The sequence below is a fragment of the Solanum verrucosum genome, unplaced genomic scaffold, assembly GCF_900185275.1.
Source record: "Solanum verrucosum unplaced genomic scaffold, falcon-dt-bn FXZP01000117.1, whole genome shotgun sequence".
NCBI classification, from domain to species: domain Eukaryota; kingdom Viridiplantae; phylum Streptophyta; class Magnoliopsida; order Solanales; family Solanaceae; genus Solanum; species Solanum verrucosum.
In genome coordinates, this window is record NW_026020014.1 from 1,370,862 (window position 1) to 1,594,625 (window position 223,764).

General features: G+C 33.5%; 28 protein-coding genes across 35 annotated transcripts; 14 read left to right on the top strand and 14 right to left on the bottom strand.

Moving 5' to 3' along the window:
- Window positions 1-5,508: 5,508 nt before the first annotated feature.
- On the bottom strand, window positions 5,509-8,499 carry LOC125820671 (protein indeterminate-domain 7-like). Of its 2 annotated transcripts, none has more exons than XM_049500094.1 (4): window positions 7,999-8,499; window positions 7,483-7,760; window positions 6,977-7,373; window positions 5,509-6,742 (listed from the first exon to the last, which is right to left on the bottom strand). In XM_049500094.1, exons 2-4 carry the CDS (start codon window positions 7,712-7,714, stop codon window positions 5,764-5,766), a joined length of 1,608 nt encoding a protein of 535 aa, XP_049356051.1. In that variant the 5' UTR covers window positions 7,715-7,760; window positions 7,999-8,499; the 3' UTR covers window positions 5,509-5,763. The 2 variants fall into 2 exon arrangements, with proteins under 2 accessions (XP_049356051.1, XP_049356050.1); XM_049500093.1 differs by having other exon boundaries at window positions 8,009-8,430.
- Window positions 8,500-14,474: 5,975 nt separating this feature from the next.
- On the bottom strand, window positions 14,475-19,246 carry LOC125820760 (putative hydrolase C777.06c). The gene is made up of 12 exons (XM_049500187.1): window positions 18,994-19,246; window positions 18,753-18,880; window positions 18,534-18,646; window positions 18,210-18,251; window positions 17,175-17,230; window positions 16,960-17,036; window positions 16,273-16,392; window positions 15,484-15,560; window positions 15,323-15,386; window positions 15,167-15,217; window positions 14,995-15,043; window positions 14,475-14,660 (listed from the first exon to the last, which is right to left on the bottom strand). The coding sequence occupies exons 1-12, from the start codon at window positions 19,151-19,153 to the stop codon at window positions 14,542-14,544; spliced, it is 1,056 nt and encodes a 351-aa protein (XP_049356144.1). The 5' UTR covers window positions 19,154-19,246; the 3' UTR covers window positions 14,475-14,541.
- A 2,110-nt stretch (window positions 19,247-21,356) lies between these two features.
- On the top strand, window positions 21,357-24,046 carry LOC125820767 (beta-fructofuranosidase, insoluble isoenzyme CWINV1-like). Its single transcript, XM_049500195.1, has 6 exons — window positions 21,357-21,532; window positions 21,719-21,727; window positions 21,819-22,837; window positions 23,140-23,381; window positions 23,502-23,601; window positions 23,837-24,046. Exons 1-6 carry the CDS (start codon window positions 21,370-21,372, stop codon window positions 24,017-24,019), a joined length of 1,716 nt encoding a protein of 571 aa, XP_049356152.1. The 5' UTR covers window positions 21,357-21,369; the 3' UTR covers window positions 24,020-24,046.
- Window positions 24,047-24,597: 551 nt separating this feature from the next.
- On the bottom strand, window positions 24,598-25,257 carry LOC125820781 (uncharacterized). The gene has a single exon (XM_049500215.1). The coding sequence runs from the start codon at window positions 25,255-25,257 to the stop codon at window positions 24,598-24,600; it is 660 nt and encodes a 219-aa protein (XP_049356172.1).
- A 1,667-nt stretch (window positions 25,258-26,924) lies between these two features.
- LOC125820830 (nucleosome assembly protein 1;4) lies at window positions 26,925-32,267 on the bottom strand. Its single transcript, XM_049500267.1, has 11 exons — window positions 32,143-32,267; window positions 32,024-32,067; window positions 31,842-31,937; window positions 28,617-28,709; window positions 28,395-28,482; window positions 28,248-28,309; window positions 27,965-28,152; window positions 27,701-27,881; window positions 27,573-27,616; window positions 27,226-27,412; window positions 26,925-26,978 (listed from the first exon to the last, which is right to left on the bottom strand). The coding sequence occupies exons 1-11, from the start codon at window positions 32,213-32,215 to the stop codon at window positions 26,925-26,927; spliced, it is 1,110 nt and encodes a 369-aa protein (XP_049356224.1). The 5' UTR covers window positions 32,216-32,267.
- Window positions 32,268-33,968: 1,701 nt separating this feature from the next.
- On the top strand, window positions 33,969-37,730 carry LOC125820762 (heterogeneous nuclear ribonucleoprotein 1-like). Its single transcript, XM_049500189.1, has 6 exons — window positions 33,969-34,208; window positions 34,335-34,375; window positions 36,305-36,467; window positions 36,577-36,680; window positions 36,751-36,920; window positions 37,022-37,730. Exons 1-6 carry the CDS (start codon window positions 34,108-34,110, stop codon window positions 37,598-37,600), a joined length of 1,158 nt encoding a protein of 385 aa, XP_049356146.1. The 5' UTR covers window positions 33,969-34,107; the 3' UTR covers window positions 37,601-37,730.
- A 917-nt stretch (window positions 37,731-38,647) lies between these two features.
- Window positions 38,648-43,919, top strand: LOC125820743 (glyoxylate/succinic semialdehyde reductase 2, chloroplastic). The gene is made up of 12 exons (XM_049500168.1): window positions 38,648-38,864; window positions 39,436-39,517; window positions 39,837-39,902; window positions 40,161-40,236; window positions 40,337-40,392; window positions 40,961-41,045; window positions 41,203-41,263; window positions 42,321-42,373; window positions 42,445-42,515; window positions 42,609-42,681; window positions 43,445-43,549; window positions 43,629-43,919. Exons 1-12 carry the CDS (start codon window positions 38,732-38,734, stop codon window positions 43,770-43,772), a joined length of 1,005 nt encoding a protein of 334 aa, XP_049356125.1. The 5' UTR covers window positions 38,648-38,731; the 3' UTR covers window positions 43,773-43,919.
- A 3,653-nt stretch (window positions 43,920-47,572) lies between these two features.
- LOC125820724 (uncharacterized) lies at window positions 47,573-52,187 on the top strand. The gene is made up of 10 exons (XM_049500148.1): window positions 47,573-48,088; window positions 48,595-48,689; window positions 48,850-48,917; window positions 49,032-49,075; window positions 49,244-49,321; window positions 49,406-49,559; window positions 50,330-50,482; window positions 51,126-51,236; window positions 51,639-51,704; window positions 51,971-52,187. Exons 1-10 carry the CDS (start codon window positions 47,778-47,780, stop codon window positions 52,067-52,069), a joined length of 1,179 nt encoding a protein of 392 aa, XP_049356105.1. The 5' UTR covers window positions 47,573-47,777; the 3' UTR covers window positions 52,070-52,187.
- Window positions 52,188-55,731: 3,544 nt separating this feature from the next.
- On the bottom strand, window positions 55,732-57,678 carry LOC125820730 (transcription factor MYB26-like). The gene is given in 5 exon segments (XM_049500153.1): window positions 55,732-55,890; window positions 55,893-56,108; window positions 56,275-56,818; window positions 56,980-57,109; window positions 57,544-57,678. Coding segments are annotated over 5 exon segments (1,107 nt in total). The 5' UTR covers window positions 57,677-57,678; the 3' UTR covers window positions 55,732-55,806.
- Window positions 57,679-69,943: 12,265 nt separating this feature from the next.
- LOC125820679 (protein IQ-DOMAIN 8-like) lies at window positions 69,944-72,526 on the bottom strand. Its single transcript, XM_049500100.1, has 5 exons — window positions 72,353-72,526; window positions 71,999-72,253; window positions 71,243-71,458; window positions 70,928-71,035; window positions 69,944-70,831 (listed from the first exon to the last, which is right to left on the bottom strand). Exons 1-5 carry the CDS (start codon window positions 72,416-72,418, stop codon window positions 70,193-70,195), a joined length of 1,284 nt encoding a protein of 427 aa, XP_049356057.1. The 5' UTR covers window positions 72,419-72,526; the 3' UTR covers window positions 69,944-70,192.
- A 1,924-nt stretch (window positions 72,527-74,450) lies between these two features.
- LOC125820745 (IQ domain-containing protein IQM1-like) lies at window positions 74,451-77,243 on the bottom strand. The gene is made up of 8 exons (XM_049500170.1): window positions 77,209-77,243; window positions 76,998-77,112; window positions 76,382-76,447; window positions 76,098-76,186; window positions 75,702-75,789; window positions 75,128-75,358; window positions 74,659-74,760; window positions 74,451-74,528 (listed from the first exon to the last, which is right to left on the bottom strand). The coding sequence occupies exons 1-8, from the start codon at window positions 77,241-77,243 to the stop codon at window positions 74,451-74,453; spliced, it is 804 nt and encodes a 267-aa protein (XP_049356127.1).
- Window positions 77,244-83,422: 6,179 nt separating this feature from the next.
- LOC125820750 (serine/threonine-protein kinase STY13-like) lies at window positions 83,423-85,145 on the top strand. The gene is made up of 5 exons (XM_049500174.1): window positions 83,423-83,473; window positions 83,951-84,144; window positions 84,237-84,423; window positions 84,719-84,853; window positions 84,975-85,145. Exons 1-5 carry the CDS (start codon window positions 83,423-83,425, stop codon window positions 85,143-85,145), a joined length of 738 nt encoding a protein of 245 aa, XP_049356131.1.
- A 461-nt stretch (window positions 85,146-85,606) lies between these two features.
- On the top strand, window positions 85,607-161,065 carry LOC125820771 (protein phosphatase 2C 16-like). Of its 7 annotated transcripts, XM_049500204.1 has the most exons (6): window positions 85,607-85,611; window positions 156,093-156,147; window positions 157,188-157,891; window positions 158,191-158,550; window positions 158,695-158,800; window positions 160,495-161,065. In XM_049500204.1, the coding sequence occupies exons 3-6, from the start codon at window positions 157,247-157,249 to the stop codon at window positions 160,827-160,829; spliced, it is 1,446 nt and encodes a 481-aa protein (XP_049356161.1). In that variant the 5' UTR covers window positions 85,607-85,611; window positions 156,093-156,147; window positions 157,188-157,246; the 3' UTR covers window positions 160,830-161,065. The 7 variants fall into 7 exon arrangements, with proteins under 7 accessions (XP_049356161.1, XP_049356162.1, XP_049356155.1 ...); XM_049500205.1 differs by lacking the exons at window positions 85,607-85,611; window positions 156,093-156,147 and adding an exon at window positions 155,831-156,019; XM_049500198.1 differs by lacking the exons at window positions 85,607-85,611; window positions 156,093-156,147 and adding an exon at window positions 155,876-156,019 and having other exon boundaries at window positions 156,973-157,891.
- LOC125820776 (coatomer subunit zeta-1-like) lies at window positions 90,221-93,051 on the top strand. The gene is made up of 6 exons (XM_049500210.1): window positions 90,221-90,346; window positions 90,948-91,107; window positions 91,450-91,597; window positions 91,698-91,775; window positions 91,951-92,035; window positions 92,877-93,051. The coding sequence occupies exons 1-6, from the start codon at window positions 90,323-90,325 to the stop codon at window positions 92,934-92,936; spliced, it is 555 nt and encodes a 184-aa protein (XP_049356167.1). The 5' UTR covers window positions 90,221-90,322; the 3' UTR covers window positions 92,937-93,051.
- LOC125820768 (probable phospholipid-transporting ATPase 4) lies at window positions 94,627-99,434 on the top strand. The gene is made up of 9 exons (XM_049500196.1): window positions 94,627-96,508; window positions 96,597-96,707; window positions 96,957-97,233; window positions 97,317-97,493; window positions 97,572-97,781; window positions 97,873-97,998; window positions 98,193-98,291; window positions 98,400-98,591; window positions 98,677-99,434. Exons 1-9 carry the CDS (start codon window positions 94,716-94,718, stop codon window positions 99,322-99,324), a joined length of 3,633 nt encoding a protein of 1,210 aa, XP_049356153.1. The 5' UTR covers window positions 94,627-94,715; the 3' UTR covers window positions 99,325-99,434.
- On the top strand, window positions 100,953-106,626 carry LOC125820778 (casein kinase 1-like protein 2). Its single transcript, XM_049500211.1, has 14 exons — window positions 100,953-101,404; window positions 101,494-101,534; window positions 102,522-102,591; window positions 102,690-102,838; window positions 102,913-103,008; window positions 103,099-103,169; window positions 103,955-104,016; window positions 104,117-104,180; window positions 104,270-104,354; window positions 104,435-104,561; window positions 104,693-104,775; window positions 104,852-104,915; window positions 105,349-105,485; window positions 105,978-106,626. The coding sequence occupies exons 1-14, from the start codon at window positions 101,329-101,331 to the stop codon at window positions 106,266-106,268; spliced, it is 1,416 nt and encodes a 471-aa protein (XP_049356168.1). The 5' UTR covers window positions 100,953-101,328; the 3' UTR covers window positions 106,269-106,626.
- Window positions 113,067-115,750, top strand: LOC125820772 (glycylpeptide N-tetradecanoyltransferase 1-like). Its single transcript, XM_049500206.1, has 2 exons — window positions 113,067-113,197; window positions 114,220-115,750. The coding sequence occupies exon 2, from the start codon at window positions 114,245-114,247 to the stop codon at window positions 115,541-115,543; it is 1,299 nt and encodes a 432-aa protein (XP_049356163.1). The 5' UTR covers window positions 113,067-113,197; window positions 114,220-114,244; the 3' UTR covers window positions 115,544-115,750.
- LOC125820773 (single myb histone 4-like) lies at window positions 116,989-123,330 on the bottom strand. The gene is made up of 6 exons (XM_049500207.1): window positions 123,054-123,330; window positions 121,084-121,283; window positions 119,915-119,999; window positions 118,666-118,749; window positions 117,501-117,957; window positions 116,989-117,338 (listed from the first exon to the last, which is right to left on the bottom strand). The coding sequence occupies exons 1-6, from the start codon at window positions 123,201-123,203 to the stop codon at window positions 117,307-117,309; spliced, it is 1,008 nt and encodes a 335-aa protein (XP_049356164.1). The 5' UTR covers window positions 123,204-123,330; the 3' UTR covers window positions 116,989-117,306.
- Window positions 126,284-144,520, top strand: LOC125820769 (uncharacterized). Its single transcript, XM_049500197.1, has 10 exons — window positions 126,284-126,553; window positions 129,496-130,015; window positions 133,171-133,318; window positions 135,173-135,283; window positions 135,866-135,971; window positions 137,907-138,128; window positions 140,083-140,152; window positions 140,969-141,123; window positions 143,195-143,261; window positions 144,155-144,520. Exons 1-10 carry the CDS (start codon window positions 126,398-126,400, stop codon window positions 144,283-144,285), a joined length of 1,686 nt encoding a protein of 561 aa, XP_049356154.1. The 5' UTR covers window positions 126,284-126,397; the 3' UTR covers window positions 144,286-144,520.
- Window positions 147,388-148,258, bottom strand: LOC125820775 (mitochondrial import inner membrane translocase subunit TIM23-1-like). The gene has a single exon (XM_049500209.1). The coding sequence runs from the start codon at window positions 148,156-148,158 to the stop codon at window positions 147,583-147,585; it is 576 nt and encodes a 191-aa protein (XP_049356166.1). The 5' UTR covers window positions 148,159-148,258; the 3' UTR covers window positions 147,388-147,582.
- On the top strand, window positions 148,974-152,405 carry LOC125820774 (tRNA N(3)-methylcytidine methyltransferase trm141-like). Its single transcript, XM_049500208.1, has 9 exons — window positions 148,974-149,210; window positions 149,452-149,541; window positions 149,606-149,710; window positions 150,713-150,820; window positions 150,972-151,043; window positions 151,148-151,198; window positions 151,593-151,655; window positions 151,742-151,866; window positions 152,312-152,405. The coding sequence occupies exons 1-9, from the start codon at window positions 149,019-149,021 to the stop codon at window positions 152,343-152,345; spliced, it is 840 nt and encodes a 279-aa protein (XP_049356165.1). The 5' UTR covers window positions 148,974-149,018; the 3' UTR covers window positions 152,346-152,405.
- Window positions 161,066-163,819: 2,754 nt separating the features above from the next.
- Window positions 163,820-165,874, top strand: LOC125820779 (uncharacterized). Its single transcript, XM_049500212.1, has one exon. The coding sequence runs from the start codon at window positions 164,063-164,065 to the stop codon at window positions 165,797-165,799; it is 1,737 nt and encodes a 578-aa protein (XP_049356169.1). The 5' UTR covers window positions 163,820-164,062; the 3' UTR covers window positions 165,800-165,874.
- A 5,019-nt stretch (window positions 165,875-170,893) lies between these two features.
- LOC125820591 (threonine synthase, chloroplastic) lies at window positions 170,894-172,852 on the bottom strand. The gene has a single exon (XM_049499995.1). It carries the CDS (start codon window positions 172,811-172,813, stop codon window positions 171,254-171,256), a length of 1,560 nt encoding a protein of 519 aa, XP_049355952.1. The 5' UTR covers window positions 172,814-172,852; the 3' UTR covers window positions 170,894-171,253.
- Window positions 172,853-175,666: 2,814 nt separating this feature from the next.
- LOC125820690 (uncharacterized) lies at window positions 175,667-177,277 on the top strand. The gene has a single exon (XM_049500110.1). It carries the CDS (start codon window positions 176,019-176,021, stop codon window positions 177,048-177,050), a length of 1,032 nt encoding a protein of 343 aa, XP_049356067.1. The 5' UTR covers window positions 175,667-176,018; the 3' UTR covers window positions 177,051-177,277.
- A 1,560-nt stretch (window positions 177,278-178,837) lies between these two features.
- Window positions 178,838-183,386, bottom strand: LOC125820765 (PHD finger protein ALFIN-LIKE 4-like). Its single transcript, XM_049500193.1, has 5 exons — window positions 183,285-183,386; window positions 183,166-183,198; window positions 181,053-181,281; window positions 179,665-179,800; window positions 178,838-179,350 (listed from the first exon to the last, which is right to left on the bottom strand). The coding sequence occupies exons 1-5, from the start codon at window positions 183,382-183,384 to the stop codon at window positions 179,015-179,017; spliced, it is 834 nt and encodes a 277-aa protein (XP_049356150.1). The 5' UTR covers window positions 183,385-183,386; the 3' UTR covers window positions 178,838-179,014.
- Window positions 183,387-184,274: 888 nt separating this feature from the next.
- Window positions 184,275-188,677, bottom strand: LOC125820831 (nuclear transcription factor Y subunit A-3-like). The gene is made up of 5 exons (XM_049500268.1): window positions 188,585-188,677; window positions 186,781-187,835; window positions 186,571-186,642; window positions 185,112-185,279; window positions 184,275-184,625 (listed from the first exon to the last, which is right to left on the bottom strand). Exons 2-5 carry the CDS (start codon window positions 186,796-186,798, stop codon window positions 184,275-184,277), a joined length of 609 nt encoding a protein of 202 aa, XP_049356225.1. The 5' UTR covers window positions 186,799-187,835; window positions 188,585-188,677.
- Window positions 188,678-190,164: 1,487 nt separating this feature from the next.
- On the bottom strand, window positions 190,165-201,144 carry LOC125820676 (polyadenylate-binding protein-interacting protein 4-like). Its single transcript, XM_049500098.1, has 15 exons — window positions 200,999-201,144; window positions 199,352-199,539; window positions 199,136-199,282; window positions 198,874-199,007; window positions 198,446-198,636; window positions 197,193-197,370; window positions 196,338-196,574; window positions 195,132-195,256; window positions 194,900-194,969; window positions 194,761-194,794; window positions 193,338-193,654; window positions 193,092-193,238; window positions 192,156-192,248; window positions 191,947-192,009; window positions 190,165-190,559 (listed from the first exon to the last, which is right to left on the bottom strand). The coding sequence occupies exons 2-15, from the start codon at window positions 199,482-199,484 to the stop codon at window positions 190,527-190,529; spliced, it is 1,902 nt and encodes a 633-aa protein (XP_049356055.1). The 5' UTR covers window positions 199,485-199,539; window positions 200,999-201,144; the 3' UTR covers window positions 190,165-190,526.
- A 1,961-nt stretch (window positions 201,145-203,105) lies between these two features.
- On the bottom strand, window positions 203,106-209,889 carry LOC125820592 (phospholipid:diacylglycerol acyltransferase 1-like). The gene is made up of 6 exons (XM_049499996.1): window positions 209,321-209,889; window positions 207,775-207,997; window positions 207,375-207,655; window positions 206,489-206,816; window positions 204,398-204,654; window positions 203,106-203,825 (listed from the first exon to the last, which is right to left on the bottom strand). The coding sequence occupies exons 1-6, from the start codon at window positions 209,752-209,754 to the stop codon at window positions 203,342-203,344; spliced, it is 2,007 nt and encodes a 668-aa protein (XP_049355953.1). The 5' UTR covers window positions 209,755-209,889; the 3' UTR covers window positions 203,106-203,341.
- Between the last annotated feature and the right edge of the window lie 13,875 nt (window positions 209,890-223,764).

Consider the following 223,764-nt stretch of genomic DNA (forward strand, 5'->3'; position numbering starts at 1 on the left):
CAATAATTTAATTTAAACTTCTAAAATATTTGTATTGTTAAAAATTTAGTATAGAAGTAATTCATATCGTATTGTCAACTTCTGCAAACTCCTTTAGTATAAAAGTAAAATTTACTATTTATCAATAATTATTCGTAAATTAAAAGGAGTTTTAATTCGTTGATGTTGGTAATAATTATGAGTAGAGTTTAATTTGAGGGTAATGATAAATATATGAAAAGGTCTTTTGCTTTTTTCCTTTTCAAGTACTTTATTTCCTTAGTTTTCAAAAGCTCTATGATTAGAGGTTGCAACAAATAACAAAAAAGATAGATTTTGATGAATTATTTAGCACTAAGGGGGCATGTACATTTCAATATCTGTTTAAAAAGTGAAAAGATGATTGGAAATCCAAGATTTGTAATTATTATTATTCTTTTTTTTGGTTAACAATTATTACTATTATTCACATAAGAAGGGACCATGTGTTGGGTTCTGAAGGTGAATAGGGCGTCATGCGTAAGCTTATAATTGTAAATAATATGGTTGATAAATTAGACGACACATAAAACTATACTAAAGGAAATATATTATTATATGATATGACCAATTGACCTACATAATTAAAAACTAATCAAAATCATAGAAACTGTAGAGAGAAAATCTCCGCATAAACAAGACTCTTAAATGACTACATTGTGGATGTTATTGTTATTGTGTTAGTAGAAACAAACATATATTTATAGAGTCCTACAACCTTTTCTTACTAGAAAAGGATTAGCTACTCCAAAACCTTTTCTTAAAAGAAAAGAATAAACCAAATATGAAAGAATATTATATTTTTCCTTTCAGGAAAAGTAAAAATATTTATGGTAATGTTTTGTCTTTTCTTTAAGGAAAAAATAAATTTCAAATAAGATAAGAAAATTAGGGCAAAACCCTAACACCATGATGTATCATCTTTACTCTTTACAAGAACTTGAACACAACAACATTGATAAAGGTCAACTTGATTAATTATAGCATAAAGAAGTACAGGTTAATTAATTTCACTTAACAAATGAAAATTTACTAAACTATTACAATCACAAACAATTCTTATGTACTTCCTCTATACTATTATTTTTTATGACAGGTAACTTTGTTCATCAATATTAGAACAAATGGAAAGAGCCACCTAGTGTTTTTGTCTCTGTTGGAATTTAAATTTGAGACTAATGACTCTCAACAACTTTATTAACCACTAAATAATTTCTTTTTATTTTTAAAATATTGGGAGTCATTAGCTGTTAATTTATAGTATTTGTCACGTGGTTTTCAAATATTATACTAATTTTTATTTGTAAAAAATAAAAAATCTACATATACCTAAATTTGTTTAAATATTTTTTTTACATAAAATTAGACAGAAAAAGAGAACTTTTGAAAGTTGACAGGGAAGAAGGATAGCAACAAGACCAATTTTGACTGGTGGTTGGTTGGGAATCGGGACGTTGGCTAACTTGGGAGTTGGGGACTTCATCATAGTGTGCACTCACAGGCGGATGTTTTATTTCCGTAAAGTTAGTTTGACTTAGCACGAAATATCTTTTTAATTTTTATTTTGTAATTTATGATTTATAATAAGTGATAGATATTTATGTGACTATAAATTATTTCATAAGAATAAAATATGTATTTTAAAGTAAAATTATTATTTAATATAAAATATGTGTCATTCTTTTTATGATAGACTAAAAAGAGAAGTAACCAAACTAGAAAAGAAATTGCATCACATCAATTTGGTGGGGTGGGGGGGGGGGGGGATTGTGTAATAATCCTTCCGTCCACTTTTGATTGTTATTATTTATTTTTTAAGAGTCAAACTATAAGAATTTTAACTAACATTTTATGATGTGATTTTTATTATTGATATGTAAAAAATTACAATTTATAATATTTTTCGTATTATTTTTAAATATCTAAATTTTTTATTTAAAATATCAAATTAACTTGTAAAAAATGTAGAAACAAGGTGACTGACAGAAAATGACACGAGATGAAAATGGAAAAAAAATCTCGTGCATACTCACTTCATTATAACAAGTCTTTACATAACTTGTCTTTCTTCATTAACAATAAAGCGACAGGTGCCTAACTGCCTATGTCATTTCCATAATCACTAAATAATATTATTTCATCCGTCTCAATTTATATGATAATGATGATATAAATATAAAAGTTTTAAATTAAGAATTTATGAAATTGATAGATTAATTTATAATTAATATTATAGCAAGTGGGCATCTATAGAATGTTATGTTGACATAATGCCGGTAGTCAATTGGTAAAGTCACTTTCAGTCTTAGCTCGATTCCACTAATTAATATTACCATAATTCATTTATTGCATGTTATAGCCAGCCACTTTTATATTTTACACATGCATGCAGTTCATATATAGTTATTAAAAAAATCATTAATTTTCTACTGAAAAATGTTTAGCGAATTTCTTTTAGTATTTTATTGAGAATTTATTTTTCACAATTCGTTTATTCAATGAGCCAATTCGATGAGAATGAAGTGGAAAAATAATGTTTTGTATAACAAATTTTTTATTGATTCGTGATGGAAAAAGTTCCGTTCCTAATAGTTTTGTATAGTCATATATACTTTAGTTATGCTCTATATTAATTTCTGATGTTGCTTATATACACACACATACACGTGCACGGGAATGAAATTGTAATTATTAATCTAGTGTTTGCAGTTTCACTTTTCATTTACATTACACCATGCATAAATCAAAATCTCAATTGCATAATCAATGCAACTTAATTAATGAAATCATATTACTATCACTTTATTGTTCTAAAACAAGTAATAGGGACTCCGGGCCTATTTTATAACTTTTTTTAATAAAAAATGTCTGTATAGTAGACCCAATTGGAATATAATTGCTTCGTTAATAGATCCAAATTTGCATAACCAAGGAATTTCTTCGTGCGGGGTCGTGAGCTATATTGTGGGGGTAAGGGTTGCTCGCCTCTATACGGTTTGACTTTGTTATCGCTCATGGATGATTTTCGTTAGTATCAGAGCATAATCCATTCTAATTTTCATTTTGATGGTGGGTTTCGATCAGACAACCTAATATATGCAAAATGGTGCCTTAATCACCCGCAAAGCAAGCTTTATTTAGTTAGTTCTTTTCATTTGTATTTATACGTTAAAATATCAATTTAATAGGTGTTTAGTAAAATTTTCATATTGAAACAGTATTACGGGACATCACTTTTACTAACGTGCATCTTCCTTTGTGGTGCCCTCGTTGTCTTCAAATTAAAGCTTTTGATTGCACAGTATAGCCCTCAGCAGCGTTAAAACATGCGTGGGGGTGTGTGGTACAATGACACGGACGAAGTGGCATGGATATGTGCTTTGTGTTGTGACATTAGACTGGCTGGTGAAAGTAAGGTAAAGGGTAGATAGTACACTCAAAAAGAAAAGTAGTAGTCTTTTCGTCCAATAATAATTGTCCATTATAATAAAAAAAGTTGTTCAATAACATTTGTCTAATTTAAAAAATTAAGAGATAATTTGTCTTTTGTATCTATTTTAATCTTGCTATTAAATATTATTACTATTTATTATTTAATACGTTTCTCATAACATTAAATTTAATAAAATTAAAGGATAAAATAGTATTAACAGCCTTTTGTATGGGCGTCAAAATTGATCCCACCTTGGGATTGAAGCTGCCCACATTGCACCCCACGTCAGGGGTCAAACAGCATCTCTTTTCCCTTTTACCTAGTTTTCTATATTATATAAAATCAACCACCCTTGCACTTGCATGCACCTGTATCCTCATAGGCGTATCCAAAATTTTAAAATGATGGGTACACTGTTATAAAAAATTTAATCTATGATATAAATTTAATCGGTTCGATATTCAGGTTTTTACTATTTAAAATCGTTAAAATTTTAAAATTATAGGTCTAAAATTAATTATCAATTACCACTTAGAGAAGTGTTATCTAATTTTAGAAAGAAAAAAAAATATAAAATTCAAATTTCTAACCTCGCGGAGAGAGGTGCACCCAGTCATAATTGCATTATGTGATACTTCACGTGTGAGTTCACATATCTATATTTCAATATTTTTTAAAAATATAACACTACTATATATGATCTCGAGAGGGGACCATGAGTTCACGTGAACCAGGTGACTCCCTTAGATACGGCTCTGTCAGTCTCCTTATAATATCCAATATACATTTAAATATTATTTTCAATTTTTTGTTAATTAAAGAATACTAATGACTAATATCCCTCCGTTCTAGTCAAGTTGAAGTTGACGATATGAATCGTCACTTTTTTCTTTCATATAAGCTCATTTCTTAAAATAAATAAAATTGACAATATGTGATTTTTGGCCCGCTAGCCTCGTCCCTTTTAAGACGTTACTCGTCATAGTTTCATACCTTTGAAACGGTGCACTTTGCAAGTTGACACAAAATATATTTAAACCATCTCAATCATCCTTTTAACAATTGTGGTCGTTTTTAAAACAATTAATGTGGCCGTCATGCAATGAGAAAAATATTTACACAATAAAAGATAATTACACATAAATTTTCATAACAAGTACTAATCGATAGCAACATGACTAATCTACTCTAATTAATAGATTTCGTAAAAAGAATCAACATAAATATGTACTATAAAATATGCATATCCATAACTTTTTAGATCGATAAGCCACATGCCCAAATATTCATCTTACTTAAATGCTAATTGTTCTAATCCAATGAATCCCATGCTAATTTTCATTTGGTACCACCAACCGTACATGCAAATATAATTTACTATAGCAAAGACAAATTTTCATACTGGTATATATAAGCTAAGGTCCTTTAAATGGTAAAAGATGGTCAATTTGAATTGAAATTAAGAATATCCATATATATACTATGTCATAAAGAATGCTTTGTACTGGTCGTTTACATGTGCCTCACCAACTTGACAACAAGTATAATTGAAAATTTTGTCCTATGTTATACATGCTTATGCAGAACCCACTTTCAACTTATAAAATTATACTCCGATCTTTCAGTCATTTTTACTTGTCCATTATACTAAAAATCAATCACGGTCATATATATTTAATAAATATAACAAACCGGCTGGCCGGTCATCGACCCCTACTTATTATATGTCTTTACGAATTGCAATAAATGATACTACGTAATAAAGTACATATTAATTGCTTATTATTAAAAATATAAAGAACATGAGTTCGTTATCTAACTGAATTTGAATTTAATTTGGATGTCACTATCTAATTAAATGAGTTCATACAAACATGCTTACACAGCATACCATTTATAAGATCATGAACAAAATCAATATAGAAAAGAGTGCAGTAACGTGGTCCAAGTACTTAAACACAACAAACTCTACATATTTATAGTAGATGATGAACTATCACATTAAATAAATTCGATGAATGAAAGTGCATAAAAAGATATTCTAAAGACAAAAATCCTTCCATGAATTTAATTTTTACTCATCCGAGTGCTTCAGAATGCACTATTTTTGTATAAAAATGTCACTATCCATAACAACTGGGTAACAACAAAAGAGACTATCTACTAGGCTAGGGTTTTTCTTCCCAGTTCTAGCTAGCTATCTCTTTATTCTGAGCAAAAAAAAGCATACTAGTAATACAGATCTAACAATTACAGACATAATTGATCAGAAAGGGGAGAAAAAGAACCTGCATTTTGCGGTAAAATTGTACTTAACTTTGCCATGTTTTGTGATTTTGCGATTGATTTTCGTTCGGAGTGCTATTAACTAGACCAGCTATGTTGAAAATGTCGCTATGAGAAAGAGGTCTTAAGCCTAAGAAATCTTTGGTCATATCATCGTTACCACCGCCATTTTCGTTTTTCGGATTCAAAATGCTAAATGGATCGTCGAAATTCGATCCTTCAAATCCTGTAGGATTAGCGGATGAGTACGAATTCATCATATCCTGAAGAGAAGGAGTGGGATGAGGTGCAGTTGATAATGGGATTGTAACAGGAGCAATAACAGCAGAGGGATTAGCAGCTTTATTCCCATATGAAGCCAAGCTATTGAAAAAACCAGTGGTGAGGTCTTCACGTGAAGACAAATTGAGTCCAAAATCTGTTGTGTTGCTAACAGACACAGCAGCAGTAGCAGTAGCAGACACGTGAATTTGGTGGGGTCTCATCAGCATGGCTGGGCCTGATGAAACTGCAGAAACAGTACTCGCTTTGTTACTCATGGTCGCACCCATCTGAGCTGCCTTCTGCAACAACGCAGTTGCAGAAATATGTGGAGAGGCCGTTGCTCCAGATGTAGGTCCGGATAGACTAGGGTTAGGGTTCATAAAGCCGCTTTGTTGGTGGTGGTGGCTCTGCGTGTAGTCCTGATCACTGAACCTAGATGATTGAAAGATCGATGAACTTAGGTCAATAGGGTGTGGTTGTGGAGGACCAGGTCCAGGACCACCACCACCTCCAACCAATAGCCATGGCGGAATCTCAGGCCTCAAATTGAAACCAGTTTGTTGCTCTTTCTTCAAGGAAAATGTAACTGGAATTTCATGGTTAAATGGTTGAAACTGAAAATTCATTTGAGATGTCGAAGAACCAGCTTGAGATGGGAGAACTGGATTTCCTGTTATCGCTCTTGCACTTTCTTCCGCTAATGCATCGCAAAATGCTCTGTGAGTTATGAAACTATCCCTCCTGAAAAAATGCAAATAAATATATTCAGTGCTTAACTTCTTCTTCCGCCATTGACGACCTTGAGAATCCAAAAAGTAGAATTCAAATTTAAATTTGAGATATATTAAAGAGGGTGAAGAGGAGAGAGAATACTACTACTATCTGACTAGACTCTATGGTGTTTTTTTTTCATGATTCGTCTTCATATGCTTTTGGAAAATACTGTATATATGAATGATTTCCATAGTTAGTTACCTTGAAAAAAGCGTTCCACAGTCACATCTATACTCTTTGGTACCACAAGTTTTGGAGTGAGCTTTCCAGTCAGATTGAACTGCATAACGCTTTGAACATTTCTCACATTTCCACTTCTTCTCTCCATGTTTTCTACAAAAGTGTTTTTTGATTCCAGTGAGATCTCCAAGAGCTCTTGCTGGGTCATGATGAACACAGCTGGTTTCTGGGCAAACATACACTTTTTTTCTTATTTCTTTGCTTGTTCTTTGCTTGAGCTTCCATGGTAAGTTGTGTCCTCTTCTGTGAAGCTGCAGATTCTGATCTCTTTGAAATCCTTTGTTACAGATTTCACAAACAAATCTATTGGTTGCCATTAGTGTCTTTGGTGACAAAGCTATCACTTCAGCTTCTGGGTCTGTTACCACATGATTGGTCCCAAAAAGGGGAAAAGAAAAAGTTGAAAGGATTTCATAACCAAAAAGAAAGCATATAAGAAAAGTACTTCAAAAGCTTTGAATTCAAACCTGGATTCCCAGGTTGATTTCTCTTCTTCTTGATTTGTTGTGCAGGTTGAGTTTGTTGATTTGGAGGAGCAAAGTTATACTGATGATGAGGATAAATATTATTATTATTATTATCATTTCGATTCGAAGAAGATACACTTGCTTCACCAGATGCAGAAGTTAAATTGGACATGTTCTCCTCCATAACAACAACAGGTACTTGAGCTTGTTGATTCATTAAATCCTTCATCATCTTCTTCTTGATCTCTTTCGTCTTGCTCTTCAAGCTAATCTACCAACTGATTTTGATCAAGACACTCATATTTATTAATATAGCTAGTCATGATGGGAAGCAAAGATCTTTCCTTAAAACAAGTATGAGTAAGAAAGATATAAATATGTTAAGAGATCTAAAGACAAAACAAACCTAGAAAAAGATAAAGTAGATGATATATATAATGGACAAAACAAGAACACTAAATTGGTTTCATTGAGACTTGTTTGAACCTGAAAAAAGAAAAGAATAAAAGGAAACACCTTCAACTACCTCTCTAGTCTTGTGGTTTCTTCTTCCTTTGGCATCAACCCAACAAACAAATCTTGTTTTTTCCAAACCCCAAACAAAAGAAAAAGAGAAAGAAAGAAGCCTGTTTTTTCTTTCAAGTTTCCAATGGATATATAATCAGCTTGCTAAAATCAAGAAAATCCAATAATAAACATGCATATAAGAACAAATAAAACTGGACTGTTAAGAAAGAGAAAGAGATTTGGATGAGAAGAGGGAATCCTCTCTGTAATCCTCTCCACAAGAAAGAAAGAAAGAGACCACCCTACGGCTAACTCTGACGTGCACTTTCTGTCTTTTCTTTTGTTCTCTTCTCAAACCCCAGAAACAAAGAAATTAAAAAAAAAATCTCATCTTTCTTTATTGTATTACTAATAATTCTGCCTTTTAACAAAGTCTCAAATGAAAAAAATCACTTTCCTTCCTTCTCTCATCAAAAAGCAAACCATGTAAAAAGAGTATGTGATTTTGTATTTATAAAGATTTGAGATTTGGAAAGGTTTGATTTAAACATCATTGGTACACACACCAGTAGACCCCTTTTCTCAAATGCAACTTTCTACAGTATTATTTTTACTGTAATATGATTGAGTAATTGATTAACTCTTAATTCTACTACTAAGTAGCACAGACACCAGTGTTGTCTAAAAGTTTACTATTTTTTCCCTTCACTTCTTTACAAGTAGCTTCCCCTTTTTTCCACCTTTCATTTCATTAATCATTCAACCTTAATTTTATTTTATTTTTGAAAGACAAACTTTGCAGAAATTTCTGACATTATGCCAGTCTATTCTAATTTTTAAAAATTTAACAAGTAAAGAAATGGAAATAGTGACCTCTGCCTAATTTTTCCCTCCATCCTCTTCCCTCATCTTATTATTAATTTTAGCAGGCGAAGGTGACTAAAGAAAAAAAAAATCACTATTTAAAATAAACCATTGAAATTGTTGTCTATAAATCAATTCACATTTCAATTTTTTTCTCTTTAACTTCCGAGTCAGCTTTTGAATACCTCGATTAATCCCTCGTGATATCTGACACCACCTACGAGAATAGGAAGAATCACATGGTGTTATTATTTTTTTGGAAGAATTTTGAATATGAGACCATAAAGGGAGACTTTTTTAAAAAGTAAACTAATTGAAGCGATGGACTAGTATCTCTTTTGTGGATGACTTGATTTTGTTTTAGATTTTTAAATCCATTATTCTGTTTCCCATTTAAATGTGTAAATTTACAGAACTGTAACAAAAATTTTTAATGGAAAACATATTGATCAAGAACATTTTCGAAAGCAGTGTCTTCACGGATCCCAATTAGGGGAGAAAGTAATATAGCTATCAACCTGAAAAACTGGGTAACTTTCTGGGGGTAAAAAGACTTTACACTGAAAAATATTGTGGTTTCACGGGCTAACAATGTTTATATAAATTAAACTGCACTATCCGGTGCTTATAGTCAGTTTTCACAGGCAAGGTTCACGTATATTCTATCCTCTTAAGACTTTATTTTATAAAATTATATATGATTCGTGATTGTTGGCGACAATAACATAGTCAAGATTTTTGTTAATAATAATATAATGAATGTAATTTTATAATTGAGGTCTCTCCTGAAAGAGAATATGTAGGCAACATCGCAAGCTTAACCCCAACTTCCCGCCCAGCCACGTTGTGGAAGTTAGAGTTTTTCAATAAATTTTCTGCTTAAGTAAAACATATAAAAATTAAGTATGGAAAAGAACTGAATTTAATATCTCAAAATTAAAACTGAATTTGTTTCTTTCTGTCGACATCCTGCAGTGTACTATAGGTAACTACCGTAGCAAATGCACGTATTATTTCTCTTGTATTTTTTTATATTTGTTCAACTCAATTTGTTGTGTAAATATATTTTCTCTCTTTTGTTAGTGGTAGCATTTTTACTTTAAAGTAGATAAATGACTCATTTATCCACATATCAAAAAGTTAATGGAGCCTTACACACCTTTTGTTGATTGAGCCTCATAACAAATTTCACTACTGTATACTAATTTATTTTTAATGATATCATTTTCGAGTTATTCAGCATTAATAAAGAAAGTAATTAAAAACAAACAATACATTTATTAAAAAATGAAGGAAGTAGTATTGTCTTATTAGGTAGTGTTCAGATTAAAAAATATACATCCACAGTTTACGAGGAAAAAAATGTATGGTAAAGTATAATAAAATAATAGTATTGTTTTTGTCATTTTCTTGTTTATTCCTCAAAATGATTTAGTTTTGGAAATGGGATTTTGCTTTACCCAAAGTATCAGACATGCTCTCCCAGCTCATCTCTCACTTTTAAAAAATATAATAATAATACTATACTGTATGATCTGCTTTTATTTTATAAAAATCAATATAGTTTAAAAAATATATATATATATTAAGAGAAAAAAACCTCTAATGTGAGCTCCTAGAAAGCTACTCGTGTTGTTCTCCACAAGTCTCTTTTTTAGATTCCATTATTAATTTACCATTAAAATAGAGATCTCTTAGCTATTCATGCATGCATCTGAGTATAGGGATAGTAATGAGGCTGTGCGGGTGGGTGGTGAGGTGGGTTTAAGGTTATGCGGACGGAGTGGATCAATCTCCGAATGGAGAGCGGGGCAGAGAATATATATATGTATATATATATAGAGGCTGTTTTAGTACAACTTTCATTTTATTTTAAGTGATTTTCTAGCCTTTTTAAATTGTGTCAAGTATGTTATTTTTAAGAAATAAAAAAGTTATTATTTTCTTTTTCTTCTTTACATTCCTGAGAAAGCTTCTAGAACTTTATTACATTTTCAGTGCATACGTCAAAGAATCTTTTAATAAAATAATCAACTTAATGAATGTTATTGATTAATTGAGTCATGACTTTCATGATAACAAAATATTTATAGCTAAGTTCTTTTAAAAAATATGAGAGTTTGTTATCTTAAAAATAATAGTACATATCATCTGCTTTACAGGTAAAACAATCTATTAGTATATAATTAAAAAAATCTACGCTAACGACATATTATAATGTAAACTAAAACATTAAATCGAAGATAGTTTGTAAGCAGAGAAGTAGGGAATTCCAACCAAATGAGCCTGAGTATTGATAACGTTTAGGTAGAGAACGTTTTACCCCACATGAATTTATCCCGTATAAATCTAAATTTAAATTCAAATTAATCGAATCAATAAAATTTACAAATCAGCTAGTTAAAACAAATTAGTAATACAGTATACTCACAGAGAAAATCACGAGGAGGCATAGAAGTGGGTCCGATCCAAAGCTAAAATGATTGAGCAAATAGAGGACCTACTTAAAAAGCAGAGCAGTATGTAGTCATATTATGCATGACAGCAAGAGAAGAGAAGACGATATTTCATCCGTTAACTTTTATTTATTTTATTATTTTAGAATTTGATTTTTACTTTTAATAAATTAAAAAGATTTTTTAAAATTTTTACCCTCAATGTTTTTATTTATTTCCTTAATTACTATTCAAGATTTAAAAATATAAAGTAATTAGGAATGTGTAAAAATGAAAGTAAACGAGTAAAAATAAATGGAAGAAGTAGAAAAGAAACTAAAGAGAGTAGGACTGTCATGTTGCGTTGAGAGACAATTCGAGTTTCGCAGAAGAAGTTAGGAAACAACTGCATACAGACAATTCCAATAACCCATCGATAACGATGTGTACATCACCCTTACCATTCTACCTTTTCACATTAAATTATACACATCGATAATATAAAGAAAATAAGATATATATATATATATATATATATATATATATATATATATATATATATATATATATATATATATATATATAACTAGGTTCTTTGAAAGCATATTTAATTGCAAGTAAATCAGCTTAAAATGTAGGATTACAATTGATAATAAGTCAAATTACTTGCTTCAAGTTGCAACAGATAAAACCGACTTGAGAAATGATGTCATGTAAGATTTTCTTATATTGATGATATAAATATATAACAGAAACTCATAGTATTATTAATTATAACCTATAGTTCATCAGTCCTTTGCTTTCTTTCTATTTCATTTAGTTACGAGCAAGCTGAAGTGCATTGCAAAGATTTGTACCCCCAATAAGAAATTTAACAGACTAAAGACATATCTAGAATTTGTACTACTATGTTTAAATTTATATGACACAATTTTTTTTAATCGGTTAGATATTCAATATTTTATTCATATTGAATTTTACTTATTTAGAAAAAGTCCATGAAAGTGAACTTTTCTATTTAACAATTTAATTATTTTAAGAATAATTTCTGGAACATGATGAAATCTTTTTATTTTTCTTAAATTCATACTGAATCAATTATATTAATATAAATTGAGAATAAAGAAAATAATTTTTTTTTAAATGAAATAAAATTCAAAGCGTGTGGTCAAGGAAATTGCAGTAGAAGTCTAGAGAGGAAACTGATGTGGGGACCAACAGTAGACGTGGCCCATGCCGTATTCCACATTTCAAACCCCATGCAAATTGCGTCCGTATACCTGTTCTTGTCCACGCTTAGCTTTCTTCATTTTTTTTTAAAAAAGAATAATAAAATTGGTTAAACAAAATAAAATTTGAATTGTTAAGTAATGAAATCATTATTATTATCTTAAGTAGTATGTTTAAAAAAAGAACGTCTTTTCCTGTTTTTTATAATTTTTTGATTCAACTTTTCACATGACATAGTTTAAACCATAAGATTAAGAGTCTATTTGGATTAGCTTACAGAAAATAACTTTCAAGTTAAAAAAATAAAAAGTTGGGAGAGTCCAATATTTAATTTTAAAGTTATTTTAAATTATTTTAATTTGTCACATTCTCAAAAGCTAAAAATGACTTTAAAATAGATTTGACCAACTTTTAATCAATCTTCTTTATTTTCATAAATTGTATGTTAAATTAAAATCAGACAAACAAACTAAAACTAAATCGAAAAGAACTATATTTTAGCCTTTACATTATTTACTAGCCAATAATTGATTGGGAAAACTAAAGAACCCTAACAAACTTAAAATTTAAAGTAAACGTGCTAATATTATAACTAAAATATTAGCGCCACCTCTTTTATTATATAATATCCCAAGTTTCGATAGGTTTGCATGAATTTCCTAATAGATTGTAACAATCCTTTTATATATGCTATTTAATTTACACCTTATGACAAAAATATGGTGATTGATAAGAGTTCAATATATATAATGAAGAATAGGTCACAATTTGAAGAAAAAAGGTTTTACTTGTTACTGCGCACATACCTTCAAGTTGACTAGCTTTGTAGCTCATGCTTATTAAAAAGAGTAGTCCCATACTCAATTATTTCCGTATATAAGATGTTGACTCCAACTTACGGAGAAGAAAATTGTCATTTGCCTTGGCTGCTCATTTTCAACTTTTCCACACCGTCCATTTGTTATTTATCTTTTTTGGTCCTTTTCTTCACCCCACAAAATTTCTATTTGTTCCACTCTTTTCCATTATCAAGGCATGTTAAAACTTGAAAAGACCACGATACGATTCCTTTCATACTACACTCCAAGAAATTTGCTACTTAAATATAATTTTTAAAAGTTTGGAAAAAGAAAGATAATTGCAAGGTGCTAGAATGCCATTGAAAAGGAGAAGTATTTATGTTACTATTTGTTGTTTCTTATACACTTGATTATCGCAGTATGCTTTGTCATGCTTTCTAGTATTTTGTTTTCCATTTCATCATTTCTTTTTCCAATTTACTTTGAATTGTTTTTTCCTAAATCGAGGGTCTATCAGAATAAAAAACCTCTCTACCTCCTAAGATAGGATAAGGTTTGCGTGCTTTCTACTTTCACCAGAACCCACTCATGAAATTACACTAGGTATATTGTTGTTCCTTAGTATGTCATAAAAACAGGGGTGGAGCTAGGGGAAGCATGATGTTCATCTAAACACCTTTGCCGGAAAATTATATTGTATATTCAAGGTCAATTATTATTTCTTTATGTACACTAAACGTCAAACCCCAGTAACTTCTTATATATTTAATTCTTCATATTTTGAATTTCCGTGAAGACACACATAGGAGACAGAGTCAAGACCATGTTGATCAGTGCGTGCACAGTAAAAGAAACACAAAGAAGATGAGATAATTCAAAATATATATGGTTGAAAATAATATTCATATTGAATTTGCAGTCCTCATCCACCGTCACAAAGACATAATGATCGTGGATGCAATTGTATTTTGGCGTTTGCCAGCTGCTGACTTAAAATCCTATATCAATCTTCCGATACAAATAACATCTCCAATTTATGCTTGTAAATTGTTTTGGTAATCAAAGTGCGACTATTTTCCTTCAACATAATTGAAACTAAAATATGCATATGCAAGAATTAGTGGGACTTCACATTGACCCCAAAGAATTGTTGATGCAAAATTCTGAATGATCTTCATTTGTTCAGAAATAATAGCTAGGTTTGTCGAGTCAAACCTGAAAGCTTATAAGCTCACGGGTACTCGAAGCCCATCATAGCTAAGTTGCACATCGATGCCTTCTGTTTCCCTCAGTTTCAGTAGCCTTTCAGTAACTACTTCATGATCCATGAGATGCATCATGCCTTCAAATCACATCAAAACATGCGCTCGTTAGCTGTGAAGCAGTTCGTGATGTGCATCAAATTTCAATCACTATTTGATGTATCGGCATTATAATATTGGTATTAACCAAGTCATTCATATAATTGTAGTGTAAAAATCTTCCTCAAAGATAAATCATAGCTCTGGTATTTGAAGATTAACTATGGTCTAAAAGGCACAAGATGAAGGAGATACTGATCGAAAGCCTAGCCTATCATGTGTACAGAAGTAAAATAGAAAAAAGAAAGAGCCAACATAGGCATGCATAAAAAATTGAAAAGAGAACTAAAATAGGAAAAGAACAAACCAACATACCAGTGAAAAGTGTTCTTTTTGGTTTGATTTTCCGCACTTCCTCCAGAGCCTTCAATTGTTATTATGGAAATGTCAATGACAGAATGTATAATTATTCAACTGTTAAAAAGCTCTTGATACCACTGCCTTCAAGCCATCCCAAAAGAGATTAAAAAATAAAATCAGAGCTCACCCTTGGAAGTCCAAAATGTGTTGCAGAAGATCTATCTGGTCTCAAAGCATCCTAAAAATGTGAGGAGGCATTGGTTAGTTGGTTTAGCATTTAACATTAACCAATTGCTGGATAAAGGATTGCATAGTTCAAAGGATTAGAGAGAGAAAGACCAACCATGATAAGGAGTTCACAGTCCTGTAGAAGTGGGTAAGTTTCTTCTGGTATATCACTTACATCGCTAGGAAAGGCAGGTTGGGGTAGGAGAGAAGGAAAATGTTAGTGACTCAGGTTCATGCCTGCTGATGAAAACTTCAAAATCAGAGAATAAGGTTTACCTGATATAACATGTATTCCCAAATCGAAAGCCCAAAGAACGATAACCGGAACCATGCCACACTGGTAAAGGAATTACCTACTAGGGACCATGGGAACCATGGGAACCATTAGGCATGATAATAAACAAAGCCATGATAACTAACCATTTAAACTTATAATGCACAAATAATCAGAAGACCGATGGAAGGATTAACCAAATTGTGAAAGAGACAACGATAACTACAGAAAGGCCAAGTCAAAAGAAGTACATGCACACCTTGTACATCATATTAGTGTTGTACAATTTCTCTATCCATATAGCAAGTATATAGGTAACAGGTAAGCATGACATTTCTTAAACAATGGGCTGCTGTTTTCTTATCCTTGTGTCAGTTATTAACCACGGATTCATGACACTGGCAAATTTTTTGCCTCTCACTGCACCCTCCCTAAGATGCTACTCTCATTAGGACTTTGAGCAATTGGAAATTAAATGCATTCCAGTTGCTACCGGTCAGGCGGTCACAACAATTTAGATCTTAAATCAAAGTCTACACTTTACAGTTTCATTGCCAAGTACTCATGTTTTGACGTAAAAGGATTACCTATACATTTTTTAGTAAGAAGCTAGGATTCCAGCCAAACAATAAGTGCAAAAATATGATCCCCAATAAAACAAGAGGGTCAAAAAATCACTTACGTTGGGAAACAGTTGCTATAGACATAGTAGCACATCCTTTAGCAATCAAATATTTGCAAAGGTACTAATGAGTCCAACTAAATCAACTAGTAGAGTAAGAAGCCTCAACCTTAAGATCATGTACAATGAATGGATCATCCTTTATGATGTTAAATTGCAACTCTGAGACTGCAGCTCCCGGGATGATATCACTTTTGTCTATCAAATAATAGTGAGTTTTCTTCATCACCTAAAAATGAAAGAACAATTTACAAATTCTGAGCTAATAAAAATAACATTTTCTGGAGCAAGTTGCTATCTCAGAGTGGCAAAAGAATACTAGTGAACTATAAAAAAAAATATAGTAACTTCTGAGAAATTCCAGCCAGTAGCTGAAAATAAAAATCCTTCAGCAGAAGGACATGATTCAATATTTAATGATTGTTGGATAGTCCCTTCAACCTAGCTTAGTACTTCAATAACTATGTATCATCGTGCATTCTTGCAACCTGGTTGTCATATATATAGAATCTGCAAGTCGAATCTTTTTATCTAGGACAAGTTCTTTGTTTATTTATAAGTTTCCTTGAACTTGCACTGCAATTTGCTCAGTAATACAAAGTAACACATGACTAAGGTATTAGCTATCAAGAAAATGATAAAGGCTGAATGAATTCAATTCTGCAATCACTCAGCTAACCAAGAGATGCTAAAAATGAGATGATGCATTATCATTTAGTGGCACCAATGTTTGTATCTGTAGCTTCATGATGAAATATCAAGCACTGCATCTAATGAATTTCAGAAGAACTCAGACCTCAAAGTCACGACTGGCCACATAAATAGGAATAGAGGGCTGGACATTGTTAGTCCAATCGCGAAGATCATCCATACCTGCAGGAGTGTGTGCACTTTGCTTAGATATAGAGAGAAAGGAGAACTTTTGGGGGGTAGGGGGGTAGGGTGCACAGAATGGACAGGAAAAGACATATCCACATTGCACTAAGTATCACAAGGGATTTTATCAGAGACCTCCAATTGCATCAGCATGAGAATGAGTAATAATGACCGCGTCAATTGTTCTTATCCTGACACAGAAAAACTAGACTCGAGTAAGTCATACGGATCATAAGCAACAAGTTATGAAGTTTTTTACTTTAAAGGGCAGAAAGCCAATACTTCAAAGTATCTAATTCATGAAAGGGAAAAACAGAAGGAAACAGTTAATCCTAGAAGAATAACACTGAAATTCTGTTGTCTCGACCATTTAACTTAGCAAGTTCAAAATCCTCTTCAAACTATATCTCGGAACAAGCTTATAATTCCAACCTCACCTACTGATTCTCTCTTGTACTCTTCACACACTCAATAGGTCATGAAAAGCTTCTGTCAGAAAAGCAAATAATGGAAAGAAGTTCATAGGCACTATTAGCAGAACTTCACCAGAAAATGTATTAAATGAAGTTTTCCTAGATACAAGTATGTCCCACTCACATGGAATGGAACAATAAAGCCATTTTGAAATATTTGTTTTTTCCCTTTGATAAGCAAAATAGGAACCAGATAAATAATCTTTTAAGAGAGTTATAAACCTTTTAATCAAAACCTAATGGTCCACAGGGCAGTAGCATCCCATTTCAACATGCTTGTAAAAGCAAACTCTTTCATCACTCGAAGACATCACACAAATATCATGACAGATTCAACCAAAAAACCTATGTAACATACGGTAGCTGATCTAATGATGTGGTTACAAAAGAATTCTACTACGCGATGACGTGGAGCGGCATCAAAATAATCACAATTATTCATAACATGTGTAGGTTCATAGTTATCTACTTCCCTAACAAGATCCTCAAGGAAAAAAAGTACTACTAGCAGTAGAGTGAGTTTCCCAAGACTGGAATCTAGGAGGTTGACGTATGTAGCTTTAACTTGTTTGCACAAAAAAATTCTCTTCTTGCTTCATACTAGCAACAGCTGAAGTTTATCCATTTAAAACACATTATACCATATATATTCAGAGTAAAACAAAGTAACATATGAAGTCAAGTGGAAGTGGCTTACCCATAAGCGGGAAACCATTGCATAGCACTATGGTAGAAGAACCTGGATCGCACAAAGAGAAATGCTCTTAGACAATAAGGAACTAGAATCTAATGATTTTTGTTTTCCCCACAATCTATATATTTATTTGGAAAACTTTTGGGGTAACCCAACATGAAGCTACGTAAGCATATAGTTGAATCAGGATTAACTAAGTTTACTGAACAAACAAAATACTACCCCATTCCGAATTAAACAACATCAGTAAGATTCTGAGTTATCTCAGAACTAACAGAAACACAAACGCATTCACAAAAAATTATGATCTAAAAGTCTCTAACATACTTGCCAACATCTATAAGAAAGTTACGATTGCCGGAGGGCCTGGAGTGGCGAATAAGGATGCTGGTGTTCAGTCTCCTATTTCTGCTACCCGGTTCGGCAGCTTTTGAGCACACCTGTAATAGAACATTAACAAATCCATATAGTCTAACCACTTATTGTAATTCGAAAAACTACACTAAAACACAAACAAGGATGCTGTATTAGGTTTCTCAGGCTTACAGGGCACGTCTTCAAGGGGTTAGTGAGACAGCTCACTCGTGGAATTCCTTCACTTGTTCCTGTTCCCAAAAATATTAGCTCAGATTGATTTGCAGATACCTCAGCTCCATTCTGAGAATTTGCAGAACCTGTAACATGATTAAAATTACTACCGACGTATGTGAAGAATCTAATGAACTATACTACCGTTAAAATGACCAAAACTTAGCGAAATTTATTGAAAATTTGGGAAGATACTTACTAGAATGAAGAGAAGCTGTGATGATTGGTTTGAATCGAGAAAAACTTTTTCTAGATATGGAGATTGAATTGTTATTGGTGAAAGAAAATTGGCGAGTGAAACGAGTGATAGAGAAGAGTGAATGGGAAGGAGGACGAACAATTCCGAGAAACACCGCCATTTTGGCTTGTGATTTTGCAGTTCCGATGTAACTCCGGTAGCTAAACTCCTCGCTCCGGTTTCGTTTCAACTGTTAGATTTGTAAGAACAAAACGGTTGCAAACGAAAAATACAGGCTGGGTCAGGAGTTTTGAGTTTCGTCGATATGTGGGCTCAACCTCAATTCTCGTTCTGGGCCGGCCCTATTAGACAAAGTCGGGGAAAATTTGGGAGGAGACACTTTTAAAGTAGTTGTTTAAAATATAATCAGTGTTTTAGAAGTATTTAAGGCATAACCAATAGTTGATTATAGCATGTTTGAACCATCTGATAAGTGGTTCATCTTGGCTTCCACTTAACACACGTTCGAAGCATCTTAATCTTGCTTTTCCTACTTGTCTACCATCAAAATTAACTTTTTACCGTGTATCTTTTCCTCCTCTAATTCTTGTTTGTTTATGATCTTCATTTGAATTTTGAATGGCTAACTTTTAAAGTTAAATTGAATTAATATTACTTTATTTTTGAAATCTAGAAACTAGACTGAAGTCATTATATATATTATTATTATTACTACCTCCGTCCACTTTTAATTGTCATGCGATAAGTACTTTGACTAACATTATATGATGTATTTTTTCATTATATTGATATCCAAAAAATTGCAATTTGTGGAATTTTTCATATAGTTTTTGAATATCTAAATTTTTAGTTTAAAATATTGAACTAATGTAATCAAATTTAACTTTGAAAATTAGTCAAATTGACTTTCGAAAAGCGCAACATGAAAAAAATCTAATTTTAGTTCTAAATATTAATTAACGTGATTCTCGAGAAGAGAAAAATATCATATAATTGATACGAAGAAATATTAAATGGTGCCCTGGTGGTTGGTGATGGAATGATTTTCACCCAGTGTGTAGAATTGTGTAGAATTCCTTGCAGTGAAAATGGTGCATTTTCTGTGGTCCTGCATTATCTGAATACTTTTTTACAATTCAAAGTGAAGTAAAGGTAAATAGTCTATTCCTAGTTCAAACAACTTCAGAGGATTCAACACATTTAAACTTTAAAGCCAAAATATTAAAAAAGGAGACTTTATTTAATAAGCTCAGTCAATAATTCAACTAGTTTGTCATGATCAGTTGGGCACCTTCATGGTCGCGCGAATCTAGAATTTAGAATTTATAGGTTTGAATTTGAAATTTTATCGCAACCTATTTCCTGTTTCAAATCTATAAATATATGTATTATTCTTTGAAATTAAACACATATACAAAGTATGAGTCAAAGTTATTAGATTCAGATAACTTGCAAGGCTATAACAATCATATACATAATTTTGTATATTTTTTGTAAGCATTATCAATATTTAAAGAAATGTAAAAAAAAATAATGAATAAATCACTATGATAATAAACGATATCAAACTTTATATATGTTTATACCTAGTATTATCTTTTTTGCTTAGTATATGAATATAATACATACGGCAAAACTTTTGATTAAGCGATGTCTCATAACACCACTTGAAGCATGTATATCCACCCCAAAAAATGTTGATTAAGCAGTGTCTCGTAACACAACTTGAAGTAAGGTATAATTACCCGAAAAATGTACACACTACTTCTGCCCCTGTCTACGACTTGGAAGAAGTAGTCATGGACACATTTGTCCATTCTCTTCTAGATTGGGCCTACACTGATGCAAAGTCATTGGTCCAGTTTTTCTGTTTACCCGTTCAGGCCCAACTTGAGATATGGTCTCTGCGTCACTGCAAGTAACCTTCCATAAAATTGCACGCTTTGCTCTTCAAATGGATTGACTTTTAATTATTGCTCTTTAAATAGATTAATCCGTAATTCTTGTCCGTTAGCAATTGAATATATGGCTAGTGAGGCATAAATCTTTTAAAACTAAAGTCATATCCGGACATAACTTGTGAAATTTTATAATATGAATAAATAAACTTATGTCCCATGAAAAAAAATATTTGTCACTAAGTGTAAACAACCCCGGTAACTTCTTCCCATCATTAAAATAACGCGTGCCAAGAAGAATGGTCCATTTCACTTTTCAACTTATGTACAACATATCCAAAAACCAACTTTGCACATGGCAAAAGTTAATTTATCAGTCACCATGTCTCTAACAACTTCACCCACTACTAGTTGATCAAACTTATATATAGATATAGTTGCCTCGAAGTAGTACGTAAGTAATTACTTCAACTAAAAGATGGGATATGCTAGTAGTGTTTGGCTTGGAGTTTTGGTATTCATTTCAATTCATGGCTATGGCAATATTAGACTATTTGAAGCTTCTTCTCGTGTCATACAGACACCCGATCAGATATACCGCACTGGTTATCATTTTCAACCTGCCAAGTACTGGATGAACGGTAAGTATTCGGAATATCACTCATTAATCAAAAAGACATTCAACTAGGAGAAAAGATCGATCCTTCTAGGATCATTTCTACCTTGTGCCATATAATCCTAATTCTTTTTGTTGTTTTTCTTATTTTGTGTTGTCACGTGCGACTTCACGGTGATCAAATTTACAATTGTTGGTTTTCGTTCCGCAGATCCTAATGGTAAGTTTCTCAAATTACTTGTATTTTTTCTGTGAATGTGTTTGGTACGACAAAAGTCATTCAATGAAGGTCGCTATAATTATGCATGCAGGACCAATGATATACATGGGGATTTACCATTTCTTCTATCAGTACAATCCTTACGATGCACAAGCAGGTAACATAGTATGGGGCCATTCCACGTCGACCGATCTCGTCAACTGGACTCCTCAGCCGCCGGCGCTTCTCCGATCAGAGCCTTACGATTTCAAAGGCTGTTTTTCCGGTTCTACAACTCTTCTCTCCGGCGGAAAACCGGCGATTCTCTACACCGGCGTAGATTTCTCCGATAACCAGGTACAAAATCTAGCCGTCCCCAAAAATTTAGCTGACCCGTACCTCACCGAATGGGTAAAATCGCCTTATAATCCATTAATCGCACCGAATTCGGTAAACAAAATTGATGGACAAAATTTCAGAGATCCAACTACTGCTTGGCTAAATCCTGACGGAAATTGGAGAATGGTAGTTGGAAATCAACAAAACGGGAACGGAATTGGCTTATTGTATAGAAGCAAAAACTTCATTGATTGGATTCAAGCTGAAAATCCACTGCATTTTATGAACAATTCTGGAATGTGGGAATGCCCTGATTTCTTCCCTGTTTCAACAATCAGTCAAAATGGTTTAGAAACTTCCACAATGGGTCCAAATGTGAAACATGTATTCAAGGCAAGTAAAGCAAGCACTGATTTCTACACAATTGGTACATATAATCCGAATAAAGATATTTTTATCCCGGATAACAAATCACTGGATATTGGATTAGGATTTCGTTATGATTATGGTAAATTTTATGCATCGAAAAGTTTTTTTGATAGTTCTACTAGTAGGAGGATTTTGTTTGGATGGATTAATGAATCAGTAAATAATCTTGAGACGAATAGTATTAGAGGATGGGCTGGTCTTCAAGGAATTCCTAGAAGGATTTGGCTTCATAAATCTGGAAATCAGCTGCTTCAATGGCCGATAGCTGAAATTGAAAAGCTTCGAATGAATCCAGTTATTGAAGATACTACTGTGCTTATGCCTGGATCAGTACGTGAAATTTCTGGAGTCAATGCTACGCAGGTAAAGAAATTTTTTGCTGTAAATTTATTTTTAACATGTTTCAAACAAGTAATCCGTGGGCGTGGCCGAGCAGAACTTCACGGATATCTCATTATTTTTAAAGAGATTCAAGTCCAAGGCACAAATGTAATGTCCATCAATAAACATAACATGATATATTAATATTAAAATGTCACACTAACAATTTTCTATAGGAAATTGCTTATTGACGAACCAAATTTTGACGGGATATCGTCAAACGATCACCAAAGCTTTAGATTCCTTCTGTTTTTAACTAATTGTAACTATGATTTGGCTTACAGGCAGATATAGAAATGTCATTTTCAGCTAAAACGTTGGAAAAGGCAGAGAAATGGGAAGCAAATTGGACAAATCCACAACAAGTGTGTAGCATAAAAGGTGCATCAGTAAAAGGTGGGCTTGGGCCATTTGGGTTACTAGTTTTGGCATCTAAAGACATGCAAGAATATACTGCAATTTTCTTCAGAATTTTCAAAGGAAATAACAACAATTTTATAGTCCTCATGTGTAGTGACCAGACCAGGTATATTTGATCTCTCTTTCACTATTAATCGTCAGTGTAAGAAATTTTTTATGCGATCGAGTAATTTATAATACCTTTTTTTCTTAATTAAGTATTCATTTTTTTTTTTCATTTTTGTAGGTCTTCCTTACACTTGCCTTCTAGTGATTATGACAAAACAACTTATGGGGCCTTGTTGAATGTGGATCCTCTTCAAGAAAAATTGTCTCTCAGGACTTTGGTATGTTTTTTTAGTCATGATAAAATTGTATACAATTCAAGGTGTTTGGTATGATAGGAAAATATATTTAAGAAATAAGTTACTTTCTTATAAAAAGAAGAATTGCTTGAGAAAACATTTGTACGACTATCAATCTTTAATCTCTCTAAACATTTTCTAAATGACTTCCGTTATACCAAACACATTCTCAGTTTCAACCGGAATATAATGAATATGTTTTGTTTTATTTTTGTAGATTGATCACTCAATAGTGGAGAGCTTTGGTGGAGAAGGAAAAGCTTGCATTACAGCTAGGGTTTACCCAACTAATTTAGCAGTGGATGGTGCAACCCATATGTATGTCTTCAATAATGGTTCACAGAGTGTTGGCATCTCAAAATTGACTGCTTGGAGCATGAAAACAGCTCAAATCAATTGATTAAATCCAACATATATAGATTTATTTTCTTAATTTGATAACATTATATTTTATTAATAGACTATGTAATCTGCATATTGTGACACACGTATTCGAATAAACTGTATTTCTCTTAAAGTATTATATTTGTGTAGCACATGAAGTATGTGTTTAGTCCGGTCCAGTAGCGAAGGATATAGACTGAAGGGTGGTCAGTTGAACACTTCTCTTTAAAAATAATAATTAGATGGTATATACAAAAAAAACTATATTGTGTATATATATAAGACAAGAATTACTTAATATAGGTAATTACTTTTACTATTGAACTATTACATAGGAAAAATCTTCAAACTATTGGTTGAAAATAAGACGCACAAAAGACCAAACCAAAAAAATCCTACAACTTTCTTGAATTATTGAACTCTACCTTCTGAATTCGCCTTTATGCGGATCAAGAGGACAACACAAAACAACAAATTAGCAAGACCTAGTACAAACAAACAAAAAAAATAAAATAAAAATCTTACAACATTCTTGAACAATTCAATCAGGGTCAATATTTGAACTTCAAATTCCGAATCTACCTCTATTCATGATCAAGACGGCAACACAAAACGGCAAGTTGGACAAACCCTCTTTACCCCTAACCAATTCATCAAACAATTCCCATGGTACACATGAGAACAAGGCATTTTTGTTGCTTCACTTCCAACCTCCATCTTTTCCATACATATCACACACACAAAATCACTTCCCAATTCTGTTTCTTCAATTTTCACTTTCTCCAAATTTTCTTCAACCAATTCATTAGCAGGAGGAATTGCCTCATCACTACTTTCATTTTCTTCAATAAAGTAATTAACAGGAAGGCTAATATAAACTTTCATTGGCAATATTTTCTTGTTCCTATTATAAGGTTCATTAGCAATTCTATCAGCAAAAGTACATATTTGACGTAATATCATTGGTTGTCTATGTACCGGCACTTCCATTATATGTAACATTCTTGTAACGTTATGCCACGATAAGTTGTTATGGGGCAATCGATCACATCGCTCTTGAAATATTCCGATTTTAATAATGCTCTCTAAACGAGACACATTGAGTTCTTCATCTTCATCTTCATCTTCTTGTTCTCTAAGAAATTCGACCTCAAATTTTATGAAAAATTGATCGTAGGATGTTGGTTCAACACTGCTTGTGTCAAGACTTTCATCTTGGTGAGCATCACAATAATCATCTCCTGCATAATCCATTAGGAATTTTTTAAGTGGAATTTGTTTTAAGTTGATATATTGTATTGTGAGTTTTAGAGTATTATATATAATTTTTTTAAAACTAATGGAGTATCCTGACGTACTAGAAAACATTTAAAATTTGTTTTTAAGTGGGAAAAGGATTAAGGTGATATCCTAAAAGTATAAGGAAAGCTATTAGAGTGGGTTAGGAAAATATTAAGGTTGGTTTTAATTTGGAATGATAATAATGAATTTTCTTTTTATGGCTTTAATATGGAAAAATATTAATATACTATTTCTAGTCTATATTAAGTGAATCAGTGAGACAATACATACCTAAAAATAATTTAGGATATAAATTGAATATCATTTTCCATTTTTGTTCTTTTAGTTATTCTTATACTATTCTTGAAAATAAAAATAATTCAAAGTAAAATCATAAATATAAGCAATTAAGTCTCTTGAACTTATCATCTAGACAATATAAATGAATGACAAAAATGGACAAAAGTTCAAACATTTATCTTAAATTTTAAAAGAGTAATGATTAGGAAACATTTTAAGTAATATTTTGATTACATTGAAATTTGAATGATTATTGTTACAAAAGAATTGTTTAGTAACTTACATCAATATGAGGTAATGTAGAGGATTTTTTTAAATTTGTCCTTCATATCAAAGATATTATTTTTACACATTAAAAAAATATGAAAAAATAATCATATTCTTCAACTCAAATTGTTAGTAGTCATAGGTTATTTCCTCCTTGTGTTAAGAAACTTTGATGAAATAAAGCTAAAATTGAGAAATTTGTTAATAGTTATAGGAGGTCATTTCCTCTCTGTGTTAAGATTTTGATGCATTAAAGCTAAGATTGAGAATAAGGGCTTGTTTGAATATGTGATATGGAATCATAATTTGAAATGAGATCAATTTTAATTGAAATTGAAAGTTTTATTTTAACATGCAATGTGAACTTTTCAAATTGTATTATTATTATTATTTTTCATAAACATAAAACCACACAAAGTTGTGAAAATTAGCCAAAAATTTTCAAATTCTTATACAATCTTACAAAATAAGCAAATCATAATTCAAAGGCCCTGCATCAATTAACCGCATACCTTTATATTCTTTTTATAAGTAAAAATGTGTGATTACAAGCTTTCAAATACACATAATTTTATAAATATCTCTTCACACTAAACATAATTTTTATTTTTTCTGAAATCTGAAATAAAGGATTTTCTTTTTACAATATAAATTTCAGTCAAGTTTTACATTTTAAAAAATAAATAAAAATGGAACCATAATTTGGATGCTTTTTAGAGAATTTGGAATATGAATCATAATTTTATATCACCATGTCCAAATGTTGATTTGAATCATAATATTAAATTGCATGTCCAAAAAAAGGCTAAGAAACTATCTAACTTGGCTGAACAGTTGCGTAAGTTGAGCTAAAACGAGCCCAGATGTTGATATAGGCAAAGAACAGGACATAAATATGAAATTCTTGTTATAAGCAAAGCTGACCCCAAGCAAACACACAAAGCCCCACTAGATTTTACAAAATTGATAACTAAACAAAAAGGAAGATCGGAAAGAAACAGCAGACATAAAAACACGGCCAACGCGAATGACATGGTTGGGGTTCATGAGCTGTTATGGGCACACAACACAAACTACTGCTGCTTGCACTCGGGAGGACGTTCTCCAGCTTGTGCTTTGGCACTCTTCTGCAATTTTGTCAAATAATTACACATCACATGCTCAAGAAAATGAAAGGAAATTTACATTATCACCTAAAAGAAATGATGCATCAAAGCAATTCCTTCATATAACCTTTACTGTTGAAGACTACTAGGGCAATCGAATAAACCATTCGGGATAGACACAAAAGAAAAAGAAAATAAAATCAGCATCACCAGAAAAACAAGAGGAAAATATGAATTACTTTGTAGAAGCAAGCTAAACAAATAATACCTTCTTTTTGCTCTTCTCTTCATCTTCATCATCATCATCATCATCATCATCATCATCATCATCCTCTTCTTTGTCCTCATCTTCGTCTTCATCATCACCTTCAATATCTTCAAATTCATCCCCCTCAGCAGCCTCACCAGTAAACCATGACACAGCATGGGGGATTATTTTATCTCGGATTGTCGAGCTGCAAACATGGAAGTCCCAAATGGAAACGTCAGACACTCTTTCAGTGTAACACATAGAAAACATAGCACCATAGAATTCTAGAACATGTAGAAGTTATTGGGACACCAAGTTGTAACGAATTCTTAAGGTAAAGGAGAAAGGTGGAAGTAGCGACAGACCCAATATCATAATCTTGTTCCATTAGATTTTGCAGGTCTTCAGCCTGACAAGACAGTAATTACCAAATAAGATCAAGAACATTCTGCATTACATAGTAAACGAACAAAATCAAAGTTGTTGAACCTACCGCATCTTCATCTATATCATCATCATCATCTTCAGGTACTTGGGGTGGATTAAAGAAATTGAAAAAGCTCTCACAGCTTTCAGTCTTAATTACGAATTTAGCATTCTTTGACCCTTTCTTTGGCTTCCTTTTTAGGATCTTCTGTGTCAAGCATTTACCGGGATACCATTCAATGTTGGTCCTGCAAGACATCTCACATCAAATAAACAAACAAAAATAGGATAACAGTATGTAAAACCAGAACATAGAGAAGTTAGAACTTACCCTATGGCCTTCTCCAATATGGGATCATCATCATCATCAATCATGTGATAGGTTTTAGTCAAGACAGAATTCTTGAAGAAAGGGTTTGTATCGAAGAAGAATTCAAGCTTAAAGCCCTTTCGATCATCAAGCTTGCACCACTTGATATCCTTGAGGTACTTCAAGGCTTCTTCATCACGCTCAGAGATCTACAGCAGTCATTTGCGATCAGTTAAAAGACCAATAATTCAGACCAAGAAATATTTGTATCATTATTATTATCATCATTATTATTATTATTTACCTCCTCTGCCAATATCTCGTTAGTCTTCATTGCAGTCAGCCAAAAGTTGGGAACACCTTTCTCTGGCACCAAATTAACAGCATAAAAAATTAAAGTCTGTGTCAAGATCACTCTGCATGGATGAAAGAAATGCAATAAATAGTTTACCATTTTCAGTCTCATTATCCTCGCCCTGGATCATGGGAGCTTCATCAACACCATCCACTTCGACAACCCCATTTACTATTTCATATCTCTGCAACACATCCATAAAACAGCCAAACCATAACTCATTTCCTTTCTCTCTTTTTTTGGGGGGGTGGGGGTGGGTTAGGGAGGAGCGGGAGAGCTAATTTCAACTGCAACCATGGACAGAGTTATTCTTCTCACCTTTGAATACAATGGTTCATACAGCTTTTGGTATTTAGATTCTAGTGCAGCCCTCTCCTCGAAAAACTTTGCTTCCAGCTCATCATGTTGGCTCTATATTTAGATAAAATCATGTTAAGGTTTTTTCTTCCATTTAGAGGGAGCAATCGGAAATATGCCAGCCTCATATAAAAAGCTAATCTAATCCACATATAAAAAAAATGGTAGGAGAAAAGAGAATGGTCACCGCAAAATGCAAATTAATCATTAGGTTAATAATCTGTTTCTCTGTGACCATATTTCCCAAATTTTAAGCCTTATTGGGGAAAGAAAATAGGCATGGCCGAATAAGAGGCCATGCCATCACAAAACATAGCAAATTTATCTGCAATATGCGCGTCTTTCTAGATGGGCACAATTTATACCAAGTTATATTATGTAAATAAAGGATAACCAGTTGCAACAGGGCACAGTCACCAAAACCATGATCATATTCATCTGTTAGTCTGTCTTCCTCCCATATAACTGTAGATGAATATCAGGCATGACTAGTAGCACACCATGATCTTCACTGTTATCTGTCATAAGGACATCCCTAACAGCCTGCTATTATGTTAAAACAATGAATTAATAGCTAGATGGTTTAAGAAATTTAAAGTGAATATTCATTAAGACCAAGTGTGATATTAAGTCAAAGCAATCTTTTCCTCACTCTGGATCATATAAAACAAAATTGTCTAGACACAGGCTTCTGACGAGTGTGACCTTTTTGAAGTACTCAATGTTTTAAGGACCTAAATATGGTTACTAAAAGAACTACACTGCCATCACATATATATCCCAAGTGATATATATATATACACACACACACACACATATTCAGATTCTTTTGAAACAAGATTAACGGTGCATTGTTAAAAAAAATTATAAGTAGAATAACAATGCATTATCCCCACAGTGAAAATACTTTCAAGGTCTTATAATTTAAGGTATGATTTTGCTCGAATCTTCTTCTTTAATTTTCCCCCATCTTCTTCTTGAATTTCCTTAGTTGCTGTTGGAAACCAGGAGTGACATCGGATATGTCCAGGTTGGAAATATGTTAAACAAAAATGGATAAAATATTTGACCTACCCATATTTAACAAAGATAAAAAATGGGTCAAGGTTAACTGACATATAATATGGATAGTTTCAGGAATAGTTAGGTGAGAACACAAGCTAAAAGTCAAATAAGCTTAGACTCCAAGAAAGTAAGAACTCAAGAAATATTAAAGCAGACAAATGGGTATTGATAATATGGATATCCATATTATCCATCTGGATATCGATTTTTAGTGGAAAATACGAATAGTATCCATATTTGATCCATTTTTACTTAGTCAGTTATCCAACTCATATTTAATGCGTTGGATTGGACGGTTACTTGTATATTTAACCATTTTGTCAGCCCTTCCGGAAACTGTTAACTGATTCAGGTGTCTGCTTATTGCTTTAGGTCCTTAACTTAATCAAGCCTATTGCGGCTGTGAGAAAGCTGTTTGTCACGCTTAGTTTGTCTTCGGATTTGCCAGAAGTTGCTTTTGGAGATGAAAAACAGCTTATGCAAATTCTTTTAAATGTTGTTGGCAATGCTCTAAAATTCTCAAAAGAAGGCAGTGTGACAGTTTCTGCGGTTGCTGCAAAATCAGATAATTCAATAGATCCTAGAGCTCTAGAGTCTTTTCCTGTGAAAAGTGAGGATCACTTCTATTTATGTGTACATGTATGTTTACAGGTTTATTTTAATGCTTGATATTTAGTATTTCCAGTATAAATGGTAGTTGCTCTGTAATTCATTTTGGGTAGTGATTGTTGTTGTTGGTTTTACTGCTACTTTTCCGTGGTACTTGGGTAAAAGATACAGAATCAGGCATTAATCCTCAGGATATCCCAAGTTGTTCTGTAAATTTGCACAAAACCAGACACTAACAATTAAAAATTCTGGTGGCACTGGACTTGGCCTTGCAATTTGTAAGAGGTATCTCACTTCACTGGTGTTAGTTTTGAATGTGGCTTTCAGTTTGCTATGATAATTGAGAACTGCTCTAGATTGAGTTCTTTGTGTTTTTGGGCTGATGCACATTTCTTGGAAATTTTATTTATGGGATGTTGAGGCACTTAACAACAGTGGTCATACATCTGATGTTGGCCTGAATCAGGTTTGTTAATCTCACGGAAGGACACATTTGGATTGAAAGTGAAGGTCTCGGAAAGGGGTCTACTGCTATCCTTATTGTTAAACTTGGCATTCCTGGCACATGCAGATGACTTTTCAAGGACCAAAGGTCTTGGTTATGGATGATAATGGATGAGTGCTCATACTACCTCTTATCTTTAGACCTCTTATTTGTCCTGCATTTTCTGTCCAATAAATCTTTTTCTACTGTACGTTGGTCTATTCTACGTGAGACTGGACATTTACAAGCTGACAAAAGTGGTATTTGTTGGACATCACTTTGGAACAAGGACCCTGACCATCTATTAAATGTCTATGGAAGTTAGAGTCTAATAACTTCATGTATGGTGGAATGTTCTAAAACTTAAATATATTAGGAGTATAATCTAGATGATGAGCATCCGAAGGGTAGCGATTGCGAGTTCTCTTGTCATGAAAAAGAAGTCCAAGGTAGGGACGGTAAAAACAAGAGACTATTTTTCCTAAATAGTTCATTTAACTATTTCTTGCAAAGATCATAATCATTTGGTTCTGGTTCCACTAACGCTCAGACAAGATAGAAGAAAGGAAGCACATAGTCAGTATCTATTGTGGATATTTTTTTAGCTTATAGTTGGTTTACGGCACGTGCTAGCACGGGCCATACCCTATCTAGTAAAGAGAGAAAGGAGTTCAACCAATTTGGTGGAAAAAACTCTACAGATAATAACAAAAGCCTATATGACACTCCTAACTTCTTTCCCGGTGCCACTATACAACATGGAACATAAAAACTTTAAACTTCCAAAAACACAATTTGTTCTCCTAAAATAGTACCTCAAAACCTTCAGATATCACTCACATTCCTCTCTATATTTATCAACCTAGACATTATATTCAAACTATAGATTGAATTACAAAGCAGCTTTAACTCAATCGTTCACATACAAAACAAAACAGATTAATCAGTCCTACTATACCATCAAATACCAAATTAAAAACATAGAAAAACAAAAAAAACATGAACATCTTAGCGATGAATAAAAGCACCTGAAGCTCTCTTAGAACATCTACACGCTTCCTAACTGGTGGCGTCAAAGTCTCGAGTATATCCGTATGCTTCCCAGCCAAATTCTGAAGCTTATCCTACAAATTCCACAAAAAGAAACAAAGATGAAAACATGTAGCATTTAGATAGAAAACAAGTGGAACCAAAATATTATTAACCAAACCTTGAGCGCGTTGACTAAGCCAGCACGATCCTCGGCACTCAAAGCTACACAGAAACAACCATAAAATCAATGGAAATAATTTTAATTCATCAATAAAAACAAATGATTAGGGATTTTACCGGCGGCAGCGGCGGGGAGGGAACCACCGAGATCGGACATGTCGAACCGATCTTTATTGGAATTATTACTCATGGTGGACGGATTAGAAATCCGTGCTGGTTTTGAAACGACAGAAGTGAAAAGGAGGGAACTGGTAAAGGGTTTTGGGTGCGAGCAGTTTTTTTTATGGTATATATTCAAATTTATAAAGCCACCTTCGGCGGTGCCGCTCGTGCGTGTTCGAGAAAAAGGCAATAAATCAAATCGAATTGAAAAATAAAATAAAACTATCGTATAAACACGAAAAATATGTTCTGTCAAATATGAACAAGTCAAAAATGAATTAACATAAAATAAGTAATAATCTACTCTAAAATCTCACTAAATCAATATAGGTGAGATCATAAATATTATTATTTTGTAAAGATATTATTTAATGTCTTTTTGTGAAAACATCATTCATGAACTTGAGGTCATTATTAATGATCTTGGTTACAAAAAAAATAAATTGACGTCAATAACCTTAAAGATTAACCGGATGAAAGTGATACATGTTTAGAGGTCCATTATTTAAGAGAAATTGTGGATACCATCGAATAAAAACAATGCTCATGATGAAGTTGAAGATAATACAATACTTTTGCAGTTAGTTACGCGTAAGAAAACACTTATCGCATCTAGAACTCTTCACAGTTTTATGGTGCATTCGAAAAGACAACTCCATAACTTTTGCTGCAAATAAGAACAGTTAGGGATCAACTTCAACTATTTAAATTTTAACAAAGAAACACAAAACACAATAGAATCATTTTACTAAGTTGTCTTAGATATATTTGTGCTTTTAAAATAATTATTACTTATAATATTGATGGGACCATATATTTATATAGGGATCTTCTGGAAATATATTATCGTATTAAAATGAATGATTTTTTCCATTAGTCCAAATTGAGTAAAAAATATATATAAATATATTATCGTAGGGAGATTATTAGTTTACCAAATATTAATTCAGTGAGATTGTATTGTAATCCGTTTAATATAAGTGCAAGTAGTTTGGATGACATAATGGATTGCCCTATATAATGGTGCTTTACTTTAAAATTTAATATTTAGATGAAACTAATAATCTGATAATTAATTGGAAAAATTATATGAAATAATAAACTATTAATTTAAATTAAATGCTATAGCCATAATTTATTTTATTTGTAATTCGCAATAAATATTCCATTTTCTTGTCATTTGATTCGGTATATAATTAGTCATTTTTGATATACAATTACCCATTCGGTATACAAATGTATAAAGTGCGTTTGTGTTTGTATAAAACGAGAGAAAAATGTATATACAAATACAAATACATATATTTTCGTTCTATACACTTATAATTATACAAATACAGATCTTATTATACAAATTACAATGTATTTAGTGAATTATACAAATCAAAAGCTCCATTGCAAACATAAAATTTATTATGAAGTGCAATTATACAAATTATAATTATAACATACAAATATGACTTTTATATTTGCTAAATGTGAAATTGCTCTAATTAATTTGTAAGAAATATTATACAGTATACACTAATTTTCGTAAATCACACTGCTGAGATTATGATGAATATTTAATTAAATTTTATTCTAAAAAAATGTAATCGAACCCAACCTATAAGAAGTCCGACTCGGCGGCAACTTCCCCGTCTCCACAGTAAGAAAAGGGCAAAGCAGCTAGGGTTTTTGCAATTACAGGCACTCTCGGCCTTCCGTTACTCTCCTCAGTATTCAGTTTCGTCTAAATTCACAAGCTAGCTACACCTCTGGTATTTGCCAAGGTTTTGTTAGGGTTTCTTCTTTTCTCCCTTTAGGGTTTAGACGAAAAACTGCGGAACCACAGGTAAAAAGAAAATATAGGGTGTAGTTGGAAATAATCTCGTATTCATTTGCAGGTATCTTCATAGTTAGAGAAAGAATAGGAACCAAATGGATTATGTAGCTGAACAAAATGTCTCAGAAGAGCAGGAACGAAACGATGGTAGTGCAGGACATGAATTAAAGCATTCACTCGATGATTCTTCTGCAGGGTTAGTTTGTAGTTAGTAGTTTATAGCTTATAGTTTGGGTCTTTAGGTTTTAGATAATGGCAAACCCCCCTTCCTGCATGAGGCCATGCCGAAATTATTGTAACTGCTGGTTTTGCTTGTTGATAGAAAGCTTTTCGTCGGAGGCATTGCTTGGGAGACCAGAGAAGGTACTCATGCTGTTAATTTTCCATACTACTTATTTGCTGTTTTAATGTCCCTTTCACCTGTTTTAGCAGTCTGTTTTTTGGTGGGTTGTTTTAACATATACTTGGTGTATACAAGTATTATAGCTTTTCATTTATACATGAATCAATGATAATTTTGAAGACAAATATTAGTTGATTTCCTAGTATAGCTGTATAGCAGTCCTACTTATAGGAAAATTTCCATCTTACATGGAAGTTAGTATTTTAATTACAAACAACAACATGCCCTGTGAAATCCACGCGAAGGTAGAGTGTACACAAACCTTATATAAGTTGTTTCCAATGGACCTTCATCTCAGGTGCAACAAATCAAAGTAGTTATGAAAAGAAAAAACGATAGTAAAGAAAACATAACAATCATTAAGAAAAACAGTGTAGAGCATTCAAGAAAGGAACATTAACAACAACAAAATTGCGCGATAATTGATACACAATAAACAACAAACAGTGATAGATATGAAAATCAAGGAACTACAAGAATAAGGCTAACATGACAAATACCAACAAGCCTAAATTTGTTGAAAAGCAAGACAACACTCTACTACCAACTAAGTACTAACCTTGTATCCTAATTATCGACCTCCACACCCTCCTATCTACATATGTCCAAACCATCTCAGCGTCACTTCCCTTATCTTGTCCACCACGGATGCTACTCCCACCTTGTCATGGTATCTTCATTTCTAATTTTTTGCTCCTTGCCTGCTCATACCTCCATCAGACCATCACAACATCCTCATTTCCCCAACTTGCATTTTTTGAACACGAGAGTTTTTGACTGGCCAACACTCCCTTATACAACAAAGTTGATCTGGCCACCACTCTGTAAAATTTACTTATTTTTGTCACAAAAGACTCTAGAGGCAAACCTTCATTCATCCACGCTGCACCAATACGATGTGTGACATCAATGTCGATTTCCCTCATTGGATTAAAGATCCAAGATATTTAATATATAAAATTTTAGGTCTTCATTTCATAATTTTATTTCTTGAGCATTTTCTTGCCCAACAAATATGAAATGTTGGACTTTTTTGAATCTTATAACTCATAACCATCTTGGCTTACTGATTTATTCACAATGAAGTCATGCTCACACATTTAGCTCCATCACTAGGTGTAGTTCCATGGTTTGTTAAATTTGGTGTGCATTGGTTCGTTTTTTCAAAAAAGGAGTAACAAAGTGTGTTGTGGTTCTTCTCCAAGAGAAATTTCTTTCTGAATGCATGACACAAATTGGTATTCTATGGAGGAAGTCCCCCCTACATTGATGGTCTTCTTTTTTCACCATATATCAACCATAATGGAGGTTATAGTATCACTACACATGGGTGAGGGCGGTCAACTTGGTGTGGGAGAAGTGTGAGTGAAGTTTGATCTTGTGGTGTATTCTTGAGTACCTCTGCAGGATAGACATCAGAAACAACAACATACCCATTGTAATTTAGAAGTTGGGTCTGGGTGGTGTGAACCCAGACCTTACCCTCCTTGTGAAAGTAGAGATGTTGTTTCCGAAAGACCCTCGGTTCAAGTAAAGCAATTCCAAGTAGGTTTGACAAGGAAATACACAGTAGTGTATAGAATAGACCTCAATAGAAAAGTAGAAAACACTGCAACCTTTGAGTCATGCTTCTTTGACATGAAAATTCTGCTTTGTTTGAGCTTTCTTGTAACTATTTGCGAGTTCATTACTCCTTTCTTATTGGCCTGTCTTTTTCTGCTTTGGGTGAATCTTTGTATTTTTAAATAGACAAACAATTATATTGTTGTATAAATGCACTTCCAACTGGTGTATGTTAGTTAATGCATATGTATCCAGTTTGTCTATACTCTGTACTCTTATATCCTATTCTCAGCTCTATGCTTAATTTGTACATGTTATTTTTGCAGAATCTTTTAGAAAGTATTTCAGCAGATTTGGAGAGATAACAGATTGTGTAATAATGATGGATAAGGTCTCTGGAAGGCCACGGGGATTCGGCATTGTAACATTTGCGGACCCAAAAGTTGCAAATAAAGTTTTAGAGGAAGAGCACATCATAGACGGTAGAACGATAGGATTTATGTGTGGGAGTATCTTGTACTGTCATATTTTATCTGGTTTATTATCCTCCTTTATGGAAGTTTATGTGTTTAGTAAATATAATGCAATTTGTGTATCAGGTGGAAGTGAAGAAGACAGTACCTAAGGAGGACATGCAAGTTAAAGGATCTCCGAAAACAAAGAAAATTTTTGTCAGCGGTCTTCCATTAACTTTAACTGAAGGTATAATCAAAGACGACTTCTTATTATCTACGATCTAAAAGAGATGTTTTAATCCAGTGATTCATTGTAGATGAGTTGAAGGAATATTTTTCTTCTTATGGCCATGTTCTGGAGCAACAAATCATGCTGGATCGTGAGAGTGGTCGGTCCCGAGGCTTTGGCTTCATTACTTTTGATAGTGAAAATGTCGTTGAAAAAGTTTTAAACAATGGCCGTATGCATGAAATCCATGGCAAACAAGTAAGTTATGCGGACTCTGTGCTAATCATGATTGTGTTTCTCTCTCTGGTGCTTATGTTAAATGAAATGCATACAGCTCTTTGACATTTTGATATTTTCAGGTTGAAATTAAGAGGGCTGAGCCAAAAAGAGCTGGTGCTGAAAATGCAATTGAAAGCAGGCAGCATCGTGGTGGCAGTGGTTCGAGATCGTATAATAACTTTGGTGGGTCTGAAGAAGGGTATGGTGGTGGATACGGTAGAGGGTATGGTGGATATGGAGGCTATGGAGGTGGCATTGGTTATGGTGGTGGCGGCGGTGCCGCTGGTTATGGCGGTGCTGGAGCTGGCGCTGGCTATGGTGGTTATGGAAACATTGGAGGAAGTTATGGCGGAGGTGGTGCAGGATATTTCTCTGGATATGGTGGATATGGTTATGGATTTGGGTTTAATGGACCTATTTATGGGGCAGTTGGATACAGAGACACTAGCTATGGTGCTCCTGGTAGCTATGGTGGTGCTGCTGGGTATGCTAGCGGTAGAGGATACACAAGCAGTGATGATGGTAGCTGGTATGGTGGGGCTAGAAGCTCTGCATCTTTCAATGCTAAAGGGTATGACACCGGGGGTAGCACTGGAGGTGCTAAAGCATATGGTAATGGTGGTGCTGCAGGTGGAAGGTTTCATCCTTACAGGAATTGAGACCTTCCTGACGAGTCTAATGTTGCAATTGTTTTGACTACTCTTGGTTGGCTCAAGCTAAATGTAAAATCTTTTGCTGCTGAGTTTGTTTTCTTTGGGGTTGATGATTCAGTTAGATGTAACCTGCTTATTTTTTTTGAGTAAACCATCTGTAGATTGTATGTATTAGCATACTGATCTGCGTGAACTGTAACCTCACTGTCTCTTGGCTTAAGTTATTTTACCCTTTATGTTAAGGTAAGGGAAGAAGTTACAAACTTTGTAGTACTGCCGTACAACTCTGAAATTTGGATGATACGGTTGCTTTTACCTACAGGGACGATTGATAGTTGGTAAATTAGATATGTACCATAGATTCCGAATATTTTTCATTTTATTTGAAATTAATGAAGTTGATGTTGAAGGTGGAGTTGCACGCTTGTTAATATTTTTTGCTGAAGAGATGATAAAGCCCTTTTCTCATGTTTGGTGCATTTTATCGACTTGAAATTTAAGATGAAGTTGGTAAACAAGTTTGGAGTAGTTTTTCAAATTTGAAATTCAACTTCAAGTTAGAATTAGAAATTTTCATGGTCATGATTTTTAAATAAAGTGAAACATAATTTGGGTAGTCTGTTTTTAAGTTGCGTTGAAGTTTACAAAGTTGTTTGGTAGTTGATTTGGAGATGTGACATCTGAATATTCATAAATCACATTTAATAGTTGATTGGAGGTATTTGTGAAGAGAAGGAATAACTAATTGTGGGATTAATTTTATCATGAGATTATTTCATGTTTGATTGAAATAAAATTATTGAATAAATCTTAGGAATAGTTAATTTGGGATTATAACACTTTATCTCTCATGGAAGGTGGATAACAATTCTGATAGTAACTAATTTTAGAATAATAACTGGTTTACCCTCGAAACCAGGTATAAAATTTGTAAATCCTATATTCGGGAATATTGAAATTCAGTATTTAAGGCGAAACATGGATCATTAGGCAAGTTTAGTGAGGCCTCGAAAGAGATAGCAAAATGACAAAAGTGTGTCAATAGGCAGAATAGCAAAAGGCATTAATGGCTTAAACCCAATTGCAGTTTCGACATCCTCCTATCCACTTGCACTGTTCAGTTCATCATCGGAAGCCATGGCAATGTGCTCAACATTTTATCCCCGGCTATCCACTCACCTAAATTGCAAATCCTTCTCATTTTTTCCAGTTAAACATCGTTTTTTGGTTTCAATCAAGGCCTTCTCTTCTCAAACTTTTGCTCCCAAAGGTACATTCTCTTTTTTTCCCTTCAATTTTCACTACAACTAAGTGCTTCTGTTTGTCCTTTTGTAAAATTGTTCTCCGTTCGTACACCTCGACTAATTTCACGGGATAGTTACCAGGTAAACTCTGTCCACCAAGGCCAGACATGAGAGTTCTCTCTTATCGCTTGAAATTGTGATTTAAGTTGTCTATTGCTCACCAATACTTAAAATTCAATTAATAGGGCTATCGGCTACACTGTCTGCTACTACCGGCTGTCTATTACGAAAAAATCTTAATATTTTGCAATTTTACAGTACTGTAATGTATAGTTTGGCACCATCAGCTAGTAGCAATAGAAATTTTTCAAGGCATTTGTCTTGATCCGTTCACCTGAAAGCAAGAAGAAAGTATCATGGCAGCATGACATCATGTGAAAATTGAAATTAGTATGAAATTATTGATTAACAAAAAAACCTGATTTCCTCTTTTATGGTGTCATTTTGTGTCGAGTTATACCTCTTTCGGATGTTATTTTACTACTGACAAAAAAATTAGGTGTTTATTTTGTCTGATAAAGTTTTAGTTTTCTGCAGCTGATGATCTTCCAGCAAGTATTGGCTTTCTAGGTCTTGGAATTATGGGCAACCCAATGGCACAAAATCTCATAAAAGCAGGGTATATTCCAATTATTACTTTGATACACTAATTTGATGGATTTCAATGAGATTTTGCTTTGTGAACTTCATAAATCAATGGACAGCATGTAGTTAACTTTATACTCATCATTGTTAGCGTTCTTTGTTAACCAACTGAATTATGAGTACTCTAAACTGTTCATCTTTCAGTAGTACACATTGTTAATACCAATGATGTGTAGTCTGACGAAGTGGTCTTGTTGGAGCAATGAGACATTATTTTTATACTTAAACACCTCTTTCTGAATAATCAACTTTCAATCTCTTACAATTTTATTGTGTTTGTTCTCATGTTGCAGATGTGATGTGACAGTTTGGAATAGGACCAAGAGCAAATGTGAACCCCTTATCTCCATGGGTGCAAAGTAAGTATATGCCAATTTTGGTTTATGCTGCAGACTTATGTTTGTTTATGTTGGTATCCAGGAAATGTGGGTTTAAACTTATAAGATAACCCAACAGTGAAGTACTCAATGATAATCTATGCTAATAATCAACATCAAGAAAACGAAAGATCTATGTAAATGCTTGTATGATATCACTTAAAGTTTTCTCAACTGTTATTACTGCTTGTACTTGAAGATAGTTTGCATTTCAAAGTAAGTTGAGGTTATTTTCTGCAGATACAAGTCCTCCCCTGAGGAGGTTGCAGCATCTTGTGATGTCACATTTGCCATGCTTGCAGACCCTGAGAGTGCAGTGAGTTTAAAGTTTATTTAAGTGCAATTTCTGATCTTTATGTATATTGACATGTCTAGTAAGCTGTAAGCATATAGAAAGTATCACCTTATTTTTCTAGGCGGATGTTGCTTGTGGAAAATATGGAGCTGCAAAAGGAATGGGTCCAGGAAAAGGGTATGGTTTACTTTCTCTCTAAAAATTTAAAGGTTTGGACTTCTCAATTGTTCTTTTTAGCACTGAGTAACAGGTAAAGAATTCTAGTTAGTGTACTGTTAGTTATATGATTCAGTTTAAAAGTGATTCTAGTCAAGAGTGCAGCAAATGCTTTGTTGGTTTTTTTGATTTGAAAATGAATTTTCTTCTTCATGCTGCTTATTGTGTTAGATGTCTGTCTTTTATATCTGGAAACATGAGGTTTATGATTGTTCATGATGCAAGAAATTGGAATGAAAAGAAATCCAAAGTTGCCGTCCTTTAGGAGGAACTAATTATAAGTTACACCTTCATGGCAGATTTTAAGTCAATTTTTTATATAATCTGTTTTTTTTGGTACTGCAACTATTATTTCAGTTTTAACAAACTGTCATATGTTAAACTGGTGATTACATCATTCTAGTTATTTAAGAATTTGTTAGAGCAGCATTTTCTGAACGCAAGTTTCTTTGGTTGCTTTTTTTATGGCTCTTTCATACAACTCTCTGAAATTTATTTATGCCTTTTTACTCTGTATGGGTAAATGCAGTTATGTAGATGTCTCAACAGTTGATGGGGAAACATCTAAACTGTTCTGTGAACATATTAGGGCTACTGGAGCTCATTTTTTGGAGGTGAATAGTTCCCTCTCTGTCATGAATTCCTTATATGAAAGCTTTACTTCAGTTTTACGGCCCCACCTTTCCCCCAGATCAAAGAAAAGCCAAACAACAATAAAATATTGTCTTGTGTGCGTTACCATGTTGAATAATGTTCCATTTTCTCGAACAGGCACCAGTATCAGGGTCCAAGAAGCCAGCAGAAGATGGACAACTAATATTTCTCACTGCAGGTGAAGCTTTTCCCTTCAATGTATTTGAGTCATTGACTATGAAACCTGCATTAGTTAGATACTGTTACATGTTTTTAATATATTTAACTTCTCTTGTTGTTACACTTTTAAGTTCATTGTTAACCGATGATCGATCTATGCTCCATATCTAATTGCCGAAAAGTCTTCGCTTTTTTGTTTGTCTTGAAGAGGGAAGAGTAAATGAGATAGCTCAGTGATTACTAGAAAAATGAGGCAGTTCTCTCTACAAGCTAACCTCTCTCCAAAACCACCTTCTGACCATATAATAAATATGATACTAAGACAAAATAAAAAGATCTCAATTAAGGAAACTCTTGTTAAGTTGGGAAACAGAGTTAATGCGGAAAAGATATATAAAAGTGAAATAACAAGCATCTGAATGTCGCCTATGTAGAGCAATTGGTCATCAGAGGGATGAACTTTGGGTAGTGTATAAACCTATCTGTGGTGTTAACTGTATTTTTATTTGTGATTTCAATTGGAAGACAACACACCATAACATTATGTAAATCGATTGGGTAATATATTTCCAAGGGATGGGGGTAAACTGTGAGTTGTGTATAAACCTATGGGTAGTCATTCTTAAATTGTGATTCATAAGTCTAAATATAGATGCAACACTTAACTCTATCTCTCCCTTCGACCATCACCCAGAGAAGGTGTGCCCTGTATTGGGGACTGGATTTTTAACTCGTAGTTGACATTTTATGAAATGTACTAGTTTTAGAAAGATAAAAAAAGACGGGATTGTTACTATAAACTTAGAAGCATGACGACTGGTGTCTTACAAATTTAGGAAATTAGCAGTCACCCTTTCATTTATAATTAGTTTGTATTGCTCGAACTTTGTTTATAGGACAACCTATTTTTGACAAACAATTGACTTTTAATTTGTCCACATGATACTTTTACCTATGAAATGTATCCACAGACAAAACATGTATATCTCTAATTTTGACAAAAGTTGTTCAGTCAATTTCTTGTGACTATCAAAGAAAAAAGAATTTAATTAAAACCATGGATGCAAACTTTTCAGGTGACAGCGTGCTGTATGAAAAAGCTGCTCCTCTATTGGATATCATGGGGAAGGTCTCATTCTGCCTCTTCACTGAGTGTGATGCAACTCTTTCCACCTTCTAATATTTTGCCCTTTATATCAGTCAAGATTTTACCTTGGTGAAGTTGGTAATGGAGCTGCAATGAAACTTGTTGTCAATATGGTTATGGGAAGGTGTTGTTTTTTAATCCATTTTCATCTTTTCATAGTTTTCTTCTATCTAACTAAAACTAACGTCATCCTTCCTTTCACTAAAAAAATTTGCAGTATGATGGCTTCATTTGCTGAAGGATTAGTTCTCAGCGAGAAGGTTGGACTTGATCCAAGTGTATTAGTGGAGGTATTCCCTGATAAAAACAAATAGCTTATTTTGAGGTTGGCCTCTTGTGAATATGCTTCTTGTATCACTTTATCTTCTTAATGATTTGTAAATTATCTTGAACGATTTTCTGTTCTTTGCCTAGTCACAAATAACTCGTCTAATGAAGAGAACAATATAACTATTTTCTTGAGGAGTTCAGCAACTAATAAAAACTAGAAGCAGCACCTGTGCTCTTTAGGGTTTCTTAACTGGATTTCTGTAGAATAATTAATGTTGATAAGATCCCAAAAACTTCTTGGATTTCTAAGGGAGAATTGAATTCCACGTCGATTGAAGTTGTTGACAATTTACCTTTACTCGGATACGATTTGGCCAGCAGTAAATACAAAAAGAAAAACAAATGGGAACGCCTATGTCCATGGCCAATTCTATTTGCGAATGGAAAAGTTATAGAGATGGCTACTTAGTGAAAAGTCTGGATTGGCTTAAAAATAGTTCCTGGAGTTTCGGGACAATGCATTGTGTGAGAAAGATGTAAAATAGATAACTGTGCCTGAGGAAAAGTAAAATGAGAAAACGCATAAGATGAATCCTTAATTGATTTTCATCTTCATATGAGTATGCAGGGTCAAGATTTGCCGCCTTTCTTTTTGCCTCTAATATGCAAGGAGATCTTCATCCTCTTTTCAAAGGATTTCCTACTATAAGATTTCTCACAGGTGCATTGAACCTGGAAATATGTCTTATATGTTGCTAATATTTGCTCCATGGTCTAACACAGGTGATCTCACAGGGTGCTATTAGTGCTCCAATGTATGCCGTTAAAGGTCCTTCAATGGTTAAATCTTCGTATCCAACAGCGTTTCCTCTGAAGCATCAGCAAAAGGTTTTCTTAACCCTTCCAGGACTGCCTAATGTATGCAAACTAAACTTTGTCTTCTAACCGAAAAATATGCTTGTCTCAGGACCTTCGTCTAGCTCTGGGTTTAGCGGAATCTGTTTCACAACCTATTCTAATTGCTGCAGCAACTAATGAACTCTACAAGGTTGCGAAATCTCATGGACTTAGTGACCAGGACTTCTCTGCAGTAATTGAAGCATTGAAGTGAAATTGCAACAGTTAACATAAAAGCAGTCTTTGCTGGTAAGCTTGTGTGCATTATGTTATATATCCACCATGATATGGTAAATCTTTTAGGTTCAAAACTAATGTTTTCATTGTTAACCCATTTCAAAGGGTTTTACATGTATACCTCTTCAAAATATCTCTGGTGTCTGTTGAAACTTGAAACAACGTGTCGTGAATGATCTTTAATTTGGATTGGTTAGCAATGCCTTACGAGGAGACAACGTAGTCATTTTCTCTCGACTAACTTGGGATTTAAACATAATTACTCTTATTATTGGTGTTGTTATTATTGTTACTATATTGTCATCATATATGTTCTCATTTTACTTTTATTATTATTGGCAATTGTTTATAAAGATGGTTGAGAAGCTAATGGTTTTATTTGATATCATAATTGGTATGGTCTCCAACGCCTTGCCCATAACCGGCTTCGCATCCCCAAAAGGGAAAAGAATAAAGAAAGGAGTTGGTGAAGTTATCATGGATGCCTGTCGGAGATATCAGGTACTTTGTTCAATTAATGGAGATGTGCTAAAGCTGATCCGAGCATCATAATTATAAAAATAATAATAATCAAACAGGAGGGATCTATTTGGTTTATATAAAAATAAAACTTGGATGGTTTCAATGGATCCGTCAAAACCTATATTTTCTCTCCGAATATTCTTTTTCAGACATTTGTCCACGTTAACCACTCTTTTCTTTTCGGTTTTTGGGAACTTCGTCAGATGTTATCTTTCAATATCTCTGAAGTGGATTAATGAATTCATAAGTTACCTAAAACTAATTAAATCACACTTTCTTATAATCACAAATATTTAGAAAATCTATGAAACAAAGGGTGTGTTCGGTGTTTTCTAGAAAATAAGTGAGTTTTATTTATATTTTATTTTTGATAGATAAGCAAAAAGTCCTAAAAGTATTTGTAAATAATTTAGAGTGATGCTAAGAGAGGTGGTTGGTAGGGGTCGGGGTGTTGGGTGGTGGGGATGGAAGCTACGAGGGTAGAGGTGAAAATGAGGTATGTTAACCAACAAATATACAAAAAATGGACAACATTTGAGGTGGTTGGTAGGAGTTGTGGGGTTGGGTGGTGGTGATGGAAGCTACGAGGGTAAGGATGAAAATGAGGTATGTTGATCGATAAACATACAAAAATTGGAAAAAAAAACACTAGTATTTGATTGGACAAATCAGGAATATGAACCCCTTTTTCCTCTTTTAAAGATCTGATTGCCAGATAGAAAGTAGTTATTTTACAGCTAAAAGATCAAATCAACTTTGACATATGAGTTTCATTTTGAAATGAAATGGTGGGTCTGAGTATTTAATTTCAAATGTACTACTAATAAAAACCGAAGAATAGTACTAGTAATGGTGAGATCCAAAGGACAAAAAGAGTTGTCTTGTAGCTAGTAAAAGAGCATTGTTGTAAGATCTATTTTCATACAAATGAATGGTCCCTTTTTCAAAAATATAGACCATGTCCTTTTCTCATCAAAATATTAGAAATTAAAATACATGACACTAGTTTTCTTTGGTAGGTATGACTTTGGAATTTCATAATGTGAAGCACATTGAAATGTTTAGAATATACTATTAAATGTTATTAAGTGAAAACATTACACAATTTATCTATTCTTTAGTAGATTTATTTCACAATTGTAAATAGGCGTTTGGACATGAGTTCGATCACAATTGAACGAAAAAAAGTAATATTTGAAGTTAAGTTAAATAAAGAGTATTTGAAAATTGAAATGTATAAAATAACTTTATTCTGTAATGACACATATTTAGTGTATAAGAAATACGTAAAGGTATTATAAATGTATTAGATAACTTTATTCTATTTTTTTTCTTCATCTTACTCCATGTTGATGCTTAGATTCCTTTTCCAGCTGATCTCTCTTTCTGATACTAGTCCAAAACAATACTCTATCCTCTTGTGTCTTACTTCTTCGTTTTAGTTTATTTGTTTAATTTTGATTTAATACAAAATTTAAGAAATCTTTTTTTAATTTATAATCTTAAACTAAAAACATGTAGCGTATATCAAAATGTCATTTAATTTTGTGATTTCAAACTTGTCAGGTAGAAAATTAAAATTAAAATTAAAATATTAAAAATGTCAAAAAAATGAAAGAAGTATTTAAACAACTAAAATGAAGTGTATAACAAACAAACTGAGAATAGAAAGTAACAAATTTCACCTCAACTTTCTATGTAATGTTGACAAATACTCTATTACGTTCGCATTACTATTATTTTTGTTGTAATTTGATCGTATTCCTTATGAAACTACTAGCTAATAAACCATTTTGCTTTTTCATATCCAAATTATTCCTTTTTCTTTCATTATACTGATTCAACTAAAATGTAATAGTAGTAGACTAGTAGTATTTAAAACATTCAACTTTTAATAATTATGGGGGTCAAAATTAACTTTATTTGACCGAGTTGAATTATGAATATATTAGTACTAAACTATTTTTGTTGTTGATTAATTAATTAAGAAAGTTGAGATTATGTAGACAATGTCAATTTACAGTACATAATTGAAAGGCTAAATGCATCATTAATCCAAAAATGGGACCCAACAAAAACAATTTCACAATTGCAGGAGGCCACGTTGATAATTACTTATACATCGTCTATTAGTTCTCCGTGCGAATTCACACTCTTTCACACTGCGTGTCAGGCACGTCGCCAATTTCAAATTCATTGCCGCTTCAATTCCCAATCATATTAAAACGATAGATAATTATAAATCTACGATATTTTTATCGTATTTAATGAGTGTTCAACTGTTCATGTATATAACGGATATTAGCTTGCAAGATTTTATTTACTTATTATGGAAAAAAAATAACTAGCATATGATGTTACACCTCAAAATTCTTAATTTTCATGTGCTTTCTTCTATTGTAATCCAAATAGCTAGAATATGGAACCTTTAAAGATTTAGTTATGTCCACAATCACATGAATACAGAAAATAATTAAATTTTCTACAATTAAATATATTAATTAATGAAGATCACCCTAGATTTTCTCCAAATTTGTACTTGTACTTTTCTCATTAATAATTCGTCTTAATTAGCAAAGTTAATTTCAAACTTACAACGAAATACATAGTATTAATTGAAATTATAGATCCCATACATTGAATGCACTTTGTGTGTGTCATTTCACCATAGTTATTATTACTATAAAAACTCTTTGATATATACTCGCTCCATTCACTTTAACATATTAAAAGAATATATATTAATTACTCAAAATAATTTCACAATTGCAGGAGTAAGATTTAAGACATGTGCTAATTAAAGAATGTGATAATAAGAAATATATTCTCATAATTATAATTTTCTTCATTCCAAAATAAGTATCACTTTAGTACAAAGAATTTATCCCAAAATAAGTGTTATCTAAGAAATTTAAGATAAAAATATAGTAAATGTTTTTCTAACTATATTTTTATACTTCACCTTCTTAATATTGTTAAATTTTCAAAAAAAAAATCTATTAAATACATATAAATAATTTAATAACGTACGTATTATATTTATTAATTTCTTGATAAATTTGAGTTTTATTAAAGTGATGTTTATTTTGAATTGAATAGAATATTAGTTTATTGTGGAGTTGAAAATTCAACCCAATAGATGTGCTTTTTAATTAGTACGTGTAGCTAACGCGTCGTGAATGAGAATGGGATTTGTTTTGGTTTTTATAGGCTTACAATTTCATCACTGTTCCTTCAGTCTTTTCCTTCCTCACGGTACCCCATTGGAGAAACAAACCATTTTCTCTCATTCTCTCTCTACTTTCTCTCTCTATAAAAACTCCATTGCGACGAGTATATCCATTGTTTAAAGTTGTTTCTAGGGTTTTGAATTCCATTCCTGTAGCAGCACAGCGAAAAAGGGGGTCTTATTTTCATCATCAAAGAATTACCCACTTTTTTCTTCTTCTTCTTCTCTATAATGACGACTTCTGCTGTGAAGAACAATTTCTTGCCACCGGGATTGGTGTCAAATCTTCAGGAAGTTCTTCTTAACAGAAAGGGTGCTCAAAATGATAAAGATCAGCAATCGAAGCCGAAAGTTGATGACCCATCAACTCAGCCGTTGTCTTCTGACTCGGTTCCCGACGTTGTTGCTGATGACGCCGACAGTACAAAGCCAGTGGTATTGGTTACTAATGCTGATGGGATTGAATCTCCTGGAATAACTTGTCTTGTTGATGCTCTTGTTCGTCAAGGTCTCTGTAATGTTAATGTCTGCGCTCCCCAATCGTGAGTTTCTCTATGTTTTTTTTTTTCACATTCATATGCAAGTTAAGTTTTGTTTATGATTTTAGTGTGGATAATTTTGTGTGTTTTCAACTGATATTGTGTAGAAGTTTGAATTTTGAACCCTTGAGTCTGCTTTGCCAGTGTCTTTTAGTTTAGAGCAGAAAAGAAACATATCCGAGATTTTGAATGATTTTGGAGGTTTTTTGTTTTGTGGTTAAAGCATATCGGCTACTGTTGAGGTAAATCGTGGCGGGTCACTCTGTTTTTTCTAAAAGAAACCGCAGCAGTTACTGCGACTGACATTCACGGTGCTATTGAAGTTAAGTGTAGTTAATTTTGAAGTTCTTTAGTATGTGTTCAACTGAGTTTTGTGTTGATGTTTGAATGTGGATCATTGAGTCTGCTTTGCGAGTGCCTTCTGGTTAGAGCTAAAAAGCAACATATCTGTGATTTTGAATGATCTTGAAGGTTCCATTTTTGTGATTAAATCTTATCTGTTATTGTAGAGATAAATCGGTGGCGGGCCATTCTTTTACACTTAAAGAAACCATTGCAGTTACTCCGACTGATATTCACGGTGCTACTGCTTATGAAGTATCTGGTACGAACATACAATTACTGTAGGGTTATTTTGATTCTTTTGTGATGAAGAGTTTGCCAAACGTATTAACTCTACCTTGTAGAATAGTTTGTATGTTAAGAATTCTATACCATATTTTAGCTTAACGGTGTTATGCTCTGTGGATTTAATCTTCTTTCAGGGACTCCTGTAGATTGTGTGTCATTAGCCTTGTCTGGGGCACTCTTTTCCTGGTCAAAGCCAGTCCTGGTATTCTTAGGCACCCTTTCTATTGTATGTCATTTCTTTTTTAAAAAAAAAATTGGAGTTAGTATGGCTTACCTGCTGTGTCTGTCTGTTATTTCTTCCCCCTTGGATGTTTAGGTAATAAGTGGAATCAACAGGGGTTCAAGTTGTGGCCATCAAATGTAAGTATTATAGTCGTTGTTAGTAACTCTAATTTAGTATGCATGTATTCCTGAAACTCTTCAGTCACTAAGTTATTCAAACGGTTATTTAAGGTTTCTTGCACTCGTATATCTTTTGTTTTTGTCTCCTTGGGGATCTGTGATTATGTTTATTACTTCATTGTACAGGTTTTACTCAGGTGTCGTAGCTGGTGCTAGGGAGGCATTGTTTAACAGTGTTCCATCTATATCGATATCACTTGACTGGTACTTACCTTTCTTTTTTGATCAATTGAGGTTTTGTTCGTTCTTCTTGTTCTTAACTAATAGTTGTTCAATAATCTACTTCAGGAGGAATGATGAAAGTCAAGAAAGTGATTTCAAGGATGCTGTGAGTGTTTGTTTACCATTGATAAATGCAGCCATCAGAGACATAGAAAAGGGAGCATTTCCTAAAAGTTGTTTGTTGCATATTGGAGTTCCGAAATCTCCTCTGACAAACAAGGTCTGAAAAATGATCCTCCGTCTCAACTGCACCTCTACATTATTACATTGAGACCCTATTTATAGACCCTAGAATACAATCCTTTACCAAGTAGGATACTATTTAGTATTCCTATTTCTATTTCTATTCCTATTCCTATTCTAATAGAATTGTATAAACCTATTCCAATTCTTGTAGGATTGTATAAACCTATTCATATTCTAACAGTGAATGAAATCCAGCCTTTTCATTTCTCAATACAGGAATCTTAAATTTGTGGAACTTGTTTGAATTTTAGTCAGGTCTTTCTCTTATTTCTATTGTTAATATAAAAGCAGTGAGATTTGGTTTAGAGGGGACCTGTGGTGATTAGAGCTTATTTAGGGAAAGTGTGAAGATTCAACATAAAAGAAATAGTTTTAAGTGTTATACAACACCTAATATGCCATGGGACAAGCCATAGAAAATACTGCTAAATGTATCACACCTGTGTCTTCCTATAGTGGGTTAGCGCCAAAACTGTCATTCTTGTACCGACTCCAGTTTCCAGAAAGGAAAATGATATCATATTCTTTCAAATTGGGAAGAATAAAGAAAAGAACATTTGATTTATGATATGGTCTACTGACCATTGCATTACAGAGGTAATTCCATATGATTAGTCATACATGGACTTATCACTATCATACCTTCTGTAATGGTTGCTGAAGCACATCTCCATTTTTTCACCAGTCCACCTATTGTTGAGATTTCAAGCAACAGATATCATTTTTGAAACCTCTACTTGACAGGGATTCAAATTGACCAAGCAAAGTCTCTGGAGCTCTACTCTTTGCTGGCAAGCTAAATCATCCACCAGAAATCTTGCTGCTGGACGTTTTCTTCCAAATCAGCAAAGCCTTGGGATGCAGCTCTCACAATTAGGTCGAGATGCTTCTGCAGCAGTGAGTAAATGACACTGTATCTGGCATAACTGCTCCTTTATATAATGTAGTTGCCTAATAACTGCATGGTGGTGTAAACAAGTTCATAATAGAGTGATCTAATGAATCTTTGGAGTAGAGCCTCTAAGGAGCTAAACAAGTAATGTTTGAATTGCACATTGTTGTGTTACAGTTATAGAAAATTATGAATTAAATTATCCCCTGTTCTTCATCTAAAAGAAACTTGTAAAGAGTTGAAATTATCATGAATGAGTGTAGAAGTATTAACCAATCAATTATGTCTCTATCCACTGTATTTAATACCCATTTAGCAGTATAATCTGTCGACCCAAAAAAGAAATAGAAAATCTAAACTTAGAACAGAAAGAAAAATAAATATAGGATTCCAAGTGCTTAAGGGAAAGGCTAGTTATTAGGAAGCTATTTGATAACCAACTTCAAGTTTGCTGGGTAGTATTTTCAGATACTTCTTAATGCCTTGTCATATTAATTAAGACAATACGGGCATTAATTGTTTGAGAAGTGTGACATGTGTTTGGAAAATGAGTAGTGGCATCCCTACTTCTTGTTGGTTGTCCCAGTCCTCATGTCTGTCCTCCTCTCTTGGACATCATCAAACCTCTGCCTTCTTATTTTTGCACAGGGTGCTGCTCGCAAATTAGTTACTCAGAGAAAGAACATAGAGGTCGTTGAATCTGTTGGTATTGCTGGGAAAGCTGATCCGGACAGGAAAGTCAAGTACTTTAGATTGGAGGTAAGAATACTTTTTCCTTTTTTTGCTACGTAGTATTTAGTTGCTGTGCTCAATGTGTACAAAGGGTCGGTTGGATTTTTAATTGAAACTGCAAATTGTAACATCATAATCTCTCTCAATGGAAGTAATTTTTGATTTCTCTGCTGATTCTCTTTTCTATATATATATGGCAAGTGTTGGTCACTCTGATGATATAACATGCTTCTACAGTTCTACTGTTGATTCTTGAAATGCTGCAAAATTGTGGTTTATATGGCCAAATACAGACACCAGCATTCCTTCTGCTACCCTTCACATCTCTGCCATTTGCTCTCCCTCCTCTACACAATCTTCTTTTAAAACGTGGTACCAACTTGGTTTAATTTGTTCTCTTATATGCTTTGTTGGTTGTTTACACTGCAGTTGCTTGACAAGAAACAGGAAGAAGAAGACGAGGATTTAGATTTCAGAGCTCTCGAAAACGGATTTGTAAGTTCATTTCTGCTAATTCTTGCTATGGTTTTCTTTCTTCTACATGGCACTGTGGGTATTCTGTTCCAAACTGGAAAGCTTTCTAGTCTGCTTAAAGGATGAGAACTCATAGTCAGAGAGTTCTGTGGTGAGAGTGTCATATTGTTCTCTGCCCTTGTAGAGGCATATGCAATATCAGAAATTACCTTACATGTTTTCGGACCTAAGACTATGAAAATCCATCACTGTGGTCTTGACCAGTGGGTCTTTTTGTGCTCTTTCAGGTGGCAGTCACTCCAGTATCTCTTGCGATGCATGTGGAAGCAGATGTTAATGCAGCTGCATCTAAGTGGATTTCTTCTGCATTAGAAGTGGAACAATGAAAAGATGAAGCTAATGTTCAGTACTGTTTGTTGTACATCTTTAGATGACTTTGTTCAGGTCATATTGCAAATTTTACATGGGCCATAATTGTGATGCCTCAATTATTTATTTGGTTTTGCTTATTTCATTCAACCTTTTGATTTGTGTCCCGCAAAGCCAATGCTTCCGCTGTTTATTTAAAAGGCCAGCATGTTGTAAAAGTGCCATACTTTTTTGCTTGGTACCACAAAATTGTGTTTTAGGTTGGTTTTTATTGGGCAAATTTGTGCTGTTAGGCAGGATGATGGAATCCTTGTTTTTACCTTGTAAACTGGAAATAGCTTGATGAAATATAGTGGAATGCTGTTGTCTGTTTTTACTGGAGTTGATTGTCTTCTTTCTTAAGCTTCTTATTATTCATTTGGTGAAACCAGAAAAGGACTTGAGTTTTCATGGGCTCAAAACATTGCTTAGATTAAAGATTAAGAGGTCATTGACTCAGGATTTATTATAAAACATCTAATTTTACCTTGTCTGGTATAAGTCGCATAATATTAATACGTTAAGGCATAAGTTTAGAGAATTTGTCTTGTCATGCAAAAGTTGTGTAGAAATAAGTTATGTCTCAACTTTGTGGATTTTGAAATTGGACCCAAGTTAAGTAAGAACAAAGGCATAACTTGTGGTTATAAGTATGGGTGTTCACGGTTTGGATAAAAATCGATCCAAATCGAAAAATCAAACCAAATCGATGAAAGAAAACCGATTTTATTTGGGTTTGGTTTGGTTTGGTTTTAGATTTTTGAAAACCGATAGTATTTGGTTTGGTTATGGTTTTATTTGAAAAAAATCGAAGAAATAACCGAACCGAACCGATGAATTATATACATATATTTTATTAATATACATACTTAATATATTGTTTTCAATTTTAAATATCTTATACATATTTTCATTAAAATTTCTTTATAATTTACTTATTGAAAGCAAAAATTCCCAAGATGAAACATTTATCTTATTGATTTCATGTATATGAGTGTCTGACAATTCTTTGTGGGACTGAAAATGTTATTTTCTCTTCCTTCTAGACCAATATAGTGAATTTTAAAGCTTTATTGATAGTAAATTTAGTGATCGAAAGTTCAGTAATTTAAGTCATTCTAACTATTTTTCGTTTTGAATGGATTGTTGTCACTTTTATCACATTTTAAATGAATTGTTTCTTTTATTTTTGTGTATGGTTAATAACCGAATAACCAAACCAAACCAAACAGAAATCGATAACCACCAAACCGATAAATGTATATTATATTTGATTTGGTTTGGTTTTGATAATTTTAAAACCGATTAAGTTGATTTGGTTTTGATTTTGACCAATAACCGATCCAAACCAACCCGTGAATACCCCTAGCTATAAGCTTCTTAAGGCATATGTTTTGAAACTATACTTGTGCCTTGCGAATTTTGCCTTGCAAGATATAATATGCCTTGCGATATTTTAATTGTTTTTTTTTTTTTTTATGTTAGGGCCTTGGGGGTATTTGGGTCATTTGGTATGGAGGATGGAATATTCCATGAGATTGTTTTAGTCCATATACTAAACCATTTATTAAAATGTTGAAGGATAAAAATTAAAGATCAATCAATTTAAAAACAAAACTTAATACCACCTCAAAATAGGGATTTTATCTCTTCTAAGTTATATTTGATCGATTTTGTATGATTTCTTCACCTCTTTTTATCAAACAATTAGTAGCAACTTCATAACATGTGTTAACTTTATAAGAGCAATATTTTTAAGTTCCAACTCATAGGCTTATATATATTCTTTTCATTAAGCAAGCCAACACATTTCAATAAATGAAGAGATAGTGTATACGAAGACTTTACTTCTATTTTGATAAGGTAAAGAAGTTGTTTTCGAGTCTAAGGTAAAACAATTCAAATCTGCACTAGGATTGTGGAAGGACTAAAAAATCAAAGGTACAAATTCCATCATTATATTTTCTGAATTGTATGTATAGTACTTTTATGTTTGAGGAGTCAACCCAATACAATATAGTAATGTATACGATTTCAAAAGATAACGTCCTTTTACACAATTATATGCACTTATCAGCAGATTTATCTTTTTACAACTTTCAACGCCAAAAACTCGATGGACTAAAATTGTTCACGTACTTTCCTACTTTTATACGATGGCATTTGACTGAGTACTGATTCTAAAAATATCGATAAAGACTTTTGACATATATCAAAAATTTCCTTAGAACATGTAGTATTAAATATTTCATAACATTTTCGTGGCTAATAACATTCGGTTATAAAATGAGAAGATTAAATTTAAAGAGTTTTCAAATTAATAAAACAATATGTCATTCTTTTGAGAGCAGATTATAAGACAGATTTGCTTGATCTTCTAATTAATTAGCATATAATAATAATAAAATGTAGTGTGGTCAAATTTGATTAGGAAATTTATAGGATGTTGACACCTAGTAGAACAAACATTACATCTACTGTGGAAAACATAGGAATTTTTTTTCCAAAATTGATAATAATTTTCCATGAATTTTTGTTCTTTATAAAACTACCAAACATAATTTCTTTGTTTTTTTTAAACTTCTTTTGGAGAAGGAAAATGAAAATTAAAAAAAAAAAAGTTCTTCTGGACCAAACACTACGACAATTAATAATAAAAACTTTGATTCATTGACTGACATATATTCTTAATTAAGATGTGAAAAGGAATAATTAACAAATGTAGAAATTAGAGATTTACGTTGAGAAAAAAAGAAACGAAAAGACTAGAAATTAAAATATTAATGGGAATATAAAAAATTTCCCAATATGAACAATGGTCCCCTTAATATCTGCAAATAGCTTGGGTCTAAATTAACTTTTCAATTCAGTATTTTGACTATCAGAGATTAGGAAAATTATTTACTTCTTCCTTTTTCATAGTATTTGACAATATTACTCAAATTGTCCATCCTAGAATACTTGTCAATTTATAAAATTAAGAAAGAGCTATTTTTTTTAAAAAAATTATCTTTAAAATTAATTATTTTTGAAAGTAAACTATATTAGTAAAAATCAGTTTTTATTAATGATTTCTTCGAGGATATATATGTATAAAAGAAAAATATGACAATTAATATAAAACGGAAGAGCAAAATTTTAGCCACACAATTACTTAAATTGGAACTTGCTACTGTCCCAACTAAAATCACCTACAACTATTTTCTTATATGAAACTTTGTTAAAGTGAGAGAATATTCTAGTTTAGGTTTTATTCCCTTTTAATCTTTTCTTATATATACTAGTTATGTAAAGAAATTTTACATAGTGTCTTTTATTTGTTATAATAGATAATCTGTATTTTTTTTTCTCTCTCTATTGTTTTCTTTTGTTCAATTTATATGATGCATTTTTTTTTTTAATCTGTCATTGATTTACAAGTAAAAACAAATTGTTCGAACACATGAAATTAAGTAACTACTTATAATATTGATATCATAAGTATTTATTGTTACAATACAAAGACTAGTACTTCACGGGAGGGAACAAAAAAAAAACTGCATAAATTAACATAAATGTAACAAAAGTTCTCAATTTAACTATGCAAATTAAAATGATAACTGCACATTAATAATAATATGAAACTTCCTTCATCATAAAAACTCCCTTAGAAAATAAAAAGCTTACCATCTTTTTCATGACCATTTTCATCACAAAAGCCAACATGTCTCTATGATCAATCCCAAGTTCTAGGGTTCATCATAAATTGACTGCATGAAAGTGCTGACAATGACGATGAATTTGATGATTTTGACGATGCTATGATGATGACATGTGAAAGGATTCCATTAGCTCAATTTCACTGACGACTCTATGCACATTATTATGTGGATTCATAATATAACTAGTTGGGAAAGTACATGGGAGAGTACTATTGACCACCATGGAGTCATGTTGTGACACAATTGGAGTTGATTCTAGAATGCCATCTTCGTTCTCCTTTATAATTTCAGAAAGCTTAGGCAACAACGAAGGTGTCTGTTGAAGATATAATTAAATAAGCAAAAGCGTTGAATATTATAAGATGGTCACAACTGACATGGTATCAGAGCAAGATTTAAATGTGACTAGACATGTTGAAAACATAATTTAGTAAAAGTATACTCTCTAACAACTTAAACTGTTAGATGAATAGTATACATACCATCATTAAATCTTGATGAATTTTGATAGCCGCGTTTGTTGAATCCATGAAATTCTCCCCATTAGTGCAATTCAATGAAATGTTGGAGGTGAGTATGGAATTAATGGAGTTGTCTTGTTTAATAACACTAGGGCTATATTCAAGATCATGTTGAAGATGATTAGGATAATTGAAATTAAACCATGTAGGATCATTTGAAATTGAGTCAAATGACAAATTAGGAAGGGAATTAGGCAATACTTGATTAGTTAAATTCAAATCCCCATTATGATTAATGTTGTTCATTTGGTCAAGAATTAGGGGAGAATTTATACTTGACATGAAACTATTAGTAATAGGAACATTGGGGTTGAATGAGTAGAAATTATCAAAAGAGGGATTAGGGTTTGGATTAGTCATGAGATTATTATAATTAGGAAAGATGATGGAGAGATCAGGGAGGATTCCATGAGAAAGATGGAGCTTCTTCTTGATGCTTGAATTCCAAAAATTCTTCACTTCGTTGTCTGTTCTTCCAGGTAAATGCTTTGCTATTTGTGCCCACCTGTGAAACAAAACAAAATGTCTCTTTTGCATGAAAATAATACAAACATGGATCTTTTCGTCAAAAAATTACACAAAATATTCTTTCAAAAGCTATTTTTTGTTCTAGAAAAATCAATTGACATCCTTTCATTGAAAAATTACATTGTATATATTAGTTACCTGTTGCCAAGAATGCCATGGAGCTCAATGATAAGTGCTGCTTCTTGAGGGGAGAAACTCCCACGTTTCAAATCTGGTCTTAGATAATTTATCCACCTCAATCTGCAGCTCTTCCCACATCTTTGAAGCCCTATGCCGTTGAAACGAATTCAAGATATAAATTTAATTTAAAAAATGTGAGTATAAGAAAAAAAAAAAGAAAAGAAGATGTTTGCTCCACATGGGCATGTTCACAAACTATACTAATGGTGGAAAAAACGAGGTGAACTCAAGATATAAACTTGATGAGTTCATTCTTTGAAATTGAATTATGAAATTAATTGTGGATCGATATATATAAAAATTCTAGTAATTCTTTGTTGTTTCGTGTAAAAAATACTCAATTGAATGGAAAAAGAAGATGAATATCATAGTAGCTCTAAAAAATTGACTCAAAGATAGGCATACTAATTATCTTACGATATAAGTGGACTACCCGGTCAATCTTTGCATCACGACGTTGATTTATTCAACGTTATGATGCAAGGAAACCCGAAAATAAAAAAAATAAGAAGAGAATAAAACCTGCAAGCTTAGGAACAGAGCTCCAACAAGCATGACCATAATTAGTAATGTAGTTAATAAGTTTTTCATCTTCTTCAGGAGACCATAGCCCTCTCTTCACTTTTTGTTTGTTACAACATGTATGATGCCCCATTTCTTATATATAAACAAACACAAATTAATTACAAACAGATTCTACAAATAGATAACAAATTTTTTAAATACATTGAGTTTGTGTGGAAAGAGAAGTGGAGGGACTCAATGTCTTATATAATAGATGCTCATGAGAACTGATGAGTACTACAGTACACTATTTTTTTGGATTTTATTAGTATCATATATCGATAGTGTAAAGAATTTTTTATATTATCGATGTAATTAATTAGGCGTGAAGTTATAATGGTTTTGACAAATTCATTTTGAGTCAATATTATTATAGTCTGTATTAAAAATTCACTACTTTCTTTATTTTAATTGTTTGTTTGATTTAATTTGACATGAAATTTAAGAAAATAAAAAAACAACTTTTTAATCTTGTAGTTATAAATAAGGATACATAAAATATACCAAAATTTTCTTTAATCCTTTAGCATTATGTTACATATCACATGAAAACTTGAAATTGAAGAGTTGTCAAAAAAGGAAAGAAAGATAAAAATATTGAAACGGATACTTACAGTGTGATGATTTTTTTTATATCGGTGTAATTAATTAGAGGAGTTATTATGATAGTTATGGAATCAAAGATTTAGTAATTTTGACTCAAATTTTGTAATTGTATTAAAAATTCAGACAATTAAAAACATTTAAGTAAAAAATAAATAAATTATGATTACCAATTCATAAACTAAAAAACTTATTTGTACACAAATAAAATTGTTATAGCAAGTTATCAATCATCTAGTTCGGATTACTCATAAATATTTGTATTAAATAAAATTATTCATAATTACTTTTGAGTAATTTAAGATCCCTTTTGGACATAATTTGAAATCATGGTCATTTAAAGTTGAAATTATGTTAAAGATATGTAATTTGAATTTTTTAAAGTGGTATATCCCCCCCTCCCCCCCCCCCCCCCAAACCCCAACCTATAAAATTAGAAAATTTCACAAGGTGTGAAAACTATAAATCTTATATAATCTTATCAAATGAGCAAGTTATAGTTCATAAATAAGATAATCGAAATATCCTAAGACACCGTCTATCGTATATCTTCATGTTCCTTCTATTAATAAGTGTTTGCAATACAAACTTTCAAATACACAAAAAATTATAAAAATTCTTTAGTCAACAACAATCCTAACTATCTATTTCTTAATATAATCATTTCGCATGGTATAAACAATATTTTCACATCAATCATAAGTCTTGTTTTTTCTGTAAAATTGAAAATGATAAATCTTTTTTAACAGAATATAAATATATATTATTTTAGTAAAATTAAATTCATAATTTAAAATTCCAATTTTCACTATTTTAGAGATTTGAAATTTAAAAAATCATAATATCAAAGCACGAGTCATCCATGCAGAAATAGTAGGTCCCACGTGGTTTTACAGTTTCCCACTTAGAAACCCAAAGAAAATTTGACAGCTGCTTACTAATTTGTCTTAACAAAATCAACTCATTTAAAGGGAATATGCATTTTTTTTCCTTCTCTTTTTTGAGTTTTCACCCAATGTTAGATATTTATATTAGATTACTTTGACTAAAATCAAATTTATGCATCACGGAGCTCTTTTTGAAAACTCAAATTTAAAATCTCTAGTTAAAGATGGAGTAATCCCAACTATCTGGCACTCCAATTCATGTTAGGACATGAAAATGCTGTCATAGTAATAATAATTATGTCGCACATTATGTCAAGTATGCTTTTCTAATTAATTATTAATCTGGGGGTCATGAAGTGAAGGGTAATTAATTGAGTACATATGAATGTGATTAATTATATGCAACAAAACAAAATTTCATGAATAACAGTAGTAGGACATGATTAACATAATAATTAAATAAACATATGGTCCATGTGTACGTGTATGTTCTTATTCCCTTCTACCTACATATTTAGCAGTTGAAGAAGATGCAGTGTAGGTTAAAGTACCCTAATGACAGGGGGCCTCATTGATTTTTTAATATCTATACACAATAACAGCAATAACATAGTAAATTTCAGAAGTGGAGTCGCATACGCAACGTTACCTTAGCTTCTGAAGGTAAAGAAGTTGTTTTCGATAGACTTTCGGCTTAAGTAAAACATACTAGAAGGTTAATGGAAGAAAATAACAATAGCAACAACAAATAACATGATAATTGATGCAAAGGAAATAATGAAATAATATTAACAATAATATTGATAAGAAAAACTAGACAATACACGACTATCTACTAACCTTCTACCCTAATCGTTGACTTTCATACCTACCTATCTAGGATTATGTCCTCAATGAGTTGCATGTGTTTATAATATCTATACACAAACAAAATAAATTTTTTTATATATATTTTATTATCAATTCGTCCCACTGCTATAAGTTTTACTAAATTCCAACTAACTTCTTGTTAGAATTTGACTCATCGGTTAGGGAAACATTACTAATCAACGAGCCGAAAATGAGTGATTTTCTTATCGTAGGGACTAAAAGAATTTTGACAGTTAAAAAGTACATCATAATAAGGGAAATTAATTTGTATCCTAGGTAACTTGAAAATAAGTTAGGCAACTAAACATGTCACAATAAGTTAAAATAGGATGATCGATCGCGGTGTTTAACTAAGTTAAATTTTTGCTATGGACAAGTGGAGTATTAAATAAAAGGAACCATATAGTCCTATGATTAGACAAATTGGTGTTGAAAATGGTTGAAATATACATAGTGCTAATTAAGTAAGCTTTCAATATAAAAAATGTCATGCTTACAATCTATTGGTTACTACAATCTCAAGTCAATTGTGACACTTCCTCTATTTGACGTCTTCCAACTTATTTGTCTCTCTTTATGTACTCCTATAACACTATTAGGTAGGTACGTCGGTAGAAGTTATTTTCAAATCATGGCAAACAATACTCTTTCATTCAATGCCCCACAAACCTTCAATTGTGAAAATTATCAAATTTGGGCAGTTAAGATGAAGTCTTATCTCAAGGCTTATGATTTATGGAAAGTTGTAATGGAAGACAAATCCATACAACTACTTTGTGAAAAATCTTCTAATACTGAAATCAAACTTCACTCAAAAGAGAAAATTAAAAAATACAAAGCCAAAATTGTAATTCAAAATTCAGTTGCAGATTCAATCTTTTCTAAAATCATTGCATGTGAGACAACAAAAGAAGCTTGGGAAAAACTTGAGAAGGAGTACCGAGGAAGTGAACGAGGCAGACAAAATTAAATTCTGAATTTGAAAAGAGATTTTGAATCTCTTAGGATGCAAGAGAGGTGAGACTATCATTAATTATTCTGATGGAATTTCTTTGATTGTCAACAGAATCAGGGTTGCTTGGTGAGGATTTTAAAGATAATAGAATAGTTGAAAAGATTCTTGTGACTATTCCCGAGAGATTTGAGTCTAAAATCTCTGCTTTGAAAGAGTCCAAAGATCTCTCTACCATCTCTCTTGTATAATTGATAAGTGTTCTTCAAGCACAAGAACAAAGAAGAGCTTTCAGACAAGATAAAGTTGTTGAAGGTGTCTTTTATGCAAACTATCAAAAAAGAAAAGTTGATTATCCTCCTTGCAAATATTGCAAAAAGAAAACACACTTGGAAAAATTCTATTGGTGGAGATCTGATGCATTATGTGGAAGTTGCAAACAAACATGTCATGTTACAAAAGCGTGTCAGTTCAAAGACACTCAAAATAAATCACAAGCACTATTAGTAGAAGAAGAATGTGATGATGAATTCTATTAATTGCCACAACAAAAGTAAGGAGAATATATTTTTTAAGAATAATTAACTGTTCAAACACAGTTAGATACATCAACTTGAGTTTGAGGGGGAATGTTGAAATTTGGTAGAATCTTTTTACCTTTTTCTTTTTAGTTTAAAAATATTCTATAGAATTTAATTTAATTTCAAGTCTAGGGTTTACATTAATTGTAAAATATTTAGTTTCCTTTTAGTTTAGTATCTAGAAGGAAAATAATATATTTTATTCTCCTTAATTATTTATAAATAGTGATGTGCTCTTCTATTTGAATCAATGCAAGAATCAATACAACTCTCTTTAATTTTTCTTTTTAGTTTCTTCCATTCCATAACAGTGTCAAATAAACGAACTGAGTTGCATTTGAATGAATTAAAATAAGTTGAGCTAATAAATGAGTAAATTATTGATCCGCTCAAAAGTTTTAGACTGAAATAGATTAAAATGTGAGTCATAATCTAACATGATAATTTTCTACTAAGTTTTAATTATTTTACTTCTTTATAAATATTTTTTTATACCTAATAAAATTATTATTTTCTTTATTGTCTCCTATAACGTTGTTAGGTATGTCGGTATGTCGAGGCGGTGTCAAATAGACCAGTTGGTTGCATTTGAAAGAATTAAAATAAGTTGAGCTAATAAATAAGTAGATTATTGATTCACTAAAAAGTTACTTGGACTTAAATAGACTAAAATGTGGGTCATAATCTAACATGATCAATTCTTAGTAAGTTTTAATTATTTTAAATGTTTTTTTATAATTTTTTGTACTTAAAAAATTATTATTTTCTTTATTATCTATATAACATATTAAATTTTAAGAAAATGTCTTTTTAAAAGTTTTTTCATTAGATATCTGATAAGTTAATTTGAACGGATTAAGTTTGATTTTATCATCCTTACAGACTATATCTATTGCATATATAAAAAAAAATTCAACTATATATCGTCGATATTTATACAAATTGGAGTGTGACGTGAAATGAACTATATTCTTTATCTTCAATTACAAGTTAGATAGAAAAATCCTTATTATAAAGAAATTTAAAATCTCATTAATGAGATATATGCGACACAAATTCAATTTTATAGGTTGAATGACAATTGATTAATAACATTATAAGAATTTAGTGAGAAGACAGGAGTTTACTTTTTTTTTTTTTGGTGTGTTGCAGTATTATTGACGTGGAACTGAAATTTGATGAAATGACGTGTCCTTAAATTGTTCTAACATTGTGTTAGAAGTTGCTTCTACTTAAGAAATTCTTTGATGTTGAACATTTTACATTAAGTGATTGGACAATAAATATATTTTATTCTTCTTGCTATTTATATTTATGCAACGTTATTTGATTAAATACATATTTTTTCTAAAAGTTTTAAAAATTTAAGATCAAAACAAATTTTAGAGCTTGTTGAATTGATTTTTGGCGTATGACTTATAGGTCATAAAATTTTAACGTATAACTTTTGGCTTATTTTCATTATTTTGCCTTAATTTGTTTTTAATTCAAATATTATAGAAGTGCTTAAATTCGATTTTAGCTTTAAAATACTTTAAACAAGACAATTCAAACATAAAAGACATTTATATGACAAATCACGAAGGAATTTTAAAGTTAATAGGTTATTTTTAATTATAAAAAAAAATACTTCCTTCGTTTTCAATTTGTTATTGATTTTGACTTGACATGTAGCTTAAGAATATAATATATTTTTTTGAATTTTATGATCTTAAATTGAAGATAGGTAGAAAATGTAATGTTGTTGATGTTTAAAAATGTCATGTTGAAAAAGTTACAAAATTAAGAAAAATGACATTCTTTTTAAAATAGACTAAAAAGTAAATTAAGATAAATAAATTAAAATAAAAGAAAAAAGAAAGTAATATTCTTCTTGAGATTGACAAAAAAAATTAATGTGTCATATACATAATTTTCTTTGAGAAAATATTTTTCAAAACTTTTTAATCACCCAATCATAAATTTCTTTTTTTTTTAGAAATCCTTCATACCAAACACACCCTCAACCAATAATAATTTTTTATTCAAATTTTGATAAAATGTTGCTAACGAATATTCAAGAGGGCATTCCAAGTAAACACAATATCTTATGATTTTGTATATTTGATGATTTGAAAATATGACACTCAAATATATTATTTAATGATTTTAGAATTACAATATTATCTACATATCGATATCAATAGAGTAAATTAACTAGTTCTAAATTCAGTAAATTAAATGAGTAAATCAAATGAATTATATTCCGAACTTAGTATATAAATTCTGAATCCATCTTTGTTTAATACTCCCTTTGTCTTTATATACTTGTTAAATTTTGACTTGACACACTTATTAGGAAAATAATGATGATATAGTGAGTTTACCATTTTATCCCTATTAATTGAGAGAGTCCTGAATATATTTATTCACTACATTTTTTAAAGACATTAACTCAATATTAAAAACTGAGAATATAATAGAAAAAATAAAATTATCCTTTGATTTGTTAAAAATAACAAGTAAATAAAGAAATCAAATTAAAAAAATATTTGGACGTCCCTATATATCGTCTAACACTAAGCTCTTTTAATTGGATATATAGATTAATAGCATATCCTTATCAAATCATTTCTTCTAGATTAATGTGACAACTAATTGAGAACTTCATTGAATTTGCGTCAAAAGTAAAAGGAACATTTCAATATGTGTCTAACTCTAACTATTCAATTTTTCTAAATTCTAACTAAAGATAAGAGATTGAGAGTTACAGCTTAACTTAATTAATTTTAATGAGGAATATTATACATGATATACTGATAAGAAAGAATTATAAGGAATCTTCATAGTGTAATTGTTTATTCCATCCTCTGGTAATGGTAGAATGATAATGATTTCTTTGTTAATCAAAGATCTCATATATCAAGTTTGATAATTGAGTCTTGTTTCGTAGAGAGGTTTAAAATATCTTCTATTAAATTTTATATCGCATAAATTCAGATTAATCTTATGAGTGGATTCTTGATACTGAATGCTTGAGGATCAAAATAAGAATCACTTAGCCAGTGTAATCCTACAAACATAAACCGTAAAGGTATTACAATCTGGGATATATCTAGCCTATAATAGATAGAGGGTGAACATGCACCTGTTAATCACAGAGAAAAATATGATATATATATATTAGATTGGGGTAGTTGGTTGTTGTGGGTGGCTTGAGTTCGAACCTTGGTGGCAGTCTCTTCGTATTATTATTATTTTATTGAAACCCATATTTTCATTTTGTTGGTGTAGGCTATTCAACCAGGGACGGAGCCGATCAGGGTTTCATTCGAATCCCCCTTTGACAAAAAAAACTATATTAGTATTAACATATGATTTTATTTATTTTTATGTATATATGTAAATTAATATATGTTGAACCCTCACCAGCCAGTTCATGTGTTTACTTCTTTATATATTGAATTTCTTTAAGGCAGAATGACCTGAGAGGCCCTTGTACTTGACTTGATTTGTAAGTTGGATCCCTGTACTTATGACTTTGTCAACTGAACCTTTAAACTCATTTAAACACAATATTTTAGACCCCTTTCTCATCTGATGGGTGTGCGTACACTCATTTTACCCATGAAATACCACCTCATTTTTTAATGACACATCATCATTATTATTATTATTCTAATGACACATCAGAAATTAAATATTTAAAAATAAATAATATTAAAACAAATACAATTTTGTTTTCTCTCTCACTGTGCTTATTTCACCCCCTTCCCACTTCATCTTCTTTGTTCCCACCTTCTACCATTTTCATCCCAAAAATAACAACCACAATTTTCATCTTTCTTCATAGTTCACACTCAAAAATATCCTCAATCACAAAATGTGATAGATTATAATGACTTCTTGCATTATGGTTCTATTTATTTTGATTTGATAAAAAGAAATATCAAGAAAACTTCAAATTAGAAAAAATATGTTTATATGTAAATTCAAGTAATAGATCTTAAAGAATTAAGCTTATAAAAATGGTAAATGGTATATTTTCTTGCAAAAACTTTTTTCAAATTTTTATTTGGTGATTTTATAGTGATAATGTGTATGTCAAAGAAGAAGAAGAGAAAAGGAGTAGGGCGAGGGAGGGTGGGTGGTTGGGGGTGTGTGTGGATGGGGGCTGAGGTTGAAGAAGAAAGAAGAAGAAGAGAAAAGGAATCGGGGCGGGAGAGGGTGGGGGTGGGGGTGAAGTGAAGAAGGAGGTTTTCAAAAAAAAAAAATTAAAAATTTATTATTATTGTTTTGTCTCATAATTTTGACAATTTTAAAATAACAATATTGTATTCACTTGCTTCAAAACACGTGTGGTCACGCATTTGTCCAACTCAACCATTTTAGTGCCGCATAAGCTCGGTCAATGGTTAGACGGGTTTAAAAAATAGAGTTTCATCGAGTTTAAGGGTTCATTTGGCAAAGTGATGAGAAGAAGGGTTCAACTTACAAACGAAACCAAGTATAGGGGCCTCCCATGTCATTTCGCCTTTCTTTAATGAAAATCCTTATTCCATCACCGCATACATTTGTATACTAAAGTTAGTGGTGCCCTTGTTGAACTCAAATTCTGAGTGCGCCTCTAATTACAACAATAACATATCGCTTATGATCGCACAAGTAAAATTTATAAAGAGATGTACACCGACTTTACCCCTAACATATGTAATAATCAAAAATAAATAAATATAACAAACATTGATTTTCAATGGGAACCCTAAGTGAGGAGGGGGCAAAGCCTATAACAAGAGTAGATATCTAAAAAGAGTAAGCAGTTTCGTTAAATGACATTCGAGCATGTAGGCAATTTTGGAATATATCGACCACCATGAGAACCACATTAAATGCATAGATTTTTGAAAATGATCATTCAAAAATGTGGTTAATGGTAAAATCAAAAAAAGATTTCAAAAAAGCAAAGAAATAAATGGGACCAAATGCTCTGAAATAGTCTTCTATTCATTGTAAATGTTGGGTTGGAATGTGATTAGAACGTCATGCGGAAGCTTACAATTGCAAATCATATGTCAATAAATTAGACGACACATAAAACTATACTAAAAGCCATAATATTATTATTTGATATGACCAATTGACCTACATAATTAAAAACTAATTAAAAGTAGAGAGAAAATCTTCTCATAAACAAAACTCTCTAAACGACTACATTGTAGATTCCATTGTATTGTTGTTGGTATGAAAAGAGGGTCTTCAATTTATAGAGTTCCAAACTTTTCCTCCAAGGAAAGAATAAACCAAATATGGAAGAAAATAATGTTTTCCTTTCACGAAAAGTTCAAACATTTATGGTAATACTTTTACTTTATTTTGAGAAAAAATAAACTTCAAATAAGGTAAGAAAATCAGAGCAAAACCCTAACAGTTAAGTTGGTTCGAGATATCATATCAAGTGAAGTTGAAATTTAAAATTCATGAATTCTGAAATTTACGTATTTTTCTTAAGTTGATATATTCTAAATTAATAATCTATAGAATTTAAATTAAAAATTATTGTGAGCTCGACTGAATATATAATCGTCGTTGAAAATGATCATTCAAACATGTGGTTAATGGTAAATTAAAAAAAGACTTCAGAAAAAGCAAAGAAACGAATGGGACCAAATGTTTGAAACAGTCTTTTATTCCTTTTCAAGTCTTGCTTAACAAATCAAAAAAAAAAAAGTCATTGGTTTGAGACGTCACATCAGATGGAGTTAGAATTTGAAGCTTATGAATTTTAAATTTTTCTTAAGTTGATAAATTTTAAAATTAATAATCTATTGAATTTGAACTAAAGTTATTGAGCTCGGCTGAATACGTAACGACAAATTATATGTTGATGCTTGAGAGGGAAGTATAAAAGAATTAAAGGGGACCAAACAAGAATCTTGAATTTGTATATAGTTTGCACATGCAACAATTAATGGCACAAGGTGTTTATTTGCTTTTTAGGGGACACATCCTTTGCTTAAATTTTGTTTCTTATCCCAACTTATTAATAAGGAAATTCCTATCAACATTCTTGTCTTTTATCTACCAAAATCATAGCTTTTTGGTACTTGTCACTTTCACACACTCTCTAATTCTTTTTTCTTTTCAATTTTAATGTGTTTCAGTTTAAGTAGACATTAGTGAATGCAATTAAAAAAATATTTAAATAGAGAGGACCAAAAACAAAAATAAAACTATACATTATATTTTGTAACTTGTATAATCAATTAAATTATAATAACAATAGAAAATATATTTAGACTATTTCGATAACATGTTGTGGAAGTCGAGAATTAAGGTAAAAGACTAGTAGTAGATAGTTTCGGTATTTTTATTATTTCTATATTTCTCATTCTTAGTTTTCTATTATTAAGGGTTGTCTCTTATGCTTCAATTTTCTAATTACTTTCTCGTTGTTATTACTATTTATGTTTTAATAAATATTGTGTTTATAGTTTCCTTGAGCCTATGGTCTATCCGATCCTCTCTCCATCCCCGAAATAAGAATAAAATCTATGTACACTCTATTCTCGTCAAACCCAATTTGTGGGTTACAATTTTTACAGCAGACAGAACATTGGATACCTATGGCTAGGTAGAATCTTTGAGATAACAATTTAGCTATGAAGACAAAACTTACAAACATTATCTTTGTGACATATTAAATCAAATCTTAGCGTTTTCATGTTAATTAGAGAAAACATAACTTGCAAAATTCAAATTATATGTTCAAATTAAATTTTAATTTTTAACTAACTTAATTTCAGATCATGATTTAATATCATGTCTTAATGGTCCTAAAATCAGTCAAAATCCAAACTCGAGCAAGTAGTACTTCTTTGGCTCTTACTATCAATTATTTCCATCTCAAACAGAATCTTATAACAGAAATATTAAGCTCCAAATCCTCACATGCATAACTTATATTTCAAGCTCAAGATCTTAGTACATAGTGGAGGATAACTCGGCACACTAAGCTCCCGCTATGTATAAGATTTGAAAAATGATCGGTTTATAAGGATCTATACACAACCTTACTTCTACATTTTTGCAAGAGACTGTTTTCACAACTCGAAATCAGTTACTCCAAGACTCCCAGCTTCAAGATCTTAAGGGAAATTCAGTACACTAAGCTCCCGCTACACATGCACTACAACAAAAGAAACATTAATATATTTTCCTTTTAGTATTGCAACAAAAACATTTAGCAGCAATTGAGTTAAGGACATTTCATTCAAAGTCATTAAAACCTTTAATGGAATTTATATAAAATGCTCAAATGTCCTTCTTGAGATGGGACTCACCAACGATATATCCATTCTTCATGAGTAGTCTATTTGAAGCACAAAAATGGGATGAAGTTTGAAAACCTCAAGATGAGATTCATTATTATTTCTTCTCTTGTAAAAAAACCATCATTGTCCAAATTGATGCATGCATGTGATCCAATCTTTAAGCAAGCCCAAAATATGGGCTTCAGTAATTTTTCATTCACTTCCATATTTTGTACCTTATAGTTGTGACTCATAATTAAAAGAATGAAAGAAATATACCCTCTATATCAATTTATAACATATAGTTTGAATCAACGTATATTTCAAGAAAGGAAAGATTTTCTAATTGAAATGCATAATTCTAAATGTCATAATATTTGTGTAATGGCTAACTTCAAAAGCGGAGATAGAGTAGAAGGTGCGGGTTCAGCAAAACCCAAATAACTTTGATTCAGACTTTTTCATTATCTTAAAGAAATTATCATTTAATATATACAAATTATTAATCTAGATTTCAATTTATAACACGAAAAGATCGTAAATTTATTTACACCCGTCGTTTACACCAAATTAATAGATGCATGCTAAACCATAGGTTGACACCCGATTGGGCCGTTGGGGTAAGGTTTACTCAAAGCGGCTAGCTAGAATTCAGAAACTTCAAGTTTTGGATCAGCCTCTAGATCTGTGACCTTATACATGTCATAAATATTCATGCGACTATAATCTTATCCACAAACCACAAAGGTAACACAAAATGTGTTAAAGTTAAATGTTTTCAAATATAGATATGTGTCATTTTTTTTTTTTGGAATGGATACTAAAAGGAAACAATATCACATAAATTGAAACAAAGTGTGTGTTTTCTCTAGTGATATTCCAGTTCTAAGTCTTGTTGACTTGTTGTTTACCAATTGAATATGAGAGAATATGAACTTTTAACATTAAATATAAACTTAACAAGTGAAGTTGTTCAAGACCTTCATACATTTCTTTAAAAGTCCTCATATATCTGATTTGATATACTGGAGGATGTTATATTTCTAAAAATTTACCTGCATAAATAACCCGAATCAAGAGCAAAAACATTATCCATCCAATATATATGTTAAGGCAACGAATAAGTTGTCCGAAAACAAACAGAAACTCATACACAATCAACAAATAGAACACAGTATGATACAAAGACTTTCCGAGATAATTACTACTAGTTGAGTGATCATCACAGCAATCAACTCGTAAATCAGCTTTCTAGAGAAAATCTCATCTAATGCATTATGTATTGGTTAAGTCTAAATTTATGTAAACAAAAGAAACTCATTTTTACTATCAAGACAACAAGTTGTTGAGCTAAATGGACAAATAAAACTCACTAACACTCCCCTTTCATAACACCAATCGCCTTTCGTCTTCCAGATTAATTGATCAAAATGCATTTGAGGGAGGGTAGAGATCCTTACACAGATCAACTGAATAAAGATCACAATCAGCACTTCTCCTTGCTATCGTCCTCGAAAGTGGACTTGACTTCCTATGGACTTGTAAGTTATCAGTTGAATTCCTCTGCATACTGTGAGACAAGTAATTTGAATTCCTCTGCTTAACCTTCGCCTTAATAGACTTTGTGAGATTCATGTAGTTTGGTTTCTTGCTATGTCCCTCTTCTGGAGGTGTCTGATTCGATCCAAGAGTTTCAGAAGTCGATATGGAAGAATGAGAAGTTGTACTATCATCATATTGATAATAATCAGTATAAGGCTCAGAAGATGAATTAGCAATTTGACAACTCATTGGTCCTCTTGTAGATATCCTGGTAGACATGTTATTCCGCCTAATGTTCACCGAACTACGGTCAGTGAAAGATCCAGCATCATAATCTTCATACTTCCTAGAACTCGGAGTCATCCCTGATGCATCAGTATGGAAATCTTCCACCAGTCTGTTTTCCCAAGGCTTATTCGCCATCCAACGTTCTAACCAAACTGAATCCCCATTAGCCTTAATCTTATTCGGGGTTTCAACTTTCCTTGTTCTTGAATTCGGGCTGGAGTTTGTTCTCAGTTTCTGAAATAGATCAATTGAATATATTTTCAGGCCAGTTAGTTACATGTATAGAGAAATTTGTGTCATATTACATGTTTAAGGAGTTAAAAATGATACCTGTTGGGCATATGCAATGGCTCTCTCCCTCTTAATTGCTCCAACTTGTCTCATTTTCAACTTACACCTCACTTCATCCACTGTGCCAGGGCTATCACACCATCCACCCTGAGAAAACGAAAAGTAAGATAGTTTGAAGCAACAATAATATAGTCAAACTTCTCAATAACAGTCATCCTGTGTACTAACATTTCACTATTAACAACCATGATTTTGGTAGAACCAATGAATATATTCTCTATAACAGCATTTCGCTATAGCAGCTAAAAAATACATATCAGGACAAACAATACTGTTTATAGAGAAACTACATACCTCAGCTTGCTTAATTGGATCAGCTTGGCTATCAACAAGAGACCCTTGTGTAGCATCAACGGATGTTTGATGGCATCGGGCTCTAACTCGAGACTGCAGCTTGACAAGAGTCTGCATACACTTGAGGGTTACATCAGCTTGCTTTCTCACCTGTCGCCCACGAAATATAGCTTGTAGCCTAACCACTGCTTTGAGTGCCCTTAACGCGCGCCTTGCCTTTTGACATAACAATAAAAATTTCTCATTAACTATATAAATCATTTGCAAAAGATCAAGTGGGAGCAAAAATATTACAAGGACATAATAACATCTCTACATTTAGAGAAAGAATACCATACAACAACTATGCCTCAATCTCGAGTCAACACTAACATAGTCGCTCCATTTAAGCTCATCTCACACAAGAGAGAAAAACATAAGGATATAAGGTGTTATAGGTCTAGTTTTTTGTCACTCAACATACAATCAAGCAGTTACCTATCTACTAATTATACAGAAAATGCACAGTAGCAACAACAAATTGATACGATAACCAAAACACAGAGGATAAAAGATGGTAACAGATATCAATAGCAAGAAACTACATGAATAGGCTAATACCACAACAAACACGGTGCTCTAGACTAACACCAAGCCAAATCACATCGAAAAGCAAGACAGCGCTTAACTATCTACTAATCTTCTACACGGATTAATAAGCTGAACCAAGTATAACAAAAAAGTTAACAACTTTGGGTCCCAAGTCATTCAAATTACCAGAAAACCACGAAACGCAGCCTGAATTCGAAGAGCAGCCCATTCTTGTTTCACAACCACAAAATCCTTGTGTGGAGCTCTGATGACAGTAGCCATAGCAGCAGCCAAAGCACTGTCAGACAGGAATGAAGATTCAGATTCATCCGAATCTCCTAAATTCCCACCCCCTTTTACACCTTTCGAAAACGCCATAGCAATTCCACCCGATGCACTCCTCCACAGCTTCCATTTTCTATTCTTTCCACTACCCTTCTCCTACAAAATCCCCCAAATAAAACAATTCAAATTATCAAAAAACATCAACAAAAAATAAAACAGAAACAGAGTATACTAGAATTAGCCAATTCAACTTACAGAATCATTTGATTGATTCTTTTTTAAGCCGATTAAAGATTTAATCCACTTCCCTGAACCACCCATTTCTTCACGATTCTTGAAAAATATGATCTTGATACAGTTTCTGCAGCTTGATAAATGGTTTTTGTTTTGAGGAAAAACAGAACAGACAAAACAATTTTAGAAAATGGTGTCTGGAACTTAAAGATAAATGTTGGGATTTGAGAATTCGAAGAGATTTGAGGAGCTTTAATTACTACAGCTATGAGTTTCTTTGATTTTGAATTTTAAAATTCGAAATAAAGGAAAAAGCTGTAACGGATAGTTTTTGGAAAGAAGAACGACGTCGTTTTGGATGACTTTTGCACTTTCCGACCTTAGTTTAAACTGACACAATACAATAAACTAGTGGGAAAGTGAAAGGAATTTCCGGAAAATAAGATTAGTTAAAACATGCTTTTAATAAATTTGCGTGTAAAGTGCGAAGTAATAATCAAACAAAGTCCCCGCGCCTCACGACGTGGGTTCCGTGCGCCTTATTCCATGAACTATTGCTCCCTCCGTCTCGATTTGACGGAGTTTGACTAAACACAAAATTTAATTTATATAAAAGACATAGCAATGACAAAGTATAACGACCAACAAGGGTTGTGGTGGAGTGGTAACTACTCCTTAATCCTTAATCAAAGAGGTTTCGGGTTCGAGCTCTCTTGGGTACAAAGTCACCTTTATTAGAGAGCGTTTTACTCCCAATGTGGGACTTTTCGATGCAAATCCGAATTTAGTCGAGCTCTAATGTGGATACCATATACCGGGTAGAAAACAAAAAAAATTGACAAAGTACGATGAAATTAAGCGTATTACCTTTCAAATGAGTTGATTTTTATTTTTTATATTTTGAAAATTGGACTTCTATCTGGCAGGACATAAGTTCTTTTAAGGGTAGAAGTCATGCGGACATAATTTGTGACGTGATGATTAGAAAATATAAATTTGTACTTCACAAAAAAAGTTATTTGTAATGATGGACAAAAATTAAAGACCAGGACAAAAGTGCAAAGGACCTTAAAACTACTTCCATGTTTCGATTGTAAAAATTTCATGGATATCTTATTTGGATATCATTATTTGATCTGTATCCTCTTTTTTGGGGGCATCTATCTATTTTGATATAATTATGGACTCTAATATAAGAAATTGCATATACATTTCATTGGTCGCCTGAAGCCCTGAGAGCTAGGATGCTTGCTCTTGAAGATGAAGTAAATACGGTCATGGGCCAACATCTCGATGTTGTTGAAGTTATGAATGAACACTTTGCCCTAACTGGTTGGTAAAAATGACTAAGTTTAGATAAAATGGTTGAGTTTCAATCACATGTGCGTGGAATTAACCATATGAAATTCCAGACACAGTAATTTCAAAATGGGTAAACTTCTGAAATCTAGTAATTGTGTACTTTGGTTGTTCATTTCCAAGCTTGCAAAAAGTTGTTCTCTTGTATTGTATTGTATTGTTTGGTTCGTAAGCAAAGTTATATTCTTTGTGTTTTATTTTAGTATGAAAATGAGTTAAAATTTACCATTTTACTCTTAGTTATTTCACTTAAATATTGTCTAATCGACATTTTTGTTGGTTCTTTCTCATGTCGTTTTCTGAAATCAACTGATGTTCCTCCCTCTTTATATCTGGTCTTTTTCCTGGTAACATTTATTAGAATTTCAAATTTTAAGATTTTAATTTTTTTGAATTTGAATCATTTTTTATTACTTGATTTGAATCTTGAATCCAAATTAAATTTCATGGACATATCCATACAGGCGTAAATTTAATGAATAAAATCAAAACATGTTTCTATAAGAAATCAAATAAATATGTTTAAAATAAAATATATATTTCTCTCTTGAATATAAACTAAATGTACTGAATAACAGGGTGCACTAAAATCATATTTATTTTTGTTATACTTTTTTTTATGAAGTAGACAATGATTAATAAAGAACACTACTATTATAATTTCCCTATAAGTTGTTTACATGAAAGTGCTTGCAAAAAACGTATAGGAAACTTTCTCCTCCTATGACTTGAGAAAAATGATTTATTCGAATTTTCTCTTTTATTTGGTGCAATCATCTTTTGATTCATTTGATATTTTTGACTTGCCGGGTACTATGTCATCATCTATCGCGAATTTCTGGATTAAGAACAAAATAAAAATAAAAATATAGTTAGTTAATTAATCCTTACGTACCTTAATTATATTAATAATCCATATTTAGCAGATCAACTAATTTAAAATAGCATCAATTTATAAATATATTGACCTTAACACTGGTGAGGTCAACATGGTGGTCCTGAAGAAAGCTTATTATCTCCTCAATATGCTCTTCTGTTGGTCTATAATGACCACTGTATGCCCATATTGCCTGTCAAAATTAATTACATGAGGAAAAAAAAAAAAAATCACCAAAAATATTTATCAAGATATATTTTTTTTTATCTATTTTTTAGTGCAGATTGGTAAGTAATAAAAAGTATTATCACAAAAATACTTATATATAATTCAGGTAAATATTATAGGGTGGGATCGGAATAAGGGGTGTCGTGAGATGTGTTGGAGGGTGGGTATAAGAAAGAGAATTTGTATACAAAGACATCGATCAAAGGCGGAGCTAGAAGCCTGTAGGCTGTATACGTTTTTGTTCATGAATATGTACAAATATTAAATTTAGAATATAATTATTAACACTTGAAGTGATTTGATTTAAAATTCAAAACTCATAAAATACGTACCTCGAGGTCCCCATTAGAGACGACCAATCTTCCAGATGAAAGAGAAGCACCTCCAGCTAGAAAACTGGAATGGTGAAAATGGTGTCTTTGCTTCTGACCAACATATAAGGTCCTTGAGGTACTGAGAACAAATATCCATTTGGTACCCTCAATTGTGTCCACACAAACACCATTTTTCTTGTAAATAAGCTTTCCATTCTTCACAATTACTTCATATGCTTCCCTCTCTTTCTGCATTAATTACAAAAAAAATATTTCATAGTAAATACACCATCCCAACCAACAATCGTCTTCTATAACAACATTTCCCTATATATATATATTCGGATTTTCTTTTCATGTTATGTCGTTATATATGTTCATTATAATACTAACATTTTGTTATAACAGTAAAAAAAAATATCTGGATAAACGACGTTTTTAAAGAGGTTTGATTGTAGGATACAAGAAATCGTTAGAAATATTGTTATAAAGGATGACTGTTGGACAAACATTAGAAATATAAACTATACTGATAATTATTATATCCTTATTTTTACTATAATCAGACTAAAATTGGCAATAAAATGCCTACTGGTCCAAGATACTTGATGCATTGGGACTGTAGATCACTCCTTGAACATTGCTCCACAATAACTTCTTTTCCATCACCAATATCTAACCTGTAATTTTTATAGTGCACAAACAAAATTAATAATAAAAATAAGTAGCTAGCTAGTGATCACTATTATATAATTGAGCTTCTAAAAATATCACCAATTTTTATTTTTTTTGGTTGTAGCTACTAAAAAGCTAAGAAGTAGTCATGGATAAATTTTATAGCTAAACAAAAATTTCATTGCTAATCCTAGTTAGAATAGATTAGCAACACTTGTTTTAAAGAAATGTTAGGGACGAACAATTTAACAACAGATTATCAATGAGATTCATAACTAATTTTAGTTTTCTTGTAGTTCTAAATAGTACATACCAGTAGAAAAATGGTTGTGAACTTCCACTGTTGCACCACACATCATGATAACGATTTAGGTTGACACCATATCGATGGCGTGGGTCTATCTGAATTTGCATTAAAAAAAAAATGTTGTCAAGAAAACTACTAGCAATAAATTCGTCAAATATATCGTGAAATTAGCTCAGAAAAATAACCATAATAAAAATTGCGAGAAATTAGCTATGGATTAAAATGGAATTAATATGAAGTGCATAACAAATATTAATTTTGTGCTTTATAAGAGAACATATTTCACTTACAGCTTCTAACCAGCTCTTGATAGCTAGTTTTTGAGCCTTCTCATTCTTTGACGAGCCCTTTCCAATCTACACCCAACAAATTATATAAAAATTAGTAAATGATTTTCACGAGTCGAACAAATGACTCTTTAATTTAGCCAAACTGATCGATTTGCTTATTTGACTCAAACAAACATTGATCAAATATTGGTCGACCTGCTCATTTGACACCTTAGTCTTTTGCGATAACTTTAAGATCTTCTTTCCATGGTATAATACTATAATATATGAAAAATCCAGTCAAATCTCTTTATAATGACAAATATGAAATAACGTTCTGATAAAAAATTGATCATTATAGTGGAAAATGTTACTCTTTTTGTCTCAATTTATATGACACTTTTCATTTTTCGAGAGTCAAACAATTTAAGTTTGATTGGCAATTTACTTATGGAATCTTCAAATTTTTTAAATTAAATTTTTTATATTTATAAACTACGTAAAAAGTACTAATTGACAATTCAAAATATTTAAAAGATGTATAAAAAATTTACGGTCAAAGATAGACTTGTGTAAATTTCGAAATCCGAAAAGTGTCATATAAATTGGGACGGACAGAGTAATTGTTATACTGTACCTTTGAAGCTCGGATTTGAGCTCGCCCCCAGCGCGAAACTGTTGTCTCTGTCTTTCCAACGTCAAAGAAAGAAACAGAACTTTGTGTAAGAGTTGCAAAATTTAGTGCCTTCCATCTGTATAAATTATTATAATTATAAGAAATAAAATTCAAATTGTTTTGATGAAAATTATACAGAAAATAAAAATGATAGAGATTAATTTAAACTAACAAGAGTTCTTCAAGGATAACTGCAGAATCAGTCATTAGAAATTGCGTGATTAATGTAATTGATGATGTTGATTTATGATTTGCTTCGATTTTCCTTGTTCTTCACTTCGATATTCTTAATTAAACTTGATATGTGCTCGTAAAAAAAGTTATAATATAGATACATATAACATTTCAAAATTAGTTGAAGTCGAATATATATATAACACGAAGGAGTTAGAGATATAGAGCCTTGTTGATATATGGAAAATATTTAAAGTCATGACTTCTAGTTTATTAATTTATACGTGACCTTTGAATAATATTTTGACCTTTGATCTTTTCTCCAATCTCTGACCATTTTTATTTTTCCTCCTTCCGTATAGGAAGGGGTGGAATTTGCGCTATTGTCTTTTTTTCTTTTTTTTTTGCAATTAAACTCCTTATTAAATATTATGCATTTTTTAATAGATTTAATCTGTTGTTTGATTTCTGGTCATTCAAATTTTGCAATTATTAATATCTGCATAGCACGATTAATGTTTTAATCTCAACACAAATGTACTTCTCTGCCTTTGTATCTTGTGAAAGGTTTATTTCCTTGCGATTCTTTCGATTATTAGAAATATAAGTGTTTTTCATCTTAAATTAGTGGAGAATTTTTGCTATTGAAGATAATTTTTTTCATTCATTTTCTACCAAATCAACTTACTAAAAAAATACATGATGAAAAATATATGTCCATTGAGTAGTAAGAAACTTTTAAATTTTTCAATATGAAAACATTACTACTTTTTTTTCTTCACCATTTCATTTTAAATAACTTTGAGAATAGCCACAGAATATTTTTCAATAAAAAGTATAGTGGGAAAATAGATTATTATTATTTTTTTGGTAGTGTTCACGAGGACCAAATCAAAGAACGATAGGGGGAAAATGAAGTAATTAACAAATATGCAAAAATGAGAACTACCGTGAAATGCTAGTTCATTGACTTTTACCATTTGTTTTCTGCAATTTGATATCTTATATTTAGCTATTAGCCCTATCTATTAGGCATTAGCTCAAATGTTCATTGCTATGCCTAATAACCTATATATGAAATCACAGTAATTTCCCTAGATAGTCAGTCACCCATGTTTAGGAAATTACCTAGTAATATCACTTATGTTTGTTTTAGAACTACAATATCACCTAACTTTACCTATTTTCCTTAAAATATACTTGACACAAAAAAAAAAACATTATCTCTCTCCTAATGGGATGCCATGTCACATTTTTTTTTATTAATAATATTTTTTTAATTCTTTAAGCTATATCTTTTAGTTTTAAATTCATATTCTTTAGTTATAGCTTTATTATTTTGGATATCGGTACTATCTTGTAGCTACTTTGAGTATAAAATCAATGATCGATGACGAAAAATACTTTAATTATGGACATCTTAATGAACCGCTTCACATTAAATTTGCGCAAACAAAAAGTAACTAACAACTTAAAATATCTAAAATCATATTAAAATTTAATTAACTTTGTAAATTTATCGACATCACATAAATTAAAATAACAGATATTGAGCTTGTGCTAGCATAGACACGTGTGTCTAGTCATGTATTTTTTAAATTTTAGTTCTTTAAAGTAGAGAGTTCTAAATCAATATTTTATATATTTTTTAATAATTTTAAAATCATAAATATAACTAAATTCTGTGTAACCGAAGGTTAGCTCCGCTCTCGATTTCTTGTGAGAATCGACATGGTTTTATCTTTACGATTAATAAGGAGATTTTTTGTGCGAAGAAAATCACGCACATAATAAATACACACGTATACTAACTAATTACTTTTACTTGTTTTTATAACATGGTATTTTTCAAGTTAATAGTAAAAAAATACTTAATTAAATATTATTTTTCACGAATTTCATATTTTAACTATCTATTATTTTCTTTATCTATCTAAATTGTTATTTTCTTTGTATTAAAATAAACCTCGATTTATAATGGTGGTTAAATGTTTGAAATAAATAGACATGCAACAGGGGCACAAACACTTCAATTCCTAATGTAGGAGTTCTACAACTAAACTACTTAGTATTAGGAGCCTACAGACATTTAAAGAATTAAAAAAAATTATTAATAAAAAAAAAAGGTGGCATGGCATTCCAGTAGGAGAGAGATAATATTTTTTTGTGTCAAATATATTTTGACGAAAATAGATAAAGTTGGGTGATATTGTAGTCCTAAAACAAACATAAGTGATATTACTAGATAATTTTCCAAACATGGTGACTATCTAGGGAAATTACTCTATGAAATCAATTATTGTACCCTAAGGCCTAAGCCCATTTAATTGTTATTATTTATTCCTTATTTTGTATTTTAGAATAACAATTGAATTTGTTTAGTCTAAGTGGTTTAAGAACATACCGATTATAATGACCAAATAGTGAGTTCTTGATGCTAGATTTTATTGATAAATGTAATTGATATAATAGATGAAAAATTTAGACGATGAAGTAATTAATGTCAGAAAAAATAATACTATATCTTATTAGTTTTTCCGATTTAATATATCATATGGTCATTCAACTAATAGTTTTTTCACAGAAAGTTATTCAACTTTCTTTTAACACAACTTATTTTATTATATTCTCTAAATTTCCCTACCATTTGAAAAAATTACAAAAATCCCTACGTTATGCGATGTATCGGTCGGATATATTACTTTACGCGATGTATCTATCGGATACATCACTTTACGATGTATCGGGACGTATGTGATGTGTCGGGATGTTACTTTACGCGATGTATCAGTCAAATGCTATCACTTTACACAATGTATCGATTGGATATATCACTTTATGCGATGTATCGATTAGATACATCACTTTACACGATGTATCAGGATGTACGCGATGTATCGGGACACTGAGTGATGTATTCAAAATCGAGACGCGATGTATCAGGACTTTGAGGAATGTATCCAAAACCAGGACGCGATATGTATCAGGACGTTTTTGGAATGTATCGGGATTCCACCTAATTTAAGAGATTTTTGTAATTTGAAAAAACTATGGATTGTAATTAACTCTTAACACTATGAGATTTGTGTAAAATCTACATCTTTTAATACTCGAAGTCACTCAACTAAATATTCTTCTCGCATAAAGTCACTCAACTAAGGATTCTTCTCACTCAACTTTCTTTTATAACCTCAAAGTCACTCAATTGTGAATATTTTACCTACAAAGTCATTCAACTATTATATTTCGCTTAGAAAGTCACCCAATCACAAATAATTTTTTCATTAAATTTTGTTGAAACACAAATTTTATTTTGAACTATTTTTAAAAAAATAATAATAAGATGCTCATTTTAATAATTTTATTAAATTTTATTGATATTAATTAGACGACTAAATATTAGAAAAATTACAAATCAATTTAAAATAAAGAATAAATAATACATTATAATCATTCTTAGAACCTTCTATTTAATTAATCCCCTTCCATCTCGAAAATGGATTATAGTTTCCTAATATATAATCATTTAAGTAAGCTCATTATATCTATAAAAGTATTTACTAATTATTACTATTACTATACCATATATTATACGCGATGGTGGACACATTACAATTCATTGTACATAAAAAACTACTACTTAATATTTGAGAATTAAATCCTTTGAAAATTTATTGTCATTTGAGGTTTGGAATCAGCTTACAATGGCCTTTAAGATGAAAAACATGTTTCATGTAAATACTAATTTTCATTCATGTATATTTTCTATTGCTACTTTTCATTCAAAGGTAAATTTAAAATAGAATATGTATATCAAATTTTCTTATAATACATATAATATAGTATGAATGAGGGGTAAATGTAAATGACCAAGTAGAGTTGAGTAACTTTTGGCAATTAAAGGCATAGTTTAATTTGTTATTTCGGATTTGAGTTTAATCTATTTTTAAGTTGATAGTAATAACTTTTTTGTAGGGAAATTCAACAAGGTAAGGTATAAACATAGTAATGTGTATAATAAAATTTTAATGAGTATAAATCTTGATTCACCCTATTAAAAGTAAGCTAAAAGAAATGGCAAACCAAGTCACTCCAATAAAATAGGTGACCTAAAAAATTCTTTTAAATAAGGTCCTAAAATATATGATAATTACTTACAATTGATAAGTAGTATTTTTTTTTCAATTGACACCATAATATTTTTTGTTTTTGTAATATTTTGAAATCACAAATATATATATATATATATAAGTATCAAAATTATTCTAGAAGTAGTAGAAATATTTAAAAATAAAATTAAGACTTAATCTTATTGAATAACCAATTAAAGTATCATTTTTACTTGTATAATATTTCATATTACTTTTAATTATGAGAACATATCTAAATCATCAATATTGTAGTGGTTATTGAGCTTTGAAAGATGTTCATAATTAAGAAGACACCATTATAACTTTATATATTTAATTATTTGATAATCCAATTAGTTTGAACTTGAAATATCTAACAAGACATCTCAAAAAACTGAAGACAATCTTACAAAGCCAATATTAAACTTGATTGATTCAAATTGAAGTAATTAGAGAAATTTAGAAGTAGAAAATAACGATAAATTTAATTTCCTACGACTTTAAATTATAACTGATTTAGTGAACACTTTGCATGTGTGTCTCGTATCAGTCAATAAATTTATATAAGCAAAAAAAGAAAAAGAAAGCTTCCATAATCTAAAATCATAAATATTGTAAAATATATAACTGTTAATTTACAATTTTAACTAGTGTGAAATATATATTCAAAGGGTAAAAAGGGCAACCAATTATTTTCTAAGGCCTTAGTGCATTTGTAACGACCTGTTCCCGTCGTTATATAAATGTCAATGGGAGAAAATTTGGGGTCGAAAAACTTTTTCGTAGTATATGGATTTTCCTAACCTTGTCCACATTTGGACGAAATCAGAGTCCTTGATGTGTAGAGAAATCTGGTAACAATCGGGTGATTATTTATTATTTTGATTACATGAGTGGTTAGATAACTCGTTAAGGAATCCGTACGACTTTACAAAATTGAATTTGGGTGAGTAGAACTCCTGGAATCACCCAAATTCTTCTTCTTCTAGTATAATGAAGATTGATAACATATGTGGCATTATTAAGAAAAATATGAAAGTAAATTTAGAGAGAAAATTGACATTATACCTTTAAAGAAGTGTTGTTGTAGAAATATTAGTTTGTCCCATTAACATGTTAAGAAGATCAATATGAGTATGTATCAAGCCATTTCTTCACCATTATTGAGATTTGAGAACAAAGAGAAAAGAAGAGTGAAAAATTGTAGGCGGTAGATTTAAAAAATAGGATAGCAATTCTCGTCTCTTGATATATATAATATTTTTTAAACCTAATAATTGAGAATTTTAATTACTATAAAATTAATTTGAATTTTTTTAATTAGTTTATAAAAAAAAAATTCTAGCAGTTTTTAATTTAAGATAGAATTGGGAAGTTAGTCGGTAGTTAGTTGATTTTTTTTCCATTAATAATTGAGAATTTTAATTACTAAAAAATTAATTTGAAAAATTTAAATTAGTTTATAATAAAAAAAAATTCCAGCAGTTTTTTAATTTAAGATAGAATTGGGAAGTTAGTAGGTAGTTAGTTGATTTTTTATCATTATTTTACATAGACTTTTAATTAATTTTCATTTCAATAATAAAGACTGTATTTAATATGTGTAACAAAATTACCGCATCTAATAACATGAAACGTGCATTTGTGTATACATTGCTTACTGAACTTAAATTTTTTTATATATATATAATAGAGATTATTGACATGTGTCTATATTTATTTAATTAATTATTGATTATTTAAAATTAGTTAAATTTTAAAATTAAAAAAATTGTTGTGTTGACATGTGTCGTTCTAATTATAATTATTGACATGTGTCTATATTTATTTATTTAATTATTGATTCTTAATTATTTAAAATTTATTTTAAATACTGAAAATTTGTGGTGTTGACATGTGTCATTTTTTCTTCTCCTTTTATATATAGATAGATTCTAATTATGTGTTCATAGGTAGTATGCATTAATAAAAAAATTGGTGACTTTTAATTAATACACATTCTTTCTATGAATTTCAGTTAAAATATTTGATTTGGGAGATGAAAAGAAGAATTCATCAGTAGAATTGATGGAAGAGGTATTCATGCAAGAAGTTTCTATTTGGAGCACTCTTGAACACTCCAATATTGCCAAGGTACATATCTACTTAATTATTTTCTCTTTTTCCTTATAATATTATTCGTTTATTTACAAAGTAACTTCCCATCTATTGAAGCATTTATTTGAAATACGCTTAATACATGAATATGCCTTTTAACTTGGTATCAACTAGCATCTATGCCTTCTAATTTTGAGTGTGTACATGTAGACACTTAAACTTGTATAAAATTAAATAAATAGACACATTCATCCTATGTAGCGTCCTACATGAAAGTTTTGTATCCTATGTGGTATCCTACGTGTATTATGTATGCGATGTAGGACTTGTGTGTCTATCTGTTTAATTTTAAACAAATTTAAGTTCCTACTTATGCACAATCAAAGTTGGAGGACTTGCCATGCATGTCCGTTGAAGCCAAATTAAAGAAATATCCTCCTTTCTTTTCTCATTGAGCATATATAATAGAATATTAGCTGATGGCAATTATTTATATATATTAATTTTGTGCAGTTTATTGGAGCTATAAAAAAGAATAATATGTCAAATATAAAAATGAAATGTCAAAAAGGTTCAGTAAATGGATGTTGCATAGTTGTGGAATATGTTGGTGGAGGAACTCTTACATCCTATCTTTCAAAATACACAATGAAGAAGAAGTTACCTTTGGATACTATTCTCCAACTTGCAATCGATGTTGCTAAAGGGTATGCATGCATCTTCATCTATTATCTAATTCATAAACATATTAAACCATATGTTAAACTTTTTATCTAATAATAATACGTATAAATTGCAGATTAAGTTACCTTCATTCAGAAAAGATTGCTCATAGAGATGTGAAGACTGAAAATTTACTTCTTGACAAAACTGGAAGAGTGAAGATAATTGATTTTGGAATCTCTAGTCCATTCTTTTCTCTTGGCTTGGATTATCCTCCTATGATGGTTGGAACAACTGGGACTATGGGTTACATGGCTCCTGAGGTACGTTACATCATTTTTCAAATATTTTTTATGAGATAAATATTGAAAACACATCGTGAATTATTAATTAGTAGTGTTAAAAACACCACTTTACTTGACAAACTAAACTTAAATACACCCCGATCTTGCAACATGAATGAAATACACCCTTAAATTCTCGGCAAGTTTAGAAGTGTTTCCAACACTTCTCTCGAACTTTTTATTAAGAGTTTCATGCTCCTACAAGAACTTCAACACTTCTTTTGTTAATTGAAGTACTAATTTATTTTTTCTCTTTCTTTTTGTATTTCACCAGGTTTTGAGCGAAGTGTCGTATGATCACAAGTGTGATGTCTATAGCTTTGGAATTTGCTTGTGGGAAATGTACACTTGTTTAGATCCATATCCTGAACACATTTCTCGTAGTAAAATCTCAAATCAAATTTATAAGGTACTTACCCTTTTTTCATCGATTCATCAGTTAGTTAAAAACTCAACATGTTATATATATGTACGTACTTAAATGTGAGTAATTTGGCGTACTAACGATCGAGTTGTTTTGGAAATTTCAGGATCGAAGGCCTGAGATACCAAAATGTTGTCCAACAGCATTATCAGATATAATGAAAAAATGTTGGGATGCAAAGCCACAAAACAGGCCAGAGATGAAGGAAGTGTTGCAAATGTTACAAGACATTCAGACAAGTACAGGAAAACGAAAGCACATGTTTTGTTTTGCCTAGAAAAACATATAACCAGAGGAGTTCATAAGAAGAAGGAGATTATACTTGCATATAAAAGAGACAACCAATGAAGGCGATGTGAAGTATTATTAATTGTGAAAAGCACCGGATCAACAAAATACCCTTTACACGTTGTTTGGATGTTGCTACCCGTTGTATTGTATTTTATTGTTAAAGTATGTTTGACATTGTTGTTGTAACGTCAAAAACACTTATTTTGAATGAAAAACATTTATTTACGTGTTTGGGTAATCACTAAAAATGCTTTTAAATAGAAGTAGAAGCCAATTTTTTGCTGTCGGGGAGAAGTAGAAGCAAAAAGTTATTTATTTCTAGCAGAAAAATATTATATTTGGGTAAATGAAGTATATTTAGTTGATAGGAAAGTTCTTGGCTTGTTAGAAGAAAAGGAAGGACTTTTTGGTGCCCTCTAATCCCAATATATCAAACTGTTCAAAATCTTGAACACACAGAAAGCATGGTCATTGAATGACAGAGACCACAGTGTATCATCAAATCATTCACTGATTGAACATCAATGAAAATAAATAATACTAAAAACACAGTACCACAATGAACCCAGAACTCTGAAATGTACATGATATTGTTTAACTAACCTTGGCTTTACTATTATCTTCAATCTTTTAAAGAACTCATACTAAAATCTGGGTGGAGCTACAACTTTACTTATGGGTTCAGTAGAATCAAGTAGGTTTGCTTAAATCCCGTATTTATGTTATAACTTCAGTTAATATATAAATACAACAACAACAACAACATATTTAGTATAATTCCACAAGTATGGTCTAGGGTAGGTAGGATATAATACGACGCAAGGTTGCAAGGAAATAAGATGGCAAAATAAAAAAAGAAGCAGATAGTAACAAATAATTTATCAAAAACTTAATGAACAGTATTTTCTATAATCTCAAAACCATATGCTATATACTACATTGCTAACACCTGACTTTGTCTGCAGATGCTACTTCACTGCCACTCATCAGCTAGTACTAAAGCAAAAGAAAATGAAAAACAGTGCATTGAAGGGTACTTATCAGCTTTCCTTTTATATGTGCTTGCTTCCCAGGTTTGGTTTCACAGTTCTTACCTAAAATGTTAAAAGAACCAAAATAAAAAGTTTGTTTAATTATTGGCTCCTCATTCTTTCTTCCCTATTTATTGCAACTCATTATTCAATGGTGATGCTGCAATCAGCTGCACTTACTTCACTTAGTTCAACTTTAGCCTAATGCTAAAAGTCAATGAAGGCTTCATTTCTTTGGATAGATAAATTCAGAAACCCTTTCAGGATCCAATAGAAAATCAAGCTCTTCCTTTTGGATAATAAGAAAAACTATTGTGGTCACATTGCTCCCTAGCAGGTGCGGAGCCAGAGTTTCAATAACGGAGTTCAAATTAAATAGGAAATGTAAGCACACAAAAAGATCAAAATGGTTTAAGTTTTGTCCTACTTGGCTGCGCCCCTAACGCTTCCCTATCCATGAAAGTAGTTAACTACTCATACATTCTATTATGTACTATATATATAAGTTTTGTTCACTAACATAAATTAAGTTTTTTTTTTGGTACTGAATCTCTCAGACATTGATTCTGTGTACTTATTTCTTGAATTTAAAAACTGAAAAGAATTTAAAGAAAGATTTTCCTTCTTGTCCAGTTCCAGAATATGACCAAAAGGGGGAATAGGTGGCTCTGCAGTCTAGGCACCCACAATTTTTCCCTGTTAATTAACGTGCAATTTCTATAGGCTGCTGTATTCAGGTGTTTCTCAGAACCTAAAAAGGGTACTTCCAGTTTCATTTCAAGATTTGAAGCAACGTGTACATAGAGAACAAGAAAGAAAGAAAATAGATAAAGCATAAGGTGAATTGAGTTGTCAAAACAAGACTAGTACAACTAAGAAAAATAAAATGAAAGAAAAAGTTGTAAAGGTGTAGGCTTTTTAGCCAGAAAGATGCAGGATAAGAGTAGTATCACTTGTTTGAGAAGTAAAGATTTCGTTTTTACCAATACAACTTACAGAGTGAGAGAGGCTTAGAGAAATCCAAGGAGCTTTGGAGGAATTGCTTTTTGGGAAATGGGAGCTTGACAATTTTGAGCCTCCTCTTTTTCCTTTGCTTCCTTCTTTATAAAGCTATCATGATATGGACACCCTTTGAAGTGAACCAAATGATCAATCTCCAATTATTCTAAATCCCCTGTTTTTTTGTCTCTTTCTCTTTCAGACTTTCATTGCCTCGTTTATACAAACACTTGGTGTGCAAGTAGAAAATGAAGTGTAAATTCTGCTATTTCATCCTAATCATAATTGCACTCTCTTTATCATGTGTTAATTGCAGGCCATTGACATCAAATCAACAATCTGTACACAACAAATTGAGTACAAATAAGGTAATTCTCGACATCCTTTGCCTTTTGATTTCTCTTTTTTCGCGATTTAGCGTATTCAAATGGAGTACTAAACAAGTTCTTTTTTTCAATTTAAGGGAAATATGAGCATAGAAGGAGAAAGACAAGTGAAGGAAGTAGAAGAAAATAGTAATGTGAGTAACGAAGAGATGAAATTGATAGGTTCAAGTCCTCCAAGCTGTGAGCACAAATGCTATGGATGTATGCCTTGTGAAGCCATACAAGTACCGACCAACACAGGTCGAGTGGGAGTTCAGTACACTAATTATGAGCCTGAAGGATGGAAATGCAAGTGTGGCCCTGCATTCTACACTCCTTAGTCGGACTAATCTGTTCACGCGTTGTAAAACATCCCCGCGATGGGAAGGTTCTCCAATTCTAGCTTATACCTTATAGTCGTGTTAATAGGTAAAACAAAAGAGGTATTTATCGTTTGGATTTAGTCTTAGGCAAAATTGGATTACTTTGATGTTGTATGAGTTCTTATGAGAGTATGTATAGCGGCATTAAGAGAATTTTGTTGTTAGTGAAAGTTGGGTAGAAAACAAAAGATTTGTTTAGTTTTCATGGATGGTTTAATCTTCTAATTCTTGGTATAAATTTACTATCATTACTTGACATTGTTTTGGCACTCCGTTTTTTAGAAATAGATATACTTTCTAAAAAAAATGACTTCATATCGAAAATAATTATCACTTTATTATAATCATGTTTTCACAGTTGGCTTAAATGGTTTTAGGTGGCCAATATGCTGTAATTCGAATCACTATTAACTTCCAGACTATGAATTAGCAGCACTTTTCTTTGTTTATTAAATCAAAATATTATAAAAGGAAAAAAATGCATACGGCAGCAAAAACGTTTTTTAGTTAAGTTATTTTTTTTTTCAAATATTTAATTTGTAGCCAATATTGACAAAGTTTAGCTCCTTCTCCATAAGTAACTTCAAGCAAAACAAATCAAACATAATTTAAGCGCAACTTCAACAAGCAAAAGGCCAAAATGAAACAAGCCTTTGATTTAGATACTTTTCCTTTTGTGACATCAGTTGAGAAGGAAATCATCATTCTTTACTTTTGCACCACTATGATCATGCTTACCTAAATTTTTAATTCTGAATTGATTGTCTAAATTTTTAATAACTAATATGATCGCGTTGGTTGATATTTAGTCTAGAAAGAAAGAATAGTTAGGATTGTCTAAATTTTTAATAACTAATATGATCGCGTTGTTTGATATTTAGTCTAGAAAAAAAAGAATAGTTAGGAGAATTTACTGAATTTCGTGCATATATATTTTTAATTTTATTTTTTTAATCAATAATCTTACAACCTCAAACAAAATGACAAAAGTTTCAAAGTTTCTTTGCATACATATTAGAGAAAAGACATAAAGTCACCATTGAAGTTGTTCCGAATTTTCAAAAAGACACCTTAACTTTACTATCGTCTTATTACCCCACTAAAAAATTATGAACCGATATTATTATATCATTTTTCGATCATCCCCAGATTTTAAGAAGCAAGTGTTCACACACAATCATTACATGACACGTGTTAATTCAATTAAAAATATAAAAAAAAAAAAAACCATTTTAAGTTTTTTCTTTATCTCTCTCTTAATTTTTTTACTTATTCTCTCAATTGTTGACTTAATTTAATTTTAATTTTATTTTCTTTCTTTTTATTCACCTCCCACCCTCACCCCACCCCCACGTCAAGTTGAACCCCTCTCCCTTTTTTTTCTTTTCTTTTTCTTCTTCTTCTCCAATCAAATTCTTTATTTCAATGATTTTTTTATTTTAAAAAAAATCATACCATTTTTTAGACTTTATTGAATTATTGATAACAAAATTTATTATTTTTCTAAGAAAATTTAAAATTTTGATGGTATTATCAATTACTCCTTTTCATATAACTTCAAAATTAGAAATAATAATTTAAAAAGAATCAATAAATTCCCCAAAAATTGAAAGAACTTGATTGAAATTGGATAAAAAAAATTTATATGATACCTCCTAATGATCTTGAAATCTAATGGGTTTATCAAATTGTTCGAAATGTAAGAAAATATTTAGATAAAGTTTTAAAATTAAAGAGAGTAAAACTAATAGTAGTAAAAAAAAGGAAGGTGAAATTATGGTAAAAATGATGACATTGAAAGTGAGAAACTTCAATGGAGATGACAATGAATTTTTGAAGAAGAAAGAAGAAAGAAAGAGAAAAAATAATAAGGAAAAAAAGTTCGTAAAATAATAAGAAAATATATTTATAATAAAATTATTTTAGGTTGTTCACTCTTTTTTGAGAGAGTGCACACACTCTCAATGTAAGGTGGGCGAAAAATAATGTAATAATATCAGTTCAAGATTGTTTAGTGGGATAGTAGGACGCCCGCATAGTTCAGATATCTTTTTAAAATTTCTAAACAATTTCAGGTGTCACTTTATGTCTTTTCTCTACATATTATCTAAAATTAGACTTTAATAGGATACATATGTCTCGCGAGTCTGAAGTTGTATGTATAAGTGGCTATTTGTGAACTTTCCCCATGCTACAAGGATGGGAGTCATATGGGCTGGGCTTTGTTGAACTCTCAAAAAGTCCATTTCATTAATGGCCCAATTTAAGCCTTGACCGAAAGTATTTATACTAATGCCCCTCACAGTTTCCAAATCTGACGCGAATAGCTACTTCTTTCACTGCAATCAACAAGAAATTTTCCGGTAGTGAATCGCTCTTTCATCAATGGCCGGTTTCCTTCTAAATTATGTATGTAATCTTCCTCCTTCTTCTATTCTATGTTTTATTAGGCGCAAGATTTAATTAGATTCTTCAACAAAGTTTGCATTTTTTGTTAGATCCGATTTTTCAATGCTTAATTGTGTAGTGATCTCGATAATCTTCTTGTTTTAGTATATCAATGGTTGCGATGTAATCAATATTGGATTTCCCTGGTGTTAACCATCATTTGTTAGTTATTGCCTTTTTTACTTTATAAAAAATTAGATCTCAGACGGTGCAGATGCTCATATGTTGTTAGTAATCGCCCTTTGAATTTTATAAATTAAACGTGTGTTATTGAGGAATCGTGTGTTGGAGTACCTGTTTAGTTAGATACTCCCTTTGTTTTAATTTGTTTGTCCGTTTAGACTTGACGCGGAGTTAGTTTAAGAAAATAAGAAGACTTTTGAACATGTCCTGTGGAAAGCTACAATTGAAGAGTTGCCAAAAGAAAAAGATGTGTACTTTTTGAAACAGACCAAATAAGAAAGTAAGACAAATAAATTGAAACAAATGGATTAGTTTGGTACTTGTCTGATGTGAGTGAATGGTTTACTCATGGCAAAATGGTGATTGTTTGATTGTATAGGATTCTTGTCCTGTGGTGAAGAACATACTTCTTTTGGATTCGGAAGGAAAGCGTGTAGCTGTTAAATACTACTCTGATGACTGGCCGACAAACAGCGCTAAGGTTGCCTTCGAGAAGTCTATTTTCACCAAGACTCAAAAGACAAATGCTCGGACCGAAGGTATTGGGACCTGTTCTTGCTTGAATGATCCTTGATTGTCATGTCTGAACTATTTTTAGCATGTTTTTGTGGAATGCCGTTGTATTCTGTCTTATATAGTGAAATTCAAAACAAGTTACATGCTTGTGACCCACAACAACTAATAGGGCCAACATTTTAGAGCTAATACTATTTTTCTTTTTGCAACTACATACTTTCCTGGAATAAGAAAGAAAGCCTGAAGGTGACTTAACTACTTTTTGTTGAGTTTTTCTATTCTCTGTCTTCTAACTACTGCGAAAGGTTTGATTTTTAATGTGCTTAAGTTGTTTTTGGGCTTACTTTTTGAGTTCTGATCTGCAGCTGAAATAACAATGTTTGAGAACAACATTATTGTTTATAAGTTTGTGCAAGACCTCCACTTCTTTGTCACTGGAGGTGATGATGAAAATGAATTAGTTCTAGCCACTGTTCTTCAGGGTTTCTATGATGCAGTTACCCTTCTCCTAAGGTATTTTTAGTGAAGGCTCTAAAACTACTCCTTGATTTTGGGATTGAGATCTTTTGATCTGTTCGAATTTTCTGCCTTATTCGAGGTGCAATTGTTTCAGGAATAACGTTGAACAGAGAGAGGCACTTGAGAACTTAGATCTCATTCTTCTATGCCTTGATGAGATTGTGGATGGAGGGTAAGTCGGTGGTTCCCTAGTAGTTGTATTCTAGCAAGTGCACTGAAAGAAATTTTATTCAAATGTTCATTCCTCCAGTATTTTGATTGTAATAGAGCTCTCTTGTTCCAAACTTCCAATTTCTACAATCAACATTTTTACTTGACTTTTTGGTGCCTGGAATGTATGCTTGCAGGATGGTTCTTGAAACTGATGGTAATATTATTGCTGGAAAAGTTTCCAGTCATAACATGGATGATGGAGCACCCTTGTCTGAACAGGTAAGCAACATATTCTTTGCATTGCTGAATCATACTTTAGTCATGTGTATATGTATGTGTACTTATGTAGAATCTCATATATTTCCTTGACTTTATATAACCGTCGGAATTTTATGGGTTTTAGGAAAAGGTAAAATAACAGGCTTAAAAAATAGACCCGTAGAGTAATCCATCTATCCCTTGTAAAGGTCTAAAAATCAAGCCCTTCCAGATCTGTAATGTTGCTTAGGCTGAAACTTAAAAGGGGTGAGGAAAATTTTCTAGTGAGGCAATGTTTTAAGATATCCCAAAATGCTCCTGCGCCTTGTTTAGCTTATAAAGAAAAGCAACTGTTTTGGTAATTTCATAGGATATTCATTTTACTTGTTAGATTATACTCCCTCCGTCCCAATTTTTAGTGTCTTAGTTTGATTAGGCATGGAGTTTATGAAATATTTGTATAGTCCTTTAAATCTTGTGATCTTAAGTTTGCCATGTAGAATGTTGGAATTGGAAAAGTTATATTTGGACAGACCAAAAAGGTAAGTACGACACTTAAATTGGGACAGAGGGAGTAGTTAGATTTACGACCAACAACTATGCCTCAGTTCCCCTAGTTGGCTTGTTAGCGTGAATTTCCTGTACCATAGCCTTTTGTAATAATAAGCTATTGCATATTAAATCAGTTGAAGAATCCAAACCGAACAGTAAACGTATCCAATGGATGAATTGATTTTGAAGATTAAAACAACTTAATTAGTTGAAATGTTCACCATCTCTATGATTCTTTACCAGCTTTGCTTTTAAAAAAGGAATCACATCAGATGTTGCCAGCTTACACTAATTTGTTTACAATTTTCAGACAATAACTCAAGCATTGGCAACAGCGCGCGAACATTTGACAAGATCACTTCTCAGATAAAAAAATTCTTCAAGTTTGGAGAGAGCAATTATTTTTTGACGTAATTCTTTATGATCATATACCTGTAGTTATTTTTATTTCAGATGGTGATGGTTGCGTATTCGTAGAGTCAGTTATTTTATACCATTTATTATGTTCCGTTGCCTGTACTATCTTGTAAGATGAGGATATCCTTATTGCATTTTGGATCAACATGAATTTCTGTTTCTTTAAACCTTTTCCTTTTGACTTGTTCAAAGTCCAACAAATCATAAACAAACCGTCAAGCCATGTATTTTTTTTTTTTATTACAGTACTAGTATAAAGGGAAGCTCAGTGCACTAATCTTCCGTTATGTGTGAGGTTTGGGGAAGGATGGGACTACAAGAGTCTATTTTCGAACACTTTAGAAATGTTTCTTCCTAAACTAAACATGTGTGTTGCATCCAAGGTGTTGCATAGTGGATGCAATTAAATAGATGTAAGCTTTGGAGATGGAAAATACACAAGCATGTGGATGATAAATATGAAATTGTATAAGACTAATTGTTACAGGAGAGATTCCTAAAAAAAAAAACTTATGTACTTCTTTTGTGTTTGACGACTAAAAAGTTATTATTTGCAAGAATTTTCACCTTCGTCAGAGAAATAAAAGAATATACTACTCATAAATAGTATACACGGAATTAAGCAGATACGAAGAGGAAGTAACAAATGATAATAGAAAGACCACAAAAAGTTACACCGAATTGAACACAATCCTTCTATTCTAAATAAGAGGTTTTAAGTTTGAGTAGATGAAAATGAAGAAAAACTTTTGATATGGGTGCACATTTCTGCCTTTAATGGGTTTTACTTTTCGATTAATTGGTTTTAAAAAAGATATCAAACATCAGTTGGAATTTTTAAAAAAAAATTACTACTAACAAAAATGTGATTTAGTGGTCAATGAAGTGCGTTGATAACTAAAAATATTAAGGTAATTTCTTTTCATTTGTCCAAGCCAGAAGTGAAAAAAATAGGAAAAAAAAAAAGAGAGGCCCGTAAAATACTGGCATTTATTGGAGAGTATAGAAGGGAGAGAGGAGTTGAATTACTTGTGATTCCTAATTCTACGTAAAAACTTGTCTCTGCATTCTCACGTTGCAACCTCCGTTTCTTCCTCTCCCCATCTCTCTTCTTTTTTTTTTCTTTTCTTTTTTTTTTTCTTTGCACTTTTTCTCCTTCAGGTAACTTTTTGTTCCTTCACTTTTCTCTGTTTTACGGGCACGTTACCAAAAAAATAAAATAAAAATGCATAATGTATTTCCCTCAAATCCCATATTGTGATTCTGTCAATGTGTTATTCTGGATTTTCACCTTCTGAAGGTCAATAATATCTCTTATTTGTTTACCATTACAATAGCTGAATAGTCTGTCATTTTCCATCATTTTTTATATTCTCTTTCAACATGGGATTGGCGTTCTGGGTCGAGCTGGTCCGTAGTGCGGTTTATGGTTTACCTTTCATGTGGTTTGCGCACAAAAGCAGTTTTCTGTGAAGTATTTGGTTTATAGATTGTCAGCTCTCAAAATTTTTTATTTTATTGATCTGTGGACACAAGACTTTATTCAGATTAATTGATGCCAAAAAAACGTTTTTTTTTGGATGTTTTCAGGTTAAGTAAATCTCAACGTTGTGTAACTAGAGTTGTGGCTTAAATGATCAGTGAAGCATGATGCTCGGGGTCTTTAATTGTGTTGTTGTTGAAGGGAAGCTATAGCTGTGTGTGTTGAATCTTTTTCATGTGGTGATAAAGAATGGCTGGAGGAAAGATAAGGGCGAAGATCCGTAGGAGTAGTATTTACACATTTGGTTGTCGTAAAAGGCCACCAACTTCTGAGGAAGAAAGTCCTCATGAGTTAGGACCTGGTTCTTCAAGAGTAGTCCATTGCAACAAACCTCAACTCCATGACAAGAAACCTCTCAAGTATTGCACAAATTTTATATCCACTACAAAGTACAATGTCATCACGTTCCTACCCAAGGCCTTATTCGAGCAATTTAGGCGTGTTGCTAACTTGTATTTCCTTTTGTGTGCAATCCTAACACTTACAACAGATCTTTCGCCATTTGATCCGTTTAGTACAGTGGCTCCTTTGGTATTTGTTGTTGGTTTGAGTATGGCAAAGGAAGGATTGGAAGATTCAAAGAGATTCCTACAAGATATGAATGTAAATCGTAGGAAAGCTAGTGTACATTCGATAGATGGTGTGTTTGAAGATAAACCATGGATGAAAGTCCGGGTTGGAGATGTCTTGAAAGTGAAGAAGGATCAATTTTTTCCATGTGATTTACTTCTTTTATCATCTAGTTACGAAGATGGAATTTGTTACGTGGAAACTATGAACTTAGACGGAGAGACAAACTTGAAGGTAAGAAGAGCTTTGGAGGTTACCTTACCCTTGGATGACGATGAGGCTTTCAAGGAATTCAGTGCCACCATAAAATGTGAAGATCCCAATCCTAGCCTTTACACTTTTGTTGGCAACCTTGAATATGATCGTCAGGTTTATCCTCTTGATCCTAGTCAGATTCTTCTCCGAGATTCAAAACTTAGGAATACCGGTTATGTCTATGGAGTTGTAGTATTCACTGGCCATGATAGCAAAGTTATGCAGAATTCTACAAAGTCCCCTTCAAAGAGGAGCAGGGTTGAATTACAGATGGACAAGATCATTTACCTCCTTTTCGCCCTCCTTCTCTTGATATCATGTGTTAGTTCCATTGGTTTTGCCTTAAATGTAAAATTCGACATGCCAAAATGGTGGTATCTGCAACCTTTTGACAATACCAATAATTCAACTGATCTAAGCCAGCCTGAGTTGTCTGGCCTTCTGCATTTGCTCACTGCACTTATTTTGTATGGTTATTTAATTCCCATATCCCTCTATGTCTCTATTGAAGTCGTGAAAGTCCTACAGGCATCATTCATAAACCAGGATATCAGTATGTATGATGATGAGACAGGAACTCCTGCTCAAGCTCGTACTTCAAACTTAAATGAGGAGCTGGGGCAGGTTGATACGATCCTCTCGGACAAAACTGGCACTTTGACATGCAACCAAATGGACTTCCTGAAATGCTCTATTGCTGGTCTTCAGTATGGAACACGTGCTAGTGATGTAGAACTTGCAGCTGCAAAGCAGTTGGCAGAGGACATGGGTGGGCAAGATCTTGAACCTTCCCAGACAACTGATGGGGGGAATGGAGGAGTCCAATTAGAGACTGTCGTCACCTCTAAAGATGAAAGAAACCTCAAACCTGCAATAAAGGGGTTCAGCTTTGAGGATAGCCGCCTAATGAAGGGATGTTGGATGAAAGAGCCAAACACAGATGTCATCTTGCTTTTCTATAGGATACTTGCAATTTGTCATGCTGCTATTCCCGAGCACAATGAGGAGACTGGAGGCTTTAATTATGAATCAGAGTCTCCAGATGAAGTATCATTTCTTGTTGCAGCCAGAGAATTCGGTTTTGAGTTTTTCAAAAGAACTCAAGCAAGTGTTTTTGTAAAAGAAAGATACCCTTCTTTTCAAGATCCAATTGAAAAGTAAGATCAAGTTTCAAACCTCTAAAAGTTGCTCCCAAGAATTGCATTACCTTTTTTGCGCACTTACATTTTGTTCCATTTACTCCAGGGAATACAAAATTCTTAATCTCTTGGACTTCACCAGCAAGAGGAAGCGAATGTCTGTTATTATTCGGGATGACACTGGCCAGATTCTTCTCTTGTGTAAAGGAGCAGACAGGTCTTTCTTTCGTTACCCTTTTTTATTCTCAATTATAGCTCCTGCATCTCTAAAACTTGGTGATTCAAGATTCATTCTGCTGTAAAACATACTGTCAACGTGAATGTCTTGTTCTCCGTGTGAAGTAGTAAATATCATAAGGGATGAATTTCCCTTGTTTGTGCTATTTGTTAAGTTTGTCAATGTAGCTTATGGCCACCTGTCTTGTTTAAATTTTAAAATTAAACGTTGTCTATTTGGATTATTCAGCATCATCTATGATAGATTAGCAAAGAATGGAAGGAAGTTTGAGGAAGCTATGACTAAGCATTTGAACGAATACGGGGAATCAGGGTTGCGTACTCTTGTGCTTGCCTACAAGAAACTGGATGAGGCAGAGTACTCGACTTGGAATGAAGAGTTTACTAAAGCAAAAACTTCAATTGGTGGGGACAGAGATGTAGTTCTTGAACGTGTATCTGATATGATGGAAAAGGATTTGATCCTTGTTGGTGCTACAGCTGTGGAGGACAAACTACAGAAGGGAGTATGTTCCTTTTATTACTAGAACTAGAAAATGAAAGTATATATATTTTCCTTCACTGTCCTTTTGACATATGTTTTCACCAGGTTCCTCAGTGCATAGATAAACTGGCGCAAGCTGGTCTCAAGATATGGGTTCTGACAGGTGATAAGATGGAAACAGCCATAAATATAGGGTACGCGTGTAGTTTGCTTCGACAAGGGATGAAACAGATATGCATAACAACAGTGGATGCAGACTCAGTGGCTCAAGATTCTAAACAGGTAGATTTTCTGGAATTAAATAGTGGAAATTTATAAGTATCATTCGTGACAGTTCTCCGTTTGTTTGTTACTGATCAGGCTACAAAGGAGAACATTTTGAAGCAAATCACAAATGCTTCGCAGATGGTCAAACTTGAAAAGGATCCTCATGCTGCATTTGCTTTGATAATTGATGGGAAAACACTATCTTATGCATTGGAGGATGATACGAAGCTTCAATTTTTGAATTTAGCTGTTGATTGTGCTTCAGTCATTTGCTGCCGTGTCTCTCCTAGGCAGAAAGCTTTGGTAAGATAGTCTCGAACTTGATTTAGTTTGCTTTTCCAAATCTATCCCGAATATTCTTTCTTCCATAAGTGAACCTATTCATACTTGTCAGGTAACTAGGTTAGTGAAGGAGGGAACTGGAAAAATCACCCTAGGCATTGGTGACGGTGCAAATGATGTTGGGATGATTCAAGAAGCAGACATTGGTGTTGGCATTAGTGGTGCAGAAGGAATGCAGGTTGGTAATGCGTATACCGGGTTTTTGCCTTATTAATCTATTAAAAGCAGCTTTACATTATTCTTGGGACTATAATATGCATATACGAAGGATTCTTGCATCAGTCTTGAGGAATGAAACAACGTCATATTTTCCCCTTGGCGAGTATATCCTCCTGCTGTAACTGCGCTTAAATGGTTATCAGCTTCTTGCAGGCAGTGATGGCTAGTGACTTTGCTGTTGCACAGTTTCGGTTCTTGGAGAGACTTCTCGTTGTACACGGGCATTGGTGCTACAAACGAATTGCTCAGATGGTAATTGATTTATATCTGTTTCATTTTAAGCACAGAACATGAAATACATACATTACTTGGATCCTTTACATATTTCATCTAATCTGCACCATAATCTTCTGTATGCAGATATGCTACTTCTTCTATAAGAACATAGCTTTTGGCCTCACACTCTTTTACTTTGAGGTTTACGCTGGCTTTTCCGGACAGTCAGTCTATAATGATATGTATATGATTCTATTCAATGTGCTTCTTACCTCATTGCCTGTAATTGCACTCGGAGTATTCGAGCAGGATGTGTCTTCTGAAGTTTGCTTACAGGTGAGTGAGTCCTTTGGCAATAACTTCTTCTTGGAGTTCCTTTTCCTAGCTGTTAACTTATTAAAACCTTTATTGCCCTCTGCAGTTTCCTGCACTGTACCAACAAGGCCCCAAAAACTTGTTCTTTGACTGGTATAGAATACTTGGGTGGCTTAGCAACGGTATCTACACCTCCCTCGTGATTTTCTTCCTCAACGTTTTATTCTTCTATAATCAGGCATTCCACTCTGAAGGCCAGACTGCTGACTTGGCTATTCTTGGTACTTCAATGTTTACCTGTGTCATCTGGGCTGTCAACTGCCAGATCGCGCTCACAATGAGTCATTTCACATGGATACAACATGTTTTTATCTGGGGGAGCATTGCTGTTTGGTACCTCTCTGTTGTTCTCTATGGTGAGATATTCCCAGGTTACGCTAAATATGCCTTCAGAATCATGCAGGAACACTTAGGTCCTGCTCCAATCTTTTGGTGTACCACCCTCCTAGTAACTTTAGCCTGCATTTTGCCTTACCTTGCCCACGTAGCTTTCCAAAGAGCGTTCCATCCGAGGGATCATCACATTATTCAAGAAATCAAGTATTATAAGAAAGACGTTCAAGATGAACGTATGTGGAAGAGACAACAAACTAAAGCAAGACAGAAGACGAATATCGGTTTCACAGCCAGAGTAGATGCCAAAATTAGGAATTTGAAAGGAAGGCTACAGAAAAAGCATTCACAGATGGAGTAAACATAAGCATAACTGTGCATTGCTTTTTCTTCTTTTCCCCATGTAATGGAGGTTGGCCATTTCCAAATTTTCCCCCCTGGCCCTTTCTGATTTATTTGTAAAATTCTTCTTTTTTCTTTTTTACTCACAAGTATAGTGATGATCAACAAATTAGATCATTCATTAGCTAGGAAGTACTTACTGTGAACATTGCAGTGTACAAATACTTATACAATCCTTGTAAAGTTATGAGAAATAGCTAACACACATTTCTCTTGGTTTCAATGTCAACAATTTATGAAATTGTTAACAAGTTTACATGACTAATTCAAGATCAAACTACCTAATCCATTTACTTTGGATACATATAGCCAACTTATAGTATGATATTTTGGAATTGATGTTGACTAATTAGAATTAATAGAACATAATGAAATCAAACTATCCATAATAACAATTAGTTGGGACTGAGATTTAGTTGTTGTATATTGTAAAGTATACATTATGTTTGGTGTTTGTTAAATGTTTTATTTTTCATCATAACTCCTTCACAAGTTGTTTAGATGGTTGTTAACTTGTTATAGTATATTGTATTGTATTATATTGTTACTTTAAATTTTGAATGATAGTTTGAGGAGAAAAATAAAGTTAGGCTTGACGGTTCAATATAATTAAAACAAATGTTAGTTTATTTTCAGACAAAGACAATGTTTAGTGTGAATGATAAAACAATATTGTTGTTTAATGATTTCTAAGTTTGATATGGGATTATAAATATGTATTTATAAAAATTACACATTTTGGCATCATCTATATAAATGTGAAGAAGTGTAAGTTGCTTACGGAAGCTTCTCTAAGGTCAATTCTCTAGGTACTAATAAAATTGAATGATGTTCATGGAACAAAGCAATGAAAATCAAAGATGGTTAAAGAGTTGACTGTGTGATATGTGGTTGTCTAGGTATATACCAAAACTCGATGGTTCATAGCTATCAGATTTACCAATTGACTAATAGTATTACGAAAGTTCAAAGAAAAACTTACTCATCTAAATGCAATAAATCCATATTTGTGAGTTGCACAATTTTTTTCATGCCTCATATAGTTATTTCCCATTAGTATGGGGAATTGTTTGAATTTTTTTTTGTTGAAGATGTGAATTGGAAATAATGAAACATAAAATAGATGAAATTTAAGTTCATTTGTCACTCATTAAATAGGAAAAAAAAAACTTTAGTTGAACTTTTGTGATAGAAAGATGTGAGTTGATGAGAGAATTTCACCTTTCATGAACCGTTGAATGTGGGTTTGGAATAAAAGAAGATTTAACCCAAATAGCTATTTAATAATTAATAATTCAATTGATTGAACTAAAGAATAATTTTTATACACTAACTACAAAAAATAATTAATAAATTTATCCAATTATTTAGGTAAAGATCTCATAGGTAAATACTCTTATAATACTTTTTTTTATTGCTTAGTAATCAAATAACTAAAAAAAAATTACTACTTATTTTTCAAAAAAAAGAAAAATCTTTTCACTAAAATATTTTCCTTTCTTATCAAACACAGCCTAAGATAATATTAGTAATTAATTGATTGAAAAAGATGGGATATATTTTTTAAGAGCTAACACATTCTGACAAAAGTCATCACCAATTCACCATAGTCAAGTTGAGAGAGAGAGAAGAGGAGAGAGAAAGGGAAAAATGGTGGATTGAATTGAAATTTGGATCAGAAGCAAAGCTGAAGCAGTAATATGTAAAGAAGATTCATCATGCTTCTTCGCCATGAGGCAGAGGGACAACAAGACAAAAAAAAACCTAAAATCTGCAATCTTTTTGTTTTATCCAGTCATATGGATCATCTTGCTCCATACGTTGCTACTTTCATAAACCTAATTAATTAATTAATTAATCCCTTTTTTGTATTCTTAGATCCCTTTTTTGGATTCAAGATTTCTCATTTATAATTGGGTATCCTTTAAAAAAAATTCATAATTAATCTTTGAGCCTCCAATCAATGGAGCCTCGTGTTGGTAATAAGTTTCGTCTCGGACGGAAAATCGGAAGTGGTTCGTTTGGTGAGATCTACCTTGGTAATTTATGCAACCCCATATTCTTCAATTTTGCTATTTGTGATTTTTTTTTCTTTTTTCTGATTAATTCTGGTTTTTGTGATGTTTAGGGACTAATGTTCAGACCAATGAAGAGGTTGCAATTAAGCTGGTAAGTATTGATTATTATTTTTTCATTTGTTTTCCCCAAATTTTTAACTTTCTGTGTTTGCCTGTTCGTATAATTCTGTATTTTGTTGCTTCCTGATTGTGTAAGTAAGGAATTTGAGCTGCTGTTAGTTGAAAGTTGGAGTCTTTCTCATTATTTTTTAGTTGGAAGTGATTGAAGTTTTTCCTTACTTGCATTTAGATCAAGCATCTGCACCGCCCGATTTTTAGTAACTGATTAGAGGATCGTTGTTGTATGGGTCAAGTGTTGGCCCGTCAAGAACACTCATGTTCTGAAGATGAAGGTAGCGGAGATGAGAATGTTCTGATGGATGTGTGGGCATATTAGGAGAGATATGCTTAGAAACAAAGTTATACGGAATAAGGTGGAGTGGCCTCTGTGGCAGACAAGCGAGACTGAGATGGTCTGGGAATATGAAGAGGAGGTGCACAGATGCACCAATAAAGACGTGTGAGAGGTTGGTTGTAGCAAGAGTTAGGAGAGGTAGATGTAGGCCAAAAAAAAACTGAGGGGAGGTAATTAGACAAGACGCGATACAACCTCATCTTACTGAGGACATGCCCCTAGATAGGAAGATTTGGAGGTCATTGTTAGGGTAGAGAATGTTAGTAGGTAGCTGAGTGTTCTCACCTTTTATGTGTGAGAGAGAGGTAGGATATTATTAGAACAGCTTCACTGCTTTAATTTCGTGGAGATTTGGTAAACTGAAGTTCTGCTTTTACTTGCTGATATTCATGGCATTGATTTCTCTTTTTTCCCATTTTGGCATTTAAGCTGACATGTGGTTTTATGACTTCTGATCTCTTTAAAGATACTCATGGCATTGATTTCTCCTTTTCCCATTTTGGCACATAAGCTGACACGTGGTCTATGACTTCTGATTTCTGTAGAGATTAAGTTATTTATCTTCCATCACTAGTGGAATTCTTTTAGTTTGTGATAAATGCTTCTGCTGTTTCCTTTGCTCAGGAAAATGTGAAGACAAAGCATCCTCAACTACTCTATGAATCAAAACTGTATAAAATACTACAAGGAGGAAGTAATTTCTCATTCTTCTTGTTGGCTAGTATTGCTTCTTTACTATATAATGTTTATATCCTGTCCTCATCGGTTGGAATTTTTTGTTGACATTGATAGCTGGAATTCCCAATTTAAAATGGTTTGGAGTTGAAGGAGATTATAATGTCCTTGTGATGGATTTACTGGGACCCAGTCTTGAAGATCTCTTCAATTTCTGCAGTAGGAAGCTGTCCCTAAAGACTGTTCTTATGCTTGCAGACCAGATGGTAAGTGTGAAGTTCTGCACTTGTTTATTTCGTTAACTATTTAAAACATGTGTTCATTTGTTTTCAATTTTTAGATAAATCGGGTCGAATTTGTTCATGCCAAATCTTTTCTTCATCGAGATATAAAACCAGACAACTTCTTGATGGGATTAGGAAGACGTGCAAATCAGGTATTGGGATCAGAACTATTGATTGCTATTTCATTCACCTGTTGCTGATAGGGTAATTACTGATTCATTACTACCATCGGTTACATATAGGTCTATATCATTGATTTTGGGCTGGCTAAGAAGTTTAGGGACTCCACCACTCATCAGCATATTCCATATAGGTAAGCTCCCCCACCCAACAAAAAAATGATATTTGATTTTTGATTAATCATATAGTAAGCTCCTTTTGAACTTATTCAAGAGAGGATAAGATAATGCTTATATTCCATGGATTGATATAGTTTTTCTAAGAAGGATGGTTCATAGCAAGTATTAAGCTCTTTGTGGTCTCTTTGCTGCATTTTCTATAAAGGTACCTCTATAGGATATTCTGGATTACCTCATTTATTGCCAACTAAGGTAAGGTAGTGAAATAAACCAAAAACTGATAGCTTTTTCCCATGTCCGCGTAAAGATGGAGAGTTGCGGTAAGATGACGGCTAGCATAAAGATAGTGAAATTATGATATTGTCAACCCCAAGTTCCAACTAGTTTGGAATTGCGGCAAGTTGGTTAGTTCTCCTATGGTTATAGCTTATTCTCCCGAGTTCCCTTCATCGATTTTCTCTCTCTCTCTCTCTCTCTAAGTTACTGGTGAAGACACCATCAATCTAGTGCCACCATGTCTAATTGCCTTGGAGATGTTTTCATTATTTATTCAAAAGACACTATTTACTGAAATCTAAGTAGTGAGAGCAGAGTTTGCTGTTGGTTTGTATTGAGGTGGGTTATTGACTTATTTCTATTTTGAGCATGTCAAAGTTGTAGTTTTTGTTTTGTGGGTTGAGTTCCATTACTGTAAATGTTTTTGGCATTCTTTTCTCATTTAATCTATTAGCTAAGGAAATTATGTATCTCTAGATAATGAATGGCTAATTTTGTTTTATTCTTCTAATTTCAAATACAGAGAAAACAAAAATTTGACAGGAACTGCCAGATATGCAAGCATGAATACTCACCTTGGCATCGGTAAGATTTTGGTTTTATTAACTTTTGTACACTTTTGTGTTTGTGCATTGTGTTTATTCTTGAAGACATCCTTGATTCTTTGTTGCTTTCAAACTTTTAGAACAAAGCCGAAGGGATGATTTGGAATCACTGGGTTATGTCCTAATGTACTTCTTAAGAGGAAGGTAGAATCTATTCCTGTAATTCTCGCTTTGTGTTTGTCTTTCGCTCTTTTTTCATGGTACTTCTATTTACTGATTTCCAAAATGTGTAGTCTTCCTTGGCAGGGGCTGAAAGCAGGGACAAAGAAACAGAAGTATGAGAGGATCAGTGAGAAGAAAGTTTCAACATCGATAGAGGCATTTTATGTTCAAACATTTTTCTTGTGCTAGCGCTATGATTTTTAATAATGATACTGACACATATTTTCCTTTTCTAGACATTGTGTCGTGGCTATCCTACAGAGTTTGCATCATATTTTCACTACTGTCGATCACTGCGGTTTGAGGATAAACCAGATTATGCTTATCTCAAAAGAATTTTCCGTGACCTTTTCATTCGTGAAGGTATGATCATTTCTTTTGCTCCATGCAATGATACTTGCTGTATAGACAATGTTAAGTGTTCAGTTAACGTTTTGCTCAAGAGTCTGTTTTCAGTTTTTCTTTTCTTCTCCTCTCTTTTTTCGTTCTTTCAGGTTTTCAGTTTGATTATGTATTTGACTGGACCATTTTGAAATATCAGCAGTCACAGCTTGCCAATCCTCCATCTCGTGCTCTTGTGAGTGACTTAGGTAAATCAGATTATGTGTTAATTGGCCCCAGGATGTTAAATGAAATGATAATTTTTTGTGCAGGGTGGTACTGCTGGACCAAGTTCCGGGATGCCTCATGCTCTTGCTAATGCTGAGAGGCAATCAGGTGGGCTTCTTATGTGTTGTTCACTTCAAGCATAAAAGAAGATTATATGCAATCAGTACATTTTAGAACTTTTGTGTGCATATAATGGCATTGGTGGTTTGCTGATGATAGATTACAATAAAACTGGACATAACTTGCAACAGAGAGCTTGTATAAGCTTCTTTTATGTTTACTACTTACTGTGCAACTCATTTCATCCCTCATATCTTTCCTAATAAGTGCCATCTTTAGCCTTTTACGAAAAAGATAATATTAACATGTATTTTTCACTACTCTTTACCATTCTCAAAAAAAAAAAAACATGTATTTTTCACTACTTCATCATGTTAGTTATTTTGACTGTCCCAGGTTTGTTAAGGAAAGTATACTACCTCCAATCTGCTAGTTTGCTATTTATTGGACCTATAAACAACATGCTGTGCATACTGTGCAGGTGGTGAAGAAGGTCGGCCTACTGGTTGGTCTTCAGGAAATCTTGCTCGTAATAGGAACACGGGGCTGCAATTCAACTCTGGAAGCTTAGCAAAGCAAAAAGGGACAGCTGCCAATGATTTATCCATGGGTAAAGAGGTGACTATCTCGCTCTGTCACTCTTGTTACTTTACAAGTATCTCCCTGCTTATGTTGAATTCAAAGTGGTAGTAGTTAGTACTACATCAAACTAATTGTGCTTTAGTAGAACACAAGTTGGCACAAGATTATGAGTGTATTTTGATCTTATTAGTAGACTATAGATGGCATAAATTTTGCGTCATTTTAATTTACCAGGTAGGGATATCATGAATTTTGCCGGTCTTTTTTTTTTCTTCTTTTGTTGCTTTTTATGTGTATTTATTTCTCATCAACTTATTGCACATTCTCCTAGTCGAACATCACAAAAGTTTCCATCCTTTGACATTTTCTTTCAACAACATAAATGCTAAGCTGAGAAAATGAATTCACTCCACATGATAGAAACGTGATTTAGCACAAGGTCATTCTGCAAGCAAAAATAAACCCATGTGTTGTGATTCTATTGGCAACCAATGGAATAAAGGAATTTTGACTGAGCTCTTGTTGCAGTTATCTAGTTCAAGTTTTTTCCGGACTAGTGCATCAGCAAGGCGTCCAGCTGTCTCTAGCAGTCGTGATCCAGTGATCACCGGTGTTGAACCCGATCCCTCTCACATTCGGAAAACAGATGAAAGCCCAGGACATCTCCGTAAAACTTCCAGTGTTGCTCAGAGAAGTTCACCAGTCGTGTCATCAGATCAGAAGCGCAGCTCCTCCACTAGAATGGATAAGAACTTTGAGGCCGCCCTTAAAGGAATAGAGGGCCTAAGTGTCAAAAATGATGAGAGGCTGCATTATTAGCTTTGCTGCTTTATCTCAGTTCTCTGGTTACTGTAAAATCTTGGCTAAAAAATTGCACCAACTTTGGGGATTTCGCTACAATTTGCCATCAGGAAAGGCTAAAACTAGAAATTAATGTGAGATCCCTCTGGTAATCTTTGGCGTATGCTTCTTCTGTACATTTGGCACTTTGTTTTTCTCATCTCCTTCTCTCTATCCCCTTTATAAGAGTTCTTTGTATTTTTAATGGTGTTATGTTGTGAATTATGAATGTATTTTTGTATGGTTGGAGACTAAATATTCACTTGAGACTTATTGTATTGGAATTACACCCATCTTTTTGCTATTGTGCATGAATCTGAATTGCAAGTTGTTGAGTGTTTATGTGCTTTTTTAATATTAAAGTGCATCATATATTAGTAGGTATAAAGGGGAGAAAGGTGTCTTTATTCTTTGTATTTAATGTATCCACTATGACATGTTCTTCTCATTATTTCCTACACCTATATAAAAGATTATTATTTTTCGTTGTTGTGTAGGTGAGAAGTGGATGAGAAGTATTATGTTTGTTTTTATTTTGAGGTTAGTGTAGTTAAAAGGAGGAACAAAATAATATTTTAAGTCTCAAACTTATATAAGGACGGTGTTCTTTTGGTTGCGTTTTGTACTCTTCAATTATTTTAAAGTTGTTTGAGTTAACTCATATTTATGAAGGGGACAATTCAAAAGTTGTACTAAATTGAAATTGTATCTTGTTAAGTGAGCGAGACAATTCGTGACTCAATCTAAATATTTATTTATTTATGTTCAACGGTAATTTATGATATTTTCACCCCTAAATTGAACAATATTAGGTATGTTCAATTTTTTTTTAGCAGATTCTTTGTTTTGGAATTCACTTTTTTTGTCCAATAGATAGAAAAAGTGAAGTATAAAGTAAAAGGAAGCAAAAAAAGAAAAGGTACCCTTTCTTTATGTGTTAGTCAGAGATCAATTCATGGGATTTTAAAGACAGTATGAACCACTCCCAAATTATTTATTTTTGAACAGGTAAGCATTAATCACTCCTATTTTCTAAGCGATCATCGAAGCGTGCTCTTTTTTTTTTATAATAATCATGGCGTTTGATTATTTTCCTGTATATATATATATATATATATATATATATATATATATATATCGCCATTACTAGAATTTATTATCTTTTTATCAACAAGATATTAGTTAACTATGTCGATCACCGTTTAGATAGATGAAAAGAGATCATTTTTGTTTATTTCCCACAACGTGTTTGATATCTGCATTGAAATCTAACTATTTCAAACTCACACCACGTATGATCCACGTTGCCTACCAAGAATTCTTCTATACTTAGAATTCGAACTCGAAATATCTAAGTTAAAGGAAGCACATCTTTAAGGATTTTTTTTCCTTTTTACCCTCAATATTCTCTTTTTGCTAAAGACAAAAACTCCGACCCACCGGTGGAACCACCTTGTATTGCATTTTTCCCCTCAATTTAGAAAAAAAAGGACCAATTTTTTCCTTCAATTTCCTTTTAACAAAAGTGTATTACATATTACTTAAAACTCATAAACACAAAATCTCAATTCTCAATAAAAGATGAATCTATATATAACATTAATATATTTTGCAAGATCACAACCATCTAAGAAAAACATTAAAAAGGGAAGAATCCCCCACCCCCACTTTTATCTCTTCAATTCAACAATAATAACAACAAACTCAATATAATTCTACGAGTAGAGTCTGAAGAGAGAGAGTAATTAATGTATACGCAACCTTGTAAAGTATGAGGAAAATAGTGTGTAGGCAAATTTCACCAGAATCCATGGACAACATGATTGCAAGTATTTTTGATCCACCTGAAACTTTTTCTAAAAGAACCTTTCATTTTACCTTCCATAGTATAAGATTTATATCCAAGAACTCTTTTTTTCCTCTGTAATTCAGGGTCATTAAAAGCCCAATTTCTTGAAGAAGAAGAAGATGAGATTCTGCTTTTACTCTTTTTGATCTTCACTTCTTTATCCCCATAGGAATAATATGAATTAGTACTATAACTCCTCAAATCTTGCATATTTGTTGGACCCCCACCATAGTAAGTTTCTATTTGCATATTTCCTTCTCTTGTTGACATAGATCTAAAATTATCCATCTTTGGAGGAAGAAAGAGGTATTGAGTTGTGTGAAAAATTGGCTTGATTTTGGGTGGAGTTGGGTTTTGATCTTTTTATTTGTAAATAAATCTTTCAGTCTCTCTTTTATGATATTTTGTTTTTTACATTATTAAAGGCATGCTTTGACTTTTCCTATATAGGAATAGTAGAATGGTCTAAAGCTTTCAAGAGATATTTGTTCCGTTCCTTTTTATATGTCATTCTTGGTCGTTTAATAATTGTCATTTCATAAAAAATTATGTATAAACTAAAATATCTTTCCTATTTTACCTTTGTGAGTTGTTAGCCTTGAAATTATATATTTAATTAAAATTAATTAATTCATCATTGATTGAAAAGTTGACTTAAAAAATAAATAAATAAGTAAGGATAGAATAGTAACTTACTTAATTTCTTAGTGCACTTGAAATAAAAAAAATGGTGACATATAAATAGAACGAAGGGAGTACTTCATTTTTACTTTGTCACACTTTAACTTGACACTCATTAAAAAAATAATTAAATAATATATGTATTTTACTAAATTATTCCTATTAAATAATATTTTGAAAAATGATTAGTAAAATAAGTGTTTAATACTGAGGGTAAAATATAAAAAAAAAAATTATTGTCTTTTTTTTATATGAAAAAATATTTTTAGGAATAAGTCATAAGTGGCGAGTAAAAGTAATTTTTGATAGTTGGATAATTTAACCACTAGTATTTAATAATGCACGTATTAGTTATAATTGATTGTTTTAATTTTTTTCTCATACAAGATAATATATTAATTCTCTCATAACTTTTATATATATATATATATAAATTAAATTATACTCAAATATCATACTAAACTATCCATATCGTAAGCTTGGGGACACATGACTGGAAAGTGGAAACTAATTATTTTTTAAAAACTTCTTCAAAACAGTTTATAAAGTTTTTTTTTCCTTTGAAAAATATGGTCAAATACTTTAATTTTGAAATAAATAAATTAATTAAAAATATCTTTAACTTTGAAGACACTTGGCCAATAAATAAATAAATTAATTAAAAATATCTTTAACTTTGAAGAAACTTGGCCAATAAACAAAATAAAATCGCATAAAATAGTTAAGGGAGTACTTCATATTGAATTTATCTTTTATACGTTATAGCAAACAACAACAAACGTGATCTTCTATGCGCAAACAATATATTTAAAAAATTTAACATTATCAAGTTGTATAATCCCCTATGAAAGTTTAAATTAGAAAGGTGGCAAATAAAGCATTTAATATATTATACTACAACATGATAGAGTATAAACTAATATAAAAACCTATATAAGTTATTTAATTTTTTTTGTTTCTCATTTGGTATTCGATATTCATATTGGAGTTTGACTAAATCTAGATTTACGTCGAAAAATTTAATAATAGGTTGATATAAGTGATCCCTAACAAATGCAACTCCATACCCAATGATTCAAATCCAAGACCTCTAATCAAGAATAAAGAAGTACTCTTTGATATGCTTAATTTCTTTCATATTAATAGAGTACAATATAGTACTATTTAGGAAGAGGTTTAGTTAAATGTGACCGAAAGTTCCTTCCTTCTCTTTTTGGTCCTCTATTATCACTAAAATCAATGGCCGCCAAGAATATTTAAAATAAATAAAAAGAGAAAAATCACATGCCACATTTCATCAATGTTGACTGTTGAATATCACATTCAAATTTTGTCTTTCTTCACTTGTGGTCAATATATAAAAGATGTATACAAGTGAAAGAAAAATCTCATTTGTTTTAATTTATTTGATTTAACACAAAATTTTAAAAAAGTGATCTCTTTTTTAAAAAAAATGTTATGTTAAATTAAAAATACATAGAATATACTGAAATGTCATTTATTCTTATGATTTTCAACATTTTACAATCAAAATTTGAATTAAAGAATTAGTTTTTGAAAAAAAAAAAGGAGTAAGATAAGCAAATTAAAAAAACATGTGATCTAAATGAAATGATTGGGTTCTTGAGGAATATAGATAGCTTTCATTTTTCAAATTGAAATGATTGTTTTGTCTATGACCTTGATTGTGTTTTGATTAGATCTAAGAAGGCAATTAAAAATAAATTAAAAGGAGGAAATTTTGCTATTCATTTGACTTTTAACTTCAAAAATTACACTTGTACGTTACCTATAGGTATGGTATATTATAGGATATTTAAATAAAAAATTATATTTCTATATATCTATATATACACACGTCAGTATTATAACAAATCCTAACAATATCAATACAATTTAAATGCGTAGATCAGTTGTTATGTTGCTTTCTAGATTATCTTATCAGGTTGGATACTTCATGAAGTGTTATTCGTTATTCTATCTGTTTTGATTTATATATGACAGTGTTTAATTAACTAATGCGGTTTTTTTAAGAAAAAAAAAAATTTAAAACGTATGATCTAAAATATGTTATAAATAATCATTATTGCACACGCAAAATAAATTTTAAATAATATCATTGTGGAGCAGTCTATTTTTGAAATGAGTAGGTAGAGAATTCTAATCAAATAAGTAAGAGCTTATATGGACTTTTGATAGTTAGTTACCAGAAAGGAAGTCTGACCAAGTAGAACTACTTTCAATTAGCTTGCTTGTTTTCACACGTAATTAACATTAATTGATTATTGTAAAAATTGTTTAATGTTAAGTTAGTAATATAACTAAATTTGTACTATTTGGTCATACTTAGATGAATTAGGTTAGGTGAGAAGAAGGTCTGGAAAGGGAAGATGACGTGACCTCGAATTTCATGTTCGATTGGTTCAAAATTGTAACACGATTAAATGATGTGTTTGAATCAATTTATTTGCAACTCGATTATATTTTTGGCTTGGTTAAAATTTATACGTAAAATTCTCCTCCTATGTCATTGTCCCATGAAATACGAGAACAGAAGTGTAAAGGACAAAACACAAAGGGTGTGTTGGATGTGAATGGAAACATTCTTAAATTTTCTCATATTTAGTGGGTTTAGATATTTTTTTCATAGATTTATTTTCTTTAGATTAAAGGAAAATGACTTTCATTGATAAAATAAAAAAATAAAAAATTTCAAAACTCTCTTTCAATCTCATTACCCAACTCTTGACTCAAGTTTTGGATCCTGACTCTGACTTAGGTTAGGGTCGTGTCCTGGGTTAGCATCGAGATTGAAAATTGGATCAAGGTCAAAAGTTCGAATTCGGATCGGGATCAAGATCGAGGACGAAGTCAGGTCTCGGGTAGGGGTTGAGATCGTGAGTTAGGTCTCAACTCGAAGTTGGATACCGAGTCTCAAATCAGGATCGGGTTCAATGTCATAGTATTCATCCAAATTATACATAAATGCTCTTGAATCAATTTTTTTTTCTTACTAACCATTAACCAAACACCTAAAAATAAATAAGAAAACCATTTATTTTTCAAGAAAATATTTTTTTAAAAAGCATTTTCGGTGGGAAACATTTTCTTTTATGCCAAACACACCCAAAATTATATTAGTTTTTTTTTTTTTTTGGTTGTTAAAAGGTCCTATAGTTGTTGCTTCAATATTAAGCAACCAGATCTATCTCTTGGCTACTTTTTTTTGTACTATGTGTGATAAATTTGAAATAGTTAAGAATGATTACATATGGTTAATGGTACTCCATTATTGATTACCACTATACTAGTTTTGGCTCATGTGCACTTGAAGTGTAGAGCATCACTTGCTCAAGAAAATAATTGAATATAATTATGTATAGTACATAGTTTGGTAAACTATATTTCCATAGTAATAATCCCACTTGATATGTTGGATAAGGTTACAATCTTAGCAAAGGTCTCCTTTTTTTTATCTACTTTTTCTGTACTATTCACAAGCCCAACCTTGTTGAGCTTGTAATTAATAGCAATTACAAAGTATCCTTTATTGGACCTCCCCATCATCTCCTCCTTAAAATAGGAAAGAAAGAAATTATTGGTAGGTATCTCTTTTTGAAAAACTATTTAGTAAATGATCTTTATCTTTCTTTCATTTATAATTTATGAACCCTTTAGATAACAATAACAATAATAATATATTCAGTATAGTCCCATAAAGTGAGATCTAGAGAGGGAAGAATATATGTAAATCTTACTTTCATCATAGAGGAGAAATGTTTCGATACACATTCCTCTCAAAAAGACCTTTTAGATTACATGAACAAAATTGAACAAGTTGAAGATCTTATGAGAAAACATATGATCATGGTCTAAAAAAATTTCAACCTTAAACTATTGTCTAATGTTTTACAAGAAATTACATTTAATGGCTTTAACAAAGGGTGATCTTGAATTTTTTTCTCCCGCTTACTCAGGGGTGAACCTTTAAGATCAAAAGTTTAAACTTGATGTATTCTTCATGTACAAGCGGGGTCAAAAGTTCAAGATCTCCACCTCTAAAGTCATTTTTGAAAATCATTAATTTCAAGGGATATATTTGCACAACTTTTAAAATAAGGGCCCAAATTTAAATAGTGGCTAAATATATTGGACATTTGTGTAAACCCAGCCCAAAAGAGAATGATGAAACAAAGCCCATACTGAAAATAAGGCCCATCTCCCATTTCGATCATTTCATATTCTCATCCATAGCTTCGATTCTTCCAATTTCAATAATTTCATATTCTTTGCTTTCTCCGGTGCGCCTGCAGGTAACTCAATACGGCTCTGAAACCCTAGATCTCTGTCGCCGGCCGGAATTCGAAGACGCTGCTAGGTTTGATTTGATTCTATCCATTCTCGGAAAACTAAATTCTATTGTTTTCGTTATTATATGTGGAAGATGTTGATTGATTTTGATTTTGAAATTGTGGAATTTTGGATCCTGCGTTGATGCTGTATTCTTATATATTAGCACACTCTGCACGATTTTGAATAAAGTGTTAGTTAGCGTGAATAGGAAGTCATGCAATAGTGGAAAATGATGTTTGATTTGGTTTCTGAAAGAACATGTAATTTAGCTGGTCAAGCTCGTTAAGAGTTAGAATACTGCTTATTTTACTATTTAGTTTCTTGGAGACAATCAACTTTGATCTAATACATTGTGCCTGTTGTTATACAATGTTCATCCATCAGTTTGATATTCTCATGGATTCTATGTGTATGGTGGATTCTTCATTAGTATTCTTGCTTGCAAGTTGTAACTAAGTGAAATCGACTAGTCTTGTCGAACAGAGTTACTTCATACTTGTTGCTCGTGGGAAGTGGAGGTATCAGGAATCCCATGGAATTAGTCTGGCCTGAACACCACAGTTACCAAATAGAGAACGTCCTTACATAATATATAAGATGTTTGAGGGATGGTGCCTAGTTGAGCTGATTAGGGCTACTTTTTTAGTTTAAATCATACATATAAAGACAAGTGACTTTTGTTCATTTGATATCAAGTAGTTGCTGAAACTCTCGTTTTTCTGCAAAAACTGTCTTTATGGTTACAATTCTATTCATCTATTAAAAAAAATAGGGAGCAGATAAAATTTGAGAAGAACTTCCATGTTATTTATTAAATTTGTTTTACGCCAAAATGCTAAAAGATTTAAGTACATGGATCTTTTGTTGTCCTCACAGGCTTCACTTAATAAAGACTGTTGACTGATTCCGTCAAAGTACTTGTCACAACCCCTTTAATCCCCCTGATGCTTAGTTAAATAACCAGATCTCTCTCACCACTATATTGCATTTTGTTGCTTATTCTTTTAGTCATTTGCTCTTGGTTTTGAATTTATGATGTATTGACAGAGAATAATACACTGAAGCTGGTGAAATGGCTGACAACAGTAAGTCAACCGAGAACCATAACCAAAGTTCTGATGATAATTTAGCTCCGGAGAATGGTAATGATGTAGCCATTGATTCCTTGGCACGAAAGGGCCAAGAATCTTTGCCCCTCGCAAAGAGACATAAGTTCTGGGAGACCCAACCAGTGGGACAGTTTAAGGATCTTGGGGATTCAAGCTTGCCTGAAGGCCCTATTGAACCTCCAACTCCTCTGTCAGAAGTTAAGCAGGAGCCTTACAACCTTCCAAGTCAGTATGAGTGGACCACCTGTGATATGGACTCAGAGGAGATGTGCAATGAAGTCTATGTTCTTCTAACAAACAACTATGTTGAGGATGATGAAAACATGTTTAGGTTCAATTACTCTAAAGAATTTCTTCGATGGGCACTTCGCCCTCTAGGTTTCTATAGGAGCTGGCACATTGGAGTCAGAGTGAAGACCTCAAAAAAGTTGGTTGCTTTTATTACAGGGGTACCTGCAAGGATACGCGTCCGAGATACTGTTGTGATGATGGCAGAGATCAATTTTCTTTGTGTTCATAAGAAACTTAGATCAAAAAGACTTGCTCCTGTCATGATAAAAGAGGTCACAAGGAGGGTTCATATGGAGAATATCTGGCAGGCTGCTTATACAGCTGGGGTGGTCCTTCCAACCCCTGTATCAACCTGTCAATATTGGCATAGATCTCTGAATCCAAAGAAGCTAATTGATGTCGGGTTTTCCAGGCTTGGTGCAAGGATGACAATGAGTCGAACAATAAAGCTGTATAAGTTACCTGATCAGACTGTCACACCTGGGTTCAGGAAGATGGAGCCCCATGATGTTCCTGCAGTTACTCGATTGCTTAGGAATTACTTGAAGCAGTTTTTGGTTGCACCTGACTTCGATGAAAATGATGTGGAACACTGGCTTCTGCCAAAGGAAGGTGTTATTGACAGTTATCTGGTTGAAAGTCCTCAAACTCATGAAATCACAGACTTCTGCAGTTTTTACACACTCCCTTCATCAATTCTTGGTAACCAGAATCATACCACTCTAAAAGCTGCTTATTCGTATTACAATGTCTCTACAAAGACTCCATTGATTCAGTTGATGAATGATGCCCTTATTGTGGCAAAGCAGAAGGATTTTGATGTTTTCAATGCCCTAGATGTTATGCAGAACGATAGTTTCTTGAAGGAACTGAAGTTTGGCCCCGGTGATGGGAAACTCCACTACTATCTCTACAATTATCGAACAAAACATGTTTTAAGATCATCAGAGCTTGGGCTTGTACTCTTGTAGTTGGAGCTCGCAAAACTGTTTGTTACTTGGGACAGAGAAGCATTTTTGGTAATTTTATTTCGATGTAGAACTCTCTATTTTGCTCTATCTGTCTCGTATCCCTCTCAATTGGACTTTGTAGTTCCTGATCTTGCCTGTTTCATTGTAACTATGGATAAGTACCAGTTCAACTCTTTTTGTGGGTAAACTATCATATCTTTCTACGTCCTTCCTAAATCCATTACTTACTTGATTGACGTTGTCATTAATAAAGCAGTTATACCTCCTTCAGAAATATTTTGGATCGCACTTGGGCTTAGTTTGTGCGACTTCATACTTTGAGATTCAGACGGTTTCTGGATTGTTGCATTAGACAGTTTCCAGAGAAAAAAACAAGAAAAAAGGGAGACTTGTTTGCTGAGATTTTTAAGTTGACTTGATTACAAGTGTGCTATGGAAAATGGGTGAGTTTTTTATTATTCTAAAAGCTTGTATATAATCTAGACTGAGGGTGGGAGCTACAGGATGTTGGAGTGAAGATAAAGTGCGTTGTGGGTACACAATTAATGTGGAATGTCATTTGTGACTTTTTTTCCTTATTTTAAAGGAATTTATTTTTCTAGAGTATTAATACTATGTTTTTTCCTAATTTTGACCCTAGGGAACATGCAAAATTGAATGTTTTCCTCCAAAGACACCAACATTCATTTGTAGTCCATTGATGAAACTTCATTACCATTGGATGGTACTTTTACAAGTTCTACAGAAGCCTCTAACTATATGCGTGTATTGGAAACAACTTCTACCTCACAATGGTAGGGGTAAGATATGCATACTATATTGGTATGTTGTATATTTTTGACAGGCGAATCTTTCTTTTTTTCTTTCTGTAGTTAGAGAACTGAAAGCAACTTTTCTTAGCATGATACGTATAGCTGCTTTACGCAGGAGAAGCTTAACAATTTTTAGCATCTTAAGAATTACTGTACTCTAAGCAAAATGAATATGACATGCAAATTTGAAGAGCTTTTCATTTCTATATTGTAGCTCATTGTGATCAAAAGGGGAAACAATTTTATCACTTTCACAGTTTCAAAGTAACTGCAACAACATACCACAGACCTTACCCCACTACCTTGGTAGATAGAGAAGAGATTGTTTCCGATAAACATCGGCTCAAGAAGCATTTCATAGCTGATCGAAAAAAAGAAATAACAGGAGTGAAGTTGATTCACTTTGTTGGCGAACACTTTCACCTATATCCAGAGCACTTTACCCAGTGCACAAAGAGTTTTTCCTGGTCAGTCATTTGGTGAATTGTTTAAAGCCTAGAAAGTAAAAACCCAAAGCACGTTGACGCCAACACAAGAAACCTCAGTGAAATTTGGTTCCAGGAAATAGTTTAACTAGCATGCCAAGTTATTGCAAAACAATATCTCCGCAGAGCTGCTGATTGTGTATGCCAATAACAATAAAATTCTCATCTATATAGCTTCCTCTCGCTAAAACATAAGCGAAAAGGTCAATAGCAAATCTATGAACTGGATTTTGAAATTTGAAACATAACCCTATAGTTTGTTGTCTGTACTAAAGAACTTAAATGGGTAGGGATACACAAGATAGCAACGATCATAGTCTCTGAAGCTCCATTATTTTTCTCAAGTATACTTCTAAAGGAAAGTAAATTGGTTGGCACCCTAAAGTTTGGAACCCACTGCTATCAGAAAATGAAAAGCATCTCGGCATCTCAACGAGCAGTATATACAAGCCATTCCACATGGTGATCAAGCCAAGAGAATAATTTCACCTTGTGAACCTGGAAACACCACCACAAAAGGCAACAAGAAAAGAAACATTTGTTCAATTAGCAAATCCAATCCAAAGATTGGGAAATGACTGCATTTAAACACTGAACCATCAAAAAACCTAAATCATACGTACATAATTTAGCACGTTAGGTAACAACCAGAATACTTACAATGATCATAGATCTCATTGATAATTTGTAACATTAACTCTGCTTCCTCAGCCATTTCTAGCTTCATTTCTGCATCTCTGACTGCTGCAACTTCCAAGCAACGCTTATTTTCTGCATCAGCAACCCTGTCAGAAGCAATCCTAGCAGCTTCTTCTGCTGTTCCACTGGAGACTTTTACAGCCGAATTCGGAACTTGCCATGACCGGACATCATTTTGCTTTGGAGCCATATTCGGAACTGACCATGACCGGACATCATTTTGTTTCGGACCCGAATTCGGAACTGGCCATGACAGGACATCAATTTGTTTTGGAGCTGAATTCGGAACTGGCCAAGACAGGACATCATTTTGTCTTGGAACTGAATTCGGAACTGGCCATGACCGGACATCATTTTGTTTTGGAGTAGGTATATTGGTTTCTAATGATGCATCTTTCATCTTATAGCACTTCTCGACCTGCAATTCATCAAATAGAGAGGAATGCTAAGCTTAATGTCAAAAGTGTTTCAAAGCAAGATTTTTCCGGGTTTCGAAAGTGTGAAGACTATATTTGTAATCCCCCCCACCCTACCCTTTTGTTTTTCAGGGTGGGAGGATTGGGGGGTTGCCAAAATTCTAGTTGCTGGAGCTAAAGTGATGCTTATTGCAGACAAAAGAGTAACAGGGTATCCTTGTCTTCAAGTGCCAAAAGATTATGCTTCCCTCTATCTTTGTTTTCTGTCACAAAGAACTGGACATAAGATGTTATCACCTCATGAAATACAAAGAACAGAATTCCAATTGAAGGTTCTGCAACTACTTTGCAGGTCAGAACTTGGAAATAACCTGTTTCACCCTTCATTTTTTCAGAAGGCTAGTATCAGGCTTAATTAATCAATGGCTGCTGACTTTAAGCTTTGTGCAGTGACTACTTAGATGCATCATCAGTTATATGCTAATGAATAATTGGTGAAGATTCTCCACAAATAACATAACACTGAAAGCAATTTCAAGATGCAATAATCCTAACGGAGCATTAGATGCATCAATTGAACCACATTTGTCCAAATTCCTCAAATTGCATGGTAAAACAAGTAAAGTCATCCATCAACATGAGTTAGGCAGTAAATAATGAAGAGATCATTACTCCGGAAGCTTACTTTAAGGAATTCAGAAACTATTTACCTTTTCAAGTTTTCCTTGCATAACCAGTCTTCTCAACTTGGAACTCAAGAACCTTCTAAAGTTTGGTGGTACTTCATGTCGTTGCTGCAATAAGAATAGAGAGTCGACTTCCTTTGTAAAGTCTAAATGCAACGGTAATCAAAATGGAATTGTCACTGAAAGTTACCAGCAGATCATACAGCCTCTCTTTTTTGTTTTTCCTTTTTAAGCAAAAAAATGCAACGGTAATCAAAATGGAATTGTCACTGAAAGTTACCAGCAGATCATACAGCCTCTCTTTTTTGTTTTTCCTTTTTAAGCAAAAGACAAAGGATCGCATGAAAGAGTTTGACATATCAACAGATAAAAAATATCAACAAAAGGACATTACTTCCTCTATTTGAGTTGGTAAGTGTTAATATTTAAGCTTAGAGGACATCAAATGTGTGTTTGTAATACGCAGAAATCTTCTTTTTCTTCCAATAGGGAAAAAGATAAGAGAACTACGTGTGCAGTTCAAAGCCTTCTTTTACCGTTATCAGTGGTGTCCAGGCATCTGTCCAGCCCCACAAACAAAGTTGCCAAGGTACACTTGCTAACCAAGCTGAAGCAAGTGGGCTCACACCAAATGTCATAATTGTAATTATTCCCATGCCCCAACCACTTAGCCATCCCCTTAGGGGCTTGTATTGCACAGAAGCATAAGCTCACAGATTAACGAAGAAAGACAAGTTGACATATCTGTATTTTTTTCAAAAAATCATATTCAATTTCAAAAAGAAAAGAAGCTGAAAAGGGGAAAAGCTGTCTGGTTTGGCATTTCAATGTTTTTTTAGAAAGATAATAAGAACCTTAAGGGCCTAGCACAAACCCCCAACAGAAATTGAACATGAACTGTCATAGAACTTTTGAAAGCAAATAGAGGGCAAAACCAAGAACCATGATTTGTCGGAAAATAAAGCACAAGTATTCTTTGCAAAAATTATAGGGTATTCTTTGCTAAAGTAAATTGCCTCCATTTATGACTCAAGAAATCTAAGAAAGTATACATGGAAAAAAGGTTGATGTTAATGAAATTAAAGCATTTGATACAGAATTCCAACATGCATTGACTAATTCAATGACCTCTTAAAGTCTGAAATCATTATGATGTCAACTGAAAAGCAGAAGAAGCAAAACCAGGCATGTCAACATGAAGATCATGAAGTCATATAAAGCACGACTTTCCAAGGAAGTTCCAATGCAATAACGACGAGCTGATCGAACTCACCTCAATAAATCCCACAATGGCACCAAGATCAGATCCATTTGAATCCCTCATGGATGACAAAGCTTCAAAGATCAAATCATTATACCTGGAAGTATGGCAGAGATATCAATATATAATGAAAGCCAGCAAACTTGCATAAATTAGTTTGAATTTCGACAACTGGTGTAATGATGGACCAGTAGATCGGCTACTTACAAAAACAATCATACAAGCAGGATGAGAAAGATTTCTATCCTAAGCATTTTTAAATTCAAAGTGCATGCAGATCCACATGCCCTCATTAGGAAGTCCAAGTGTGCAGTACAAAGATTGACAATAACAATTCTTTCCAAGCCCAAAACATGCAATATGCCTTATCAACCTCAATATGGGGCATGTAGATAATCTCATATTTATTTTAGTAATAGATAGTTGCTTCTCCCCACTTCGACTTACACCATTCCAATTTTGACCTTACATAGTAAAGAATTCAGGGAAAGGAAAAGAAGAATAACTATGTCGTAAACACATCTAAATGGAATAAACTCCATCAAACCAAGGATATATCCCAAAAGAAAAGATCCAGACATCCACTTCTTAAAATACAAGAAACTAATGCAAATAGCAGACTGTACAACAGCTTTGCAAAAGGTCCTATTAAATAGATTTAACTTCTAGATAATGAAAGATCACCCAGTACTGTCATACAAGAACAAATGCATTTGCAGCTCTTTCCTCTTTCCTTTCAGTTGACTTCCTTTCTCTCCTTATCCTTTTTAATGAAGGTATTTCAAATATCACAAAAATCCATCACCCAAAGGATGACGGGGAGGGGATTTACAGTCCAAATCGGACACTGGGATGAGCAAAAGCTTTACACTTTCCCTAAGAAATCTGCTAAATCCTTCATACCCTTTTCTTGGGGAGGTGTAGGGAGGAAGAGGTGAGGGTGATCAGGACTAGAGAAGAAATTTCCTTCACATCTCCTTTCAAAATTATAACTAATTCCTTGCTCCCCCCTCACCTAGAAAGAAGAAGAAAAACGTTACTAACAAGCTTGTTTTAAAAAAATTGTTCCTTGGAGGTACATTTTAAATAGTAAACATGCATACAGTTGGTTAGCCTTGATAAATACACAATAAAGTAGTTAAGCATACAAGTAATACAAGAAACTAAAATGACCCACATACTTTGGAGCATTCAAGCCTTCTTGTGGGATTTTGGGAGAATCCTCAATGGCTTCATTCTCGAATGCTGAAGTAATAGGCGGAAGACTTTGAATGGGGGAAGGCACAAATGCATCTATTTCCATTGGTCTTGAACGAACAACTATAGATTTATCTTTAGAACCTTGTCCAGCAGTGTAAATACACATATTTCTCCATTTGTCCTGTTCAAGGAGAACAAAGAAAGTTTGATGACTATCACATTGAGTCTGAAAAAATTCTAAAATAATCCTACTCTGGATGAGAGACTGTGACATTTGTAAATTGGCAAAAGTTGAAATTCCAAACAAGATTAATATCTTAGTTCCATAAGCAAAGATTTTGCTGCATATCCCTAATTAGAGTCCCTCCTTTTTCCGATTGAGTTCCTTCAATCTGGAACACTCATTTAGATTAATGTATTGCATTTTAATGATCGAAAGGAAACAATGCTCGCTCTCTTTTGTATTAAGGAAACACACTCCTAGTAACAGTTTTTTCATAAATGGACATCGTCCAAACAAATATTTGATATGTATGTGAAAGAGGCAATGTTTGGACATGAGGCACCAACATAAATAAGAGTTACATGTTTTGAAAATTACTCCCTCTATCCCCAGTTTGTAGTCTTACTTTGACCCCACATGGATGTCATGATTATATGTTGGTTTAGACAAAACTGGGCCCAAAACTAGAATCAAAGGTAACTTCTTAAGGTGTGAGTATATTAGGTTTAAAACTGCCCCATATGACTTTTGAGATTGAAAGTATTAAGCACTACTTATTTAAGCAACGGCTAGTGAATGAAAATAAGAATCATGAGAAAATTGAGCTTGATTTTGGGACAAACAAAAGAAAGGAATGTGAAAATTATTTTAGCAATAAAGAGAAAATATAACATAGATCCCATTCAGAAGTCTATGTTCTTCCCCATATGGCTCTATGTAAAGGACAAATCAAGGTCACTAACAATGAAATCCAAATATTTTGAAGGTCGGGGGGAGGAAGGCGAAATAACATTTAATTAGCAAATCTAATCTTTAGTTGCAATCAAGCCATCACTTTATGAACAACACAAGACATGAAGCTTCAATCTGACTGTATCACCTCCTAATGATTAAGAAAGGAGTTGCAATACCCATAAAGTATGAATCAATAGCCCAAAATTCACACAGTTAAAAGCAGTCCCATGACAGGTGAATACTACTATACTGCATATTCCAAAATAATTGGGACAGATTCGCTATGAAGCCACTATCCACATTGTAACCAGGGACGGATGCAGCATTATAACATCGAGTTCATCTGGACAGTATTTTCGATGCTGTGGTATAAGTTCATGTGTAAAATCACTAACATTGCAATAAATAGTAGGTATGAACCTGTAATTTTAAATTTTTAATAGGTTCAATGCTAAGAAAGACTGAACCCATGGAGTTCAAATCCTGGATATTTGCTGATTGTAAACACATTAACTCAAGTCTTTTTCAGTTTCAAGTATAAATTAAGGGTAGGTAACCCCAGAACAGAAGACAAATAATAAAAACAAAAAAACAGGAAGATAACAACAACATATCTAATATATCCCACAAGTGGAGTCTGCCAAGGGTGATGTGTACACAGTCTTATCCCTACCTTGTGAAGGTAAAGAGGATGTTTCCGATAGACCCTTGGCTCGAGTAAGCATATCAATTGTAGAGATAGCAAATAACACGATAAATCAAGCTTGGCTCGAGTGAGCATATCAATTGTAGAGATAGCAAATAACACGATAAATAAGTAAAAACATTATTAATAACAATACCGATAACGGAACTAGACAAAGCCCGATTACCTACTAAACTTCAAACCTAATTCTCAATCTCCGTATCTTCCTATCTAGGATCATGTTATGTAACACAGAAAAATGATCTTACGGAAAACGAAAACGAAAACAAAACGTGTGAGATACAAACCTTGAGGTCGATGTTAGAGCGATTAATCAAAACCAGGGCAAATTCAGGATCCCTGAGAATATTCTTCCACCTTCCGCTACCGTGCTTTGTCACACCGGCTTTTAGGGCATCTTCCTCCTCCGACGTCCACTTCACCTTCGGATTCCCCATCCCTCTCTATCTCTAACGCTCAATCTTTTTCTCTTTCTCTCTATATGTATCAGAAGAATTGAAGAAATTTCCAGAAAAACCCAATGAGGGAATCAAATAGTGTTGAAGTGAGATTTTGTTAATACTGTCAGATTCTGTTGGAGGAACAGATTACATCCTACTCATAATTCTCCTCCCCTCCCGCCCAAGGACAATTTTAGTTATAGGAGGTCCCTTTTCATCTTATTTATTTATTTATTATGTGTAATAATTTTATTTTAGAGAAAAAACATAAACTCACCATTGTCTCGAATTTTTAAAAAAACACATTAACTTTGCAACTGTTCTATTACCCCACTAAACAATTTTGAATAGATATTATTATATCATTTTTCGTTCACCTGACACAGAGAGTGGTGTGCACTCTTTCAAAGAGAGTGATCAGCCTAAAATAACTAATATAATTTTATTTTTACAAGTATTTTATTATAGATTTTATTTTCTTATTTTTCTTATTATTTTAACTTTTTTTTCTTTTTATTTTTTCTGTTTCTTCCTTTTTTCTCCTTTTTTTCCATTTTTACCACAATTTCACATTCCTTTTTTTACTACTATTAGTTTTACTCTCTTTAATTTTAAAACTTTATCTAAAAAATTTCTTACATTTCGAATAATTTGATAAACCCATTAGATTTCAAGATGATTAGGAAGTATCATATAGTTTTATTTATCTGATTTCAATTAAGTTCTTTCAATTTTCGGAGAATTTATTGATTGTTTTAAAATTATCATTTCTAATTTTGAAGTTATATGAAAATGAGTAGTTGATGATACCTTCAATTTTTTTAATTTTCTTAGAAAAATAATTAATTTTGTTATCAATAATTCAATAAAGTCTAAAAAATAGTATTAATTTTATAAAAAATTTGATCGGAGAAGAATAAGAAAAAGAAACGGAAAAAAATGGGAGTGGGGTTCAATTTGACATGGGGGTGAGAGGTGAAGAAAAAGAAAAAAAATGGAGGGATGAATCACTTGAAAGTGGGAGGTTGAAGATGAAGTGAAATTTAAGATAAATCAAAATTAAAAGTCAAAAAGAGAGAGAAACAAAGAAAAAAAATATAAAGGAAAAACTTAAAATGAAAAAAAACACATTTTTAATTAAATTAACACGTGTCATGTAATGATTGATGTGTGAACACACTTTGTTCTTAAAATTTGGGGCTGATAAAAAAATTATATAATAATATCTGTTTAAAATAATTTAGTGAGGTAATAGGACGATTGCAAAGTTAATGTGTCTTTTTGAAAATCCAGGATAACTTTAATGGTGACTTTATGTTTTTTCTCTTTATTATTTTAAATAAAAGAAAGAAATGTTAGTGATGATTCATATAATTTTGAGATTGAAACATTCTTTCTGTGATAATTAATTAACAAAATGCTATAAAATTAAAGTAAAATAAAACAAAGTATAGAAGATGAAAAACAATAAAAATAGGGAGACAAGAGAAGAAAGTTTTTCTTATTCTTCCAAGTATTCAAGTGTATCCAACTCTAATTCCTCTATTTATAGTATTACATAGAGGCACACAAAAGGTTAGTCATAAACATGATATTAACCATAAAAGTTACCGAGTTACTATACATTATGGTGTAATTACACCTTGAAGTTATGGACATTCACATAATTATATTTACAACACAAAAGTAATTGTTTTTATTTTTTTGAAGTATTTTTGTATTTTGAGGCGTTTAATAATAGAAGTTATTTGTTTTGTAAGGGGATCAATGGAGTAATATAAGAAGCAAAAAAAGACTTGCACATAGTGCTTATCGATCTAGAAAAGTTTTATGATTAAGTCTCTCAAAAATATATATGAAGATATTTAGAGGGTGAGGTGTATGTGTTACATTAGAGTATGTATGATGAAGCTGAGACTCAGTTAACGGATATGGGTGAAAAAGCGAAACACTTTTCAGTTTTGATGGGAATACACTAAGGATTAGCTCTTGACCCATTTTATCCACATTGGTGATAAATGAATTGATGCGACAAATCTAAAATTTGGTGTTGTGGTGTATGTTATTTGGGAATGACTTAGTTTGACTGATGAGACTTGTGACATAGTTAAGGCTGAACTAAAGATTTGAAGACACCATTACATAAATTTTGGAGTGTAAACACACTGAAATGGCGTGGAGGTGAAACTTAACGTGTTTAAGGTCACAAAGTTAAAAGACATTTCGATACGTCAATCAACATATATTTTTAGTTTAAGACTGTTAGATTCAAAAATGTTTTTACTTTTTTAATTCCGTATCAAGTCAAATCCTAACAATCAAATTGAAACTGACATGGAGAGTTTTTTTGCTTTGTTATGCTTTAATTTTTGTTGCTTCTCTGTCTGAATTGCTCTGGCTTGTTTTTCCTTGACCCGAGGGTCTATTAAAAACAATATGTGTACCATTGAGGTAGGAATAAAATTTGTCTACGCCTTATTCTTTTCAGACCTTGTTTTGTGGGGCTACGTCATGCATATAGTTGTTGATGGGTAAAATGTTAATATGATGTGATTGAGACGTTTTTTTAAAAAGTCGAAATCATAATTTCATACCATATGTAAGATCAAGTCAAACAAACTATGATAGTAACCGTATCACACTTCACTAAAATTAAATTTTAAAATTATCGAATCATACTGAATTACTATAATATGATTATAATATAATATTATTAAAAATAAAAAATTATAATTATCGAATTAAAATTTTCAAATACCGTACCATTGATAGGTAAAATATTATTTATTTTATTTTGATTTGACATAAAATTTTAATTTTTTGTAATCTTAAATTAAAAATATGTCAAATATATTTTAATTTTATAATCTTAAGACTTAAATATACTATGTGAAAAAGTAAATAAAAAATAATAATTATTTTTGAAACGAACATAAAAAAATTAACAAATAAATTTAAATAAAAAATAACATATATTGGACCAATAGTTTCCATTAGTAGGGTAAAAGTGACATTTTGTGAACTTTTCTTTAACACCCTAAAAAAGGGAAAACCCCAATTCCCCCCAAAATATCCCAGGGCGTTAAACCCCATGCTTCTTTGCATGCACATTGCATTTTTTTTAAAATCGAAATTCTCCTTTCCGATCACTGTTTTTTGCACCACCAACTATAATCTAGAACTAGAATCAGATGACGGAAAAAATGGAGGTGACGGAGAAGGTGTGTGCAACAGAGGAAGTAGTGCAGGCGTTGCTGGAATGTATGGTGGAGCCGTTGTTAGGGCACAGTTCTTGCAAATCAAAGAAAGTTCCGACACTTGATCAACAAAAATCCATGGCTAAACAGGTACTCATAGCCTTCCAATTACTGTTCATTCATTTGGTATGTTTTTATTGATTAATTCAATTTGATCTTTTTTTTTTTGCAATTGAATTCACTGAGTAAAATTAAAAGATTTCTCGATTGGAACTCCGTGTGAAGTTTCTATGCTTTAATAGAATGTGTATGGAATCTCTGAAGTTTTAGAATATTTGGTGTAATAGAAGGGATTGAAAGGAAAATGATAACAAGATAAACAGTGGAAATGAAGCAACATGTAGTAGTGAAAATTGAAGAATAAGATACTACCTGAATACCATCTAATACTACTTAATTTGGAAAAGATGAGAAGAGGAGACTGACCCACTGCCTCTCCCACATAAAAGTACGACAACACTCGTCTACCTTTCTACCCTTTATCGTCAACCTCCATACCTTTCTGTCTAGAGTCATGTCCTCATGAGTTAAAGATGCATCATGTTTTGCTGTCTAATCACTTCTGCTAATTCTTTTTCGGTTGACCTCTACCTCTCCTTAGACCTGCTATAGGCAACCTCTCACACCTCCTCTTTCACATGCCCAAACCGTCTCACTCCCACTTCCCTCATCTTGTTCAACACAGAAGCCACTCCGACCTTGTCATGCATAATCTTATTCCTTATCGTATCTCTTCTAGTATGTCCATACATCAATTTGTTTGATAAAGTTATCACTTTAGGCTTCCAGGCCTTATCTTTTTATTACTTTCGAATATTTAACAAGTGCAGAAGTTTGCGAGTTTTAGAATATTACATGTGGTTTTAAATCTAAAGTTAAACAGGGGGATCCTCTTTCCCCATTTTTATTCATCTTAGCTATGGAAGGAATGAGTAACCTTATTAAAACAACAAAGGGAAAGGGGTGGATCAAGGGGTTCCAAGCAGGAGAACTTTCTAGTTTGGAGATAACTCATCTACAATATGCAGATGACACATTGGTTTTCTGTGAAGCTGAGACAAAACAAATCCTGATTTTGAGGGTTATTTTTGTCATTTTTGAAGCTGTCTCTGGTCTCCACATAAACTGGGGGAAAAGCTTCATCTATCCTATCAATAGTGTGCTTAATACAGAAGTTCTGGCCAGAACACTAGGAGGTAAGGTTGGGGAGCTTCCAACTACTTACCTAGGTATGCCTTTGGGAGCTAAAAGCAAGTCCAAAGGCATATGGAATGGGGTCCTGGAGAAATGGAAAAGAGACTCACCAACTGGAGGAGTCAGTACTTGTCCTTGGGAGGAAGATTGACTTTAATTAACAGTGTGATGGATGCATTACCCTCTTATATGATGTCAGTCTTTCCTATACTTGCCAAAGTATCTAATAGCATTGATGCTCTTAGAAGAAATTTCTTATAGCAAGGCAGTGAAGATAAGAAGAAGTTTCATCTTGTTAAATGGAAGGAACTGATTGTGAGTAAAAATACAGGAGGCCTAGGCATAAGAAATCTGAGGAAACAAAACCAGAGTCTAATGATGAAGTGGTTGTGGAAGTTTGCAAATGAAGATAACATGCTCTGGAAAGAGGTCATCACAGCAAAATATGGCATGGAAGATAAGTGGATGACTAAAATGATAAGTACTCCATATAAAATGCACTGTATGGAGGGCAATCAGAAATCTATGGCCAGTGCTATATCACAGAACCAAGGTAGAAGTGGGAGATGGGTCAAAGACATCCTTCTGGGAGGATAAGTGGAATGGGTCTGTCCCTATGAAACAGTTGCATCCTGAATTGTTCATTTTATGCCAACATCAACAGGCCACTGTGGCTACAATGTGGACTGAACAAGGATGGAATTTGTTCTTAAGGAGGAACCTTCAGGATTGGGAGATAGACAAAGTGGCAGAATTTCAAGATTCAGTGGGCTCTTTCAGCAACCTCACCGAAAAGGACTTCTTAGTTTGGCAGAATGACACCAAAGGTCAATTCTCAGTAAATTCAATTTATAAGGAACTCAACAAGAATGCTGGACAGGAGACGGCATGGCCATGGAAGAGCATCTGGAAACCAAAAGTACCCTACAAAGTAAACTGCTTCATGTGGTTTTTGACAAAAGAAGCGGTTTTGACTCATGAAAATCTAAAGAAAAGAGGCTATCAGTTGGCTTCTAGATGTACTTTATGTGAAGAACATGCTGAGACAATTAACCATCTTTTCTTGCATTGTACATGGACGGAACAATTATGGAGAATGTTCATCTGTCTAAAGGGGATAAGATGGGTGAAACCAGGGAGCATTAAAGGAGTTCTGAGCAGCTGGAATAGAGATGGCAATGCTGCTGACAAGGAGAAGAGATGGAAACTTGTCCCAGCATGTATTTGGTGGACAGTCTGGAAAGAGAGAAACAACAGGAGTTTTGAAAATTGGCAGAATAGCTTACCGAAGATCAAGATGGACTGCTTAGCTCTTTTCTATTTTTGGTGTAAACAAGATATATTTAACTAGGACAGAAGACATCTTTGATGTGCTAGATTGTTTATAGGCAGCAGTTTAGACTAAGACTATTTTATTCTGTAAGTTGAAACACTTTTGATGGGGAACTACACTTTTGTTGTAGTATACCTGTGGATATATAGACTAAAGTTAACAGTTTCAAAAAAAAAATAATCTAAAGTTAAACACGAACTTATCCATACACATTTTTCTTTTCATCTGTATACTCTAAACTTCTATATCTCATGCAATTGACTTTGGGGAAAGATCTTCTGCGATGGGGATGGGTGGATTCTATGTAAATGATTCTAGGGGAAGTGAGCTGCATTATGATTGAATTTAGATTAATTAGTGTGCTAGCATACTCAAGCTTGGTATGGAAGTTGAGTAATAAAGGTTATGATATTTTTTGGTTAGTGAGAAACCTTCTTGCAAGCGCTATGGTATGTTTGTTATGTTCTACTTAATCCATTCTTCTACTGGCTGCTGATGTTGGCAGGTGGGTGCTGTTGTGTTGCTCTACAACTACTACTACAGGAAGCAACATCAAGATCAGAAAATAGAATTTCTTAATTTTGCATCATTTTGCCAATTAGCTGTAGTTCTGAAACCAACTTTGATGACATATGTGAAATTAATGCATCGATCAGATTACACTGACGTGGACAATTTGGAAAGCCAACTTTCACTCACTGAGAAGGAAATTATGAGGGCATGTGATATATCTTCAACGCTGGATGCTGCAGAAGTTGTTCCGCTATCACAGAAATGGCCTACTTCCAAAGTTGCTGTATTCTTAGTTGATTCAAGGAGGGAGAATTGCTTGCTCATGCATAGTTCTATGACCTGTGCAGTTTGGTCCATTATTGAGAAACATCTTGATGTCTCTTCAAGTTATCTTTTTGATTCAAAGTGCATAAGCAAAAAGAAAAAAGCTAACATGTTTTCAACCGGTCTTCAGTATGCTGATGGATCATCGCTCCAAGATCTTGCGCTTTCCGCTGCCACAGAAGCAACAGGTATATGCTTAATGAGGAATCAAAATTCTAGAGTTTTAAGTTCTCAAAATTTGCCTTTGGAAGTGATTTTCTCCTTGCCCACCAAATTGGGTTTGAACTGATCTTTCCTGTGGTGCCTGTTTATTCTATCAGTACTATGGAAATAGTTCTTTTGGTTTGTTTGTGCTTCCTATCAGTACTAAGCAAGTGGTTCTTGTGGTTTTGTTTGTGAGAAGTGATGTCCATTGTGGTTCATGTTGTGAAAAGATGTTTCATGCACCTGCCACTCAAGGCTACAATAACTACATTTTATTTCTTTTAACTACAATCTATATATATATATATATATATTTATAAAGTAGAATATGAAAACGGTGATGTGGCACCTTTCAATGACCATCATTAGTATTTATCTATTTTGTCAAATTTTTAAGCTTTTATCTCATTTTTCTAAATTAAAAATAAAATATATTCATGATAAGAAAACACATTAAACCCCTACAACCCCTACAGGATTTAAAGAGACACGTTCTATAAATTACTTCAGCCTTGCATTTATCTTCTTTTAGTACCTTTCTTTTGACCTTTTGTCTTTCTTTTGATAACAAATTTAATAGGATTAAAAGAAATCACATTTATTTATGCGTTTATATGAATCATTGTAACTTCTTTCATCACTTTACCATACTATAAATGAATGAATAAAATAGTGTTTGCAAACAAAATGTGCATGATTTCTCTCAAGAACACACAGCTACATATGCTCGATAATGTTTGCATATGAAATCATATATACATGTATACAAAGATGCAGAATATGGAGTGAATGTATGTATTTTGTTGGTTTCTTTATTTTCTATTTTCTAATTTAATATTTTTTCTTTTCTCTGTTGCATTTTTATTCGTGATGATATTACTAATACATGAAGATGGTAGTTAATTTTATGGATGATGTGAGTTTATTTTTTGCTTTTATTTTCAGGAAATTATACATTACATTGCAATCTTATTTTAACTAAAAAATCATTTTTAAGATATACCAGGATTGGTCAAAATTTGGTGAAGTTTCTAATTATTAGATTATTTCCATTTATTTTCAAGTTTCGAATATGTATTTCTTTGTTACTACAGTTCTGATCCATTGAATCCGGATGGAACTTCCACTCAATCTCAAAATTCACCCCCTAAGAATCAAATAGAATTAAACAAAAAAACCAATTAAATGTTTACCGTTCCTATTAATAGTGGACAAAGAGACGTTGAAGTTATCATGAAAAACTTTAATCCTTAGACAGTAGAATTTGTATTTGACATGTATAGTCTAGAAATGTATTATGAAATTCAATTGATAATCTACTACCTAAATAGCAATTAATGCTTGGCCATATATATAATTAAAAAAAATATGAAGCCCGGTACAGTACGTGTATAAGCAAAAAACCAAAAATACAAAAGCAACCATTTTACATAGAATAATATCTTCTTTACTTATGTATATGTCTTTTCCTAATATAACACACAAAGTATCTCGAGTCTCCACCATATAATGAAACTTAATCGCATATTCAACTAATGCGAGGCTTCAATATTGCAGAATAATTTATTGTCAAATCTATATACAATAATAAAATTAGAAATATAAAAAGTGATGCGATAGCGAAATACAATTATTATTTTTCTCCTTTGGGGGGGGGGGTTCTCATTTTCATTTTCCCCCGTTTATGTGCTATATTCAAAATATTAAAAAAAAACACTCATATAATCCTCTTGATTATATTAAAGCAATGTTAAGAAACTAAAAAGTCATTTCTTTAAAAAAATTAAATGTAAAACTTAATGGTCTTTATTTTCATTATTCTTACAACCTTTTATCATCATAACACCTAAAATAATTAATGTCATATTCATGACATTATTTGTTATTTCATATTGTAGTCCTATAAATAGAGACAATAATGAATAATGATCATATTAGCATTTTAATTTGTTATGTTTTCGGTGCTTATTGTATTCATACTTTGGACTTGAAGAATAGGATGAAGGCTATTGAATGATGATTGACTTATGGGAGTAGATGTCAACTAGAGCTCGGAAGATTGTATATTGATTTCATATATATATATATATATATATTTATTTTTTTTTTTTTTTTTTTTAATGATTATGATTGTAAAAATGACGTCGTATTATTTACTTTTTTTGTATGCTCTCTCTATAATTACTCTTCATTTTATATTTTATATGAATTTTTGATTATCGTAAGTCTATGATTTCTTTTCTTTCAAAATATAACTCATGATTTTGTTGAAAGTTTACTAACAAACCAAATATTCATAGATAGATAGAGATAGAGAGATACATATAGTAATATTTAATTTTAAAAGATGATATCTTATTATCTTTTATAACTGCGCGAAGCGCGGATAAATTCACTAGTAACTACATAATACAAAGGAAGTTGAGGTGGTTTTATGAATTGTCACTGTCCATATTGTTCCAATTAAGTCCGTCTCAGTTCAGTTTTATTAAAAAAAATGTTCCACTAGGACTAAAGGTCAAATTATTTTTTATGAATATATAGGAGATAGTGAATCTCCTTGACTTCTTCGTGTGTTTGCTCTTTTACATTTTGAATCTTAGTGAAAATTGTGGTTCTGCCACCCACAAAGACCTCAAGTTAATTTACAATAATAACTTAGTTGACAATCATTTTTTTTTCTTGATATTTAATGATTTTTTTAATGTATAGGGGTCTGGGCAAAAGGTAATGAGTTCCCGTGAATCCATTGGTTGTGTTCTAGATCTGTCACTGCCCCCATGAGTCTCTATCTTTGAGTTATAAGAATCTTCCTTACATTTATTTTGTTTGTTTGAAAAATACTCTCAAGTTTGGTTTGATTTTTTCTGTAGCTAGCTGGATTGATCTGTAATTATTTTTATTCCACTAGAATCAGTCATGATTAGTAACCATTTTCCGCCTTTTGATCTCTTTGAAGTAATTAACTCTGCTACTAGTATACTGATTAATATCCTATCTTTTAAGCAGCCTTATATTCTTCACTTAGCCATAGGCAGCTTCATATGTAATGTTGGAAATATTGCCATAATACTTCAGTTTATGTGCTGTAATTTTTGTAGAATGACTAAATATTTCATGTAATTTGCATTTGCAACAGGCATCAATAGAAGTGATCTGGTTGTCCTAGAGAGCCACCTTGTATATTCCTTGGATAAAGAAAAAGCATCCGCGCGATTATATCTTGTACAATCCACTAAGTTGGTGAATGAAGGTTTTACGATTCCTATTCGCGACATCATTGAAAGGTTGGTTCATTTCTCTACATATTCAAGTGCATGCTTCAAGAAATTAACGACAAAAACAATAATAAACTGGACCTTTAAAACCAAATACATCTCTTGTCAAATGTGAGTCTTGTTACCAATATTAATGCATAATATATAAATCTTTAATGTGCTCGTAGGAGATCCAATTTTGCATTTTTTTATCAAGTAAAATTATTTTCATTCATAAACGTGGTCAAACTAGGCGTATTCTAGTGATATACTAAAAGGTAAAGAATCTACAAAATATGATTCTCTACAAATTCCATCCAATCGTCTATACAATAAGGAATTTTTTAATTACACCAAAAGAAAATGAAGAAACGGAGACTACTCCTCAACTGAGAGAAACTTGACTCTACACTTTCAAAAGCTCTCCTATTTCTCTCTCTCTCCACACCTCCCATATTAACGCATGTGGAACCACGTTCTAAGCCCTTTATCTCCTCCTCCTTCTCCCACTTTTCTAGCTGAACATCAAATCTTCACAGTTTTTGACATCGCCCAAAGAGTGGCAAACCACCTAAGCATATCCCACCATAGTTTCATGGTTTGCCACAATGAAGTAAAAGATGATCCAAATCCTCACCCGCATGTAACACCAACTGACGCAAGCAACTTTTCACTTTGATTTTTCGCTATCAAGATCACCCCTTTATTGGCCAAGTGAAGAGTCCGTCCTTCCTCGGCACCTTTGGAACCCATATTGCATTACATGGGACTTCAACCTCCTCCCTAAATAATAGTTTCTCATCGAAGTACTTCATGCTGACGCTCCATTGTTTCCCAAGCCCCACTGCAAAACATCGAGATTATCCATCGAATTGACTTGCATATGCAGTAAGGCTAACAATATTTGAAGCTCATTCACTGCCCAATCTTGAAAATCCCTTCTAAATCTCAAGTCCCAAAAAGTCTCTCCATCTTGTGTCCTCCTAATTTGTTGAATTGTAGCATCAAATCTTTAATTCCAACGCCTCTCATTTTGTAGGAGTTGTGACAGGATTCCACCGCACCAAGTGAAATTTTCTTGCCCCATTCGCTGCATCCCAAAGGAATCTCGTCTGAATCTTTTCCAGCTTTTTAGTGACCACAGTTGGAGCCTGAAACAAAGACATGTTGTTAGTGGGGATGCTCGATAATGTGCTCTTTATAAGCACTTCGTTCTGCTTTTCGATATTTATCTTTTCTGCCACCCTGCTAGTCTCTTTTCAACCCTCTGAAAACCCGGTTTTCACACCGCATGATCCTTGTTCGAAGTACCTAACGATACTCCCAGGTATGTAGTCGGAAGAGTCCCAGCCCTACAATCCAATACTCGAGCAAGCAATCCAAGGTCATTCACCTCTCGAACAGGAACAATCTCACACTTCCTCAAAATAATTTTATGACCTAACACTACCTGAAACCAAATGAGAACTTGTCCTAATCCAGTTGGGTCTCAACTGCATCACAAAGAAACATGGTATCATCAGCGCTCGTAGCTCCCTCCCTCAAGCATGGTGACAACGAATGAGGCATTCATACTTTTTTTGAATTCACCTCTATCTTGGAACTCAACAATAGTATTCATCACATCATTTTGCACTTGTATGAGCATAATTCAATTATGTTGATCTATTGATGTGTTAAGTAGCCTGATAAGTGCATTTCATGGATGAAGGATCAAATTTTATAAGGAATTGATCTCTCCTTAGTTTATTTCATAATCTGTTAGAAAAGCTGAATTTTGCATTGCATAAATGAATATTGCTTTAAGTTTTATTTTTAGTACTATAAATATTGCTCCAATGTCGACCAATGGCTGATTTTCCCTTGAATCTGCTTCTGGAGTAGCTTGCAGGGTCCTTTAATCAAGAAAAATTCATGTGAATGGTCGGTTGCTCCAGCTGTTGAGTATTTTCACTTGCTTCCCTACCGAGAGATTTTGTCGAACTGGCATTCTAGGTAGAAGTTGCATCTGGTTTCTTTTGTTATTTCTTTTCCTTTTTTTATTGCAAAATGTTTAGTCGAACATTGCCCTCTAGTCTCTGCAGCGAAAATGCTTTTTATTCTCAATTTAATATGCTCCATCATACCTGTTTTCCTTCCAGTAGAAACTATCCTATGATTTTTCTTTCTCTGACGGGATTTTCACAAACTTGATAATATTTCTATTATGGTGGCATCGGAAGTGTCTTCCTGTGCTTTGTATATAGAGGCTGCAGAGGCTTTGCTTGTAATAAGCGTATAGTCTTCCAGTCAGAAGTGGTATTTTTGGCCTTATTCTTTGCTTGGGCCCTTTTCCCTGGGGCGTTGTAATAATTATGTATTGCTTCATTTGGGCCCAAATTAGTTGGACCCTTTGCTCCTGAAACACTAGCTTCATTGTGCCTGCTTACTTTTGCCTTTGAAGTACAGCAGAAGCATGTGGGTGGTCAGATAATTTCTTGTTTATTTCCTAGATATCTATTCTGCTCTTTCAAAAGGATCGCGAGGAGGATATTAAGCATAGTTCCTTTTTTGTTGTAAATGGAGTTCTCATCACAGGGAGCGGTTGTCAAGTGGCTTGCAAGATCTACATGTAGAAGTGGTAGCTGCCCATGCATATGATGTACACGTTGGAGGTAGCTCCAGCGAGAAAGAAGTAAATCAGGTGAAAACTAACTCCTACAGTAACTACACTATAAGGAATTCCACGAGATGCACCTTTTTCAAAGAAAGCTGGTGATAAATGACTTGTTTATCCAATTGGCTTGGTGGTCCTCATCAAGTATGTGTGAACGACTGATGTGATTATCATTTAGGCAAGAGATAAAATCGTAACAATTTTTTCAGCATTTATTATCACCAAATGAATCCTATAGTGCCTTATATGCTCTTTTCTGTTTAATGTAGTACATGTGGAACTTTCTTCAATTATTTTCCCATCTCATAGTAATATTTTATCATATTTATTTGTTTATTTATGGTGGAATGGAGTAAGAGGGTGAATGATAGGATGATGGCTATTAAACTAGCTGTGGGAGGTCTGACCTTTGACATAGTGCATAAGGGTTTCGACGACGAGTTCAAGAAGTGGTTTTGGGAGGATCTGGATGAGGTTGTGAGAGGTATCCCACACATCAAGAAGACATTTATGGGAGGTGATTTTAATGGTCCATATAGGGAGCACTTTGAGGGGTTACGATGATGTGCATGGCGGTTTCTACTTTGGGGATAGGAACGAGGGGGTTATTGCGCAAAGGTTATTGACTTTGTTATTTCTAACTCGAGTTTTCAGAAGAGGAACACTTGGTGACCTACCGTAGTGCGGTGGCTAAGACCCAAATAGACTACCTACTTCTTAAGAGGAGAGATAGAAGTTTATGTAAGGACTACAAGATTATCCCGAGCGAGAATCTAACAACCCAACATAAGAATTTGTTTAGATATTTAGAGTAAGAGGAAGAAGAGGGTTGTAAATGTGGAGGCTTGACAATGCCAAAGCTTTGGAGTTGGGAGAAGTTGATAGCTATGTGAGCTTGGGGGAGTAACGGCCAGAAATAGTATGTGCACTAGGACAACTAACTGCATCAGATAAGCAATAGCTCTTGATATTTATGCGACTGTAAAAAGGAGTCGACTACAGTTTCCTAAAGACAAGACACAAGTTTTTAGACAGTGAGACATTTACAAACATAACCCGTGTTAGGTTGCTTAAGTTTACTTTTAAACTATGTGTCGCTGAAGTATCAAAAAACAAGAAAAGTGTCATCCTAAATATTATATTGCTATATTAGAAGAGCTACATAGAAAACAAATTACACCAATTCAATTGATTATGTATAACTTACAAAATGTTGTAGTTTCCTTCAAAAATTTCAATTATTCATTACTTACATATGGTTTTAAAGTTCAATTGAAATGAAGCATACGTGCAACACACATGTTTCACATGTCTAGAGACTAGTAATAAATAAAACTAGGAGGAAAAAGAAGCATATAAGATGCTCCAAACTTCTAAAAAAGAAAGACAACGCTCGCTTGGGCATATGTGCAGATCTCTTCACATGCCCAAACATCAAATTTCCTCTGTTTGTCCACCACGAAGTCTAGTCCCCCACCTTATCTTGAAAAATAATTGAATTCATGATAACTATTCATTTTAAGTTAAAGGCCACTTGTTTGATTAAATGACTGGACTATGCCATGTCATGCTTTTCTTAATAAAAGGGCATTTTTAGCCCTAAAAATAAAATTGAGGCCATTTTTGAACCATAAGGTGAAAGGAGGGAATTTTTGTTACGCGAAGGACATTTTTTATCCTTTTTCGCATGACGTGTTTAAGACCACAAGATTAAAGTGCATTTGGTACATTCTACATATCTGTAGTTCAAATGTAGTTCAAATCACAGGATTCAATAGTCCTCTTTACTTTTTTAAACTTTGTGCCAAGTCAAAATGGACAAACAAATTGAAATGGAGGAAGTAATAATTTCTGAGTAATAACTTTGAATTACCTGCAAGTTTTGTTATCACATCATGCTTTCAGAGTCAATTTTATGGACGAAAATGTTTGTGAGTATTCAATATTCAAGCATGTTGACAGGAGAATGTGGCTCCACCCATGATTAAGTCATGCATTACTGATTACGATGATGAAAAGATTGTTGAAGCGAAAAGAAGAAGAGTTATGCAAGGAGTCTCTGCAGTAGGCCTGTCTCAGTTGGGTTCCCAACAATCTGAGGATGGAGTAACCACTTTGGCTTCAAAGGAATATGCAATATCACAATCTGCCTTGACTGTTCTTCGCTGGAAAAGAGAGAAACTGGTAACTGCCTCTGATATTGCTATTCTTCCTACGTCTTCCTAGGTGCATGCCATTTCTAGTTTCCATGTTGACAATCTTTGATTCTATGGTTAATAAATATGGCTTCTCGTTTCACTTTTGGAAAAATTGTTAATGTTGGATCAGAATTTGCAAATGAAACTTTGGGTATTACATTTTCTGGACCTCCTAAAAAGAGAATTTGCACTAGTTGATCTGACAAATGACTAACATCCTATTCCCTTTCGATGATTTTTTTCCCCAATTTTCCTTGACGAACTCTGGACTCGTTTTCAAGAATGTTCCCTTCATCTCACGACCACCAAGATAGGCATAGTAATTCGATCTTTTAATCACCCATTTTTTGAAAACCATTTTTAGGGGCTTCCGCCTTACACTCGGAGGATTGGATTGCCTGAATCAAGAGTCTTACGATCACCTCATATTGATAAAAAGTCGAGAGAACAATTTTTTATGAAAATCTTATTCAAAGGCGAGCAGCCCTTAAACAAAAAGGCCCCGCCTCCTTTGAGCCTACTGTCCCTTCTCCTATACCTGGTTACTTCTCGCTCATTTAAGTATACTTCGTTTCCCAGGACGTGCAACTCCTTTCTTCCTTCTAATTGATAAGAAAACTGTTTTTCTTTTCCCTCAGGTATAGATTTTATTTTAGTAGTTATTTGTTTCCTGCATGAAGTGTCTGTTAACCAACTGGAGGAATCGACTGAAAATTCCTCCTGTTGGTTATACTGAGTTAGGATAACATCTTTGAGGGTTGCCCATGAGAAGCATTTGACTTTGGTTGGGATTTTGGTCTCTTAAATTAGTTTCCAATCCCATTGATCTATCGTTCCATTTGATGTGCACAGCCTACTATATCCTTCCTTCACAGTTTGGATTCCTTTTTCAGAGCTACTCCATCTTAAGCTATCTGGGACTGGAGGATACATTGAAACTCCTTCAAGTGCTTTAATAAATCAGTAAGCTCATTTAGTTTCCAGTCCTATATGTTCCTCCTGAAGTGAGGGACCCATATGTCACCTACTCTGTTTTGTGCCACTGAAGAGTCTGGGTCAGAAGCCAAGTGATAGAGGTTAGAATGGGAGGTTCTGAGGGGTTGATTGTTAAGCCACCTGTCCTTCCAGAATTTTGACTGTGTTGTCATTTCCAGTCCTGAAGGACACCTCTTGAAAGAATTCATCTTTCAGGTTGTTATCATACTTCCAAGGTCCAACTCCATGTGGAGCTCTATTCTGTTTTGTGTTCCTTTTGTCCTAACTCCCGTATTTGGCAGTCACAACCTCTTTCCATAAGCTTGCTGGTTCTTGAGCATACCTCCACCACCATTTCATTAGCGGACTCTTGTTGTGCTTCTACAAATCTCTAATTCCCAGTACTCCCTGTTGCTTTGGCATAATCACATTTTACCACTTCACTAGATGGATCTTTTGGCCTTCATTGTTCCCCTTCCATAGGTCCATAGGAAGGACCTTCTGATTTGTCTAGTTGTTTCTGCACCTTGAACAGTGACATGATGTAGGTGGGAATACTGTCAAAAAAAGACTTTGCATCGTCCAATTTGCCAGCCTTTTCTCATTTTTTCTCAGTAACTTCATTCCAGACATGTACTGCTTTGAACTTTGCACTTACAGAAAGAACCAGGTAAGTTGTTGGAAATGAGCCAATGCCACAACCCATAATGGTAGCTGTTTCACTCCCACTTTTCTGTTTCTTTTGTGTTTCTATTTTTGCGTGCTGTGTATGATAGGGGTGTTGGTGTTCCTGTTCATGCTCAGATTGGACATGGAAGGCCATCTGTGTGAAGGTTTAAGGAAGTCCACATTTTTAGTTTTCTCGATATGGTGATAGAAATGGTAGAAAACTGTGGATTATGATTTAGGTCCCTAATGTGCTGTCAAATTTTGAGATATTCACTTTCTTTCTATATTACTTTCAGCATTATCAGCTACGCATTTTGGAAGATGAGATTGCTTTGTGCAATAAAACTATTCAGACCGAATTAAATGGTACGATCTTTTCTCCATTGCTAGCGCGTTTCATCTGAATCAATGAATATTAGATTCTTTCCTGAAAGTTAGATTTTTATTAGGCAGGAAGTTCTTTTGTTTCCTTTAAGGCATTACATAGATTGATGTGAATGCAAAGCAACAAACTGCCAGTTGAAGGTTCCATGTATCATCAGTTTTTTTCTTTTTCTTTTTTTGTTCTCATATATTCTTGTATTGCTATCTATCTTGTTATTTACAACTTGAAAAAATCAGAAATGAAACTTCCCTTCTCGTGTTTGTTTTCCTGTTTGCTCTTCTTCAAGGATCATATTGTTCCTTATGAGTTGGTAAGGGTTTGTTTTTCTTGTTTTCCTGCCATGACAGTAGTATTTTGTTCTTCAAAGGAGGAAAGAAAATTTGATTATTCCTCAACTAGTTATCTTCAATCAAACACCTTCTCTGTTCCTTTTAGAGACGCAGGCCCAACATGGATCTAAAAGTTGCATTTTTGATAAGTTTCAAAATTTAATGAGATAAATCGAGACCTATTTGTTTCTTAAAAAAATGATAAATAACGAAAGGAGTATCTTTTATTAGAAATAGCTGACATTTTTGTGTCACTTTAATTGGAACTGAGAAAAAGAATGGGCAGAAACTATTCTGGTACCTTTTCTCTTATGACAGGTGACATTATCTGTTGCTAATATTTGATGTTTCAATACCCATTATGATACTTTATGTCAGCCTTTGGGAGACTTTTCAGTTGAATAGCATCAGTTTAATCCAATTGGACTGGGAACTGTCAGCATGATTTCCTTCTTAATATGTACGCAGGGGGTGAAAATGAAGCTCTTATAGATGGCTGTAATGACATGTGTATAGAAGACGAAGACAGTACCAATCAACTGGTAGAAGACTCATGTACTATTCAATATAGCAATGGAAAAAGATTGTCCGAGGCTATTCTTACTTTGCAAAACCAATGTCAGGCAAGATGAGGCATCCAAATTTGACACATTATTTTTTTTCGCTTTTCTTATTTTCTGTCTGTCTTGTTTTTTCTTCTTCTTGAGAATGGTAACCGTTAATCTCTATAGCCACATGTATACTACATCAGAATATGTTGTCCCCCTTCAAAAGTATTACAACTTACAACTAGATCACCTATTTGTTGCTTTTCCTACAAATACTCTAGAACATCAAAGTAATCTTCTATTTGAGCTAACAGTTCCTGTTTACACCAAAAGTAATAAAGAGCTAAGCAATTCGTCTTGAACCTCTGCAAATTGCTCTGCTTGTCCTCAAAACATCTTATTTATTTCTCTCCATACTGTCCACCAAATACATGCTGGGACAATTCCATATCTCCTCCTTTTTGGTGCATTGCCATCACCGTTCCAGCAATTTAGAACTCCTTTTAATCTCCCTGGTTTCACCTACCTAATCTTTCTCAGGCGGATGAACATCTTCCATAGCTGATCTGTCACTTGCATGTAAAAAAAGATGGTTAAGTCTTAGCTTGCTCCCCACATAAGAAGCATCTAGAGCATAGGTAAAAACCTCTTTTGTTCAGGTTCTCATGGGTCTATGCTGCTTCCTTTGCCAAAAGTCAGGTAAAATAGTTCACTTTATAAGGAACTTTTGTTTTCTAAATCGTCTTCCATGACCAACTTTCCTACTTAAGATTTGATGAGTTTAGGTCCTTATATGCTGAACTAACAGAGAAGAACAGCCCTTTGATATCTTTCTGCCATACCATAGTATCCCTTTCCCCAGATAAGCTATTGAAAGGTGAAAACTAGCGTTGTAGAAGGCTGCTATTCTTTCCATTTTGCGATCATTCAAATGTCTTCTGTTTGTCCTCTGTTATTGGAAATTTTCTTCATGTTTGATATTTCTAAGATTTCCTTCAATATAATCGGAAGTCATTGTTGAGACACATATTGGACATGCTTGTTTTATTGAACTAAGAAAGATGAAGTACTTGTTTTGACTTGGATGCATTTGTTCCTTGTATAAAATTTTGTATTAGGTTACCGTATGTCATAGTGAAAACTTTCAACTGGTTATTTCTTCCTGAAATCAATTCACTGTTTTACATGTAAAATTTTGGGCTAGCTGCGTTTGCTAAACTAGTTCAGCTGTCAATACGCGACTCATGGCTTGAAAAGAAGACAGCAGTATTTTCCAGTATGTCAATGTGATTTTTGGTATCAGAATAGTTTGTATTATTCATCGGAAGAGTATACAATTTATTTAAGAAAACAAATCAATTAAAAGAGGAAACTTAAATCCTTAATTTTAGATGATCCAAGAGTTGAGCGATAATTCTGATCTAATTCCTAAGAATCTGAAATCTTCCTAACTTATTTGGTCCAGTTTGATATCTTTAGTTCCTCCATTTTCTTAAGCCAAATCATCTCATAGATTCCAGGATCAACCTTATGCTTGGTGTCCAAATTATATTTAGGGTTTTGGTTTTCAAACTAAATGAACAGCTCATGTGTGGCTAGGGTTATCCCAAGGCTGTAAACCCCTCCAAATCGACCACTCTGACATTATTCGGTGCTAGTTTTTGACCATAGCTTAATTAAAGTGTATCTATGAGCTTGAGGGGATCAGCAGACTGAGAAAGTCAAGTGGAATGTATTTATATTTGATTAATGAAGATTTTATTGATGAGGGACAGCACCAATACAATACTAGTGTATGCCAAGGTTAATAAGAGTGCAAGAAACTGAGTCACTTTGCTAAACATGTAGGAAACTGAGGAAGTCAAGTGAAGTATATTCATATTCATCTACGCCGAAAATCTATCCAAAAGATATATTTGTATAATGTTTATTTACAAATATAGTATTTGGTTATATTAGTTGTCTACAAATACATGAAAAGATGAATGTGATTCTCCCACAAATGCTTTAGAAATGATGTAGTTTCACATTCCTGTTGTGAATTACTTATCCTAAAAGTATTAGTGTCTTTTCTTCTTTGTTCCAATTTTTACTTGCTGGATAATTGTAACATGCATGCATTTATGTTTGAATTCTATGTCCGCAGCAACTGGATCAATTGTGCTGCAGGAATAATTGGGTATTGCCAACATATCAAGTCTTTCCACTTGAGGGTAAGATGTTAAAACTTTCCCATGTACCTCAAAAGTCTATATATTTTATATCAATTAGGATACATGCTATTGTGCTATTGATGGAAATGATTGGACATTTGATGAGATCTAGCCTAGGAAAAAATCTATTCTAAACTTTTGACCATTTTCCATCCAACTTTTTTTGTATTTGTTTGATTTTGATGAATCAATGGATCTTGGGGCATAACTCAAACTCAATAGCGCTCACGAGGGAATGATTGTTCATGACCTTGTAAGGAGACCACAACTCATTCCCTCAACCAATGTTGGACTTAACACACCCCTATACACCTAGTACTGGACAACTGGAGCATGGAGAATATAAGGCGTCAAGAAAGTAGTCTATCCTTGTGGGGACACTCTTCTTTCTTGGTGAGAAATTAGAAGGGGAAGAGAAGAGAATTTGGAAATTAATGTCTTGATTATTCCCTCAAGCTAATGGGATTAAATAGTGGTTACAAAAAATGTATTAAGGTAAGAAACTGATAAAAATATTACACCATCTCCTGATTGCCTAATTATGAGGATTTGGCGATTCAACCCACACTATCTAATCATACAATATTTAACACTATATTGCTTTCATGGTGGGATATGCGAGTAGGAAAACAAAGGGAGGGATGCTCTGTCAGGGAGACGCTATTGTTCCTTTACCATCTTGCAGTTGATTAAGGGGCTGTATTACAGGCAATGTAGTTATCAATTGCCAAATGGTATAGCCGCTCCACTAGAAGGCTTGTCGTAGACTTGGTTAAACCTCTTAACTTTTAGTGTTTTTTCTTTCCTATTGTCGTCTCAATTAACCGAGCACTCCAATTCTAAAATGTGTTGCAAAGTTGAGCTAATCGTTGTCAGTGTTTACCCCTGTTAAGGTGGATTTCTTGCCAAGGTCATTGTAAAAGCTGCAGATTCAAAAGTTATCAGTAAAAGCAAGATCTGTGAGAGTCCGCGCAAAGCAAGGGAATCCGCTGCTGCACACATGATTTCAAGCTTTCAAAAGTGAGAGTCCGCGGGAGTCTGCTGCTGAAAACATGAATGCAAGAGTAGCTCCGTGGTAGTTCAGAATCCATAGCTTTGCATGGCTATGGTTCTTTGCAAGTTGTACCAAAGATGGAATCTGTCCCAACATTTTCCCGTGTAAACTCAAGACATGTACTCGTAAGTTAAAATATGTAAGCATGTGTGTGTTAACTTATCGATTCTAGTTATGAAGAAATACCAGCTGTTGTCGACTCTAAGATATATGCTTGTCGATAATGCTCAGCACCAAATAGATAATGGCGCCTATAAGTTGTTGTCTGGCTATCTATGTAGTATGTCAACGATGCCTAAAGAAAGGATCAGGGTAGATAAACAGGGCATGAGAGATAACGAAGCCCCAACAAAGAAAGAAAAAATTGCAATATTATAGATCGGGTTAAAAGTAGCAAATTTGAATTTTTCTTTTGTATTGAGCAGTGGGAGTTAATTCCTTTTCTGTAGTAAACATCTAAAGTGAATGTATTTTACAGCAGTTTCCATATTTTGGTAAATTGTTGATGATTTTTGAAGGCTATGGTCTATTGATCTCTATAACAACATTTTTACAGCAAGAACCCACCTTTATTGCAACATAAGAAACCACTTATTAAAAAATCATCAATTTTTCATGTAGCATATTTTGTATAACAATATACCCTATTAAAAACTAAAAATTATCTGAACAAACTTTGCCGTTGTGGGTGTACTTCAAAATTGCAAGTGTCATCATACTAGTATATATGTTTAATGACATTTCATTTTGGAATGAGATATTTCCCGTTACTCCCTCCGGATTTATATGGAAGATTTGATCTTTGCTCACTACATTTTTCAAAAACATTAACTCAATATTAATAAATTGACATGATAGAAAAAGAAAAATTGTCTTTCCTTGAATTGTCAAAAAAATGACTAGTAAAAATAGAAATCAAATTAGACAGTATTTGACAAGTATATCCGAACAGAGGAAGTAATTAACATCTCTGATTTAAACTTAAATTTGAGCGGAAACTTATATCCGAACAGAGGAAGTAATTAACATCTCTGATTTAAACTTAAATTTGAGCGGAAACTTATACCATACGAAGACCACTAAACCAAATTAAAGTGAAATTGACGCTTTCTGCTCCAATTTCACAATCAACTGGAAAGAAAAACTACACTTTTTTTTAATCCAATATCAATCAAATTCAAAATCTACTGACATAACACACAACATATGTTCCATAGACAAAACTTCTACGTCTGCTCCCAGTCGCAAGTACTAAGGGCTTGTTTCTTCTCCCCAATATCTCATCGTGTTAAGTCTGCTAAACATTTTGGCGCTCTCTTTTATGCTACACGGTGTGTGAACATACATGGACTCTCATAGCATTTTCATAACAGAATCTGAGAGGGTAATGACAGCAGACTAAGGACTCCAACCCAAGGATAATTTCCGTCCCTTGTATCCCTTTGAACACAGCAAGGACCTTTACATGAGAGAGATTGAATGAGCAGTACTAAGAATGGGGCGGTGATAGGTTACTGTCACAGCCAGAGAAGGTGACAACCAAGGTTGTGGTGATATGAGGGTTTCTGTGACTTGGGGGGAGGGGAAACGAGAAGGGGTGGAATCTGGCAAGAGAGGAAATAAAGCATGGTTGAGCAAGTGTTTGAGCAACTACTTGGTGTGGTATTGTGATAAAGAACCTCAAATACCAAAAAGACAAAAACCAAGGGAACGGGAGTCAAACACAAGCTGGAAATAAGAGAACCATAAAACACATAAATGTTTTAGTAGAAAACAGTATCAAACACATTCTTCCTCTTTATCCTATTTAAGTATATTTTCAAGTCTTAAACACAATCTTTTTTATATCCAAAGTCTAACACAATCTTTTTTTCAGAATGAAATCTAACACAATCTTAGCAGCAGTAGCACATGAAATTCAGACACCAACAATTGTCGATAAAAACTGCCATCAGAAGGGGTGAAACTCAGAATCATTTCAAAGTCCCATCCTTTGCTTATCCAAGGCATGAAACTCAAAGCCCTTGCGCAATTACCCAAACATCATATGGCAGTGCAAATAGCTCGAAACAAAGAGAACCAAAAACATATAGACAGTAGGGAAATATGCAGGTAAAGAGAAAGAAAGATGGTATTTTTTTCCTCTAAAGTGTCATTGAGCTCCTCCATGAAACAGAGAATCTACTCTTCTTAACACTTAACGTTTTAGTATATATAGAGAGAAATATCTAAGTCTAACACAACCTTAGCAGCACTAGCACATAAAATTCAGACACTTGACAACAATCATTGATAAAAACTGCCATCAGAAGGGGTGAAAACTCAGTATCATTTCAAAGTTCCATCCTTTAGATATTAATGGCATGGAACTCAAAGCCCTTGCGCAATTACCCAAACATCATGTGGCAGTACAAAGAGCAGGATCTGAGACAACCAAAAACATATAGACAATATGGAAATATGGAGGTCAGTATAGTGAAAGAAAAGATGATATTTTTTTCCTCCAAAATGACAATCAGCTCCTCCATAAAACAGCGAATCAAAACTAGTCTTCTTATTACTTAGCATATATAGATATAGATAAGCAGTCTTGACAACAATCATTAATAAAAAAATGCCATCAGAAGGGGTGGAACTCAGGATCATTTCAAAGTTCCATCCATTGCTTATCAACAGTATGGAACTCAAAGCCCTTGCGCAATTACCCAAACATCATATGGCAGTACAAAGAGCTGGAAACGAGACAGCCAGAAGCATTTAAACAACAGGGAAAATTCAGCAACTTGGTGTCTCGAGTCCTTCCACAGATACTTCACAAAGCATATACATACACAAGCGATTAATAACTGGCAGAGTTTTATTCATGAGAACCACAATTAATTTCCATCAACTAGCTGGAGCTTGCCATCAAGAGCACACTCTTCAATACAGTAACACAAGAAAAAGGATCTAAACATGGAGAAAACACATTCTATCATCTGTATAAATCTGTCAACACATACATGGACAAAATAAGTAATGAAACAATCATATCAAGATTCAGTTTCTTTCAACCTTATTCAAGAGAAAATCTCCTCTAAACCTAGTTTCAGAATATATATTCAATAAAATTGTTAAAATATATCTAGAAAGCATGAAACTTTCATGCCAAATTACATTACTGGGCAGTGCGAGAACACAATTTCTCAAGGTATTATCAAAATTTTTGAAACAAATAACAGCTACCAAGATTGAGGTCATAAATCCAAAAGCAAACCAGCACAAATCTTAGATCGGTACATATCGTTTTAGCGCCTGTTTTCCAGTTACCCCCAAGCCAACAACGACGCCGCCAATAACTCCAGCCACGGCAGCTGACCTTAGCCCCGAAGCCGCCCTGTAGAACGCACCAGTCCCCAAGCCAGCAACCACGCTGTTGATAACATCATCCGTATCCCTAATAGCAACCATTCCACTCTCCATCCCAGCATAAAGCAACCCAATAACACCAGCTCGATTTCCAAACTTCCGGCCTGTATGACCCGACGCATTCAGGATTCTATTGATCCTGAGCTTCGTAGTATCACCTGGCTCTGAAGCTTTCACACCTTCAACAAATCCTTTACCGGCACCGACAACAGCACCAGAGAGATAACCGATACCAGTGTAGTAAGTTAAATTCTCTCCCCATGATCTACGCTGAGCAACAGATTCTTCCTGAAACAGAAACTCAGGCGAGGTAGGAAGCTTGTAAAGTGTTTTGATTGGAACTTGTAGGTCTTGGTAAGGGTTATAGAGCCGGCGATTCTTTCCGTCGTCGTTGTCTCCGGTGTGATTAGGTGATTGGTGTTGTTGATACGCCATGGGCTCCTTCCTGGTTTGTTCTAGGGTTTTGAGCTAGGGTTTTGCTATTTTCCCGATCGCAGAGAACCCAAGAGGAGAAAAAATTGGTTCCTTTTTTCTTGTATATTATTACACTATTCCAGAATGTGGCTGCGTTTAATTATTAATAAAAATCGGACCGGTTTAGGTCGGCGTGTTAATTCGAGAGTTTGGTGAACCGGTTCATATAACTTGGACTTTGACCGGTTCAATTTTAGTGACTAGTCGATTTTCGAATCCCACCTCTGATATCAGGGTGAGTTTTTGACATCTAGAAGATTACATCTAAATGAAAGATGTTGCTACATATAATGATTAATGCATCATGTTTAATATAATTCAAGATGGAATTGATGCAATATAAATCTAAATATTTTAATTTGTCTTCTTAATATATATAACAATCTTTGAATGGATTTGAATTCTGTTAGTTGAACGATCAAAAACATAAATATTACTTAGTACTTAATTCAAGTCATCTTCATTGAATATCATAGGAACTAAAACGGGAATAATGTGATAACGTAGAAAACAAAAAAGTTTTTTTTTCCCTTGAAATTATTTCATTTTTAAGTTTTCTCTTTTATGTTTTGTTGGTTGAAAACAAAAAGTGGCCAAACATAACTTGGATTTACCAATTTAAGTGTAATTGTATATTTAAAGGATGAAATTAGACAAACCAAATACTTAAGGGAGTATTTATTAAGGTTTAAATGACAGCTGTGACAGTCCTACGTGGCCGTTTTCACTGCCGTCTCCCGTGTACGTCGTCGTTTTAGCTTACTTCATCCAAAATCTCCTAACAACCAACCGTATGCGTGGGGGATTTGGGTGGCGTAAAAATGCATGCAGCCGGTGCTCCTCCTGTTACGGTGTGGCCGGCGAAGTGGGAAGGTATTTCAGCGCCACGTGTAAGCCGGAGATATTTGAGTATTCGATTTCGGACTTCATTTTACAGTCAGAGTGAAAACCACCATTACAGCAGAAGGTCTGAACAGTACTGGGATAAGTTCTACAAGCTCCACAAAAACAAGGTAACAAGTTTAAAAAGAAATTCAAATCTTCGATTTTATCTCGAGTAACCGGTAAAATTGTTGTAATGTGATCGGGACCAGGTAAACAGCCTCTTGCAGAAATGCAAGGTAAGGTTGCATACCATAGATCTTGTAGTTCAGTTTTTCCCTGGACCCTGGCTGTGTATACTGGTAGCTTTAGTGCACCGGGCTGCTCTTTTATATTGTTGAATTCAGTGACGTACATTTGCACATTGGGCAGTTTTTCAAGGACCGACACTACTTGGAGAAGGATTGGGGAAGATATTTTGATGATGAAATTGAATCTTCCAATGGGAAGGTTGTCTTAGAGGTAATTTCATTATCTTACTGTAGTAGTAGTTACCTGAAAAGTTCAACTGAATAGACATTGACAGGTGGGTTGTGGAGCGGGGAATACGATTTTTCCTCTCATAGCTGCGTTTCCGAAGCTCTATGTTCACGCCTGTGATTTCTCAGCTAAAGCAGTAACCCTCGTTAAGGTTTGTCAACTTTCTTATGTTATTATGTCATCAACAGTAACCTAACTTAATCATAATATTCCCTAGACGTTGAACAAATATACGTAAAGAATCAGTTTTTAGCTACAAGTTATACTACAACAACAGTGTAATCTCACAAGTTCGATCTGGGGAGGGTGGTGTGTACGCAGTGTTACCCCTGGCTTTTGGCTACAAGTTATTGTATTTGGGAATTTGTTGGTATTTGCTCTGTCACTGTTTAACGGCTAAGGAGTCCTTCCAATATGGTATGAGTCGTATGAAAAGTAATTCGATTTGAGATGACTCATCATCCGAAAAATTGCTACAATTTAGTGCTGAAAGAGTGAAGGTCCTTAATGGAACTCTATGTTGTTTAGCATGGATCATATCTAAATGTTCTTCTTTTGTGTAGAGGAATTTTTCATATCTTTGAGATCCTTTATCTGCAAATTTCTAAAATCATTACCAGTAGTAAAAGTATTTTTAGTGTTATGGTTACTTTACGCCTGTTGCATTGCCTGTAATCTTGTTGGGATCTCAGTCAGTACGCCGGTCCTTTTATCTTAGGTTAGCTGCTATATCAGTTTCTGTTCTCTGATTCTTTTAGCTTCCATTAAATTAGTCTATTGGTTAAGATCAGCAATCTTAAAATATTTCATTTCTTATTTATCACTTTGTCATTTGCATTTAAGTTTACAGTATTTCACCTGCATTGCATTTACTGTAGTCTGCTTAGGATCTCATTGAGCACCTACAGGCTACATTGTTCTCTCGATGACTGTAATTTCAAATTTTATTCTTCAAATTTGTGAGCTTCCATTTGACAAGTCTGTTATTTGCATTTAAGTAATATATCAGAAGAACTATGCTTGTTCTCTACGTACAACAAACTCAAGAGTATAATCCTTTCTTTTCTATGACATGCTTGTGGCATAAAGCTACTTATCCTATATGATGGAGTCCCGTGCAAACTCCTAAGTCTATTTATCATATATGATGCAGTCACATGCAAATTACAGTTCGGAAAAGATTAATGTCTTTGTCTGTGATGCTGCAAAGGATGATCTCTGTGCTAATGTCGTGCCTTTTACTGTTGATGTTGTAACCTTGGTAAGTGAAGGGAGTAAGTAATAATCATCAAATCTGAATATGTATTAAGTGCTTAAAGCATAGTGTTTCACCTAAGAGCAATCTAATAAACCGTATCTCCTTCCTTTGGGAAAAATATATGCCTACATGAGCATCTAACTCCTTTAAGTAGATTTTTACATTGTCTGCAGTTTCACCATGCAAGATGGCTTCAATTCTGGAGAACTGTAAGCAAGTACTAAAGGTAATACATGAGCTATGGAGATGTCTTACCTCATTTTGTTTTTTCTTTCTCTATTATTTGATAATTTAATGGGTGTACCATGCTATTGCGATCTCATTTTGCAGCCAAATGGTCACATTCTTTTACGAGATTATGCAGTTGGTGATTCTGCTCAGGTAAAACCCTGAATGTGCAGCCTTTGAATCTTCATATATAAATGATGATGCAAGAGAGTTCCCCATGTCTAGCTTCTTCTTTTCTCAAACCAGAGTTACATTCTTAACTTGAAATAGGTTGAACATATGAAATACATAAGACAAGACACGTGATCTACTCTGCTGGTCAGGGTTAGAAGTGGAAAGAAATTGCAGTTGGGGGAAATGGGATCTCGCTTACTAAGAAAAAAAAAACAATTTCTTTTCCCAGGGGTCTAAAAGAGAGAAAATGGATATGTATAGTCATTCATCTTATAAATTGCTGAAGGCTAAGATTAGGTATTTCTTCACTGTTCTTCGAGTCTGGAACTGGAAGTAATTTTTTGGCATGGAATTTACACTACAAATGTTTCAGGTGAAACTGCATGATAGAAACCAGATGATTAGTGAGAACTTTTATTTCCGAGGAGATGGAACTGTAAGTATTTTCCGGGGTTTGTTGGGTTATACATGATGACACACTCTTATATCAACTTTAATCAAATCCTGTCATTATGGTCTCAGTGTTCGTTTTACTTTTCCGAGACTTACACGTCAACCTTGTTTCAAAGCGCTGGTTTTGCAATTGTGGATATTAACACATACTGCAAGGAAATTACGAATCATTCTCGGAATATTACCATGCAGCGGTATATCTCTCTTGATTCCTTTCCCTTGATCATAACTTATTTGTGACTGACTGTACTATCATCATCTATTAAAAAGGGAACATGAATTCTTTAATCAACAAAGTAGAGATCATCCTTGTTGTCATTTGTTTTTCTGGATAGGCTCATTTACTTCAATAGCAGTGATCTTTGTTCTATTAACATCTACTGAAATTAAGTTAGATATTGGACATGACTACCTACTTAGGGAGGAAATGTAAGATAAACAGATCGTAGAAAAGCAATTCTTTGGTATCAGTATATTGATATATTCACATGTTTTTGCTCTGTTAAATGCTCTACTAGACTACTACCCCCTGAAACTTTTGTATTCTGAAACTAAGAATTCAAACTAACTTAAGCCTTATTGATTTTGACTCTCCTGAGAATTCAAACACATTGTGCTTACTTGACTCCATATGCTTAGGCGCTGGATACGTGGCATATTTGGTCGTTCATGATTACGAGTTCTTTTCTCCTCTTCCATTGTGGATTCATAGTCGATAATCCCAAAAATTAGACGATGGCACGCCATTTGTACCCTGGATCCTAAACCCTGAACTCTGAAGTTTGTATTGTAGAGCAGCCATCATTGATGAGGCTTGTAAACCTGGGAGGATATACTTGGCAAGCTAGCATCTGAAGTCTAGAAGCAGTGATGAAGAGTGTATTTGGTACGACTGAAATTATTTTTCCTGGAAAATGTTTTCTGATTTTTGGTTGGAGAGTGAAAACTATTTTCCAGAAAAACAGTTGATTAAAGATTGATAACATGTTTGCAAACCGGATAATGTGTTGAAATATTTTAGTACTAAGTTTGGTATTAATGTGGAAGTGTTGGTTAACGAAGGAAAATGACTTCGATACATAATAGCAAGAAGTAATTTTTCTCCTCTTGGTGGAAAATATAAAAATATCTTATATTATACCAAACACACCTACCACCCAATGATTCAAGAGGATTCTCTGTGCCTATTACTGCCTGATTTAGATATTTTTTTCATGTAGTGTATCTCTTTGCAGTGCTAGAGAGAGATATTATTCAATAAAGTACTATATATTTAGAAGATTATTCAACGTTTTTATATCTTCTATACTTTTACATAACAATATAAATCTTGTTTCATTTTCTCCTTTAGGCTATAACTCCTATAAAACGGGAGGCGGAAAAAGAACGGAGACGATTAAATGAAAGTTGGTATGAAAATTAATTTTGTCAAATGTTTTGTCTTAAAAAAGTAAAAGTCTTTCGAAAATAGCTTTTCTGTCCCACAAATATAAGGTAGGACTAAGGAGTAAGGTCTGCTAAGTCCTATTATTTTCAGACTATCCGAGTAGAGTAATTCTTTCTCATTTCAATTTATTTGTTCTACTTTCTTCGACGTTGAAAATACTATCTACATGTTTATTGAAGTAAATTTGTACTCAAGTAAAAACACACACTAAATAATTAGAAAAAATACTTTCGTTTATTCCACAGTCCATCATGTTACCCTTTTGAGGAAAAATACTAATCCTGTACTTTTCACCCTCTAAAAGTAATCAAATATTTAAAAAAATTATATTTGATCAAGTTCCCAAACACTCAAATAGTGCGGTGATCCTAATCTATAAAAGTAAACAAATGGTGTGAAAGCTCATGTAAAAGAAAAAATTAATACCACTTTGTCTCATCAACAAAGTTATAATAACAGATCAATTCTTAATTAGATATCTCAAATTTAAATCTCAAAAATAAAACTACTTTTAGTAAAAGCTATATTATTTTCAAAGTGAATTTTTAACATAAATTAATTAATTGAGCTATCAAACAACAGTGCTACCAAACTTGGTTATTGACCTACCATCTTTAATTCAAAAGCCATTCTTTATTGAGCCAAGCAAAGTAAAACCTACTCTTTGCTTCCTTGTACCATTTCCATTGGATTCTTTAAAAAAATAGCCTCTTTTTTTTCTTTATGTAATCAATTCTTTTATTGTAACCTTTGACGTGTTATGTTTATAATATTTTTGTTATTTCTCTTTATTTTCAAAGTTTATCTTTATTTTCTTTGGCCAATCATATAGAGCCATTAATTCAATTCTTACACGTTAACCTTTTTGCTTATTTTTTTTAAGAAAAGAAAAATCTAGAACATAGAAAATTATGAACTCTCTTTTTTTATATATAAAAAATGAAGTCGATTACGTGTATATCTTGACTTCACCATACTGACTTGTCTCTTCCTCCTCCTCTCTTATATTTTTACTCGTTTATTTAATTTTAATTTGATACGGAGTTTAAGAAGTTAAGAAATATATAAAATGTATCAAAATGTTATTGAATCTTATAAATTTAAATATATCATACGAAGATTTAAAACAAAAAAGTTATATCGAGGCGGATTAAAAGATAAAAGTAAAATAAATTGAAAAAAGGGAGTAATATTTTTACATTTACTGTGATATTGGTTTATACGTGGGTGGATGGATATTTAATTATTTGTTGTGAAACAGTATGAAACAAAAGGAAAAAAAATATAAAAATCATTTTATAGTAATTCAATGTAAATTATACGAATCTCTTTGTACTTTTATATCCAACTTTGAAGCATGATTAATAAAATTTCTACCATCATACATGGAAAAATATATTTGTATTGGATAAAAATCAAACTTGATTAGTGGACTAATAAGTGCTCGACACATGGAAGCATTACCTTAATTTGATTCAAGTTCAAATAATTGTCTTGACTCATGAAACAACATCGATAGGATTGATGATATCTCAATAGTCAATACTATAAATATTTTTTTTTTCAATAAACAATAGTACTCCTAAATAATAATGTAGGACTTTTTAGCATAAGGTTTGAACATGATTTAGTTGAGATTAACCAAAAAATGGAAGGAGTAATAATTGAAAATATTTGGAAATTTAACTTATTCTTGGATATAAAATTTTTTATGTGAACAAAAGTAATAAAAACTTATAAAATCTATTTTTCAGACTTCAAACTTTATATTTCAAGATTAAAGTTGAAACAATGAATCAATTTACCAAATAAAAACTTATGTAGAATAATTTTTCAAATATTATTTCGAATATTCCAAATCCCAAACTTTCCAAGTTTAGCTATTGTCCATCAATGTACATATAGACAAACATATTTTATTGCATCATTATGTAATGCATGACGAAGTGCACAAAGTTGGCCTTACAACATACATAGTTGGCATAAATTTGCACTAAAAAGGTAAAAACATCAATCTTGTGTGAAATGTACCAAAGAAAAATAATATTCCTTCGATTTAATTTGTTTAACCCATTTTTTTTTAATGTTTAGAAAAGAATGACTCTTTTTTTAACAATTCCTTAGTTTTAATTGTTTATTTGACATGTTTTAAATAACAAATTAAAAACATTTGCCACATTTAATAATAACAACAACATATCTACTAAAAATTCCAAGTAGGGTCTGAGAAAGATAAAGTGTATGCAAACCTTATTACTATCTCATGGAGATGCTGTTTCCGAAAGATTCATTTTGGTACATTTGATTCATATGTAGGAACACAAGATTTATGAATAATATTAACTTTCTTCAATTTTGTATCAAATCAAAATAAGTCAAACAAATTAAAACGAATGAAATAGTAAAAATTATGATGGAATAATTTTATTTTATTTTTAATCAAAGAGCTCAAATTTAATCGAATTCTAATAAAGAAACAAGATATTTAACAAAACAATTTCTTGTTTGAGGAAAAAAAGAAAAAAGGAGTAAATGCAATGTGTCAAATAATAAAGAGTTGAAAGATAGTTGAAAGCAACATACAACCCCAAAATACCTAATTTTTTTGAGCAATAAAAGTGGAAATGCAAAGGCAAGAACAGACGTAGATGAGTAGTAAACACATGATAATTCAGAGAAAAAATAATGGAGACATTATTTAGGTAATGGCTGACCTGCCAAGAAAGGACACGTGTTGTTCTTGAAAATGGTCCTCATGGAAAGTCCATGAACTCCCTTTTGTTTTTTTGTAATTAAGGGTAAGCACAAAACAATTCAAAGCATTTCTCTGTCTGCTAGCATTGATTGGAGTTAGATAATTGAATCTACACGTGTCTTCCTAAGGAGTCAGTGCATCAAAGGTAAAATCTTTTCTACATCCCAAGTTGTATTTTCTCTCTCATGTGTCTCACAAAGAAAAAAAAAAAAATCTTGAAAAGGGGCTGTAGAGGAGAGTCTGCAAGGTGTTTTGGTAAAAGGGTTTTTGTTGGTAAGCTTAATTATTACTGTTTTAGTTGAATTTATTGTAAATAGGACTGTTTTTTTTTTATGTTCTTGAATGGTTTGTTGCTTAAAGATTCAATTTTTATCTGTTGGGTTGGAGGAAGGAGAGTATATTTAGTAAATGACTTGTATTTTGAGAGGTGGACATGAGTTGCCTCAGATCCATGAAACCCAAGTTACATGTGGCAAAAAGGTTGTATCTTTTTAGGGTTTCTTGTGATTCTTGATTAGTTGTCTGTTTTCTTCTCCTTACTAGGTTCTTTTCCATGATTCTTTCGCTTTCTCTTCTTGAATTCATGGATAAGGGTTTGATTTTGTCGTTTTCCCCATTTTCTTGTGTATTTAAGGGTTGGTGGTGGTGGAGCTAGGATTTGCTCTACTTAGTCTTGTTTCTTCTTTTGAAGAAAGATAATTGCATGATATTTTAGTTTTCGGTACAAGAAAGGACCCCCTAAGTCTTCTCAGTCTAGAACTTGCCATCTATAGAAGTTTGGATCTGTTTATAGTAGCAGATCTCCTTCACACCCTTGTTTGTCTCACTTATCTGGAGCTTGTTCCACCTATTGTTTGATGTTGGTAGTGTAACCTTTACTTCTTGTAGTGAGCTGTTAACTGAGATTTTCTTGCCTCATTCAATTTTTGTCTCTCCCCATTTTTTGTGTATTCCTACCTCATTCTCCTTGTGCTTGTAATTTAGCTGTCTTGCCCATTTTTGTGGATTCCTACCTCATTTCATTGTGGATTCAATTTTGCTATTTTACCGCACTTGTGAATTCCCTTCTAAAGCAGTCCTACTCTGTGAAACATAAAGCTTGGAACAATTTGTTGCTGGTAGTGCTGCACGGACTAACGCGGTTGACTCAATTGCATATTGTTTTCACTAGAAAGAATTAATGGAAGAGATGTCTCCAGCTGTTGCTGTTACACTCAGCTTAAGCAGCTCTATCTGTGATAACCCTGCAATTTCAAAGCATGTAGAAATCACAAGGCTCAAATTAGTGACTGACACAGCTAGCTTACTTTCAGATCCTGCATCTTTGCTGCATGCTGAGTCAAATACCAGTTGGAATGGAAATAGCAACGGTATGAAAGTTGGCGTTGGTAGGGTTCCCTTGTTGACACTAGGAGAAAGCTCTGGAAAATGTAGTCTGCCGCCGACTATATTGGGAGCTGAAAACTGCCTGATTGTTAGCGATAGCATCATTCAGGGAAGTGATGAAGATGAGATTTTATCTATTGGAGAGGATCCATGTGGAATTAATGGCGAGGAGTTGTTGCCACTGGGAGCTAGCTTACAGTTGAGCTTGCCAATTGCTGTTGAAATCGAGGGTATTGACAATGGACAAATAGTTGCCAAGGTCATAAGTTTGGAAGAAAGGAGTTTTGATAGAAAGGTTAGTAATACCATAGTTGCTCTCCCAGATGATGAAATTACTAGTGGCCCTACACTAAAGGCATCTGTAGTGGCCCTTCCATTTCCCAGTGAGAAGGAGCCTGTCAAAGAAAGTGTCAAAAGTGTGTTTGAATTGGAATGTGTGCCACTCTGGGGTTCTGTATCTATCTGTGGAAAGAGACCGGAGATGGAGGATGCTCTTATTGCTGTTCCTAATTTTATGAAAATTCCAATCAAGATGTTTATTGGTGATCGTGTTATTGATGGACTAAGTCAAAGTTTGAGTCACCTGACATCTCATTTCTACGGAGTATATGATGGTCATGGAGGATCTCAGGTATAATGATTACTGTTTGTTTTTCTCTTGATTAATTTGCCAATTAAGTAAATCAATTTTGCACATAGATTATTTATTCCAGAGCTTGCGATCAACTTATATGCACTTTGCCAGCCATTTCTTCACCCCATAATTTTTCAGCTGTGTAGTATTTCAGATTTTCAGAAAAATCTACAAATTTAACCTAGTTCTCAAGTTTAACTTCCTGGATGTTTGTTCTATCATCAGTTTGATTCCTGACAAATTTCAACCCAATGACAACTAAGCTGATCATAACTGACTGATGTTTCGTCATGCAGGTTGCGGATTATTGCTGTAAACGTGTTCATCTAGCATTAGTTGAGGAGTTAAAACTTCCCAAACATGATTTGGTGGATGGAAGTGTAAGGGATACCCGGCAGGTTCAGTGGGAGAAGGTCTTTACTAATTGCTTTCTCAAGGTTGATGATGAAGTTGGAGGAAAGGTGAACATAGATCTTTGTGATGACAACATAAATACCTCTAGCTGCACCTCTGAGCCTATTGCCCCAGAAACTGTTGGGTCCACTGCGGTTGTAGCGGTGATTTGTTCATCTCATATTATAGTTGCTAACTGTGGGGATTCAAGAGCAGTCCTTTATCGTGGCAAAGAAGCGGTGGCATTGTCAATCGATCACAAAGTAAAACACACTTTAGCATCAACCTCTTGTTCTCTTTTTTGTTCTTCTCTTTCTTTTTTTCACATACATGTGTCTAATTTTGGCAGGAAAGAATGTGGTTGATGCATTACCATCTCACTCTTTTACCTTGTATTCTTTTACCAGCCAAGCAGAGAAGATGAGTATGCCAGAATTGAAGCATCTGGTGGTAAGGTCATTCAGTGGAATGGGCATCGTGTATTTGGTGTTCTTGCTATGTCAAGATCTATTGGTTGGTGTTCTAAAACCTTTCAGCTTGCATCTGTTGAATATTTTGTACAATATATATATATATAACATATGAATGACTGTTGCTTTCATGATTTATTATTGGTGTGCTGTGCAATGGATTTGCTTGATACCTGTTTTCTTTGGTAAGTGTAACATTCGTGTATAGAAAATACTTGGCTATATTATCCATCATAAGGGAACCTGTGAGATCTTTAGGGAATGTACGTCAGGTGATGTGTGGCTAATACTGATATTTAGCTATTGTTGCCCAAGTTAGAAGACAGCTGCTAGTATAGAAGATGGTCTTCTGCACTCTCGTGTTACTTTAGGTTCAATGGTTCCTAGGAGTATTGGCTAATACTCTCACGTTAGTCTTGTCTTGTGAAGATTTTTATGCCCATTGGAAAGGTAGAGAAATTCAAGTGCCAAGAGAACTTGAACTTTTTTATATATTGGATTAGGACACCTTTATCAAAGAATATTGGATTGAGATGTGATCTAGATTAGAGACATGAATATCGAGAATTCATATAACCAAGCCCAACTTAGTTTGAGATTGAGGCGTAGTTCTAGTGTTATTTTCCCTCCAAATTCTGACTTCTAATAAGCAGGATCCCATGAGGCACTTACTGGGTACAACTCACAGAAACGTCCAACAATATAACTAGGCATTTCTTTGATTACCAACAGTTTCAGTACTCTCCATGGACCATGGTCAATAAAATCTAGGAATGTCAATCAGAGGTATCATTCTGCATCCTCTCTTTAGTTTTGCAAGTATACCTAGAATGACTTTTTGGTCATTATCATTAATAAATTGAATCGATAACTGTGTGTGGGGGCTCAATCTAGCCAACATTTAATATATTCTCAAGGGTAGCCTCAAGGTTCTGCACGTTCTTCATTATGTTTAATTCAGTGATACACCCCTACATTTTAATCCTCAGCCTTCCTTTATATTACATTATATAGAGTTTAATAGAGATGTTGATCAAGTAATTGTTCGAATTGTAAAGAAGAACAGGTAGTTGGTGACATGTTAAATCAAGTATTAAATACTCCCTCCGTCCCAATTTATGTGGCACCGTTTTGACTTGGCACAAAGTTTAAGAAAGAAAGGAAGACTTTTGAAATTTGTGGTCTGTCATACTCTGATCATTTGTGTAGCTATAAATCATTTCATTAAGGGTCCTAGGGGAATTTTAAAGTTAAGTTGTTTCTAATTATAGAAACATGACTTTTTTTGGGACGAACTAAAAAGAAAATTGTCAGATGGAGTAAACATATAACAAGTAGAAGTATATGATTTTATTAATTTGGTTCATTGGTTGGTGGGGAAATAATTTTCCATTTATAAAGGTCAGTTTTTTTAAGAAAGAACTGTAAAGGAAAGTAAGGTTAGTCTTTTCTTAATGGAGAGAGTTAACATATATGACCTAGGATGCATGCAATCTGTTTGTTTTTCTCCATGAGTTTCCGATACCACCTTGGTTTTGCTTTCTCTCAGTTCTTAATTGTCGTTTGTCTTAAGTGCCTTGTCTTCGGTTATTTGTCTCATTTCTCTGCAGCTGCTATTGCTCATGTATTGATATGGTGTCAATTTCCCAATAGAGTTTGGATAGATGAAGTGAAAGTTAAAACTACATACTTTACTGTTTCTCTCTATTGTTTATTCGTGTATCCCATTATTCTCAGGTGACAGATATTTGAAACCATGGATTATACCCGAACCAGAAGTTATGTTTGTACCACGTGCTAGAGAAGATGAATGCCTAGTTTTAGCCAGTGATGGATTGTGGGATGTGATGACAAACGAGGAAGCTTGTGAAGTGGCTAGACGACGAATTCTGCTGTGGCACAAAAAGAATGGGACTAACCCTCTGCCGGAAAGGGGCCAGGGAGTGGATCCTGCTGCACAAGCAGCGGCAGAGTATCTTTCATCGATGGCTCTTCAAAAAGGTAGCAAAGACAATATATCTGTGATTGTGGTGGACCTTAAAGCTCACAGGAAGTTCAAAAGCAAAAGTTAGAGATTACATGTTCACCCACATTTGGTTTAGTATAAATCTGTACACGGCGACGGGTATAAATCTCATTATTACATAACTCAGTCCATTCATTTTTCCTATGGGCTTAAGGTGTGTATGAGAATAGTATTTTAGCAATGTATTATAGAAAAAAAACAGTTAACAAACGACGTTTATCCAATTTTTTTGGTGTTTGTTGCGCCAGAAAATGGCTATGTAAATTGAGCATGTTGTAGCAATATCAGAGGTGCAATTTCTTGGTTCTTCCGTTGTTCAGTATAAAAGCAAAGCCATAATTGGTTACTTGATAAGTTATGCACATTGCGGGTCTCATGAGGATCTATGAGGTTGAAGGGCCATTCGATTCATTAAGGGGCGTAGTGGTGCTCTCAAGCGGTTTCGGACCTAGCAGCATACAAGTGGGTGATGAATTGAATTAGCTAACGAATCTTCCGTAATGCTTGCAAAGAAATCAGAAGAAAGGCTTCTGCCCCTTGGCGACTCGGAACGAATGGGAAGAAGTGAATCAGAAATGAACGAGCGCTTATTCCGCTTCCTTCTATTCTTGAAAGGTGACGCCTAAATTGACATCGGATTAAACTCTGCTGAGGATTTCTTTTATTTGTCCTGGACAAGTACGTAGAAGAGCTTGGGCTGCTTTAACCGTTTAGCCATGCAGATCGAAGATCTTACTTATCCTGGACAAGTATATTGAGATTTCGAAGAAAGAGTAGAAAAAAACATAGCAAGGGAAGTGTGAGGAGAGAGAGAGAATTTATCGTGTTAAAACAAACCATGTAACATAAATATGGAATCCAATTATCATCACTTGTATGACTCCACATGATTTATTTAATTATACATAACTATTCTTTTTTTATTACGATCAAACAAAAAAATTAAAAATATTTTAATAAGTTTTCTCAAGGGTCATTTCAGGTTATATATTTAGCTTAAATCAGTTCAACTTTTAGAATGGCTGAAACAAGCCGATTAAACTGAATTGAATTAATAAACATAGGAGTTATTCAGAGATTTAAGTAAAGCGCGAAGGCGGAAAAATAATGCTGTACTTAATTAAGTGAAGAAAATTTTACATACTCCGTAAGAATAGAAGTGTTCAAACATTCATGATTACCAAGAGAGAGAAAATTTAAAAATAGAATATACTAGTATATATTATAACACATAAAAATGTTGGACCACAATCTTTAACTTGATTAAAATTTGTCATTTCAAAAAGTATATATTATTCTTAGCTGTTCAAAATTGACTCGTAAAACTTAATCAACTAAACTTTCTATAAATTTGTCCAATATACTATAAAGTTTTTCTAGGCTCGTGGTGTACAAAAAAAGAAAAAAAGGGACTCCTAAAGATGAGTGGCTAATTAGGAGAACCTGTCATTAACAATTCAGTAGTATAATTAATCAAGTTTTATTCTATAAGTAGGACCTGTGTAATGCAGTCAATACATGGTGCATGGGCTATAAAATATATATTTAAAAATATTTATCAAAATTAACATAATTTGAATATGAAAAAACTAAAAAATATCATATAAATTTGAAATATTGATAAGAGGGTCGAATAACACATTGCAAACAATTGGCCGTTGAAACCGTCAAACTTCAATTGTATAGATTTTGTTGGAAGTTTCCAAAGACTTACTGTGGCATGAATTATTGTACTATAGTCTAAGATGCCGAATATTTATAACGCTATGTAGTTCGAGGTTGATATAATATTGGTCTCAATTAATGTGACTTGTAAGGTACAATAGTTATTAGAAAATAATCAAGTTAGAATTGTAGCCATGAGTGTTATAGACGGTTTAACGAGAAGAATGAAAGTGACTAATGCATGAATTTTTTACCCGTGTTTTCATCAAACAAATTTCTAGTCGGAATTTAAACTTATATGAGTTAATTTTTTTAAAAATATCTGTAAGTATTTTACTATAATATATATATCTACTTCATATCAGTGAACAAACATATGATTTTATTTGATAAATACTGAATTCGCCTCTGATCCATAGTTGATGATAGAGATGTATGGGAGCGTAGTTGATGAAGACGTGGGATGTCAATATCACACGATATCTACGTTGTTCATTTTTTCTTCTTTCTTCACTTGAAATACGGTATATGAGCTGGTGCATGCATTGCCCCTAGACCCTAGTATTAGAAAAGTAAAGTTTCAAGTCTCAAAACTCTCAAACTTTTACCAACAAATGGTATGGTAAAATGGTAATGATTTTTTCACTTTTAGTCTGTAGTCTCGAGTTTGAGTTTTGAAAAGTGAAGTTTTCTTTAATACAGAACGTCAAAACTATCCATAGTGAATTTTCTTATACGTGAATTCAAATTATTTCAGTTTGTGTCTTACGCATTACCGTAATTTTGTGGATGGATCATGGATCTTTCCGTGGTGCTAGCTAGAGCTAGGCTACTAGTTAATTGTTTTATATGAAGGATTCAAGGACTTGAAAATTACTTCAATAACTGGATCCAATTAGGCTATGAACAAGGGGCTAACATAGAGTAGATACGCTATATTTGTTCGAATCCCGTAACTTTAGATAAAGCTCTCAATTTAAAAAAATTCTATTAAATGTCGAACTCAATAGAATTCAGTTAGAATTTCAAATTTGAACCTATAATTCAATTTCCTAGATCTGAGTCTACTATTAATTGTCGACCTCAAATTTATAAAATTTAAACCCTAAACCTGACTCGACTATGCACATAGTAAATGTGATGGCTTTTTGTTTCTTTTTTCCTAGTTGTTGCTTAGGCAAATGTATGCTTGCTTTTGAGTAATTTGTATGCTGTCCACAATAACAAGCGTCAAAATATATCCTTAAACGTTATCAAAATTCATATGATTGGTTCAAAGATACTTAAATTACAATATACGCGGTATTGATATTTGATAATATAGGCTGTCATTCTTAGCTAAGCATGTGAAAAATTCCAACTCTTGCATCATACATACACTTATAATTCCATTATTTAATAAATATAACTTTTCAATATTCCCCACAACTGCTCCATTTCCAACCCCACAAGTAATCTTGCAACTCCAAAATCCATAAACTTTATATTATAAATATATACTATCGAAATTTTTAATTTTATCCATCCAACAAAAAGTGTCAAACCCAAAGTCTTAAACAAGCAATACAATACAACCCACAAAGTGTCCAAAAGAGCTCCTTTTAGCCTAAATCAATGGCAGATGATGGGGAAGACATGACCCCATTTTGGCTACAAAACACCACCAATCTCCGCCGTACAGAGAGGCTACGCCACCGGGTGTCGTCTCTCTTCTTTAACGCCGGACTGTTGCTCATTATTCTGCTGGTGACGGCGATTCTCTTTGTAGTTTTCATAGTTCCTTCAACACTATCTATATTTAAACCAACCAATGTAAAGAAAAGCTGGGATTCCGTGAATGTAGTGTTGGTTCTAGTTGCTGTGATTTTTGGTTTTCTCAGTAGAAACAACAATGAAGAACAAACAGTTTCTCCGGTTAACAGAAATCAAGTTCAGAAATCGAATCCATCAACGCCAAATAGTCGATGGTTTAGAGAAGTTCGAAATTCAAATCCGAATCCAATAACACCACGAACATGGTTCGATAATGGAGAACGGGATTGTTTTAGCAATAATGGTGGCGGAGGAGGTGGATTGAGGAGGAGTTTTAGTTCGTATCCTGATCTGTGTGAAGTATCGCCGCGGTGGATCACGGCGGAAGATCATTGGCGGTTCTATGATGATACTCATGTGGATAGTCATAGATTTTCCGATCCCGGTCAGCTTAATAGCCGTCGTAGCTGGAGAGAAGTTGATCGTTCACCGGAACCTGAAATTAAAACTATTTATGAAGATCATTTAAGATCTAATAATGTTCCTACATTTACTCCACCAGCTTCAATTCCGGCGCCGCTCTCTCCGCCTTCACCGCCGCCAGCTCCGGCACTGGTATATGAGGAGAAAGTGAAGAGAGCATCTCATAGTGTTCGGCGTAAAAAGGAGGGAGCAAGTAAAAAGAGGGAAAATCATGAGCGAGAAGCAAATAAAGTTATTATGGCACCGGCGACGCTTCCTCCACCACCTCCACCACCTCCACCGCCACCGCCGCCGCCGCCGCCTCCATTGTCACAATATGTGGAGCCGAGGAGCAGTAAAAGCGATCGGAAAAGAGGTGGTGCAAGTGCGACGAGGGAGTTTATTAACTCTTTGTATCACAAAAAGAAGAGAAAAAACAGATCAAAAAGTGTTGATAATTTTGATGCTCTTCTCCACAAATCAGAACCACCTCCTCTCCATTACGAACGGCCGGCATCCTCCACTCCACCACCGCCTCCTCCGCCACCGCCACCACCTTCTTCTCTGTTTCAAAACTTATTCACATCCAAAAAGGCCAGAAAAAAGAGAAATGCACCTCCACCACCGCCACCACCTCCTCCGCCAGTCAAGGCAGTACCGGTCAGGATATCAAGACCAAATACCCCTTTCACCAGAACTCCAGCACCAAAGCCAGTGAAAATAAGAAGCTTCGACAGTGTCGAAGAAAACCCAAACAGCGGAGGAGAATCGCCGTTGATACCAATTCCACCACCACCTCCACCGCCTCCATTCTTCAGAAAACACGCCTGGAAATTCGTAGTACAAGGCGATTACGTGAGAATAGACAGCACCGTCAGCTCACGTTCTGGGTCGCCTGAACTTGAAGATATAGATTCAGCCGAAAACACCCCGATGGCGGAAGACGCCGGCGCCAGTGAACGGATGGCGTTTGCACCGTCGCCATTGTTCTGTCCAAGCCCAGATGTAAACACAAAAGCTGAAAACTTCATATCAAAATTTAGAGCTGGATTAAAGCTAGAAAAAATCAACTCCTTGAACAAAAATGATCAAGGACGAAGCTTATCAAATCTAGGCCCAGGAGTAGGCCACAGTTAGATTCTTTTCTTAATCACCACATTGATTGATTTGTTAAAGTTTTCATTTTTTTGTTACATTTTTGTTCATGATTGAGATTTGAGGTGTTTTTCAACTTGTACTGCATAAAGTTATTAGTGTACAGAAAATAGAGAGATTGTCAGGAAAGGTTACAAGTTGGATTAAAAGGGGCAGCACGAGGCACTTAAGCTTCCGCTATGGTTGAATATTTGTTAATTTTGTGTTTCTTTGTTGGATTTGATAAGTTGGTCATGTAGTACTTGACTAGCATAAGTTATGAAAGATGTGTGATTTTGAATAATCCATCCATGATGATGATGTATTTGATAAGAGGAAATAATATTCGATCTTTGGTTGAGGAGATCTTGTTGTTAAATGATAGCTTACTTGTATTTTCAAATTAGATATTTGTTTGTAGCAGAGTGTTTGTATCAAACTCATAACATGCATTACTTGATTATTTTTCCATAACTAATTGGGGGTCAATTGCCATTACATTTGTATTTTTTGTGTATGGGCCATGGGGTAAGTAGAGTTGGTGAATATTTATTCAGAGTCCAAATTAGATATGAATCTAGTTCCTTGCTTATATATGGAGTAGTAATTATTTCTTACCATATTGATTGATTTGTCAAAGTTTTCATATTTTATTGACATGTTTTGTGTTTATAATGATTGGGAATTGAGGGTATTTTCACAAATTACATGCACAAAGATAACAGAAATGTGTGATTTTGAATAATCCATGATATAATGATTAATAATAAGAAAATATCCTTGGATACTACTGCTTGTAGAGATTTTTTTGTCAAAAGCAATATTTGGCATATCAAAAGTTTTGAACCTCTTTATCAAAAGCATGATATAACTTTTCGATGTGAATTCATATTAAATTAAATTTCAATACGAATATAAAATATTAGCTTGAAAATTGAAAAGGATAGCTGACTTGGGCAAGACTACGAACATGATACCCTTCACAATCTACTTGTGAGATTATTCTGAATATGTTGTTGTCGACCTGTTACAAAGAAGGGACACATTTTGGACGCAAATTGGCAATTCATTTGGATTTTAGGGGCATGGGACCAGCAAAAGCTAAGTTGTTGAGTATTTGGTTGAACTGTGACGTTTGCCACACATTTGCAATTACATTAGCTTAGCATTCACACATTTCATCCCTTCTATAATGCTACGTTTGGATTTGTTAGGGCTGTTGCCAACTTCAAATATTTCAAAACATTATATTGAAGGTTAATGATAAGTGTCACAAACCTAGACACTTGTCATAACCATATTGGTAGATTTGAGGGTTAGTGACAATTGCACAAATAAGATGATGACACTTCTCATGTAACCTTGAACTTGCAATAAGACATGTGGCGTGTCCTTATTGAATGACCTATTTTCATTACACCTATAAATATACCATTACGTCTTCATTATTTGATCACGCAAGACTGAGCCCTATTATATCACTGCATCATAATGACTACACCATCTTTTATACTAGTAGTTGATTTTGTTGCTGTCTCTACTCTCGTAGAGAAAGACTCATGAAGAAAAACTTCCAAATCGTGAAAGTAGTTTTTGAAGATAGTGCATAGCACGACTCAAGTGTTACTTGTACTTGTTCTTTACTGAAGCCTAGGCTAGCTACATTCAAACAATTCAGTTAATATGGATTAGAGAAAGTAACATTATAAAATTGAAACGCAGTAGAAGAAAAAGGAAGGAATAACAATGCAAGAGAACTTAGACAAACAACTGAATTACAAATACAACCATTAAGTAAAAACATATAGGACAAATAAAGCTCAAAATACACACAACACATGTTGATACAAGTATAGTAAATAGAAGTAGGGGGAGAGCTAGCTCCTCATCAGTTCTCATAGCGAGCTTATTCAAGTAACTTTTAATTACTCTGCTTTAATTTAGCAACGGGGAGGATTAGGTAGTCTGCATTTCTGAGGGAGCTGAATTGCGAGATTAGGATCAATTCCGAGAGAAGGCAACAACTGGGAATTTTTGTAAGAGCAAAGGCAGTTCATGTCTGCATGGGACAGCGCGTTACAGCACTGGGCTGTAGGCGCTGTCGGATAAGGTGGTGTGATTGATGGTCTGCATGACATTAATCCTTCACCCGACACGTTGCATATTCCTTGTGCCCGCGCCACCTCTATAGTAACACTGCTCAACACTATGGCAAACAAAGCCAATGTCATATATATTTTGGCAAAGTTATAATGCTCCATCTCTATTTCTTTCTTTCTTTCTTTCTTTCTTTCAATGTGTGTATGAAAGTGAATGAAATAAAGGGTTTATATAGTTATAATTAGATAGGTAGGAATTTAATGTGTGTGTGTGATTGGTTATGGGTGTGGATAGTGTAAGAATTGGAAATCCGTGAAAATTCATTGGATTTACTTTTATGGCAAAAGAGTGGGTGTCACGGGATCTGTTTTTTTGTGAAGTCAAGTGGCCATTCTCATTATTAAGTGACCATTCATTGCGCTCACAAACCATACAGGAGATTTATATTGCATTAGTCAAGCCTTATTTGACAAGCTCATAACTGAGTAGTAGATAGAAGCTGGATTCAATTATAGGACCTCCCAACCACTCAACCATTAATTACTTCAGTCTCCCCAATTTATGTACTGTTATTTCTTCTTCTTCTTGTTTATTGAGAGCTAATTTAAATTTCGAGATGCAAAAGAATATTGCATAAATTGAGACGAAGGAAGTCAATATTCAATCCTTGTAGAGTCTCAAACAAAGTTTGAAGATATATCCAAGCAATTGAGTATGAGATTTTCAAGTTTAGGGACTTGACAATCACGGGAATAGATTTGACTTATACTCCTTAACTGATATTCTACGTCACGAGATGAACTATGACGTCAATAGGTATATACTCATGCTACTACTACTGGTCGTGACTGACGTTTGTCTAAAAAATAGACAACTAAAAACATAGGTCGTGATAGATGATTGACATCTCTCTAATCTTAATTAGAGGTTCCGGATTCAAGCATTTGAGAATGAAAAAAAAATCTTATTCAGAGTGTTATCCCCAAAAATAAGCTCTACAATGTGCAAATCCAAATTTAATGAGACCCCAATGCGGATAACAAACATCGGGGGAGGATCTAGAAAAAATTGGAGCAATCGTATAGCACTAGTCTTCAACCCCAAATGATGCTTAACATCTTGTGTAGAAAGTAATGGGATCAGAGTTGGATAGGGGAGGGACTAATGCTTGGTCTCCATTGTACAAAACAAGCTCCTTGCATCAACAAAATAAGAGACAGCATCTGTGTATACGAAACTAAATAAACTCAAAATGGAATTTCTTGATCAATCAGGTATGCTGAGAACCATACCATAATGTCTCAGGTTCAAATCTCAGTGAGGCCACTTCCCATCTATTCAGGACACGATTACCTGTGTTACTAGGAGGTAGCAGGTACCCCCATGACGAACAAATGTAACTGTCTAGATGCTATGCAATTAGATTAAGAGAAAGAACCTGATATCTGAAAGTACTGCTGTTCTTCAAGTTATTTCAAGCTTCAAGAATGAGATGCAAATCATTAAGCGCCTCATCCCATTAGCAACTGAAGATTGTAGGACAAAAATGCAGGGTCTATAGTATGGAGTGAGAACATCAGCTTTTTTACTCGCACAAAAAGTCATGCAAGCTGGGGATTTGGATGTTTACCTTTCACCTCATCTCATTCTTTGTCAGCCTGCACTTTCAGTCTATACTCCAGTATGCATTTAACCCTAAAATTTCATAAAGTACACACATTCTTCATCCAAGCTGTTGTAAATTGCAATTTTCAAAAACTTGAACATGAGGTATTCAGATGTTGTGGTTAGACCAATCTTACCATTAGTTCACCATAATCTGAACTTCTGAACTGAATATAGAATGGAAAAGAAAATAGGTCTGAATTGTTCACAAGGATCAAAATAACACCATGATCTATAAAGCTTTTATTTCTAACTTCCAGTCAGAACTCATATAGAACGTAACAACGCGTTAAAATAGCTGGTCTTCTGCACAGTACCCCATGACTATTAATGTTGTAAACAGTTTGACTTGTAGAAACCGTCACCAGTACAAATGTGCATCTTTAACATTCCCCAAACTACCAGTACTAACTAAACTCAGTAGAAGTCTTTCAAAATGGATTCCATAGTAGATTTTTCAAGATTGGATTTTGTTATATCCAATTCGCCAGACCCCATTTGCGGGACCACACTGGGCATGCTGTTGTTATTGTTTGAAGCAATACTAACCAAGCAAGAAACAAACTTACGTTTTAAGTGTGTCCAATCACCTCAATGCCAATCAATTTACTCTACCTAAATATGCTATATGAATCTACTATATCAATTTTGCTAATATAAGGTCCATTTCATTCCAAAACAAAATAAGGATGTCCCTTAAAGTAGAGTTCCTCTAAATTTCACTTATATTTTGAGATAGTAACAGCAAAATGCCTAGATATCACCTATTCCTACAAAGTCAATCAAGTCTCTAATCAAAATGAGAAGACACTTGACAAACACCGAACTTAATGTATGTTAAATAGCAAAACGTAATTTTCACTAGTTGGTCTTGACATATTGCACTCAAAGGTGTGGCCTAGCGGTTAATGAAGTGGGAGGAGAATGGAAAACCATGAAGTCTCAAGTTCAAATCCCAATGGAGGCAAAACACACTAGATGGTTTCTTTCTATCTGCCTGAGATTTCACGGGCAGATTGCCCAGTATTGTGCTGGTGGGAGGTATTAGGTACCGGCATCATTAAGGAAAAAACCAATTAATTGATATCGCCTATATTAGATGCAATGCAAGCTAATCCAGATTTCTAGTTCCAAAGATCATAGTAACTGATAAATGTAGATTATAGTCCCACACTCGCAATATTCAATACGTTACAACCCAATGTGGCATGTGACAGAGCATGCACAAGTAACTTGAATTTTGTGAATAGTAATACAAGTTTTGGTTCAAGATTTCAGATTTTGTAGTATACTATGGCCAAACCAGAGCTTTTTAGGCATGACAAGTATATACATGTTAAAAAGAAAGGAAATACTAATCAGCTAAGATACAAGTTTCTAGCTGCAGTATCCAAAGTGGATTCTCTTTAAGGTCATATAATTCAACCAAATAGGTCTAATTAAGGCAGTTTCCATTGTGATGCACCAAAGCAATGCCAAAAATAAGCAGACTGCTACACAAAACAGAGTTCCATAAAAGGACTTGAGTTCATAGTACTCTCAAAAGTAATTTAGAGCCTCTCTCCCCAACTCTGCCAACAACAAAATCACCATCTGGTCATTTCTATACGGCAAATTAATGACGATAAAGAACCAAATGCTGACAAAAGGAGTACATATTACAAACTTACTATGTTTAAAACTGAGAACAAATCATAGCTTGGAATTTTGGCTCAACAAATAGCTCTTCAGAACATCCATAACTGATCCAAAATCTGCCTTCACTTCCACAGGTGGGTTAGCAAACCGACATTCCATGTCTTTTATTTCCTTCGAGTGGTAATCAATCTTGGATTGAGTAAACTTCAATCCATGAGCTGTACTCACAACCACAGTCCTATCAGTTGGTGCAATGACTCCACTGTTTCTCAGCTTGAACAGTGCAGTCAATGCCACACCAGTATGTGGGCAAATGAACATCCCAGTCGAGTCCGCCTGAGCCATAGCATCCATCAACTCCTCCTCGGTTGCCTCCTCCACTATCCCATTGCATTGCTGCAGGGCAAAAACAGCTCTGTCTATAGATACTGGGTCACCAATCTGTATAGCAGACGCAAATGTTGTGTTTGCCTTCACAGGTTTGAAGTCTTTCCAACCAGATTTGTAATGCAAGTAAAGCGGATTAGCATTGGCAGCTTGAGCACAAACAAGCCTAGGGATGCGATCCACAAGCCCCAACTCTTTGCACATCTGAAAACCTTTATAAAATGCATATATGTTGCCCAAGTTCCCACCAGGAACTATCACCCACTCCGGAACTTCCCAATCAAACTGCTGCAAAATCTCGATTGCTGCCGTCTTTTGCCCTTCCAACCTCAAACTATTCAACGAATTCGCCAAGTAAATAGGTAACTCAGCAGTAACTTCACGAATCAACTGCATACAACCATCAAAATCAGTGTCAATACTCAACACAAAAGCCCCATTTGCAATAGGTTGAACCAGTTGCGCCATAGATATCTTATTCGCAGGTAGAAATACAATTGATGGAATGCCTGCAGATGCACAGTAAGCCGATAGCGCCGCAGATGTGTCTCCAGTAGAAGCACACCCCACACCGACAACCGGTTTATGCATTTTCCGCAACCGATTAACTTGACTCACCAAAACAGTCATCCCAAGATCCTTAAAACTACCAGTATGGCTAATCCCACAGTGTTTGACCCACAAATCAGTCATGCCTAGAAACTGTTTGCCAAAACGCTCAGCCCAAAACAGATTCGAGTTCCCTTCAAAAGCACTAACAATATCATCACTATCAATTTCAGGCAGGACCCATTCCTTCTTAGACCAAACACCGGACCCATAAGGCCAAGTAGTCTTACCGACACGAGAATCAAACAAGGATCGCCAATACTGACCATCAAACTTCTTCAACGCATCCATATCATGCTGAACATCAAGTAATCCACCAGACCGACTCCGATAAACAATCTCATCTAGAGAATACCATTCATCAGAATTGGGACCAGCATTAAAAGGAACATACCTGGCTGAAAAATTATGAGATGAGCAGTGACGGCGCGCTTCTTCACGGATGTTCTCGTCCGCAGGACGGCGATGCTTCTGTTGGGAAATCGCATCGTTTGTGGCAGTAGCTTTAATCGGAGTGAAGAAATGAATACCATTATTGGGTTTTGAAGTTGATTGATGATGAAGTTGAGGAAGACCAGGAGAGATGAAAGAGGATCTAAGCATGCAAGAAGCCGCCATTGTTGTGTGATTGTGAAGCTGAGAAGGCGCGGCTTTTGTCTATAAGGGGCCATACCATATACATCAGCTAATGCTCTGCCCTTAACAGGTACTGCATTAAGATTACGACATGTGTACAGGTGATACGATCCAGTGGCTTACAATGACTTGCCATTTTCACGTGATTAAATTATTACTACTATTCATATCACCATGAAATTTATGCATTTTTATTTTAAGTCAAGCAAAAATAATTGAATTTGTCCCAACTTTCATTGCAATATAAAATTTTAGATATTTGTCTGAGGTTACACTATTGCATATCTAACTTTATCCGTAGGCATTTGTAAATAGAGATGAAAACTTAGCAATTTCTAGATGAATTTGATCGAATTTAGTAAATTTTGTAAGAATAATATATTTGTGTCAATTTAAGTCAAATAGGGGCATCAAAATTGAGTATTTGTGTTTGGCAATGTCACCGGCACTAACGTGTTGTCACATGGCAATAGTTGTATTTACATTACATGACTCACCTCCGTGTGCATGACTCATGACCTATTTTAAGGGTTTGGGGGGGGGGGGGGAAGCGATATTCCTTTTGAGGTTATTCCGTTAATTAGTTGAACGACTGTAGTATTGTAAAAAAAAAAAAAATGTTTTCTTTACCATATTTGTTTTATTCATTTTGTACTTTGTTTTATTTTTCTTACTACCCTGCTTTATAAACTCTTCTAATTTTGTGTTCAGAATTTATTGAAAATAATTTATTTATTTTGATAAAATAAGTGTAGGATTTATGTATATTTTTATCTTTTTTCAAATTTACTTTGTGGATTACATTAGATGTATTGTTATTGATATTGTTTCAATTACACATAAATGAAAATGCTGAGATGAATGCGTGAACATATTATTACTAGGAATGATAAGGTTAAAATGAAGACATTCGGGATAGGACGAGGAAATGAATATTGAGATGATTTGGACACATGTGAAGAATAAATGTACAAAGGTTGGATATAATGGGTAGGGTTGTTCACGGTTTGGTTTGGGTCGGTTATTGGTCAAAACCAAAACCAAACCAACTTAATCGGTTTTAAAATTATCAAAACCAAACCAAACCAAATATAATATACATTTATCGGTTTGGTTGTTTTCGATTTTGGTTTGGTTTGGTTTGATTCGGTTATTAACCATACATAAAAATAAAATAAACAATTCATTCAAAACGTGAAAAAAGTGACAACAATCCATTCAAACAAAAAAATAGTTAGAATGACTGGCATTATAGAACTTTCGATCATTGAATTTACTGAATAAAACTTCAAAATTCATTGTTTTGGCATAGAAGGAAGAGACAATGACATTTTCAGTCTCACAAAGAATTTTCATAGACACTCATATACATGAAACCAATAAGAAAAATGTTCTCACCTTGGACATTTTTTCTTTCATAAGTAAATTATAAATAAATTTTGATGAAACATATATAAAATCTTTAAAATTGTTTATGAATATAATATATTATGTATGTATAATAATAAAATTTATGTATATAACTTGTTGGTTCAGTTCGGTTCGGTTATTTCTTCAATTTTTTTCTAACAAAACCATAACCAAACCAAATACTACCAGTTTTTAACAATGTAAAACCAAACCAAATCAAACCAAAATCCAAATTAAATCGGTTTGGTTTGGTTTTTCGGTTTGAATCAGTTTTTATCCAAACCATGAACACCCCTAATAATGGGTATGAGAAGAGGTAGAGATCTACCAAAAAATTATTGGGGAGATATGATTAAACAAAATATGATACAATTTCAACTTATCGAAAATATGACATTAAATAGGAGGACATTAAATCACAAATTAAGATACAAATTAATAGGTAATTGAACGTTACCTTGCTTTTCAACGGATTTGGCTTAATGCTAATCTAGGGACCGTATCTGTCAAAGTAATATCCTTATTCATATAATTTCTTACTTTTGTTATTTGTTAGCATATATTGTCTATTATGTTTTGATGATCATTGCACTATTTTGTTAATATAACTATTCCTAATTATTGTATGCCTTATATTGTTTTTCTATAATTAGTGTTATATTTTCTTTATTGACATTTTTTCTTTTTATTAATATTTTATTCAACTTCACTTCATTCGGGGGTCTTTTAAAAATAATCTTCATATCTTTACGAGATATGAATAAAATCTAAGTATATCTTATCCTCTATCGAATCTATTTAATTATTTTCTTTTTCAAAAATAGTACTCCCTCTGTCCTAATTTATATGACACCTTTTATGTTTTGAGAGTCAAACAGTTTAAATTTGACTAGAAATTTGCACATGGAATCTTCAATTTTTTTGAAATGAAACTTATATATTTGTAAACTATGTAAAAAGTACTATGAGTCACAATAATTGATAATTCAAAATGTTTAAAAGATCTATGAAAAATTTACGATCAAAGATAGACTTGTTTGAATCTTGAAATCCAAAAGGTGACATATAAAATGGGACGGAGGGAGTAAGATCCAAAATATAAATTTGTATTACCAAAAATCATTTAATAAAGGGACCGCAAAGTGTGATTGGGCCTAATTAGATGGCTAGTCGACCCAACAATTGGGCAAATGCAGGTACAGGGAAGACTAAAATACGTGCACGCAGCGTATCGGTTTTACTGATGAAAGGATAAGGTTGGGCACGTCAGAATGTCGTCGTTTTGGAACAACTTCAACTTGTTCGGACGAATATAACCCTACCCACTCTGCCAATTGACAGTTGACACGTGGCTCCTTCCTCCACTTTTTCTAAATTCCCTGAAAAATATATAGTACTACATAAAATTGCTCATACGAAGAAGAAGAAGAAGAAATAGCAGCAGCTGAAGCAGCTCACCTGTTTTAAGATAAGCTCCGATTGAATATCTCCGGCGAGATCCTAGATTTTCCGGTGAGTTTTTCCGATCCCTTACGCCGTTCTGATTTGTATAGTTGACCATTATGAATCTTTCCCATATGATACGGATACAGAAATGTTAGGTCCTTTTGCTATTACTCATTTCCGATCCAAAATATGGATTCGCCAGCGAAAAAAATCTTTACCTTCGTCATCTAGCTTCAATTTAGTAGAATAGACGTTGATTGTTACTGTACATTTCCGGGAGGGAAAAAAAAGGATTGAGAAAATTGAGACCGAGACAGGAAAACTGGGGAAAATGAGTTTAAGTGTAGCGGAGGAGGAATCGGCTAAGGAAATCCAGTTGCCGGCGGATGTAGACTGGCAAATGCTGGACAAATCTAAGTTTTTCTTCCTCGGCGCCGCCTTATTTTCAGGTGTTTCAGCTGTGCTTTATCCTGTTGTGGTGTTGAAGACTCGTCAACAGGTAGCGCAAGTTCATCTTTCCTGTTTCAAAACTGCCTTTTCCGTTGTTAGGCTTGAAGGAATTCGCGGATTGTATCGTGGGTTTGGGACTTCGTTGATGGGTACAATTCCTGCTAGGGCACTTTATATGACTGCTCTTGAGGTTACCAAGAGTAGTGTTGGTACGGCCACGGTTAGGCTCGGCATTCCTGAGCCTACTGCGACCGCGTTAGCCAGTGCTGCTGCTGGGCTGAGCGCAGCCGTTGCCGCACAACTGGTTTGGACTCCGGTGGATGTGGTGAGCCAGCGGCTCATGGTGCAGCGTGTTTGCGCTGCTCCAGCATCGTGTAAATATCTCAATGGGATCGATGCTTTTCGAAGAATCCTCAAGACAGATGGACCTAAGGGACTGTACAGAGGTTTTGGGTTTTCAATTTTGACATATGCTCCATCCAATGCACTGTGGTGGACATCCTACGCCATCACTCAGCGGCTTGTCTGGAGTGGGTATGGATGTTACTTCAGCAAGAATGGTGATGACAGAATTGAGGATAACATCAAGAGTACTCTGAAGCCTGATTCGAAGACTGTTATGATGGTTCAGGGAGTGAGTGCAGCCATGGCCGGAGGCGTTTCAGCTCTGATTACAACACCATTAGACACAATCAAGACAAGATTGCAGGTCCTGGATGGCGATGAGAATGGACGGAGAGCGCCAACAGTAGCTCAGACTGTAAGGAATTTAGTAAGGGAAGGTGGGTGGATGGCTTGTTACAGAGGATTAGGCCCTCGATGGGCTTCAATGTCCATGTCTGCAACCACAATGATCACTACTTACGAATTCCTCAAACGCCTCTCCACGAAGAATCAAGAAAATTGGGCATAGTGATCCCCATAGACAGTTATCGCTCTTCTTAGGTTTACTTTTCTCTCTTTGATCCATGTATAAGTTTTCTTTTTGAATGATCCTTTTTTTAGGAATCAGTATGCTGAGTTTAGACATAAACAATGCCTAGATCAAGAACAAAAAGAATGATGAATGTAAGTTGTTCATGTACAAAGAATGAATCTGTATATATAGTCCAATTCACTAAATTTATTTGGCTGTTGTTACTGTTTCACTTTCCTGTATGCTATCCTATGCTTTCTCTACTTGTTTTATCTCTCATCTTCGGTATGTTTTTTTATTTGTGTTATTTGAGTAGGTCTTTTGGAAACAGCCTCTCCATCTCTATGAGGTAGGGGTAAGGTAGGTACACTCTACCCTTTCCAGACCCCATCTTGTGGAACTAAAGTGGGGTATGTTGCTGTTGTTGTACTGAGCAATTTGTCTACTTCCAGATGTGAGACTTCTTCTTCTTCCTTCAAGAACTATACTTTTTCAAGAATGGAGCCAAGTAGTAGGAACCTATCCTTCTCAGGCACTGATCAAATAGTAAGATGAGAATCTGTAGTGGGCTTAATTGACTTTTAGCTAATCTCAGCCAATGGAAGATAAGATTCTGCCTGATCATGATGTTGATTTGAACATGTTGCGTGTACAAAGGTTTTAGCATATTTAATCTTGATTTAATGTGACGGGAACTCAGTCAGATTGAGGTTGTTCATATTGTCGGATGAGGGTTGTTGTTGTCTGACAACCTATGTAAAATTTGTCAATTTGGGAGCAATTGGAGTTAGGAGAGGTATAGGTAGGTTGGTACTAAGTTTGGATATAGGAGGAGGGTTGTTGTAGGCTGACAACCTATATAAAATTTGTCAATTTGGGAACAGTAAGAGTTAGGAGAGATAGAGATAGGTTGAAAAGGGAAAGTGATAAAACAAAATATGACACAATTTCAACTGACATGGTGGTCGAGGGATCATGGTATAAGGTTAGTGAATGTTTGTCCTACTCCTAGTACTCTAGTAGTATGATTTAGGTATCACATAGTTTTTTCCTCCAATGTGTACTAATATCCGTTGCTCTACATATGTTATGTGTATTGTTATTTTGTCGTCTCCTTTTCTCTCTTACTTTCTGTTTTTCTGAGTCGAGGATCTATTGAAAATAGTCTCTCTTGCCCGCAAAGATAGGGATAAGATTTGTGTATATCTTATTCTCTCCGCACTTCATGCAACTAACGCAACTTGTTTGAAAACGAGGATAGTTATTGTTTAACGAGACAGGAAAATGTGGTGGGGCCAACGTAATTATCCAACATTAAGGGATTAGATTTAGTAGATTATCTTATTGTGTAATATTCAGATGACTAATGATAGTGGTTAACAACAACACAAGTAGCCGACCATTATACATAAATTTATATTAATAGAACTTTTGTCTATATGTAACTATTATATCAGCAATCACGTTTCTTCTGTTTTAAGAAAAAAAAAACATTTAGTGGAAAAAACCTGATTGCTTCACTTGTTATATTCAACTAATTTCTTAATAACATCAACCCTACCTACCGGAACTATTCAGGATATTTTAAAAAAGTCGAAGATTATCGAAAACTTTGTCCTAATCAATCAAAATTTAAAAAAAAATACAGCTAATGATAGCGAGCTAAGTGGTTTAAAAAATAAATACTTTTAAAATTGGGTGGGGGTAGGGTAGAGGAGTACACATAGACCTGATTTTGGTGTCACTGTTTAAGTTATGTCCCAAAATTTTGGCACATCTACTTACTTGGGGACAACTTCAGACATGCAACGACTGAAGTTAGTCTTAACAAAGTCTAACTTGAGATAAAACATTTGAAGTTTCATATGGCTGAGACTGAACTTCAGACATTTTTGCTAAACATCATGAATAGCCTAACTAAAACAGTTAGCTGCACTTAGCAGCAAGAGAACTCTTGTTGATCAGTATTCTGTAAAGTGAGTCCGGGATCTTTTGCTGCTGCAAGGCGGGCACTTGTATTGCTTAATGTACTCAGCTGTGGCAGCGGTGATCTTCACACACTGGCCGTGGAACCATGTTTCACAATGATCGCAACATATCCAAAATTCATCCTTTGCATACTTCCCCTCACATACGCCGCACAGTGTCTCACCTTCCTCCTCTTCAACATCCATCTCAATACCCCATTCCTCCTCGTCTTCTTTATCTTCTTCGTCTCCTGCTTCTTCATCATCATCATCATCATCTTCATATTTTTGCTGTAACTTTGTAAGCATACCCTGAGGCTCCGATGCCCTCTGTTTTATCAAGTGGAAAAGGAAACATCGATAGCTCAAAAAGAAGTTAACATTATGTGGTAGAAGGGTACAATACAGTCGAAAGATCACGGACAATTAAGCTAGTTTAAGACAAGCTATTCATGCAACAACTAGTCTAGATACCAGAAAATCAGAACTTTAAAGCAGAATTTGAATCAAAATCTGCCAAAAATGACCATAAGATTGATATTCAGATGCTTGCAAACACATCATTTTAGTCTTAACAACACACAAAAAGGTATCACAGAGCTGACATGCAAATAAAGCATACTTTGGGAACATAATTTCTTTACCTTACTGGCGTTTGGCTTGGATTTGTTTTTACTTTGATTAGGGACTGTAGGTTTTTCTTTTTGTTGCGTCTCTGGCACACCAATCACTACTTCATGTATTGAAGGTAAATCATTTATCATGTCAAAGAGCTTCTTCCTGGAAAAGAGAAGGCAACTAATGAGCAACAACACAGTAAACATCATGAAGTGTTAAAGCACAATGACTTGTGTCACAATTGAGGCAAAAGACTATCTCTGGTAGCTTAATAGATATCTGAATGTACTAATCCTCTATGCACAAAGTTCAATGCGAAAAAAAATCTAGAACAAGGGCTTCCCATTAGAATCACCATTCAATATGAACGTTTTCACATACAACAAACACAAAAGTGCAGAGATGAATTTAAGTTGAACCACACAATTCCATATTGATGTTGGTTGGTCGACTCAGATAACTGCAAATATCAGCTTGACAAGCATGAGTTACGTTCACCATACAACGTCTAGAAACCACAGCCCAGAGGTCAATGATCAACGTTCATTTGAGAGCAAGCCCTACTAAATAAACCAAGTTAATGTTCTTTTTAATAAACCAAGCTAGTTGAATCTAATTAACCTGTTAACAGCCACTCCTACAAGTGCGCTTCTATCAGCTCATTTTAACAAGTGCAAGCTAGTATTCAAGGTAATACTCAACAAGCTATTTGCATTTTTCACACCTCTTTTTATGCATATTTTGCACTATGCATCCCGTCCTTCCTTTCACTTTTCCTTCCGAACCTCTTCATCTTCTTACAAAATGACTAAAATAGGTTTCCATTCAAACATGAACATTCTATAGGGAGTAAAATGGATATATTACTTATAAAGCTAATTAACGACTTCTATATCCTGAACATCCTCCATTGTTTCTGCTTAAGTACTAGAGGTGCTATTAGGAATTTCGGTATGAAATTCATTTCATAGGGTAGTAGTTCCATTTTAAGTAAGTAAAATATTCATATTTGGACCAAAAATACTTTAATGATTTTTCCCAGAAAGTAAAATGTGCACCAAAGGTGCAAAATACAATAAACTGAAATTAAACAAGCTTACTGCTTTTAACTTTTCTTGATAGTAATAGTTACGGGCAGTGTTAGCTCAATACTAAAAGTATTAGTGTAATCTATATAACCAACCTAAAACACATTAATCAGATGCATTACTTCTGCTTTTAACAGAGAGCAGTGAGAAAAAAACTTTAATGCATTGAGAAGCAGAATCAACACAAAAAAAACGTCAAATGAGGTACTGGAGCAGGCAGAATCGCTAAACGTATATTGTCAATCATCAGGACATGCTCTCAAAGATAATTTTACGAGCATGGAGATGTTTTGGCTGCATAGAAGAAATCAAGTGAGAAGAAGTACCTCTCGGCTTTGCCAAATCCAAATCTAGCACCAGCGTAGAAGGCAATAGCAAGCAACCAAGAATCACTGTGATAGGCAACAAAAGAAAGCCACTCCTTTTGTTCCATCCCCTCTCTAGCAAAGTTGATACCAAGAACAGGCTCTGGAAGGCTTGGTGGTGAATCTTCAGCAGGTAGATTGACCTCCCATTGCTCATTTGGGAGTCCATACAAGCTTAAGTTCTCCTTTTCTGCATAAAAAACAGTTGATATGTTTGAGCATGAACAAGAAGAAATAGGAGTACCGTGTTATAAGCAATTTGAGATAAGACAGATTAAACATATTGACTGTAACAAAACTTGGAGGAGGACAGGGAGGTGCGGTGAGGAGGGAGCTTATAGTAGATGTTGCTTGGATTCTCCAAAAATTCTGCCACACCCGTGTCGGATCCTCCAAAATACACTACTTTTGGAGGATCTGATACGCACTCATCAACATTTTTGAAGAGTCCAAGCAACATAGAGTATCCGTGATATAGAATAAAAAGAAGGTCCAGCAATCAATGACATTACTCTGATCAGCCACCCTAAATATCACTTCCAAAAACATGACGTACAACGTCTTCATTCGATATCTACCACTAATTACAGCTGTAAGGCTTAGTATCCTGTGTATACTTATTTTTCACCGCTGTAACGAGGAAAGCATTATCAAATCAAAAGCAAGGGATTAGAATTAGAATTGTTACTTTAAGCTACACACAATGTAACTTGATTCTTCTTCTGCTTCAAGGAGGGGTAAAGAATTCCCTATAATGCATGTGGATATGAGAACATTCATATCCAGATCTACCTTATCATAACGGAATAGAAATTCTATGTTCTGGGTAACAATGACTAAAATGTTTTGAATTTCATCTTCCCATATATAAAAATTCAGATACAGGAACAAAAGATCACTGATGGAATGATGTTAAAAGCAATGTAACGATCATTGGAGAGTAAAATTGATGTTCTTACTCTATCATCCAATATTCAGGGGTGGCTCTACTCTAGAAATAGTGTGCACATGAACCCAGTGGTGGAGGCAGGATTTTCATTGAGGGTTCAAAAAAATAAGTAAGCACGCTAATAGTATCCCCATGTAAACGGATTGGATCAGGTCGGATATTAGTAAGTAGATAAAATTCAATTCTACGTCAACAAGAACAATAAAACATAGGAAGTAGCAGCAGCAAGCTAAACTGTGATTAAAAATTTGATGCTACCCGAACTCGAACTCTCGCAGCCGAGTAGATTTGACCGAATCTTGAACCCAGTTTACCACTGAAACAAGCCTTTAGCTTATGCTGAGGGGGTTCATTATTAAATATATACTTGTAAATCAATAAATCGATCCGATGAAGGGGGTTCGGATGGACCCCATAAGTTCCATGTAGCTCCGCCCCTGCATGAACCCATAATCTCTTACCAAACTATGTATTTAATGTATTTTCTAGAATTAGATGTTGCTTTCCATGCTCCAAAAGCATTGAATGAACACTTGGTTGAACGTTGAGTTATTTATCTAAAAAGACAAGGAACAATTCCAACTTAATATATTATTTTTTCTCCTTTGTTTAGTAGTGTACCTAGATTCTTGAAATCCTAGATCTGCCTCTTCCAATATGTCCAAAATCTTTCAACTTCAAATAACTAGAAAAAAGACATATACCTAGAGTCCAAAGGCGGATGGAGTTTACATACTATTGAGTGAAATTGATGTTCTTACTCGTTAATCAATATTGTCCAAAATCTTTCAATATCTATCTAAAGAAAAGACATATAGACAAAGGCGGATGGAGTTTACATACCACAATCATTGGACAGTGAAATTGATCTTCTTAATGGATAATCCAAAATTTATATACTATGGATACAACTGTACCCAGTATTTAAGGAACCCTTAATTTTAAAAGCACTTAATAACTTTAAAAGTTGAACTCATCAAGTTTAAATACCGAATTTAACGTAATGCATATAACATACTACAAATTATTACAGAAACAAAAAAATGTCAACCCTATTCCACTGATAACCCAAAATTCAAACAGAGACCATAACTTAAAAAGAATACAAAGAAGAATTATCCTTACCAGGATCACACTGCTTATAAAGTTCTTCCACATCTGAATACAAAAAACAAACAAAATCAATTAAATAAAGCAAAATTAAACATGATAACAAAAAAAAAAAAAAAAGCACAGGAGAAAACCTGTTGTGAGAGCTTTAATTAAACCAGTATATCTGCCCTTGACATTCTTAAACACATCAATGGGTTTTGGCTTCTTCTGTCCTTTTGCTCCAAATTCCATCTCTTTTTTTTCAAAAAATACCTCTTTTGCAGCTACAAACAGCACCGGCAAAAATCATATGAGAGAAGAAGAAGAAAGTCAAAAGCAATTTTGACTTCGTACAAGGTTTTTGAGTCTGAGAGAATTTGATAATAAGATTACCAATTCTGATACTACTATACTAATTATTCTATTTTCTCCCAAATATATCAACGGGATATTTTATTTTTTTTATGCATGATATATATATAGTCAACATAATTAATAATTTGTAACAAAATATTTGAGTACAAAGAATAATTTTTCTAATAGTGAATTTTTTTCGAAAATTGTCAATCTAACTTAAATATATATCCTAATAGAACTGAGAAAGCAAGAACATAATTAACTAACTAATGTTCGGCATATTTATGTCTTTATTGTATTACTTTATTTACATTTTAATCGCTTTTGAGTAATAGATTATATTAGATATGCTCAATTTATGATGATTATTAAATTTTGGACTAGTTGAGTTTTTCATAATTTATTATTGTTAATTCTGATTCTATGGACATATATATAGTGTTAGGTTAACATGAATAACCGAAAAAAAAGAGAGTAAGAAATAGAAACGAATAACAAAACTTTACGACTTTCCGATGCAAATCAGGATTTAGTCGAGTTCCAATATGATAGCGGACACTAGATGAGAAAACAAAAAAAAAAGGAAAAAAACCACCAATTATTCGATAAAAAGTTGCGAAGAAAACATAAACCAGCCACAATAAACTAAAAAATTGAGGTATTTAAAACATTAAATAGAAAACAACCATGCTGGGTTATGGACTAACTATTAAGTTTTCAGAATAATGTACTACAATACTAACATAGCCAAGGATGACTTCCCACTTTTAATAGCAACACTTGCATCAAAAACATGGATTGCTCGTGTTATCTTTCTTCTCTTTGTCCAGCTGTGAGGTCCCTCTGTTACGCGCTGAGAAGGCGGAGTACTTAAATGATTGGTGATGGTAAATAGCATCACCGTTCGAGCCACTAGTGATTCCAGAGTATACTGGTGTGGAGTAGCTTCTGGATTGATGAACATTGGGCTCCAACATTTTTGTGTCGAGTTGCAGCTCATCAGATACCTGATTGTCTTGACCATTGATCAAATCAGGGGATTTGGACTCTCGAGTCTTCTTCATATTGACAAAGCGCCCACCGGGTCCCCTAGCCCTATTCAATGCATGAAGATGCCGGGACTCATGGAGATATGGCTGAAATGTGTTGTCAAAGAAAAATAAGAGGACTAAAGCACATAAAGGCGGATGCAATCTAGATTTAGCAGGTGTTAGCTGTGTGTGAACATAGCCCAACATGAAATGTAGAAAAGAACAAACTACTTATACGGTGTTGGATGCACTTAATAGTGCGAGACCTTCTAGGGAAAACCATGCAAGCTTGGCCCAAAGCAGACAATATTACACCGCGTTAAGGGTAATCAGTGGGTTGTTTTAGCATGATAGTAGGTTCAAATGAACCCAGCTTCTTTATATGAAAAATCATTAAAGATTCAAAAAATATCCAAACCCATAATTGCAAAAATACAATGGATTTAGTGGTGAGAACATAAAAGCCATACGCATTAGGTGTAAATCCTGGATTTGCACTGAAAGCACATAAACACATGTATACCCGTACGAGTGAGTGCCTAAATACTAAGCAACAAGAAGGGTGAAGCTGAACCATTATCAAACACTTACCTTCCGTCCTTTAGAGAGTTTGTTTTGAGCCTCCAGCCTAGCACGGTACTGTCTACGCCTGAGGATAGCCTGATATTGTTTAGCATTGACAAATATAGGCTCATCTTGCTTAAGGTCAAGCGGAAGTGGCACGCGAGGAGAAACCATGCCTAACATTTGGGATTGAACCTGAAGAAAACTAAATGGTAAGGATCCAACAGGGGGCATCGGCAGATCACACTGGCTTAAACAAATACAAGTGTAACAAAAGACTTGGTTAATCATGGGCAGCTTGACATAAAAGATAACAATAGGTATCTATATAAGAGAGAAACTGAGGGATGGGGACCATATACTTATACCACTAATTGGAGATGCCTTTGATATTTAATGTAGCGAATGCCAAATATCTAATCGAACAAGTCTGTATGAAGGATCTCATGTTTGGTGTTATAATATTTAAATTCACTTGAACATATGAGTGGACTTTCCTTCTCCAAAGAATAAGTTGGCCAAAAAAAGCAAGGAATCATCAAAGTAAAGCAGATGCAAAGTGATTAGGATAATCCAAAGAACCTCTAAAATGGCATAGACCTTTTCTAGAATTTACTTATGATCCTTCACAGAAATGCAAAGCCAACACAAGTTTAGCGCATCTCTAATTTCTTTGAAGAAAAAGTTAAAAAGTGCTGATACCAGATTGAATCAATCCAACACTGATTAGTAGTTTTAGGTGGTTTTCATTTATTCTAATAGTACATATCAAATATTACAAATTGGTTGGAGGGGTAGGGGGGAGGGGGTGTTGCAGGTGGATCATGACCTAGATATCATACTGAGAACCATATAACACTATCCTTCCCCCCACCCCACCCAAAAAAAGTTCTCTTTCCTACGGAACAAAAAAAGAAAAAGGAGAAGAAGAGTTGAAAACAAGTTCTTCACTTTTGAGTGATTATTTGGAGCACACTGGTTATTCACTAGTTGGGTGGTTTTTCAAATACAAGTGCCTCGCTAAAAGCTATAGTATAACTTGTTCATATTCAATGGACTGAATGATTTACTCACCCTAAGATAGTCGAGATCACTGGAAACAAGAAAATGTCCACAAGAGGTTTCATATGTTTGTTGCATATGTTAATGAAGAACAAATGGAACTAGTAAAAAAAAAAAAGGTTGGGGGGGGGTTTCAATGTAAAATTAGGAATCAGCCAGACAGATTTAAAAGGGAGGTTTTTCTTAGATGACATAACCAAAAATTTTAATTGAAATTCTAGTGAAAATATTGATGACATAATGGCTCTTTTAGAGCCGGTTGTGCTAGAATTACTCAAAAGAATTGCTGATCATCATAAAGAAGAGAATGTGATAAAACAATCAAATGGAAAAAGTTCAGTTCTCTTTCTCTGAGTGTCTTACACAACCAAATAAGCAGTGCACATCATCAATACAAAAATAATTGAGCTTTAATTGTACTCACCATGGCTTGATTTCCATAGGCAGCAACTAGACCGTGATAGTAAGGATCCGGATGAGGAAAAGGAACAACAGCCTAATAAAGACCAATAAATACATAAATAATTTACTAGAGATTGCATATCCCCACTTGTGGGATTACACCGGGTATGTTGTTATTTTGTTGTAGATTGTGTATAAAAAGAGTAGGGAAAAACTAACTTAATGAACTCACAAAATTTTTCTGATACATATCGAAAGTCCAACCATGCTCTTGACTTGACACACTTTGGGAATCATCGGACTTCCCACTACTTCTAACACTGCCTGGTGTGGTCCAAGCAGATATCCACAGGATCAGATTAAGAAAATGCAGAAGTCAGAAAAGAAATAAGTGAAAATTGAGGGAAAAGGAGAGCTGTGGCTGTTTAAAATAACCAAACTCACTAACAGCTAGTAAGCCAAATACGAAATACAACATAATCAACCTTACATATCATGTGGGTCATGAAATAGCTAGATGATTTAGATATTAAGAATGTCTGCCCTTCTAAAGGAACGAGAAATGAAGGGGCAGCATGACACAACATTTAGTTTGCGTATATCTTTCGATGCTTAAGTGGGGGTGTACGGGTATTACGCCCCAAAGCAATAAAGCTTGAAAGAGATAACTTTCTCCAGTCTGTTCAATCATCACTGTCTAGCAATAGAATTATAACCTACTTTCAAGAAATGAGCTCTCTATTCTAACTCAAAAAACAAGTGAAGCAATCTGTAGTACAGGCCTTGTATCGACATTTCAAGTTTATTTCTGTGGTGCCTCCTTAGCAGGCTAATAAGAACATACAATCCACCACATTAAAAGGCTGTGACCGATCAGATTTGGAGGAACAACATGGAAGTACTTAATTAGATCAACCTACTAAACAATCAATTTGCAAATTTCTCTTCTACACTCCTATCAATTAGCTTCTCCTAATTGATATAGAGAAAACAGTTATAAACAAGCTAATCGCAAACATGCTTACTTTGTTTCAAAAATTCTCTGACATAACTTAAAAGTGTTCTATTTATGAATCTCAAAAGATGCAGAACAAAAGTGAATATTCTCACCTGCTTGCAAAGGCATACTGCTTTTCCCGTGGCTTTTTCTTTCTCCTTCATTAGCAGCTTCAGGACATGATTGACTCGTTGATTGAGTAGACGAGGAATCCTGATCTTGAATATGATAATTCAATTCCTTGGAATTTTGAGGACCAGGAAATGTCGACATTTGTTGCATCTGTAAATCTACAGAATTGAGTGATGATCATTAACACTAACAAAATGGGGTTAAGATACTAACTCAGCTCAGAATCCTTTCGGAAGAAACATTTTCTGACCATAGGTAATACAACATACTTAAGTCATAACTTTACAATCCTCAGACTTAGACATAATACACTTCTACACTGTATAGCTAGGTAACTTTTTAAATCTATATATACTACATATTGAATAAACTTGGCTTCTTTGTGTGTACTTCATATTTTTTGACTCGCCTTCAGTGAAAATTCGGGCTCCTCCACTGCTTATGACTCTAAGATGAAACATGTACTTTATCTTCAAATATCTATTTGGCCAAAAAAATTGATCAAATGTTGGAAGTCTTCAAATATTTCAAGTTCCCAAAAAGGGGCTTGAACTTATTGTTGGGTTTTTGACTCGTGCACTCACAAAACTTCAAAAAGTAAAATGCATGTCCAAACACAACTTCAGATTCCAAAAATCACAACATCAAAACTCAATTTTGAAATTTCTAACTTCAAAATCTAAGGCCAAACAGAAGCTAATTTTACTTGTTAAAAAATGGTAAATCTCACAACAATGAATAGAGATACTAAAGCAAATGCACTTTTTTGAAACTCAAAAGAAATGAAAAATGCAACCGAGGTAACAAACAGAGTAGTATACTAGTATATCCCTAAAGAATCAACAAAAACAAAGCAGTTGTTAAAGATAAAAAACCCATTTTTGCATGCAACAAATAGTAAACAAACCTTGTTGATTTTGTGAAAATTGAACAGAGTTTGTGGTTGAACCAAACCCAGAATTCAAACACCTCTGATTATTTTGCTTCTTTAAGAAGTCCAAGTCCCAGTCCAGTCTCTCTGTATACAGAACAACAAAACTTTGGCTGCGAAAACGACACAGAAGAGGTTTATTGTTTTGGTTTCCTCCTTACTTGAGCAAGAAAAATGGCACTGCAGAAAAAGACAAAAGCCAAAAAAAGGAGAGAAACTTGAAGAGGTGTATTTCTTTTTGACTAGATTAATATTACATCAACAACTTCTTTTGTCATTTTATGTGATGTGTATAAAGGACTCTCTTCCTCTAACATGAGAGATTGTTCCGAGATTAGTTATGCGGGTATTAAATTTGTTGGTGGTTTGTCCAGGTAAGTTTAACATTTTGTTTGATTTGCTATTTAAAAACTGGCATAATTAATTTATATATTTTACCTATGGTATAATCTATGATAAAAAATGGAATAGTTAATAGTACATAAATAATTAAACTCCACATAGATAATTCGCGTACAAAATAATATTGGTATATTCCTTTTATTATTTGACCATACGGTTTGAAACGAAGAATACAATTACTATATATCGAATACATTAAAGATATAATTGAGTTTTTGTCCTCGTTTATTTCAAGAAGATGAAATAAGACTTATGTTATGATTGTTATATTATTTGTAAGCTTTAATCAAGTTTGGGTTTCAATTTGATTCTTTTAGGCATTTCACTAACATGTCTATATTGTTACAAAATACCTATTTTATTTTTATTTAAACTATGGACAAACAATATTTAATCACGCCTATGGACGAATCCTTTCAGATCTATATAAGAGGAAAGCCCTCTCTCAAATTCAAAGATGTAACACAAAAAATGACTCTCTTCGCAAGCCAATCGAGCCTAGCCTTTTATTAAAATCACTGTACTATAAATTTCCACTTTTGGTCTATCCACATTTCACGAAACAAATGGATGTGAAATTCTTCATTTTATGGTTGTCAACTCCGACGGTGAGTATGATTGGCTCTAATAAAGTAGAAATTTTCACATGGAAGTATGCTCAAAGTTCAAAGTAGCCTAAGATGCAAGTCAAGGAACATTAACATCAAAAAAGTAGTGCAATCACCAACAAACGAACACTACAACAGATGACAAAAGCAAGAAATTACATGAATACGGCTACTACTATGACAAACACGGTGCTGCAAACTATCACCATGCCTAATCCCGTCGAAAAACAAAAGAATGCTCAACCACCTTACTAACCTTCCATCTAATCCACAACCTCCCTATATATCTAGTGGTCTTTGATGAATTTTGCCTTAAAAATTTAAAGGATTATAGAGCCTCTTACCAGAGGAGTATCAATGCCATATAACCACCTGCTATTCTTCAACAATGCCATGAATATGCAAAGACATGGATCACAGTTAAATTGCCGGAGAAACGAGGAAGTGACGTCAATACTAAAATCAGACTTAACAACTGCAAAATTTGTCCATAGAACAATCATTTTGCACCGCAAACACTATCAAGAGCAAAAAGATGAACGGAAATGAATTTTACACACCAAAACTATCATGAAATAAGACAATATAGGGCAGACTGGTTAAATATTGTCCAAGGAAAAAAAAAAGTTGAACAAACCCGAAAGATGAGAAATAATCTCCAGTATGACAAAGAACATCTAAGAGCTTACAAAAAACAAAAACACTACGATTACGAAAAGCAGAATAATTAATTCTTCATTATACAGGAATGCTAACAGAACCATTTCAGCCAGCAGGTGCAGATTGCAGTTATTTTATCAGAAGACTTTATGCACCAATAAATGATCCATGCAATCTACTGCCAGAAATTTGTTTCCAGTATCAGCAAAGGGTTAAGCCACCAAGTGATGCAGGTCACCAAGAACTGGTCAATACTCTCCTCTTCCATTGTACGGTGATTCCTGTTGGCATCAATCAAGATAGATAAAGAAAGAAAGCTAAAGCTAATAGTTTGTAATTCTATTATCATATGTTCTTCTCCTTATAAACAGAAAATTCATCAGATAAATGGGAAGAAGGTCCCATCACATGGCTTGTGTGAAGCTTTGCTTAGATTGCATAGTCCTGACTCTTGATAAAAGAGAAAAGTTGTGGTAGGTTGATCGCCAATGTGAAGCTAACCAATAGGATGATGTATCCTTGAAAATACAGAAAACATTGGGACATGCTCAACTAAGCACATGTAATATTGCCAGTCGAGTGTGATCAGCAGCTTACACAAGATCTTTTTGCAAGTGATGTCGACATTTAAAGATATGAATAATCCATGTAACATCATATTAAAAAACATAATTCTACTACATTATGACAACTCTACTTTGACAGTGTTCATTTCTCCAAATGTATCTACAATAACTTGAATGATTATAAATAATTATTTTTTATTTTTATTTTTTTGAAACTGGTAATGTTATAAATATTTTTTTTTGTTGGCATTAAATTAACTTATATCACCTTAATATTGCAAAGGTAGTCGAGATAAAGTGGTTGCATTATTCTCGGCTTGGTGGCAGTGACTAGTTTCCTATTTCCATTAGAAATTATGTGACAGCTCTTCTATTTTTGCAAAATAAATAGCCAAATTCTGAAGCACTTTTTACTTGGTTAAAAACAGGTTGTAACACACCCATTGTAGTTCCTGTTTGTATAGAGGATTGGGTGTGTTTTGGAGAAAACCATGTTTTGTAGGTTTCCCCCTTTTTGGTATATCTCTCGTCTATGGCCAAGTTTGGCCTAGTTATTATTAATGAGAACTTTTACTTGAAAAGAATGTCTTATATCAACCTTCGGATGTCGGTAAGTGTAAAACCTCAAACCATGGTAAATTGGTAACTGAATGAGTAAAAAAGAAATGAGGTAGACCCCAAATCACATGAAAGAAAGGAAGACATCCCCCAAGACCTACAATCTCTTGAGATCTAAGCAGACCTAGCAAAAAAAAATGGATTGGAAAAAAAGATCTCAACAGGAGATACCAATTAGTTGGGTCTAACTTTTAGTCATGCTCCCATGTCAGAAAGTAGAGAGTAGTTTCTAGTGCTATAAGAACTAATTTTGTTTTATCAAATTGGATCGAGACGAATTTAAATGGAGTGACTTGGATATTATGGATTCATATAACTGATAACCTGTTTTTGGACAAGGACCAATATGAATAATCGTCAATTCTTATCAAGCAAGGTACCAAAACTTGACTTTATCACAATGAGAGCTACTAAAATGGCCAGAAGACTGTAACTGCGCAATACTGAAAAAGTAGAAGGTACAATGCCAAAAACAGATTCTTACAGGGGGATAAGTTGGCATGTAGACAACTTGCCGAGGGTGACCAATCATCATCTGCTGTCCATACTGCAACCGAAGGTAGAAATTTTAAGCATTATGCAATCCACTTAAATTTAATAGGCACAATGATTAGTGCATTGACCAAATCTCTCAAATAGTACAGGCAGAACAATCAGCACGTACAAAGGGATATTGCCAAGATAATGACAAACCTGAGGTCCATTTGGATGAAAATACGGCTGTGGCGCAGGGGTACCCTGTGGATTATATACAACAGACTGATGTCCAGCAAACGATGGACCAACCTGCAAAAATTATGTGAGCAACGTAAACATCAGAAACACCCCACGCCCAAAGGAAAAAGTTAAGACACAATGAGAGAGAAGCAACAGCTTGCCCAATCACACAAGACAAACAGATTCAAAAATTCATGAACTTCACCAGCTATCTAACAAATTTGGGAACAGCTTGCAATTCAATCTCGTATCTATGTTCCTGAAGAATACTCCAAATATCTAGTCTAAAGAGGATCACAGTCATCACTAGTCAACAGAATTGCAGCCATGATACAGTCACCAGTGGAAACTGGAAAAGAATCACAATTAAGGGTACATGCAAAATCAGGTGGCTGATACTTTTATCTCTTTCTATACCCCTTTTATGTTGACTAACCATAGAACTCCCAAGTCAAGTGTGCTTGGGCAAAGTACTAGGAAGGATGATCCCCTCGGAACGGAAGTCCTCATGTTGCAACCCACGAACTTCGTCCACGTCCTCAGCAAATAAAGGATGAGGTAACAACAAAATATAACAGGATGAAGTGACCACAAAGTATTTGTTTTAACACCACTATGGAAAATATATAAGTAATATTTTGAAAAAACAATCAAAAGATTCAGTGTCCGTTATTCCGCCAACAGAAGTTACCATCCTACGAATCATTTTTTTAAGAAAAAAAGTAAGAGAGGTGATCATTTGCAAGTCCTACATCCCATACTGGTACTTTGATTCTATATTGGTCCAACTCGATCAAATGAAATATCTTGTCCTAACCAGATCATATGGACTCAAAAGTACCCAGATAAACAAAAAGCAGCAGCAGCATCATAAACACAGCACCAAGCAGTAATAACCACAAGCATCATTACCCCAACACCCATAGACATGCCATGCATCTGTGGCATAGCAGCCATCCCAGCTGGATAGTAGAAGGAATTATCAGACACTGGAGATGCCGGTCTCAAAGTCGCTTGAGATGGGACAAAGCTCTTCGCACTGGGATTAAATTTAAATTCCTGACAGAAAATTCAACATAAGCATAACTGACAGTCATGATTGCTTGCTGACAGTCATGGTTTGCTGAATAGAAAAAGGTATCAAAGAAGAACTCTTACCTTAGCATGTGGATTTAAGGTGGATTTCGTGGATTTTTCGGAAGAAAATGAACTCACGGAAGAGCTACGTGATAATCCATTGCTAGACACAGCACCTGCTCCATGAATAGAGGATACAGCAGAACTGCTAGGTCTGACACAAGAATTAGCAGATCTGGTATTGTCTCGACTCTTGGAAGACCCGACAGCCCCCTTTTCACTAAAAGAACCTGTGATCTTTTCCTGAAATTCAGGAAGGGGAGACAATGCAGAGACATCCATAGACGACACACCCTTATCCAAGGTTTCCTTTTTCACTCTTAGTGATGACTTGGAATCTACATGTAAAAACCTTAAAATCAACAGAGATGCATGAAAGGTAATTTATAACCAATGTTATTAAAAGTAAAAAGCGCAAAAAAGCTCTAAGGTACGTAGCTTTAAGCACAAATAAAGCGTGGACTCTAATGAAAAAAGGCACAAAGGGAGAAAAATACAAATATATATGCCCAAGACTAATAATTATAAGCATGCATGACAAATATATGATCAAAGAAATTGATTATAAAAAATTAGGATAAAGTGAAATATCAATAATTTAGTGCCGCCTTTTCAGAAGAGGCACATAGGAAAGGAAAAGTATGCCTTAGTGCCTTGATGACGAAGCTAAAGTGCACATTAAGCGAGACAAAGCGCTCAACAAGTTATGAGCCTCGCTCAGGGATTAAGCGTGGTTTAAGAGCAGATCTGATAACACTGCTTTTAACTCCCAATAAAACGAGACAAAGAAACACGTTTTTTAAACACACAAGATAGAAAGAACAGACACAGCACGAAGCGCGCCAGTTGTTATGGATCAGTATACTGTACAACAGCCTAGAAGTAACTATCATCACACAAGCATGACTGTAAAGGAGATGAACTATAGTAAGAAAGGGAGACTGTTAAGTCTAAGATTTACCATTAAAAAAGAATATCTTTAAGGAGCCCATGCATCCTTGATTCACATGAACATCCATAAAAGTAATGCCACCAAAATTAATCAATTACTTTGACTGCTCAGTATACAATTTGTTTAAGTAGAATTCAGAGATGTACAAAATCTATCAAGAACTAATGAAGCATACCTAGACCTTCACTACCCACTCCTTCTTTTTAGCTGGTGGGCAGTAGTTAAGAAAAAAGAGAGTTTTTTTTGTTTTACTGATGGCAAAAGACCAAAGTTACATGCTCTACAATCTTGAGGCAGACAACTTTTATCCTCTAGTATGACATCCTATTTAAATATCAATTCACGGGGGGAGCTATTTTGAGGGGAGGGAAGATGATAGGCTACAAGTCAGCTAGCAGCATGTAGCAAGAAGGGAAATATTTATCAAAACCCTATTCTAACAAGTTGCGGGCATGGATATTTGACTACTTGAGCACCTCAAGACAAACTCACCTTCAGGTATTGATGTATGAGCCCCTTCAGCTAACTACAAGAAACAAGTACAGACCATGAGAGCTTTTCAAAGCAAGAAAAAAAGGAATAATAAAGTTGTAGATTTCAATGACAGCAATAAGTATATAAGTTACGCTACCATTTGCATTCTTGTCTCCTCTTCATTGCAACTAGCTCCATCATGTTCACTGAAAGTGATTTTGTGCCCCCTAAAGGACAACTTGGTTAGGAGCAACAAAATTTGACTGCTAAAGGGGTAAGGATTTATTGTATTTCTCTTTAACAGTAATAAACATGATACCAGAATGTAGACTTCTCAGACTAAGTAGAGAAGGAATGTCAGAATGACAGACAGAAACACTGTTAACAACCTGCTCTCATCCATCTTCGAGGCACTTTGAGGAACATGTTCAGCTGATGACTGTTTGCTATGATCATCATAGTAAGTCTGATAGACATCCCTGCTGGTACTCAACTGAGAAGATTGCAATTCATCCTACAGACAATAACATGGCAAGATTAACACCGGTAATATAATCTTAAGACACAAACAGAAACCCAAAGGCATAGATCTATCACATGAACGCGGGCACTTTAAACCACCATTTTGATTTTTTAATTTTATTTTTGATAGTGATGGCTTATGAGGTCAGATTGTGCACACCTCAACTAATCTACTGTGAAGTACGGGAAACTCAATAATGATAGAATGATGAAAAGAAATCATTTAAAGTTTTTTGCCTTGGCTGGGATTTGAATCGCAGACTCCAGAAGAAAGATGAAAACTCCACTGAAGATGTCGAAGATTTTGGAAGAAACACATGATTAAATAAGATTTAAGACGAATATGTCAAGTTAGAGAACAGATTGAAATTGCTCTCTTACTGTTCCTCCACCTAACTGTAGTATAGAACGAATCGAATGATGAAGACAAAAAACAATTAACGTGACATTGTCCACAGAGAACCCACCCTATAGCAAGTCACTATGGTATCTCCTAGTACAGATATGGTGCTAGCAAATCTTGTAACTAATTAGCTTCCCAAAAGCTCATATGACCACACCTCATTCCGGTGCCTAATTTCTTCCATAGCACCTGATATTTGTTGACAGATTGTTGTGTTAATCAGGCAGTCGATTCCAACTTCATTGACCACTAGGTCACATTCTTGAGTGCCACTTCAATCCACTTTACTGGAACTATGAAAAGGTAGGGAAATTTTTTTGAGTGCCACTTCAATCCACTTTATTGGAACTATGAAAAGCTAGGGAAAAATTCTTGCTAGCAGGACTTAGTATCTACAAGATATGGATAGTGCTCGACTTCTCGTATTTGCCAGCACTTTCATAGCAGTACTCTGCAACAAAGTTCCCAACTAGATGAGACATTTGACTGGTTAGAAAATACTTTTCCTATATCAGGGATATCCAAATAAAATGCCTAGGCTAGTTGAAAATAAATTAAGCACAGACGTAAAACCATAACTAGTAGTACATCGATTCAAAGGATTAAGTTCTCATACTACAAAGGAATAATTTATGCAAGACACAATGAACCTAAATGAACATACACATACCACTGAGGAAGATCTTGATGAGAATTCCACACCGTCAACAACTTCCCCAACACTCGTACCAGTGAATGACTTCCCCATAGAAGAACTAGAGATACATTGAAATGTTTCATCATTACGCGAATCCAACAGTATGTCCTCACAATCACCATATCCACTATCATCAACCCCTCTAACAACTGCTGAAAATCTGGTTTCTTCATCAACTTCAAGGCTCCCATGAAGTTGAATTCCTCTCTCCTGTGAAATAAAATTCAAAGACACGGACCATGTTAAAATAAAAAAGAAGAACAAGAACTGTTAGAGAATGGCAAGAAAACAAAGGATTCACACAATTGGTGTTTTCAAAAGTAGAAAAGACTCCTGGGGTTTTAAGTAAGAAGTGAGTAAAGCACGCTTCTTTGTAGTCAGAAGCAAAATTTACAGAAGATGCAAAAATTCTGTAGCATTTCGTTCTTATAATCAAGAAATGGAAAATAGTCAATGAAATAGAGAAAAAAGAATAGACAAATGGAAAAACGAGTCATCTTAAAGAAGAAAACAATAATAAAGAAGCAAATCTGGAAAAACAACGAACAGTAGTTGTTAGCCTTGCGATAAAAAAAAGACAGCGAACACTGGAGTGTATCTGGAAAGTAAACAGCACTACTTTATTATTACTGTTATCTTTTCAAGTTAAATTAAAGAAGCGACTTCTTGATCGAATCACTAACTGTCAGAAGCTTGCGCTTCTTTGAAATTGGTTTGCTTCGCCTATGTGATGAGAGGACCCCTTGCTTTCATTGCTCATCGCTTTAAGCAACTGAGCTATAACTTTTAAGAACGCTGCACAAGTAAAAGGTAACTATGTAATCTTACCTCTGCTAGATGAAGATCACGTGTTTCCTCACTCTCGATTTCCCTAGCTATTCTTAAAGCTTCTTTTTCCAACTCCCTCATTTGAGGACCTTTGTCAAGCTTTGTAGTATAAAGTTCCTCATTGAATGTGCTTTTTACTCCAAATAGTGTTTCATTGGCCTGAAACTGATCCCATCCCCTGCAAGCACATATTTATTCAGTGATATAGGAGGTGAAACACATAGCCATGCTAAAGAAACATAATTCACAACCAGCACAAATTAGACAACAGTGGGAAAAAGAAAACTTATAGGCATGTATCACTAATAATTGAAGAATGCAATTGTTGAGCAACCATTCTATGCATTTATCTGGCACCACTATTGAGCAGAAAAAGAACACCGACTCAAATCTGACTGTCGGTAAACTTCCAATGAAGAAGTAAAAAAGACCTTTGAACACGGGAAAGGCACCACTTTCTCCCCCGGTAATAGACAGCTCAAAGGAAAAGCAAAACATAAGCATGAATTAACAATTTCCACCGAGAGACGAACTACTTAGAGGCATTAGAAGAGGATTCGAATGATTCTGGAAAAGGTTTTTAAAAAAATAAATTTTTTCCGCGCCAAATATTGAATTCATACTCCAACTCAATTCCCTACTCCAGAAAACATTGAATTCATATATGCTTAGGTTTATGTATGTTTATTGATGTGAAGGGTGAGAAAGAAGGGAAGTAGCGGAATATCTAATATCTTACTTTCCTGTTGGATTTTTTGGCCATGACCGGGGAGAATGGTAGACTGGAGAGACATGGCCAGGAAACAACACACAAGAACAGAGGGGAAAGGAAACCTCTTTCAGCTTCTCACCTTTCTTTTGTCTTTCTTTCATTCCGAAATATCTGTTAGAAAGAACTTCTAAAGAATGCAAGAAGATCACAAACAACTTCCAAAACAAAGAGGGTAAACAGCTGTCTAAGTAGAGAGAGAGAGAGACTCAAACTAATAAAATGCTTATGTGAGTATGATTACCTATAGAGAATCGAACACAATCTCACTTGAAGTTTAACATTTTCAGCACATTGAAGGGTGATTAGGAATGGGTAAACAGCAAAAAAAAGATGGTAACTGAAAACAGATTTTTTTTTTGAATTTTTCATTGTAATAGTCGGTTTATCCAATTACAGGATATTTATAACGTATAGATAAATCACACACTTCCTTTTTTTGGTGGTGGAGTGTGTGTGTGTGTGTGGGGGGGGGGGGGGTTACCTGTTCCAGTGGCCGTCAAATATGTTATCCAACTCGGGACATTCAAGAGCATCATCATCAGGCACCCAACGTTCCAACTGCCGCTCTACCTCACCATGACGGGACTGTGATATGCAGGAATCTGTCAACAGTTCCAACTGTTTTTCCCGCAGCAATTCAGCTCTGAAGACATCTAAAGTTGCAGGCACACCCTATTCCAAAGCAATAGTCTCATTATTATAGCTTTAACTGTCTAACATACAGACAAGACATAAAATCTGATTCTAGCATCTGTCAAAAGTGATCTATAGCTTAGTCTTGCATGAAATGCTACCATCTTACATCACAGCATCAATTGTTTGGTTGATCATTTAAGAACTATATTAAAGTTAGAATAACAGAGTACATAAAATAATTGGAAGCAAAAATCATAGAAGTAACACACAAACCTTTGCTAAAACTTGCACAAGCTCTTTACCCGGTATAATCAAAGTCTTAGATGGAGGTTTGACCAGAGATTCAGGAGTATTCTTACTCTCCTGGGAACCATCTTTTATCAAGTGGGCCAGTTTCAGAACAATACCTGTGCAACGATCAACGATAGAATAAAGCGTCAAATGCATAATAGCTCAATACATGCCAGAGCACTGTTCAAAGTCATAAATACCAGATAAAATTATCTAGAAATCTATTTTAATTTTTCAGACATACCAAAATCTTTGTCAGCATTTGTTGCATGAAATATCCCTGAAAACACAGATCCATCCATTGTTTGTACTTCCACTTGATGTCCAAGAAGACATGTACTAAAATAAACTAGTCGATCATGTGAAGGACTTTCGTATGATCCCCTTTTACCTGAAAGATATGGCAGTTAGAATTAAGCATATGATGCAATTTAGACAATTATTAGTAAGCAGCTCTCACCTACAGCAGTCGACTTGCTGGAAGTCGTTTTTGTAGACTGCATTCTACCCTCCAACCTTGTCCCCATTTCTTTTTCACCTTTCCGACTGCCAAATCCATTGGCAACGGACCTTGACTGAACAGCTTGCTGCATATTGTTCCCGAAAGATATAAGCAGGATACAGTTCAGCTCAGCTTCAGCCTACACACTGCAGAGGACAATACTCCAATAAATATATAGTCCTTGCCCAAGAGATGAAAATGCTAGTGAAGCATATTCTTTCTCAGATATGACATACTATCTATCCACACACCAAGTTCGAGTAGAAAACATGTAATAGAACGCGGAAAAAGAACGATACAAACGGCAGCCAGGTGCACTAAGTTCCCGCTCTATCCGTGGGTCTAAAGAAGGGCCATATCGAATCGGATCTATCATACACAGCCTTACCTTGTGCTTCTGCAAGAGTCTGTTTTCAGGAGAAAATGTATCTCACAAACAATAATTAGGCAACTAAGGCAAGTTAGCAATTGTACGTACTAGATAAGTTCAAATACCCTACAACACTAAGGACTTCAACCCCCTACCCCCACCCCCCAACAATATTCTTCTTAGTGAGAGATCAAAACAAAATCATCACTAAAATTTAAAATGGAACATAATATACATAAAACAACACCTGAACAACAAAAAGACTTCTGGTTCGTAATATAGACGATTAACAAATTACAAATCAACGCTCTTGATTCTATATCAGATGTTCTTCCTGATAAATTCACTGAATTGTTAGGCTCATCAATAATGTATCAACCCTGAGGAGAGTCAAAGGAATATCAACATTAAACCACCATTAGAAGTATTGGAAACTTCACTAGCTTAGATTTTAACATTGTCTCATACAAATAGAACGCTATGACTTTGACATATTCCCTAAGCACATATATCTTCCTAATACAAATGGAGACATGAAACTAGGCCTTAGTAAATGGGTTCTCAAGTAAGTAAAAACCTTCCATCAGTCTTAGTACCTGGCCTAGGTAAACTCATTAGATTTTAGAAGAATCCAAAATTACTAAAGCAAGTAATTGCAGCCAAAATATGATCAAGAATCTAGGCTAACCACCTGAAAGTAAGGAAAACACCAGAGTTGGATACGTAGAAACGACAGAAAACCGTTAGGGTCTGGTAAGACTGGCAGTAGTTCTAAAATCTTGGAGCAATCTTGAACCCCCCACCCCACCCCACCCACACAATCAACCTTTCCCTATTCAATATAAAAACCCTAACCCCAAAGTCTCTATACTAACCCACATTGGGGGTTTCTTTTTCCTGTAATTACAATACATATAGCTTACAGTTATCAAGTAGAATTAACCCATATAAGCAACAACAAAAATCAAGAAACACTAAAGATATAATCAGTGTAGCGTACCAAGCACAAACAATGAAGCTGTACAAGAAAACACAAAACACCCCATAAGAAATCTTCCCCAAACCGCACGAATTCACCACAAGACAATCAATAAAGTTGTGCAAGAAAACGAAAAACAGTAATAAATCAAATAAAAATTCTAGCTCAGACACAAGATAAGAAACTTCATCAATTTTGCCGATCCAAAACAGATGATCCAACAAATATACGATCAAATACGGATGAAGAAACTTACGAATAGATAGATAGATATAGAGAGAGAGATTGAAGGTAGCGATCAAGAAAGGGGGATTGATCGGAGACGACGATGCTCTCTGTGTCGAAGAAAAATTGAAAGATGAACACAATAGTCTTTGCGGGTCTACCGGTACCGGATAGCCCAACTTAGACCAAAGAGAGACTCAATGGCCCGTTTTATAATATGGGTTCCCGGACTCAACCCAAGACCCGAAATACGTAATAATCTCGTCCAAGGAGCCAAGTATTTGTTACCGTTTAAAGTTTTAAGCGCACGTTGATCCTTTGACTAGGGAATAAGTTATTTCGGTATTAATTATTTGGAGATTAGTTATTTTCAGAGGCGGACTCATGTTTGAGGGAGTGGGCGCATGTGCACCCGCTTACTTCAAAAATAAATTATGTGTATATACATGTATATACCTAAATAAGGATCATATAATTAAATGTGCACCCTGAAACACATAAGTTGAGTTGGTGCATTGATTTGACCGTGTTCATTGCGCTTCTTCGCAAGCGGAGTATCGTGAGTTCTATTCTGGTGTTGCGTTTTTTTTTTGTCTTCTTTTTTTTCAAAAAAGGCATATTGAAAAGAGTAAATTTTAGGTTTAGCAAACATAAAAATCATATTTGTATGTTATAGCTATAGTTTGTATAATTGCGCTCCATAGCAAATTTTATGTTTGCCATGGCTATTAATCTGTATATTTCGGTATACATATACATAAAAATTTGTATTTGTATAATTCGGTATACAAACGAAAACACAGTAATTGTATATAAACAAAATTACTACATATATACAACACATATGTATACCAAATGGGTCTATTTGTATATTTCGGTATACAAATGGGTCTATTTGTATATTTCGGTATACAAATGGGTCTCTATTTGTATATTTTGGTATACAAATGGATTCTGCAATTAATTTTTATACAACACATATGTATACCGAATGGATCTATTTGTATATTTCTGTATATAAATGGGATGACAAAAAACATGGAATGTTTGCTGCGAATTACAAATAAAAGAAACTATGGCTATAATATTTAATTTGAATTAATAGTTTGCTATTTCATACAATTTTCCCTATTAAAAACCTCAAGCGAGATTTGAACTAGAAACCTCAAAGTGTACACCGAGGGTCAAGACTATCCAACAATAGAGTGAACTATGTAATATTTTTGTTTAATATATATTTATATATACCTTCGATGTTGTACTTGTTTGACATTATTTTCCGATGAAGTGTCAGTGCTTTGACTAACCCGCATCCACCTTTAGTAGAACCCCCATCGTCTTCAAATCCTGGGTTCGCGTCTGGTTATTTCAGTATTATCATTCTACTTTTAATACGGGATAAAAATAATACTACTGCATAATTTTGGGTTAACTAATTTTAGCATAAGTTATCCCGTGATTTTTATTCCAATCTAAATATGGATAAATTAATCCCGAAATTAGTTATTGTTTATCTCTCGTATGTTTTAATCTCTTTTCGGTAAATTTTATTTAAATACTCAAACTATTTACTTATTTTAATTGAACTTGAAAACATTAGAAATTTTGTGTGTTTAAAAAGTTGTTTAAGTTAATCATATAAAATATTTGTCTATTTTAGTTATACACATCAATCTTCATTGAAACATGTTTGACGTTTTATAATTTATTAAGACTAAAAATCATATCATTAAAGAAGGTGAGAGTATTACAAGTTGCACATATCTAAGTTTAAACTCCTTGCTTTATCCACTTGAATCAAGGCCTTTAAAAAACTATTTTCATCACAATGTCTTTTATCTTTATTAGTATCAAGTTTAGAAAGAAAATATTATTGACAAATCTCCAATGAAACAGACACGATGAGAACACCTTACCTTGCGTGCTCCCTGTTTGGTGAATCAATTCCCAAGAATCTCAAGGCAAAAGATCAAATCCTCACAATCTAAGCATGAGAACTTCCACTTACACAGCTAAATTATAAGCTTTGATGGTGCGTTTTGAATTAGCGCGGGTTGATCTTTGACTACACAATCATTTGAATATTATCAACAATCACCAATCCCAAGTCCTTAACTTACAACAAATTCACAATGCCAAAATGATACAACATCAACTCAATCCCTACTACACACCTATTATTCTTTGTTATTGCATAGCGAGATGAGCTGCGTTAATATTACAATTTACACCACCGGAAGCAATAAATCCTGCACTATATCTGGAAAAATACCTGTTCATTTCTTAAGATTTTGAATGGCATCCAGTGGAAAGGGTATGTAAGTTTATAAATAAGATGTTGTTGACACAATGAAACTGGTGAGTAGATGATCGATCACAAACGTAAATTGATCTTCTCAGACCACTTGAAGATATCTGAGTAAACTTGATCACCTCCCAAGTTTTCACTTGTACCACCAGCAGCAACTCTCATTATATCTTCTATCAAAGCGAAATTTCCCATTATATCAACATGTGCACCACTCTGTGTACCACGACCCTCGAGAAGGTTTGCAGGGGGGGCATGAAAATACTCCCTTATATAAGTTTTGATACCAGAGGGATTAAATCTAGTTCTTCCTCGCCATCCTTTTGCACACATGAATCCGGCGCTTAATGCAGGCACAGTCTCATCACCATCTATCGTGAAAACACCAGATTTCAAGCAGCTACCTTCATCACCATCATCAGCTGAAGTATCAATCTGGAATGGAATATTGCATCCTGCTGTAGGTATCCGCTTGTAAACATATGCTCTTTCAGTTTCAATGCCAACTCCATACATTGAATAGATCTCCATGTCAGGAGCATTTGGTAACCTGCAGAAACAAATCAGATCAAAACAAAATACAAGAGCAAATTAACTAAGACTAGTTTTAACTAAAGAAGCTGCTGCAAATTTTAGCAAAGCCCTGTCATGGACATTCAAGTTTGACTAAACCTTCTGAGAAGTCCAAAAAGGGGGAAAGGGAAAGAGAACCCAAAAGAAGAGAATCTAAATAACAGTTCAGGTAATTTCCATGAGCCACAAGAAAACAAAAGTATCTAAAAGGGCTTGTGATCCTAACTTTTTCCTGTTTAAAAAACTGTATGAAAGGGGAAGAAATTCTTGCCCAAGTGGAAGCTACTAATTTTTCTTTACCACGCAAGAAGGCAAATGATAGAGCTTTACTGCCTAGAAGTGTTGGTTCTTTCTTCAGATTGGAAATCGCTACTGAATTTTTGTGTGTTTTTAAGTAGGATGGTCAAGACTCTTAACTGTAAAAGCAAATTTGGTTTTGGTTCTTGAACTTCAACCTATACAGTTAAAGACCTCTTTTCATCTTATCTGAAACGATTCAAGTAAGAACTACATTATAAGACACAAAAGCAACAATATGAGAGGACTCACTTTGTCTCCAATGGATTTGACCAATATTTGTAGTGTGAATACTTAGGATCATCCAAATCATCAGCTATCCCATATGAAAAATGAGCATTACCACGGGCCATCATTTTCGGAGCAACAAAGTTGAGCAAATCCACAATCTCTCCAGCTGTATAAACCTTGTACTCTTCCACTGCTTTAGTACCACTAACACCCATGTCTTGGTACTCGTTCCACACATCACAGGTGTTATTTGCAACATTACTGCCCTTAACAGCATCCTGCATGTAAATAAATGCTAGTTATTTACAAACATCAGGAAGCAAGTGGAAAAGACAATTTATTTTGGAAATTACAGCCTGTGAGCACAAAAAAAATCTGATAAGGAAGTTAAGACAGACAAAAGTTGTTACAAATTTGCATAAATAGGAAGAAAAGGCACCCATATCATAGAAGGACACTGAGACATCACAGACCATCCATTTTTAATGTTATTCAGTTCTATCTCCTGGTAACTTTTATTTTTTCACGAGGTCAAATGTTATTTTGAAAAAGTATCAAGATGGTACAGGGAAGTACAAAAACTAACTGCATAAGAAAACATCACCGCATCAGACCCCCTCTAGCAAGCTAAGGAAATCCATGTACTGATCTAGGCTATATACCCTACGCCTATAACACCAGAAATATAAACTAAGCAAACAAGAGTTCTTAATTCTAGAAACATGCATCTTTTTTCCTTCAAAGCAAGCCTTTTTTCTTTCCATCCATTAGTCCAAAAGATGCATATGGGAATGGTTCTCCAGATCTGCTTCAGATTACTTGATTGATGCACATTAAACATATGCTGCTGCTGATGTAGGGATCTTAAATATGAGTAATAATTACAAGAAGAAAAGGAAATAGATATTTCGTTGCTCTATACGAAGCACACTGTATAGCATAACCAATATGGTCTTCACATTTGAAATATTTGAGAGAACATGGTTCCATTTTCCATTGCTTTTCCTAGCAGTTGTGATGCTTTGCTTGTCTAGTTCTGCTTCTACTCAGTAGCTTTTCAGCAAACCCATGGAAATTTTTTGACTCTTGTGGTCTTTTTGGAGCATAATAAATTCAGACGAACTGGCATAATGAATGGAGTTCCTCATTTGGGAAAAAAGAAAACGACAAGTGACAAGCTTGGAGTATAATTTGTAAGTAAAGAAACACTTTTCAGCAGGGAGCTCAATATGACCTTAATTGTAACCATCTCGTCCCATTTACATTGGCAGCATATTTTATTTTTTTTGAAATTCTGAGCAGATTTTTTCTTTGAGATAGCAAGTGTTTAAGGAATGCCTTGTGCAGTACTTTATCTTATTTGTTTCTTTTTTAAGTGGATAAGTCCTCATCTAATATTTATCACAAAAAAAAAGGGAATGCCTTATTAAGGATGTGTAGAAAAACAATTGATATACAAGGACATCATCCACTTGTAATATATGGTTAGACTTCATTTATTTCCATTATTTTACACTGACATCACACCAAGCACATCACATTGGCTCTTAAACATGCAACACATGCTATGTGTGCCCACTGGTTTTATTATGACCAGCCAGGTATCCAAATCATTCTTTGGCAATTCCCCAAAAGAAGCAATTTTTAGAAAGGCAACAGGCCATACCCCTGCTTGCGTATAGCATAAAAATATAAGTAAAAGACCCATAATTAGAACAAGAAATTAACATCAAAGTGCTAACTACTTCATAGATAGTTTTGTTTATGCTATTTTTGGTGCCTCTGGCAGAGGCGGATCTAGGATTTGAGCTATAGGGATTCAGATTTGGAATTCTGTCACATCCCATATTAACTGGGTCTGAAATCTAGTATTTGTATTTATCTGGTTCATTTTTTAACACATATACATGGTCTAAGTTAAAGCTACTGGGTTAACATGAACACAGTTAAATCCCTTGGACTTTAGCATATCTGATGATCATAGAAGTCCATAAACTGGTCATCCAGAATCACCCACACCCACCACCAATGAAATCAATGCTCAAAGTTGAAACAAATAAAGGAAAATAGCGCATACAAGAGAAACAATGAGAGAATTTGGTTTTGGATTACCCTAAAGTCAATCCTCTTAAGATCTGATGGATGAGCCTCTGCGGCATCCTTTCCAAAGGACATCATCCTTCCATAACTGTAATATTTTGCTTTAGAATCTGTAGTTTGATTCTCGTGATGTCCTGAATTCTGAGCAGCATCGTCTCTGGACTTACTTTTGCAAGGAGAATAGCCTTCCTCGGGTGACCAGTCAAGACCGCCCCAGATTGTGTCCCCTCCTCTTGGTATCATTGACATGGTTGCATCCCAGGTTCGTGACATCTTCATTATGTGCTCTAATGTTTGAAAATGGAATAGATCCGTGTCCAGAACACCTGGGGCCAGAGCCCTGAAATTGAGGTGAATTACTAAAGAAAGAAGAAGAAAAAATACATTACATACAAGACAAACTTAAAGACCTTGCTGCTCTGGAAAAGGATTAGGAGGATGTTGGTGCTGGACTGAATGATAACGAAGGGAGGATGAAGAAGATGAGTACCGACTACTGAGCGAGGACATTATGGAGTAATATGTTTGTTTGGTGTTGCCGGGTTGATGGGTGTTTATGGCACTAAAGCAGTTTGTTTTTCCTTTTAGTGCCTACTCTAAAATGAATTGTGCTGATATGAACAACAATTTTATACATACTTTTTAATAGTTCAATGATTGAAAGGATATTAATAGAAAGCTTTCAGGAATCTGGTTAACATTTTGGAGATGCTCGAAGTTTTCAGAACGCAGCTTGAAAGACACAAAACAAGGGATAATTTCATGGCATGTAAGGAAGTTACTGCATGGGTCACAAATTAGTTTCAGTAACCAAATAAAAGGATTTAGATCTACATAATTTACACCCTTCCTTTTAACTGACTGGCAAAGAAGAAAGATTTCCAGAGAGTTAGTTTACCTGGCAACAGCAATATCCCGTGCTTCAGCTGAGAAAAGGCCAGATATAGATTTTGGAACACCAAGCAACGGCCCACCAATATTCATCACTGCTTTAATGTGCTTGGCGCACCAATCGGGTCCACCACCACCACCCACAGGAGCTGGTGCCTCCACCCACTTCATAAAATGCAAAAAGTATACAACCCCCATGGAATGTGGAACAATTACTGCCTTCTTGCCACTGGTTGCAACCATCAGTTCTATATTGCTTTTTATCCGGCTTAGGGTCTGGTCACGCACCTATTGAAAAAAATTTAGCATCACAGTTACAACATTTTAAAATGATTTAATGGAACAGCTTTTAACGTGATTTGATCAAATACAAACACAGACGACACCACATAAGGAGACATTAGTACCTCGGTGTTCTGAAAGGCAAGCCTCCAATCATATGCAGCCATATACATGGTTTTCTCCTCGTATCCTATTCGAGCCAAGTTAGCAATCAAAACTGCCCAGACAAAGTATCCTGGAGCAAAGTAATCTGCAGCAACAAGTCCACTAACTGGCCTAACTCTAATACCAGGAGGATCCATCCCAGTTTCATTATCTAATGTCATGTGGTTCACCCAGCATAGTGGTCTGCAAAGGACCATACATAAAATTTAAGAAGTGAAAGAAAATGCTAACAATGGCGACAGAGATTTAGTTCTTACGGGGTGAGCTAGAGGTTAAGATGTTTTTTATTTTTGTTTTTCCTTTAAAAAAGAAAGGGTTTTAGGTTAAGAACCATGACTTTGAAGTGGAAAAAATACAAGAAAGAAAGTAAATATGAGATCCCTTCATTCCTAAACAGAAGTCTCTTACTAAATCAGAAAGTCGCACTGCCTAACTGAAAGATGTATTACACTGCGAGGCTTACAATTCCTGGAGGGAAAAATTCAACGGGCAAAATTAATTATGGTGGATTCCCTATTAGGAGTAATTTTTTTCAAACCTTATTGCTAGATATTAGTAGTTTCTTTGACCGAACAATTTCAGTGTATTCAATGCCACAGTTGTTCTACCCCAAAGACAGATGATCGTTTAAAACAATTTCAGCCGTACATCCTTCCCACAAGTGAAATTTATTCGTTGCACTTGCTCTGCCTCATTTTGTGGCCTTATTTGACTAGAATGTATATGAGTGAAAAAATTGGAAATTAGTGGACTTCTTTGTTGAAAAGGCGTAACATGATGCTCAAAATTTACAATATAGTGGAGTGATGGTTTGTATGAGAAACTTTTTCAATTAAGCAAAGGATCATGTAAACCAAAACAGATTAAAATGGATTGTCTGCTTGTGAATTGAGACAGGTAGAATATCTAAGTAGTTATTCTTGAGTATAACTATCCATGACATTCGGAAAAAATTGAGGCTAATTATATGCTAGTTTTCGCTATGGAAATTGAAATCTCTAGTTTGTTTCTTGGTCAATCTGGAAACAGCAGTCTAATATGATAAGGGTCTATAATCTCCTCTACTTAAACCACTTAAGTTGTAAAGCTAGATCTTTTATCATGACTATAGAATTGTTTTTAGTAGAATTAACTGATGCAAGAAGTATATCTTATATTGAGCTTTGTATTAATCATCAACAAGAATTACATTATGAACCAACGCCAGAAGGAAGATATACTAAAGTACATCAACTTAAAGACACTGTATTAGTTTGTAAGTGGTAACTTTGACAGAGTTGAAATTGCAAGCAATAGAACAACATAAAACTAGAAGGTTTCCAATGTCAAACAGCTTCCTTATTCAGCAATATTTAGCTGAAAGAAGCTATCTCAAGAGATGAGGTCAGTGTCAATATCCAGCTGAAACTAAGGTAAATCATGCTTCTTGCCATCAAAAGAGTATTTAAGAACCAAAATCTTTGCAAAAAACCAATTACCCTGAACAGTAACAGACAGAGACATTACCTTTTGTACACTTCTCCAAATGTCCCGCCCCAAAGCCGCTTCCGAAACAATCCTTCAGCACACTGATGTCCTTCCCACAGTTCAAGTCCACATGTGACAATTCCAGGAATAAAAACCACCGGATGCTTAGCCTTCAACCCTTCCTTCTGCAACTTGATACCCGGCGGGTCAGGTAACGGCCCTGTAATCGCCTCCGTCACATACTGCGGGAACGACGCCGGCATAGCATTGTATAAAAACAACAAAATCCACCACACACAACATATGCATCCTACGAACCAACAGCAATTATCGATACACGACCATTTCTTCTTCTTTCCAGACTTTACATTCTTCTTCTTACTCTTCTTATCGTCTTCTTCTGCATCAAGCTTTGGCTCCACATCCGATTGAATTTCATTTTCAGGTGTTCTTCTTCTTCGTAATAACGACATCTCTTTATCTTTTATTTAGCTTCAATTAACAAAAATGAAAATACATAATTTATATATAGCTTCCTAGGGTTCTATGAGAACAGAGACCACCGGCAGTCGCCGCCAGCAACGGCAGAAGTGTCGGCGAAACAGGGAAGATAATGGGTGACTGAATTAAAAAGAAAAAAAAATGTGAGTAATTTAGAGGGGGGCGATTGGGTGGCGGAGAGCTGTGTGGGACCGGAAGAGGGAAAACAATTAATTTACGTAACGTGGCGTGTAATATTATATTAACATACTGTTTGATTGGTGAAGACTGTTATGTACATTTTATTTTAATAAATAAAACGGAAAAGGGTCAAAATTTCCCCTGAACTATGCGAAATAGACCACTTATACCTTCCATTACATTTTGGGATCAAAAATACCCCCGCAGTTATCCCAGGAAACCACAAATACCCTCAAGAGTTAACACCCCAATTTTTTAGTGCCGTGGCAAGCCATATGGGACTAATCCCTCCACCTAAGCATTGCCAACTAAGATTCACTACAAAAGAACTTGACTTTTAGTGGCGACAAAGTCGCCACAAAATCCCAAAATATTGCCACTAAAGGTCATGAGTGATTTTTAGTAGCGACTAAGGCTCCAACAACCATTCGCTAGTAAAACCTATTTTTTCAACAAAAAAATATGATAATTAATTTTCGATTGCGACCTAATTTTCTAAAATAAATAACTTGCAATATCCATATTAAAAACATCCAATATTATTACGAAAAATAATCAAAATTACTTCTCGATTCAAATTTCATACTATATATATATAATGCATCATTGTATATTTTATACATTTACATATGACATAAAAATAAATCACATAGTGTCTTCAAACTCCTACTTAATCGATATCATATTTGGTTTTTTAAAAACAATGAAGAGAAAAACACAAATTAGAATTTAATGTTAAAAACTTTTAGTGACTATTTTCTGGGTTTTTGTGGCGACTATTGTTGCCGCTAAAGGTCTAGTTCTTTTGTAGTGAATCCTAGTTGGCAACGCTTAGGTGGAAGAATTAGTCCCACGTCAACAAAAATTTGGGGTGTTAACTCTTAAGGGTATTTGTGGTCTCTTAGGATAACAGCAGGATCCCAAAATGTAACGAAGGGTATAAATGGTCTATTTCATATAGTTCGGGGGCAATTTTGACCCCTTTCAGTAAATAAAATCAGTGTGCCATAGAGGACCAAAGGAACTGATTAACAGGACGATTCGTTTTTCATTTGATGTTTGATATTTTTAATAACGCATCAACTATTTCAGCGTAAAACCCATGTGTGAAGTTGTGGAGGAAATCAATCAATATATTGGTTGTATGGAGAGTGAGGACACAACTCAATAGTTCACAAGAAGTCAAACTTTTTGAGTAGGATTGTAGGGGGTTGAGTATGGAGGAAAACAGCCAATTGTCAGTGTTACTACTCCGGAAACTTCTAATGTTGGACCACATGAATGAATAATGGGCAAATTTTATCTTCGTTAATTAACTTAATTTAATGTATTTAAATTAAGTGTGAAACAATACATTAGATAAAGCTTCTTTTTTATGATTAGGTTTGAGAGCAATTTTATGATCTAATATATTCCCTATAATCAAATGACACAAAAAAATATAATAAGCCGATTGACCTAAACAAATAATATGTCAATTAAAAAGGATTTGCGAGTTAGAAAATGCATAAGCTAGGTATAGTTTACAATCTTGTATGTTTATTATTTTTTTTGGTTTATTATTGTTGTTCACTTTTGGATTTGAAAAAAGGAAAAAGGTAATAAACGTTTGGAATATTTTGCATTGTTGAATTATTTTGTTTATTAGTGCTGTTAACTTTTGAATTTGATAAAATGGGAAAAAGCGATAAACGTTAGGTGAAACCTTTTGCCACCATTTCCATCTTACGGGATATTAAATTATTTGTTTTGACATTTTAAAAATATATATTTTGATTGTCCCTATTAATTAATTATACATTGTGTAAACAAATGATGTGCAATTTTAGTCACATGTCACAGATCTATAGTTAGTTTTCATTGAATAAAAGCTAACGTGTGTCGTCACATGCCTTCACGTCTTTAGACTTTATGTTTTATTTTTATTTTTATTTTTTTGGGGTGGGGGGTTGTGTGGATTTAATTAAGTGATATGCAAAATCTTTAATTTGGATATCGTCACATATGGTTGAAAAATTGATTTAAATTGTTTTTTTAATTGTGTTAACTATTTTGGTTGACTTCATTTATTTATATTTGAAGTTCATGCACATAAGATTAAAGTTTAAATAGAAATGAATAAATATTAGGAGTATATATATAATCAACGTTCAGGTAAAAATAATTAAAATCCATCTATTTTGCATCGCGTGTCTGAAGTATTATATGAGCAAATTTTTTTAAAAAATAAGTACAAATTAAATAACGCCATAACAATGTCAAAAGAAGTTGTCCCGTGAATTTTTACGTGATAGCTGATTCAAAAGAACTTGCTTATTGTACATAAGCTTTTAATACATGTGATATGGGATCATAATTTTAAGTTCTAAAAAAACATGATTTGATTTCAAATTTTTAAGTATAATTTTTTTGTTTTGACTCAAATTTGATCCAAGAAGAAATCTTGGCCCAAGAAACAGATGCAGATTAAGAGCAGAGGAATATTTTGGGCCAAGGCCCATATAATTTTTTTGAGGAAAAGCAGGAGTAAGAGAAGAGTTGGGTTAAGCCCAAAATCATTCAGTAGAAAAAACTTGGGCTACGGCTTGAATTCATTTAAGTTTTGTTCTTATTATTCATTGCTTGATTTGACACTTAACAGTTAAATATCTACTTTTAACTTTGATGAATTCCCACAAGAGTTTGAATTTATATAATAAGTGTTGCTATGATATGAAAAATTGTCTTCATCTTTTTATCCTTGCAATTATTTATCAAACTTCATTTATTAGGTAAACTTAAGCTTTGAGACTAACTTGATAAATCGTCCATATTCTTTCATAAAGTGATTTGTTGTTTGTTGGTGTGACTAAGTGGCCAATCTTTTAAACTGGCACAAAAAAGCACCAGTTGGGCCTCTCTCTTTGTTTCGATAAGTGTCTCAATACTCGCACTCTTGGGTAACTATTTGGAAAAACCTACTTAATTAGAGATATTTTACTACCATATATATTATCACTATGACTTTCAAAATATTATGTATCTACCACTAATTAAAAGTTTCCTACCAAATATTAAAGAAGATACACTTAGATACATATATTTTTTTATCAGATACACTGTGTTGACACCCAATTTTGACCCTCCCCGATAGTAATTAATTCCCGAGCTTCTTAAAATTCTAAACAATTTGAAATAATTAGCTTTATAAAATTCAAAATAATTTTCAAGTCATTTTAAGTAGTTTTGTCATTTTTATAAATTTAAAAATAATAAACATGATATTTGTGTGTCTAATTAGTATATTTTATGAATGTTCGAAAATTGTCTCAAAACGATTTTAGTTTTATTTAAATATTTGGCTATTTGGTTTAAATTAATTAATAACTTATATTTCGAGTTAATTAGTTTATGATTAAGTTAATTATTATATAATTATGTGTCTAATTAGTATATTTTATAAATATTTGAAAATCATATCAAAAGATTTTTATTTCTTTTTAGCTAAGTGTCTTACTAACTTAGTTTAATTTAAATCATAATTACGATTTTTGAATTAATTAGTTCATGTTTAAGTTAATTATATTATTATCAAGTTAATTATTTTATTTCGTTAAGAATAAGAAGCTCGTTAATTAATTAACATTAAATTTATCTTATTTATTTATTTATTTATATTTTTAGCCACATTCTCCAAGTAAATCTGATTTGGTTAAATTCGTAATCCTAATCGGTTATAATTGCAATTCTTTTGGCCAAATCCTCAATTTAAAACCTAGCCATTTCATTACAATTTTAACCCATTTCCCACCTTGCACCCAATTCTTTTCTTGAGACCAAACTTGGGCCTTACTTCCAAGATCAACAGCCCATTATTTTTACCTTAGCAGCAGCCCAAATTCCCATTCCAATTCCCAGCCCAAATTCCATTCTAAAGAGACCCAACCCATCAATACATACGTACAGCAGCAGTGCCAAACGACTAGGCCCCTATATGTCTTCTTCTTCGCGTACAGACGAGCAGTAACTCAGTACTGTTCCGGCAGTACGATCCCAGAAGCCAGGCACGCGTTTCTCCCCTTTCCTCTTTCGGAATGGGGAGAAAATTTCAGAAAAGGATGTCTCCCCCAAATCAGTGAAAGAATTCGAATTTTGAATTCGGGATTGACCCCAAATTTCTATCGGAATTCCCCCCAAAATCTACCCTTTTTTCCTATATAATCATCTCCTCTATTATTTTGTAAAAAAAGAAAAAAATTTGATTTTTATTTTTTTTTTGGTAAAAATTGAGAATCAAAAGGCGTGTTTTTTTTAGTAGTGAACAAAAAATTTCTATTTTCTTCTTAGCGTTTCTTCCTTATTGCTGAAAATTCTGTCGGAATCTTCGGAGTCCTCCGGAGTCGCTGGTGAAATCTCGCTATCCTCTGCTCGTCTTGTCCCAGAACGCTGCTCCGAAGAAGGTAACCTCTCCTCCTCTTAAATTCATTTTGTCATTCTGGCTAAATTTAGATGAATGTTATGTGAATTTAATTCACTGTGTGATTTGCTTTGGTGATTCCTATTTATGATCTGCTTCTGCTTCTTTATGAGAGACATGGCTATGTAATGTTTAAAAAATGGATAAGTTTGAGATCTTATTCCTAGCTACTGTTTTCTTTCCCCTCTTCCTCATAGTATAATGCATAACATCTAGGATATAAATCTATTCAAGTGTTATATGCCATTGTTGCTTTAATTTCATACTATTTTGAAAAAATGATAGGCTGATGCATCATACCAAATTTGCCAAGAATTTTTCCTCTTTTCGTACCTTGCAAATATGTGATGGCTTGTTACGAGCTTAATTAATTTGTCTAACTTTAGATTGCTTTCTTTTATGTATTGTTCTTGTTATTATAGCATGGAGATGTGAGGCATTCTTGAGCTTTCTGTTTCTATTGTTTATTATCCGAAAGTCCCAAAAAGTGCTCATTTAAATTCATTGTTTGGAAATCTGATGCTATTTTGAGTATTATGTCATGAGTGATCTAGTTAATCCAAACATGACTTTAGGTTCTTATTTTAATATCTTATCCGATTAGGCATATTTGTGAGTGCTTAGCAGACTTAAAAAATATGGTTGGATGTCTTCATTGATTAACCTTAGTATTGTAAATGCTTTTTGTTTATTTGACCTGCTTCTTTAGCTTAGATTGAGCTTTATAAAGGAAAATCTCAACCAAGCAATCATGTGTCCAACTCCAACTTACTTTGATTATTTCCAACTAAGCATAATTATGTTAGAACATTTGGTTGATATTGTGTGAAATGCAGTTCATTGTTCTTCTCCTAGGTGATGAGTATTTTTTTTAATTGAGTTTGTTAGCCCATCTATAGATATTAATTTATTTTCTCTTCTTTCGGTGCATATGATCAATCCGAGTCCATTTTGGACTCTCCCTTGCATATTCTTGAGTTGTTTCGAGTCTGCCTTGTCAAAGGAAACTGTCGGACAGCAAAGGAAATAGGTGTACAGGTTCCGAAAAGCTGAAAACAGGCCGAGATATGCATGTATACACCGATATACCTGGTGTATACACTGATATACGGGATTAAAATGGAAATACAGGTTGCGGGGGTCAAAATAGGTTGTATACATTTGGTATACGGTTCAATATACAGGAAAATGGGCCGAAATGTGACCCGTATACATCGATATACACTTGGTATATACAGGTTCTCAAAGCCTAAGGAAATTTCAGCAGGCCCAAGACTTGGAGGATTTGGGCCAGAGGCCCAAATTTGATATTCCCTTTCCCTCTCTTGCTCATTTTATTGTATTTAACTAACACTCTAATTATCTTATGGTTTAATTTAATTAAATTCCCCAAGAATGGTCATTCCATTTTATTTTCGAATTAAAGTATACATATTTTATTACTTTTTATTTATTTATTTAAAAATTAGTCTTGTTGACATTTTAGGAACTATCCCCCTTAGAAAATTTTCCTTTAGTTCATTCTCCCTTAAGATAAGAAAATGATAGAAATAGTAGTAGTAATAAAATAATAAGTTAGAATAAATGAGCTCTTTTTACTCAATTCAAATTTCAAAAAAAATAATATAATAATTAGTTGAAGTAAATTAGTTCTTTTACTTCGTTAAATTTTCCGAATTAGTCAAGGTCGCGAGTTCTTTACTTAGTTAAATTCTAAAAAAAAGAAAAAGAAAAGTTAAAACAAATGAGTTCCTTTACTTAGTTAAATTTCTTTTTTTTTTTTAAATAAAAAAATAAGTTAAAGTGAATAAGTTCTTTTACTTAGTTAAAGTTTTTCTTTTCAAAGGATTAGTTAATCATAAATGAATTCTTTTACTTAAGTTAAAATTTCAAAATTAGTCAAAATCATTTTTAGTCAAATCGCCGGTCAACCGCGAGTTAGCGGGCATTGCGAGGGCCTAACACCTTCTCGGAATGTACATTGAACTTCGAACCCTTTTATTTTCAATTGATTTTATCTGTTTAAATCTTTTGAAAACCTTTAATTTTTTCTTGATTTTTTACTAAAAATTAAGTGGCGACTCTAATATTTTGGAAATTCGATTTCTCTTAAACCATAAGTTTAATCAATTTTTCGAAAACTAAGTCATTTTTCCTTATATATACTTTTAAGTAAAACACACTAAAATAGGGAGAAAAGCAAGCGAGACGGAGAGGGAGGCGAGCGAGATGCATATATACTGAACGTATCTAGATACACTAAAATCTGTAGATGAATTAACTTAAATAGTCGTCAATTCAACTCTTTAAACTAGAAATAGTCAGTAGATGTATAATATGCATGTATTATCTACGTATACTGATTACGAAAAGTTAACAGATGGGCTAGTTATTTGATTAAAGATGATCAACTTTCACATATAGCAAACATAAAAATAATATTTGTATGTTATAGTTACAGTTTGCATAATTGCGCTCCATAACAAACATAAATATGTATATTTTGCTATACATATACAAAGAAAGTAGTTGTATAATTCGCTATACATATACAAAAAAAGCAGTTGTATAATTTGTTATACATATACAAAAGAAAGCAGTGTATAATTCGCTATACATATACAAAAGAAAGCAGTGTATAATATGTTTCGGTATACATATACAAAAGATCAATTGTATAATCTGTGTTTGTATAAAGAGAGAAAGACAAAAGAAAACTAGGCAAGAGAAGATTGTATTTGTATAATTATAAGTGTATAGAACGAAAATATATGCATTAGTATTTGTATATACAATTTTTCTTACTTTATACAAACACAAACGCAATATATACATTTGTGTTTGTATAAAAGTGAGAGAGGCGAGCGAGATTGCCACTTAAACGAGAGTGGTGAGCGAGATTCCACCCAGGAGAGAGGCGAAAATAGCAATAGTTTGCTATAGGGTACAATTAAATCAAACTATGTTTATAGCATTTAATTTGAATTAATAGTTTACTATTATATACAGTTTTTCCATTAAAGATCCCATTCATAATATGCTAGACACGAGAACAATATTACATGGGGGGCATAATAGCATCACGAAAGTTGACCTGAACATCACCCTTGGGATACAAGACAAGTGAGGTTTGGTTGATTTGCATCATGATTTCAGATTCCTGCTGATCTGCTTTGGTAGTTACTAATTTTAAAGTAACTTACAGTACGTGTGAACAGCCAGAACAAAAGTTCAAAATTCCCTCTTGATCTCACTTTAATACCCTTTTCTTTTCTTTTTGCTTTTAAGGTGTTTTTGCTTGATAGAGAAGCTGACGGACTTTCAAGTTTCACATCTAAACATCTAAGGTGATTCCTTTATATTTTGTTCAATTTGTTTTTTAGTGCAAGCGTGCAGCTTAATCACCTAGGGATCAACAAAGATTACTTTATAGAAATAATCTTTTGGTCAGAATAATATTTTATCTATGTTATTTTATATTTTTAAATATTTTCACCTATTTAACTTTAATACATTTTAACTAAAAAATGGAAAAAAAGATTAATTTATTTTAAAATAAAAAAATTGGTCAAATTTTCTGGTCATTTAACACTTCCCTACTTTATATACCTCTTCTTCATTTATTTTTTCTTCACCTCTTTAATTTTAAACAGAATAAAGGAAAAAACTTTGATACTTTGGAGGAATATGGAACAATCTTACGCTCTTTTTCCCTTTATTAAACTTGAAACTAAAGCCTTTTTTTCTTTTTCTTCTTTGTCTCTTTGGTCATATATAATTTGATCCAATACTTTATGTAGATTCTTAATACTACTATTTCACATCAGGGATCGTCAGTGCTAAAGTCAGAAATTTCGTTAAAGATATTCAAGATTTAATAGAATATGTATGAAAAATAATTTTTGACGTAATTTCGTATAATTTTCTATTTACAGAGTATAAGACGAAGGGCGTCGAATAGGCCACCCTGAGCTATATGTGGATACATCATTGTCGGATCGTAGAAAATAGGAAACTTTGAAAATTGAATTAACATTTTATTTCGTGATGAGCTCTCGTTGGTACCACTAAGACTATATATAAGTCATAATGGTGTTCTTAACCTGAACCTTGAATCATCAAAGCTTTTTTTTGGTAGAATCGACCTACGCCGCTAGGTAATCAAAGTTTATGTGTGGATTACATGAATCTGGTAAAAAAATTATTCACGGAATCTCTATAAATAATCAACTGTAAATATGGTTATTATAATATGTTAACTTGTAATTGTTATAAGAATTTATATAATTTAAATTTTGAACCTACGTGTTGATTGATGCTTCAAAAGAAGAAATTGTTGTAGTTTGGTTACCTATCTTCAGTAGGGGCCGGAAGGCCTTTAGTCTTTTGATTAAAGTAGTGGTCGTTATTGAATTTTGTACTTCAATTTTTTTTTTATGAGAAATTTTCCAACTTTAATTTAAAGGACTTGCTTGGTGGAAGCTTTTAAGGTGTCTTAAACCCTAATAAACCCTTCACTTAATGACTGAGCTCTCAGTATGTGAATATATTGAATGAATGTGTGCTTAAATTATACTGTGGGCGCTGAATTTTCAACAGTGATTACGAAACATAGCCAATTTTGTTTTCTTTCTTTAGGGCCGGCCACTCTTGAGAAAGAAAAATCCAAACTCTCTTAGGCCACGTTTTGTTAGGAAACAAGTTATTCTAAAATTAACTATTTTAGAATAAATTATCTCAAAACTATTTTAAATACAGAATAAGTTATCTTAAAATTAATTTCAAAATTATTAGCAATTAGCATAATAGTTGTAGTGGACAATTATATGCTCCCACGTGATGATAATAGAGGCGGATTAATCATGATTTTGAAGTTATAAGTTTCACTTCATGTTAATATTATAATAATTATGGAATCTACACATACATATATATGGTTTATATAAATTCGTAATCAGACTTTTAAATCTATCCTCATATACAAATATATACATGTCACCGTCAAACTAAAAGAATATGGTATAATGGACGAATCTTTTCACTCTTAATCAGATATGTCACATTGAAGTTTTAGGAACAAGAATACCTCATTTCCTATTTTACATCATGAAAAGTTAAATTAATCGAATCGGTATATTTCAGATTTAACAAAATATGGTGTGATGACACGATATAGTAGCATTAATAGAATGGGACAAATTGTATTGGGATGAGCACTAACGTCGATTGATAAGACAAGTGCAATTGGAGGATAGCAAAGAGCGTGTTTCTCATGAACTTTAGTTTACATCTAACATGACTCCAACGTAGTACAATGTTTTTCTATTTATTGCCATGCATGGAAATAGAATCGAAAATGGATCGACACTTTTTCCCTAAAAAAAATAAAATTGTTTTCCTCTCACTTTCATGGATTGTACATTTGGTCATTTCAATATTTAAAAGGAATTTAACTCCCTTCTTTTATATTAATTATTTCCCCTAAATTTAAGAATCTTTTGTTTTAGTCTTCTCCTCTTTCATTTCCTCACGTATATCACTTGGACTTTCAAGAGACCTTTTTAATAATCGTCGTATTCGTGTCAGTTTATATGTAGAATTTTATTAATTGTATGTAATGTTTGTTGAGGAAAATATCATAAATTATAATTGGAAATAAAATGAAAAGAAGCGAGTAAACAAATATATATTCTGATTGAGGCACATTTCGTTTTTTTAAGGGAGATTCAGATTCGCTATGATAGTAATATTCATGGATCCAGAATAAACTCAAACAACTTCGAATTTGTTGAAGAGTATTTGTTAACTTTTCATCCAATACATTTATCGAGTAATTCTATTCACCAAAACTTGGTCAGATGAGGAGAAATCACAACTACTATTTTTTTGCATTTACTAAGCTCTGAATCTTACAATTTCCAACTATTCACACTTGTATATTCATGAATTTTTATATTTTGGAATTAGTAGTTTGAAAAATAATATAAATTACTTGTTATAATACAAATAATTGTATAGTTTTTCTTATGCTAGTAGAATTAGAATTCATAAATTGAATTTCTTTAGTATTATTTGTAGGTCAATTTTTATGAATTGTCATATATTTGTGATATTGATCCGTTACTCCATAAAGATTGATAGCCACGAGTGCAATGATTAATTTAGCATTATGTAAATCATGTTTGACATAAAGTTGGCTACTTTTTGGGTCTCTTTCTCAATCTAACACATATCATCTATACAAATAATAATTATAATAATAATAATGAACGGCTTGGAAGTATGCACTTATGCACATCATTGAAATTCCTGCCATCTTTCTTTTATTATATGATAGAGAATCCTTTTTTCGATCTCATATAATAGTGTTTTTCGTAATCGTATTAAATCTCCGAGGTGAATAATATAATCTCTGATTGATGAAAATAAAAGTAAGAAAAATCGATTAAAATGGATTAATAATTTCAAGAAAATAATTAATCTTGTATATGTCATAGAGTCAGTCCCGAAAAAGAAGAAATCGTTTTTTGTAAATTTAGATTATTTCAAAATATTTAGGTATTTCTAGACTCTAGAGCTTAGGGGAAGGTTTAGATTACCCCTATTCCTTTCTTCTTTATGGTCGATTTTTTGCTTTGTTGATGTATATATTGGATAATTCAATTTTGATGGTCAGGAGGCTCCGTTATTTTTGTAGGTGTTATCAAATTTATTCCACATATAACATCTTCTTTGATCAATTTTATAATGTTTTGATCCGAAAAAGAGAAATAAAAGTTACTTACGAATCCTACCTTTTTAAAACCTAATTGTATTGCTCTAATTAATGGGTAGTTGAGATATTTAACAAGTACACTGAATAGAAAAGATAAGTTTGAACAAAACTATAATAATTAGAATTTAGAGCTATTACTTAAATGTTTTTTTATGAATGAGAGTGCAACAACAATCCCGTTTAAATAATATAAGACGGGATGGAGGAATATTTAAAGATGATTTTAATGCTTAAAAGTTCCAAAAAAAATCATCTTATAGGTTTAGATTGATTTCAAAATAAATTAAGCAAAAAACATTAGTTAGAAGTTAATTAATTCTTGCAACTAATTGTTAATAAGATATAGTACGTCTTTTAATTTAATTCATATACAGTTACAAAATTTGGGATGAACGCAAAATCGTAAAGATTATATAAGTATATATAGTGTTTATTTTAGGTAAAGTAAAAAACTAAAAAAGGGACGAGAAATTAAAGTAATGATCTTTTGAGATTAACAAAACATGAGACTATCTTGAAATAATGCAACCGCTATCATTCAAATTAGCGTCGAATATATCTGTTTTTATGTAATAGCTTGTAAATTACATAAAAAATATACATTATACTATACAAATTTAATAAATAAGTTCGACTCAAATCACGACCTCCTTTATAAGATATCACCAGATACACCAACTTAGTCACCTTCACGGATATTATAATTAGATTATCTTGATTACCCTTTTTCCTTTCTATTTTGAGTCTTATATTTTCGTAATTTTGTTGTTAAAGATAATGACTAGGAGATTATCTTCATTCCCTTTTCCCCTTCCAAAGCAGAAATTATCAATTTTAATTAAATTAAAAAGGGAGATATTGTTTGGGAAAAAGAAAAAGAAAGATAATGTTGGAGATTAAGGTAACATAATTAAATAATATGCAGACTGTTATGTTAAAAGGAATGTCTAGCTTAATATGGCACATTGCTTCATCTTTAAGACTCATTTTTTGCTAAATCTTTTCAGTTTTCACACTCATCATTCTTTTATTATATTTATTTATATACAAAAATTAATTATATTCATAGATATAATAAATAAAAGAAATTTAAAAGGGGAATAATTTATATAATATTTCAGTTTTGTTAGGATAAATTATTCTGAATAAGACATAAACTAAACAGCTCAATAGTATTTTCTTTCGCACTCGCTTGTTAAATCAATACCTACTGTTTATTCATATATTAAAATACATGTTAATACATGAGGTAATTCAGATACGATTAAAAAATCTAATAAATAAACGGTCTAAATTATGTCTTGTTAATTATACTTTTGAAGTTCATTTTATAAATCATAATAATTAAAATTAACGTGAATTTACATTTACTAAAATGTTCTAACATATAAATCTTGACCCCTTTATTTAATTTCACAAGTGGAGTAAAAATGAAAAGTAAAAATATATTATTGTCCGAAATTATAATCTCTTGACACTGAGTTATCTACTTAACTTTCTTCAAATAGCGAACGACATCAACAAAAGTTGGAAGCAGCAATTCACTCAACATCATAATTATTTTCTAAAAAAATGTGTATATATATATCATTATTATTATTATTTTTTATTTTATTTTTAAATATCGTAGCTTTTAAAATGTTTTGAAATTTTAAATTTTAAATACACAATAAGAGAAAAAGAGTAAAGACTATTCAATAAAAGAAAAAAGAAAAAACTATTCAATAAATTTCTCTGGTTTCAATTAAGAATTGTTACTTCTAAGTCTGGTAAGACAGATTATGAAGGGCAAGTATTTTTTATGTATTTTAGAACCCATAGAAATTAATAGTCACTAATTTTTTAGGTGCACAAAGTAAATTTATATTTGTACAAATTATTTACCAATCACATTAGAATATAAATTACATTAAACAGATTTAATGCGACCTAACTCTAATAAAAAAGATATTGATAGAAAATCAATAGTTGGTCTCCCTTATGGGATTGACACCAACTCAGCCAATCTTATCAGTACGAAGGGCAAGTATTTTTTTATTTTTTTTTTGGAACTTTCGCATATAGCTGCTCAAAAATAGCTTCATTACGCTTCATAACTATAGTTTGTTGATAACGATTCATATCTACACGTTATAGGGAGGAGAGTGACAAACAAGATTGGGGGAGGGAGGAGAGAAGTGAGCGAGAGAGGGCAAAGAGTGGGAGAAAGGCGAATTGTATATGTATATCGGTTAGATAATTGTATATATGTAATTGATATACATATGTATTTGTATATCTGGTGAGCGAGATTGGGAGCGGGAGTAGACAGGTGAGCGAGATTGAGAGAGAGGAGAGAGGCGATCGAGAGAGGGCAATTATTTGTATAATTCGCATCTCGTTTGTATAATTGCGGGTATGTTTGTATAATTCGCGAGTATGTTTGTATAATTCGCGTGTTTTGTATAATTGAGTAATACAAAGTCTGGAATTATACAAATATGATAAAACTCGAAATAACAAATTGATACAAACATAAACATATGAACTTTAAATAGTTATACAAATTAAGATTGATTGTATGTGGTGATA

Coding starts and splice junctions, on each gene's coding strand:
- LOC125820773 (XM_049500207.1), bottom strand. CDS start 123,203: ATGGGGAATCCGAAGGTGAAGTGGACGTCGGAGGAGGAAGATGCCCTA. Junction 120,000..121,083: donor GAAGGCTTGAATGCTCCAAA/GTATGTGGGTCA, acceptor CCATACTTCCAG/GTATAATGATTTGATCTTTG. Junction 118,750..119,914: donor CCATTGTGGGATTTATTGAG/GTGAGTTCGATC, acceptor TTCTTATTGCAG/CAACGACATGAAGTACCACC.
- LOC125820781 (XM_049500215.1), bottom strand. CDS start 25,257: ATGGATTATGCAGGAGATGATTATTGTGATGCTCACCAAGATGAAAGT.
- LOC125820778 (XM_049500211.1), top strand. CDS start 101,329: ATGGAGCCTCGTGTTGGTAATAAGTTTCGTCTCGGACGGAAAATCGGA. Junction 104,017..104,116: donor GAATACTCACCTTGGCATCG/GTAAGATTTTGG, acceptor TCAAACTTTTAG/AACAAAGCCGAAGGGATGAT. Junction 104,562..104,692: donor TGACCTTTTCATTCGTGAAG/GTATGATCATTT, acceptor TCGTTCTTTCAG/GTTTTCAGTTTGATTATGTA.
- LOC125820690 (XM_049500110.1), top strand. CDS start 176,019: ATGAGTTTAAGTGTAGCGGAGGAGGAATCGGCTAAGGAAATCCAGTTG.
- LOC125820743 (XM_049500168.1), top strand. CDS start 38,732: ATGGCAATGTGCTCAACATTTTATCCCCGGCTATCCACTCACCTAAAT. Junction 39,903..40,160: donor CTTATCTCCATGGGTGCAAA/GTAAGTATATGC, acceptor TATTTTCTGCAG/ATACAAGTCCTCCCCTGAGG. Junction 42,682..43,444: donor ATCCAAGTGTATTAGTGGAG/GTATTCCCTGAT, acceptor GGTCTAACACAG/GTGATCTCACAGGGTGCTAT.
- LOC125820831 (XM_049500268.1), bottom strand. Junction 185,280..186,570: donor CCTATGGAAATCAAGCCATG/GTGAGTACAATT, acceptor AGTTTTCTTCAG/GTTCAATCCCAAATGTTAGG. Junction 184,626..185,111: donor AACTCTCTAAAGGACGGAAG/GTAAGTGTTTGA, acceptor AACACATTTCAG/CCATATCTCCATGAGTCCCG.
- LOC125820676 (XM_049500098.1), bottom strand. CDS start 199,484: ATGCAGCAAGCTGTTCAGTCAAGGTCCGTTGCCAATGGATTTGGCAGT. Junction 199,008..199,135: donor AAATGCTGACAAAGATTTTG/GTATGTCTGAAA, acceptor ATCGTTGCACAG/GTATTGTTCTGAAACTGGCC. Junction 194,795..194,899: donor AGGAGACAAGAATGCAAATG/GTAGCGTAACTT, acceptor TGTTTCTTGTAG/TTAGCTGAAGGGGCTCATAC.
- LOC125820765 (XM_049500193.1), bottom strand. CDS start 183,384: ATGGAATTTGGAGCAAAAGGACAGAAGAAGCCAAAACCCATTGATGTG. Junction 183,199..183,284: donor AATTAAAGCTCTCACAACAG/GTTTTCTCCTGT, acceptor TTTTGTATTCAG/ATGTGGAAGAACTTTATAAG. Junction 181,282..183,165: donor TTATAAGCAGTGTGATCCTG/GTAAGGATAATT, acceptor TTTTTTATGCAG/AAAAGGAGAACTTAAGCTTG.
- LOC125820779 (XM_049500212.1), top strand. CDS start 164,063: ATGGCAGATGATGGGGAAGACATGACCCCATTTTGGCTACAAAACACC.
- LOC125820750 (XM_049500174.1), top strand. CDS start 83,423: ATGCAAGAAGTTTCTATTTGGAGCACTCTTGAACACTCCAATATTGCC. Junction 83,474..83,950: donor AACACTCCAATATTGCCAAG/GTACATATCTAC, acceptor AATTTTGTGCAG/TTTATTGGAGCTATAAAAAA. Junction 84,424..84,718: donor TGGGTTACATGGCTCCTGAG/GTACGTTACATC, acceptor GTATTTCACCAG/GTTTTGAGCGAAGTGTCGTA.
- LOC125820767 (XM_049500195.1), top strand. CDS start 21,370: ATGGGATATGCTAGTAGTGTTTGGCTTGGAGTTTTGGTATTCATTTCA. Junction 22,838..23,139: donor CTGGAGTCAATGCTACGCAG/GTAAAGAAATTT, acceptor TTTGGCTTACAG/GCAGATATAGAAATGTCATT. Junction 23,382..23,501: donor ATGTGTAGTGACCAGACCAG/GTATATTTGATC, acceptor TCATTTTTGTAG/GTCTTCCTTACACTTGCCTT.
- LOC125820724 (XM_049500148.1), top strand. CDS start 47,778: ATGACGACTTCTGCTGTGAAGAACAATTTCTTGCCACCGGGATTGGTG. Junction 48,089..48,594: donor AATGTCTGCGCTCCCCAATC/GTGAGTTTCTCT, acceptor CTGTTATTGTAG/AGATAAATCGGTGGCGGGCC. Junction 49,560..50,329: donor AATCTCCTCTGACAAACAAG/GTCTGAAAAATG, acceptor TCTACTTGACAG/GGATTCAAATTGACCAAGCA.
- LOC125820671 (XM_049500094.1), bottom strand. CDS start 7,714: ATGATGAAGGATTTAATGAATCAACAAGCTCAAGTACCTGTTGTTGTT. Junction 7,374..7,482: donor AAATCAACCTGGGAATCCAG/GTTTGAATTCAA, acceptor ATGTGGTAACAG/ACCCAGAAGCTGAAGTGATA. Junction 6,743..6,976: donor TGTGGAACGCTTTTTTCAAG/GTAACTAACTAT, acceptor GCATTTTTTCAG/GAGGGATAGTTTCATAACTC.
- LOC125820772 (XM_049500206.1), top strand. CDS start 114,245: ATGGCTGACAACAGTAAGTCAACCGAGAACCATAACCAAAGTTCTGAT.
- LOC125820774 (XM_049500208.1), top strand. CDS start 149,019: ATGCATGCAGCCGGTGCTCCTCCTGTTACGGTGTGGCCGGCGAAGTGG. Junction 149,211..149,451: donor ACAAGCTCCACAAAAACAAG/GTAACAAGTTTA, acceptor CACATTGGGCAG/TTTTTCAAGGACCGACACTA. Junction 151,044..151,147: donor ACTGTAAGCAAGTACTAAAG/GTAATACATGAG, acceptor CTCATTTTGCAG/CCAAATGGTCACATTCTTTT.
- LOC125820762 (XM_049500189.1), top strand. CDS start 34,108: ATGGATTATGTAGCTGAACAAAATGTCTCAGAAGAGCAGGAACGAAAC. Junction 34,376..36,304: donor TGCTTGGGAGACCAGAGAAG/GTACTCATGCTG, acceptor TTATTTTTGCAG/AATCTTTTAGAAAGTATTTC. Junction 36,921..37,021: donor ATGAAATCCATGGCAAACAA/GTAAGTTATGCG, acceptor TGATATTTTCAG/GTTGAAATTAAGAGGGCTGA.
- LOC125820830 (XM_049500267.1), bottom strand. CDS start 32,215: ATGAGTAATAATTCCAATAAAGATCGGTTCGACATGTCCGATCTCGGT. Junction 28,310..28,394: donor GGATAATGAGACTGAAAATG/GTAAACTATTTA, acceptor ATTTGGTGCCAG/AGAAAGGTGTTCCCAACTTT. Junction 27,617..27,700: donor ATGATATAGATGAAGATGCG/GTAGGTTCAACA, acceptor CTGTCTTGTCAG/GCTGAAGACCTGCAAAATCT.
- LOC125820745 (XM_049500170.1), bottom strand. CDS start 77,243: ATGACTGATTCTGCAGTTATCCTTGAAGAACTCTT. Junction 76,187..76,381: donor TCAAGAGCTGGTTAGAAGCT/GTAAGTGAAATA, acceptor ATGCAAATTCAG/ATAGACCCACGCCATCGATA. Junction 75,359..75,701: donor GCATCAAGTATCTTGGACCA/GTAGGCATTTTA, acceptor TAATTAATGCAG/AAAGAGAGGGAAGCATATGA.
- LOC125820591 (XM_049499995.1), bottom strand. CDS start 172,813: ATGGCGGCTTCTTGCATGCTTAGATCCTCTTTCATCTCTCCTGGTCTT.
- LOC125820592 (XM_049499996.1), bottom strand. CDS start 209,754: ATGTCGTTATTACGAAGAAGAAGAACACCTGAAAATGAAATTCAATCG. Junction 207,656..207,774: donor TTGCCTTTCAGAACACCGAG/GTACTAATGTCT, acceptor TTTTTTCAATAG/GTGCGTGACCAGACCCTAAG. Junction 204,655..206,488: donor TTAAGAGGATTGACTTTAGG/GTAATCCAAAAC, acceptor ATTTACATGCAG/GATGCTGTTAAGGGCAGTAA.
- LOC125820768 (XM_049500196.1), top strand. CDS start 94,716: ATGGCTGGAGGAAAGATAAGGGCGAAGATCCGTAGGAGTAGTATTTAC. Junction 96,708..96,956: donor TTGTGTAAAGGAGCAGACAG/GTCTTTCTTTCG, acceptor TGGATTATTCAG/CATCATCTATGATAGATTAG. Junction 98,592..98,676: donor CTTCTGAAGTTTGCTTACAG/GTGAGTGAGTCC, acceptor TGCCCTCTGCAG/TTTCCTGCACTGTACCAACA.
- LOC125820776 (XM_049500210.1), top strand. CDS start 90,323: ATGGCCGGTTTCCTTCTAAATTAT. Junction 91,776..91,950: donor GATGAGATTGTGGATGGAGG/GTAAGTCGGTGG, acceptor GTATGCTTGCAG/GATGGTTCTTGAAACTGATG. Junction 92,036..92,876: donor GAGCACCCTTGTCTGAACAG/GTAAGCAACATA, acceptor TACAATTTTCAG/ACAATAACTCAAGCATTGGC.
- LOC125820771 (XM_049500198.1), top strand. CDS start 157,055: ATGGAAGAGATGTCTCCAGCTGTTGCTGTTACACTCAGCTTAAGCAGC. Junction 157,892..158,190: donor ATGGTCATGGAGGATCTCAG/GTATAATGATTA, acceptor TTCGTCATGCAG/GTTGCGGATTATTGCTGTAA. Junction 158,551..158,694: donor CATTGTCAATCGATCACAAA/GTAAAACACACT, acceptor TTCTTTTACCAG/CCAAGCAGAGAAGATGAGTA.
- LOC125820775 (XM_049500209.1), bottom strand. CDS start 148,158: ATGGCGTATCAACAACACCAATCACCTAATCACACCGGAGACAACGAC.
- LOC125820769 (XM_049500197.1), top strand. CDS start 126,398: ATGACGGAAAAAATGGAGGTGACGGAGAAGGTGTGTGCAACAGAGGAA. Junction 133,319..135,172: donor ATTCGCGACATCATTGAAAG/GTTGGTTCATTT, acceptor CTTCTGGAGTAG/CTTGCAGGGTCCTTTAATCA. Junction 140,153..140,968: donor TATTCAGACCGAATTAAATG/GTACGATCTTTT, acceptor ATATGTACGCAG/GGGGTGAAAATGAAGCTCTT.
- LOC125820760 (XM_049500187.1), bottom strand. CDS start 19,153: ATGGCGGTGTTTCTCGGAATTGTTCGTCCTCCTTCCCATTCACTCTTC. Junction 15,218..15,322: donor ACTGTGAACTCCTTATCATG/GTTGGTCTTTCT, acceptor TCACATTTTTAG/GATGCTTTGAGACCAGATAG. Junction 14,661..14,994: donor AAAAAGAACACTTTTCACTG/GTATGTTGGTTT, acceptor TGTGATTTGAAG/GCATGATGCATCTCATGGAT.
- LOC125820679 (XM_049500100.1), bottom strand. CDS start 72,418: ATGGGTGGTTCAGGGAAGTGGATTAAATCTTTAATCGGCTTAAAAAAG. Junction 71,036..71,242: donor ATCCAATTAAGCAAGCTGAG/GTATGTAGTTTC, acceptor TCGTTTTCTCAG/GGTGGATGGTGTGATAGCCC. Junction 70,832..70,927: donor CCATTGCATATGCCCAACAG/GTATCATTTTTA, acceptor GATCTATTTCAG/AAACTGAGAACAAACTCCAG.